This window comes from Diadema setosum, chromosome 22 (assembly GCF_964275005.1).
Source record: "Diadema setosum chromosome 22, eeDiaSeto1, whole genome shotgun sequence".
In the NCBI taxonomy this organism is placed as follows: Eukaryota; Metazoa; Echinodermata; class Echinoidea; order Diadematoida; family Diadematidae; genus Diadema; species Diadema setosum.
The window spans coordinates 7,777,430-8,065,787 of record NC_092706.1 but is presented as its reverse complement, the minus strand read 5'-3'; the positions used below and the strand labels follow the sequence as shown (position 1 = coordinate 8,065,787).

General features: G+C 37.9%; 2 protein-coding genes across 3 annotated transcripts; both read left to right on the top strand.

Annotated features, from left to right (window-relative positions):
* Nucleotides 1–74,744: 74,744 nt before the first annotated feature.
* LOC140245445 (cyclin-dependent kinase 14-like) lies at nt 74,745–186,474 on the top strand. Of its 2 annotated transcripts, XM_072325023.1 has the most exons (10): nt 74,745–74,869; nt 106,976–107,209; nt 172,140–172,231; nt 172,678–172,852; nt 175,693–175,879; nt 176,569–176,689; nt 181,246–181,339; nt 182,106–182,218; nt 183,001–183,140; nt 184,025–186,474. In XM_072325023.1, exons 1-10 carry the CDS (start codon nt 74,825–74,827, stop codon nt 184,087–184,089), a joined length of 1,266 nt encoding a protein of 421 aa, XP_072181124.1. In that variant the 5' UTR covers nt 74,745–74,824; the 3' UTR covers nt 184,090–186,474. The 2 variants fall into 2 exon arrangements, with proteins under 2 accessions (XP_072181124.1, XP_072181125.1); XM_072325024.1 differs by lacking the exons at nt 74,745–74,869; nt 106,976–107,209 and adding an exon at nt 162,672–162,841.
* A 97,004-nt stretch (nt 186,475–283,478) lies between these two features.
* On the top strand, nt 283,479–286,753 carry LOC140245464 (frizzled-2-like). The gene has a single exon (XM_072325038.1). The coding sequence runs from the start codon at nt 283,751–283,753 to the stop codon at nt 285,440–285,442; it is 1,692 nt and encodes a 563-aa protein (XP_072181139.1). The 5' UTR covers nt 283,479–283,750; the 3' UTR covers nt 285,443–286,753.
* The last annotated feature ends 1,605 nt before the right edge of the window (nt 286,754–288,358 follow it).

Here is a 288,358-nt window from a genome sequence, read left to right as displayed (position 1 = left end):
GGAGTTTTTCAATGAAATTTACGTCACATATATTTCAAGTTATGCGAATTCTACTCATATTCTCAAAATTCATATTTTCTCTTAAAACGTGCGCGTACGCGCGCGTCGAAATATTTGTATGCTCAAATCGAGCTCAAAATTTTTTTGCACACGTTTCAGACCATTTGGAGCATTTTTTGAAAAATTGAAAAAATTGGACGGACGCGTACGCGCGCGCATATATACGCACGCACAGCTCATATGCAATAGAAATTTCCCGTTTTTTCACACTTATCGGATGCCTGAAATGTCAAGGAATATTTCTACCAAGTTTCAAGTCAATCCGACTCAATATGACGTCATACAGACCCGTCAAAGTTGAAATTCCGCGCGCGCGTCAATGGCGATATACAGTCCAACAATGCCAAAAAACCGCCAATTTCAAATCCGATTTTACTCGTCAGGATGGACGGTGACCCCCCATTTTCTTTACATATTCTGAAAGCTGATGAGTTGTACATGTCATTTCATGGGTTGACGATGCTGAAAAAATGATTAAAAGATATCAAATTTCTTAATAAAGTTAAAAAAGTAAATTTTCAAAATGACGTCATCAAATTTTAAGTTCATTCGAGCGTATCTCAATAATCCTTTGCCAATTTTCACCTAGATTTCAGTATGTTGTAGCTTATTAAATGCTCTTTCAGTAATATAATAACAACATTTTGATTGGATGACGGCATCATCTCGTAAAAATGGATTGAAAGTAATCTTGTCAAATTTGACCAGTTTACGTGTTATCTCTATGGGAGTGCAGTTTTTCTGGAAATGAAAACTGACATGACTATCTTTATCGAGCACTAGCTCACTTATGCTTCGGTGAATTTCTCCCATATTTTAGTATGTTGTAGCTGAGACTTTGGGCTATCGTGAATGTGCCCTTCGTTTTTTCATACGGAGTCGGCATCATGCCCAAAAACTTGGTTGAAATTAAAGCTTATCTTCCATGTATTTTCATATTCCTTTCTTTCTGCCACTTTCTTTGCAATAACTCAAGAAAAACAAGCTCTATCAGCCCAATATTTTGCACATGTTTAGTTTATGTCACGTACATTATTTCACAAAATAACAACTACTTGATCAGGCACCTTCTTGGGTATGTAAATTAGGGTCAAAGGTCAAAAATGTTTCATCCTGTATCTTGGTGAATACATGTCTTATCTTTCCCATATTTTGCATACGTAAAGACCATGTTACAAGAATCATTTCACAAAATAACCACTTTTTGCTCAGACGCCATCCTGTCTGTGCAAAGTAGGGTCAAAGGTCATATGTACTTCTTTCTTTATCTTTATTATGACGTGTTATCTCTATGGGAGGGAATTTTTCTAGATGTGAAAATTGACATGATTGTCTTTATCTACGACTAGCTCACTTACCCTTTGGTGAATTTCTTCCAGATTTTAGTATGTTGTAGCCAATTTAATACTCTTTAAGTTTTTTTAATCAAAGTTTTAATCGGATGATGTCTTCACCTCGTGAAAATGGATATAATGTAACCTTGTCAAATTTAACCAGTTTACGTGTTATCTCTATGGGAGGGAATTTTTCTGGAAATGAAAATTGACATGACGGTCTTTATCGAGCACTAGCTCACTTACTCTTCGGTGAATTTCTCCCAGATTTTAGTATGTTGTAGCTCAGACTTTGAGCTGTCGTCAAGGTTCTCTCTATTTTTTCATACGACGCCGAGATCACGTCAAAAAACTTGGCTGAAATCAAACTTATCTTCGATGTATTGAGATATTTCTTTCTTTCTGCAACTTTCTCTGCAATAACTCAAGAAAAACACCCCCTATCATCCCCATATTTTGCACATGCTTATTTCATGTCACGTACACTATTTCATAAAATAACAACTACTTGATCAGACGTCATCTTGGGTATGTAAATTAGGGTCAAAGGTCATAAATGTATCATCTTGTATCTTGGTGAATACATGTCTTATCTTTTCCATATTTTGCACACGTAAAGACCATGTTACAAGGATCATTTTACAAAATAACCACTTTTTGCTCAGATGCCATCTTGGCTGTGCAAAGTGGGGTCAAAGGTTATATGTACTTCATTTTGTATCTTCGTTATAGTGTATACGGAATTTGGTACCAAAGATGGCAGACCTGACTCCCTTTTCTAAATGAGAATCCAAACATCACACGGCCAATGTTCCTAAACACAGATGAAACCTGTATGGTCATGCCTATATTGGGATCAGAACTCAAATCATTGATTTTCGAAAAGATCGGATCACCTAATTTGTCAGTGTTGACAAATTCCAAGTCTAGTTATGTATTGTGCCTGCACAGATTTATGACATTTTGCTATATAGAGACATCCCATGCCTCCTGAGGTGTGTAAAAGCTTGCACAATGGAAATATTTACAAATTATGTTGAACACTAAATGTCATAATTATGTATTGTGCCCATACTTTTTGTTGAGCAGACAGTAAACAAACATGTAGTGTGAATGCAAACTCTATTTTTTTTTCTGTTTACTATCAATCATTTGTCCATATTTGCCCATTTAGAGAAGATTTCACTATTTTTTAGTTTTTGTCATTCTTGTAGGTCAATGAGTATAAAAAAAAAGAACTGCAAAATCTATGAAAACGGAAGGGTGATGAACACAATGCATTTCTTTATAATTTATATTTTTGTTTTTTTTAATTTTTGAGAAGCTGGTCAACTGGAGATGGGTAAAAATAATGCAAATTTGCATTCCTGCCACAAATGCAGTACTTCTGGGTCGATCTAAATACTGCATCCTGGCATTGTGAGACATGCAGCTGTTATGACATACAGACAGGTTGAAATTTATACATGGAGGGGGCCCTACTTTTTTTTTTCTACTACATGTGATACATATTTTTTCTTTTTCTATTTATTATTTCAGTGGAATGAAAACTGCCCTGAGTAAACATCAACCTAGCCAAAGAGGACCTCGTTTCATCAGGACTGTATTAGTAATCTGACATATGTTTTATTTATGATAGTCTTATCTTCTCAGACTCTTATGACATCAGCAAAGCATGGTGGGCATTATTTGTTTTGTAATTCTTGTGTTGCAATTATGTCTTCCCGAAGGGAGTTTTGCCTGTTAAGTGCCCTCTTTATTCTGGTGCATCCTGTCACTTTGACCATGCAGGCAAAACAGATGAGTCAAAGGCCTACATGAGTGGAAGCCAACTCGGAGGAAACTTGCCATTTCTTTTTATTTTCGGTTGACCGGTAACAAGACAGAGGGGATCCGGAATGCGTCTATAAAACTTAATGCATGCTTGTAGGAGATCCTGAAAGGCGTTTGCAAATTATGCATTTTGATAGTGAGTATTGAAATGTGTTTCAAACATGGGAAAGTTGATAAAGCAGCCTTATATTCACAACGTAACAACAAGCCAAGATATTTCTTCCTAGATACAAATACAATGCAGCATATCCCGGATGGTAAATCATCTACTTTACTATCTTTAATAAAATGAGATAATGTACTTATTTTTCATTTCATGTCTGCTGTTTTGTTGATTGCAAATTTTACCACTATCAAAATTGTCGCAACAGGTCCTGATTTGCAAAAATAAGCCGTGTACAGTATGTGGTATCATAATCGTTAGACTAGAGCGTCATGAGAATTCACAAGCAGAAGAGAGGGTTCACGCCATTGTGCGATAATGAGTCATTATCAAAAGCAAATACCTCAGGCTAGATTCTGATTGCAGTGTTTGCATTTAAGGTTCCATGACTTTGATTTGATATCTGATATCTATTTAGTTATATCCTTTTATACCTGAACAAAATGAAACACATCATTACAGTTCATATCAAATTGCACTTATGAGGTTATCTTGCTGTGTGACTTTAAAGACCTAGTGCAGCATGAGAATAAAAAAAAAAGCAGAGATGATAAAATTAATCCAGGGAAGGTCTTTTGGTAGGTTGTGACAGGTAAAAAGGTCAAGAAAATTCTCCAAGTGGTTTCACTTCCCGTAATAAAGTACAAAGCCTGTCACAGCTGAGATTACCAGGAAGACCATGTACAAAAAATGCATGGTTTGTTTGCAAACAAAATAATCATGTTCAATATTCCTCTCTGCTGACATTATTTTTGTTTATTGAGGGTAAATAATTGAAGTATGGATGCTGTGATGCCTGTTGTCATATGAACAGATTAATAATACATATATACGTTGTATTAAAGTAAAAAATGCATGCAGACAAAAGTGGCAAATGCTGCCAAGTTGAACAGAGGTCTAGCTCCTGTTCTCGCATGCTGAGTTGTTTGGTTAAGCGAACTTTACTTTGGAGAGCGTTTGTTGACAGAGCAATGGTTACTCGGAGAGGAAGAACGAGACTAGCCAGACGAATTTAACTTGGCATTGTCTTTTGAGTTTGACGTCAGCAGCCATACAGTGAGGAATCGGTTGGAGATAATCAGATAACGATGCTGTCGGTCTGTTGTCTCGTCTTGGTGATTCATTGTTCGCAGACTGACGTACAAATTCAACGTGCCTCAGTTAAGGTCTTCGTAGCCGGGAAACTCATTTATTGTCAAATTTCAAGAGCTTTTTTTTTGGGGGGGGGGGGTGGTGGGGGTCAAATTCCTAAAACTTGCTTTGTGTAGTCCCAGTTTAGCACCAGGATTAACTTTCTGTTTTCAAAGATGCCACTTCATTGCTAATCACAGCTGGCTGTCAATTGTGTGTATGTGTCATGCCATTTTGCGAGGATTTTTTTAAAGGTTACTTCTGAGGACACTTGGAGCCTATTGGATAGATATCAATTTGCTCCATGAGATGAAAAGTGAAGTGGCAGGTTGCAGGAAATGATCTGTATTTTTTTTTTTTTTTTTTAGTTTCAATTTTAAACCAAGACCATCCTCATTATCTAAATGTCTTTCCACAATGGTAAGACCATCCTCATTATCTAAATGTCTTTCCATAATGGTAGGAGTTATGGATCCAGAAATGTGTTTTCAGACAAACTGTCTGAAAATTGTTCTGGGTAGCAAAATTGTACGAGCAAGGAGCTTTCACAGTCGTAGCTCCGTGGTACGATTGAGGTACTAGTGCCTTTCTGCACAGCAGCACACCAGCCAAATTGATCAGAATGTTCACCCCCTATTTCATTCCAATTTCACTTTCTCCGAAGTGGGAAGATGTTGACCAAAAGTGATACTGCTTTGGGTGCTTTGATCAGTTATTACTGAGATTGCTGAGTTCTGCAAGCATTTTTTTTTTTTTTTTTTTTGGGGGGGGGGGGGGATGGGGGTGGTAAAAAGGAAGCCATACCAGTTGAAGGTACAGTAACCTTGACTCCGTGGTTTTGGCTTGTTCTCTAGATCCCATACAATGAACCCTTTTGAAAACACTGAAGGAAGGAAAGAGTGCAATTCATTTATAATTGCAGAAGGGAAGGAATTCGTGAGAAATGAATAGCATTGAATTCCTGCCAACTTGTGAGAGCAGACAATAAAAAAAAAATGTAGGCGTAGAGGAATATTGGACATGATTATTTTGTTTGCAAACAAACATGCATTTTTCTCCATGGACTTCCTGGTAATATTGGCATTGCTTGAGGGTATTAAGACAACACATCTATGTTGAAGTCATGGTGTTCCCATCCTCAAGAAGTCTGGTACAAGGAATTGTATGTTTAAAATAAATTTCCAAATCTGATAAATCTTTGAATTCCGCATTTTTTTTTTTTATTATTATTTGTATTATACACAAACATATCAGGGAGAGGTTGATGTACTTTGTTTAGTGTTATGTTACATGCCTTTCAGTTATGTATACATATATATTTATTTTCCTCTACATGTGGAATTTTGAAATGGAGACTTAGTATGTTGAGAAGATTTTTATGCCTTAGTGCATGATAATAAATGACTTGAATCTTTAATGAATCTTGATCGATGGATAGAGTGAGATAGTAAGTTTTTAGAGTGTTTTCATTTTTTTGTAAGTTCCATGTGGCAAGGCTATAGTGATCGGTTTCGGTTGAGAACTAACTTCAGGTTTCCAACATCTTTTGGTGAGATAATTAGAAACCTCCTAAGAAATATAAAAGAGCATATAATTCCAAGAGCAATTCAATGTTTCTTTTATGAAAATTGGGTTTGAAATGGCTGAGATGTCCAAAACAGAGTGATCCTGATAAAAGGTGTGACCCACCTTTTATTAGGATCACTTTGTTTTACTTTGTTTTTGGATATATCAGCCATTCTAAAACCAATTTTCATCAAATAAACTTTGAATTCCTATTACGGTGATATGCTTTGTACGATTTTATAAGTGGTTTGTTGGTATCTCGCAAAAAGTTAAAAACCCAATCCTCCTCTCCACCAACACTATACTATCCCTTTAAAGGCGTTATTTACCATTTGCAGATGAAACAAAAACCCAGCTTTGTTTTACTTTGTTTTTGGATATATCAGCCATTCTAAAACCAATTTTCATCAAATAAACTTTGAATTCATATTAGGGTGATATGCTTTGTACTATTTTATAAGTGGTTTATTGGTATCTTGCAAAAAGTTAAAAACCCAATCCTCCTCTCCACCAATACTATACTATCCCTTTAAAGGCATTATTTACCATTTGTAGATGAAACAAAAACCCAGCTTTAATGCTTCAAAATAATTCTAAAATGTCAGTTAGGAGTAGAAACAACCAATATAAAAATTTGAATCAGTATAATCGATGTTAAGTATTGTTAAATAAACAAAATGTGAACAATGGTTATAGTAAAAATGTTTTCAGACTAAACCATCTACAGTTATCGTTTAGTGGGGAAAATAGTGATATCGTCCTATGTTCTAGGCTTTTTTACGAAATTTGTATACGGTAGGATGTTTGCTATACAACTGACCTACACATATGCACCAAATGTGAATCTTGAACAATTTTTAAAATTGCTGCTCTAATTGGTAAACGGTACCTTTAAACCTAGAGCTATGATCACAATATGGAATTCACACAAAAACTTGTTGCATTTCTTTTTATTTCCTTGAAAAAAATGGCAGATATAAAGAATCAGAAACGCAATCAATGAAATTCATGCTATTCAGAAGATTACTAGGTAAACAGTTTGTGCAAAGCGTATTCATGGGAGAAGGCAAATTACTGGCTGCATTAGGGTATGAGAAATGTAACAGTGAAAGGTAGCATAAATGGAATAAAAGATACAGTTATCAAAGTTTGATTATATAAAAGCCAATTTGATGTGTGATTATTGTGGATTTACGAGGGGATAACACATTACTAGCTGGCATTTATGTACACAATGTATGAGATTTGCAGTTACATAAACATGAGATTTGCAGTTACATAAACATAAACATGATACACATGCGCACACACATATTCTGTATGTGATACTTTGAAACAGGTGTAGGCCTGTACCATATGATATAATAAGAACTTGAAGGCAGTGTGTTCAAGATAAGGGTACATGTCTAGATTTAAACATCTTCCTCTGATGGTTAACAAGTCTGGTTAAATTTAGCCAAGCACCAGTCTCCTGTAGCCAGTGTCAGCTGTTTTTTTTTTCCCTCATGGACAACACTATGCCATTTTTGTTCATCTACAGACTATCATCCTTTGTTCAAAAGTTTATGAATTTTTGAAGTTTCATTGCTGCCATTGCAGGATGAGAAGACTACTAGACTAGACTAGCCAGTGTCAGCTGTTTTTTTCTTTTTTCCTCATGGACAAAGCTATGCCATTTTTGTTCATCTACAGACTATCATCCTTTCTTCAAAAGTTTATGAATTTTTGAAGTTTCATTGCTGCCATTGCTGGGTGAATTGACTACTAGACTAGACTATCCATTGTCAGCTGTTATTTTTTCCCCTCTCACCGACAAAGCTTTACCATCTTTGTCTGTCTCTTGGCTATCATCCGTTATTTGTATGGGGAAAAAGAAACAGTGGCGAAAGTGATTCGTGCAGAGCAAGCGGTACCCTAAAAGGGTACGTGTGCCCCAAGTGTGCATTTGTTAACATCTGTTGAATCTTGCTTGATGTAAGTGAGTGGATGACTGCATGGATGGGTGGATAGATGGATGGATAGATGGAGTGATAGATGGATGAAATGATAATGGAATATTGATATCGATTGATGACTTCATCGATTGCTGCAAAGACATTTTGTTTAACAGATGACAGATAAACCGAACGATGGAACAATAGATAGATTGATTGATTATATGATGATTTCTTTTGTCTTTTTTTCCTTCTCTTTCGTGTCTCGTCTGCAGATGGCCAGGCAGCCATGAACGGACTGGAGGGCCCAACAAATCGCGTCAGACAGTTCCGCAAGAGGATCTCCCTGAAGAATTTCAAGAGATGTAAGTTGCTCACTTGCAGTGGTGATGCCGGTTCTCAAAACGGCGTGGAGAGCCGCTGCCGTATTTCCCACTCCAAAGTTGGCAGTTTCTCCCTGCAATAATAAACAAGTGTTCTCTCTGAAAGTGTTCAAGTACAAAGTGTAGAGGGGGAGACGAAAGAGACGTTTGAGGAGAGAAAGAAAAACCGAGAGAGCAAAACAAAGTGAGAAAAAGGAGAGAGGCTGAAGGTAGAGAATGAAAGACAGCAACAGACCGACAGAAATAAAATGACTGCGTACATGTAGGTATGGTCATTGAACTGAAGCCTCATTCATTCATTCATTTATTTTTTTTTTCCATCTCCAACAAAACATGTAAATTCAATTTTTTCCACAAGAAGTGCATATAGGCTATATATATTTAAATATATAAGTAACAAAACTGGAACAAAGTTCATGCTGTATCACCAACGGTTTATTTCTGCGCACAAATTTTCGAGCGTCTCGCCGCCCTTTCTCAAGTGTTGAAAGGGCGGCGAGACGCTCGAAAATTTGTGTGCAGAAATAAACCGTTGGTGATACAGCATGAACTTTGTTCCAGTTTTGTTACTTATCTTTTTATCTTGCCAACACGTGGACTACCTAATCAACATATATAAATATATATATATATATATATATATTAAAATTACAAAATATTTTTCCATCTCCAATAAAACATGTAAATACAATTTTTCACATTTAAGATAGGTCCTATAAGTGCATAATATCAACATTACAGAATATGATAAATTAAATCTATGGATATACAATTGATAAGGTTTACAAAAAATCAGAAAAAGCATTCTGAAGTTTTGAAAATGCGGAGATGGGGTTGTTATATCACTGTTGTAATAATAGTTCATTTCTTTGATTCCGCAAAATTATTTGTTTTATATATCCCAAGTGATGAAACTTCTGTCATCCTGCGCATCTGATTTCTAGTGAACAGCACATCAATTTTAACAGGGGATGGAATTTGAGTGCCCTCACATGTGACATAGAAATCATGTGACATAAGTCACAAGATTTCTGCAGAAAGGTTTCCTACTGTGAATCGTACTGGCAAACTTCCAGCAAAAATAGAAAATTCACACTCTGGTATCATACAATGTTTCTGGATTTTTTCAGATGACTTTGGTTGCAGTTTGCTCAGCAGATTTTCTATGATCACCAAATTTGACAGTCCAGTTTCAGCGTTAACTTTCATGTTATTGTTGGAAGTTCTCTAAACTCACAAACTGTAACACTGTTAGTATTCATAGCCTTCTCTCTCGATCTATCTCCTCTTTTCTGCACATATATTTCTCTGTCTCACCTCATTGCAATGAAAATGATTCATGATCATACCCATGTTGCTCATTAAAGTTTATTATCTCCAAGACTGCATGGGAAAAGAAGGTAATCAGTGAATCATTTTAACTGCCTATGTCCATGAAAGCATCATAAATATGGATTTTTTAAATTTCTTAAAACAGCCTAACCTTCAAATTATAACTCCACAAAGGAGAAAAAAAAAATGACCCCAAGAAACATAATATCTCTAGAGACATTTTATTTTGACCTAGTTTTGTTTCTGAAAGATTCGGCCCAGAAACCCTGACATTTCCCTGGAGAAAAAACATAAAAAGGGTGATGTTGTCCCGAACTTCACTGAGAGCCTGGATATATACAGAACATTGAAAAGTGACATTCAATAAGGGGAGCTGGTTTCGGTGAAAAGACACTTTCATGATCTAGATTTTATGATGGAAAATGTACTCAGGGAGAAGTTAGAATTACTCCAGATAAGTTTCACTGTGATGACTTTAAAATGTGCTTGACCTGAGACTGAGTCAATAAACCATACTATTTGTATGTTAAGGCAATCTCCTCTAAAAGAATTGCAGAACTAGATATGAAAGAAAGAAGAAAGAAAGATATCATTCAGAGGGGTGAAGGTTCAGGTGCGAGTTTCTTCACATTGTCTCCCTCTACAAATTAAATTTGTAAAGATCGCAACTGCTGATCTGTAAATTAACAAACACATCTGTTAATTAACAAAGAGAACTATTTTGCTTTCCTTTATAATAAAATTTTCTGATGACCAAACATCTATTTGGTGAGAGTTCCTGTAGTCTACCACCACTTAGGCCTACAGTACGGGCAGTACTGTTTTTAAGTTAATGAAACCTTCTCTTGGGTTGTTGTGACAAAAATAAGACATTTCCTTAATATTTTTTTTTCTCCAGTAACTTTCAAAACTATGCAAATCAACAAGCATTTCTGCTATAAACAAGTCCCCACATTTTTTTAAAACAACTGCTAGAGAGGCTTGCATTATTCTCAGTCTTGGGTGCACCAAACTGGGTTGCCTGACTTTTAGCAGGTCAATCAGTTGATCAAGTGATAATGTTTTCTTAAACCCTACTCATGACCACCTACCCCACCGTAGTGTGATGAAATCGATCACAAAGAGGCAAGTATGTGTTGATGAAATAATTGTGTGGCACCGTAGTAATTCACACATCAAATGACTGAAAAAAAAGCACCAACTTCTCAATGTCTTTGAATTTCAGCAGTCTGTAAAAAAGCAATGCACTCGGCTTCCTCTTATTCTCATTTCCATATATCAGTTTACTTCTCTTTCTTTCTCATATTTCTCCTTCTTTTTCCCCATCATGCGTAATCCTCTCTTTTCTCTTTCATCTTGCTTAGTTCTTCTCCTTTTTCTTCTTTTCCTTTTTTTATGCTCCTTCTTCTTCCCTTGAAATGTAAGATACCCAAGACCCTGGGAGGCACATAGGACTCCTCGGGGTCTATTTTTGGCATGTCAATTAGCCGTGGGCTCCCCCACCTCTCACCGTGGAAACAGACACCTGCTGTCTTCCGGGCGAGAGCTGATGAGGAAGAGGATGAGTGTGAGAGGATGCGATGGGCATCTCAGGTACATCTTAGATACCCGATTAGTCTCACCATCCGGACACACAGGTTTCTCATGTTTCCCCCTTCCCCTTTTAGCAGCTGAGTTTTATGTGATGATTATGATGACGATGATGACGGTGATGACGGTGATGACGGTGATGATGATGACGGTGATGACGGTGATGACGGTGATGATGATGACGATGACAACGACAACAACGATGATGGTGATGATGATGATGAAGATGATGATAATAAAAGAAATATTACTTATCCAGTTGAGAAATGTCTGTGTTAGTATCATCTCGCACTCTTAGTGGATTGATTCGAGAAAAACTAAATATACCTTCATTCCCTGTGTGTTGTCTTCGAATTTGAATGTCTTCTGCATTCAAACATTGAGATATGTACTATGATTTATCATAGTATTGATGTGCCAAGTCACAAATACCATAACTTCAGTGCTGTCTTTCATCTTCTAAAGATTTATCTACACTCTCAATTTATGCTCATTGATTTTCTAAAATTGTTAGCTTCACATTTTAGTGTTTAAGGGCAAAGTTGACATTCTCAGTTGGAAGACAAAATGATTTCAACAGCAAGAAAGAGTGAATAAAACAAACTCAGGAATGTTTATATATTCTCATACTACTATGATCTTATAAAAGGACTAACAGCGACACTAAAGTCACACAATCCCATCCCTCGACTGGGGTACATCATATGTCAAGCAGCTGATGAAGGTAAACCCGAGTTCAAAGTGAAAGGGGAGATCCACAATGGTTGGAGGTGCTCTAGAGGTACATTTTCGTTCTCTCTTCCCCAAAGGCATAAACCTTTTGGGCCCTGTGGCTGTCAGCCTACACCACCACGACCCCTTTCACACTGGGGCAAATTTCAAAGGATACACTCATTGCACCCACTCAGACTCGGTGGTTTGATTAATGGATCTCTCCATTGATCTCCCATTGGGCCCATTCTCATTTGAAAATATTGCGACAGAAGGAAGCAGATGGAACATGAAACCAAGAGAGACGGAGAGAAAAGATACGATGTTGAGCTTTCCGCTTACACTTCAACAAAATAATCACAAGGTTTAGAAGCATTGCAAGTTTCTTCATCACAATTATGTGCCTGCAAAGTTGGCTCTGCGTTCTGCTACAGCTTCTACAGTTATATGTGACAAAAAAACATTTTGTGGGCAGTGTGAATGACCCTTCTGTTGAACTCTATCGAAGAACTGTTCAAACCGCAATAACAGTTTGAACAACAGTCACTCTCCTGTCTTGTTCCTTGGTGACATAACCCTATTGCTAAATTGAACTTCCATGTGAAAACTTCACTTTGACAGACTCAGCTCCAACTGAATTACTATTCAACGTGCAATGAATTTGTGCATTTTCTGGCTAGTTGGGAGGTGCTTTAACCATGCTGTTGAAGTGATGTGGGCATGTAGCATAAGAGCTGTCCATTGTTGGATGGTTGAATTGAGCTGTTTGTCCGTGTGTTTGGTTTTATTTATTTCAGTATGGTTTTAAAAAACCCACTATCAGCCACAGGGCTGTTTTTCAGTGAGTCCATATATCAGTTTACAGCATAATATAAAACAACACAATATGTTGCAGAACAAAAGATAACATTCAAAACACAAACATATTGGTTAAGAAAAAAAATTGTGTTGAATTGTGGTTCCTTTAATGTGATCCGTAGGTACGAAAGCAATGAATACTAATCAAGCAAGCAACCACTGGACTGACAGCTAAAAATCCCCTCCAAAGGACTTGACAGTGACAATAAGGTGTCATGCCCAGGGGCTACTGCCAGGGGACTTGGACCAGGGACCACAGGATTGACGGCCGGTGGTCTCATCCACTGCACTATTCCCCTGTTCAGACGCAAGTCAGTTTATACCAAAACTTGTTAAAGAATCGTTGTATAGTCGACAAACCATTCAGACGCCAATCATTGAGACCGTTCTGGAAAAGGTTGTATAGATGTGCAGTTTCCCACTGCGCATGCTGTTATGGTCACGAGTGACAGCTATGGAGTCACTTTTCGTGCGTACTCCCATTAAGCCCTGTCCAGTTATACTGTTCTATGGTCACCATACGTTCAGACGCAAAATGGACATGATGGAATGCTGATTTGTTACCGACTTCTAGTTCGAAACGATGCTCTGACCCTCATTTTGTTATACGTCGTTTTGTTAGTCAGCGTTAAGATGTATAAATTCATTGTATAGCTATACCGTTTTGGTATACAACGGTGTAGCTATACTATTCTAGTATAAAATGTTTGTGTCTGAACACTCCGAATAACAGCTTGGAGTTTTTTGTCCTTGACATTTTCGTCAGCCTCCATTAGCTGTCCGCCTGACCAGTGGATGGAGAAATCACTCGGACATACTGATGGGAATTCTCCCAATTACATCATCTGTTCATCAACTGCTCAAATGTGAAAATAGGTACATCAGAATTCAGGTGTAAAATGAAGGCTTATTTGAAGCACTTTTGACATCTTCATTTGTTTTTTGTTTTTTGTTTTTGTGTTTTACTGAAAGAAGTTATGGGGTGCTTCCATTTACTTCAGACAGTTCAGTCACATATAGTACGATGTATAGAGAAAGGGGAGATACCATATGTCAGCTGATTTAAATGAAGCAACCATGGTATCTCAGTCAAAAAAAAGAAGACAATATCATCAAAACTAGAAATTAATTGTTACTTACATTAGTCTTTTTCTGATACAAGGACCATAAAAAGAGAGGAGAGGTCAGGTAATCATGAGGTTGCCAGCATATGACTCATATCAGGTGTAGACGTAAACATTTTTTATCATAGGTCTCATACCAACAACACACATGTTGTCATGCAGTAGACAAGGTGAAGTTCAAGGAAATAAAATTTATCAATAGTCTGTCTGCTGACAGGCTATATAAAAAGGGATCCGTGGTGCAGAATATAATAAAGTTACATGCGCCAAGACGGAAATTAGTTTATATTTTGCAAGTGGATAATGCGCTAGTTTTAACCCGTTGAGGAAGGACTGATTTTGCTACAACATGCATTTTTCATAGATACCTGCCCAAGTATAGTTGGGACTCGTTCTCAACTAGTTAATATCATCTTGTCCAACAGGCTAGCATGAGCCCATAATTTTGATTCTCGCCTCACACCACCAGTGTAGTAATGTCATGGCTCTGCCCTCCCCATACCGGTGATGAGGACACCCATTGTGATGTCATCCATCCTAGAATCAAGAGAAAATTTGAAATCATCAATTGGCATGTTGACATTAACTGTAACACCCACGTTAAAGAAAGTGTGAGTAATACATTTAATAATATAAACAATATCCTGTTGTGCTATATATCTGGTGTTGAACATTCTAGCAGGCAAGGAGCACTTAGTTCAAATTATGTAGTACTGTAAAGTCCACAGTGAGATGATGTGCTGAATTCAACATCCCCCTGTGAATTCAAGCATTGTGAAGAATAATTACAATAGATTAATACAACAACATACAACAAATTCAAAATGTCAAAACTTTTTCTCCGATCAGTTTAGTTCATTAACATGATGAAGAGTGAGTTTTTCCCTCTTTAACAGTGTTCTGTCCTTTAATTGATATTGCTTCTTATTTGTGACCCTGCACCACAAAACCAACAAAAAGTCGCCAGACATGAATTTTTAGTTAAGGGCAGATTCTGAAAGAGCAGACTCTAAGCTTTAAAATGATGTATAACTCAATTCAAATGGATTCCCTTAACCTACCTAAATACTAGAAAGAAAGCACACACTCTGGAAAAGTGTGAACTGAGAAAAGAGGCTCTGAAGTGCAGGGTCTATTCGAGCACTTAATCTTTACCAAGCCGTGCTAGCTATGCCATGAAAGGGACAAAACACAGGATGTAAATCACGGGAGCAACAGCAATGAAGGGATTACCAGATTAAGTTGAAATTGAGTATGTTTTGTAAACATATTCTGCCCATGATTAATGCTAACTTTCAAATCAGGAGCATCATTCATTCAAAAGTCATTGGACCTGGGCCCCGTTTTATCAAGATAAAGTTAGAGATGATTATGAAATCAACTCTAACTTCAACCAACTTAAAGTCAGCTATACCTTTAAATCAACTTATAAGTTTCCGTTTTACGAAGAGACTTAATAGTCGATTAAAGCTATAGCTGATTACCATAACTTAATTATTGATTTAGTCAAAACAAAAAACACAGAACGAGGCTGGTTTCCGGTACTATCTGCTTAAAACATTACAATACATAAAGCAAAACAAACAACAAAACCACGAATGTATGATTGCTTACCAAGGCCACGGAAGCGTAGTCTGCTAGTGCGCCGCAGTATGATTAGCGCTACAGCCGCTGAATTAGAAGTACAGTTGAACCTCTAATATCCGGCCTCCCTTTATCCGGATCTCTCTATTATACGGACGCAATCTCGCCATGATTTTTGTTTTAATAATTACGGGAGGAAAGGGGGATTCCTAACTCCTTGAGAACTCCTACACAAACACACATGAATTACATATTACTTCCAACATGATTAACATACATTACATCAAATTTCCTTCCAAATTGCTTACCTTCAGACATTTAACATCCCCAAACATCCCCAAATGTAACAACGAAAGGTTGCAGTATACACATTACTACATGTGGTACTACAATTCGCTACATCAGTACGTGTGTATGTATATGTACGTGTATAAAGCATTGAGTCTCCCGTATCCGGCCAAATCCCTTATCTGGATGAGCCCCGGTCCCGACTTGTCCGGATACGAGAGGTTCAACTGTAGTACGAAAATCTGCGTACGCCCGTACCGTGAAGATTATGCACACCGGACCGAAGAGTATAGAAGCGCTAGCTTCTATATACTCTTTGATGCACACTAATGCAGTACGAGGATCTTAGATGACATAACGTTAGTTTTCATTGACATGGATAAATAACTGATACAGAGGATTTCTGCAATGGGACTGTCCAATGCATGCATTGTTTAAAGTCTTGTGTGTTACGTGTAGGATTATGGAAACTTGTGAGAGTGTGATCACTAATCTACGGTGCAGATCAGCTTTGTAAAGAATAGATCGAGAGTCTACATGTCGAAATTCTAGACCTAGTAGACGCTCTAGTCTGCAGTGTTACAGTAAGTACAAACGACCCGCTGTAATGTACGTTACTTAGGCCTAACTGGTTAGATAGATCTTACTGTCGTACTCGGTGCTATAGGATTAAACTCTTTATTTTCTGTATAGGCCTACTAAACTATTAATTAGTATCTAATGAATTAACTCTACTTATTAGTAATAGTATTATGTAGGCCTACGCACGTTAGAAATAGCTGGTTTCCTCGTAGATTCTTTGGCAAGATATGCATCGCACACAGACGTAGTTCCAGCGTTCGGTTACTTGCCCTTGCTGGGGGTGGCTTGATGGGCAGGCGGGCTGAGGGGCCGGGAGCGCAGGGTAGGATTGAGACTGATATCTAACGTTAGGTGTTTGCGTGCAGCAGTCGCGTAAGCAATGCATGCCCATCGTGAATTTCATGCAAGGAAAAGACCGTAACTAGATGAAAGAAACGTAACTAAATGTTAGAGAAAGTGAGCAGTTGACAGACAAACATTTGTGACAAGACCCCAGCTAGACTAGGAAAGTGTGACAGTCATCTTTCTTCTGTAAATCGCCTTACAATTGAGTCTACCTAGACTGTCTCTACTTAAAGTTAATATTTTATCAACTATAAAGTTACCATGGATTTGGAGCGGTTGAGAAAACTTGAAGTTGATTTGGAAGGAAGTTAAAGTGGATTTCAACTCTGGGTCTCTTGATAAAACGGACTTGAAGTTGATTTGGAAGTTAATCATAGATTAAGTGGACTTAGAGTTGATTTGAAAGGTTAATCATAGATTATCTTGACTTAGAGTTAATTTTATCTTTTGATAAAATGGGGCCCTGAAAGTGAAGAGTGTGCAAAGTATTTCAAGACATGAAAAGTAGCCTTAAGTCATACCTCTCTTCCCCCCCCCCAAAAAAAAAGGGGTTGTAGAAAACTGCTATAAACACACTTTTTCATTCATGCTAAGATCCCAGACTGAAGAATTATGTAGAGGGATAGCTCTTTCAGAAAATATGAAAAACTCAAAATTGACTTACAAATGTAGTTGAACCATTTTAGCTTTTTTGAGTCCTCATGCAAAATCAAGGGGTGCGACTTTTTGTTTGTTTTGTGATGCACGGTCACATTTATTCTTTTAGTTGCCACATGTTACGATCTTACTAAAGCTACAAATGTACCTGCAAAAGATTCCGTTGCTATCTGGTTACTGCATCACAGTGGAAACTCAGGGTCATATGGGTTGTCATGTAGCTGTAAAATTTATGTGAATGACTTTTACGACATAGTTCTGAAAACGCTTGACCTTTTGTGTGAGGTGAATTTAAGGTACATAATCATGCAGATGATTTTAAATTGTTGACCTCCATTGGGACGTTTGTCTACACCATGAAAATAACTTTAAAAAATCCTATGTGAATAACATTTTAGAAAATATTGTGTCATTAGGACATGGCACACCATTCTTCATTATAAATATTTTGTTATATTAATGAAGAATATAGCAAATATGCATGTTATTTTCTCCAATTTGAAGGTATGTGTATTGTTAGGACTGATTTACGTCAAATATATCAACACATTCTTTTTTTTTTTTAGTGCACTGTATCAGTTTGTTTTTTTCAACACATCAATTTCTAAGCAGCAGTGAAATTTATATCAATTCAAGGAAAAACAAAATATTGTTTGTTCTTATAAAGTACTATCAGGTAAGACTTTTGGTATAATGTGAAAAAAAATAGATTAACAAGGAAAGTGGAAAGTAAATCATTGTGAAATTCTTCAGATACATTGTAGGTAAACAGATGGAATATGTGGTCAGTCTTTGTAAATAGTTTCGCAAAGATTTGTTTGTTTGTTTGTTTGTGTGTGTGTGTGTGTGTGTGTGTGTGTGTATGCATGTTTGTGTGTGTGTGTGTGCCAATCAGAGAAGGAGCTTACTAGGTGATCTGCTGGTAGATGGACGAAGACAAACAAGGTATAAAAGGAAAATATTGTATTGCTGATTTTTATCGACGAACAGACAGGGCTAGCCTTGGCATCAGCTTACGACAACCTGCGCAGGACCCCTCCGGTTCTTCCTTTCGCTCAGATACAAGTCATTAATTTTTGAAAAAGTCTCAGCGGTGGCGCTTTCCGTATTAAATGCATGCACTGGGCAAGGACGGTTGTGTGGGATGGGAGAGACTGGTGTCCCCTTTATCCAGTTGTGGTGGAAATAAGTCGAGATGGCTCTAGGTGGTGACTGGTTGGATCTTTTTGAGCGGCATTTTGCGTTGACCTTTTGCAGGTGGATAAGTAGTCAGTAATTCCAGTAGCTCCACTGGGATTAAGTACCTAGGGATGGCAAGGATGCATGAGAAAGATACAGTATGCTACTCTGAAAAAAAAAATATCCCAGCTACTGTTTGTATCCATATAATTCAGCGGTAACAGTCTATTCTCGTGAAGCATTAGCGTAGATTTGAGCAACCTGCAGATATTGCTTGCGCTGATCAATGTCACATAAAAAGAAATATGAATAAGAGAAACGGAAGATTTTAACAGTCATAAGCTTTCTTGTATCTCATCTTTCTAAAATCCTTCATTTATGTGGGCGGTGCAAGTGTGTGTGTGTGTGTGGGGGGGGGGGATATATATTGATGAGCAACTTTATCCAAGTGTACATACTTCACACTCTGACATGCATGTTTTTGTGTGAAGTGTCAGGTAAAGTTGCTAGGTAACTTTCACCTAACTGTGAGAGTTTTCTAACTTCACAAACTTTTAAGCCCAAAGAGAATGGCCCTAAAGACACAGAGAGGATGGGGTTAAAAGATGACATTCCTCCAAAGACTTGCAGAGGGGAAGGGAATGCTCTTTCATCAAACTAACCACCAGAAATTGTGTGGTTTAGGATCTTCATACATTAGCTATGTTTAACTACCAGAGTATTCTCACCATCCCTAGCATAAAAGTGCATACCCCTTTGGGCTTCACTATCATTTAATGATAAACAAACTTTGATCTTCATCATTAGTTTCAGGCTGTCTATGCCAGGCAATGGACAAATTCAAGCCAGTGGTTGATCCAATCAGTGAAAAATCACGGAAAGAGTGATTGAGCAACCTTTAAACTTTTACCCCCTGCCAGTTTGTGATCGATATAGAATACTATCTTGAATCACAGCATTTAACATTTTCTTCTGAAGCATGCAAAGTTATTGCAGGATTGGAATTCAAATCAAAATGATGATGTCTCCCATTGCCATTTCTTAATGTAGAACAGACTCTTGATGGAGCACTCACCTCATAAGTTTGAATCTAGTGTCTCAAGTATTACCACGTAAGTACGAAAATCCCCATGGGAGGGATAATGAAGGAGAGCTACTCAAAACACCTCAAAATCCCTTTCTTTTTTCCTCTTCAAATCCACCATGTAGCTGAACTGGCAAAGGCATTAGCCTTGTTTCTGAGCTGCTTTCCCAATTTTTTTTTTTCTGTTCGTGTCTCACAAATTAATAGCTCTTTCAAATGCCAGACACGTAAGGGAATCATTATGTGCCTTGATATCGGCGCAGTCCTGGCTGGTAAAACAGATGCAAATGCATCATAGCTTCAGCGGTGTTACCGGTCTGTTTGACAGTCCCGTCGCCAACTCGTATCAGGTTTTTAACGGGGTGTCGTGAGATACTTTGCCAGCCTAATGTGCTAATTTGTTTTACACTTGATGGACCATCCTGCTGCATTTTCTGGCAGGGAGGTGATTTAATGACCGCTTTCTCACTTTTTTACGAGAATCCGTCTGGGGAGGGGTCAGAATAATGAAATTCATTTTGCGCTGTCTTTGCTAGTAATCGTCATTTTAGTGAAAAACCACCACTCTACTGTAAAGCAGACATCATGGAGGTTGCTTTAATTTCATGCCCCGTTGACCTACAATGAAGCCATGTATGCCAAATTATATGAGAGAAGAGAGTTATGAATTATTATTATTATATTCTTCAGAAAGCTCAGATGCCTGTGTCCCATGATAATAGTGATATAAAGCAGTTATCATAATCATCATGATTACAGCACAGAAATATTCATCTTTATGGTGGCGGCAAGAATGAGAATTATGCTTTGTGATGATGTTGGTGTGTTTACAGAGGTTGAACCTGTGGTCTATACATTGTATCACTCTTCAGATGCAAATTTGCATATTTTTCACCCTCCTGCCAAATAATGATATTCCTTATTTTATGTTCTGAACGAAGATTGTGAAGTTGTGTCGTCAACTTGTTTGGGAAGACATGTCTTGTCTTGTTTGAGCTTTAGAGGGAAATGCTTATCAAAATATACAAAATTATATACAAAATGAAAGCTATTAATATTTCCAGAAAACACAAATTACTTTTTCCAGAAAATCAGTGAATAACAAAATACTTTTCTTTTGATCTGTCTCTCTCTCTTTCAAATTAGACTGAATGTGTAATAGAGGATGTAAGAGGAGAAGTGCAGATCTTGAATGTAAATTTAGTACATTTTAGCATATAAGGGGGAAAAATCAATACTTCTGGATTGATGAATCGACCAGAATATGTTAGCAATATTAGGCCTGGGCCCCGTTTTATGAAGAGTTATAATTGATTATATAGTTCATTTCTATCGAAAGTCTATTGCAGCCTGTGTGGTAAGGGAATTTACAATCAATTTTATCTTTTGATAAAACGGGGCCCTGTACAGCCAGTGCATTCTTGACTGGAATGTAAAATGCTTAACAGAAAGCAGTGAACATAATAATGGGAAGAGTCTCCCTACCCCTAACCACAATCATATTTCAGAGATTGATGTGTATGTCATTCAGGTATACTCATGGATGTTTTGACATCAATGATAAATGAAAGTGTTTTTTTGAGCCATTTGCTAAATTAAAGAGATATATAGCATGAAAGTTGTATCTGTAGCTGAGCAAATAATCAAAAACATGAAATTAGATTAGGTGCACATTTCTTGTTTATTCTCAGTAATTTTGAGGAAATTTTGTGGTTGTTGGTAAGTACAAATGTAGCTGTTGTTCTGCTCATTTGTGTCATATATAACAATAGGAACATATATGAAATCCAATCATGTGGAACTGTACTGGAACAAAAAAGAATGATGAATAGATCAGTACATTAGTGTAATGTCTCAAATAAAGAGAAATTTTCATATTTGTTTTTTTTTTTTTTTGTCCCTGTTTTTATTGGAGTTCTTTTCAATGTGCATTGTGCAAATGGGGCCCATAGATCAACGTTTAAGCTAGATACATGATTGTTATATTGAATGAAACACGACCTGAAAACCACCTTAATTTGATACTCAATGAATGAAACGTACAGGCTGGAGTCGGAAGAAAAAGCAAATTGGAACATGAAATGGATGCTTTGTGATGCCACTTACTTTCGTCTGGGACAAATTTTCTCTAAAAAAAAAATACAAACCTTGTTTTTATTCCTCTGTTCCTCCACCAATTTATCAATTTGGCCAGTCCCGCCAGGTATGCCTGGTTGCCTTGTCCATTAATGAAGCAGAGCATGAGGAAAGATTGCCTAATTTAATGCAGAGCTGGCCGTTAGCCAAACTGCAGTTAAACCCCCTCATTACTGCTAACAAAGACAAGGTACAGTATGTCAGTAGTGGTTTTGTAGGTTTTGGTCATTAGGGGGTTAACAAAGGAAGGAAAGGAAAAGTTATCTTTTCTCCTCCTCTGCGCATCCCTCCTTTTATTTCTTTGATTATCATCAGTTTTGATATTTCTCTCCGAGACAGAAAATATTTTTATTTTCTTTCCTCAATGTTTGTTGCAGTAGAGGAATATTTTCTTCGATATTGAATGTTTTGCCTCTCGCGTAATTATCAGAATGAATGAGTCAACATTCCCCATATTGGAAAATTGTCATTCCGCCATTCAGCCTTCGGGGATGATATGAAAAAATATGAGGCAGGATGCTTAGCCAAGCATGCTCTGAATGAAGCTGCATTGCTTTTGGACGGGAATCATCATTCATGCTTTGATAAGGCTGATACACATGAGAGAAAGTTAATTCCTCTTTTCATCTGAATTATTCTTATTTTTTGTGACATTCCTTGAGAAAAAAAAAGATGTGATGAATGAAAATTCCCCTTGTAGTGTGACATTTGGAGCATAGTCATGGGAAAATGTTTTAACATTTTTGTTCTTTGAATGTTCTCTCAAATTTCAAAATACCTGCGTATGTCATACCTAATGGAACATTAAAAATAAAGGAATCATTGTGCAAACTTGGCATGATTATTCACCAATGTATGTCTTTCCAGTGATCCAAACAAATGTTAGTAAGCATATACATGTATACATACACACATTTGTGTATATAGGCCCTAAATGTTGTTAATGAATTAACTAATGGTTGCAGCAAAGAAAATAACAAGGAAGAGAACAACTTTTCAATAATGTGAGTAGGAAAGGACATTCAGGCTTGATGATGCAGAGTCCACTATAGATACATTCCATTATAGATACCGTAAGGATAGGGTGATGTATCATCCTTATGAACAGATTAGAAAATTGCAAACTCCACATGATGTTCAAGTTGACTTTGAAAAGGACAGTAAAAGTTCCGATACCATACTTAGATTTTTAATGCAAGTCAGATTTCTTTGAATTTTCAGCAAATTTCACCTGATTTAGCAGTATTCTTGGCTGTAAGATGTGTACCTTAACCAAGGTAACATGGTCAAAAGTCAAACAAGTCAAAAAGTTTGCTCCCACCAATGCTTCATACAGTGGTGTATGTTCTCTTTCTTTTGCACTGCCTACGCTGTCTGTCCGACTCATCATCATTTAGCACAAATATTTGATGAGATGACGCCCTAGATTACCGCAATTAGCGAGTGTGAACACTTTTCTTTCAAGGACATGCTAGGGGCATAGTGGACTGTGTCCAATTTCAGACTGGAAAATGTTTCTATTTTTTGATTGTGGGTTCTTAAATGTGCTTCTTATCAAATTGCTGACAGGGAACTGAAAAGTAATGTTGTACTTCTTCTGTGTTGCAAACTCCATCAAATATACAGCTCCAGAGGATATCTGAACAGCTAAGATGTTTGCTGTTTGTGTGCATGTGAATGAAGGTCAAGCTAAGCTCAAGCTTAGCAAGTCAAATTTGTAAGTCTACACGAGGGAGAGAAAAAAAAGATCCTCTCGACTGTGCTTTGCCAAACATGATATTAGAAACTCTTTTGTATTCTTGAGAAATGTGATAAGGTTTGCTTCGCATTCTCCAAAATTAATTGATATTTTTTTTTCTTAACCTTTTCGGTGCCAGGGACTATGGACAGTGTGTACAATGCTATAGGGTTTTCTGTGTCAATTGGCACCCAAAGTAGACAAAGGGTTAATAAGCATTGAAACAAGTTATCTTGCAGTATGAGAGGGGCTCTGTGCTGCGTGGGAGGAATTCCTGAGGATGCAAGCAGCCAGACAGTAATACATCATGTTGATGAACATGCCGCAAATCATTCAGCTAATTGACTGCTTTGTCACTTTCTCTGGAGCTTTTATGCTCGAGGAACAATATCCATCCTTCACCTTTCAAGTTTCTCATCACCTAAAGGACCTTTTTAAAAAGAGTTAGGTCCCTTGTTTGGTTTTCATCGAATCACTCTGTAAAGTTTTGAGAAGTGTGGATCCAGGGGCTGTCCTGAGATTCATCGGAGTGTCGATGATAGAACAGGAGGTGAAAGTCATTTGGTGGGGTTATCATTTCATTCCCAGGGGTTTTCTTTTTGCCTTTATCTGCTTATGCTCTCAATTGTCTTTGACAGGGCTATCATATTGTGAAACCATTTTTTTCCATGCAATTTAATTTCACAAATTTTGTAAGAGCCAAGATTCACAAAATCAAAATGCATGTGAACATTCTTGTCGTCACTCTATGAATTGAATGCTAGCGGCAGTTTGTGAAAATTTAATGTGGTGAAAAAGACTGTCGGCTCCAATTCGCAAAAAAATTTAATGCCACGAATATTTCTGGTTTTACAGTATTCACCAACATGTTATTATAAAACCAGAAATATTTGCAGCATGATACTTTAGCTAATTGGAGCAAACAGCCTTTTTTGCAGGATGAAACTTTCGCAAATTGTCGACCGTGATGGTGAAAAGCATGGTACTGGCATTCAATGCATTGTGTAGACAAAAACTTCCTTGTGCATTTTACTTTCACGAATTTTGGCTCCTCACGAACTTCATGAAAGTGTAATCATGCACATGAAAATCTCTGGTTTTAAAGTACATTTAAGACTCACCAGCTCGCCCATTCTCTGTTTTGTACATGTGAGAAGTTCTATGAATACATGTTTGCCCCTTTGCATTTCTTTCTGTCATTTAAGAATTTATGTTCCTACAAGTTTCTGAAATCCCATGTAGGTGTTGGATGGGCCCCACAAGGTTCCAGAAGGCAATATGATGTCAAAAGATGTTGCAAGAAGAAAAAAAATATGTCATGAAAATTCATCTTGCCATACTCTGATGGTTTGTGGTGTAAAGCAATTCTCGGACACTTGCGATATTCCCCAGAGAATTGAAATGAATCTTAAGAATCACTGTAGACTTCAGAGTTCTTTCTTCTCCCCATCTCCATATCAAAACTTCTTTTTTTTTTCCTTTGCTGCTCCTTCCCTGCCTTGATAATTTCTCCTTTTTCTCCCTCTCTTTCTATTTTTTTTTTTTTTTGGGGGGGGGGGGAGGGGGGTGGGGGTGGGGGATGGGAGGTGTCTAAATCTTGTACTCTTTTGCTACTTCTTTACCACCATCACCATTACCATCACCTACTCCTTCTTCCTGTGTCTTTTTCTCATCCTTCTTGTGTTTCTTTTGCTTATCCTTCTCCTCAGTTTGTCGTTTTGGTAGATGCTGTATTCCGTTCTGACTCGAGGCTCTACCCTCTTGATATTACCCTTTATTTGGAAGAGGAGGGGGATTCACATACTCCGTTGTTTCATAATAAAAGCAAATTGTTATCGTCAAAGTTTGCTTTAGAATCTGTATCCGAACAATATGTCCCTCATACTTGGCTGATGACTGACTGAAGGAAAAGATGACTCTGATGAATGGATTTTTTGTTTGCGTTCTCTAATAGCAATGCCATGCTCTCCCACGTACACATGTATGATAACAAGTTAGTACGTCATCCACAAAATGTCAGCACGGTCTTCCCAGGATGTTCATATCTTATGCTGAAGTGGGCTGAATTGGGCTTGCAGCCTACTTGAGGTGGCTTTGAAGTTGATGTTTACTTGATCTCTTCTGCATCCAACATATGCATTTTTGAGAAAACAAAAATTGATTGGCTATTTGTAGACTTTGTTGTATGTAGTATTGCATGGAGCTGTGTACTCTAAATCAACAGCATATCGGAGAAGTGAAATCGAGTGGTATGTCAAAACAAATTTGTATTTCCTAAGTGTGCGAATGGTTCCAAGTAAGAAGTTGTTTGTGTGTATTTGTATGTGTGTTACATGCTGTTTTTATCTCAAGTGAAGTTCTTCAAAGTTGTTTGATGGCAAGGAGATGTTTTATGTACAAATTGATTCGGTTTGGCCATGCAGAAGAGTGTTTGTAAATATCAGATGTGAAGTGGGGAAAGAAAAATAAAGTGGGACGGCTGGATGTCAGAATGTATAATACATGCATGGCCTCAACGTTTATCAGTGGTGACAGGTGTATTAATTGATGGCATGTTGTGCTTGGAGTTGACTTTGGTCGAACTTTGGCAGCCACCGATCGCTCTGTCTGCAAGGTTGGAGTGCGTGCAGCGTTAAGTGGAGCCCAAATGCACATGTCGCCCCGAACCTTTCCAAATTACATCGCACACGTCCCGAAAGTGACAAGCGGTACAGTTGCAGAGAACGCGGACTCCAAAAAGAGGGCTCTGGTTATTAGCCGCACCGACAGGCGACCTTTTCAGATAGGCCACAGAAATTTAAATGTATACAGCAATGTCAGTCTTCATTTTTGGCTGCCGCAACCAAAACGGCTGAAATGAAATCAAGTTTGATGTCACGACAAACAATATTCCTTTCTTTCTTTAGTCTTTGAAATGTAATAGCTCTAATATTGAGGACAGAGTTATCAATGTTGAGACATTTTGAATGTCATATATTTCATTTAGCCCAGATTGGTAATGCCAAACAAGCGCATTACTCAAGGACAACAGAAAAAAAGATGTCGTACCATATTGATAAATCTTTTATTTCCTCAAATTTGTTTTAGCCCATGAAACAGGTGTTATAAATTTTTCTTGCTTGCAGGTGCACATATTTGTCATTGTCCATTGCTGCATTCTGTAATTAAAGGGATGGGTACGGTTGAGATGGGGCGTCAGGTTTCCAAAGCTTTTGTGATCATAACTCTTTGATGTAATAAGAAATATCTTATGAAATATGAAAGAGCACGTAATTGTAAGAGGAATTAAATGTTCATTTGATGAAAATTGGTTTTGAAATGGCTGAGGTATCCAAAACAAAGCAATCCTAATCAAAGGTGGACCCTACCTTTTTATTAGGATTGCTTTGTTTTTCTCTGGTTTTTGATAACCAAGCCAATTCAAAACTGATTTTCATCAAATAAACTTGAATTTCTCTTAGCATTGTATACTCTGTAACATTTCATAAAGTCACTTCTAAGTATCTCACAAAAAAAAGAATTAAAAAAATAAGAGGCCGAATCATCACCTACCATTGGGAGCAGTGATTTGAAAAATGTTTGAGTTATCACATTTGATGCATATGTGTAGGTCAGTTGTATCACAAAACATCCTACCATATTCAAGTTTTGCAATAAAGCCTAAGATATAAGGACATATTACCATTTTTCTCGCAAAACCATAACTGTATACAGTTAAGTCTAGAAACAATTTCATTATGACTATTGTTCACATGTTGTATATTTCACAATAGTTAACATTGATTATACTGATTAACTTTTGTATACTGGTTGTTTCTATCCTTACAAATTTAAATAACATTTTAGGACTATTTTGAAGCACTAATGCTTGGTTTTTGTTTCATCTGCAAATGGTAAATTATGACTTTAAGTGAAGTGCATGGTCCATAAAATAATTCAGTCCCATGACATCTGTTCCTGCAACAATTGCTCCCATGAAATATCTGCATGCTAAGCCACACATAAATTCTACCCAAACTCATTCAATTCAATTCAATTCAGTTTATTCAGCACAAAGAAAAAAAAAAACAGAAGTGCATTATGTACCCAATAAAAACAAAAGCAATGTTGATATAGCACATGTTTAGCAAATCAACATCGGGACCCCTTTGAAGCAACTAGAGCTTGTTAGTTAGGCCCCAAAACAAGATTTATATAGCTAATAGTAATATGTATTGTGCAAAAGGAGAGAAAAACCCCACAAAAACTTAGCAGCCCTTCACTATACACACACTATGTTCTTATCATGCACAAAACACTCACGCAACACACACATTCAGATGCAATGCCAGAATCAGAGAAGTAGAAAAAAAAAGAAATTTAGGAGCAAGCAATCTACTTGATCTAATCTAATGATTTTCTACTTAATCCCTCTCATATCCTTAATCCTAATCCTCACATCAAACTAAACCTAAAACCCTATCACAATCCTAACCCCTACCCAAGTCCTTGGAGAAAATAAGACCGGAGCAATTGTCATGTCGCCAATAATCTTAGAGGGAGTATATCGTGCTGCCAAGAGCCCTTAATTCTGCAGGAGGCTGACTTGAAAAATTCTGATACATCTCCATGTCCTAAAAGAAGAATATAGACACATAAAGATTCTCCCTGATCTTGTAATAGTTTCTCGATATTTGTATGCATATGATACTTACATAATATATCCGTGTTTTCCTCCTGTGAATCTACTTGAGTTTGATGTGCAATGTCAAATGCTAATATCTGAGCAATCAAAACCAATTCGTGTATGAACAAGAAATAAATCTCAGTAGTGAAACCTGCTGTGCTTTTTTTTTTCCATCACCATTAAACGTAAATATCAATACATATTCTCAGCTCATTACACCATTCTGTTTTTATATTGTTCCTTAGTAGACAAATTAGGACTCCAAAATTTTAAAAAGATACCCCAGGGTGGGCTATCTAGCATGCAATAAAATCGTTCTCGTTGCACTAAAAATGATGTGTTATTTTGGGTTGCAATCAGGATTGAGGCCCAGGTTTTGACGTTTTTACGGTGAGAACTGTTGACATTTCATGAAGAGTTTTGTCAGATATTTTTTCTCACAAACTGTTATAAGGTACTAAAATCCTTATGTCTGACAAAATGTTTCAGGAAATCTCCCCCAAAACTAATTATTTTGGTAGATTCGGGTCACCATCCGAATTGCAATATTTTGTGCAATTTTTTTTTTTTTTTTTTGCATTAGACTTGAAGTTGTGTAGTTAGAAAAAAGATGACTGCAAAAAATTCAGAAATTTTCATCCCATAATGAACTACGAGTGTCGCTCCTTTGCCATTTTTACCAGCTGTGACATGCTGTAGTATATTGAATTTGCCTTGTGATGTACACTAGTATGCATACTATTCATAACCTGCACAGGTCAGGTCTTTGCAAATAATCCCAACCCAAAGAGTTTTGATTTTTTTTACAGTGAGAATGCTTTTAAATCACAAAGATGTGACCCTAATCATAGCCCAGATTTTTCAAAATTTTTGCACCGAGAACGGCAATACTATAATAAATCCAACCTGTCAAAAAAAATGACACGATGATAAATTGAGCATACAGTGTATGTCATAAAACATTTAGTGCATGTGCCCTTTTATTCCTGGTGGAGTACTAGATGAGGTGTTGAGTTATTCCAACATTTATGTATTTATTCAGTTTCCTTCAGGGTGGCCTCTCAATGGTCAAAGTACCAATTTTCCCCTGAGGGGCCTGCTTTCATACATATAAACATTAGGCGATCAATCAAAAGGTCATTACAATCATGATCCAAAACCAACATAACAGCTTCCTGATGTTAAAAGAGCAATTCCAAGAAATGATTGAGTCAACTACATTTGCTAATGAAGAAGGTACGACCAGATGAACAAAAGTGGCAGCAGTTAGATCGAAATTAGAAATAAGAAAAAAAAAAATAGCAGCAAAGACGTACCTCTACGTATCTGTAATCCACCTATTGCCTGTGAACATGTATCATTAATTATAAGTGCTCAATGGCTGGTCTGTAAATGAAGTGAGTTACTATTTAAAGAAGCATACCCCATACTGCGGCTTTTCATCTGCTAGTCAGCTTCTGAAAATCTGTTGTCACAACTAATGTGGGAACCGAGCTAGAGATTGTCTAATACAATCGCGTGATTACACTAAGTAGCCATTATCCTAATGACTACTGGATTGCCTAAAGTACATAGTGTAGATTGCACGTGTTCATTAGTCTCTCTTTGCTCATTTGCCTCTGCAAATTTATATTGTCGTTGAGACACAAAGTAGTAACTTGCTTTGTTAATGATAGTTATTGATAGATTTTTTTTTTTTTTTGGGGGGGGGGGGAAGGGGGTTATGTGCTGAAATGTTGAGTGCCCATCCAAAAATATGATATCAATTCTGAGGCAGAAAAGAACAAAACAACTCCAAAGAATTAGATAGAATCTCAGAGCAAGGTATGAAGATATGATGTAATATAATATGATATAATACAATATGATGTAATGTAATATGATAAATGTTATATATAATATAATATAATATGATGTGATGTGATGTGATGTGATGTGATGTGATGTGATGTGATGTGATGTGATGTGATGTCATGTGATGTGATGTGATGTGATGTGATGTGATGTGATGTGATGTGATGTGATGTGATGTGATGTGATGTGATGTGATGTGATGTGATATGATATAATATAATGAAAGTCACTACTGCTATATATGTATATATATATATTTAAAACAATATAATATACAGGGAGAGAGAGAGAGAAAGAGAAAAGTGATATAGAGAGTGATGAATACCGAGAGACATTATGTGAAGAGATACATAGAAGGAGATATACAACTAGGTAGAATGATCCTGTATGATGAAACTAATTTCGATGCCACAGCCGACTAAAAAACCCAGATAATCGCTTTAATCCAGCACTCGGTGCTCTCTCTGACTACAGCTTCCCTGGCCAAGATCTTGCTCTCTGCCAGCGCTCCCTGAGCAGATTTAGGTTGATGAGATAACTGGGAGAAAAGTAAACGAAATCTCCGCAGTGGAAATGTCAACCGCGGCCAGATTAATCTGCAAAGCTCAGACTCAGGAGGATTCTACTGAACCTAGTCACTCTGTAACATGAAAGAAGAAGAAGAAGAAGAAGAAGAAGAAGAAGAAGAAAAAAAAAAGGAGAACAAGCACGAGAAATAAGATGGTGAACAGGAGAAGATATGATAGAAATATGTGGGACAGTCTACTCCTGTTGTCGGTCTGTCAGACTGTAAAACCAGAAATGTTTGTGTGCAATTTCATTTCACGAATTTCGCGATGGCCAAGTTTCGCAAAATCAAAATGCACGGATAAGTTCTTCTCTACATTCTATAAATGCACTGAAGGCCGATGGCAATTCGCAAACATTTCATGCCAAGAAAAAGGCCATCGGCTCCAATTTGCAAAAATTTCATGCCGTGGATGTACCATGTTTTACATTAATTCTTGGTATAAACGGTTATAATAGCCCCAGTTTTGTGTGTTTGTTAAAACGAAATATCGAAATAAATAGATAAATAAATCAGTTAGTAAACAATAATAATGGTGATGATGATGATAATAATAGTAGTAATAATAACATTAATAATAATAATGATAATGATTATAATAAATGTTTTTAGTGTGCACTTTCTGACAATTATATGTCACTCAAATAAATAAATAAATAGATAGATAAAGAAAGAAAGAAAGAATTATCTGAGGTTGATAGTATGCCATACTAACATCTGTGTTTTTATCGTATCAAGTGCAATAAATGTTAATGAATATCAAGTTGGTGTCATACTAGGATATGAGCTTTTGAATATGAATGAAATTTTTATTTTTTTTTGACACAAGAATAGAATTAATTATCATATGACAGACAGCAAACACTTTTAAAGCTGTGACATCTCCCGTCATGATAAGGAAAAAATTCCAATTCCGAGATGATCAGAAAGTTTTATGCACACGTGGGCAGGGTGCCTCTAATCCTCCAGATGTGTTCAACGGGTGACTCCAGCTCATTCCAGAGATGTTCTTTTTGAAGATGCCGATCGGCAGAAGGTCCCCCCCTCCCCATCTCTCTTTTTTATCTTTCTCCCGATGACAGAAAAACATATGCTGAAGTTGCGAACTCAGCCCTGAGCTGCTTGCATATTGATGGGTAGGAATATTGCATGAAATTTCTCATCTTTTCTTGTTTTCTCTTTTCTATTCCACCCAGCAAAATCCTCCTAAAAATTGCAGAATCCTTCTACACGATATTTCAGTCAATCTGGAATTAAGATCCTATGTCATTTTATAAAGAGCTCCAGAAAAATATATATATATATTTATGGAAGATGAATGGTACAGTGTTGTATACGTATATTCCTTTAAATGTATCGTATGCAAGTTTCTTATTTTTTTACAGTAGTTCCTTAAGGTTTCCATAAAATACAATAGTCAAAATGCACAGTTGCTGTTGGCTTTTATCATATTTCCATATACTTTTAGCAGATATACTTGAGAAATAGACACTCTTAAAGACAGAGGAACCTCAAAATGCACTTTTGTTTTTTCATTTCTGAAAACAATGACGTATCTTATTCAGATTTACTACATTTGAGTGCTCTCCATTTTTTATTTTATTTTTTATTTTTTGCCATCAATCTGTGTCAGCATGTATTATAATGAAAGCATGGTCATTTGAAAGAATTATTTCAGACCACTACATTTTACACATTTCTGACTATAAAAGATACCAATATGTTTCGGAATGATTTTCTTACCGACCAGATAGATACCAACTTTCTGGTGACGCTATTAGCCTTTCTAAAATTATAATGTTGAGGAGATGTAGCTCTACAATGTGATAGCAATAAACAGTACCCCTCAAAACTGCGGTAACGGCCTTCTGATTCTCAGCCGACAATATATACTATATGTGTTTAGGTACATTGATTTTAAGCATTTTTCTTTCTTGATTATTTTCATTGACTTAATGATTTCATGCTGACCTCGAATAGCAGCTTCAGATCCTTGTATGTAGAGAGAAAGAGATGGGGGGGGGGGGGGGAGTATGTGTGAGAAAGGGGGTGGGTATAAAAGGGGAGATATTTTATGTGCAAATACAATTTGCTGACCATTCTTCTCCAGTATCTCACATTGATGGACATGAAGAGGAGAAGATGAACTCTGCTTCTGGAGATGTCCCTAATAAGGTTCTATTATATATCTAACAGCTACAAAAACAACAAATACAGCAATGACAACATCAAGAACAAAAATGAAAATGGAATGAAAAGTGAAGTATGATTTTGTGATAAGATATGATTTATGATGTCCCTTATTACGTTTTATATATATCTAACAACTACAAAAACTACAAGCACAACAATGGCAACATCAAGAACAAAAATGCAAATGGAATGAAAAGTGAAGTATAATTTTAAAAAGTGCTCCTCGTTTTCCCTGATTTTCCCTGAGTCCCATCATGTTTTTTCCCCCCTTTTGGTAGCATCATAATAATTGCAAACAGAGGAGAATCTCGAAAGTAGGGCAGGGAAAGGAGACATCCCGGCTTTGGGGAGGATCGTCTCCATCCCCGCTTCATCACAATTTCCTTGATCTCCTGTCTGCAGCCAGTAATGCTCCATACGATGGCGTGGAATAAGTGTGTCATGGGGCCAAAATGGGAACATGCTTTTCTAGATTGTTACCGACTTCTTTTTTTTTTTTTTTTTTCCGCTTCAAAGTGCGAAGTGCTAGAAAATAATATTTGTGCTTTTTTCAGGGGGGGGGGGCAGTTTGAGTAATTACTTCCTTTTCTTTCTTTTTTTGCTCTAAGTATAAATGGAAACAGTCATTTGTTTGTTAAAGTTGCTGGAAAATTATTATTTTTTTTTTTGGGGGGGGGGGAGAGGGAGAGACATATTAAATAATTACTTGCTTTTTTTCAAAGACACAGATGGAAACAGTTATTTGTTTGTAGTTGCTGAACACTGTACAGTGTTTTGACATAAAAAGGGAGACTCTAAATGCACTTGCTTTTGCACAACAAGCAATATTAAAGCTGCTGCAATGTTGAAATAAAAACAACAATAACAAAACTCTGAAGTGCCCAAGAAGAAAGAATAAACATCGAAGCTCTGTTATTTTTTCTTCTTCTTTTATTCAAGGAAAACTAAAAACAGCTTAGACCTTGATGTATGCAGATTGGTTGAGGGTAGCCCACGCTCGTTTTCCGCACTTGAGTTGTCTCCGAAGGCGTGTTCGATATTCGGCCCTTCAGACAGGAAGGTATATGGCACTCCTGGGGGGCGTTTGGTGGCCACCCAGTCAATATTGACCTCATCTTTTATGAATAGTCTATGGAAGCAGACACTTTTGTAGATATATTAAAGAAGAAATCACATTTCTTTTACAGCCATTTCATAGCGGGCATATAAAGTGAATTATGAATTGCTCTCAGATGTTGTGCTCTCTTGTGACCAGAATGTTAAAAGACAGAATATGTTTTGCATGTGTAGCATGAATTCTGAGTAACTTATGTCTGTGACATCTTTCAGAGGTGTTTCAGACTGATAGCATCACTTGCCTACCTTTGGTGTGAAAAGACAAAGATTGCATTGGAGGTTGAAGTTTCATGTACCAGAAAGACATTCATTTACTTGAAAAGTTGAATCATGTAGTTACTGAGTTGTTTCAGCACAGTTTAACACAGGCCTATGAATCAACTCCAGCAAAATGAGATGTACAATTTGTAACTTAATGAGTCAATACCCTGAGTTGAGAGGCAATACTCGTACCTTAATGCTAATATCCCATCTTATAAATTCCAGTGTATACTTCATTAAGGAGACTAGCAAATTAACGCATGATATAGGGATTTTGCTTTAAAACTGGATATATGATGAGTATGTACATAGTTATATACCAGTATCCAGGTGGGTAAGATTATTGCTTTGAACATAATTTGACATAATAAATTCTTGTCTAGAACCCACTTGCATGCTTGTTCTATGATTCTTTTTTCCATGTAATTTAATATATCTATATTATCTGAAGAAAAAAAAAAGTTGTACTATCTTTGCGGAATAATCTTACAAGACTACTATTTGGCTTTTAACATTGAGTAAAATATGCCATGATGCATGAAAATGGAAGACAACTTATCACCAGTGTACTTTGTGAAGTCTTTTGGAGCGTGAACATACAGTTCCCCTTTCAAATCTAATCCATTTGATTTTGTGTGAAACAAGGGTAAGAAGAAAAAGAAGAAGAAAAGAAAGGTTGAGGGTGAACAAGTATGAAGACATGAGATAAATCTTGTGCCTCTACACCTGTGCGCAGATGTCGCATTTTGCTGAAATCAGTCGAGATTTACGCCTCGGTTTGTCACCCGTGAAAGCCGAAAGCAGCTGCTCTTTCGGAGTAACAAGAAAAGGCTCTTAAAGATCTTCGTTTTGTTTCATCCTTTCTCCTTTCACTATCAATATTTTAGGATGCTTGTAGAATTGTGGTTCTGCGAAATGTTCTGAAAATAGACTGAATTGTTCCAGAGAGTATAGTGGAGGAACACAGTGTTAGATACATATTTTATCTGTTGTGCACCTCCCTGACTGTTTGAAGAAAGGACTGATTTTTGTTGTTGTTGTTCTTGTTGTTGTTGCTGTTCTTCTTCTTCTTCAGCTGCTTGTTTTGCTTACTTTACATTTACAGGGTCAGTACTTCAAGCATGTTTTCACCCATACCTAAGCATGGATTGGTGACCAGAATTTTCATCTTTCTTCTACTTCGTCTTCCTTACCTGGCATTCCTTTAACTCAATGCACACAAATGCCATCTTTCATATGTCTCGATCATTATTCTTTTCCAGTCTTATGGACCCGTATGATTTACAGTCATATTGCTATGTGCAGTTTCCATGGCATAAATACTTGAATTCAAATCTCCAAATTCAAAACGTCCTATGTGACTGGCTGCAATATGATGTGTGTGTGCGTGTGTGTATGTGTGTGTACTGTATAAGTGGAAATGTTTGTGGTGTGGAAAGTTTCGTGCATTTCGTGCAGCCAGACGATAGTGCGAAAATAAAAGCACGCGAATATTTTTGCATGCCAGATGTTCCAGTAGTTAATGTCCTGATTCTGCGGTATTAAAAACACATGAAATCCATCTTGGCCAGCCAAGTTCGAAAAATTACTCGTGCGAAAATATCCACTTTTACAGTATGTGTGATGAAATTCTGTGTGATTGTTGTTTACAAAAATCAATCATTTGAATAAGATATTTTCTTTTTTAGAAGTTTTTGCAATATCTCCCATAGTTTTCCTATCTAATCATACCATTTCAGATTATCATCGTTATTATTATCATTATTATTTATTTATTTGGCATTTCAACATACAAAAAAAAAACCATTTACAATATAATAAGATAAGAAAGAATAGTTTGTTAACATTTAATGGGTACCTTATAAAAAAAAAATCTAAAACCTTTAAATGAAATAAAAGGAAAATGTAAAGTGAAAAAGAAGGATATTTTTCTCTTTGCTTGAAGTCAGTTTATCTTCCACTGATATTATATACAGGGTACTTTTCTACCTAACTCCATCATCTCACACAAGTTGGTAGAGATCTAGGGTTGGATGGTATATAGAAAAAGCTTCCATGTTTAAGTTGAATAGTCCACATACATGTACTGTACATCCAGAAGCGAAGCGACTTCGGATGGGAACTAGAATGACTCACCACTTTGGAAAATTTCAGAGCCAGAAGCCGTGCATTAATTTGAATATGTTTACATGAAATGTAATGGCGGCTGTCGGGGAACTCCTTCAAATTTGTGCATTTCAGGAGTAGCTGCCTGAATTCAGACCTAAATGGTTTCCGTGCTCCCGTGATCATGCAGATGAACTGAATCGGAATGAAGTTACAGAAACCCACTATGACTATGAACTGGAATGTTCTTTTGTCAGTGAGCTTTTGTCTGGAAGCCACCAACAATACGTGGATGTTGGTGCGTGGGACTTTGTTTAATAACAACAAGTGATGGAACATAGATATGAATGCAAAGATTATATATTTCCTGAGCAAGAAGGGAAAAAATGGACAACTTGGCAAGTGCTAAAACTGATAAGAAATACTTTTAGCTGTTGAAGACGAGTCCAGAGCAGGCGTTTATGGTAAATGCATGTTAAAGCAAAATCAGCCCGTCGTCAATGGGTTAAGGTACATATACTATGCAAGATCCTTCATATCTGGGGATGGGGGGGGGGGGATGGGGGAGAGTGAGGTCGAGGAAGAGAGCATTGCTCCTTGAACCAACCATGAGCCCTACACCCTCCCCCCCCCCCTTACCCCTAAAAGGAATAGATTTTAGACAGTTTCTTTTGGGGGGTAAGAGAAACCTTGGCCAGCACTTAAATCCCAAGTGCAGAGTATTTTTGCCACACTTTGGCCATGCATTTTGCTCCACTAGGGTGTGCAATGGTTGTTGGTTGCTGTGAGGATGCTTTGGGCATGTGCGTCTCCGTTAGCAACAGGATGCTGTGGCCATTTTTAGGATGTGCACCCCCTGGAGGAGGCCGCAAAACAATCCTCTCCGTTTCCGCGCACTCTCTTCATATTTGCCGACATGTAAGGTCACATATCAGCCCACAGCTGGAAGCCAAATTTGTAAGTGGCTGCCGCAGGTAATTTCTGAATTTCAGTTGCTCCAGAAATTACTGGCGTACACCTCTCGATGCTGAGGACTTGGGATGTGGAACAAATTAGCAAATGGCCAATCTCTTCATGGAAAATGACTCCCCTTCCCTCCTTTCTCCCCCCCCCCCCCCAAAAAAAAAGAGAATGTTTTGTGTCTGTCACTTTTTATCGATCCTTTTTTACTTCTATGCATTTATAGGTAGAAGTATTTGACATCGATACAGCCCAGAGTCGAGTTATGTTATTTTATCAGTGGTGTGCTGATCTGCAAAATTCGACAGATGTCGGAATTTGCCTCATGAATTACCATAATCAAATTGCATCCAGACAACTTTTTTAGAAATAAAAACAAAAAATGGAAACCAAACTAAAAAACGAATAAAGCACACATGAACTTCATACTGTAGAACGAGGAATGTTCGCGGGCATTTTAATTTCTTGAATTTTGTGAGATCCAAGATTGCGAAATAAAAATGCATGTGAAAGTTCTTGCCTGCACTATATGCATTGAATGCCAGTGGCAATTGGCGAAAATTTCATGCTGCGGAAAAGGTTATCGGCTTCAACTCATGAAAATTTCGCACCGGGAATATATCATGTTTTACAGTATTTGCCATATACCATTCACTCACATGTGTGGTTGTGTACCAGTATGATGTGAGGAATGAAAAACAGTTTACAAGTATGTAAGACGTTATTCTCGGAATATTGTAGTAAAATTAAGCCTAGTGTCAAAAAGGAAGGATATTGAGGGAAGTCTATTGTTGATCTCTTGCTGAAATATATTTAAGAAACTTGGAATGGTATGCCACTCTTCTTTAATGGTACAGCACTATATAGGGGCAATTATTATATTATTATATTTATCCTGTCATTGTGAACATGATCTTGGTTTGAAGTTTGCATGTTTTACAGGAGAGGTATAACCACTAAAAGCAAATGTGCTTCTCCATTGATTGATGAACCATCTGGATTAGAATTTGTCCTGTCTCTGAGAATGTGTTCATTTTGTGAGAAATGCTGTGTCTCTAAACAAAACTGATGTATTTTCCTTTGAGTTCTCAAAATCATCTTGTGATGTGATTGGTAGCCCCTATGCCAGACTTCCCTCTTGACATTTGGTGATGGTTTGGGCGAAAGGTTGAAAGATAAAAAACCGCCATCACCACAGCAGGAGCAACCGAGAGAGGTGCGTGCGTTAGTGACAGGGTTGGAGTATAAGGTGACACTACCGTCCATCTCGAGTAATGAGCTGGGAATATTTACATGGTCACATTACAGTGGCCTTGGGGTCCCAGCTAGGAGATGGAGGGGGGGGGGGGGGGGGGGGGTCACAGACGCAAACAAGCTAATAGATTCATCAAGAATAATTGGAGTTGGGTGACAGTGTCGTGTTCCTGGTCGCATCCCTGGAAATTTTCACTCTTTCGTAGACAATGACTGCAAAGTTTAACTTTTGGCGACTTTTCCACTAGGCCCGTTCACATCAGAAATACTTTTCAGATTATGAAGGCCAGTTTTGTCCTTGTTTCTCAAACCCCATTTACAGTGTATATGCAAAGTTGGGCCCGGGAGCGCTCCTGAATTACTTCAACTTATGCCTTGTGAGTTTCTTCATACAGAGAGTCACCACCCATTGAAATCACACACAGAGTCGATGAGAGAGGCGTAGTTGTCATAGTAATAAGTAACCGTCATAAGCACAGATTAATTCAACCATATAAACTGTCTGATCAGTGTGCACTGTATACAGCTTCCATAGCACTTTAAACATTGATGGCCATTTATACAGAGTTATAGAGCTTTGGGGAGAGCTGTGTAGCCTTTCCTCGAGACAGTCATACGTGTACCTTCAGAGAGATTCAGGGCCAGATTGTCAGTTCATACAGAATTTACAGGGGTTCAGGAGTGCTCATGGAGTACTCTGAATGCCCAATATAAATAGGGGTACTAGTGCCCTGCATTGATACGATGTTAGTCTCATCGACATTGTGAATATTCTTTTTTTTTCCCGCAAATGATAATGATTACCTACCGTGGGCCAAGCTTTTAATGAACAAAAGATGGTTATGGTGTGATGCATGTGTATGTTTTCTACAAAATATTTTCTGTTGTACCTAGGAGTTTAATATTGTTTTCAATGTTGGTTTGCCACACCCTCAATAGCTGTCAATGTACCCATGTCACCAGCGGGATGTGATCCCTTTCAAGTCTCAGATAGCTAATGATCAAGCAAATGAAGCAAATACATCCTTAGATATTCATAATGAAACTTCATAAAATGTTTGAACCTTCTCAAGAGAGATGGTGATGTGGCATTGAAAACATTTGACATTGACACTGACCTGTAGTGCAAGGATCCAAAGAATGTCTGCCATTTAGAGATTATCATCAGGATAGAAACCCCACAAAAGAAAAGAGAAGGAGACCATTATAAAGCTAGGGTAAAGAATCCATTTTTCATGAAAAAGGCGTGCACAATAGAGTACCGGGGTAGAGTCTTATTAACAATTTCTTTTGGATAGGACATCACCTGTAGAATAAGAGGAGAAACAGTGAAAAATAAAAGATTTTAAAAAAATTGAGTGAGAAGGTGTCTTTCATGAATGTTTGCACTACCCGGAACTTGCACGGGTCATCCAATTATACTATGACGAGGACTGTGGATTTCATTACATCTTGAGCAATCACAATCAAGAAGATGGGAGGGAGGATATTTGCAGAGAGATTTAGAAAGAGATAGAAGAGCGAAAGAGAAGGAAAAAAGAAAAGAGAGAGAAAGAGCATAGAAAAAGCTTCATTGTCTGTCCCTAACATTTACACAGTCTACAATTTCCTCCTCCTCCCTAAATTTGCTAGATGGATGTGGGGATGGGGGAAGAGGGGGGAATCCAGGTGGGAAAGGAAGAGCATCAAGCCTTTACAATACATTTAGCTGCATCTGCTCACCAATGGAAAATGCACACTCGCAGAGTAAGAATCCTCCCTCCATTTATTGAATATGATTCGGCACGCCGTACACCGGGGTACCGTTGTAACCCGGGGTACCGCGTTGTATAGCGCCATCTCATGCCCATTATTCATAATGCGTATCCGAATTCAGATACGCCGATTCCAAATTCGGATACGGCAAAGTCGTCGCAATGAACTAGCACCATAGGTGTTTTTCGAAGTAATTTCTAACACCACACCGTTTTGTAAACATCATCTACCGTAACTTTTATTTTTCAGAAAAAAAAGATAATCACCGAAAGCCCAGAAAATTCACCCCAAAATCAACTGTATTTCTTCAAAATTTGATCATGTGGGCTGCCATCTTTATAATCTTCTACGCGTGCGTGAATGGTCGATAATAAGAGATGAAATGCGAAAGAAAAAGGTTCAGAGCAGAAAATAATTATTAGTTGCATACATTAATTGTTGCATAATCACAAATAAGAAAACATTTTTGTGCATAATAATACTAATTTTTAATAATACTAAAAAATATTTTGACACATTTTTTGGTAAGCCAGGGTACAGCGCTGAAAAAAAAAATAATTCAACAAAATGGCAAATTTTCATTTGGTACCCCAGGGTACCAAATATTGCATCATATAATAAATAAATAATATGACAGTAATGAGAATATAAAGAAGCCAGCAGAATGCGTTAAGGCTTCAAACAAAAACAAAAACAACCAGAGTGATCTTGAATGTACGATTAAAGTGATTTCAGGTGTGACAGAACATAGCTTGGCCTCTTGTACAAAGGACAAGCCTTGCAGAAGACAAGGTGGACGTCCATGGTAGTCATGGCAACCGCGGTACATATGTGAGCATCAAAACAAATCATCCATGGTTTTGCAAATCCTTCCTGCAGTGGTTGTTGATGCCATTGTTTTGTTTGAGGGTTATTTATTTTTTTTTTTTGTTTCCGATCTGGCAACAATATTTATGCATGCTGACTTGATGTAGAATCAATGTATAAACAGTGGTTGCTATAGCAACTCATGGAGATGATTATATAGGGCACTTTCATCAATGGAATCTGCTCTGTGAGTTGAAGACGACAATAAAGTATTGAGATGAGAATGCAGGGAAGTGTTGATGACAGGGAAATGTAACTTTACTTGTGCCGTAAAGCTATCATGGAAGGTGAACATTTGTTATGTGCGTATATACCTGTATCTATTTTTTCCGTCACTTGCTGCCTATGGAACGGTCACAAATAGGAAAGTATAAACATAGCATGCAAAGTACTCTATGATAATGTGTCTGATGGGGGAGGGGGGAAATTTACTGAAAGCAGTTGTCGTGGCGACTGACCAGGTAGAAAACAAAAACAAAGAGTAATCCATCGGAGCGCATCACGCTCACCGGGGATTCTGTCGCTGCCGATCTTCCAGTTAGCATAGTGGGATGGGGTTGGATGAGCAATTTGAGCTGGTAGTGTATGAGTAATGCTGGAAAGGTGATGCATGCACACGAAAGCTGGTATGGAAAGTGAGCATGCTTTACGGGCTTCATGTTTCGTTGCGGTATCGCGTTGCTCATTTACGCCGCTGCCTCTGCATCGTAAAGGAGAAAACATGGGTTCATTTTTGGTTTTACGAAGAGCACATTGTAGATGCATGTTACAGTTCTTTGGAAGCCAGTTTGATCACCAAGAGTAGAATTAAAGGCCAAGTACAGAGTGGAGTTTAGCTGAAAAAAAAAATAGATGTGAGGAAATTTGATACAGAAGGAATGTGAAGAGATTAAGTGATAGATACATGGGATCTAGGGCAATTACCTCCCTGGACAGTTACCCCAGACCCTTCCCCTGACCCTAACCCTAACCCAAAATCTAACTCTAACCCAAACTCTAACCCTAAACCTAACCCTAACCGCAATCTTCACTCTAACCTTATTACTAACCAGTAGTTAGCCAGGAAAAGGGGGGGGGGGAGGGGGAGGAGGTAATTGTGGTGATACAATATACATAATTTCATTTAGGGTAAATGTGAAGAGGAGAATGTGATGAGATCTTTTTTTTTTTTTTTTGGGGGGGGGGGATAAAAATCAGGTATGCAGGCAAATGCCCTGCCTTTAATTTTGACTAGCATGGTCTACATTCTTTCACGTTTTTCCCCACATGTGGCGTACAGCTCTTTCCGAGAAAGCAAAGAATGTTGGGTTAAGGTTTTGATTTGTGGTCTGTCTCAACAACTTCCCCCATTCGTCCTGTCTGAGAAGATCTTTATCGTTGACAGTCCATGGAGATCTGAATGTGAAGTGTCACCGCATTGTGCTCTAGAGATATTGTATAATGTGTGTGAAAAGAATAAGTTGATCTTTTGGCAGATCCGATGCTCCAGTATATATGGATGTGAGAGGATCATTCCATCATTCATGCAGAGTTAGTGATTGAAAGTGTGTTCTATAGTCGCACATCCAGTGTGCTGGTAAACGATCTCATAGCCAGTGTGTCATTAAAGGGGAAATTCAGCCCAAATATAAGTTAGACTGATAAAAAGAATGAAATATTACGAGTTCAATGGCCAAATTTTTATCAAGATCGGTTGAAAAATGAGGAAGTTATGACATTTTGAAGTTTCGCTAATTTTTCAGGAAATAGTTCTTAAACGGTCAATATGATTTATGCAAATTTCAAAGTGAGCATGTCATACCCTCACAACTTTCCATAATATTATAGTTTATACATACAATTTTGAAATTTCCAGTTTTTCATTCAAACGCAATTATGCCTGAGGCTCAAATCCCTGTATATCTGGCTGATTACTATTCTGAAGATATTGAATCAGGAATACATCATGTTTTGACTTCAATGACAGAAACATTGAATTTTCCTCATTTTTTCTTGTGTGTGTGTACAGGATCAGTTGAAAATTGTGAGATTATGACATTGTTAGCTCACTCATTTGCATATTCATATAAACTGTACAAGAACTGTTTTGCAGAAATTAGCAAAATTTCAAAATGTCATAACTTCCTTATTTTTCATCCAATTTCAGTCAAATTTTTACTGTTGAACTTGTAAGATTATACTCTATTTTATCAGATTAACTTATATGTGGACTGCATTTTCCCTTTAAGTGTGTTCCAATCACACATCCAGTGTGTCAGAGAAAGTGTGTTCCAGTTACACACCCAGTGTGTTGGTGAAAATGTGTTTCAATGTCACAGTCAGAGTGTCATTGAAAGTGTGTCATAAGGTGTATTTATCAACTCGCCTCTGGTGCAGAATGAAAGTTTCCAAACAACTTTCTGGGAGTTTTGGGCAGTTGATAAATGCAAAGCTCTTTTGATTATATGCTAAAGAACGCCTTTTTGATATGACCAAAACAAAAGTGTGATTGCAAAGGCATTTGAGCCAGAAATGCATTTTTGCAGAGTTGATAAGCATGAAGTCGTTTTGGAACGCGCTTATAGCTGGGACCTACCCACACCAACTACTGCCAACTACACATCTCCGCTCCTCGGGCCAAACTGCGCGATGGAGCTGTGCAGTGACAAGGCCTCCCTCATGACTTACGATAGAGATGATGAATGCAACAACTTGAGAAACACGATCCGAAAGACCTGTGCAAACGCATTTTGATAGTGGGCTTTGAAACATGTTTCAAACATGGGAAAGATGATAAACACAGTCATAATCAAACACACAATGTGTGAGTGATTAATGGATTCCAGTCACGCATCATTTGTGTTAGAGGAAAGAGCATTCTAGTACAGTCACACTCACAGTTTGTGACTGAAAGTGTATTCCAGTTCCACACCCTGTATGTGAGTGAATCTGAAGAATGTCCATCAAATCTTATAACAATTCATTGCCACTGTCTAATAGAGGTAGAAAAGACAAATTAATCCATATAATCAATTGTGGATTGAGTGAATCCAGCAATTTAAGTAGAATACATTGATCAGTGAAAGTTTGAGGAAAATTGGACATTTGGTTCAAAGGTTATGAGTTTTTGAAATTTGTATGCAGCCGTGACTGGATGAGAGGACTTCTACAATCTGTGATGTCATGTACAACAATATGAAGAAAATACAAACAGAATTTAACATGTTTTCATATTTCTAGCAAAGTGAAAGAGTGACTGACTTACATTTTTCAGAGAGCGGGGGAACAATGTTATCTTTAATGTGTGCCAGTAACAAGTTGAGGGAATGTGTACCTTTTATGAAATATGAAGTTTTGTGGAATACTGACTCTTTATATTTTCTTTATATTGTTGTCCATACATTGTAGGTGACATCAAAAACTGTAGTAGTCTTCTCATGCAGCAGTGACTGTGCAGAAACTTCAAAAATTCATAACTTTTGAGTTGATTGTCCAATTTTCTCAAACTGTCACTGATGTATTCAATTAATATTGCTGCATTCACTAAATCCCAACACATATTTGGGTGATTTTGTCCTTGAAATCACATGACTCATTATATTTCTGTAGTTTCTTGAGTGTATACCTCGTTATCCCTTTCTGCGCATACAATTTATCAATCCATATATTTATTATGTCTGTGGATGTGTGTATATGTTCGTTCATCTGTACCAAGCTTGTCATTCACACATTACCATCTCATGCATGGATGAGTTGAGGGAGACATGCAGCAATGATGACATCATACATGTGGAGAGAAGAAAAAAAAACCTGAAGGAGATACAGTACTCTCCATTTAATCAGGTACCGCTTTAATCGGGTAAGAAATGCTTTGCCAGACACTAAACCCGATTAAGTGGAGACTACTGTATCAGCAATGATACACTACTACATCCATGACTAGAATCATGAAGAGTTCATTTCCCTCTGGAATGTTTGGTGAATCCTCTCTGGATCCATCCGTCATGTTGGCCTAGCCCCGCTGCTGTTTTCCTATGCTGCCAGCCATAGCAGCTGCAAAATTTATCAAGCGCCTGCATGCTCTTAAAGGTACCCCAAAAAGCCCCCTCTCCCTCGAAAGTAACACATTTCGAGTGAATTACATCGTGTTCAGGTGGCTTTCACAAAGGGATACTTTGGGTAGTTTGTCCGATGTATCTACCTTTGAATGTGGTTTCATCAAGTATACATAAAATTATAGAAGAAATTGTATATTGAACTAGAGAAGCACTCTGAGAGTGCAGACCTCCGCCAAGCAGCTCATTTCCACCACTGATCTTGTTCAAATCTTCCGTAGAGAACAGTGATCACTACCAAAATTTAATCATCTATTCCCTGTGTCATTTTCAGCCTTTCCTGTAAGTTTCATCCAAATCAGTTCACACCTCTTTGAGTTATTTTGCACAGAGACAAACAAACCAACGGTAATGAAAACATAACCTCCTTCCTTGGCGGAGGTAACTACCCAGATGCAAAGTAGTTAGTTAAATTTTTATTGCCATTTATGCTCTCATGTATGCATATGATGTCATAAGCAACTCCCCCCCCCCCCCCATGACATGGAGAACTTCAATAACATTTTCAAAGATTTTATCTCAAAGAGGGAAAGAAAATAACTTGTGCAAGGATGTTACACAGAAAAGAACAAGAAGGGGGATCTTCTTCAGACAATTTTTTTTTTTTTTTTTTTTTTTTTGCAATTTGCAATTTGTTGAGAAATTGAGTCAGGCTAATTGAGTAATTTTTCTCTCATCATGCTGTGTAATTAGAGCCATTGTGTTCTATAAACAGCCCTATCAAATTTTAGTGATTATGGCAGGAAATGTGGCAATTAATGTATTTATATATCATAAGGTGCACCAAACAATCTATTCTTGTACCTTCCAAGAACTATGTTCAGAATGTCTGTATGTTTTACAGGACAGTTCTGTAGGGAGCAGAGGGCAATCTTTCTTTTCTTTTCAAAGAAACAAACAAATGAAAATAATAAGCATATTTAAAACTGAAGTGATGGTAAAGATGTTAAACTTATCAATAAAATGCATTAAGGGTAATAATCAATTACTGTGTTTATATATCTTTTCCAAAGATCATTAAGTTTGTTTTATATTTGAAGAGTTTGTTTGCAAAAACTGATAAGTCCATATTTTCCAAATGAAGATTTTTGCGATTAAAGGTCAAGAAAAATAAAGAGAATAATAAGAAAAATTTTGCTTCTTTTGACCATTACTTCAAAAATATACCTTTTCATGTAGTGACCAATATATCATGTAAAAGGCGTTATTTTGTACTTTATGACAGAGATCGTACTTCAAAATCTTCAAAAATGGACTTATCGGTTTTTGCAAACAAACCCTTCATCTTCTTTCCAGGCAGGGTAAAGGCATCTTAGCTACTGAAAACAATGGGACAAACAACAGGAACCACTTTCTCTCCATCCCCCTCTTATCTCTCTCTTCATCTCTGGCCAACTTGATACACTTCAAAAAGTCCGGTGTTAAATATGAAACACCAAGCTGGTGTTAAATTTCCCGTGCTCATTCATGGTGTTAGATTAACACCTCCCGGTGCCATTTCAAAATTTCAAATTGTTTTTTGAATAGTTTCTTAGTTACTGCACTTCTTGTTTATTTTGAACTTCAACAAGACGATAAAGAATTTTCCGCTAAAGTACTTGATTTTTGAAAAAATCTGTAAATACATTTACACCACAGTAACACCAGTTGGTGTGGTCCCCTATTGAAGCTGGATGGGTGTTATACCATTGAAATTAACACCACCAATATCAAATCAACACCATGCAGTGTCATTATTGAATTAACTCTTGCGCAGTGTCAAAAATATCACCAGCCACAGTGTCAAATTAACACCACGAAGTGCCAGGCGAACACTTTTTAACACCGTCACAATACATTTTCTACACCTGTGGGTGTGGTCCTCTATTGAAGTTTGATCGGTGTTTGATTTAACACCCATGGTGTTAAATCTAACACCGATGTTTTTACAGTGTAGATGTTGGAGTTGAGATTATTACTACTCATTATGCTGATACCTGATTACATGATGCGGAGAATTCCCAGACAAGGGATGACAGAAACATACTTTGCCCCACATTCCGATTCAACGTTTACACAAACACAACTTTTACTTTCCCTTCATGCCAAACTTTGAGCAGTTAAACCATTATCACACTGATGTGAGAAAAAAAAATATCATAAATGTATTAAAACATGGACATGGTGCTGTACATGTTGTCATGACAACTGTAATGGCACACTGCACATTCTGTATGCCAGGAGTTGCCCCCGATTCAGACGTGTGTATGGCTCAGTGGATTGTTGTCATGACAACCTGTAATTACTGTCCATATTGAGGATGCCTGATATTGTTTTAATGACATTGCGTTCATGCTCACCAGGCGTCATGCTGTCTGCGAAACATTGATAGCTCCCAGTCGTATCACCATAAAATGCTTGATATTCTCCGATCATGTGACAGAGAGGTGCTTTATTTCATGTCCTATTCATTTATTTGTTCATCTATTTCATTCTTTTTTTTTTCTTTTTTGTTAGACAAGACATGTTTAGTGTTTTATGTTGAATTATTTCTTCAGGAGGGTAGTTTCCTATTGCAACATGTGAGCCACATGATGATCATAGATTTTCTTATTCTGTTTCACTCTTTGGTTTCCCCCATTAATGTCTGGTTTTGTTTTGTTTTGTTTTTTCTTTTGTCTTTTGTTTCTGCTTCTGTTGTTTGTTTATTTGCAGACAGCAACCATCATTTGTCTCTTTATCTTTTTCTTTTGTCCAGTATTTTACCTGACTGTGTGTGAGATGCAGATATGCCGCTTTAACAACTTCTTAGATTTGTTTATAATTGTAGAAGCTGCAATTGCGATTAACTAATGGAATATCAGAGGAATTGAGTTTAATGTTATCACCGTACATCAGTGAAATTGGAAGAAATGTCCTTTGTCATGTGACACATTTCATGGCATTAGTGCAGTAATTGCCATCTGTAGAAACAAATTTGTCACCATAATTCAAGAATATTATAGCTCTCTCCTCTGAGAACGTATGTTTTTCAGGTCATTGACAGTCCCTTAATAGTGAAATGAAGTTACAAAGACAAACAGACTAATGACAGAAAAAACAACAACAATAACAGCATATTCTGCATCTGTAATTAGACACATTGCCAGATGTTAGATTCATATGGTATATAATATTGTCATTGCTGATTAGTTATCTAGGGTGCGTACGAGTTAATATCTGACTCTAAAGACCCTATAAACAGCTTGGTTGATGTGTCTATCTTGACGACCAAATTGGGACGTCACTTCGAAATGCAATTTTAAGCAGAGCCCCCTGGAAAGACACCTGTCAGGGGTTGGATTCAAGAATCGGTTTACCCTAATTGGGGAGTAAATTGCCGTAGCAATCGAATCTGGGTGCCTATAACAGCGATGCAGCGACAAATGGCGACTCAGGAAGTGTCATTCGGATAAAGGTGTCCATGTAATGAGGCATAAACTGGAGTAATCAGGTTAGCATGCTGTGGAAATACGACTCTAATCGCCTGAAATGTCCCATTTCCTATTGATCCCCAAGCCTTAAATCAACTGAGACAGCTACAGGAGGTAGTATACTCTGGTAATTTCCTCCTCCTAGCTTGTTGATTTTTTTTTTAAAACAAAAACACCCACATTTCTAGAATTTCTTGGCATTTTCTTTGAGTAGATTTTAATGAGGCAGCTTTCAGGTTTGCTCATGACTCCAATTCTTTCTTCACAACATGTGACCATCAAGCTACAATTTGCTGTTGGGGCGACAAAACCTCATATCTCAAAAATGTCAAATGTTCAAGAGAGCAAAAAACAAAACAAAAACAAAAACAAAAAACATGCCAACCATAACACTACAACAAATGGGATTGCCTTTCCTTTGACATGCTGTGGTGGCTTCTTTTTTTTTTTTTGTGGCTATGAAGACAGCTAGGATTGGGACAGCTGACTTAACTGATTATGTGACAATTAATGAAAAAAGTGATTTTCACCCAAATTTGATACACATGGTCTTGTCACCCCAGTGATGAAATGGAATGGTGCCTCTTCCATTGATGACTCATGCACTTAGTTAAAACAGTGAGTTGACTTTGAATTTATCCACTCCAGTGCCATTCAAATGAGGTTTTATCGTTTCACTTTACAGCTATGACTAAATGGAGGTATGCTTCACAACGAAACGCATGCAGATTCAATAAAAACTTCCTGATATTTTTGTGATAGGAAGAATATGAGGATCCATACAAATTATTCCTGATCTATATCCAAATATAGAAACAGTCGTGAATCATTGTTTTTCTTTTCTTTTCCAAACAAATACTGGCCTCTCCCTTTAAGTGGTGCCCCTATCCACAAGCGTACGGTCGGCGCCATAAGAAGTGGGAAAGCCATCATCCCTCGCCTGTCACTTAGGCTTGTTGGAGCAAGCGTAAGGATGTCGACTTCAATTAAAAATTGTCCCCGCCGGTCGCAGCTCCTTCCCCCTTCCTTCCCCCACCCTCCCCAAATCCCCCATCTTAATGCAGCGTGTTTGAAAAGCCTTCTTCTTCTTCTTTGTCTTCCTATTTTTATCATTAGGAAGCATTCCATCAGGCCACCCTCTCTAGTGTACACAGTTAGTCTCCTTGCAAGTCTACAATTTGAATTTATCGAATTCACCATCCATTGGTGAAAGAGCTCTCTGTCTTCGTTAAAAGTCAACTATTGGTGTGAGAAGCTACTGGAAAATAGACAAATTTCAGACATGAACTTAGACTGTAAAAGGAAGAAGACATTAGGAGACATCCATGTCACAGCATGGACGGAAAGGAAACGAGTGCACTTCTTAAAGGAAACCCAAACCCAAAAAGCAATGTAGATTGAGTGAAGGCAGCAACATTAGCAGAACAAAAAAAAATCACTTTTCTAGCATAATGAAAGAGCACTTGATGAACTGCTTTCAGAAAGCAGGGGAAGTAATTGCTACCCTTAAATGTCAGTATCAAGTTGATGGAATGTGTAATTTTCATGAAAAATGATTTTTTTTTTTTTGTGGAAATCCCTTTATATTTTCTTTATGTTGTTGTCCACTCATATGTCATAACCTCTAGTAGTCTCCTCATACAGCAGTTCCAACACCAAAACTTCAAAAATTCATAACTTTTTGCATCAATTGTCCAATTTTCCTCAAACTTTCACTGATGTATTCTACTAATGTTGCTGCTTTCACTCAATCCACATTGCTCTATGGATGTGCATTCCCTTTAAAAGCCATATGTTGTACAGAAAGATACAGTAACATAATTTTGTTTTTACTTCTTGTCAAAGATGTCTGGCCCATCCCTATATTTGTTCAAGCTTTGAAACATACAGGGTAAATTTGTATTTTTTTTTTTAGTTTACCTTGTCTGCACAGTTGAAACATATTGGAATTGCACATCCTGCCATTTCTGAACAAATTTCTACCAACTTTTCTTAAAATAGTTGATCATTACTAAGTTTGTACATTGGCTACTGGCTGGAAGAAAAAAAGAAGAGGGATGAGTGGCCCATAGTATATTGTAATTTTAGTTTTATCAGGTTGTAAGATATTTCCTCACATTTATGCCAGACTGTCTGTGAAATGTCATGATTCTCTCCTTATTAGCATTTGACATCACTTTGACTAGAACTGTGTTCCTGTATTTCTGTCCCAAAGATATGATGACAAAAAGAATGGCCTTTAAAGGTTTACATCGGCATAGTGACAATTAGAAGTATGAGGCAAGCATTAAATGAACCCACATTTCACACCTGTTTCATAGAATCTTGAGTAATTTGTACTTCCAGTGATTTATTCAATCTTTTGGAATGAAAAGAAAAAAAGAATGATTAAGGTGAAAATGGAAATGTGCCACTGTCACAAATAGCTCTTGACTGTGTGGAATGGTGACATGGATGTAGTTACATAGAATTTATTGGGAATCTAATGGTGTAGAGTATTGTAGTTGGTATATTGAAAACCCCACCCCTCCCCCCCCCCAAAAAAAAAAAAAAAAATAGTAAAAAACAAAAACAACAACAAACCTCAATTCACCTAATTTTCTATGTAAAAACCAATACAAGAACTACTGATGTGGTGACAACATTGCTGCACTAATTTTCATATGCCGTTGCAATTAATATCCCTATCATTGAAAAAAATTAAACTTCGTTCTTACTTCTATAACTTTTCTATTTAATTTCCAGCTCTACTAAAACTACACTGTTGTATGCCCATTCTGATTGGTTGATCTAATCATGTTAAAATATCACTTTGAACATGAGGTCGAATGTCCCTTAAACTTCAAACTGGAATTGATTTCAATACCTATTCCATTTCACCAAGCAGCTCGGCATAGTATAAGTACATGAACTGCGGATTAAGGCCAATGATTTAGAATATTATTGGGGATTAGGATTTGGATTTGGATAACATTTAGGAAATCAATCTTTTTTGGGGGGAGATTATGTCTCTTCTAAGTTTGGATTAGCTCACACAAGATTTGACCAAAAAAAAAACAAAAAGTGACAAGCCTGAGCAGTGCGCATGGCCCACTTTCCTTGCATTCAATGGAGCAGCATCTCAGAGTTGAACAGCGCCCTCTATTCCCAAAAGCTGCACAGGCAGCTTGGTTGCTGTGCTGCTGTTGACTGTAGAATATAGGAACTGTATCCAGTCAGTCTGCTTCTATTTCTCCTATTTAACTTCTGGTCTGCCTCCCTCTGCCTTCCAATTCTGCCCAATCTCTCATTTTTAGTCTTTGGCCATCTCTGTCTGTCTATGTGTCTGTCTGTCTGTCTCTATCTCCATCTGTCTGTAAGCGTCTCTTTTTAAAATTCCATTTTTTTTTTGACACATGCTTGTCTCTTTCTCTGTCACAACCTCTACAAATGTCTGTTTGTTTCTCTGTCTGCCAGTCTCATGACAGGCTTCTTCTTCTTTTTCTCTTTATGTATATCATTCTGTCTCTACCCTCTCTTTACTCCTATCTCTCTATCATTCCTGCTGTGTACAATTACAACAGCCTGCAGCAATGCATTCTGCAAAGATGAATTCTAACTTTCCCTCTCCACACATCATCACCTGGACTGTAACATTAATTCGTTTTTCCCTCGATGGAATCAGTGCCTTGTTTTCAAAATTGTACTTTGAGAAGCTTATGCCAAGGCTGTTTATTGTAATTTCTTTTTGTCGTTTTTGAGACAGAATGTGTCTTGAATATGGACTACACTACCCGCCAAAATGAAATTTTTTGAACAGTGAAAGAAACATGATGTGTAAATTATTGGAAGTTGGAAGCAAGAATGTCAGAATTTGGGATATGGCTGACCTAAAGATAGATTGATGGTTTGGTGCTTGGTTGGTTTGGTGAGTTAATGCACAGAAAGACAGAAGAACAGCAGTGACAGTTTGAGATGAGAGGGAAAAGAAGAGATGAAGAGAGGAAATGATATAGAGCATGAGGATTGATAATTGATAATATGCTTTAGTTTTGTATTTTGAAGCATAGTTTTGAATTTCAACATTATTTTGTAACCTCTGGAGCTTATACTTCTAGAATATGCTTGTATGTCAGTTTTCTGTCATTATATGTATTTATCGTTATTGGGGTGACAAGACCATGTGAAGAGTTTGTTTGCAAAAACCGATAAGTCCATATTTGTCAAATGGAGATATTTGCGATTAAAGGTCAAGAAAAATACAGAGAATAATAAGAAATTTTTTACTTCTTTTGACCATAACTTCAAAAATATACCTTTTTATGTAGTGACCAATATATCATTTAAAAGGTATTATTTTGTACTTTATGACAGAGACCGTACTTCAAAATCTTCAAAAATGGACTTATCGGTTTTTGCAAACAAACTCTTCATGTATCTGCAATTTTGATGAAAATGACTTTTTTGCATTAATGGTCAGATAATCACTTAAGTGATGTCCTGTCCAAATCCTAGATGTCTTACCCCAAAAATGAAGCCACCACAGCATGTCAAAGGAATGTCTATCCCATTGGATACAGTGCTTTGGTTCCCATGTTTTTTTGCTCTCCTGAACATTTGACATTTTGTACACATGAGGTCTTGTCGCCCCAGCGACGTTATGTCCCTTAAATGTGTAGCATTCTTTGCCTTTGATTAAAAAAGAGTAAGTACCCTTGTATATCTAAAGCAAAGTGATCCTAGTGTAATGGAATGGAATGAAATGGCATGAAATGAAAGCCAAAAAAAGGTCATTCTTACAAGATATGAAAAGACATTGGAAATCACATAAATGTATGTGCGGAGTTCATAGACATCATCATCACACTCTACTTGCAGGGACTGTAATTATACATTTGGGGGATAGTAATTATGAATTAATATGTTGCCATGTAGATTGTATGCTCATTGTAGTACTCAGTGTACTCAGTGTAGTATTTTAGGTTTGTTTTCTTATAAAAAGTGCATGCCTATATTTCAGACATGCACAGTGTGTAGATATCACATTATGAGAGATTTATAAATATCTTGTATGCATTATGCTGTGGTTTTGTGTTTTTATCTTACCAACCTGTTTGACATTTTTTTCTTTTCCAACCTTTGCAGCTTTCAGCAAAGACAGTGCAATCACAGAAGAGAATGAGGATTCGGATGTAAGTAGAATCATGACCACTTTTGTGAGCAGTTTTGTTCCTTTTTTGGGGGGTACTTTAATTGTGTTTCAGTTGTGCATTTGACCCATTTTCACAGTGACCCATTTTCACAGTTCTGTGCTGTGTATGGATTCCAGGGGAGCCTTGTTATAATGAGCTCCTTGGGACCAATGAAATTTCCTCATGATATCGGGTATCACATGATACGAGGACATAAACGAAAGGATATAAAAGGAATGGGATCTACCAAGTGACCCCATTCCATCAGGTATCTTGCTACACTGGCCTCGTTATAATGAGATGCCACTGTTAAAAATCCAATCGGAGAACTCTGAGGTTAGTGGGTCTTTGATGTGTTATCTTCTCAATCAAGGCTCACAAATTTCATGCATATTTATCTTCCCCTCCCCCTCCATTCATTCAGTTGTATAATGCCACCAGCTTTGGCTTCTGGGGATATCATTTTGTTTCCAACTCCTTTTTTTGAGGGGGAAGGGGGACATTATTTCACAACCGATATGGCATGCTCTTTGATTTTGCAATTTCAGTTTGATTTTATTTCTGCATTTTTTTCTTCACTAAAATCATACATGAAAATGACAACACACGTATCTGACAACAAAATAGACAAAAATATGACATTTATAGTATGATAATCATGACAATCTTTAAAGTTTTATGAGATCATGGGAATTGATGATACACTTGTTACCAGGTAGAGAGGGGGAAAAATGCAGGAGCCTGCCATCTTAACCCATTGAGGATGGGCTGATTTTGCTTCAACACGCATTTCCCATAAGACATTTGCCTAAGTATACTCGGGACTCATCCTCAAGGGGTTAAGCAAGTGCTTGATAGTGATGGCAGTGTCTTGTTGCCTGTGTCTTGAAGAACCCAAGCAGAATTGGTTGAATGCTTTGACTGAAAACCAAACAAACAAAGTGAAGGGAATAATTTTTTTTTCTTTTTTTTCTCTTTGTTTGCTTTTTGTCTGGCACTCATGTTGATATATAAGAAAGGTCTTAAACCCATTGAGGATGAGTCCAGAGTATACTCAGGCAGGTGTCTATGGGAAATGCGTGTGTTGTAGCAAAACCAGTCCGTCCTCAATGGGTTAAGCTCTATCACAAATATTGCATTTGTCAATGTACAAGAGTTTTTACCAGACATATTTTGGGTCCAGTCTTTATGCCACTGCCAAAGTGCTTAGATGTATTTTAACCCGTCGAGGATGGGCTAATTTTGCTACAACACGCATTTCCCATAGACCCTTGCCCGAATATACTCGGGACTCGTCCTCAATGGGTTAAACAACTTCACATCTAACTCAGATGATAGAAATTTCTTTTTCATTTCTTGTTTGACAGTATGATTGTTCATCATCGATTCATACTAGCAGAATAGATTATCCTAAATCAGACTAGATCAGCCACATTAAGTTCGTAGAGCAGCCCTGTTGATGCGAACTATACAGTTATGCCATATCATATTGCTGGGTAGTCATCTTAGATGCAGCTTTATCGATCACATCGTGGTATTACAATCCTCTAGCAACTGGCCAGTGAGATCTAGTAAACCCTCGGGGCAGAAATGGATATGCAACTTTCATATCTACCACAGATGAAGAGAGAGTGAAGTCTTCATTTGACGTATTGTCATCCTTGTTGCACCCACATGGACTTTACTGATTATTGTTGCCATCATCAATTATAAATGATTTTCATTCACACACACACACATTGTGCGTGTAAGACCAGATTAGCCAAACTTTATTTCTTTGAATAGAAGCTCTGTTGAGAAAATGTTGGATGCAGAAATATATATGTGACTGTAGGAAGCAGTAAAAATGCAGGACATTTAGAAAATCAAAGGCACCACTGAGGTACATTGTATAAACCTGATCTCTTATGGATTTCACTGTTTTCTAAAGAATTTTGCATGGTACATCTCATTTTCAATGAAAGAATTATTTATGACATCATCTTCACACAATATCAGAAACACGGGTGAAATGCAGGACCATACAGCATAGATTTTCATGTTCTCTTTAATAGAATCATATTTTTCAGTGATGCCTTCACTATCAATTATCAGTGCTTGTCATTTGTAGGCCAGTATTATAACCACCACCAGAGAAGGTTAGTACCGACCTAGATGGTATCACACATTTAGGAAGGGATTGTGCATAATACATGTGCAGGCAAGAGTACTTGCTTTTGAAAAAGTCGTACAACATCTGCTTCAACGGGTAACGATGCACCGCCAATCATGAATAAGCCATTTTTAGACATCAAATAGCCATTAAAGAAAACATTCCAGGTTCTAATGCCCGCTGCACCAGGGGTCAAAAACGCATATGATGACTAGCATCTCACTTCACCAGTACAGTTGTTTCTTCTTTTTCTTTTCTTTTTTTTTTGTCGACAGTATCTGTCTCATTTTTGCTACCCTGAAGTCCCGCCCTCTTATCAAAACAATCTCGATGTTGTCTTTGCTGTCGTGAGACCAGAGGGAAAGCGAAAGCTTAATGGTTCAGATGTGGAGTGTCGGGCCTGGTGATTTGTTTGTGCGCGGTAGCCTGGAAGCGGACACGCGCGCGGGGCAAGATGGTGTTGCCGCGCATCGGAATGAATTATTGAGAGGTTCCCGGGCAGCGGCGATAATGGGGTAAAGGCTCCGCATGTGCTGCCTTACTCCATTTCCTCCCCCTACTGCTAGTCTGTGTGTCCATGACATTTTTTTCCCCATCTGCATTCTCCTCAGGTTACTTTCTGGTATATAGTATTTCATTTTCATCTTTTAAGGAATACTTTGTGTAAATGTTTCATTTTGGTTTTGATCTGATATACCTGTCTTTTTTTGTGCTTGTGGGTTTGATGTCTGCCATTGCTTAGCTCTGTGTCATTTTATCACCCAGGCATCTCTTTCCTGGATGTTATTTTCTGTGAAAGAAAAGCACCAACACCCCCCCCCCCCCCCAAAGAAAATGTACACCTTCATCAATAACTAGTCTCTTAAAGACAGATCATGCCTAATCAAAAGCTGGACCTCAGGAGGTAAGGTGAGTGTATGAGAGTATGAGCAATTTACGTAAAGCAAAGTTTGTGATATTTTGGAGCTTCTTAGTGTCAGTGAATCAATTTATGCATCTAATGCATCTAATGTGGTGACGTAAGATAGAAAGGAGAGAATTGTGCATCAAAAGACGATATGTGGTAGATGTGCACCTGTCCCCCATCCACCCCGACCTCATCAAGAAATAAAGAGCCAAAGAGAATGACATTATTGTAATATCATGATTGCAAAATTTGGAATGTCTTGAAAGGCTTGAATTAAGACTAGCTGACATTCTCCATCCTCGTGGACTTCTGCATCTTACACAATACCACTCTCCCATATATTTTCATATGCACACACACACACACATTATACACACTCATACACACACATTTGCATAAGTGTATTATACCGAAAAAGTGAAAGTGGATGCCGTGCAGTCACTTGACTGCTTTTTTTCTCCGATTCCGTTCTCATCGTTTCCGCCGCCGCCGCCGCCGCTGTGATCAATCGGGCCGTTGTTACGATTATGGGGGAATTAAATACCCCGTTCCCGATTCCACCCCCCTCGACAACTACAATGGCGCCATGGTAACTGCATCAGACTATGTCTTGTGGAGCAGATGATATTCTTGGACAGGTGGTCAACCGGCAACGTTCAGGGCTCTCGATCGTCTGATTTTTACGGGGGGAAAAAAAAAAGGGAGCATCGGTCTTCATTCGATTTATTTCTATCATCGAGGAAGGATAATTGAGAGCTCCTCACCATTTCCCGGGGATTCCGTCTCTCTCTTCTTCTTTTTTTTCTCCCTCTTTTTTTTTTCTCTTCTACCCCCCATTTTCATGCGCCAAGGAACACACTGGCGGCCAGTCGGGGGAAAGGGAAGACAGACAATGTTCCTTGGCAGCGGAAACTATTTCTGGCCTGTGTGTTCCCCTGCACGCAAGGAACGAGGAATGAAGGTGGCGATTACAAATACGGTGTAAGTTGGTTCTTGTTGCTGTTTTGTGTGTGTGTGTGTGTGTGTTACATGTATGTGTCTTTCTGTCTGTTACATACATGTGAAAATCGAAGACCTTTTCTCCTTTGTTTTTGTGTCATATGTGATCAAGAATTAAGCTATCTAACAATGAGGACACAGCAAATCTGAGGGCCATGAAAATGTGTCCGTATGCATGGCTGCACACTAACTCATTTTTTTTTTCCCTGCTGGTCCGACCTGTCTGTCGGACCAGTATAAAGGTACCCAGTTTTTCCATTTCTTTACTGATCTATTTCTGAACAAGTTGCTGGTCCGGCAGTGATCTCTACTGGTCAGGGACGGTCAAACCAGTGCCAGTGTGCAGCGTTGGGGTTATAATGCTGAGATGTACTGTATGTTATGTTGCGTCATTTACCCAGTAATTAACCATGGTTTTACCATATAAATCTTATCTTTATGTTTTTTCATTTTGTTTGTTGGAGAGGGATGGAAGAGTACCATCGTAATCAACTTTTTCCCCAGGCGATGTGCCCTTAGTGTGGAAAGATGTTTGCATATCAGAGATTTTCATTTGGATTGGCTGCAAAGTGTTGTTGGGCTTATATGATTTATACCACGACATTTGTCTGCATTTAGCAGGATTACTTTAATATTCATCTCAAATTGATCAAGTAAGTCTGTGCATCAAAGAATGCACAGAAATTTTCTTGTGTGTTGTTCTGTAGTTGTGCATGATTGACTATTGTATTCCGAGAGGCAAAATGGGCACATTAGTTGTTCTCCTGTTATTTAAAACACCTGATACTGCTTGTGAACATTCTGACATCACTGCCATGGATGCAAATTTGACTGTGTGAGAATCAGCAAGAAATGTCATTGAATTTAATTTCTGTTTCTTTTTCCCATTATTAACCTGATTATTTCATAGTCAAATCATATCTGGTTAAAGGTAAGACATGCACTGACTGTTCCCTGCTTTTTCTTCCTATTTTTTTTCCCCTTATAATATTGGTGAACCCGACAACATACGACTGGCAAGTTGTCATATTGAAATTGTGATACTGCCCCCAGTGGTGGTACCTTTACAGCTGTACAGCTAATTGTGATCCACCAGGCAATACAGGACATGATGTATTTACTCTTCAGTAAAGAGAAGGGGTAATAAAGGGGAGGAGGGATGTAAAGAGGCATTTGATAGCCAACCAGATGCTCTGATTCATGTGATGTGGGCATTCCATAGCATCCATCGGTTTCCATCAACTACTGTTTGGCTGGTGAATGATGCTGGAATGATTCATCACTTCTAGAGGTTTTTTTTTTTTTTTTTTTTTTTTTTTGGGGGGGGGGGTGTTTGTTTTTGTAGTTGTTGTCATATGAGTCAGTAAAGCTGTCCACCTAGGTATGGCATTTGCTGTAGATGATGCATCATGTTGAATTGAGAACACGATTCCATGATCGTTCTCATGGCTTTCTTGAGAGATATGATTGCTGTAGCAAAAACAGCACATAACACTATGTGGCTCTATTTACCTTGTTAGATTTTCTTGGTATATTCTATATATGTGATTTGTCATCAAGAAAGGCATATAACTTTGGGAAAATGATTATTTTGGGGTTGTTGTTGTCTTTTTTTTTGGCAGATAGGAATTCTCTAGATGCTAAGCTTTTAAGCTATACATACTTGTCCTACTTCATTGCAAGGAAAATATAAAAATAGCAACTGTAAAGGATATATTGTCAAATTCATCTTTCCAGGTGTTTTTCTTCCTTTTATGATCTTTAACTTTTTATGGATAATGTGATGATGCACCAGATATGTAATGCTTTATTATTGTACTGTGGACACATCTTAATGTACACGATATAATTCCATTCTTCTTCATTTCATTTGACAACAAGGCATCAAATTCAATTCAACATTTTGTGTTTTTTTTTTGGCAAATTAGATGAAATTCTACGACAGCACTGTCAAAAGCAATATAAATTATTACACATTTTGTTTGTTATGCTTATGCAAGTCTGAACAGATGCTCTTGTTATTCGCAAAAATATCCTGCTTCACATCAGTTTCTTTTGAAATCATGTGTGTGTGCTTGCTTGCTAGTTGGCATTATTATGCTGATTGAGGCCAAATGCTTTTATATATGTTGTTTTATTTCCAGCACTTAAACCTTTGTGTTCGTAGGAAAGAATGGCTGGCATAATTCCCCCACTGACCTTCTTGCTCGGCCGTAATAAGGCAAAACAACGTAACTCAGAATATCATGTTCTGAGAAAAACGAGTTTGAAAATTCAATTGGTTCCCATTTTTCGGTCAATGGAGTAAAACACTTTTGAAGCAGCGAAGTTTCTTAGGCATTGATAAAGAACATCTCGATAAAATTTCAGTAAAATAGGACTTCCCGTTTTAGAGTAATTGCCATGTTTAGAATAGATACAGCATTTTAGCGAATCACAGCACTGTGCTGATGAGTAATTCTAGTTTGCCAAAAGAGCGTATCCTTACTTACGTTGTGCGAGAATCCTCACGCGGCAACATATCAATTAGGCAAAAGAACGTATCCTGACTTACGGCGCGTAAGCATTCTCCCGCGAAGCCACTTCAAAGAATGCCAAAAGAACGTATCTTGACTTACAAATATCTGCGCCTTAACCCTTTCATCAATATAATTAGGCAGAATGACGTATCCCGACTCAATGGCAACAATCTCTATCATTTATTTATTTGACAGTTTTGTTAACTGGATAATAAAACTCCCGTTATATGTTTTTAAATATATATTAAGAATAGTAAAACACAGTAGATTGCAAAATTATCGATGCAAGAGAACATTTTCATGTTTGTTTGTTTTAATTACCGAGTATGTGCTAAAATGTAATTAGTTGTTATCTACGAATTACCTTAAATTTTTGTTTTACTTCATTTGCATATACAGTTTATAGTTTATTGAGATGTCCATTCTTTTTTAATTATCTTTAAGTGTATGTTTTTTATCCCTTGATGTAAGATTTTTCATTTGGAACATAATTATATTTGGTTTATCATACATGTTGTTTTAACAAAAACATGGATTTGGATTAATATTGCCAACTAAAGTACGAGTTTGGGTAAAGTCTGTGAAATGGACTGCATGAGAACTGGCAAAAATAAAATAAAATAAAATAAAATGGGTATTAAAAATGTATAGACATTTGTACATACACTTCGTTTCAAAGACACATACACGCATTTAATGTGTTAATATTGAGACTCCTATTTTAATTTCTATCTTTTCTTTGATTTATTTAACGATTTCCATTGAGATGAAAGGATTTGAAAAGAAAGAATGATGTTGTGTACTTTGTTTATCGTTATAAGTTGTTAATGTTTGGTTGATTGCATGAATTGTATCCGTAAGGTTAAAACTTCTAATGATAATATGCCTCAATTCTTTGAACAACAACAATAATAACAATGCTTTATCAGGTAATCATGAGTCCAGGTTTTAATGTTTTTAGGTGTAACTTGACCACTCACACACACACACACACACGCACACACACAACCAAGCAAGTACAAAAACACACAAAACACACACACACACACACCTCAGACTTGACAGAGTTGCAAACATTCTCTCAGTAGAATAACTTTGAGACAGACATGACAGAAATGCAGATGCAGAGACTGATTTACATTTTCTGAAAGGTTTATATGGAAAAATGTCTGTACATCTGTTTCTCAAAGATAACAACATCACAAAAATCATTCGATTATTTGCAAGTCTTAAAAATATGACATAGATATCTACGCTTTCCTCTTAAAATTTAAGATAGAGTTTGATATGCGATTATGCTTTTATCACATTGAAAGCAAATCAGCAGTAACTAAACATTATCATGATGATTAATAAGAACTAGAAAAAAAATGTAATTTACTTCCCGAGTAAAGTAGCTTACATACGTACCACATTTGAACAAAACCCTGGGAACAAAATTTTCAACAGAACATAATTGTTGTTGGGTTTTTTTCTGGAGATTAGTTATACTATTACCATATCAGGCCTTCACATCAATTTTTAGCTTGGAAGATCAGAACATCTACAAATTACAAATTATAAATAGCACACATAACATTTTTAATCCTTACTGTTGTTGAAGATCAAATGTAGTAAGAAGTAAATACTTGGGTATAAGAACAATCATTAGGCAACTTAAACGAAGGGGAAATTTGCAACAGTGTTCACTTTAAACACATTTCAATAAACGTCTTACCACAACAGCGATTTGCTGTGCTGCAATACATCTGCGTTGTCTGAGAGCTCCCGGAGGGATTAGGCTCAAAATAAAATATGAAAATTTTGCAGGAAATAAGGTTACTATTTCCCTGGTTTTCTGAAATATGTTGACATGTTTCAATCGACATGATATTGATTTTGAGGGCAAGCATTTACAACAATATTTGATATGAACAAGTGATAGTTTTACCTAAAGTTGATAGTCATCATTTCAAAGGGCAATAAGCCCTCATCATATTTTTTTTTTTTCGAAATAGAACCTTTAGTTTCATATCAATATAAAAAAAAAATCTTTCTTGTGCCTTCATAACGTGAGAATAGTCATTAACACTTCACAGTTGAGTTTTGCGAGTTCTTAATTTAACTGTGAAAGATTTACCTGATCCTAAACAATCCGAGTGTATTATTTTTCTTCTAGAGTTGACTGATCTAGTGCACAATCCACTCCATCTTTCATGAGATTCTGACGGGCGTGCACAGCTGTTCTGAAATCTGTTTAGTTGCTCTTTTCTCTGCTCTCGAACTGCTCGGTAGACCACTGCAGGAAAATGTAAAAGAAACGGAAGAGAATAATTAACACAAAATAAGGTACTCTGTATTTTCCATAAAAGACAGCTAGTGAATTTCAACTCTGCTTTAGTTATATCATGTGATTAAATTCTTCATTAGACATGGTTGTGTGCAACAAATCCTCTCTCACAGACCCCCTCCCCCTCCCCCAAAAAAGTAAAGGAAATGAGAATGAGTATTTAATATCGAAATACACTCACAATATCTATTATTTAACATCATACACATACCCCTTGAGGATATACAAGGCTGTGTGTGTGTTTTTGAGAGAGAATGGTGACTATTTCGTCAGTTTTCAGTTAATATTATTTTTTTTTATTGCTAAGGAATGAACTGTGAAATGTGGTATTCTCAAATTATCAGAGAGTCATCATCATGGATTCTGCCTTCTTTTATTTTTTTTCTTTTAGAATTTTTCCAAATGCCGGCTTGTGTCGCCAGTGATAATGACAAAGGTGGGATTCATTTCTTCCCCCTTCTTCTACTTTTGTTGTATGAATTAATAGGTGATTATTCAACTTGTACCTTTTATTGTACTTGATACACTGCATTCCTTTTCTGTGCTGGTCTAGGCCGGCGGTTGGTGTGGACACTGAAAAGAGAGACATGGAAATATGTATTTCAACATGAATGTTAATATCATCTTAAGTAGACGATTGGGTCTGAATATTTATACTTTCCATAGTATCTAAAACCACCTAACTTAAGAATAGACATTTGAATTCCATGAGCTTTTGCCCTCAACATTGTTATGGGGAGGGGTGGAACGTATAACATGTATGGATCTACCATGGCTACAATGCATTATTTTGTATCGAAATGAAAAAAGAAAATAAATGTTTTACAGAAAATGTGCAGCTGACTAAAATTGCACGAAGAATACAAAAAAAAAAAAGATAAATCAGGCTTCCATAGTTAGCAGGTACAGAGTACCATTAGATATGCCTTTATTTGTTTAGGCTTATTTTAAGTGGATAAATTCCTGTATGTATGAAAACACCACAATCACATTCTCCATCCTTTAAAGAAATATCAAACAAGATCTAAGACAACTTGTGTTTAACCAAAGAGTAGACCAAACATTATTTGTTGTCCTTACTTTTCTTGCCAAAGTAATGATGTTAATGTCATTATTAGAACATATCGTCTTCCATCAGTTCATGTTGCCACTGAAGACTAAATGGAATTCATCAGTATCAAGCTTTATTGTCATTAGCTTGAAGTCGAGTCTACTGTTTACTATAAAGCTGTTACTTTTTTTAGACTTTTAGACGAAAACTGAATTTGAGGTGGAAGACGTCAAGTCAATGATCATAAGAGTATATTGGGGTCCACTTAATTTATTTGCGCATAGGTAAATTTCTTTTGAGAGTCACTACTTCTACTAGACCACTAGTTAGTACTACTACAAGTATTCTACATTTACATAGTCACTATTAGATTAGTAGAACCACAACCACAACCACACCAATGAGCCACGTTTTGGCAAGCCCACCGAAAGGAAAGGCTGTCATACTCATAACTCTAAGTTTGCTCTTTATTTTCATAGCTTGCTGTGTTTTTTGTTTATTTTTTTTACTCATCGAGTTCTTAAATTTTAGTGAAAACTATTATCGAAAGTACTGGACCCTACTAGCAAAGCGTACTGTCGTCCAGTCTGTACAGCCCAATCGCCGTACTTCGCACGGCGTCTGGTCGGGCTAGATCAAACTTAGACCTGACAAAAAAAAACATAAAACTTACCGGTGTTACCGCTGATTTTCTTTGTGGTTAGCATTAGCTGGTCAGGAGAATATCCATTTCATGACTGCAAAACAGAACAATGGGCATGACTTCATGGTTCACACTGCAGCAAAGCTTGCCTGCCAGTCAACGAGTCGGTGTAACTCTGCTTAAGCTGTTGTCGCAAGCGGCGCGGCAGCAGCGGCGGCACTACATACACTCACTGCCGCGGCTGAAATGGATCTGCAGCACGTAGCCGTAGGTCTTACACATAGAGTTATGCAGTGTAGCGTGTGTTGTGATGGCCACGATGTTGATACGTTGTTTTGCCGTGCTGACTGTAGCGCGCATGGCCCTGATTTTATACAGCAAAGCGCTGTATGATGACATACGTTCTTTTGGCGTCGCAATTTCCTTCTTTTTTCTTGAGAAACCACCATGAAAAAACACTGTATGTAAAGATACGTTCATTTGCCGTAACAGCGAAAATGCTTTCTTTGTCTTTTCTATACGTATCTCGGGTTACGTTGTTTTGCCTAGCTGGAAACGGCAAAGTTGTGGAAAAGGTGTGTAAGATACGCTTTTTATCTCTGAAATGGTAAACATTTGAGAATTGAGACATTCATCATTAAAAAGAGTGCATTTTATTTACGAGCCATATGCTCATAACTCAAAATGCCCAAATTTTGAGTTACGTTCCTTTGCCTTATCACGGCCGTGCTGTCTTTGAGAGATTCCAGCGTGTGTGGGCGGGTTAAGGTCACCTCATTGTCTGCCTCCTGTCAACCTTCATGGATGCATACTCTAAAGGATTAAGCCTTGACTGCCTAATTTGCATAGATGCATTCGGCCCTGAGTATCTTCTTTTACCCCTCGCTGGGATATTTTAATGCTGTTGAAGAAGGGAACTGACTTGGATATTGTTTTTCTGACTTGTAGTTAATGCTGCATGTGGTTTCCACGCATGAAGTTCGAGAATGTCCACTGATGCAGATTTGGAGTCTGTAAGTCGTGCCCTGACGATTGTCCCTTAAGGGCACAAGATTGTGAATGTTGGATGTGGTGTGATATTTGTTTTATATCTACCTCTTTCCTGAGTGATGTTTGTCTGTCAGTGGTCTTTTAGTCTGTCCCTGCTAGTCTCTGTTTTATGGAGTGTGTTGTGGTTTCTCTGCTAGGTAATGATTTTTTTTTTATTGCAAAGAATGTTGCCAAAAGACTGGTAGGAGATTGGAAAAACTATTCCACATCACTCACTTATAGTACATTTAAAAGGAAATAAAGTTTTACAGATCTCAGTTTATAACTTAGTCAAATCTTATATAATTTCATCTCCCTGCACCTGTTTACTTCAATACTGATTTATGTTTGTGTATGAATGTTTCTCTAACTTTTTATCTCTCTTGGCTCTATCTTATCTATCTATTTTTTATTTATCTATACTCTATTTATCAATTAGTATATATCTATCTATCTATCTATCTATCTATTTATTTATCTATTTATCTATTAGTATCTATCTGTCTATCTCTCTCTCTCTCTCTATCTATCTATCTATCTCTCTATCTCTCTATCTATCTTTCTATCCTATCTATCAATCTATCTATTTATCAATCCATCAATCTCACTTGTCTATCTTTCTCTATCCATATGTACCAGTCTACTTCTCTCTCTCTCTCTCTATGTATGTATCAAAGTCTATGTATCTTCGGTGTAGTCATCAGTCTATCTATAAATTTTTCCATTTATCTATCTGTCCATCTTTCTTTCTATCAGTTTATTTATCTATCTTTATCTTTCTATCAATCTATCTAACCATATGTTCCTCTTTTGTTGTTTGTGACCAATTTCTAATTCAAGTGCAAATTCATCATTTCGTAACATTGCACAATCGTAATACAATCATAATGAGCCAATGATGAACATGTACGTCTGTGTTAGCTTGAAAGTGACGACATCCCTGTACGAAGTAAACATGATAATCAACAAGCTGACTTCAGTCTCTAGCATGTGCGGTGAGTGTTTGGATGGCCACGGGCGGTTCGCTGATTTATTACAGTGGAAACTGGCAGGCTACTCAGGTGTGTGAGGGTAAATGGCAAGAAACTTTAAAGATACACAATCAGCCGTAGTGCTTTTGTAACTGTGAGTGTGGTATGCTCCCCTGTCGCACGTTGAACGTTGCCAATTTAAAGTGTGGTTCCACAACAAGATCAAGTTCACTTCGATGAGCAATAGTGGTAGAAGTTTCATCGAATTTATAAACATATCGTCAGAAACTCACGGAATCTTAATGTTTCACAAGTTTTTACAGCATTTTGATGTCATTTGCAACCAACCGTTTGCAAACGTCTTTCTCTTTGATATTCAAACTTTTACACAAAAATGTTGTAACAAATTTGTGTCTGGTTGATGATCTGGCAGCTATGACATTCAGTTAGTCATGATTGTGTGATTGATGCAGTACAATTAAAGGGATGGTATAGTTCTGGTTGAGATAGGAGATTCAGGTTTTAACTTTTTGCGAGATAATTAGAAGCCACTTTATATGAAATGTTAAAGACTATACAATTTTAAGTAGAATTCAAAGATTCTGTAATGAAAATCGGTTTTGTAATGGCTGAGATTTCCAAAATCAAAGCAAAATAAAATGGTCATAATAAAAGGTGAGTCCCAGTTTTTATTATGGTCTCTTTGTTTTTGGATATCTCAGCCATTTCAAATTGAACCAATTTTTATCAAATGAACTTTGAATTCCTATTAGAATTGTATGCTCTTTCATATTTCCAATAAGTGGTTTCTGATTATCTTGCAAAAAGTTAAAACCCGAATTAACATCAACCAAAGTATACCATCCCTTTCATATTTGATGCAGAGAATACATGTTTACCTATTTTTATATCATATCAAGAGATGAAGTCTAGTGAAGATTTTTGAATACATAAATTGGGCTGTAGTGAAGCCATGAATTCAGAGGACATTGAACTTACATCACTTGATTACTTTTGGTCTGATTTTGAAAAAAAAAACCAACAACAACAACAACACACACACTCACCAAAACTCTACCATTCTTGTGTGCTTGAGTTTACTCCTCTTCCCAATCTGTGCATGAACATGGAGTTGAATTGCCCTCTCCAGCGTGAGAACATGTGCACTTTTGAATGATGTACAGACATCCTGCTGTTGCTGGGGGCTATCTTCTGACAGAGGAAGGCGGTCAGTCTGTAGAGCAACCTCACATTTCTTCCAGCTAGAATTCTTTTAGGGCAAGCTATAAAATTAGTTGAAAGAATGAGAGTTTCTTTTCTTTCTTTCTTTCTTTTGTTTGCATTTCAACTGAAATGCCCCCTCCATGTGCTGGTTGACTCTGTGATAACCACAGTTAAAGAAAAAAAAATGAATAAATAAGAAGATTTGTATTTCAATTATTGCAATTTCTTTTCATGTTTCTCAGTGAAAAAATACATCAAATATAACAAAATGAAATAATACATGATATCCAGCAAGGAAGCTAGGAAGCATTATAATAGGATATTGCAAACATATAGAACATAGTGGTCAATCTATGAAAGTTGGAATCTGAGAATAAATGCTAAAGAAATATGATGGATCCTAATTAGAAGCAAGCTTGTTGAGCATAGGCCAAGAAGTATTAATGAGAATGGTAGAAGCTTTCTTTTTATAGATGTTAAGTAAGAGAACTTCTGAATATGAAAGTGTTACACATTTTCACCGAGTAGTGGTATAGACCACAAACACATGATATGCAAATAAGTTAATGTGATGATGTCATCACCTCACAAGTGCACCACTTTTGTGCACCCAAAGCTCCACGGAATATTTTTTTGTTTACAACTGAAAAAGAGAAAAGGATATTGCAGAGACTCCAACTCTCCCGTTTTCAACGGGAGATCTCCCGCCGAAAACCCATTTTTGCAAAATCTCCCGTTCTCCCGTTTGAGATTTAATTTCTCCCGCCCTGGCTCAATGTCTCCCGTTGGAAAGGATTTCTTACTTATTGCTATCGTATGTTGCAAAAATACAAAGCCTTAGATAGCACCAGAGAGCATCTACTGTATAACCCTAGGAACTTCGCGCTTTGCACACATAAACTAGATTGGAGTCTCCCGTTTGCTAGGGGTTTCAGGCGGGAGAATCTCCAGATCAGAAGGTGCTTGGGGTTGGAGTCTCTGATATTGCATTCTTCAAATCAAAGTATTGTGAATGTTAAAATTTTGATAACTTACAGCAGTGATGACCCTAAAGAGTAGGGGGCTTATTGCCAATGATTTACTGACAAAAGATATGATATTTTATATCTGTATTTTCACACAAACCAACAGCAGCTGTTCTATGAAACAATGATATCATAATCATCTACATATGTACTTGGTTTTTGACTGATGTATTGAAAGTGTGTAATCTCTTGAATTTTGTAACTCGCTTATTTTTGTCTCATTTCAATGAAACTGCTGTGGAACTGATTCCTGTTTAGGACAGTTTGTTTTAGTCCATATATAAAAACTGACTTCGACATATACTGCTTTATTTCAAAAGTAGGGGAGCCTCTCCTTGCCAGCCCTTTCATTTTCTATCAAACTTTACAATTAATGTCATGATAAGTGGTTTTTTTTAATCCTCCATCAGGAAGTTTGGCAGGATGTAGAACACCACATGAAACTTCCAGTTGGAATTCCCCGGAAAACAATCAAAAGCAGTAAAGAAAGGTTCTTTCTCCATTTCCATTCAAATGCCAGAAAAGGACATTGACATCAGGGCATTGACATCTGGACATTAGAAGCGAAAGACCCAGTTTTTTACGACGTACATTCTGTACGTTGACTGGTACAGTTCCTGGTAACCACCAAAAAATTCTATGAAAGATATGAAAGATATCCCATCTCCAATGGCCTTTTGTCAGGAAACTCAAACATATATATTTTTTTTCATTTCTCTTTTTTTTTTCTAAATCATTTATGCTCACTCACCTCTCATTAGTATGAATTATGTTTTCAACACATGACTCATAACATGTGAGTGCACGCAAGCACTGCTGTTTTATCACTGCTTAATTTCATTATACTTCCCGCTGCTTTTGTAAAGGATTTTGCCAGCCCCACCCCAATCTATTCCATCTGGGAGGTTAATTGTCAGAATGTAGAATCCCTCATGTTACTTTGACCTAGAATTCCCATCGCCTAGTTAGAATTTACACCATTCTTTTTTATTTTAACCCTTTAACCCTTGCTGTGTTTGCTCACTGATTGGCACAGTTGTCTGGATACAAATTGTCAATGAATAGAGATTACTTCATCCCATCTGATCTCTATTCTATCACTGTGGCATACCTGTTGGACCGTGGCACATTGCTATACCTGAGTGGGCTTACTAACTTTACTACTAAGTCTTAAAAACTACTTTGTCTTTATTACTGTATTACTGCTACATAAAGTTTGGATGGAGTACTAAATGCTGACAAAAAAAAAAAAGTTTGGCAAGTTAAGCAAGATGCATGGGCACATAAATGGTTAAAGATCAGAGCGTCCTCTTTTTGAAAGTGTTGTTATTTACCTTTAAACTTTACATGTGAAATACATTTCATTTTATGTCTTTTATGGTGTTTTTGTTAGGAAGAATGGCAGCCTATGGCTCTTCTCATACGATGTATCACATCCTGCTGCATGGCATTTCCCATGGACAGTTAAAAAAAAGCATCAAGACGGTTTATAATCGTTCCTACTAGTCGCAAACTTCCTTTTTTGTGCATCTATTTTCACCAGTCTTAATATGAAAATGTTGTCATCAGTTTACTTACAGCAAGTTCAAGTTCAAGTTTATTTTTTTCTCCATCTCCAACATAATCAATAGCACATACAATGTAAATGAAAGGAATGTACAATGTAAATTAAAGTGTCAATGGTGAATGACCGTACAGCTGTATCTATGTATATAATATTATGTGAATGAGTGTATCTATGCATACATTTCCTGAAATTTCTTCTATCTGTCTGTGCATAACTCAGGCATCGATACTGCTATCCAAACAACATATAAACAGCCACGTGTTTACCACTTTGCATTTGGATCTTGTATGTGTACACCTGCCAAATAAGTATCGTAAGGGTAAAGTTGCCTTTCAAATATAAACAAACAACTATGTTTAAGACAGAGAGGAAGAAAAGGAGAAAGAGGAAGAGGAAGAAAGTGATAAATAAAGACAAATAAGGAAATCTATCTTACAAAAAGAATTTCCAGGGGTGTAGAGAATGTAATAAGCTTCACATTGTTTTTCCTTCTCAGGCTTCTCATGTAGGATCTATGTCAAGATCCTTGCTTACTTATTGTCACACAGCCTGCTCTTTCTTGAAAGTGATATTTACCAAAGCAGGAAATAGTTGGCAGTCTTAAAGAGGTAGGCACGTGGGGAACCTCACACAGTCTGCTCTACAGTGAGGGTTGTGGTAGCTGGTTTTATTCATTCCATGAAAGAATTAAAAACAGAGCAAATCAAAAATAAAACCCAACATAAATTATGCATGACATTTCCTGTCAAAGAATCATGTTCAAGGAAGTGCTTTTGAAATCTTTGAATGTTTATACTTTGTTTTAAGATCAAGATTAAAAAAAAAAACAGAACGCAGAAAAAAGATTAGCAAACACTGTTTACCAAGCATACATGTATGAAGTCTGAATGCTTTGAAAGACATTTTCTTGGTAATTGTGTTGCTCTCTTTCCTAGATAAGTCCACATTAATTTTTTTTTTCCAAAGTTTGTTCAGAAGATGACATATAGTGTATGCCTCTTCATGTAAAAATAGCTTGTTTTGTAATGTCTGTTTAAACCTCACCATATACGCTGTACTTCAGATGATAGTGCAAAGTGGACATAGTTCCCTTGATTCGACTTTATCTCTGCACAATGATGGAGGCATCTCATGTCTACTCGTCAAAGTCAGTGTTATCAGGTAACGGCTTAACCCCATTGAGGATGAGTCCCGAGTATACTCGGGCAAGCGTCTATGGGAAATGTGTGTAGTAGCAAAATCAAACCGTCTTTAATGGGTTAATTATAGTCTTGAATTTCGTGTTGTAATTCTGCCACAAGGGGGGGGGGGAGGTGTTTGTGCTGTTCTATAAAAGAGATCCCCCCCCCCCACAACAGCCTTCTCCTCCCATGTTTGATAAAGAAGCTTGTGATGTTCAATTTCACATTTAGCAGTGGTCCTGAAAAGTAGGGTGAGGGATAAGCATCTGATACTCAATTATTTTGACACATCGGTCTTGCATTTTGTGATAATCAGCTCTATGCCCCCCCCCCAAAAAAAAAAAGAGAGAGAGAGAGAACGGAATGCTACATTTAATCGTGTAGGATACTCTTTTGTGGTCTAGCTCCTGCAGTGGGTCACAGTAACTGCCAAATGCAATTTTCTTAACCTGCAAAAGGTGTGATCCTTCCAGGGTATGTATATACATGTAGGTGGCTTATCTTAACAGGAATGTTTGTCTGAAGAGAGCAAGCGATCGGAGGGGTGTTACGAAAAACTATCCGCAAGGCATGCGGTACATATCGCACAGGATGCAGTGTGAAGATGGGCTGAAGTGACTTTCATTAAAACAGGACATTGACGCATTTTTAAGGTCTAGTTTAGGTGAGTTTGTTAACGGGCAAGCCGTCCGTCGGAGTGATATGTAATACTATCCTGGTCTTCTATATGGTGAGGTTTACGTACTCGGAGATGTAAGTCGCAGAGATGAAAGGCGGGTGGAGTGTTCGAAAATAAGAAGGGAGGGATAATACTAAGTAAAACGGGACGCGGAGGCATTTTCAAGACCTTGCAGAAGAATGCAGCAAAGTTGCTTTGGTGACCAATTCAACTTCAAAGGCCTCTGAAATGTAGACTCTTAATTCATAATCATTTTTTTCCTGCTTCTTCTTATCATCAATGTTATTATAATGATTATCATTATTGTTATTATTGTCAGTATTATTATCATTATTATTATTATTATTACCACCAGTATTATTATTATTATTATTATCATTATTATTATTATTATTATCATTATTATTATTATCATTATCATTATCATTATTAACATAATTTTTGTTATTATCATCGTCATCATCATTGTGAGATGTACAGTCTTGTGAAACCTTCACTCTTTGTGAATTTACATTAGCTGCATTATAAGTACCTTGCTCAGCACCGAGAGCTTCTTGTGAAGAGTACCAGGTACCTCTCCACGATTATTGAATTAATGATAACAACTTGTGGCCCTTCTCATAATGGAGAAGTATAACATGTAACTCACATAAGTAATTCACGCTTCGGGAGACGCCTCAAGCGCACTCCTTTAAAAAGATACTCAGTAGTCTGGTTTTCAGACACATTCACTATTTCTTTCCCCAGTGTTATCATTATGATATCACAACTAATTCAGGTTTGGGATAGAGCATATAAATAGCAACTTGTTTGTTTTGAGCAGAGTATAACCTATCACTTTTAAGTGGCTAAAACATCTATTGTTCCGGATTAACCCCAGAACTGCTAAATGTTTTGAATTTATTACAAATGAAGTTCTGCAAAGAAATAAGATAGTCATGTCTTCATGTTATGACAAGGGATGCATAAAAGACACAAGTGTCTCTCAGGTTGCTCTTTGATGTGACACTCGCTGGATGAAATTTGCTGGCAAACATCAAAACTAGGTCCTCTTATTACAACACACTGTACCATTTCAAACACATGTACGAGTGTGGTTGGCCCTGTTACCTACAAATGTGTATGTAAATTCAGAAAAAGAGGATGTCTGAATGCAAGACTAAACATCAGACTGTATGGCAGATATAAACAATATGCAGCTTGACAGTGATTCTAATACAGTTGCACTGCTATGATATTTGTCCTTGTACAGTATTAAGCAGAATTTCATCAGCCAGGACAGTGTTTGATTTGGTGCAGTGTGTTGTAATAAGTGGACCTAGTTTTGATGTTTGCCAGCAAATTTCATCTAACAAGTGTCAGTTTGTTTCTTAGCACCTAAACCTAGCGGACTTACAGGACAGCCTCACCAATAGTTTATTTTGTGACTAACGACAACCCTGATTGAATAAAAACTAAGTATCACCCCATTTCAGTATTAAAGTGTGTGATTAATCAAAGTGAGTGATTTCTTCCCCCTGGAGACCACAGGAAGAATTTAATTGCAAGTTAATGCCATTCTTGTTAATTTGAGATATTTGTGATTAAAGGTGCCAAAAAGCAAAGAAAATAATAAGAAAATATGGGTAAACTTAATTATAACTTCAAGAATATTCCTTGTCATGTAACAAGTGAGGTAGCATTGGACAGGTTTCATTTTGCTTGATCTGATGATGGATTTGCTTTATAGTGTTTGAAAATTGTGCTTGGCCTGTTTTGATATCAAACCCTTCATGTATTCATTGCATTTGTGCTGTTGAGGTAATATTTTGACATGATGTTAATATATTTTTTTGACAATAGACTCTTCAAATTCGTTAAAAATCCAACAGATATTTGACTTTTGTAAACAAGGATTTTAGTTGCCAGGCTGGTCAGGTAGGTAAGCTGTGAAAGGTCATAACTTTTCTAGGACTGGCTGCAAATATCAAAATCTATCGCTTCTTCCCAGTTTGACCGGAAACATTTGCTGCATGAGCGTCCTATGGACTTAAGGAGCCTAGAGAGTATGGACTTAAGGAGCCTAGAGAGATGATTTTTGACTCTGATGATCAGTTTACTGACACCGAATCCGTCCAGTGAATCTTTTGTGGATAAATCAGTGAAATCCGATCGCGATCCACTCTGTGAGGGGAAATAAGCTGGTCTGTGCCGGCTCGTGTTGAGGTGTAGAGTTGTGCGAGATAATGGTTCCAATCAGGAAGTGCGGATGAGTTTTTCAGATTGGTTTTCAAAAAGTCAACTCGTTTGATTTTGCTGTGGTTCGTCATTGAGGCCCAAAGAGCGTGGCACTGGCCTCTGTGATGGTATAGCTGAGCCAAATCACCAAGCAGATGAGCATCAATAGAGGAGGAGGTTGCCTGAACATGGCATCGAGTTCTCTTTTGTGATTATTTGATCAGCTGTGATGCATGCTAAACAAGAGTCCTCCGGAGTGTTAATGGTATCATTGCCTTACCCTCGACAAAATCTATCCCGTCAGCTGTTGCGTCTGACCGTCTGATCACTGGTGTCGTTAGCAATTCATCGGAATCTACACGTAGCAGATCTGTCGCCCACATGCCCGCATCCCACGGATAGATGAAGAAATTCTGGCAAACCGCATATTCTGAGAGTTCGGATTCGGTGAGTTTCTGGTCTGGTGATAGCCATGACGCCATTTATCAACCCATTGTGCACTGATGTATTCTTTACCATGTGCTACTTAGCTCATTTGTCAACTTTCTCATCACACTGTGTAGATACTGTATGATTATTGCTGGCTGGTGAATCGGGAAGTACAAATTTGCAGTTCAAACCTCGAATTCTGTCTTATAAAGACACTGTTTCACATTGCAGTTGCTCAATTCTCCAAAGTGGCTAAACTTTACTGACTAAGCTGTATGTTATGTTCACAGGCATGGTTTTACACCTCAGCATACAAAGTCTTGATAATACTGCTGTATCCATCAAGAGATACATTTTTTATAAATCAACCGAGTGTTTTATTCTGAACACTTCTGTCTACACAAAATATAGTGTGAAATCCTGTCACTCAAAAATGTGAATTCATTTTAGTACTTTATTCTTTTTGTAGCTTCATCTTTACAAAGTGTCAGAGACCGGTGGCATGAATAATCATGTAGCTCAGATTTGTCAAACTTGAAATAATTACTCCTGAAAAGTGGAAATAATAGTATGTTCTGTTTGTTCTGTGTTTTGAATCATTCTGTTCTATTTCTCTTCCTAAAAATAAGCAATTATCTCTCCTTTTCCCCCATGTTCATGGCTTCTGACTGTGAACAACACTTTAATATCAGTCTAATGTGTTGACTTTCTTATCCTTTCATATGTTACTACTTTTTTGCTTTATTTGAATACACATGATTATTGTTTTTTTAATTAAAATATTTTTCAAATTATTCTGTTTTGCTGTTAAATGATTAGTCTTTTACTATTGAGAACTGTCTTTTCTCCTTAAAACTTACCTTTACTGCTAAACCTACAGATAAATGCATGTTAGCCCAGGGTCTGGTTATTGCTGTTTGGACAGAAAGTGACTTATTTCTCCAGATTTGGTAGAAATTATCAGTTTGCAACTCATTGTTGTCGTTGCTTCTTTCTGTAAGATTGTATCTGTACTAGAATGCATATCCTGCCCTGTTAATGCAAAAATTATACTGCTTTGAAGTGAGAAAGAAAGAAAGAAAAAAAAAAAAACGCAGAAGAATGGACGACAGAAGGTTCTGTGTATATTTGAATCAACCCTGATCTTATAGTTCAGCCTCTCACACAATGTAGGCCATTTCCTGATGCCTTCATCAATTCTCACTGCACTCTTCAATCCTTCTTCTTCTTATTCATCTTCTTTATCTCTCTCTTTCTATTTCCGCATATGAGAATTCTATTCTGTCTAATCTATCGTGCAATCAATAGCAGCAGGGCAAGGTTATCTCTTGTGCATTTTTTTTTCTGACGAACAGTCATGCTGATGCTAAGCCTGCAAATGTTAGAAGACATGCATCACTGTACCTCTCATTCTGAGCTACTTAAAGGGACTGTACAGTGCTGGTTGAGGTGGGGATTCATGGTTTGAACATTCCTAAGTGAGATAATGAAAAGCCTCTTATGAAAAATGAAAGAGCATGTAATTTTAAGAAGGGTTCACCATTTATTTGATGAAAATTGGTTTTCAGATGGCCGAGATATCCAAAAAAGTGCTAATAATAAAAGGCGACATGCCACAACCTTATTAGGATCTCTTTGTTTCACCTTGTTTTTGGATATCTCAGCCATTTCAAAACCGATTTTCATCGAATAAACTTTTGATACCCCTTAGAACTGCATGCTCTTTGACATCTCATAGAGTGGTTTCTGAACATCTCGCAAAACGTTAAAAGCTAAATCCTCACCTCGACCAGAACTGTACACACTCTTTAACCTTTAAATGCCCAGGAACATAACTGTAACCTGCCACACTTTTTCGTCGGCATTCAGATAATTCCTCAGGGCAAAACAATTTTCTTTGGGCCATCAGCTGGAAGGCCATATGGTGATACATTAGAGATAAGGTTGATACAATAATCTCCTATTCATTGGCAATTAGTTTCCGGACATCTGTGTTAATCGGTAAAGAAGGCGCTCCAGTGGATGTGCTGACAGAGCTCGGTAGGTTCGTTCACATTTACCTTGGAAATAACCGCCATGTTTCATGCGATATTTGGTAATGTGAACGCAAATACACTGCAAAATACCATGGTATTTAGGGTGATCATTCAAACTTGGCATGAAATACGCATGCAAGATTTAAGCGTGAATCATGTTGTGAAATACTACTGACCATACAGCGGTGTATTTCTCATGTGAACTGACACACTGCATGCCTTTTTGCATGAGAAATATGCACATGTGCAAAGCTCATCGGAAATACCACCATTTTCATAAATGATAATGGTACGAAGTGAGTTTATACAGCAGTTAATTACTGTGGTATTGTGCCAACGAGAGCAGTGCCATGAAATTAATGTGGTATTTACTGCCACGAAAACTCAAATGAATCCACCTAGTTAGGGTTGAGAATGCTCAGTTGTTCAAGTTGGAAGCCAAGATGAAAAGAGAAGAATAAAACCACAATCAGGTGCACCACTTTCCCTCTGCCCCCCCCCCCCCCCCCTCCTCACAGTCCAAGTCAGTTGATAGTGTATTGAATGCCTGGGAAAGACCACCGTTGTGACAGGCGTAAAGGAGAAAAAAGAGGGAAGAGGAAGATGAAAAACCTTGTTGTGCGGGAGAGGAAATTGTTCAGGAAACCATAAACACAATCCCCAGTGTTCCTTTTTCATTGCTCCTCTGCAATGACTGACCTTGACTTTTCATGATGCCTAAAGGTTAATGTTACTGTCATTTGCCAGGCTCCTTTCTTCATATCAAGTTGATTTTATAGATTTCTCTATCTATATTGTTCCTGTCTCTTTTCAAAATAGCAGCTGTCAAACTTCAGTTCTGACAACAAGACAATCTTGTTTTTCCTCTTTCATTCTAATGTCACTTTAATATTTGCCTTCCATGAAAGTTGTTCAACTACATGTATATGGATGTTCATTTTCAAATTTTCAACCAAGATATATCTTTTTTTTTTCCTTAATTTTTCTTTCTTAAACATTGCAGTAATCAATATATTGATCTGCAGATGTTGGGAGACCTAAATCAATAGGTTAACATTGCTTGCATAGCCAGTGATAATATTTGCTCTATGCAATTACTTGTCAAAAACACTTTGCCCTGATGCTGTAAAAAAGAATAAAACAACATGCTTTGTAAATCTGTGTACGTTAATGTTGAAAAACACACAAATTACAGGAGTGGTAGGGTAATTGCTGTGATACCTCACTTCTTGCATATAACAAGGCAAATTTCATGAAGTTGATGAAAATAACCTGTTGTTTCTTATTATTTTCTTCATTTCTTAATAGCTTTTATTGCAGATATTCCAAATAAATAGGAATGGATTTAATTCTTCGCCATGTTGAATAGAGAATCTCACGTTTCAATGCAAAATTTTGTACCATATTTGCATGAGTAAAGGCCATGCACTATTTGTTTTATACAACAACTCAAATGTCAACAAATATGGTCCACACAGATTTTTGAATTTAGCACAGAAATGGCCACCATTTTCTGTGAAAGGCAAATGAGTAGCACAGTCACAGTCAGTCTAGTAGTACATATACATGTAGTATGTATGTGAAACCAATCAGTCAAAGTTGTTTACAGTAAAATAAGTGACAGCGTGCTTGACAAATGTTTGTTTATTATGATATTCAGAGTTGTGCAATGGAACAAAGACTTTGAGTCAATCATGAGTGTAACGTGATAGTTAATGAAAATTGGTGACACCAGCCATGCGATATCCATTTTTGCTCCAAGAAAGTTGCAAGGCTGGCAGCGGCAGCGTGCAATGGAACTTTTAACTGCTTGTCATGCGAGATGTGTTGTATAAACTGCATTAGACTCCATAGACCAAACCAAAAAAGAATGTGTTGGCGCAGGAAAGAAGTAAGTGCATATACTCACAGATGCACACACAATACACATATGGGATAATTATTCCGTCCCTTCTTTCCCCAAAGATGGAGTATATATAGATGTGAGCAGGAATAGGAGTGCTTTATTTTGAGAGTGGACAGTTGGACAGTCACGGTCAAACTGTGGAATGCAGCCGGCCTTGTATCCTCTGATGGAATTATCGATTATATGTTGATGAATTCACCATCACTGACTCAAACTCTGCATGAACTTCCCTACGGTCCTCCAACCCCTTCCCTATTCCCCCTCCCCTTTCCCCTTCCCCTTCCCCCCCCCCCCCCCATTCTCTGCTCTGAGGCATAAAATGCAGAATGCAGTGATGAGCATCGAGATATAACAAATCCAATCAATTCCACTGAAAGAGGTAGTATTTCTGCCCTCTTTTCACCGTAGCCATTCGCACTGCTTAAAATACCAAAATCAGAGTTTGGCCCCACCCCCCCCCCCCCCGTTATTTTGGATATTAGAAAAATAAAGATTACAAGATCTGGTTTGAAACAAGAAGTCTCCATAGGAAAAGCAAGCTGAAAGCAGAAAGCCACAAAGCTCATCTAAAGAAAAAGGAAGCATTGATGTCAAGGAATGTCGTAAGTTTACCTCTTTTCAACGTAGCCATTTGCACTGCTTACAATACCAAAATTAGAGCGTGTCCCCCTCCCCTCCCCCCCCCCCATTATGTTGGATATTAGAACAATAGAAATTACAAAATCTGGTTTGAATCAAGCAGTTTCCATAGAAAAAAGCAAACTGAAAGCAGAAAGCCAAAAAGCTCATCTTTAGGAAGAAAAAGGAAGCATTGATGTAAAGGAATATCGTAAGTTTATCTCTGTAATTGAGTTGTAAGAAAGTGAATATATTCAAGGGTTCTACTCATGTTGTAGCAATACAATTTTCATTTGAAGTGTGTGAACTCATAGAATAACTCATGCATGGTAGTCATTACATTATTTTTCAAGACTTTTTGTGGGGATGTTCTTTTTCTGTAGGGTTTTAGTATATTGAGACTTTAAATGCAAAAATAGACAAATGCAATTTTCCACATTTTTTTTTTTAAAGTTTGGTCTTCATCAAATAGAAAAAAATATAAAGATTTGTAAATAATACTGCACTCATTAAATAACAAAAAAAATGAAGGTATTAGAATTTTCACATATTTTGATTATTTTGTTTGTTTTTCAGCAGCTTTCAATCTCAGATATTTCAAATTGATAAAAATTGATGTATTGGTTTATGCATTTGAACTCGTCATGTACTGAATATATATTTTGCATATGAATACATTGTGAGTCGGCATTCATCGGGATATCTCGACCAGTACATGTTGATAAAGATTATATAACATCTTTGGGAAAAAGGATTATATTGAGTTTGTTGAAACGTGTCTTTATTTCCAGGTTTACTCTTATTTTTCTTTTCTTTTTTTCTTTGTAGGAGAACATTGATGCTCTTGTAAAGGGAACTGTGGGATTACATGAAAGACTAAGAGTGCTGTAGTGTAGGATGCTTATGAAGGCTTTGTAGTTAAGTGGAAAAGCAAATCGCTGCCCAAGGACATTCAGGAAAGGCTGAATAGGAATTAATGCTTGATAGGTTGATGACGTAAACTCTTGTCATGCATACTGAGAGAGAGATGGATGACGAGGGAAACGAGGAAGAGATAATTCATGTTGTCACTATATTTCTCTCTTTTTCAGCCTTAGTTTATTTCTTTTCTGTGTGTGTGTGTCAAATCTCTTTTTTTTTCTCCAGTTAGCTGTTGGTTGAATGATGATTTCATTCCATTCTTTGACATTTCTGTGGCATTTCTGAGAGCCCTTCTAATTAAAAAAAAAAATCAACAAATGATGTATGAATGCCATTGCTTGATGGCAACCGTAAACTATTTTTGGAAGCACCGTCATTAGTAGTGATGACGGCGTCTATGTACGGGTGTATTTTTGCTGTAACTCTGAATAAATAAAAGCAAAACTTGTCTCACTGATAACTTATTACTCATTTCATCATTGCATCAATCATTAAAAATGTAAACCAGACAGTCTCCACAAAAGTGAAACTTGCAGAAAATAAGAAGTTGCAATGAACCTCCCCCCCCCCCCGAAAAAAGCAAAAGCAATATGTCATTACCATTTCAAATCAAAATTTTCAAGAAGCTTCTGTAAATGAGATGTTTTCAGGCATGTTTGGATGAAGATGTATCTCTTTCTGATACCCTCCACAAGAGACCACTTCCCACGAAATGTTAAAATCCAAGCAATTTCCCCTTTCCTGCAACAATCCCTGCGAGTACTTTGATGGGGCGAGGGGAAGCTCTCAATTTAGCTCGTTGATGCCGAACAAAAAACGCCACGTTGCAATCACGTGATGCGAGAGAAAGAAGAAGTTAAAGTTACAACTTCCCTGTAGCAGGTCTTGGCACAGATCGGTTTCACACTCTTCCCCCCTCATTGGAAATGTTAGTGGGGCAGCATCCTATTGTAATTGGAGCTGCCCCAGATAGGTTTCTACCACTCACCCCCAATCCATGGGATCAACACCCCTCCCACACCCCTCCTACACCCATTTAACTTCTTGTCATATCATGTCCATTTGCATCACCCAGAAGTATGCATACAAAACCTTTATATGTGGGTTTCTTTATTTTTTATTTCTCCACAGGCTACACTCACAGAAGAACGTCTGGGACGTGCTTTTCTTCAATTTTGATTTATTTTTGTAATGAAAGCTTAAGGTTGGTTAGCGATGCGCCTCCTCCCACTTCTTGTAATGAGATGGGAGAAATGGGGATGCGGGTGTAGGGAGGAGATGAAATAACCATTTGTACGACCCTCATGCTGGCATGCACCTGTCACATGATCAAATCACGCCAGTCACATGATCAAATCCAGGAATTTTCCCAGTGTGGAGTAGCAAGCAAATGTTTACATTGGCGAAAAAGACGTTGGGAAGCTACCGTGGCATTCCAACAAAGTGCTTATTTGAGATGAGTTTTGTCTTTGTTAGCTGATGGTTGTTTTGTTGTTTTTTTTTTGCCTAGTCTTCAGGCTGATGCTCAGCAGATTGTGATGATGGACCACAATATGATGAAAAACTGGGGATATCTTTTTGGATATCAGGTGAAAAAAAAGAAAAAAAAAAAGATTAAGGAGAGATTTGAAATTTGCCAAATATAAAGATGTAGAGTTGGTTACCACAGAAAGCTACACTGTCGTCTAAAAAGTTGAGCAGTGCTTATGAAAATTATTTCCGGGTTTAATTTTCAGTAAATGGAAAATCACATTTTCGGTTTCATTCCTTGCTGAGATATTTAAGAAAGATATTATTTACCGTGCCCTCTGGAAGAGCTAGCTCTACTGCTCTTTGAATGTTTTTAATAAGAAAAGTAAATTTTTGTGGTATATACATGTATTATATATTAAAGGGACTGTACAGTACTGGTTGAGGTGGGGATTAATGTTTTGAACATTCCGAAGTGAGATAATGAAAAGCCTCTTATGAAATGTGAAAGAGCATGTAATTTTAAGAAGGATTCAACGTTTATTTGATGAAAATTGGTTTTCATATGGCTGAGATATCCAAAAAAGTGCTAATAATAAAAGGCGACATGCCACAACTTTATTAGGATCTCTTTGTTTCACATTGTTTTTGGATATCTCAGCCATTTCAAAACCAATTTTCATCGAATAAACTTTTGATACCCCTTAGAACTGCATGCTCTTTGGCATCTCATAGAGTGGTTTCTGAATATCTCGCAAAACGTTAAAAGCTAAATCCTCACCTCGACCAGAACTGTACACAGCCTTTAACTATTTCTTCCTATCTTTCTGCTGCTGTGTGATACCATGAGTTAATGAATAATATTTCAGACCAGAGAGAGTGGCACATGGCAATAACCATGTAAAGCTCATTACTTTTAAATAGGTTGTCTGACTTTGTTTTCAGACTTTCTTATTGTTAACTGATATTTCTGCATTCACTGAAGTCACTGGTACATGTGAGAAATCTTAATTCCCTTTAAATGAATTTATTTACAATGGAAGCAGCTACAATGCCTGGCAACCAACATGAATACCAAATGCTGTCTGATTGTTATTGTGGTAGTTACTAGTGTTCTAAACAACCTCACCTAGCCCAAATATCTGTGAACACTATTGTTGTGAACCATGCCTGCACCTGGTTCCAACTAAGTCTATAACAAAAGACTGAGGCATCATCATTTTGGTACTCAACAGTCTGGTATGCATTGGAACCTAGGACTCAATACAATCTCACATCATTGGCATTCTGTGTGCTTTATTTGCTTAGCACCAAGATCTTTTCTATTTAACTCATGAATGTAGATTATCATATAAAGATAATCATTGGATACCAAACATTACTTGATTTATGTGATGATAAAATATCCAGTGAGTTACAACTGTAGCTCTATCCATAGGAACGAGTTCACTGCACTGTCAATGGGTTTTCTCCATCGTTGAGAACAGGCACACGTCTGAAACACAGACTAACCACTGGCACGCTCTGCCCGCATCCAAGCCCCAGACAGCCAGAAATGTTTCTTTGCGTCAGCCATGTCTCGTGGTCTCTCCCCAGTAAGAAAGAAAGTGTGCAAAGCCTTTTAACCGTCCATCCACAAATCCCAGCCTGTCTGGAAAGCAGTCATGAAGAAGGGTAATTTATTCCAGGAAAAATCCTACCAACATTGCACACACCACCACTCATGCTGGCCTGCCCATTATGCTTTGGCTCTATGGGAACTCAGAAAAGCAAAAAAGCAAGGGAAAAAAAATGAAAAAGACAAACTTGATACTCCCTCCTGTGAGCAAATATCCGGTTGTTTGGGAGAGTCGTGCTATCGTGTTGACATTTAAGTGGACAGTTGATTCTTGTGCGATCCTTGGAGAGGGAAATTAGTTTTATGGGAGTTTGGCATTTCGTTGTTGACTTTTCTTCGTGTACGTGTGATGTACAGACTGTTTGTAGGGACCAGTAGATGAACGTTTGATATAAAAGGTACTTGTGATGCTAACTGACAGCATGAATGAATGAGTGTGTGTGTGTGTGTCTGTGTGTGTGGGTGTGTGTGTATGTAGTGCATTGCACTTATAAACAGATGTACAAATCACAAAGTACATTTATCAGCAGATGGATACTAATGCAGAGATTAGACAGAGTATTTTGTACTTTTTTGCAAAAATACTGCAGGTTTTCTTGAAAAATAACTCTTATATCCCACATTGTCCAACTACACTTGTCTATCACGGGAGAGGTAAAAATACTGTTTTTCTAACAAAAATATGCTTTTTCAGCCCTCAGAATATGGCACTGCTATTTAAGCAAGGTTGTTATCCCTGCTAATGCCTTGTGCCAATTTAAAATCCTTTTGGATATCATGATATGTAGTAATTGGTTGACTGATGAGCAGCATCCAGTTATTAACCTGTTGAGGATGAGTCCAGAGTATGCTTGGGCAAGCATCTATAGAAAATGCGTGTTAAGTTGTAGCAAACTCAAACTGTCCTCAACGGGTTAGGAATTTATCAGAGAAAGGATGTGATTGAAAATGGAAACCGTGAGTAAGTGTGTGGCTAGATGGCAATCTCACTCCAAAGTTTTTTTGTTTTGTTTTGTTTATGTGTTTGGGTGTTCTTTTTTTTTATCTTACTTTAGGCAAGTATAGCCTCCATCAAGCAGTCCAGACAATTTACCATTTTAATTTAGTGATGTCTTTCCATCATTAACCGGGATCCACACCACTTTATGAGCACTTCACTTTCCTTGTCAATGTTTTCTGTCTTGATACTTGTGGGCTGAAATAATACGCAGAAACTACAGCAAAGCAATCAAAAATTCAAGTGGAGAAAATGAGGATGCAACAACAACTACACCAAGAATAACCACAAATGTTTCTAGATGAGGGAGAAATATCTTGAGATCATTCATTTACTGGTCTACTATATCATTTCCCCCACAGTCCACCCAGAAAAACTGAGAGAGCAAAAGTGAAACCAAACATAATGTGCTTGTAGTGGCTGCAGCCCACAACATGCCCATTGATTAAAGAAAAATGAGGAGCTCACACTTTCCACTAATGGCCTTCTGTGCTACATCTTGCATTCACTATCCTAATGGACTCTCAGCCTGGTGTGTGGGTGGGTTTCCTTCCATTTATTTTTATTTGAACATTGCTTAAGGATTGTTAAGCAATTGCTTTTATAATGTTTACATCTACCCCCTTCCTTTCTTATTTTTACTTTCCTTTTCCATTTGCGTTGGCTCTGCTAATGCCTGCTTAGTGTGAAAATGGATGTAGATGTTATTATGCGACTGATTATATTTCCTCAGTCTATATTTTGTCCTTTCTATGCATATTTGCTGTTTGCTAGTTTTCCATTCTGTTTTGTGAGAATACAGTGTATAGAAGTTTAGAAACAGAAGGATGTTATCTCCATGCCCTTTGAATGTAGCTAAGTCCTGTCTGGCTCTAACAAAACTAGTCATGCCGACACATTGAAAAAAATGAAAGTATTGCAAGCTCATGTTTGCGAAGTCTCCACTGCAAATAGGAGACAGGCAAGTGCTATGAAGTGAGCATCCAATCTGCAGTTCCAGGCAGCAGTGTCAACACACCAAGACAAATCTTGTTGCTATATAAATAGCAGACATTCATTCCCATGCGTTACTTAACTTGTCTTAAAGGATGCTACATTGAAAGTGTTGTGCCATATGTCATCTTATATGGCCAGTTACTCTCCTGGCTTGTAAATCTCCAGGACCACAGACAGAATGTCTTGATTCCGCAAATGGAATGTGATTTTTTTCCTTTGCCAGTGTTTAGAGGTATAATATCACACAGATGTGTTGTTGAGAGCAGCCCAATATAACAAACCTTTGTTTTCAATACTTTTCCCCTTCTTTTATGGTAGATCTTGTTCTCACTGGCATTGGTGGATAGCGCTATCTGAAGAAATACTGTATGTGTAGCTCAGAATAACATTGAGTCTTGTAAAGATAGAATAAATTGTAAAACGTCCATATTAAAACATTTATGTGATGAATGTGTTGTTTCACCTTAACATTATTTCCATGGTAACATTTAGATAAGCATTTGTAATGTCTATAGAATTCTTCTTTTTTTTTGGGGGGGGGGGAGTGAAACATGGCAAAGGAAGTTTTTTTGTAATATTTTCATATCTTAGGTAGATGTGTGGTTATATTATACTAAGGATGGGGGAATGTATTTCATTCAAGTGACGGATTAAATGATTTGGGGAATATTTTGATCATTGTTACTGATAGGAGATGTACTTTATGTTTATATTTTGACTTGATTTTCTTGGCATGCGTCATTGATGTAATGGAAACATGGTTTTAGAACTGAAGAGAATATTGTCATTTTATGATACTTCACTGAAATTGCTTTTTGCCAGAAAGGGCATATAAGCCTATATCAACTAGTCTGTCATGTTATTGCTTGTGTAGCAACATGAAAGCCTCAGCAGCTATAATGTTTTACAATATTTTCTGCTTCAGTTTCCTGATATTGATTTTAAGATTTGTTCAGAACAGGATGTTACCAATTTATAGCAAGCATGGTGCAAATGGGCATCGAGTGTGAGCGATGTGTTCTAAAGTGCCGTGGTGTATTGATTTCTCACTTAAGGCCGGGCATGTGCCACTCATGCACCATTATTGGTTCCCCTTCTTTTCTTTTCTTTTTTTTTTTTTGTCGCCACGGTGGTGTTATTGCAAGTTAACCTTCGCATTTGATGGCGCTATATATAGCTGTCGACATTGTGTGGTTGTGATTCATTAAATGCAGGGTTTTCAGGGACTCTTTGAATAACATGGGTCAGAGATGACTTCATTTTACAAGGCACAGTAGCATTCACTCTACCAATTCTCTCACTATAGAATGCCACAAAAAAAAAAAAAGTATGTGGGTCCAAGCGGGTTGACTGAAATGAGCTCCGGTATTTTTGACTTGTTCATAATTCAAATTTGAATCCAATGGGAATTTGCAGTAAAATAATTGATACCACTCTGCAATATGAATATAAAAAAGGCCATTTTCCAAACATAAGGAATATTTCAAATGTGTGAAGTATCACATTATAGTATAAACTTAACATACATGTATACTATAAAATGGCAAATTTATCATTCCCACATACGAGTGAGGAAGTACATCGCAGAATTTGTCAAGGCTATATGATGTTAAATACGAAAAAACTCACTCATTCTAAATAACACTTGGATATCATGAGAAGTTGTTTCTATTTTCAGATTAAACTTTGTGTTATCTGACACTATGTTTACTTACAAGTAACAGTGTGTGGACTTCACTGTCACAAACACTTTCTATTGCATCATATGACATTTTCTTCTCTAATTGTTTTTACCTTTTCATACTGTTTTTTTTTCTTTCAAGTGTATTGCATATTTCCAGCATAGAAACTTATTGACTTGGTCTCTCATTTCTGCATAGCAGTGTAAAACGCACTCATTGGTAGTTTGTTCTCCAAATTGATGGTTGTTGCAGAATGTGTTTATACCACACTGATGTGCAACACTGACATTTCACGGTGTTGCATGGTGTGCTTAATTCAGAACACATATGGTTTAATAGCTATCTTTACACTAGGGTAATCAATATGCTTAGAGGATGTTGCATGCATGTGCAGCAATGCACTGCTCATCCTGTGCTAATAGTATCTCGCTAGTACATCATAGATCATTTCAGATAAGCAAATAATGCATGTGAGTGCAAGTTGCGTGACGCACGCTATTTTTGTACTGCAGAATGGGAATGTGCTCACCTGTGCACATGTCTGGCCATGCTGGTGCGTGGGCTTCTCCTGTTTTACGACTACCGTGTGTCTGTTTTTACCTGCAGTAAATACCATATGCTGGTGTTTGTTGGATGATTGTTTGATTCAGTCCCGTATCACTTTGATGGCCATTGCCTTGACATCACAAGGATTTTGGCAAGTCGTTTTCACCAACACTTCAGCACTTTTCAGCATTTTACTAGTGTGCGACCGAGACTGAAAACTTATTCTGACTCAACACAAGATCATACAACTTGTTAAACCATTTTTTCAACTCCAAGGTAAGTATTACTTTAGGTTCTGTTGTACTTTTATGGACATTTTTATCAGCACCAACCATGGTAATTTTGGCAAGCTACTATCTTTATATTCAATCATCAGAAATTCTGTGTTTTAGTACTTGCTGCAAATAAGGCTTCAAACTGATTCTAGCTTTCTTTACCTTACAATATTTGGGCACTTGGTTTTTATAGAACTTCTTTAAGCTGATCATTGCTTGAGTTAAGCATAGCCATCATTGGACCAGGCTGCTTCCAAGAAGTGTGAGGTGGACCCTTGGAATGGCCTCTGGTTGTTTCAGACTTGATGGTATTATCTTCGGTCAACGATTCACACTCCTATCATCTCCTCTTCAGCCACTGAGTAATTTGATGCTTGACATCTCGCTGGTCGGAACCCTTGTAACACCCCGCATCATTCACGTATTAAAAATGGTGCAGACAGTTTGCTTGTTTCGTCCACTTACCAAGGTACTCACTTTCGTCCACGTCCATTAGTGCTGAGTACATTGCCTCTTCCTTGGGCAGTAGCTGTACCGTGTTGTTGTACATGTAAGTATACTGAATGAGTCTGTGCATTAATGGTGCATCCCCCTTGCCCTTTCAGACCTTTGGAACCAATGAAGCAAATGCACAAGGTTAATGAGATGTATTGCCAAATTTTGCCAGTGTAAATCAGTGCACCATATACCAGCCACAGTATCTGATACCCTTGGTTCTCCACACATACAAAGTCGAACCAATAGTACCTACAGTTGTAGGAATATCGAATGACATATTTTGTTACTGGTCATGCATCCAGTATGAAGTTCTGTCATTACCTAGAAACAAGCAGTGATATTTCAGTTTACATATTACATATGGAGGAGAAAGTAAGACAGAAAAAAAAAAAAAACCAGAAGAAATAGCAGCAATCCATTGCCACTGGAAAGAAATGACTTGAAATCGGAAAGGGTAAAAATGTAAGAAAGTGATCAGCCAGCTAAAATCTCTCATGTTTACATTGCTCTGCTGCTCTGTAGCAAATATTGCTGGGGAAACCCGACTGTTGAATAAGAAGAAAAAAATATTTTGGAAAATGGAGGGAACGAGAGGTTGATTACCAGACAAACTGTCACATCTGGCCTTTTGCTAGTTTCACACCTGTCAATCTGGTCTTAATACGCCCCCCATCCCCCGGGCACCATTCGACTGTTAGGCATCGTGGTGTTCTTTTATTGCAGATAATATGCGGGAAGAGATCAAATGTAGGTCTTCACATATGTGAGTAAGCAATTCCAATGTCATGGACATAGCGATCGGACAGTATTTTTGTGACAGAAAGCTCATTTTTAAACTTCTTCTCAAAATACTTGCACAAAACCTTTTTGAGCAGTGAGTGGATGTTGCTTCATATTCAAGTAAATCACAGTTAAATGATGTTACATTTTGCAAAATACTTGCAAAGAAATTCAATACTAGCGTCTGATAGATTGTAGAGGTTCAATGCACAGAAAGCCAGGCCCATTGTAGTACAACAGACTAACCAGGAGACTTCCTAAAAACTTGCACATATCTTCGTGCCTAGATGAGAGAATTTAGAAGTCATCCTGATTCAGAAATTATTTTGCTCATTGTATATATTACATAAATATCCCCCTGATTGCTCCTGAATGCTTGCAAGACAGTTTACAATTCAAATCGATTATAAAATGAATTTTAAGATTTACTAAAAAAACTTGACCCTTATCTGCTCTGCTTGGGATCTGTACAATCATATACAGCTATTTCTCGCAGAGGGAAAATCCCGTTCAATTCCAAGATTTCTAGGAGCCCCAAAATCTTTTGCCTCTGGTGAACTTCTTTTGCACATGGCTAGATGTTAGGGAAGCATGAATATGTGTGCTGGCGGGCATCGAGTGTTAGAATTGGGCCGTATTAGCTCAGATGTTCAGACCGGGGATTCTATTAGCAAGTGCAAACGGATCGACACGAGAAGCACTGACGAGCGTGCCGCGGCTGCCCATTCGACAGCCATCCTATTCGAATCCTCGGGAAAAACTGGGCTAAAAGCACCCATAAGTCGGCAATGCTGTGGTCATTTTTTTCCCCTCCCCCCATGTGTTGTGTCTGTCGGCTTTTGATCTGACGTGACACATTCCATCAGCGGCGACTTTAGTAGAGCTCGGTCGCAACGGCGGAGTTCTTGATCTTGCGGGTAGAAGAGCTCAAATCACACACTCCTAATCTGATTTCAGATGGGTTGGGGGTGGGGATAGGAGAGAAATTAAAGTACTGTGTAGATGGATAGGAAAGTGAATTATGTCTCTTTATTATGGGCAGCCAGATGCATGTACAGTGTACTTAAAGCTGAAGTTTGCCTTTCACATACACTGTGCTTTTCAGCATCGAGCCGTGTGAAAAGAGCATTATAGTGTATTCATTGCATCTCCCTAATGCCCCATCAGTGGAAGACATAGATAAGTCTCAGTTACAGCAATATACTCTTTACCATACACTAGCCCTTATTCCCCATTGGGCTGTGTGTGTGTGCGTGTGTGTCACAAACGAACATGTCGTTGTTTGGACAAGTACTGTATGTGATGGACCAATGATAACCCTGATGTCTGTACTCATCTCACGAATTGTCCGCCACACACCACATGGGCAATAACGAGTGCATGTTAATAATAGCTTGACGGATGCAGTTGAGTAACGGCGCCATGGTTACTGCCTCTATACATCGTTTACTCGTTAGTCAGCACATCTGGGACGGGTGATGCAGGGTACGGAGAAGCTGATATTAGCCGACACTCAGCCGTGTCCTCAACCAGAGCTGAAACGACCAGCTAATAGCAGCCCGCATTCTTTCCTTCCGAAACCTCATAACATCACTCGTTCCTCCTTGTTCAGCCTCAATTTTGTCCCCCCCCCCCCGCCTTCTCTCCCCCACCCCCATCCTCGTGCACTAAAGTCTGCACTTACCCATTTTTTACCCACCACCGGCATTGTTCCCGTTGGCGCTACATCTGAGCAGCCGACGAGAAACGAGGGAGGAGCCAGTAATCTCGTGGGCTGTTGTCGTCGTGGGTGCTGCCTTTAGATTCTTTCCTCATTTTATCAATCCACAGCTGTGCATGAATTTCGTCCTCTTGGATTTGGTGATTGTCATGGGGAAGGAAAACATCAGGTGTGTATCTCATAGCTTTGTGATTTATTACCAGCTCTGGGTGAGACTTTCTGGGTTAGCACTTATCAAATATCTGACAAGGCTTGACAGTACTAGCCCCTTTATGTTGACCTTGTTAAGATATTGATATTTGAACATTATGCTTACATTTCTATACAGCCACAGAGCAGAAAAAAAATGACAATCATAATTAGCATAATAAGGTCAAACTGCCTTTTGTTTCTTAATTGAAATACTGATACTTTGTTCTATATTTATCCCTCACTCATGAGCTCATCTTTCTTTCATTAATTTGAGCTGGTGAAATTTCTTTCATTTTCAGCAAGAGGAAGAACTATGAAATCCTGGTAGGATGCAGTGTGGTGGGGTGTGTGTTGATTTGTGCTGACTTAATTTTCAGTTTCGATATATCCTTGGATACTTTGGTACTTGAATCTGAATGAGAGCGAAAGAATCATTTGCAAGTTGTGTTTTTTTGCAGGAAATACTTGACATGATGATTACCACTTCCATATCCATTTTCCATATCTAACTTTACACTCAGTTGCATATTTAGGCCTACTATATGAACCTAGGCGTGGTAAGCATGGACAAATAATTTCATTGTGTATTTGTGTGTTTGTGTGTATGTATGTATGTGTGTGCTTTTTTTATGATGCCACAGCACCAAAACGGTATCAACAGAATACAGAATTACACTCTTTGAAAATGCTTGATTCATGATTATGTGCCATGCAGATGGATTTCTAATATGACAGTCAGTATTTTAGGCTGCCTGTATCAAAATTTTGTAGGAAGTATTACCAAATCATACTGGTCAGCTTTTTTATGTGTGTGTTTCCGTAATGCTAATGTTACTGACCGCTCTTGCCTTTGGAAATGAATTTTTATACCCCCGCCAAACGAAGTTTGAAGGGGGTATATAGGAATCAGCGGACGGTCGGGCGGTCGGTCGGGCGGTCGGTCGGGCGGTCGGTCCGTTGCAAATCTTGCGTCGCGAACTACTTCCTCAGTTTTCAACCGATTCCCATAAAACTTGGCACAGATGTGTGCCTTGGGTTGTAGATGTGCAAGACATATTTTTTGACAGTACCCAAAAGTACGTTGCCATGGTAACGGCATATTATGGGCAAAAATGGGTACAAATCTTGCGTCGCGAACTCCTCCCACAGTTTTTGATCAATTTTTATGAAATTAGGTACAGATGTTCATCTGAATATGTTAATGTGGAAGACACATATTTCCGCAGTGGCAAAAAGTGTGTTGCCATGGTAACGGCATGTTATTGGTAAAATATAGGGCAAAATGCTTCATGGCAAAACTGCTTCATCAGTGTTCTTCCAATTCTCATGGAATTCATATTGAATGTTTGTGTTAGGATATAGGTCAGCATGACACATTTCTTGACAGTGACAAAAAGTATGTTGCCATGGTAACAGCTCACATATTATGAGCCAAAATGATGGAAAATTTTGTGTTGCAAACTACTTCCTCAGTTTTTGCCCAATTTCCATGAAACTTGGTACAGATGTGTGCCTTTGGTTGTAGATGTGCAAGACGCATTTTTCGACAGTACCCGAAAGTACGTTGCCATGGTAACGGCATATTAATGGCAGAAGATCAAGGAAAGATCTTGCGGATTTAACTACTTCCTCAGTTTTTTGACCAAAGCTTATGAAATGTTGTTTTGACCAAAGCTTATGAAATGTTGTTTGGCGGGGGTATAACCAGTCGCTGTAGCGACATTTCTAGTTTTTTTTTTATAACAAAATTAAATGCGTGATTCTTTCATGCAATTCAGATGGATTTGTAATATGGCAGTCAATGTTTTAGGCTGCCCATATCAAAACTCTGTAGCAAGTAATACCAAATCATACTGGTTAGCTTTTTTGTGTTCGCCTTAATGCTTATGGTACTGACCATTCCAGCCTTTGCCAAAGCAGATCTTTTTTTTTTTTTTTTGGGGGGGGGGCATTTTTTTATTGTTCATAGGGGCTACTAGTGAAGCAGTCAAATGCTCATGAGCAAGCTTCCATGGGATTGATGGCTTTGAGTCCCTACTGTTTGGTTAAGGTAGTGAGAATAAAATGCCTTGCCTTAAAGGCACAGCTACTTTCACCTTTGGACTAAAACCAGGAACACCATGATTGGGAGTCTGAGGTCCTATCCACTCAGCTACAAGAGATTCTCTGGGACTTTAAAGCTGTTAAACACATACTGTATACAGTACACCAAGTATTTCACGAGGTTTTTCATTTTCACAAATTATGCAAGTCGGGTGCTGTTCGTGATTGTAAAAGCACACAAAAATATTAACTCTGATCCTCACATGAGTATGAGTGCATGCATACATTACCCTGTTCAGCACTGTACATGTATATACTGTACTCCACAATCGCAAATTTAACCACTTGCGAGATTGTCGGGAAATCCCGATTCACAAAAAAAAAATGAGACTTGCTAAATATATGGTGTATACACATGGCCGGCGGAACTGTGGGGGCCGTGGGGTCTCGGGCCCCCACACTTTTTGTGCGCACTATACAAAGGAATACATAAGGTGTCATCACTTTGGGCCCCCACAATCTTTTTAACCAGGAAGTACATAAGTGGCACTAAATAGAAATAGATAGAGATCTTGAAGTGTGAGCACGGTAAGGTGATGTTTTTCTACTGAGGACCATTTTTTTTTTACTTCTCAGCTGAAGAAACCCAGAAATGGAAGGGGAGAGATGAGCTGAGGACCTTTTTTTCTTCTTTTTTTTCTTTTTTTTTTCTTTTTGCTTGTTAGCTAATGAAACCCGGAAGTGACTTTTGAAAACATTCCGCCGACCCTGTACACAGTAGTACTTGGAAGGGCTCAAAATTGATCTTCCACTATTTGGAATTTGCTTGCAATATATTGAAAGGGTCGACTGAGAAACCTGTCTGGCTGATGCAATTTGCCAGGGTAATGAGTTGTTTTGGAGCATTTTTTGAGATCATAAGTTTAAAAGTCAGTGTTCTTGGCTTATATCCCAGAAGTGCCCTCCTCATTCAGTATGTGGGTAGGTAGAAATGTAACTAGTATTTAATGAGCTAAATATGCCTTAGCAGTAGTATTGAATCACAATGAATGCAAGTTACTCTTGCACAGTGGATACTGTTATGGTCCAATATATTTTAATCAATGTATTACATTTAAAATGTCAAATACCAACCACAACCAGGAATGCTCTGAGATTGCAAAAAAAAAATATATATATATAATAATAATAATAATGATAAAGAAAAAAATAGCAACAACAGATAATAGATAAATATAATTGTTAAAGGTGCTAAAACATGCTGATTATACTACATTTTAATGTTTCTTTATTACATTTTATGCCTGAAAAATGTGCTGGAAATAACATGAAATGTCTGGCATTTCCAGCCATCAACTGTGCAAAGTAATCCTTGTGAGTGCAATTAGTCTGTTCAGATAATGCAGTGCAACTACAAATACCAGGGCTAAATGTCACTAAATATTAAAATGAGACTCTCTTTTCCAATGTCAATAACGACATGCCATGAATGTGTGCTGTTCTCATGGAAACGTGGCTGGGTGAGGTAGTGATTTTGAAAGCCACACCACTTTTGAAGCCTGCCTAATTAATGGTATATCAATTATTTATAACTTACCACCACTGTGGGAGCTATTCCCTGCTGGTATGATGCATCAAGGTAGTGCAAATTTTTAACCTTGGTACAATGTAGGCAAATACTTAAAGAAAGACAATGTAGGCAAATACTTAAAGAAAGACATGCCTGGAATGAGGCATGACTAAACTGTCTGTAAACTGAATGGCCTTTGCACATAGTGGAAGAAGTCAGTATACGAACAGTATTTCCTTTTTTTATTTCCCTAGGATGTTGGATTTGTAATCTCTAAAGCAGTCAATAAAAATATGCTCTGTTATTGACTAGATGGTGAAGATTGTAGCATAACCCCAAAGCTGGTTTGAAATTTGCATAATCTCTAACACATTAGTATTTTTTTAGTTTGTCCATGCATGGTAGAATCTAGGACTTGACAACATTTTGTGCCAGTTTAATGCATAAAGATTTGGAAAGCAGAAATTTATATCACATCATAGCTTAAGCTTTTCTCTGTAACTTTGTGTACGGCATTTCTGGTATGTGAATGTGTCTCTAAAAAAAGAAAGAAAGAAGAAAGTTACATGGCTGTGAAAAACAGAATGTCTGGTATTCTGGTAAGGCAGACTAAGTTAGTGTGAGACTAAAGTCCAGTTTAAGTCTAAACTAGCTCAAAAGTACATACTGTACCATGTATACTGTTGCTTAACTAGTATGGCTCATCTATAGTGTGCAATTAACCCGTTGAGGACGAGTCCCGAGTATACTCGGGCAGGTGTCTATGGGAAATGCGTGTTGTAGCAAAATCAAACCGTCCTCAACGGGTTAATATTCAGTCTAGACTTGGTCTGAGGTTTAGCTAGTCCTTGCTATCAGAATACCAACTACACTCTTAGTATGGAGGTCCCGTCTAAGTGCTGATTTACTAAGCTTGGGGTTGACTTTAGTTCAGAGGAACTAACTATAAAATAGTAGAATATGGGCCATTGTTTTCCAAAAGCACTCAGTCATTGTGGTCTCAGAATAATAATAGTACTGGCTACTTAGGTCCACCTTTCAGTGCTAATGACGCTTCAAAAATGAAAAGATAGATACACCGTGTATATACATATTCAAACATGACAACAGAGAAGAAAATGGCAAACAACAAACCAACACATACCAGATAAAGAATACAATGTTCCAAACATTATAGACAGCAATTGTAGTCCTCAGTGTGAGAGGAACAGTTACGTTTTTAAGTTTGGATTTGAATGTTTCTGTAGATGACCGTTGCCTATAACTGAATAGGTAAGTGATTCCATAATTTTGGTCCCATATCGGAGAAAGCACGATCACCCCATCCATGTTTTTAATGTGGCACACAGGAAGTTTATACCAGTCGACCTTGCACAAGTCAAATTCACAGGGACCAAAGAAACTCCCTTGACTTACGTGAATTTCAACTTACGCGATAGAATGAGTGCATGTTAATACCCATCTGAGGCAGAATTTTTCTTCATCTTGGGCAATTATATTCATCTGTGCGAGGTGGACTTGGGCAAGATTGACTGTACATTAAACTTATTAGGCATATATATGGCCATAGATATACATGCAAATTTGCAGTGATGCATAATTATGTGAAGCAATTTCTGGCTGGATAGCATCGTTGGGTATTAGTGATACAGGGAAGAAGAGTAAAGATTAGGGTTTGCATAATTTTATGAAGCAGAGTTAAGTAACACAGGTTTTCCCTGGACAGCATTGTTGGCTATGGTGTTACGGAGACCGGGGACAGAAAATTAAGATTGCGTATATCAGGTAGCTATGCAGGTTTTGATAAAAACGTTGTCGTCTAATCTTGTGTCCCACTCTTTGTGGTTTCATTCATGCATGATTATGATTGCTTTCTATTTTTAGCGGAAAGAAATTGGAATGGTATCGGGGTAGGGGCTTGGAAAAAAAATAAGGGGGGATGGGGGAGGGGAGAAGAAAGTGATTCCCAGGGTAAAAAATGTCCATCTTGGCTGTTCTGTCTATGCATACATGTATTAGGTGATCCCGAAAGATAAAGAACAGGGGGGCATTTTATGAACCATTTTGTCCGACAATTTTGTCGGACAAAATTGCTCTCAGCCAATCAGATACAAGGATTTCCGTAGCTTTTGACAGTTTGTCAGACAAAATATCTGACAAAATGCTTCATGAAATGCACCCCAGGAGCTTGTTACAGAGCTATGCTCTTGATGTAGAAGAAAACCTGCATCATTCACACAATTATACTTATATGTCTCTGCTTGTTTACTGCTGGCATTGTGTGGAATCCTGAATACCATCTGCAACACAAATAGAGCGTTCACGCAAGCGTAATGAGGGTAATCACGTTACGCAAGGCCGATGTCGGTGTTTAACGTTTTTAAGTCGAAAGCTGAAGGGAGAGACGCCAGCTCTCCGAGGACATCCGAGATCTTTCTATGCTCTCCCACTGTGTGGCTGTCTCCAACACAAGTAGATTATTCGTGTAAACAGAATGCTGATATTCAGGTCATGCAGCGCTGATATTGATGTACAAAATTTTGGTTGTCATCTACGGATCTACAGATTATTTTATGCAAGACATGAGGAACATCTGATCATATGCCAATGCATTCTTGTTTCCTCCACGGAGCATCCTCACCATAATTGGATTATTAGTGCAAACAGAATATTGGTATTTACGTCATGTATGAAGATATTGATGTTGAAAATTTAGGTTTAGGTTTAGGAGAGGAGAAGTATATCTTAGCATCCCAAATCTTCATTTTTTCCCCTTAATCTTCAATTGGCATAGCAGCATCCTCACTCAAAGTCGACTCTGAGAGCAGATGGAATATTGATAGTCATGTTCGGCGGGATTATATTGGACTTCCTTGCCTATGATTGCCAAGGATCATTTGCCCGAAGGAGTCATGGTGTCTTCTTGCTTGGTCCCCCCCCCCCCATCTCCTGACCTTCAAATAATTCTTTTCATGCTCAGCCGATAAACAGCAGCAGGGCCTCATTGGTGTATCATCCAAGACAAATGGTGCATCAATATCGATGGCTCCTCTTCCGGGATGATGAGGCCCATGGCAAAAAAAAAGAAAGAAAGAAAGAAAGAAAAAAAGAAAGAAAGTCGTGGGGGGGGGGGGGGACAGAAGGAGGCCTTCATCTCTTTGAAAGAAGGAATCATTTTATTTATTGTATGATTCATTCCACCCTATTTTTCTTTAATGATGATTAGGAGGCACCAAGGGTTCATCCAAAGAAAATATCATGTGTTGCAGTACTTTGTGATGCGCATTGAAAGCAAAAAAAGGCACTGAGCAAATTGAGTGATAAAATTCATTGCATTACTTTCTCTTTCGCCGCTGATGGCCTGTTTAGTCTCACCTTTTTCCGTAATCACAGACATAAAGTGTGATTGGTACTGTATGGAAAATATCACATGCTTAATGTTCAGCATGATGTTACCATTCCATTTTCGTCGGTAAGTCTGGAAAGGAATTGAAAAATGATAAATGCATGGCAGCACCTACATTTATCCAATCAATCAAATCTGTTTATCTTATGGTGGGAGAATACATCATTTTGCATGTCAAACCTGGAAAATGTTGTTTTTTTTTTTTCTCCTTTTTTTTTTGAGCCATAATGTGAATGCATGACAAATGCCACTTCTGCCATAATGTTCTGTGGAATTAGGAAATTAGTGTGAAAATCACCACCCTTATATTAACCCTATAAAGCCCAAGGGGGGGCACATTGTGCCCCCCCCCCCACCATATTTTCGTTTGCCGCTCCTATACCCTTTACCCGATTTCAACCACATTTGGTGACTTTTCCTAAAATCTTATTGTGCACATTTTGATATATAATTTAGCTACGTCCGATATTGCTGGTTGCTATGGCAACCATACACTGACAACTATGTTCGTCAGATTTTGCATGATTTTCTGTTCCAATTTCACTTAACAGTATAATAATGGATAAAATGCGGTTTTTCTTGGCTGTAATTTGCTGAAGAACCAAAGGGTGAAGGAATTATGGTTGTGAATTACCCTGAAATGGTTTTCTTATTATTTCCTTTATTTTCTATACGACATAGGCATCAAACAATAGATATAATAAAAATAATTGAAAATACAGCATTTTCCAAAGACCACCCTTTTATTTTGTGTTATTTTCACACAAGCTGTGCCTGTAATATCATTTGTTTATCATATTATCAATCTGCAAACTCAAAATTACAATATTTTGGAAATATAAAATGCAATACCAATATATGTATTCATTCCAAGCAATACATTATAGGTTTTATATATTTCTTTATATTGTAATGAATAGCGCCCCCATGTGTTGACCTTGCGAAATGTCAACCACAACAAACATTGAAGGCTGACTTGCTTTTCCTTTGTGGTAAATATGAAAATGATTGATAATAATAAAAAAGATATATACTGGGGATAAAGAAATAAACAGAAAAAACATGATTTTAGCATATTTCCTATGTATTTCTTTATATTTTGGTAAACAGCGCCCTCAGTGGATGACCTTGAGAAATTTCAAATGTTTGGTCATGTAGAGTACGAGTTGCTCTACCCATGTGCCAAATATGACGGTCATACATCATATAATAAAGAAGTTATATAGGGGGGGGCACAATGTGCCCCCCCTTGGGCCTGGCAGGGGTCAAAATAGCTTGGGCTTTATAGGGTTAAACATTGCCCCTAGTGTTTGCAGTCTGCTACAGTGTATGTTTCTTTATTCTATATTCTGTACGCATGGCACTATTAGCCTGCAGACTTACTGTTATGTTTCTTTTGATTTGAAATAAAATCGAATTGAATTGAAAAATTGAATTGAATTCTCTTCAGTTTCCAACTCTGGGTCCATCTGTTATTGCAACAACACTGCTCTCAGTTTCATGTTTTTTCCCCTTATGATTGGGACAGATTTTTTGACCAAGGAAAGATAAAAATGTTTAAATGCAATAACCAACATATCCGTTTTTATCAACTTGAGATATTTTAGATTGAAGCTGCTGAAAAACAAAGAAAATAATCAATATATGTATGATGACTGTGATAATGTATCTTCAAAAATATTTCCTTGTCACATGACAAGTGCTGTATTATTAAAAAGATTATTTTTTTTTCCATTTGATGAAAAGAGACCTACTTAAATAAAAAAAAAAAAAAAATTGAAAGATGACATTCATCTGTTTGTGCATTTAATCTCTTCATACAATGACGTCAAAGATAGACATGAGTTACGATTACGGAGCTATGTTTAGCTAGGGTAAATGTCATACATACAGTACTAAAGAGACTCATCTCAATTTGAAGATGCAGGTCGCAAAGTTATCAGTCTCTAAAATGAAGAATATTTTTTGTTTCTCTCCTCTTTTTAGCTTCTTGTTGGAATCATCTAATAGATCAATTTGTATGTCTAATGGGATTTCCCAACACACATTACATTTGTAAAGCTCTTTTGGTGGATGTAAAATTACCTCCGCTGTCGTTGCATCGCGAATGATGACAGCAGCTACCCGAGATGTTTTCCCCTCCATCTCTTGTGGGGGCGGGGGGCATGATGAGATGGGGGTTAATGGCAATGGGCATCATTAGCCGGTGATATATCCGGACATTTTGGAGGTTAATGATGCTCACTGGTGTAAGCATTGTCATGCATGCTGAAGGTGACTGCGGAATACGCAGTTAGGGGTGGGGGGGGGGGGAGGGATGCATCCATAACCATGGCAGAGTTCAAGCAAATGCTGGTGCACCTGTGCCTGAAAGCGTCGTTTGAGAGCAGGGATTTTTCCCTTTTCACCCCATTCTCTTTAGGGAGATTGTGCCTATAGGCCTCAAGGTGTAGCTGTGCTCATTTGTCTGTTCCCCTCCATTTTTACTTTTGTATTGTTTTTGTTTTTATTTTTGTTTTTTTCTTAAGTTGTGAGTATCAAGGAAAGAGTCATTAGTTAGCTATTTTTCGAAGTACTTAGTTTGAAATTTGATGCTCGTCACTCTGAACACCTGGACCCTTCCTCAAAGCTGCGGTGATCAGTGCATGTTAGTGTTGCAGCTTTGGAGTAATTTGCTGTTATTCTCAATGGTATTCTGATCATCATTTTGTTACTTTCTCATTGCCTTCTATAGGAATAGATTTCTGAATTATGTATGAAATGATTAGATCCCCCCCCCCCCCTGGTGTGTTCACTTGATACTTCCGTTGTACAGATTTGGAATTTTCCACCATTTCTGTTAAGGTATTCGGTACCAGAGAGGGGTGGTAGGAGGCAGTGATCATATAAGTTCTGGTGAGTGAATGCTTTAGAGAAAGAAAGAGAGAGGGGGGGGGGGGGGGGTAGGAAGGAGAGGGAGAGGGAAAGAAAATAGAAAAACAGCAACCCAAATAGTTGGAATAAGTTTTGTGGTGTTTAATTACCTAAGCTATGGATTTTCATATACTTGTTCTTGATTGTTCTTGAGGTCGTATATTACGTACCAAATGAAAAAATTTCATTGATTCTGTTTGAATTGGGGGGGGGGGGGGTAATAGAGAGGAGTCCAAAGAGGGGGGAAGGACTGATGGGAGGGGGCGTGGAGGTAGAAGGGAGATTGTTCACCTGTGTGACTAAAGAACCCAGATTCAATGCAAATATCTGTGTGCTCAGGCAACTATTGATTTTAGCAGTGTCTAAATGTTTCATTTGAAAGTCAAATGCACTTAACAGCTGCCAGCATGTACATGTATCTTGGGGGAAAAAAGAAGAGTGAAACTGGAAAAGTTTATTTCCTTTTCTTTCTTTCTTTTTTTTTTTCAAGCTTGGGGATACTTTATCCTAAGATGTCATAGAAAAGGAAGCTAGCCTATGTTTTCTGAGTGATCAGAGCCTGATGATTTGGTATTACTTTGTACAGAGTTTTTATGTGGTGATTGTTTTCTTTGTATCTCTTTGAATCATGTCTTGTCCTAAACCAAGATGCTCAAAGCTGGCATCGTAGAGAATGCACGTAGACATGATGGACTTCAATAAAAGATGAGCAGTGGGCTGATCATGGATGTAAACATGTGTCCATTCATCAACTTGAATGATTTTTCAATACATTATGTATATCACCATCTGTCTTTCTGATCTTCTTTCTTTATACTCTGTTCCTCTTGCTGTTAATTTATGAAGTTTCATACTTCATAGTTCTTTCCCCTAGATGCTCCCCTAGAATGTAAAATAGTAACAGATAAGAATAGGGCTAAATAATTTGCCTGCTTTCTTTCATCTATGTTTTTATACTGTCACTAATAAAACATTGGCAGTCAGCAAATTAAAAGCTTGTTTTGTCGTAATGAAATAAAGATAAAAAAAGTGATTATGTGAATATTTGAAGAGTTTGTTTGCAAAAACCGAGAAGTCCATATTTGACAAATGGAGATATTTGCGATTAAAGGTCAAGAAAAATAAAGAGAATAATAAGAAAATTTTTGCTTCTTTTGACTATAACTTCAAAAATATACCTTTATATGTAGTGACCAATATATCATTTAAAAGGTATTATTTTGTACTTTATAACAGAGATCGTACTTCAAAATCTTCAAAAATGGACTTATCGGTTTTTGCAAACAAACCCTTCATTTTATCTTATACCATAGACGCTTGATGTGTATCTCAAATTTTAGATTTTCCTTAGAGCTTGAGTCACTGGGATAATGTCTTGTCATTTAGAGACAGAAGACTAATTTAGTCTTCTAAACCCACTGCTGAAAGAGTTATTTGTTTTTATAAACCTAACATTTCGAAACTACAATATTTGACACCAAGAGTAATGTTACGATGAAATTGCAAGAAGATTTTCATGGACTCACAAAAAAAAAAAGAGGACACTTACCTTTTAACTGTGTAAGATATACACTGCCACTGATATCTTCATCTTATATGGTATACTCCATTGCATCAATACCTGCCACAGTCCCAAAGGTCTTAAAGATGAAACTGAATCCTCAAGCAGAATTTCAAGTCACACTGACAGTGAAAAGCTTGTGCAATTTCATTATTTATTTGAGGCCACCATCACACCTGTCCTGCTTTATCAATATAAATCTTGCAGTCATATTATATACACTCTGGTGAAATATTGATTAGTATGAGAGTGTTAGATGCACTTTCCAGAGGGAATGAAAACAAAAATTACTTAACATGTGAAGTAAGTTTCCTTCTTTTGCCTGGAAAGGCATATTTTTAGTACAGCTCAGTTGTTCAAAATATGAGGTCTCTAAAAGAAATGAGATGCTACTTTTCAAAAGAGTGCACTCCTGAAATGGAAAAAACCCAGATATTAATGATTGTGACTACTGTTTATGACAAATATTTTGCAAGGTTTTTATTTTTGCGAATTTTGCGAGTCGGGTGCTATTCACGAATTTAAAAACATGCAAAAACATCACCTCTGATCCCGACATGAATGTGATGTGCACACATACATTTCTCCGTTCAGCACTGTAAGTACTCCAGGATTGCGAATTTAACCACTTGCGAATTGTCAGGAAGTCGTGATTCACACAAAAAAAGAAGAATAGAATTGCTTAATATGTGGCATATACAGTACCTTAGGTATTTTTTTTTGGTACAATACTCAATTGCAAAGGGATGAGAATATTACTCTCCAGGGGCAATAATCATTTCATGCAGTTGCTAGTATTTTGCTTTTTACTGTCTATGTCTAAATGCATATGCATGCGTGAGAAACGATTGTTGGCCCTTTCTTTTCATCTGCGTCGACACCGAAAAGAACAGGGTAACCGGCAGATTGGGGACTGTAGCTATACTGCTGCCATGGCAATGACATTTCTCGCCTCCCATGTGTGCATATCCAGGGGCGAACGGTTAAGGTGACGGCAGGGAAAACCTCGGGGGAGGCACTAAGAAGAGTCGAGAGCGAGACGGAAAGAAGCGATAGACAATGACAATGCTGTCTATGAAACTCGATCCAGAGAAAGGAATGGTAGAAAAAAAAAAAGAAAAAAGGAAGATATAGATTGATAAATAGCAAGAAGAAAAGAAGTGTGAGTCTAAGATATGACACAGACATTCAAATACATTGTACAGAGACAGATAGATGGATTATGAGTAGGTTGAGAGAGAGAAAAAAAATAGAGCAAGAAGGGAAGTACAAATGTGATTGGCAAACTAGAATAGTATTGAGATGAAAGAGAGAATGATATAAAAACTTTTGCCTTGTTTCATTTAAATCAAAGACAAAACAAATAGATGGATCAGCAGTTTGGCAACAAAACCTTTGCCTTGTTTCATTTAAATCAAAGACAAAACAAATAGATGGATCAGCAGTTTGGAGGCAAGAAAAGGAGTGGGAAGGGAAAAGATTGAATAAGAAAAAGGAAAGGGGAAAAAGAATGAAATGGAAGGGAGAATCAGTGTGAATGAAAATGAGAGAGGAATAGAAAGAATATAGGGATATATAGGTATATAGGGATTGAGAGGGAGAGGAAGAGATAGATGGAAAGAGAGCAGGATTTCCTGAGGAGGGTTGCTTATATTGAGTATTTAGTTCATGCTATTTTGATAATCATTGCAGTCAGCGTGTTCCGTTTCCTTTTTTCTTTTCTTTTTGGCATGGTAGGCAGCTTTGTGCTGTATAGCAGTTAAGAAAAATTGATTTACATGTATGTAATTACGTAATGGAAAGAATTCCGTGTGATCCACACTTTGTTGCTTAGTTCAAAATGCTTATCATGGAATTCTTTTATGTCCTGCATCATATGAAACATACTGTCTGTTTGATTGCCTGACTGATAGACTTTGAATTTGCTTGTCATGTTTAATGAAAAGTAAAAAGTTTAATGAAAAGTAAAATGATGTGGGCTTCAGATGCAATCCCCAGAGACCCATTCAGTTTCCTTAGCAAAAGGAATATTTTGAACTTAAATTTTGGCAACATTATAACTTTCATGCGACATTTTATGCTCTGATGTGAATTAAAGTATTTCTCTTTATTCTGTGTTTTAAAAGGTAAATTTGTCATAAATGCTGTACATTCCAGAGTTGAAGCAGTAACAGCAACAATATTGAGGCCTTACAAATACCATTCACGTTTCACACGCACGCGCCCAAATACTGTGGGTGGGTAGTTTCGCAGATATGCTCATTAACCAAAACTCTATCCCCCCGAAACCTTGAGGAGCTGCTGCGCGTTTCCAGCGATCATGGCGGCAGACGACGGTCTGCTCATTAAATACCAATCTGGCTGTCCAAAGGCAAGCCTCTACTTTGAGCGACGTCATGTGATTGAGCTGTATGCCACTGCTTGTTGACCATTTTTACCTCCTCCTCACAACTCTCATCTTGGAAAGTGTCTCATCTCCCCCCCCCCTTATTTTTTTTTTTTTCTGTTTCTCCTCAAAATTTTACAAGAGTCTTGTCCTTGTACATGTGTGTGGGTGTGAAAGTTGTTAAACATGATTCCTTCTCAACCCTTTGTGTGCTAAGAGGGCCTAATGGCAAAGAAAACCCCCATAGTGTTGTAAACGCTGTCCAAAGTCCCTGGTGCAGAAAGGGTTGATATACCAGTATTGGACAGTGATCATTAGTGTTGGTCAGCATGTCATTCGAGTTTAATATTGTCTCTTTCTGGAAGGTCAAATACATCATTAAAATGCTAAGCATGACCTCATCCTCTTCTTAGGCTGTCAGATGAATGCACATTACCTTGAAATTAATATTATTTATGTCCATTTGTCTCAGAGAGAGAAAAAAGAGAGAGAGAGATGGAAAAAAAAAAATCAGATCACTATCTAAAGGTACAGTTGAAATCATTGCTATTTTCAAGCTTTTGACTCAATATTATCCTTTTGATTTTATTTGCAATATGTTCTTAAAGGGTGTGTACAGTTCTGGTCGAGGTGGGGATTTAGCTTTTAACGTTTTGCGAGATATTCAGAAACCACTCTATGAGATCTCAAAGAGCATGCAGTTCTAGGGGTATCAAAAGTTTATTCGATGAAAATCGGTTTTGAAATGGCTGAGATATCCAAAAACAAGGTGAAACAAAGAGGTGATAATAAAGTTGTGGCATGTCGCCTTTTATTATTAGCACTTTTTTGGATATCTCAGCCATTTGAAAACCAATTTTCATCAAATAAATGTTGAATCCTTCTTAAAATTACATGTTCTTTCATATTTCATAAGAGGCTTTTCATTATCTTACTGAGGAATGTTGAAAACCTCAACCAGTACTGTACAGTCCCTTTAACTTGCTTCTCTGTTGCACACCACCCTGCCAAGGAAAATCATTATTGTAGATTTTCCCACATTAGTTTTATTTCTATCCATTATTACTGAAACTTTTCTGCTCTGTTCTGGTTCCTGTTTAAGCATATATTTTTGATACTGTGATATGAAAGTGATTTCTGGGTTGTTGTTTATTTTTATTTATTTTTTTTTTTACAGTCATGGCAAACCTAAGGCAAATGATATATTGATTCAAATAACATCACTTCTTGACTGAGATACGGGAGTGGTTACTTTCACATCATCCGATACTTTTGGGCGTGTCCGGTGATTCACCACCCAGACTCATCTCCTTCTTTCTTCTTCATAATATTTTTCAGCATGTGTTTGGATAACGTCACTTGAAGTGAAATGTCTCCTTTAATGCGAGAGGAAAAAAGGTTATCAACGTTGAACCTTGGATGTGCGATGATCCATGGAAGCTATTCATACAGTTGCTGTTGGCTCGAGACGCACAAAGTGTAGCATTAAAAGGCGATTAGCTTGGCGTTACGCACATCAGACTCTGTTACGCATATCAATCTTGTTTGTGCAGGTGGATGCATGAGGGGTTTTTTCCATTTCCACAAAGGATAGCAAAATCAGGGAAAACATGTATGTGTTTAGGGCAATATATGATGTAATGATTGTTTTTGCTCCGTGTGTGATGTTGAAAAGGGCATGATGAGTTCACCTATGACGTCAAAGCACTGATATGATATTTTGAAGGAAATGCATCCGAGTATATGTCATCATGCGTGGTTATTATATTTCTTCTTTCTTTTCTTTTTTTTTATGGGGAGGGGGTAAGTCAGGTATGCATCCAGTTTTGTTGCAGTGATAATGAATTCTGATGCCAGTCAAGCCATGTTGCCATGGCAATGGTAGCTTTCGTCCCCCAACTCGGGTTCTTATGTGCATGTGTGAAATATTTATCTGTCTCATTGAGATGTCATTCTCTGTACACTTTTGTGTGCTTCTCCCTTTATCCAGAGATCAGATGCATCCATCCCTAGCCCAGCTGCATTGCCCCTCTCACCAGACACTGTCAACCTCCTCCTGAATAACTCCAACAAGTCGCAGGAGCCGCGCCCTCACCCCCAGGTGAAGAGGCTGTCATCGGCCAACGACATCATGCCCGCCAGCGGCATTCTGGAGGAGCTGGAGAGGCGGAGGAGCAAGGACGACTACGTCCGGAGGAGACCGCTCAGCCATGCCGGGATCAGGGTGAGTCTCCAAAATTTGATGATTGCGATGATGGTACGATGACAGCGCTATGGTAGAATGATGTCAATATGGTGTGTTGATGACACAGTGGTGTGATGATGATGGTATGATATAGTGATGACAGTATGGTACCATGATGATGGTGTGGTATGATGATGATTGTATGGTATAATGATAACAGCATGGTGCAATGATGATGGTATGGTATGATGATGACAGTATGGTAGGATGGCAGTATAGTACACTGTAGGTTGATGACAGCATGGTACCATGACAATGGTGTGGTATGCTGATGACGGTATGGTATGATGATGATGGTATGGTATGATGATGCGAGTATAATAAGATGATGGCAGTATGGTATGATGATGACAGCATGGTATGATGATGGCAGTATGATAGGATGGCAATATAGTAGGTTGATGACTGTATGGTGGGATGATGACAGTTGGTACCATGACAACGGTATGGTATAATAATGACAGTATGGCACTACGACAAAAGTAGTGTATAATGATGACAGTATGGTACTGTGATGACAGTATGGTACAATGTCAACGTATAATGACAGTAATATATTATGACAAAGATGACTAGAAAGAAGATTGTGTGATAATTGAGAGGATGCTGATGATGATAGTCAAATTGATAGCAATGTCAATGCCAAAATTGATTATTAAAGATAATGATGACCAAGAAATGACCATGGATGATAAAGATGAAATGTCTCAAGCATACTTTCCAGGAGTTTTGGGGTTTTGAATTTTTAAATATGGATGATGATGATGATAATAAATTTGTGGTACTGGTTATGTGTAAGTTGATGTGGTGATGAAATTGTTGAGACATGCACTTATCTTATACATCAGTGTTCAGAAAAACAAATGATATTTGATTTGTTTTCAGTGCAAATAGAGATCTTTGGTGCATACACAATAATATTTTGCCATCATGCTGCCTGATTATCATTTCATCTTGTTGAGACAACTGTTGTTTGAAGTCCATATTGTGTGCATGATATGCATTGCAGTCTCTTCTAGTACACCTGTCTGCAGGATTCCATTCTGATGGTGCTGAATTAGCAGTAAAAATTTTCTATGCGAAGGAATTTTAAAGGAGAAAATAAAGCTTCTGTCAGACATGTTTTGGGGAGGAATTAGAACTGTGATAAGGGGACAGAGAGAGAAATATGAGCAGTAGGATATAGTTGATAGAACAAAGATATATAAGGCATTAAATGAAGTGAATGAAGAAGAACAGAGGAAGAAAAGAGAGAATGCCTAATTATAAGATGACAGAGTGATACAGATAGTTGACAGATTGTGGATGTAAAAGAATTTAGATACTTTAACCTGGAATGAAAGATTAAAGAATGACGGAAATTAACCATACTTACATGTCAACCAGGAATAAAAGTAAACATGTGTAAGCCCTCGAAATTTAGAACTGTAATAAAGATCAATACCTGTGCCCCGTGCTCGTAACCCAAACACAGTCCTTCGTATCTTGCGCAGTCGCTTGCATTTTACCCACTGATATGAACAGGTATGAGAAGTAGCGGGAAGATGTAAGTAAGGCACGATCGCTTGAGCTGGAAATATTTTTAGCAACTGATATTGAAAGATATCAGTGGTAACAAAGAGATATAATGTCAAGGGAATTGAGTCAGAAATGCCTATCTGCTGCCCATTTTTGTATGTCGAGAGCATTCAAGCGGTAGCATCCTTTTCCATTATTGTCACAATGGCAAGGCTACGGAGGGCCATTGAAACTGATGGCAGATTAAGGTCATACCAGCAGTAGCCTCAGAGATCTGTCATCAAATTAAGTTATATGTGCTCTCAAAAGTCTATTGCTACATCTCTCCCCGAGAATCTCTCCCTCTTTCTCTCTGTCTATGTATATTATAACTTCCTCACACTATGTCTGTGTATCTCTCACATGCTCTCTTTCTCTCTCCTCTATCTATCTCTCTATGTGTATATATATATATATATATTATATATTTCTTTCTGCCTCAAACTCCCTATCTCTCCATCTAACTTTTTTTCCCTCTTATTGTATCTGTCTTTCCCTTTTTCTTAATCTATCAATTTGTCTGTTTTTCTTGTCTCCTTCACACTCCCTATCTATCTCTCCATCTACCTTTCTATCTATCTATCTATGTGTCCATCTATCTATTTCTCTCTCTCTCTCTCTCTCTCTATCCATCTAACTATCTAACTCTTCTGTCTTGCTGCCACCATCTGTCTATATCTCTTGTGTATCCTATCTTGCCATTTTTCTCTATCTCTCTCTCTCTCTCCAGATATATATATCTCTCTTCTCTCTCTCTCTCCCCTGCTTTAGCCCCAGTTGATCTGTAGGCACAGCTTACCACAATTAGGGAAGGCAAATGACAAACTTGAGCCGGATAATGCTACCATCGATCAATGCGTCGAGAATCGGGGGCGTCAAATCAGTCGCCAATATCCGAGTGTTCTTGCATCGTGATCGGAGAAAACTTGTACGGATGTGTGTGTGCTTGTGCATGCAAAGAATCCTGTGCTCATCCACAAGGACAAATGCATGTACAAGACCGTGAAATTGAGGTTACTGATGATCTACAGGTTTTCCCCTTCAATATATTCTCTGTACATTTGCATGGCAAAGTGTAACGACATCTTTTTAACGGCCATTTTCTCTCCTCTTGGATTTTTGGGATGTTTAACATCTACTCTAGATGATGTGCGTGAGTGGAGAAGAGCTTTTTTTTTTGGGGGGGGGGGAGAAATACTTGGCACCTTTTCAGTTCCTTATCTGCACTTTCTTCAAATTTCTTTGACTTTAGGGAAGTTCATTTATGAGACCCTTTGTGTGTGTGTGTTTTGTGTGGTTTGTCTTACTGCAGTGTATATTGCAGTGTATATGTAGATGGGGTGCTGTGGTGTTAGAGTGATATGGCTATTATAATATGTATGTGGGACTTTGAGCACGGAAAACCCTGTTACATGACAGATTTACAGTAAGCTAAATCCCGTAATGATATAAACCAATGATTGAATTTGTAGCAAGCTTTTGTAGTATATATCATAAAGTTGTTTAAAGCCAAATCAAAATGGGCTTTTCACTCCAGGACTGGTGCAGCATAAAATGTTGAATATCAATTACCATATATCACCATATAAAATGCAGTATGTCATTGTTAAAATTCATAGATACGTATGTATGTATAAAATAGGTGTGTGTGGGGGGGGGGATGTGCATGTGGGTGGTAGACCTGATTGTTCTGTACACCGACCTACATAAAGGCCATGATATACACCTGCATAAACATGTGTTTAACACATCAGTGTCTTTATGACATAGCCCTCGAGGTGAATCTTAATGTGATAATCATTCGTGACTGCATCGAAATGTTTGTCTCTTTGATTTCTGCCCACCTGCACTTCAGCAGTTCTGAATGTGATTAATTCTGACAGATCTTGATGAGAAATTTAATGCGCATATTTGTTGCTAAGAATTATGGGAATTTGCCGGGAATTGCTCAAGCGTCTTGTTACTCTGACAGTTGTTGGCTTCCATTACTAGTCATATGTATAGTTATTTGTATTCTGCAGTTAGAGACCAAAGGATTATCTATTTGCATAGTCTCTTAAGATTAAGGTAGAGCTTTTACCGGTCTTCTTTTGGGATCCCCTTTCTTTTTGTTGCAGGTTACTTTACCTGAGCTCTGTCAAATTTGCATTTATTCATGATATGGTCTGATTGATGCTGGGGAGTAAATCTTCTTTGGGATGGAGGGTGGGGGGGAGGGGGATGGGGATGGGGATTAATTGAACCTGCAGTATCGCTCAAGAGGTAGATTTATTTCAACCCCTTGAGGACGAGTCCCGAGTATACTCGGGCAAGGTTCTATGGGAAATGCTTGTTGTAGCAAAACCAAACCGTCTTCAATGGGTTAAGTTGATGTTGTGATGTTGAAAGTTGATATGATAGTTGATGTAGTAATATTCGTAATCTTGATAAAAAATGAAAACTATAAATGCCCATGTCATTAGAAACCCTTTCTGAAATATAAACATCTTGCAGCTGCATGTAAACACTGTCAGTACCTATGAAAATGTAAAATTTTGTGTTTCACCTTGAGAACACTGAGTGGTTATGCAAGGTGTTATAAATGTCTATATTATTATCTGTTGTTTGTTTTATTATTTTTCTCCCCTTTTTCTGTCACTGTAATTGGTGCTGTTATTAGGACAGGGTGTGGCAGTAATGTTACAACTAACTAATATCTTTCTTGGTTTTTACCTATCTGACCCTTTGTAAAGACATCCAATTATATGCAGACATTAGTTTTTGGCGGAAGAAGCTGGACAAAGTTTCATAGCTGTACTGACATCCAACAAAGGGGCAGAACTGCAAGTCATTATTATTATTGTACCACTGTACATTGTACCACCCCACCACCACTGGAAAAAAATGCATTAAAAAAGTATCTACTCTTGGAAGTATTTTACCTCCATATGAAGGAAGAAAGATGTAGAATAGCTTGCTGGAACAAATACAGGTATGAATGTAGGATATTACCATTCTGTGGTGAAAGACAGACTGTATGACATTTTGTGTGGCATTTTGAACGAATGGCCTATTGTATTCCAGTGGCAGCAAGCTCCAGTCTGTAGACTCTCAAATCCTGTCTCCTCAATTCACGCAAGAAAATCGTGTCATCCTAACCCATAACATTGAGTCGTTATTGAAACATAGTCATCGTGATATTACTGCAAATACAACATTGGACACCATTTATAAGGTAACCAATGTTTCGTCTTTCTTTCTTTCTGTTTTTCATTTATCATTCTTTTCCTACAATCTGCCTACTGCAAAATGTCTTTGTAAGTTTGAATTCTTTGCAGTGTCTATACACCCATTGCTGAGTGGGTACTTGATATAAAACTATTGTTTTTCCATCTTTTTAGTCTATCTTCTTCCTGGTGGTAATGTATACTTTTAGTAGAGATAACGATTAAGACCATGTATTAGACAATACTGTAAAAGGTGATATTTTCGCGGCATGAAATTTTCGTGAATTGGAGCCGACGGCCTTTTTTGCGACATGAAATTTTCGCAACTTACCTTTAACATTCAATGTGTATAGTGTAGACAAGAACTTTTATGTGTATTTTGATTTCGCGAATCTTGGCTCTCGCAATATTCACGAAATTAAAATGCACGTGAACATTCCTTGTTTTACAGTATCTTGTAAAATTTTTTCCCATTTTTTTTTGCGACTAAAACTTCATGCGATTTCATTGGATGAAGTTATCTTTTATCTTATTGAGCATGATATTGAGTAAGATCACATGGCATTTTCTCCTCCCCACCCAGCATGTTTGTGAAATATGCAGTATGTAGCACATCATGCATCTATCTGTGAAAAAGTCATCATTGAAATATTAGAAGACATTTAGAAAAAAGGGAGAATCCAACAAGAAGTTAGCATTTTTCTTCTGTTTTAAAAAAGTTCATGTGTTGTTGAGGCTGATGACTTCAGCTATTATACCTCCCCCCCCCCCTCCCCCATCCTCTGTGGGAGAACATTTTTGCACACGCGCATAATTCTGATCTTCAAAAAGTAATCTATTGCCCCACATTTGCTTTTAAATTTGCATTGCAGCTGATTTGTTGCTCTCTTTTTCCCCCCATAGGGAATATAAATCCGTCTTTGTGGAAGATGAGAAGAAAATAATTGGCACGGTTATTGAGGGAATGGAAAGAAAACCACTTTAATCTATCTGTCAAATGCATAATGAACTGTGCATCGTGATGTGTAGAAAAGAAAAGTAGAATGTAGAGGGCATCAAAACTTTGGCTTTTGTGGACAAAAGAGAGTTGATGAACCAGTTTTCTTTTAATAATGATAGGTAGAGGCTCTAAGAATGTAAAACTAAAATTATTGTACATGTAAAAAAGAAAAGCTCCATGAAGGCTATGTAACGGAAATGAAAAGCCGGCATTAACAGTGGCTTTTTAGTAAACTGTACTCACAATGTTCCATGGATTGATGTAACTGAACAGTTGCATACAATATATAAAAGGTGTTTAAACTTTAAAGCACTTGTTTTTCTCAAACTCTACATAGAATTATAGGGAAGTATTATTTCGTATACTGTACTTTTCTGAGTGAGTGCTCATGCAAAACCAACATAATCACTTCATCCTGATTTTATAATGGCTTTGTGAGACCAATGACCTCCATGATGCCCTTTCATTTGTCATATAACCATGTTACGCTCAAATTCCATCAACCATTTACTTATTTCTGATAACGAGAAAATCTTCATAGAATAATGCATCGTCAGGAATTACATCTTCTCAATTACCTGTGATTCCTACACATTAATTCCAGATGGTCTTACATCTGCTTTTTGGTTACACAGATATAGAGACATAAAGATGGACCTATGGGAATGAGATTTTTCGAGGAAACGCCTATCTTATGTACTGGAAGGCTTTCTGTTTTATGTGCCAAGAAGATTGATGTAGGGAATTTACTGAAAGCCTAACGACAGCAGATGTGAGCCACTCATTCATTCTGCACATCACATCTTTTTTATTTTGATGTCCATCTATGGTAGATGTGAATATTCACCAGTCTCAGTTCAGAGTATAGCCCCCCCCCCCTTTGTTGTTGTTGCTGATGAATATAATAATAATAATGATAATAATAATAATGAGTATTTATTTACCCAGGGTAGCCTCTTCAGTGTTGCCACTGCTCTACCAGAGGGCCCTGCCATTATTATTACCCCAGCGTTGCCAGGTACCCACTTATACACCTGGGTCGAGATTGGCATGGTGGGTAAAACATCTTGTCCAAGGACGTAAGCGCTGGGCAGGATTTGAACTCAGGTCCTCCGAGCGGGAGTCGGGAGTCTTATCCACTGTGCCACAGTGCCCCCACTATAAATATAAATGAAGAAAATGTCTGCTGCAGAATTGGCAAGTAATGATGTGGAAGTATGTAGGACACTGTTCTTTTTCCTACTTTAAAGGAAAGATGAATGTACTAGAAAGACGTATTATAAGAATAACATTTTTACCGTGCTTGATACAAAGTTTCTAAGTGCCTTACATGTATTATATGAATTGTGAATATGCTCATTATGCTTTGATGTCTTAGGCAATGATCGTTTTCTTCATGGACTATGCCACGCCAGTATTTGGTGTCAAGATTCGTGTCTAAGGAATATCATTGGATAAAAAAGAAGACAAACAAACAAACAAACAAACGGACAGAAGAAGATGAAGAGAAAGGTGAAGGGGAGTTATGTAGCAGCAGAGTAAAGAATGATACTTCATCTTATTCATCAACAAAATACAATTGAATGGAAAATTGATTAGTGATTTGGAAATAAAATAATCTTCAGATATGGTTGTAAAAAGTCAAAGTGGAGAAGAAGGAGGAAATATATTCGGAGGGGGGGGGGAGGTGGAGGTGAAGAGAGAGTCGAGATGAGATGCAGAGTTTAAGAGCTGCCTTGAGACGGGACCGGAAGAATATTATCGGGGTCGAGGAGGTGGCCCACTTTAGAGTAGTGCTCCTCGGGGAAGCCTCGTCTCCGCTCAGCTGAAGGGGGATAGTATGTTATCTCAGAAATGATGCTGGAGTCTTGAGGAGTGAAGGGAGCGTTTCTATGTTCGCCGTCGTCATCTTCGTCCCTGTCGTCATGGTGAGGGAACGTTCATCTTTTATCTAGGCATCTGCGATTGAAAAGAGGCAAATAGAATTTTATGTGAGTTTGAAAAAAAAGTCATTTGGTTTGCTTTCTCCTTATGAAAGTACAAAGACAGCCGTGGAAAAGATGTAGAATATATTCAAACAGTACAATCTTGTGAGTTTTTGTTTTCTTGATCAGCAAGATCCCTCTGGCATTTTTTTTATGAACTGGTTTACCACACAATTGAAAATAAATAATATCTTTGGGAAAGACAAAAAATGCAGATATCATCATGATTAGACAGGGTCTTGTTCTGATGATTCAGTCAAACAATATACATTCCTAGTTAACTTGTTGAGGAAGAGTTGAAGTTGCTGAAACACACATTTCTCATAGACATCTGCCCAAGCATACTCGGGACGAGTCTTCACTGGGTTAAGGTAGTACTTCAATGAAGAGTGGACAATCTTCCAGTAATTTAACATCCGCGATCATCCCCATACTGGTAGAAAAGTCTCGTCTCATGCCAATACAACAGATGATGTCTCAGAAACCGTTTCCAATTATATGCTCTGTTCCATCTTTGTTTTGTATGGAAAGTGCAAATGGTTGAAATGCCAGGGGGCAATCATTACTTTGAAGAATTTTTAAGATGGAGAATGGGGGGGGGGGGGGGGGGTGGGGGGGTGGGGGGGGGGGTGGGGGGGGGTTAGAGGGGGGCAGAGAGGGAATTAGCAAAGGTGGAGAAAGAGGACCCTGGAATACGCTCAGCATAATCCTTGTCGGCTAAGAGCCTCTCCATATGTAGTAAGAGAGTCCGGAGGGCCTTCCATTTCAGTCAGGTATGATAGAAATCTTGACATGTTAATGGGAGACAAAGAGTTGAGAGGGGATTGGGAGGGGGGAGGAGGAGGGGTGCAGGATGCGGGGATGAGCTTTGATAGTCTATGATTGTCTCCTGTCAGGATGAAACATTTTTGTCATGCTCACTTTAATTCCAGTAAGAGTGGAGTATTCGAAGAGGAGTGGGATTGCTTCTTTGCATTGCTACTTTTTTGTTGTTGTCAGAATCCAACTTCTTTTCTCATTTGTAATGCACGTGATTGGCAGTTCTTTTGACATAAGTGAATCTTTCAATATGTTGTGGCATGCAAAATATGTGTGATGCTACACCTTGTTGCCCTGATGAAGTCTTAGACATTTTGAAAAGCACCTCAATGTGCAAGATCGAGTGATTGATTGCACCAAAAATATGAAATTTTATACATGTTTAAACTTTTTCAAAACTTCCTCTGCAAATTTCTAAGTCTGAAAATGTTTTGAGATTTGAAACTCTTTAGCGTTATTCAAGCGTGTAATAGTCTGTCTTACAATTGTCTTTCATGAATAATTGCTACTCGTGCATCTAACCTTTAAAGTCAATTTGTTCAAACTGTGTTTATTTGGTAGCTGGCTTTCTGTCTATTAAAGTACAGTATCTGTCAGATGCATGATTTTGGAAATAAAAACTTAAAAGTAGAACATTATGTGATGAAGCACAAAAACCTATTGAGTTTCCTTGATTTTTTATCACGGCTATTACTCATGGCAAAACACTGAATAATCATTGTGCATTTATGCTGATGAAGGACAATTTGTCAATTAGTTGCAGTAAAAATAACTCAGTGCAAGAATCATAAATTTCAGTGCACACCCTTGGGACTTTCCCTCTGGAGGCTGTATATTTAGTAGCATCTAGACAGGCTGAATTTTAATCATCATTTTAATATGTCTCTAGAGATCTGTTGCTAGTACATACAATGACCTCGTAACTCTGTCGTAAGTGTCATGTTCAGGTATTTAACTTTTTAGCGGCATGCAAAGTTGGGACATTTTACAAACACAGTATGGGTATGAGCTGTAAATGGAATGGATCATTATGAGCACTATCAATTTGTCATAGCAAGGATACTGTAATACATCAGGTGAAAGTTTGTTCATTCTTTGTGTACCACGGTGAGTTGTGACGGTGAGTTGGCTCAGTCGGTAGCGCGTCTGCCTCACGATCCTAAGGGCCTGGGTTTGAACCCGAGTCTGGACTGAGCAATGTTGTGTGTAATTATACTGTCCCCTTTAGCAAGAGGCAAAACACTCTGTCCCTCTTATAGGATATAAAATGGAGGTCCCGTATATGAGAGAGTCAGCACTCATGCAGGTAAAAGATCCGGCTTCATTCATTCATCGCAAAGAGCAGGGTGTTTATCCCGATGAAGTGGTCCCACCTCACATCCAACTGGACCCCATGGAAGACCAGCTTAGTGTAGCTGAATATCGGCTATCCAGCCATCTTCTCAGATGGAAGTGAACAAACAAACAAACAAACAACACGGTGTAAACCCTCAGTGTGCCGCATTGTTCTGAGACCACAACACATGAGTGCTTTTTGAAAACATTCAGTTTTTCAAAGGCATGTCAATATTTATAGAAGCATTCATGCTAGAAATGAAGTACACAGCAAAGTTGGAGAGAAACTCCAAGCTTTGCTGTCATTGAGTATGTGAGGAATGGAATAAGGCGTGATGTTTTCCCTTTACGGTGGCATATTGCAGTTTATCGGTCAGTTTTTGGATGAATAAGTGCGTCAGTGCAAAATATGTGACATTGTTTAGGCATTGACTGGATTTTGGCATGTGCACGTGGTTTACAAAGAATCCAGAAATACACTCTACCAGCCTGGCAAGAAGTTAGTTGCTGTGGTTCATGAGGGTGAATTCTTCTTGAAAATATGCCTTATTTGGAGGCTGGACATACTTTCACTGGATTTCTGAAGGACTGTTATGACATGTGTTATTATCGTTTGTTTTGATTTAGAGACAAATGTAGCTCTTGATGAGTGATTAAAATAGTCTTCCTAAAGTTAAAGGTCTTTTGAGTGGAGGGTGAGTAGAAGCCCCTTTGCAAATTTCAGGTCTGGACTGCAGTGAAGCGAATTGAAACTCAACAAGAAATTGAAACATTTTCATGTTCATAGAAGCTTTTTTATTTTTTTCACTTTTCGTATGTACACTTATCAAGAGTTATTAGCAATTATGATGCCCCAGAGCGTTTGTGAAGCTTTAGTGTAATACAGATATGCATGTAGTGGAGCGATGTTATGAAATGTCAGATTTGTAAAAATCCTTCCGATGTGTGTTTCATTCGTGGAGCATAGAAGATGGGAGAGGTCCTGATGATTGCATGGTGTTTAGTCATGCTCATCGTCATCCATTTCTTGTGATGTAACTGGTGTCAAAGTGGAGCTGCCGTGTTGAGTAATGATTGCATCATCCGTCTACATCATGCGGCAGTTGTGAGAGTGTCTAAACAGGAGAGAACACTTCAGTGTCGTCTGTTGTCTTTTCATTCTGTCTCTGGTCTCATCCTCCTCCTCCTCCTCCTCCTCCTCCTCCTCCTCCTCCTCCTCCTCCTCTTTCACCTTGTTCTGTAGAGGTATCTGCACTTTTACGCTATCCGATTCTGCAGCTGCCATTACATGCCAAGGTTGCCCTGGCAACGCTCGTCTCTTCTCCTCGGTCTCGCATCCGAAATCCGCACCCAGGTGGTATCCCTGTCTGCGGGTCTCCTTGTAGCGTGAGATGATCGATGTGGAACTTGGAGACAGTCCGGTCCACTCGGGCGTGAAAATCCGTAATTGAATTCTACCCGCAGGCATTTTCTGGGGACATGGGAAATGAAATGCATCTCCTCCGTGTGATGATGCCATATCCCGACAATTTGCAAGAGAAAAAAAAATTAATCATGAGCAAATGACAAATGGGCCACATCTGTAACAGTCTCAGCAAAGACTAAGTAACTGCTGGATTGGACAGAAGCTGTGAACATTATAATATCAGAACATCACATCACATGGTATTCAAAGCAGACATTTTGGTCACATCTATGACCATGTTATCTCTTTAATTACAGGTTTTGTCTGCTCTGCTTTGACCCTGCCTCAAATACACTTTCCGGTCTTTCGTGTCACATTAGGATAAATTTAGTCTGCTTTTAAAGATCTGTAAGAACAGTAAAATTGTGTTGAAATCTCATGTGAATCATTTTTTTTTAAAAGAAAAGTGAATCTGGTAAGTTTCATACACAGAATATGTAATAAGTATTATTTATGTCCCAGCACTATCTGTGGTTGTTCTTAAATTTCACTGGGACATCATGTCACTTGTCCAGTGGCGTAAAAATACATTACTTTGAGCTATGAATTCATGAGAGTGGATTCCACCCAATATATATTTTCTCTGAAATGAAAGTGCTTGGCAGGGTCCTGTTTCTCATCAAAATGCACTTTTAATATCAGACTTTGCACTTCAGTAGGTTTAGTGTATCATGCAAGATGTGTTTGTATACACGTGCCAGGATGAGGGATTTTGATGTGCTCATACTTTTTTCCCCGATGGACATAAATTACAAGTGATGAGCGCCCTCTTGAGACAAAAGTTGGATATATCACTGGTGTGTGGCTAGTGACTCTCAACACACTTCATGCTTTACTTCACACTTCATTACTAAATGTAATTTATTCTGTTAGAAATTAGTTACAAAAGATATAATGTACTTTCCATTTAACTTTGTCAAGGCTGACAAATAAAGTTTGCTTGTGTGAGATGATGTAATTCTCTGCAAATTGTGTTGGCATTGGGGAAAATTTGACTGTGTTAACTTCCTTCTTTCCAAAGGAACAATAGTGATATTATTAGGAAGTCAGTTGCTGTTGTAAGTGCAGAAGAGCTAAAATGTATTTTCTGCCTTTGGTTATGTAGTCTATCATATTATGGACAAACATAAGAACATTGAAATCTTTTTTAAAAACAAAACAAAAAAGATACACAGAAAGCATCATATTCCAGTACCAAGTATCATGAACTCATACTTTGTCCATACTGTTGAAGTCATAAGGTTGTGATAAGAAAGGGAGAATCTTGACAGGTGGCAAAGTATCAATGACAGATTATCCACATACAGTCTGTAAGTGATCAGTGCAAACTTGCACCATTGTTCAATTAGCGTGATGCTTCCAAGTCGTGACTAAATCAGCAGGTGTGTATTATCAAAGACTTCCCCGTCGCATAGCCCCTACCCCTCCCCCCTCCCCAAATAAAAGCCAGCTTACACACTGACACAAACACACTCATAATCAAAGACTCTTTAAGATACTCTGACTGTGTCACTGTTAATTGACACCAATTAACAGTAAATTATGGGTAATTAAGTCAAATTTTGATTCTTGTTCAAACTCCAGAATGGTCATCATTATGTGCAGATGTGTCTGGAGAGGAATATGACTTGGGTGTCATCCCCTCTGGCTGCATTCAATCCGTTCTGTACGGGAACCTGGTGGCCTGCGTATTTTAATAAGTCTGTAGGAATTTCAGAATTCAGTATGGAATGGCTAAACTGTTAACTTTGGCAACACAATATGATACTACTTTCTTGTCTATGCTTTTTGACCACCTGTTAACAGTGCAAATCATTGTCCTTTATACTAACCTCCCTGGAAGGTACACTGTATGGTAGCCATCCCACTGGCACTTGTCTTCTGTATGGCGTCTTCAAAAAGGAAACTAGTACCCTGACCCTTGGCATGTTTTGTAGGCTGTTCATGCTGGCTTGCTTAACTATAGCAGGTGGGCACACATCATAATATATCCTTTGGCTATATAGGGGATTATGTAATTTGTCAAGTTGCTGAAGTATCACAATGACCTTTAAGTAGGATTGTCACATTGTTTCACTAAGGAAATTGTCTGATCTTGAAGTGATTGTTGAGTAAAATTATTAGAATGCTGATTTAAAACAGCTTGACAAGTTAAGGCTGAATGCTATAGGACACATCAAAGGTTAAGAGAAACACCTGCTTGAGATTGACCATATGCTGCTACAAAATTGATGAGGTTGATATAGGATCTGGTTTTACTTTATGAGTAACAGTTTTTATGTGCTTGAATCGAGAAAAATTCACAGAACTACCTCAAATTTTTCCTCTCAAGGAAAAAGCAGGCTGATCCGGTTATTATTCAACAAGTCCCAGTTGATATTGATGGTCGAACATTTCGGTCAAACTTGGAAAAGGTTGTATCCTCCCACTTTTATCATCACAGACCATTTTCATACGGGTCAAGAAACATGATTGCAACGCTGAATCACAATTATTATTACAGTTATGATTAGAACATATCGTCTGTATACTTGATTGAGGAAGGCTTCGTGGAGTCTGCAGTTTTGAATTTCAAAGCAAGGAGAGGAGGTGTAGCTAGTTTACGAGTTTCCATCAGTCACTCTTGAGCCTTAAAGTAATTCGTGCTTTGACTGTTGTTCTGCTGAAGAGGTTGGAAGATCACTGTAAGCTCCACCCCTCAAAACAAGATTTTGAGGTGAATCTGTACACTTGACTGTTTCATTCCCTAACTCTGTTGAATTGTGATTGGAAAATACCTATGGACGGTCATTTGAATCATGATTGGAATTAGGATTCAAGTCACCCTTCACAATTCCAATTTGCATGCACATGGCTAAAATGCGTCATTTAAATCGTGTTTCCAGTGATGCGTCACTATAATCGTGATTCAAATTACGTACTCGCTGTGCGTATGAAAATGAGGACAGTGAAAACCACCGGTATGTTGTACCCCCCATCTCCAAAACACGCTTCATTGAGGTATAAGATGATTAATCAGGGTGGTCTAGACGGCCATTAACCACTTTCCCATTCGTGTCAAAACCATCCCCTGCGTTTCCTTACTCATCTCTTAATAAATGCACATTTAAAGGACAACTTTCAAAGGGAATCCTCACAGCGATGACATTTCAAAGACATCAAAGAAGTAACAGAGGAAGAATGATTATTGTCCAGCATTGTCAGCACCTAATGTGATGACCAATGTAACACCTCAAAGTAACCTTCTCAATTTAGTAGCCGTGGTGCTCCTGATATGTGTTGCCCCCTGTGAATAGTCTTTTCTCATTTGAGATCATTGCTATTCAACTTCTTTCAATTTAAAAGAACATGAATTGTTCATGTTGATACATTGTCTGTACGACTTGTCGTATAAAGGCATTTGCAGCTTGCTTCTTTCTTTTTTGTTTTCACATAAATGTGCCTAAACGACTCCAGACAGTGTGTGGCAGTGGTTAATTCTGTTTCTGTGGTTGTATGTTCTTTGTTTGTTTGTTTTTTTTTAACTTGTGAAATAGTGTAGTCTGTTGCACAATAGTTTCTAATGTTATCTGTATACATATGTATATCTATGTGGATGCATTTTTGTGCATGTGCTTGTGTGATAGTGTGTTTGTGTTTGTTTGAGTATTCAAGAGTATTGTGAAATGCATTTCTATCCCTCAACAGAAGAGATGGTGTATACTTAACTCTTTCTGTCCCAAAAGACTTTGGATGGTATGTACAGTGCTGTGGGGTTCCCAGTGCCACACAGCACTCAAAGCACACATAGGGTTAAAGTGTATCAATACCCTGGAAATCAAATTAGTGTACAGCTAGAATACACAAAAAACAACCATAATTCACCTATGATACATGTCCCTTGAAAGTTTACATATTTTGATGAATGAGATCATTATCTCCACAACAATTTGGCACTTGTGCTCCATGCGTTAGTTCTGCTCTGTAAGTGCCAGTACTGATGTGCATGCATTCTAGTTATAATACGCATACGTTTTATGAATAATATCAAGATTCCATGTCAATCAGTAAGCTGATCAAGAGCACACATTGCATAGATCGATCAAGATGTATTTGGGAAAAAATATTGATAGTGGGATCCTTTTATTGAAAGATAGGGGACATTTCATGGAGCGTTTCGTCTGAAAGACTTGTCGGACAAATTCGCTTTCAGCCAATCAGTTGCAAGGATTTCAGTAGCTTATAACAGTTTGTCAGAAAAATATCTGACAAACTGCTTTATGAAATGCCCCCCAGGTGATCAACTAGTCTATTTTAAGTCATTTTTGTTTCAGTATACTCTTTAAAATTCACATTTAAAGCCCCACTGAATAACATTCGTAGTGACAGAACCTATTATTTTGCAGAGGGCATGTCTGAAGTATATTCTCCTAGCAAACATAATACTCAGAGTATTGGTATACTTTAAGCAAAATGTCATGACTTCCCACCATGCTGATATATTGATGCATTGTACGTGTCTGGCCGTCTAGGGGGAAAATAGATACATAGACAAGAAATTCATACACTCAGCTGTCAATGACATCAGAAGTGACGTTGCAAAACTGGCATCTTGGCATGGAGGGGTGTTCGAGTCACTCCTCATGGTACGTGCGACAGGAAAAGGCTTTGCAGACGTGGAAAACCACATTTCAATTGATGATGACGTCGGGTGTTTGATGTGACATGGGTTTACTCCAGATTCCCCCCCCCCCCTTTTACCCTTCTTTTATTCAGAGCAACATTTTGTCTATATTCTTGCAGCAGTGCTTTGAAGGTTAAACATTCAACAATTTGTAATGAGGTGATTATTGCTCTGCAATTTATATGTGATCCACCACAACAAAAGGATCCAAAAGTCGCTGAGGGCTGAGCCCAGAAAATCGAGGTTGAAGTCAAATCATCAAAATCTATCAAAACCAGTGGATTTCTGTTTTCGGCATCATTTTGTAGTCTGATGTATCGTCTATGATCTGCCAAAATTTCGAAGCTAAATGATCAAAGGGAAGGCAAGAAATTAGCATTTTTCTGGGCCATGATTTTCAGACTTTCAACAGAACAGAAACGTGTCGGAAGATTTTGATTTAGTGCCGCACCCTAGACTCTGCCCCTCGCAACGAGGGAGTGATCTTATTGGTCAGTGCTTGGCATCCTGGTTACTGATTGGTTGCGTGTAGACGGCTGTCGCTAAGCTTGAATGAACATTGTGGAGGTTGCTAGGAGCATACCTTCTATTGTCAAGAAGTGAAAACTGTCTTGCCTCCCCTTGATCACGATTGCGTCGGAAGGAAAACTTTGAAGGCGGTTTTCTCAAAATGCTGATTTCTTAAACCACTCGACATGCTCGTATAAGATCATCGATACCTTTGCTATCGAGTACTTTTTTGAGTCATGTTATATATGAAATTAAAGTGGAAGAGTAAGGAAATAATGTCATGTCATTTTCAGAAAATCGAGCTCCCCTGACTTTCCAATCCCTTTGTTGTAGCGGGTTACATACAGTTGAACCTCTCTTATCCGGCCTCCCTTTATCCGGATCTCTCTATTATACGGACGCAATCTCGCCGTGATTTTTTTTTTTAATAATTATGGGAGGAAAGGGGGATTCCCAACTCAATCTAACAATGGCGACCTACAGTCGACTTTGCCGAGTACGGTTTATTTTCAAGATCTTTCAATCTTTGTATCTACTTGATACATTTCTTAATAATTATTTAGATAAATCATTCCAAGAATTTATAAAAGAAAATGATTTAATTCTTGCAAACACGAACCTCTATTTTGGGGTCTGTTACTGAGTGTAACAATGAAAAGGTTGCAGTATACACATTACTACGTGTGGTACTACAATGGGCTACATCAGTACATATGTGTATATGTACATGTATAAAGCATTGAGTCTCCCGTATCCGGCCAAATCCCTTATCCGGATGAGCCCCGGTCCCGACTTGTCCGGATATGAGAGGTTCAACTGTATGTTGAAGGAATAAGAAGAGACCTGCAGTTAAAACCTGTTAAAATTTTGTGTCTTACCGTGGCAAATGAAATGTGCTCTGTATGCAGGTGACTTTACGATGACCAGGAGTGATGAGAGCAATTTAGAGCACGAATGTGTACATGTACCAATTAGCATTTCATTTGCAGTAATTCAGTATAGACTTATACCTCATATTATTATAATATCTTCTGATGTTCACAATTAAGATGACACTGGGACATTGCTGATACTTTTTTTCCAAATCAATTAAACAAAATCAACAAAAATAAGTCTTATATGTATTGGAGATCAATAATTGTTTTAACCCGCTGAGGACGAGTCCTGAGTATACATGGGCAGGTGTCTGTAGGAAATGCGTGTTGCAGCAAAATCAGTCCGTTCTCAACGGGGTAATAGTAAAAACATGATATTGACCAGATTCTTTTTTCTGTCTTAAAATCAAGCGAGAAGATAGTCATTATTTCTTTTTTTTTTACATGTGACTTTAATTCTTTGTGACCTTTCACTTTTGTTTTTATAGTAGATCAAAATTCCTTATATGGAAAAGGAAGAGCCTTGTCTATTTCTCCCCCCAAAAATAGCTAATGTGCAAATTGGACTCTTCTACCTGCTTCTATTCTACTTTCCGTCATCCTGTCCTTTTTGTAAGCAATAAAAAAAGGGGTGTAACAAAAAGAAGTCAATATTTACAATGGAGATCTATTCTTATTTTGAAAGTAAAAATAAAATGTTCACATGATTTTTTTTTCAATCATGCTAGAAGTTGATCTCACTCCTCTTCTTTTTTTTTTCTTTTTTCTTTTTTTTTTTACATGTGACTTCAGTTCTTTCTTGACCATTTGTGTATGTTTTGATAATAGATCAAATTTCATTATGTCGAAGAGGAAGAGTCGTGTCTATTTCCCCCTGAAAACTGGCTGGTATGCAAACAGCAGACTCATACAAGTTTCTAGGAAGAATGCTTCCCATCATAATGTATGTATTTCCTGTCTATTCCTTAGGATTTTCTCCATTGTTTTGTTTTCGTCGCAGACCTTGAACCCAGCCACTGGTTTTCCTCCAAGTAGGCGTACATTCCTCTGTGAGCAAGAGTGAAACAAGTCTGAACATTTGTTCCAATAACTTTGATTGTTAGTAGCAAAGCGGGCAGAGTTCCTGCATATTTTTCCCTTTTTGATAGATATTGCAGTGTCATTGGTATTTTGACCTCTCATGGATATCAGCAGTGTGCAGTAGGTTCTTTTGGGTGTCCTAGACTGTTTTACTTTTCCTTTGACAAAAATTGACTGTTCTTATTTGTATGAGTGCGAAAATAGTGTATAAAATCATCATCTGTTATGGTACAGAGTATCATAGTGATGATGTCACAATTGCAGCCATGGTTACCAACAACAGTGTCGACTGACCAGGGGTCCGTTTCATGAAGTGATCACATAAAATTCTTAACATGAATCTCGGAATGTCCAAAGTTGCTCGTTTGCAGCTATGAGAGACTTTCAGAGAAAAGTGAAATCCATTTCATGAAGTCTGTCATAACTGTGTCTTGTGAGCAAAAAGTCTCTCATAAGACTTTCATGAAACAGACCCCAGGCCAGGTGAGGTTGTTCAGAGCCAGATTCCGTGGCGATGAATGGCTGTGGTATCACACCTTGGTACTCTATTGTGATGTCTGTGTATGTAAAGAAGTAAAATCTTCCATGCCTCCAACTTCCATATGCATTTTGCACCATTTCAGGATGTTAGAATTTCCAATGGAAAGCCTCCCCCCTCCTTTTTTTTTAAAGTTATACTTATAGCAGTACCTATATAAAAGTAGGAAAAAGCAGATATAGAATATTACTCTGAGAAATTTGTAGAGCCCAGTGAAGTCCCCATGGAGATTGTACACAAAGAAATATATGTGCAGAAGATGACAGTTTGATTACAGTTCATTATTCTGGTGGTTAGTTAATTAGTATGCATCTTCTTTTCACTTTTTGATTAGCGAACCTATACAGAGTAATGAACATCACCTGAAAGTTTTAGTGGCAAAGTTGTCATTTTGCTAATTGAAAAACAAACATTCCTCTAATGATATGACCCAACCTTATTTTCATCACCTTATTGACATAAAGTAGATATTATCTTCTTTGTGTGTTAATGTTCCTGCATATTTTTTGAGAACTTTAATGTTTTTATATAATCAACAAAGTAACACAAAGTTTTAATGTATAGAGTTCATTATTCTAAATGAAAATATGTTATACACATGAATAAAATAGTTGTAACTGTGCCTTTCCATATGATGATGTGGAGCAAAGAAATAGTAACCATTATTTGTGATTTGTCGCTAGAGCTAGGCAACAGAATGAACCTTGTGGAGCAAAATAGTCAAGGTAATATTTACGAGATGTTGAATAGCGGTTCTTTTTACATGATAGAAGGAAACCCACGCCTTCCTGTTGTTTGACCTACAGAAAAAAGGAACAAACGTGTTTACCATCTGAGTAGTTTACCCTTAATGCCTAATTCTGACTTTTTTCTCCACTTCGTTGACCAAACGCCCAATGACACTGGACGTAGGTCACTTCATACGTCATATTCACAGCAGGATGCATGAATATTATCCAACATGTGAAACGTGTAATTTGCCATACCAGGAATATACATTTCTTTTCCTCTGAACATCATCTCAAAGTGAACTAGGTTAAAAAAAAAAGAAGAAGAAAACAACAACAGCAACCTCTGTGATCTGGTTGGTTCAAAATCCTCTATTAAACTATTATTTGACCTCTGTATCTTAACGCCATAACAGAAAAAAAAAACAAACTGCTGAAATACTCATGATTTAATTTACCTAAAAACAGCGTGTTTCTGGATGAAAGAAGGATATCATGTTTGCATTTTTCTTCACAGAACAACAAGGTCTCCTAACAGATTTTGGCTGTGATATTGCCAAAGTGAGGTTACCCTGTACGAAGGGATGCATGAAGACGCTTATCTCGTGGCATTGCAGTTCCCTTTTTTTTTGTGAGTGTGTTTTCGTGTAATAACTTCCAATAACTTCCTCATTCTTGTCATACCACATGTCCTGTTATTCTTCCAGTTTGCTCATAATAGCGCATAATAATATCTTTTTGTATACAGTATTTGTCACAAATTGCACCCCAATATCATCAGCTTATCTCTCCCTTCTTCTTCATATTTTTGTTTACTTCTAGCCATCTCTGCCCCTCCATGCTACTCTGTTACTCCTCTGTCTTCCTTTTAAGTTCCCCTTGTATTCAAGTAATCTAAGCGTACACATCACCTGTTTCATCAACCTGTCATTTCCTGTCTCTTTGTTTGATCTTTCTATCTATCTCACCTCATCCCAGTCTTTCTTACCTGATTTCCCTCCCCCCCCCCCCCCCCCCCCCCCCCCGGGTATTAAGATTGTTCCATCAGTTTTGCAACTGACGACTTGAAAGGTGAAGAATTTTGGCCATCATAAAAAATGTCAAAACTTATGAATTTGATGAGTGACTCTGTTGAGCTTAGGTAGAGTATACCTGGATAGTATAGACCTAAAAGTGTTGTATGTACTACGTTAATCTCTCTGTGTTCTTGGGAGATTTCAGTTAATCTATTGCCTAAGGCATGTATTTGAAGGGTAACTGCAATGGCCATAATTTCTGTAGTTCCCATTCATGTGATAGTTATCTTTTTTTTTTTTTTTTTTTTTTGATAGAAGCTATATCAGGGCAGATTATATTTTCCAACCATTTCAGTTCAGACAAGGTTGCAAGTCAAATGATATGACTGGAGTCAGAGGCACTTCCACTTTTAACGGAGGAAACATCAAAACAAACCATAAAAATTACACAGTTTCCATTTTCCTTGTGCTGTACACCTCACCAAAGCCATCATATCTAAAAGAATGTGTCATTCCTCTGTTGCTTTTACACCATATATTTTGGGGAATGAAATAAATCCAGTTCTATCCTTAATTGATTGTAGGATAGAATAAATATTTACATAACTTTGTTGTCCACATCCGCATATAAGTCACTCCCCAAATTTGAAGGGATGCACATTTGTTCACCTGTAGATTTTTCAGAAAATTGTGTATGGCTTTCTTAATATTTTGGAGCAACTTGTCTAGTTTCTTTTGGACAAAATAACTTAATTTTTAAGTCACATAATTATATAGGAGTACCCTTCAACATTGGCAAACATTATTAAGGGTAACATCTATGTGTTCTTGTCGTCTCTGCGTGCCATTTCCATGGTGAAAATATTTGCTGTGATCATCAGATTTGAAAATGAAAGCAGCAAAAGTAATAAAAAAAGAGCAAAAAGCCACGTGTGTCTATCATGTGAGTTGGCAAGCATTCCCAGCTTGTCATGTGAACGCGGGGGTACCGTGGCAAATGACTCTGCATCTCGAGCGGCCAATCGAGGGCAGCGTTCTTTCCGAGCGAGTCATACGCAGGGGCTCAAGAATCTCATCTGCCCATGTCTGCCAAGCCCTCCTACTGGTCTTGGGATTGCTTAACTCTATCACTGCCATTGCCAACCTGCTTGTGTACAATGCCAAGGACATTTTTGAGATGGTGAAGAGGGGTAAAAGAAAATTTTGGCACCACATCAATTTTTTTTTTTTTTACTATTCACTATTTTTCAAAATGGCAGTGAAATATCAAAACTTTGTGTTTTTCTTCCCTGTTGTATCTTTTTAAGCTGTCACATTTACTTTTTTAATATTTAGTGCTGTGGGAGACCAAAAAACATCAGAAATTCACCTACCAATCATGACTTTTAGGCATGCATTGGGCTCTGTGTGTATTCACTGTCGTACTGCTAAGCAATAATTCCACAAGCCAGCGGCTACGTGGGCTTGGACAGTGCACTGTTGGCAAGTCTCATCACAAACTCGCAAGCAGTCAGTAGTTTGGTCCCTGCCTTGTCAGTCATGGTTTGATACATGGTACACATACACAATAGTGTAGCTATGCGTCGGTACAATACGTACACTTTGTACATGCACACAGCAGCACTGTAAAGTCCTTCCAAAATGTGCGGAAAGAGTCCGAATTTACAGAAAATATTCATCTTTTGCTTTACCTTGGAGACTCAGATAGCAAGTAGTTTGGGTTGTGAAATATTTGGGGTTGTAATAATGTGAGCATGTTTAAAAGTAAAACTACATTGGACTTCGTGCTGCGCAGTGGCTTCAGATAAAAAATACAAGTAGTAAGATATCAAATAGTATGGACCTCCCTCATCACCTCTCTCCAAAAATCCAGCCTAGAAACTATTTTTTTTTAAACTTAGCCTAATAAATGTTTATCACAGAAAGTGGAAAGAATATCGTTCATGTGATGAGTTTGAATTGAAGCAAAGTATTTACGGTGGGTTGTGCAATCCCTTTAATTGCAGAAAGTGAAAATAAGAAAAGTGGCCCAGTGGAAAAATTTGATCATGTCCTCTAACTCTCTTCATTTTTTTTTAACAAGTTGCAAAGTTGAGCTGGGATTTCCCAGTGATGTCACCCAAGTCTGCCAAATTTGATACTTATTCAGTAATCCAAGGGCTGCATTTTCCTAGGTTACCCCCGTGTGCAGCGCGTGTCTCATTATTGGAAGGTGATTCACGTCTGCAGGTGACATAAAAATCACCTCCAATAACCCTCAAATCTGAAGTTCAAGGCCCGTATTAAATTTGAGGCACATGTGGGGCATCCTTGTAAACGTGACACAACAGGTGCCGCAAAGTTTGTATTTTGTTTTGTTTTGTTTTGTTTTTCAAATTTTCCTGAAGTCTTCAGGCTCCCTAAAAACACTTTATCATGTCTCTTCATGTCCCAACAAAATGATCTACAATGCCTCCCTTACTGAGGAGCATTACTTTTGACCACTGAGATGTATGTCACACACAACTATTTTCTCTTATTTTCATTAGCCTGTGTTGATAGACCTTTTATTGAGTCTTCACAGACCCCTTTCCACACTTTTCCTTACTTTTTTTTTTTAGATAAAAACTGACTTTTATTGTGAAAGGGTTCCTGGTTTTCCCTCCTCCTTTTGTTTTTCTGTAGCTATGTTTCTCATATGAGGAATTTCCATTTACAATTCAAGTTTAAATCCACTCCATTTTTAGCCCATTGAGGACAGACTGATTTTGCTACAGCATGCATTTTCCATAGACACCTACCCGAGTGTACTCGGGACTCATCCTCAATGGGTTAAATAAGACTTCATGTCATTCTCTCCTGTTGGTGCTAGGCTATAAAAGTCAACATAAACCTAATGTGGACTCTCATGTAAAGGTTTTCCAGTCAACTTGGAGGAGAAATATCCTTCTCCAAGGGCTCTGGGATGTAATACACTCAAACCTTCCTTAGCAGCCACCTGTCTATAGTAACCACCTGCTGTATACAGCCACAAAAAAAACAGAAGAAAATCCCTCCGATAAAAAAGTCAACTGACCGGCTGTCAATAGTGGCACCTTTTCATCTGTCATGCATGGCTGCTGTAAACAGGTTTGACTGTATTTGTAAAGACATCTTGTGTATTTTAAAATGCAAGAATCAGCCATGGAGGGCTTTTCCCAAATTCCCACCAAATCATGATGAAATTTCTATTCCAGGCTGCTCTATCATTGGCACTTTCAGCCTTTGTACACTCCATACCGCTCCGTAAGTTTACAGCACCCATTAGTAGTGTCATGAATTTCTGTCCCATGTGTTCATGAATACATGCCCAAATTTTTAGCTCACCTGAGCCAAAGGCTCAAGTGAGCTATTGCGATCGCCCTTCGTCCGGCGTGCGTCGTGCATCGTCCGTCGTCCGTCGTGCGTAAACTTTTTACATTTTCATCTTCTTCTTGAAAACCCCAAGACAAATTTTCATCAAACTTGGCAGGTAGCATCCCTAGGGGGTTAGGAACTCAATTTGTTAAAATGGGCACCATGCCCCACCCAGGGGGCCCCAGGGGGGCCCAAACCCCCCAAAATTAAGGAATCTGTAAAAATCTTCTTCTCTAGAACCAGAAGTGATAGAGCTAAGTTAATACTATGAGTTAGTACATTGATGACTGTAGTTGCAAGTTTGTTCGTGGCAGAATCAGGGATGCCCCCCTTGCGACCGAGGGGAGGGGGAGGGGTCCTAATAGGGCCTAAATTGTACATTTTCATCTTGTTCTTGAGAACCCCATGACCCATTTTCACCAAACTTGGCAGGAAGCATCCCTAGGGGGTTAGGATCTCATTTTGTTAAAATGGGCACCATACCCCACCCATGGGACCCCCAGGGGGGCCCAAACCCCCCAAAATGAAGGAATATTTAAAAATCTTCTCTAGAATCAGAAGTTATAGAGCTAAGATAATACTATGAGTGAGTACATTAATGACTGGAGTTTCAAGTTTGTTCATAGCAGATCCAGGGGTGCCCCTCTTGGGGGCAGGGGGGGGGGGGAAGGTCCAAATGGGGGCCTGAATTGTACATTTTCATCTTGTTCTTGAGAACCCCATGACCCATTTTCACCAAACTTGGCAGTTAGCATCCCTAGGGGGTTAGGATCTCATTTTATTAAAATGGGCACCATACCCCACCCATGGGACCCCCAGGGGGGCCCAAACCCCCCAAAATGAAGGAATCTTTAAAAATCTTCTCTAGAATCAGAAGTTATAGAGCTAAGATAATACTATGAGTGAGTACATTAATGACTGGAGTTTCAAGTTTGTTCATAGCAGATCCAGGGGTGCCCCTCTTGGGGGCAGGGGGGGGGGGGTGGTTGGGAAGGTCCAAATGGGGGCCTGAATTGTACATTTTCATCTTCTTCCTGAAAACCTCATGATGGATTTTCGTCAAACTTGGCAGGTAGCATCCCTAGGGGGTCAGGATCTCAATTTATCAAAGTGGGCACCATACCCCACCCAGTGGGCCCCAGGGGGCCCCAATCCCCCCAAATTAAGGAATCTTAAAAAATTTGGGCCCTTATTGTACATTTTCATCTTCTACTTGAGAATGCCTGGTCAACTTTTAGTAGAGCTGTGAATAATTTAAATTAGTGACTGCGTGAAAGGTGAACTTGCGATACTCAGGTGAGCGCTAGACCCGCGGGTCTCTTGTTTGCTTTTATTGGAAGTATTCACCTCTCTGACAGTTTAAATGCATTTAGATACATGTTCACAGATCTGATCCACTCTTGGTAGAATTATTTTTTCATAGCATGGCACTGCACTATAAGGCAGTAAAACCATTTTTCGCATTGATGACAATCACTATTTAACTCTTTATGTGCCACGTTCGCACACCCGACTCAGTCACCGGCGTACCAACTTCGCATATTCTGCTCAACGGCATAAACCCACCCAAACCGATTGATAAATCGCCAAATGCCACAGCACAATGAAAACGTTTCTTGTGATTCCGTTCCTCTTACATATACAAGTAGCTTGCATTCTATGTAATAATTGGCTAGCAAGTGGTGTTCCCATTTGGATTTGTGTGTTAAGTTCTAAGTTTCTGTCACTTTTTGTGTGCAAAAGTCATGCCCTGACAGTGATGTAGCTATTGGGCATTTGAAAGAAAAACAATCAAAGAGTTGTCATGCAATTTACATCAAAGCAAAGCATGGCATTTTCTCCACAACTTTGCTCACTGCATTTCCAATTCAACATCTAGATCTATAGAAGTTACATAGATTTGAAAAACAGAAGTTTCCCCAAAGCAAGACTACATTGCTGTGTCAGAATAATGTGGCACTCAGGGGGTTTACACCATGGAACATGAAGAGTTAATGCTCTCCAAGTAGCGACCGCATTACCAAGAAAGTATTATCTCCGCTATTTACCTTAACCATGTTGTAATTAGGAACACCAAGGAAAACTGTCTTCAGCCAGAGAAATGATGTGATTAGATATTATTTTGCTGGACAGTTCACTGGCAGAAGCAGTGCCCTTTGGTGAGAGAGAAGTCTGCAAAATGGTGGCGCAGATTCATTCCAGGAAACTTGGACGTCACATGTCGTTCTTTTTGAGTCGTAAAACAAGTGCAGTGGCTGGGGTAGACTCCAGACGTAATTGTGAGTGTATGGCTGTGGTATTTGATGCAGCATTACATGCATATCATTGTGGTGGGACCATGGTAAACTTGACCTTTGTCATCAATGGTCACTCAGTCACATTTATAATGCCATCTGTCTCAATAAAGATAAATTACCAGGTACAGTGGATCCAGACAATAGTTACGTTCAGATGACAAGCCTTAACCTCGAGGTTAGGAAACCTTGAGGTTAAGCTTCATCGTGTGGATGCATGTCGAAGTTAGGGGGCAAGAGCTTAACCTCGAGGTTAGGGCCTGTCGTCTGAACATAACTTATAACTGAATATATAAAAGACTGCATACACATGGACAGACATTGTGTGTGCACACACACACGTGTTCAAACATTCCTTGAGGATCTGATTATTTCACTGTTATACAGACATCAGCTTGTCACTGGTCAGAGTAGGAAAGAGTTTTAACAAATCTACAGCAGTATTTGGAAAAGCGATTCACAGATTTTTATAAAATTGTTATCCAACATAGAATAGGAGACACCAGTCCTTTGTCAACCTCACCCATTCCATTTGTGTTGTAAAAACATTTGAAATGAAATGAATATTGCAGAAATATGATATGGAACTTCACTTACATTTATGATCATGGCAGATCAAGATTGTGCTCTTTAAACAAGATATAATGCAGGTATGATATGTTCTTTTATTGTAAAACACACACACACACACCAAAAGTTGAAAAGAAAAGTGTATTAAGTGGTGCAAGAAGTTCTCAGACCACATGCCACAGATTTAAGAAATATAAATCAGGTAGACATTCTTCTTTCATATTTTTTTTTAGGTAGAGAGGAAAACAGATAAGTAAATATGTACTAGTGAGACAAATTGTGCAAGTGATGTTACCATAAAAGTAAATGTTCTGTTACTGAGGTTGCTGTCATTTTACTAAATGTCACATGGCAATTTAAAGTGTTATGTCATAGTGGCAGATGAAATTCAGAGCTTGTCAATTAACCAGGTAGACTCTGATGTCCTAAAAATATGACTCACAGATATATGTGGTTGAGAGAAGAGAAAATTGTCTGGAAATACATTTGAAGAGGCAAAGAGATGGGTAGGTGATAAGATGGATGGACAGATGTAAAGGAGATCTCATTTTCTCAAGTGTAATGTAGACATGTACTGCTATTGAAAGTGCTTTCATCCTTCACAGGGAACCAAAATTGTTATCCAAGGATACAGAATGCAATAATAGGAAGCAAGTACAGGAATTTGGTACCAGCCAAAATAACGGTTGCTCAAGTGATGGATTGTAGTAGGAAACCGAAGCTGAAACCCCAGCAAACGAAAAGAAATAAACTTCTAGAGAGAGATGGTTTGTAACCTTGTCCTTAAAACAACAAGGGAGCATCAATTCTCATATCAGAAATGAGACGTTTCCGTTCAGGACCGAAAATAAGACCCCACGAATCCCTTCTGTCATCTGTTGCCCTCACAACAAAAAGTGGAGTCAAGGTTTCCATTTCTGACTTACTTTTCTTTTCTTCTTTTTTTTTTTGTCAAGACTGAGATTCTTTGTGATTGTGTCTGTGTCTCGCCATACAGTATTCCTCTCTCTTTTGGGTCTTACACGTGTAGCTGTTAAGCCGTTCCATACGGGAACCTGGTTGCCTGCATATTAAGTCTATGGGCATTTCAGAATTCAGTATGGAATGGGATACAGGGAACCCTAACCCAAAGAGCAATGTGGATTAAGTGAAAGCATCAACATTAGCAGAACACATCAGTGAAAGTTTGAGGAAAATCGGAAAAGGGAATTTTTGTGGAATCTTCTTCATGTTTTCTTTATATTGTTGTCCACTCATAAAAAAGAAAATTCCCTTTTCTAGCATAATGAAAGAGCACTTGACTAACCGCTTTCAGAAAGCAGGGGGAATAATTGCTACCCTTAACATTTGTCAGTATCAAGGTGAGGGAATGTGTAATTTTCATGAAAAATTAATTTTTGTGAAAGTCTCTTTAAGTTTTCTTTACACTGATGTCCATTCATACATTATAACCTCTACTAGTCTTCTCATCCAGCGGTTCCAACACCAAAACTTCAAAAATTCATAACTTTTGCATTGATTGTCCGATTCACTGATGTGTTCTACTAATGTTGCTGCTTTCACTTAATCCACATTGCTTTTTGGGTTTGGGTTCCCTTCAAAGAAACACTCTCTGCATGAGTGTTTTTGAAATATTTCCAGCCAAAATTGTGTTTGCACATCCTGCACACCTTCGTGGAAGTCCAAGGAAAATTCTTTGAAGATTCTCTTTTGCTCATGAACCACATTCATGCAAAACTGGTACGAACCAGTTCCTCAGGCTCAAAATGTTATTCTAAAAATCAAAAGAACAGAAGTAGGCTAAAAGAAAATTTAAATTGAAGTAAATTGTACAAAAAGTACCAATATTATAGCTGTTCATGCAAACTTAAAGGGGATGGCTAGCAACTGATCAGTGGGAATTAGTGGGAATGCTGGGGGATGATTGTTTCAATCCTTGTGGGATTCATTTAAGAGTACATATCTATTGTTGCATGAAAATTATTTGCTTCAGAATGGTCTCATATTCAAGTAATGTGCAGTTTAATGTTTCCAGGTTACCCCATCACTGTACAGGCATGCTAATCTGGAAACATTTAACTGCACATTGCTTGAATATGAGACCATTCTGAAGCAAATAATTTTCACACAACAATAGATATATAATGTACTCTTAAATGAATCCCACAAGGATTGAAACAATCATCCCCCAGCATTCCCACTAATTCCCACTGATCAGTAACTAACCATCCCCTGTAATTGCTGTTTTTTTTTTAGAACAACATGCAGTATTTTATGCTATATATTGTACAATCTAAGTATTGAAATTACACTGTTCAACCTGTCTATAGTGGCCATTTTTGTCGTTTTCCTTGGGTGGCCACTATGGACAGGTTTGACTATATATGACATCCTTTTTTTTGGGGGGGGGGGGGAGGGGGAGGCAAGTTCATAAACATGAAACATTGTTTTTATCTATATATCTCTTTTAGATTTTTCAGATGTATTTCTGTTATCTAAATTTCCGTGCAGCCTTGATTTCACGTGTGTGTACCTGGCTGGTTCACTTCCTCAGAGCTCCATATATCCAGACATGAATATGATTTAGAAACCCAGCAGAGAGAGAGAGATAAAGAGAGAGAGAGAGAGAGAGAGAGATGAAAAGTGAGAGAAGGATACAGGATATAGAAAGTGAAAATCCAACGCTGTTCTGCCAGGGATAAACAGGATGCATGTTCTAGGTTTGATTGACACCTTATAGTGTAAGTTTCTATCTGAATTGCACGCCATGCCCATCCATATGGGATTTATATTTGAAATGTAGGTGTATATGTGCATGTGTATGTAGATATGTGTGTATGTGTATGTGTGTCTGTGTGATGGAGTTACATTTATTGAATACATGTATATATGTATGAGATTAAAACCTAAAATGGCATTAAAACGCTTTATCCTGGCGAGGAAAGCGCATGTTTTTGAAACAAGACACCAAACAGGTTAGTCATCGCATTCTTCATCAGCGACCAGGATGCGATGTGATGTTAGATTAAAAATCCGTTTCTGAAGCAGAACATACACACAAGGGTATACGTCTGCTCCTGGTCGGACGGATTTCAAAACTAACCTGCTTGTGATGGAATGCGTCTAAACTGGTGGTAGTTGTTGCCACAGTGCATGGTAACCGCGCAGTTTGTATGTGCGCGTTTGGCGTAGCAACGACGCATCCATGGACTGGTTTCCTCCACGAAGAGCCAAAGATGAAAGGATGAAATCAGTTTAAAAAACATGACAAACATGAATCCCTGATAGCTTTTCAATGGACTTACATTGCCAACGTCATGCTCCGATTTACTATCACAAAGATAAACGGTTCAGAGACCCACCCCATCATTGTCTTTCACTGACGCAAACTCACACCTCCGGCCCCCATAGAGACATCCCAGCCAGTAGTTGTGCCTTGTCCGTGATGGAATATATATATATATATACATATATGTATATATATATTTTTTAATCTATTTATTTATTTATTGATTCCATTCATAGTTATAAAGAGGCTGAATCAGTGGATAGGTGAAAGAAAATAGCCTGAAATGAAAGTAGTTCATAGGTCAAAGATAAGCTTAAAGGAACGGGTATAGGTGATGTGAGGATTCAGCTTTTAACTTGTTGGGAAATACTTAGAAACTACTTTATGAAATGTTAAAGAACATACAAATCTGAGAGGAATTCAAAGTTTGTTTAATGAAAATCGGTTTTGAAATGGCTGAGATATCCAAGAACAAAGTAAAACAAAGCCATCTGTAAACATGGTTAGTCTCACCTTGTATTAGGATTGCTTTGCTTTGGATATCTCAGACATTTCACAACCAATTTTCATCAAATGAACTTTTGAATACCTCTTTGAACTACACTTTACACATATATTATGCTCTTCAATATTTCATTAGAGGTTTGATATATCCTTTCTTTCTCAGTTAGAGGTAGGACATTTTCTTTCTCTATTACCCTGTGAAAAATCAATCATATACCAGGAATGACAAAGCAGTTTTGCAGATCAAAGTTAGAAGTAAAAACCTATTCTATGACTTTATCACTGGATATGGATTTTGTTTACCTCTTTAACTCTTTATGTGCCACGTTTGCACGCCCGACTCAGTCTGCGGCGTGCCAACTTCGCATATTCTGCTCAAACGCACAAACCTGCCAAAAACCGACCGATAAATCGCCAAATGCCACAGTACAATGAAAGCGTTTTCTTGAGAATCCATTCCTGCCACATGTAGCTTTCATTTTATGTGGTGATTGACTATCAAGGGGTGTTCCCTACTGGATTTGCAAGTAAATTCTAGGTTTCTGTCACTATTTTGTATGCAAAAGCCATGCCTCTACAGTATCGTTTGTTTTCAAAGCTACTGGTCATTTGAAAGAAAAACAGTCTTAAATTTGTCATACAATTTACATCAAAGCAAAGCTGGGCATTTTCTCTAAAACTCGGTTCATTACATGTCCAGGTTAACAAAAATATAAAAAAAGGAACATAGATTTGAAAAACAGAGCACTTTCCCAAAACATGACGATGTTGCTATCTCAGAATAATGTGGCACACAGGGGGTTTACATCATGGCACATAAAGAGTTAAGCTGTTTTTAACAAATGAAGAATGAATACTTCTGCCTCTTTTGATATTGGTCATATTAGTAGATGGTATTTCTCATCATTCATTTGCACACTTTCCTTGTGTCTTCCGATCCAAGAAAGAGGGGACCAAAGTGGGTCCTTGTCTTCGTGAAAATTTGACATGGATGGGTATGATTTTATGCCAGGCTTGCTTCAGGCATAGATATTATTTGATGGTTCTTACTTGTCTTGTGGTAGTTTGCTTACGAGAAGTCCATTCTTGTTTTTCAGAATGGAAGTTATAATTGATTAATGGCAAAAATCAAAACTAATGTTCACATTTGGATGTATTAATGCAGATAATGTACAATCATATCAATCCCCCAAAAGTATGCACAATGATTGAAAAGTGAAGTAAATGGGAGAAGTGGGAAAATGAATTTTTAGGATGGCTTCTTCTTAGAGAGGAGAAACTGTTGTTAAAGTTTAGAATTGATCCTTCGCTTTTTTTTTTCACTGTGTACAGTAGATTGTCAGTTTAAACATGCATAATATCTATGAAGATATCTCGAGTAGTTACGATTTTTGCGGGGAATTTTCTCGACTTTGGTTGTCTATAACCTCGACCGGGAGCTTTATGTTTTAGCCTGGTGTGTTTAATCCATTAGCCAAGTGCCAGATCTGTATGAAATGGGACTGTTTACAGGAAACCCTGCCCATGAAACAGAAGTACAGAAGAGTGGGTTTTGCATCAGGACCTGGGTGTAGTAAAGAATAATTGGTTTAATATCATTTTCATACTCTTCTTCCTTTCCACATTTGTGTGTGTGTGTGTTTGTGTGTGTGTGTGCAGGTGTGCACATTTTCAGTATTATGATGTAGATTTTTATATCATATTGCATTTACTGTCAAACTAGTAATACATCTATAAAAGTATTATGACTGGTATAATGCATGAACAAATCTCAGAATTCCAAGTCCACAGGTTTCCATCACATCTCTACATTTATTTTTGTGCATCCTTTTTTTTTTCTGAAAAGAAAAGACATAGCTCTTGGGCAACATAGAAAATGAATATAGCAGTTATTCATGGCATACGTCAGAGTCAGCTGATGTTCAAGACAAGGAACGCATTCTTTCAGTTCAGTCTACATTGTATCTGCAGTTCTTGCAACACATTCTCCCACCCCCTCACCCAACAATGAGAGTTATGTTACCACTAATTAGTCTATCAATGAAGGCGACGCAATTAAACAGATATGTGACGTTTGTTTGACAATAGATTCGAGACCAAAGTTTGTACAGCAAGAATGATGTGAAGTGATTTAATGTGTAGGCAATCTCAAGACCAATTCTTGAGTGGTGACAGGTTATTCTTAACGATGTGTTTCAGTATTGCATCACAATAGCTCTGAGTATTAGTTGATGATTGATTTATATAATTGCTAGTCTCTCCAGTGTAGTCTTGATTCAATCCTTTCATGGCGTTAATTCAATTCAATTCTTTATTTTTTCACTTCTTTCCACAGTATGTACAAAAAATATGTAACTTATACGTTAATTCAAGATGGCCTCAAGGGGAAATACTGTTGGAGCCAACACTGATCCAATGCACACCATATTTCATCGAAACATGTTATGAGTATTATAGGGGTAGATGAATATGGTGGTGATGACATGAAATTTGTGTTTACATTGCACTCCCGTTATAACAAACACATTATAACAAAATTCCGGTTACAACGAAGTAAAAATTCAGGCCGCAACATTATCTGCTCTATGTTTTATTGTTCATTTGTTTGGTTATAAGAAAATTTCGATATAACGAAAGATAACTAGTTATAACGGAGTGAAGAAGAATGAATTGTTGAACAGAAGTATATACTTGCAGCAATGAGGGAAGTGAAGCAACAGCTGTATTATGAATGGATTTGGATATTAACCCATTTAAGACTACGTCCCCCCCCCCCCCCCGAATATAATCAAGCAGGTGTCTATGGGAAAATGTGTGCTAAAGCAAAGTAATGGGTTAAGAAAGAACATATTAGTTGGCTGCAATCTATAAAGATCATTTAAGTCATCAGATATGACACCAATGGGGAAGATATAATCCAAAATGTGTTATGGTCACATGTTCACTTAACCTACTGTATAAAAACAAAGGAAGAACACAAAACTAAAAACAAAAATCCTTGGATGCCTCATTCACAAAGTGAAAGCACTTGTATAATATCAGATTACATCTAAAGAATATTGTGTAATCTGAGTAAATATTTGGGTTCACAGTTTTCATAGATGTTGAACTGAATCCTTGGATGTACATAACAGTGTACATCCAAAGGAATTGTGTGGTAAAAATCTGTATTCTCTTAATTGGAAGTAGAGAGCTACTACCGTTAAAGGACAAATGACAGACTCAATTTAAGTCTTGGTTTAAATGATAACCTCCTCCACCATATTGTAACTCGTGAAAGTTTGTAGCCCAGTCTATTCTCAGTTCCAACAAGCCCTGTTGTCTTATAAACATAAAGGGGGCGAGTTTACACCCCCCCCCCATGAAACACACGTATGATTGAGAGCCTTCCACATCTATTTCCACCCTCCTGATTTTACTTCCTGTAGAAGTGGACACCGAGCTAGAGAAAGATTCATCACACGTAAAAATGAAATATATCCGGCAACCACTTCCTCTCACACACACATACGAACAGACATACACACATACAGAATTCTGCTGTTTCATCAAGGTATCCAGCTGGTATTCTTTACCGTACACATACAAGCCCATTCAATTTTCTTTTGTCAAACGATGGGATCGATATCAGTGTAGAATGTCAGTTTCCTACAGCCTTCACGTGTAACACTGATTAAAAGGCAACCCAGGATTTTTTTGAACTCCCCAAGTGTTTTTTTTTTTTCTTTTTAGGGGGGTATCCTTATCATCTGCAAAGCATATGTTTCATTCCTTATCTAACTTTTGACTTTTTGGGTCAATTTTGAACAGACCTCTTCTGATTTGTTTCTATGGTGTTGCATTTTTTCTTTTATTAATTTTTCCAAATCAATTTAGGATCACATTTAAACTATTCCATTGATAACATTTTCCCCTCGGTTTGATGCTCAGAATATGAATATGAATATGAATATATCAGAATATGTACATGAAATGGTTCCTTCTGTGTCAATGTAATCCTTTTTTTTTTCTTACTTGTATATCTGTGCAATCTTATCTTTGGTCTTCAGTCAGACTGTGATAAAAAAAAAAATTCAATTAATCAATAAAAACATTTCATGATTCAATTACAACAATTCATCTAACATTCTAACTGTATTCATGAATTGTAGTATAGGATTCAAGTGAGAATTGTGTTTGATATTTTACCCCCCCCCCCCTTTGTACATTGCATAAGTGATTTTTTGTTGCTATTGTTGAAAAGCTGTTTTTGTTTTAGACCTCATCCCACCCACCATCCCCACCCCTACACACACACACACACACACACACTCAAACAAATAGACTTTCGTGGGAATGTGATGGTGCCTATCTATTGAAACAAAAAGCTTGTGTGAGGATTGCAGGTAGACTTAAGTCATGTTTGTTGAGGTTTCTGTGTTCAAAACCTGGAATTAGTGCAATCATTCAGATGAAATCTACTGTACCTCCATGGGTATCCACCTGTGAGAAACAGTTGATGAAACTCTTATCTGTGAGCTCTTCACACGGACAAATACCAGGGTGTTCAGACGCAAAAAAAAATTATACTTGCACGGTATATTGGTATAGCTATAAGTTGAATTTATACATCTGAGCGCTGACTAACGAAACAACGTGTAACGAAACAACGTGTAGTGAAACGACGATCAGAGCATCGTTTCAAACTAGAACTCGATAACGAATTAGCATTCCATCATGTCCATTGTGCGTCAGAATGTATGGTAACCATAGAAAGGTATAATTGGGCGGGGCTTAATGTGAGCGAGCACGAAAGGTGACCTTGTACCTGTCACTCATGATCATAACAACATTTGCAGTGAGAAACTGCACATCTATACAACGTTTTTCTGGAATGGTCGAAATTAGCGTCTAAACGGTGTGTCGGCTATCGATGATTCTTTATAAGTCGTTTCTTTATCGAGTTTTGGTATAAACTCGCTTGCGTCTGAACGGGGGTATATCTGAAGATCACTTCTACCCTTTTCATTTATGTGAAATCAATTGATACACACACACATTTTGTTTTTGTTATGTTTTTTAACTCTTCAGGCTGAAAATTCATAATATCATACATTCACTTGTTTTCAGGAAACAAAATCATCGATTCAGCATTGAAAACATTAAATGGTATAGGATTACAACAACAAAAACGAGAGCTGAGAATTATTGGTAAATATTATTTGTACAAATAAAGCATTCAAATGAAACAGGCAGTCATGGTTGATTGGACTTGTCACAATGTTCAGTGTACAAATGATGCACAGGATAAGGTGAACTGGTGAGAATCACTTACATACACGTAAATGTAACGATGCGAGAGTTTAACTTTGAAACTGCTTAAACCCATGAGTACGGGGAGTAAGGCAGATCCTATGCATGTGCATATCCTAGTATTTATCAAGCCTATTTCTTTATACTGGCTTTTTCTGAGAAAGTGACTCCATCATATTACCTGTATTACGGTGTGTCCGTAAACACACATCCTCAGATTACAGAAGTGAAATCCTGTTTTGTATGCAAGTGGCATTACTTCATCATGTTACATTTAACTGAGCAATATGCATCATTTGAAATTTCAAGAGGCCCCAAGCAGAAATAAAATAAAGAGGTATATGTCTTTTCTAGCTAAACAAGTCAAAAGACAAGATTGTCCTGTTACTGACGTGGGTTAGGGCAAAAAGACATAAAATGAAATAACCTCCTGTTGTTTATCTGTGGTCAGTAACAAGAAAAAATAAATTTTGTACATATATATATATATATATATATATATATATATATATATTATAGATACACTACTTTGCAAGTATAATGACTTGAAGATTGGAACTTGTAAGGCAATCTGGCAAATCTAGGAATTTGCAATCTAGCACCACATCAACAGAATTGTGAAAAAAAAAATCTCTATTTCAGAGAAAGTGAAAGTAAAGAATTTTCTACTTCAGATACTGTATTCATCACATTTATGTCGTGGGAGGCAATAGTTTTGAGAGTTGCTAGTTTTGCAAATATGTGTTGACTCGTAAAATTGGCAAAAATAAGAATACCACAAAGTGTTCTGCGTGTTGAGTATCTTTTAAGATTATAGGACTGCCGTAGATCATATTTTGTGTTTGGAAATATATACATTGTACAAGTCTGAGCAATGAACGGTAGGGGGTTGGCAAATCATAAATGCACTGCACGACCTGCTACTGCTAATTGTGACCCCGCATCAGGAAGCATTCATTGGCATTTGCACAATTCTCACCTAGGATAATAATAATAACTAGAAAAGCACTCTGAGAGCGCAGACCTCCGCCAAGCAGCTACTTTCCACCGATGATCTTGCTCTTCCCAAAGAGATTTTTCTCCTCTCCACCAATGGGGAAAAGTTCTTGGGGCTCTTCCATAGAGATCAGTGATTTCCACCCACAGGTATACATGCTGAGAAATCGCCCGATTTCCCAATATAGAAGCCTTTGTTATGTCATAAACCCTCAGCTGCGTGGCGCACCTCTCCCAGCTGCAGAAACTGGAACATGCACTTTAGTGAGCGTTTGAAAACCTCAAAAATGCGCAGCTTGAACTCCCAAGTTCATTGACCCTACCTGTCAAAATATCAAAAATCCTTCATAAATTCCCCAAATATTCTCGTATCACTACCAAAATTTAATCGTTTGTTACTTGTGTCATTCTCAACCTTTCCTGTAAGTTTCATCCAAATCCATTTACTACTTTTTGAGTTATTTTGCACAAACAAACCAATGGTAACGAAAACATAACCTCCTCCCTTGGCAGAGGTAATAATAGAGAGACTCTTATAAAGTGCTCATTCTACCTAAAAAGATACTCATGGTGCTGTGGAACAGAGTACATTAAAAAGTATCACATTACAACAGAGTATCACAGAAGATATAAGAACAATAAACAAACATACAATATACGTACATATATATACATACAGGTAAATAATCATCAATCTAAATTGAAAAGGTAGGTCTTGAGGTTCTTTTTGAAAGCATCAATAGAAGGTGCTTGTCGAAGAGATATTGGAAGGCTGTTCCAAAGTTTTGGGCCCATGTAGGAGAAAGCATGATTCCCCCCCTCCCCCCCCCCCCCCCCCGAACTATGCTTGATTCGAGGTACCTGTAATTTTTGTGAGTTCGATGAACGGAGATTTCGTGGTGGTTGGTGAAGATGAAGAGTGGTTTGAAGGTAGACAGGGGCAAATTTGTGCAATGTATGGTAGACAAGAAGAAGAATCTTGAAATAATGTTTTTCTACAGAGAGCCAGGGGCCGAAGTATTGGGGTAGTATGTGTATTTTTCTTCGTGAAAGTAAGTGATCTAGTGGCACAATGCATACAACCAAGTAAATTTGCAATCAGTTTTCTTTGAAAATTAATCATTGACCTAAGGTCTCTTCAGTGGTATGCTCCTCATGGCTGTGCAACCAAATGAACTGACATACTAAAATAGATTGGATCAGTGTGCTATATTTGTAGGGAGGTGGGATCATTGTAATCTGCAGATATGTGTTTATTTATTTATTCCTTTAATGCTTGTTACAGTGACAAGAAAATGAGCAGTTCCTGTTGATTATGTTTCGAAGCGTTTCGGATCTCAAAATGTTACATGTCCATGATAGTCAAGATTTTGTGATCATTTTTATTTTGGATTGTTTTAAAACAAATTTTGTTTTATCTGACAACCTGATTGATACCTAGTCAAAGTATGTACTTATTACTGTATGTCTTTCAAAAATGTTGAAAGAAGAGTTCTTTGATATTGCATTCATGTCAAGAATGATATTGGTGACCATATGTCTCAAGCAAATTGAAAAAAAAAAAGAGTGTACAAAAGCAAGAATAAGAATGATCAATCATGGACTGAAAACTTGATGGACGAGCTAAAGAAAGCAAAATCAATTCTCTTAGATTGAAATGTATATAAATGCAAAGGCAGGGTTGTACGAGAGCTGTAAATAGAATGTTTAAATCAGTAGAATGTGACATACAGAAGTTGATATATGTTCCTCTTTTGCTCTCGTCAAAAATGCCGAGACCCACTGCATTGCTATTATCCAGCAGGCAGCTCGGTTTCCTCCTGCCTAATGTGCGGCACGTTTGGTCGGCAGGTCTCAAAGAGCCGTATGGATGGCAGGATTGTTTGGGGCCATTATTGCACATAATATGCGGGAGTCTGCTTTCAAAGCGCTCGTGAGGTCGGGGGAGTTTGTTTGAATTTTTGCCATTTCCCCCCATCGTCATGTGCATTTCATTGGCATGCAATGCCCATTGCCAATCAGTGATCCTATAGCAGATTTAGGCACAGTCCGAAAAAGACATTTTGATTTGAAAAATCATCCATCATCATTTTGCAGCATGTAGAAGGATAGGCAAAAAGATGCCAAAACTGTGTAAAAAAAAAAAATGGAGATCTTGTTTACATCATTTCACTTGCCATTATTGACACCATGCAGAGAGAGAAAAAAATAATCTCTTAGGTTTCCAACCTCCTCTCTTGGTCGATATTTTAGGTATTTAATATTTTGTTTAGATCTTGAATTCTGGTGTTGATTGTTAGTCAGATTTTAAATCATACTGTTGTGAAAACTATTAAAGAGAACAGCTCTGATGATCACAGCAAATTTTTAAAGGTATTAATCGCTCCTTAATTAATACATTGAGGACAGTTTGATTTTGCTGCAACAGGCATTTCCCATAGACACCTGCTCGAGTATACTCAGGACTCGTCCTCAACAGGTTAACTCTGTCATTATCATTGGTAACTTTGAATGTATGCCATGACATTGGCATTTTGACATCATGGTAAGGAGAGGGGTAATGGGTACAGTGAATTGAGGAGTCTTTGCTTTGGAGAGGTGTTATAGTTTAAAGGCATAATTTACCATTGCAGATGAAACAAAAACCCAGCATTAGTGCTTCAAAGTAGTTCTAAAATGTGAGTTAGGCCTCGAAACAACCAGTGTAAAAATTTGAATCCATATAATTTTATGTTAATTGTTATTAAATACACAAAATGTGAATAATAGTTATGATAAAGATGTTTCCAGATTAAACCGTCTACAGTTACGGTTTATTGAGAAAAACACTGATATCTCCTTATATTTTAGGCTTTGTTGCGAAAATGTTATATGGTAGGATGTTTTGTGATACAACAGACCTACACATATGCATCAAATGTGATATCTTGAAAATTTTTGAAATCACTGAGCACTCCCAAAGGTAAACTGGACCTTTAAGACAGTCATGGGAAATGCCACAGCCATCTGGCATAAAATTTCTTCTTTCTTCTCTCTTCTCTTGTCTCTGATACTGCCTCTCTCACTGTTCGTCAGTTTGTTGTTGAGCTATTTCATATTGGCAAAAAAAAAAGAAGAGTCTGTAGATGTGGTCATTAGTTTGCTGCTAATACTCTTTTTCAATTTAAATATGATAAATATATATACTACATCTGATAATATATTAATTATGTTTGTAATTTTGAAAGTAAACTTAAATTGTGCATCTCTCTGTCATCTTTCTGGAATCACATCTGTCCAGTCAAGGTCTGGATGTATTTTCCCCCATTGGTTTTAGCTAGGTTGTGAGAGCACTTTCACAGTGTGATTAAAGGTGTGACCTGGAAAACTGGATGGATTTTAGGAGATAAACATTCTCCTGCTTTCAAATTGACTCTCGCCTGGGAACATACATATTAGTGTGAACTCTCACATGTACAGGTAATGCATATCAGGAGTTGTCTTAGGCCACATAGAATTGTGTTCACAGTTAACTGTCAATGACGATGCTCTGTTTCAGTGGCCGAATATTCCGCCATACTATAGCCACACCTAGAAACAGTGTACCTCATGAAACGTGATTACAAACCAGATCTTTTGTGAGTGTGAAAGTCATCTGTTCCTGATGATTATCTTGCAAAAGCATCTCCAGGAAACTGGAATTTTAGCTCTCTCCTCTCCTCTGATTAATCTTTTTTTTTTTTTTCTTTTTTTTTTTTTTTACCACGTGCAAGACCGGAATGTATCCAGACACTCCAACTGCTCAGTTTTGACCCATTTCATTTCTTTACTTTCTCCTTGTCTTCACAATACGTGATGAGGGTGGCCCTTTTCAAGAGGGCAGGATTTTGACTTAATCTATCAATATATATATGTTTGTGATATATGCCATACTGGGCTTCACCGTTATTAAAGGGGATGGCTAGTAATAACTGATCAGTGGGAATGCTAGGGATGATTGTTCCAATCCTTGTGGGATTAATTCAAGAGTACATTATATATCTATTGTTGTGTGAAAATTATTTGCTTCAGAATGGTCTCATATTCAAGTAATGTATGGTATATATATGTTTCCAGGTTAGCATGCCTGTTAGTGTCGGGGTGATCGTTAACGGGCCATTAACGATTGCCCTGTCACTGTACAGGCATGCTAACCTGGATCAATAGATACATAATGTACTCTTAAATGAATCCCACAAGGATTGGAACAATCATCCCCAGCATTCCCACTGATTCCAACTGATCAGTAACTAGCCACCCCCTTTAAATCAGTACATGGTATACTCTAGAAGTTATTCGCACTACACACACATAGTTGGTGCTGTTATTCAACCGAATAGATGTCACAAACTTGGCAGTTATCTTTAGTATAGCTTGTTTGTTTGGCTTGTTTCTTTTATTTGGAGGTAACGTTCTTTCATACACAAGATGCATTCAAATGTGACTGTTAGAGGAATGAACATTTGGGGAATTCCATGTGTAGTGATGATCCTGAGCATTGTATTGTAATTGTCCAAATTTTTCCCTGCTTGGATATTTCGCAAATTCCAGGAAGCGTTACTCTTTCTGGCGAATCAAATTCTTTTGGAAACTTTTTTTTACTTGTCCACCAATGACTGAAAAGTATTTAAGAATTATCTTGTGACCAGAGTATCATTGGGTTTTTAGACATACATTGTTTATGACCACCTTTCTACTGCAGAAATAGCTATTGATAATTACAGAAATATTATGTAATCATGGTTTCAAAACAGAGTATTATACATATGAAGTAATATATTAAAAGGAATGTGTGTGTCTTTAAATATATATGATGCATACCTTGTATATGTGCATTGTTTTTTCTTTCAGAAGATACACTTTGATTTTCCATCTCCTAGCCCTCTTTCTCAAACATAGTTTTCCATCAGGTCCAGATGTGTTTCTCTCTGACTTGTGCTTCATTTCATTTCATTTCATTTCATTTCATTTCATTTCATTTCATTTCATTTCATTTCATTTCATTTCATTTCATTTCATTTCATTTCATGTATTCTGTTTCAGCATGGCACAAGCTTCAGCCATGGCTAGCATATCAATGCACAAATAAAAACAAAACAAATTGAAACAGAGATAAAATGATTTGGTTTCCCAAATTATAATTACAGATGAATATACAAAATCATAGAAAAAGGAACAAATCTTTAAAAGATTAACTGTGGCAACTACAACACAAGATCACATATTAATACAAGTCAATTGAAAATAACTCTTAAATCATATCATATTGATATCATTATGTGGGATAACTGATCAAAACATTCACCACATTCTATGAAATGATTATTCAATTCAATTATGAAACATGAAAGCTAGCTTGTTTGGCTGTAAGCCCCGAGTAATCAGTGTTTGTGAAAAAGAAGCGGAGAACGGATTGAAGATAAGACCAGATGATGTAATGGTGCCAAATAAGAAAAGCGGGGTATGCCTATGTGATAAAAAAGAAGATTATATAATAATAAAAAAGAAGATTATATAATAATGTCTCTCAAGATCTAATTTGTTATTGAAACTATTAAATGTACTTTGATATTTAAGATCTGATGACAAATTATTCCACAATTTAGCCCAATAATAACTGAGGCTTTTTTCGTAAATTGAGTGTTTATCTTGAGCAAAAAGAAACTTCACCTCCTTGTCTGTTTCTCATACATGTACCATAGGTGTATATGATGTCTCCGTGTCCATAGTTGTGAGAAAGAATTAAGACGGTGAGTCATAGCGACTTTCTCAGTAAACATTTCTTTTTCTCTTAACCTATCATCTGATGGCCTTACAGCGATTCTTAACCAATCTCTTTCAAGATTCTCAAATCTTATGTTGACTTTGTTCTGTAACTAGCAAATTCCCAGAACCGAAAAATTTATATTTTACATTGTTCGGCATTGTTTGTTATCTATCGTAAATGGAAGGTGTGATAATTATTTGATATGCACATGACTTGTAGCTGTTGATGCCTTTTTGACCTCCCCCCCCCCCCCATGCACACACAACAAGTAAGACATAGTGCAAGTTTAGGTAGAGCGAAGTAATCTGGTCGTGTCGTGTGAAAGTCCGCTGTTTACATGCATTTCGTTTCATGTCAAGGTGTGTTTGAATGCCACTGTGTGATAATCACAGAGGAAGGTACCCATATGTGTCACCATTTTATTCCTGCACACTATAACATGGTAGGTATAGAAGATGAAGCATTACTCAAGTAAAGGACTGTGCAAATATACAACTCTCTTCAAATAGGAAAATATTTATCCCTTGTCACCATTGCTCTATCCCTTTTATGGCATTTTTCTTTTAAATTATGCTTGTTTGTTATCCAGAGTCATTCACTCACACACACATACATTACACACACACACACACGCATAGTTACATAATCATAGGAGTTACCAAATCCGTAGTTTTGAAGACAAATGAAAGACCTCAGTAAAGGTGATTTTAGTTTACGATTTGCTCCCACAGTTCATGCTTTATGAGCAATCCTGTTTTGAATTATCCTGTACCGTCCTTGAAATAGTCAGATAGACCAATCAAATTTTAATGTTGTTAGGTTTGTTCAACTTCCATGAGGATATTGGATGAAGTGCACCAGTCTGTGGTAGATATGGAATCTAAGACCCCATTTACACATATGACTGACGCCGGCATGAGGCCGGCCTCACGCCGCCTCGAACGTAAGTGTAAACACACAAGTGGACTGACGGCGGCTTGAGCCCGCCCCAGTTTCGGTCCACCTCTGGAGGTGGTTTGAGGTCGACTTCAAGGCGGCCTCACGCTGCCTTCACGTATGTGTAAACACAAAGCGGACTAACGCCGGTTTTCGAGAGTCGAGAGTCACGTGGGCTTGTTCAATACCGTAGTGCAGATACGTACGTAATTATTCATGATTTTGTTGACCTCGCGCGCGTCAGAAATCTGAACTTTGAATTACCAACTTGTCGTTATTAGAAATAATCAAATAAGTGCTTTTGTTTTGTGATTAATTTTGCTTCACTGGAGTCCTGCCGTACTGCGTCGATGAGTTTTCTGCTTATTCAGTCGTTCTGTATCCTTTTTTTTTTTGTTGTTGTTGTTGTTTTGTTGCGTTTGTGTAACTGTACTTGTAAGGTTTGTATTGTTTTACTTCGTATAGTCCCACCCAGTCAGACTCATAAGTCTCACCATGCAGACCGGCCAAGCCGCCATATATGTAAACGGGGGGTAGTCAAGCCGACTTCAAGGCGGCGTCCAGCTGACCAATCTGCTATGTGTAAACACACTTTCAAAATTTTTTGGAGGCGGCTTGACGCCGGCGTGAGGCCAACTCGATAAAGCCGGCCCATGTGTAAATGGGGTCCATCATATCTTTAAAATTCATCATAGTTTTACCACCGGAAGATGTTCAAAATTCATAGCTTACCACAGGAAGGATTTCTATTCGGGCAAAAAAAAAAAAAGACAGAAGAAAAAAAAAAAGATCGTAAAATTTGAAGGCCCCTGTAGTCTTGATTTTTTAGACATTATTAATTCTTACAGGAATAATCAACATATGAAAGGACAGAATTTAGAGTCTGTTTGAAGCAATACAATGAGAGTAGCTAATGGAAGTGATTATAGTCTTGATTGTAGCCTGTCATTCAGTCTTATCTATTAAACTTTAATGAACATGTTGCCATTTACTCGACAGTAGAGGCTTATCTTGTAGTCTAGGCAAATTTGTGGAGGGTGGACCAGCTGCCCTTTTAAATTATTAAATATTTACTTGAATTTCAGGATTCTTGATTTTTTTCCCCCATCCACTATTGATTTCCTCTGTCAGGAAGCAAAACTGACTACTCGACCGAGAACAAGGTTTTGGAATTTTTTGCTGGTTGGGTTTCCCCCAATGCCACTGTGTATCCTACCAAACTCCTCCCCAGCCCCCCCCCCCCCTTCTTCCAGGATGCTCCACTTCCAGTTAGCAGCCCCAGATATCCACTTTCTTCATACAACATTATGCTGGTTTAACCCTTTTACACATGAATTCAGCCCACTGCCACTCAACTAAAAGATCACCTCCGCTATTCGTAATATGTGTACGTGTCCATTTGTGCATTTGTCTCTCTGTGTATTTTGTGTATTTGCGTATGTGCAGTGTATACCTGTGTGCGTATGCGTGCATTATGTACGTTTGTGTGTATGTTAGGGCATGCGTATGTGAGGGATGTGGGTTTGTAAAGATGTGTATACATGCTTCTTTTCTGGTTCCTTACAATGCCTACATTATTCTTTTCTATAATATATATGTATGTATATATATGTATGTATATATATATATATATATATATATATATATATATATATATATATATGTATATATAAAATAATGATAATGATAATATTAAAAAGATTTTAAAAAACTCTAGGTATCATAGGGCTAATTGAGTCTTTATGTCCCTTTTGCAACCTTGAAAATTAGATTCCTTTCAGAATCTGGTATATTGTAGAGGTAAGCAATTCATTACCTTTCTTCAGAATGATAAAACTGGAAATATCTTACTCATAGATGGGGCAGTAATACTGTAGATTTCCAGTGAATTTATTGAGACCCCAACAGAACAGTTATTTCCAGTACAAAAGTGGAGTGTATTCATGATTGACATAGGGTAAGTTTTTCTCTTTTTTTCAGATGAAATTATCAAAAATACTGAGGTGCATTAGGAATGCACCTCAGTTTTTTTGATAATTATTACCGTATTCAAAGATTTTATGCAAGATGTTGGGAGACATTATTGTTCAGCCATGCAAAATTTCACAATGTCTGCTAAAGAGATATACGACTTTAAATGACAGGAAACGGGACAGACGATATATGTTCATCGTGTATATAAATCATTTGAATTTCCATTGTTTTGTATGATTTCGTTTTCCCCCAAAATCCGGGGGGGGGGGGGGGGAAGAAAGTCACAAAGTGAAAGTTCGGAGCTGCTACATCGTAAATCCCCATGATTCTACCGGAGGCTCTCTGAAAAATCAAAATTTTTCTTTACACCCCGACAATAGAATACAAAAGCTCCCTGAATTTGATTGTTATTTTTGAGAGACCTGACAGACACAAGTCGGTTCCTGGTTTACTCTTTGGAATCTCCCTGATTTTTGATGTGTGAATGTTGGCAGCCATGACAGTATTATGCCCCTTACAACTCCATTTGCAAGTAATTGCTCTTGCTTTCAGTGTACAGTGCACTTCAGTTATAATGAACACAGTTATAACAAAATTCTCATTACAATAAAATACCAATTTAGGCTCCAAAATTATTTGATCTACATATCTTTACATAGAGTACTTTACTATTGTGCCATATGACCAAAGAAAACAGCCAGTCCAAAGGACTTTGTTATAACGAGAATTGCCGGTACCAAGGCAATGAGTTTTTCGTTCAGAATGTCATGTAGTTAAGCTTGACTTGATTTACTTTTTTCACGTACCATGCATGGATGACCATTAAGTGTACTGGGTCTTCACAGAAATCTGGAGGAAGCTTAAGAAGTGAATGTGTGGGTTACTGCCTAACCTGTTCTGTGGATACATTGTAGTCATGAAACCTAAAGGAAACCAAAACCCAAATGCAAATGTGGATTGAGTGAAAGCACAAATATCAATAGAACACATCATTAAAAGTGTGAGGATAATTGGACATCACTCAAAAGTTATGAATTTTCAAAGTTTCAGTGCCGTCATCACTAGATACGGATACTACTAGACTTCATGATGTCCATTCTAGTTTAATAGATCAGATATAAATCATATTTTGTTTTATTATTGGCTGACATCACAGCCCACCTGCAAGAGCTGTCCACTGGTTAACCCATTGAGGACAGACTAATTTTGCTACAACACGCATTTCCCACAGACACCTGCCCGAGTATACTCGCGACTCGTCCTCAATGGGTTAAGAAGCATGGCTCTATGTGTTCTGTACACTTCATCGGAATCTGACACTCTACTAGTTCTAGAATAACATGGAATGCATGGAGTAAAGTATTTTATAAATTTTTGTGATTGAGGGAATCCCGTGATTCAGTTGTAAACTCTGGAAAGATATGCACAATGAACCAGGATATATTCTTTTTTTGGGGGTGTGGTACAGAATGTAGAAATAGTCAACTTTTTATATGAAGTCTTTTATGTTCCTTGACCATGCACATGACGGCCAAAATAAAACCAGCTTCCTTCTCAAGGAAGTGGTCAGCTGCGTGATCCCGGTCAGTCTGGGTGGGCGTCATTCTCGAGCTTGCCGTCTAGACCTTCCCCATCACGTCACATGACCATCATCACGTAGTAGCCGCACAGATCCTGCATGAAGTGAAACTGTGGCTCTTGAATCTAATGAGGATGCGACAAGCGGGCATGGTTTTGGTTTCATTTGTGACTATATCATTAGGCCATTACAGTGAATGAAGTGAAATGAGCAGTAAACCTCTCTTATTGGTCCAATTAGAGCAGGATTTTTATGTACGGATGTAAACGTGTCCTTTGATTACCAAACACTGAGTGGATCATCTCTTCATTCAGGATGTTAGTGCATGAAACAGATTAATTACAAAGAAGAGATCATTATGTGATGTATTCCTGTTCCGGAGGTCAGTATGTATTGTTCGTTCTGATGAAAGCACAGAACGTTGAATTCAAATTTGTAGCTCACGTTGACTTTGGGTGGAGTTCCTTTAGACTTTGAGATTTTAGAGATAGAAATTTTGTTTATGCATACTAGTGTTTTGCAGCACTAAATTAAACTTCTTTCCCAGTTAAATCATTTAGCTATTTTTAAATAGTAAATGCAACTTCAGTTCCGTAGATGATTTTCCGTAGCCTGTGTAAAGCATTTTCCAGAATCATGTGAGAAAAGACATGAGGAACATATATAATGCATTGAATACATAAGTGAGTTCAAAATACACAAAGAAATTATTAAGACTATCTAAGCACATTGTTTCTGTAATAATGTTAATAAAACAGGTTTTATTACTTCCATGAATTGTCAAGCAATCTATCGTGATGGTTATAAAGTGGGAACACCTAGGTATTAAGAATGTGACCATACGACGAGTTTTGTTTTTTTTGCAAAAAGAGATAACTTCATTCTTGTTTAGATAGTTAAGTTTAAAGCTACTAAAAATACCCCTCCCCCCCCAAAAAAAAAGGGGGAAAAAACACCAATATGAAACTATGGGTATTATTCATCATAACTTACACAGGAATATCCCTTTGTATGTTACAAGTGATGTATATCACTGGAAAGCTTTCATTTTGCTTTATCTGATGATGGGTGGACTTTAGAAATGTTGAAAATGGCGCCTAGCCAATTTTGCGATGAAGTTCTTCATGTAGACCTTGCATGTGCTAAAACAGAGAATAGGAAACAACAACATATATATCTGTAAAGGTATCGTAACTAGAGATTGTGGAGACAATACAGTTCCCAGGGGCACTTGGATCCTTTGCTTAAAAAAAAAAAAAACAAAAAACAGTGTGCAGTCTCATAGTCATGGCAGACAGCCAGAGATGAATCTGTAAGTATTGAAAATAAAAAATAAAAAATATAGGCCCTGGTTATGAATAATGAGAAAAACATGGAGAGCACCCGTGACACACAATTACCCAGGATGTTCACTTTTAACTTTCACTTTGTCAATGTTAAGTGAAAGTGCTTTTTCACCGTGCTTTGGTGGAATTTTACTCCTGAAATGAGTAAGCTGAAGAAATATCTACTTGGTCTCTTCTTTTTTTTCTTTTTTCTTTTTAAAATTCATCCTTCCTTATGACTTTGTTCTTTAAATAGTAATTGACATCAAATAACAACCCCCCTCCCCCACCAAGTTCCATTGAATTTCTGGCTATTAAACGAAAAAACAGAAATGACCTTGTTATGAGAACATGTATGACTGGATGTTAGCATTGTACATATGATGCCTTTCTACAGATATCAACCCATAGAAAGACATAGAAAAGTCTAATCATATCTCAATGCTTAACTATTCTTTATAAATTCCTGGTCACAATATTCATATGATCTTCTATGTCCAGTTTTTGCCAGCAATTTCTCTGCAATAGTTTTATTCTGTTCAGCATGTTGATTCAAAATCTTTTTCCCACAGAGTATATATTGCATCTGAAGCATAATTATTAATTCATATAAGAATTTGACCACTATATTAAAGATTCAGCAAATGAATGGTAACATCATTGGCCTCCCCCATGCCCCCCCCCCCCCCATTTTTGCATTTGCTGCCCCTGGTAGTTGGTGTGGGGTTTTTTTTCAATGTTCTCCCAATACTAAGCAATGCTAGAGGTTTGAATAAGGATATGATATACATATATTTTGTTCTTTATCATTGAAAGTCAATGGAATAGATTCTAATGTTTAATGTGATGCTGAAAACAAGAAAAGTGTTACTTCACTCCATGCATAGAGAGCTTCAGGCTCAGCAGAGTTTGAAACAAGTAGAATACTGTTCATTAGTACATTGTATGTGCTCCAAGAAAACATCAATTAGCCATGCGATATAATGAGGATGATGAAGAGAATGATTCTTGGGAATGTGCACGATTTCCTAACCCGGGGGTTTCATTTGCTGTTTTTGGGCCGACGTGAATACTTCTGTAGCTTTTCACACCCTTCAGATGGAACACTCTGCATGTTCTCTTCTCATCCCAGTCATCATCATTATAATACCATTTTTTTCTCGTATAGTTGATGAAGGCATGAGAAGTTTCTCACGCTAGCAAGTCTTGCACCTCCTCGTCTTCCTGTGGGCTCTAGGTGCTCTTAATTTCAGGAAACCAGGCAGACTTCACTCGAATCGCTTCAGGAAATATTAGTATCGTCACCACGACAAAAGTCATACATCTACAGGAAAGTTCATAATTGCAGCAGTAATTTTGAATTGATGTGGACATGTAATGCACCAGTGGGAAAATATTTGAGAGAGAGAGTGTGTGAATATATAAACATTATTTTATGGTTTGGCAGATTTCCCATGAATCCAACTTTGATGGGTATTGACATTGACTTTGTCGTCAAACATTTGCATGTCGTGAATAAGGCAGCACTTTGGGAACCGTGACTCGTCGTAAAGCACGGTGTTTACAAGTCATTTCTCCTCCTCTGTCATCACCTTCTGTTATTCCTCTCCGGTGACTCACACTGCCGAGAGTTTGCTGGAGGGGAAGAGGATGGGGTATAGGGGTGTACTGTATCACCCCTGGTGGTTCTCTGGAGTGATGCTGTACCGGTTACCATGACGACATGCAAAATAAATGATCCCTGTCCAACCTGGATATGATACAGACTGTCAGACTACAAATATCTTCAGATGATTAAGCTCCTTGTACCAGCAAAAAAAAATAAAAGTGTATAAAACAAGAGGTTAGGGAAGCACACATGTGCTCCATAGATGCCAAGAATATAATGATGTTAATAGAAAAATATGCCATGGCTTCGTAAAAATGATAATTCCCCATCAATTTGATGTATTGTGGATCTAGTCCCCTGTAAGCAATTGGATTTCAGTACAGTGTGTGGTGGAGGTAACAATTATCTGAAAGTCATCGAAGCTTGCATTCAGAGTGCGCATCTTTAGTTGTGGCTATGACATGCTTTACAAGTCATGGGACGGGGTGGGAGGGGATCAGTTGGCTTGTATTTGTGTTTGTGTAAGTGTATAAAATAGGTGAAGTTTCTCTTGTGCAGGGAATTATCAGTTTCTATGCTAGCTGGGAAGGTCATAGTATATAAGGATGCTTTATAGGCCTACAGTTTATGCTGTTATTAACTTACTGATAAAGAACAAATTGACTAGTTTATGAATACAAACTCAAAAACAGTCTTTAGTGTGTTCATGTGCAGAATCAGATTGTAACTCAATCAGAGGATTAAAGCAGTGAATCATATTGTATCATTTTGCTAAAAGAAAGAAAAAAATTGTGTGGGTAAAGAAATAAATATCGCAATTTAAGATGTTCACACTGAAAGATACCTATATAATATGTGTGATTTTCCCTCATTATGAAATGCTGTATATTTCTAAATTTGAAAGTTATTTCTAATTGTATTCGTTACACGTGGCTCTATTAATGGATAATGTCAGGTCGATGCCATGCTGGCTCATGCAGATCACATGACTCACTCCACTCCATCTATTGCCAAATGTCAACAAACAGAATCCCCTTGAATGGTGGTAATAATGGCACCAAACCATAATAGTAGGACCTATATTTTGGTGTTCTTGTCTGGCAACACAATTATGCAAGAGTTGGCACAGTTTCAAAAGAAAAAAAAAGACAATAACAGGTGATAATGATACAACCTTAACATCAGAGCAAATTGATGACAGAACTGGACTTGTCCAAGCATGTTAACATATTGTTTGTTTTGTTAAAAACGGAGTGCTGAAATAATCCCACTGATGACCTCAAAAGATACGCAATACAGGGAGTGAGGTTTGTATTGAGGTTTCGCCATCACCAGGTAACCCAGTAAAAACACCGAGATCACACATGACGTGAGGGCAGGTTGTAAACAATGCTTGCAATATATTATATGCTGCATTTCATAAGGGTGTATGCCTGGTCCAGAGTTAGGTTATAGGAATGGGCTTTTTTTTCCTAAAACAGTGGAAATATGCCTGAAAGTCAAATATTTTTCATGTGACTTAGAATTTACATAAACTATCTTCAGAGTTGATAAGATGTTTTTTGTGTAAATGGAACTTCTTGCATTATTGACAAAGTCAATCATACAACATTTTTTCTCTAAACCATTGTGTTAAAAAATATGAAGAGTTTGTTTGCAAAAACCGATAAGTCCATATTTGACAAATGGAGATATTTGCGATTTAAGGTCAAGAAAAATAAAGAGAATAATTAGAAAATTTTTGCTTCTTTTGACCTTAACTTCAAAAATATACCTTTATATGTAGTGACCAATATATCATTTAAAAGGTATTGTTTTGTACTTTATGACAGAGATTGTACTTCAAAATCTTCAAATATGGACTTATCGGTTTTTGCAAACAAACCCTTCATATGTTTTATGATCTTAATAACTGGAGACAAAGATGCATTGGCATATCTGTCTGTGTTAATGAGTCAAGATTCATGATACTTTATGTATATTATGGTACAGTCAAACCTGTCTATATAGCGGCCACCCGAGGCAGACGAAAAAAGTGGCCGTTGATAGGCAGGCGGCCGCTATAGACTGGTGGCCCCTAAGGCAGGTTTGACTGTATTCAATAATCTTCTCTACCAGTGGAAATTCATGACAAGAGATGTGGTCACCTTGTGTATGCTTTTTTTTTTAATTGTGACAGAATATACTAGTGATGTTGATTAGATACAAGTTAAATAGCATGCTAGATTGATATAGCAATATGACATGGCTTTCATCCTTGGTATCCTTGAAGGGCCAATTGCCACAGAACACCCCACAGTGTTGTGCACAATGTCCAGGGACCCTCAACTGAAAGGATCAACTTCTCTATCAGAGCTACTGCAACTTTCCTTCCAATTCAAATGAAAATCAAAATCCATAATCTACAACTTCATGGTCATGACCATCAGTTGGTTTCATTCAATTCAATTTAACCCTTTGCGTGCTTTTAGTGCCAACTGGCACAGAAGACCACATAGAGTTGTATATCCTATCCAGAGTCTCTGGCTCAGAAAAGGTTAATGGTTGTCAAGCAGTGGAAAGAGAGAGTAACAGAGTGAGATACAGAGATAGATATAGATAGGTTATTGATTGAAGCTTCATTACTTATTCCTCAATGTCATCAGTAAGCAGAGACTGAAGGGCAAAAATATGAATTACTTGCCCACTGCCATAGGGACAGAGTCTATTATCTTGATTAAAGCTGAGAATAATTTCTTTAGTTGTCATGATAATCTAAAGGGAAAATAAATTGCATGCCAGTCAAATGTTACTCTGAGAAGAAAAAGTGAAATATATTTTGCAAGCACTACAGTGCAAATATGGTCAAAATCAGATCAAAAGCAAGGAAGTTATGAAATTCTGAAGACACTTACTAATACTTTGCAAAACTGATTTCAAGTAGTTTTTATGAATATGCAAACCAGAGAGCCGATGATGTCATCACTCTTCCATTGATTGTGTAAAAAAAAATGACACCCCCCAAAAAAAAAAAAAAAATATATATATATATATATAACATTCTGTTTTCCTTGTTGAATAACTTGAAAATAATAATCTGTCACATACATTAGATAATGAGACAAGAGTATCATGTGAACAAAGGAAAACAAATGGATATGTCAAAATTCATTTACAAACTATATGGCTGGTTGTAAATTAGATATTCCTATCAACTCCTCAAGATCTGTTTTGTCATTCATCCATGATAACTGCTGTCTAAATTGTTGATAAAAGTAGAGCTGTCATAGAGTGAGGTTATCCGAGGCTTATTTAGAAATGTGACAGTATCAATGGATAAATGGGTAATGCGCTATTAGTTGAGATAATGCAACAGTTATGAAAAATGTGATATTCATGCTCATGATGTAACATTTACATCAAAACATATCAACCTAGCCCTCTTTTATTTTTTTTTTCTTTTAAGACTACTATACTTAATAGCACTTTTGAAATTAAGAAAATGGATAGGAAAGTTTGAAAAATGCATTTTCTTTTATGCAAAGACATGCGATGTATCAAAGACATCATCTTTGATGCCGTCGATTCTGCAGCAAAATCCTACCATTATTTGGAAGGCCTGATGGGTGAAGGGGGAGGGGATGGGTGGAGGAGGGGGACATATCCAAATACAGTGGCCCAAAAGTGGACAGCAGCATGCTAGAATGTGTATATAGAGGATCTATTTCAATTTGTTTTTAGAAATTGCTATTAATGATCCATTGCGCAGTCTGCTGCAGGGAAAACATCAGAGGGAATATAAAGCAAGGTTTACCCATGAAATTACTGTTCACTCATGAGACCAAGAAAGATGTGCCAAATCACCTTACTCTAATTTGATGTTGCTGTGCATTATTGGGCAAGAGCAGCATTTTAGGTTGCTGTGTAGTACTGTGCAATTTGATGTTACTGTTGTAATGACTGTGACATCATACTTCTGAATTAGAGTTACCTGTATTTCAATATGGACACAGGTGATTGGAAGTTCGGTGAACTGCCAAACATCCACTGTGTGTCAATTCTGTTGAAACTAAACAGTTTTCCATTATTCTTTTTTTCTCCTCCATCTGATTGATTTTTTTTTAAAGTTCAGGCAATATATTATATGATGCTGCATGATATCAGTACTATAAATAAAGTTGTTCAATTTTTATCTGATATTGTGACATGTGGAAGCAATACAACCACGTCACTTGCTCAATGTTGCCTTCATTTGAGAGTAGTTTAATTCCCATTGGGTGCTAAATATAGTTCTTTGTTTCAAGATTTCAACACCTCTGTTTGTAGCCCGTTGAGTCAAGCTGCATCAAATCGTCGCCAACGTGGATATAACGCTGTGTTGATGAAACGCTTCACTTCCTGCCTGTGTAACCAAGTGGTTTCCTGTCTATCAACTCGTGAATATTCATGCCACAACTGAATGCATTGTGGTGGATGATGATTGGCTAATACAGCTCATTGAAAGAGGGGAAAATACAGTAGCCACATGTTTGATTGCACAACTGAGTTAAACAGAGATTATGTCTTAACTTTGTAATTGGTCAACGCACACTGTACCTTTACCAAGAGTTGCTCTTCATGAATATGCAGTAGATAGGGAGTTTACAATCTGACCATGTGCAATTGTCAGACTTTTCTTCCCGTGTTCTGTGCTAATATATACAGACTTGTACGAGCTATCCTGGCAGTGAGAATTCAAACGATGCGTCACGTACAAGGCTCTGACAAATCCAGCCAGTCACAAGCAAGCTTTTGCGTTTGAGTGAGAGAGGAAGTTGTTGGTAGTTTGCGGGAGCGGCGGGTATTTTGCCGGCGGGGAACTCATCACGTGTACGTATCCTATTAAAGAGAGAGTGTTGTAGACAGTGGAGCAGACACTCTCTGGTTGCCTCAGCTGTTGGTAGGACGCACCGTTGCCTGAGCTCCTGTTTGCTATTTGGATGCCGCTTATCGCTTCCAACGAGGGTCCGAGGGCATCATCTTTTACTGGTTCTGACCTACCAGCTCTTTGCCAAGGAGAGAGATAAAGTGTGCCCAATTTTATAGTAGATCACGCAGGCTGTGTTTACAACTGCTGTGATTTTTGTGCTTCGCTTGAATTTCTTACGAGGACAAGCAAGGATAAGTCAAACTTTTCCACCATGCCAGCCATAGTGTCCGGCATTCTCACCATGCCCCAGGCGGGGTCTGGATACGCCAAACGCCACGAGCGAATCTACCGACCCGCCCCCGTCAAGGTGGCCAGGACATGCAAGCACGACAGTAAAACTTCAGTGAAGTACTGCAAGGTAGGAAAGTTATACTGCACATGACATGCAATCAGATAAGTGTTGAAATTCATGGTTATAAGACCTTGTTGTCCTGTGAATGGATAGTTTGTATAGTCGTCTTCACCGATAGCTCTGTCTTTGATGTTAAATCAAAGTAGATCAGAGTCATTACCACAGAAATCAGATCAGGTTATGAAAGGACATACTTTGAGAGTTAACCATACTTTCAGTATTCAGACTTTGATACTGCTTTAAAGTCTGTGTATATTTTTCAACAATTATGTGATTATTCCCCAAATAAAACAAGAAGAATTAAAGAAAGAAGAAATCTTGTAGAGGAATAGTGCTGGCTGTTCCTAGGTTGATGCCATTTTCGTCTCTGATCCATGCTGTTGTACTTTTTCTATCCAAATTATTTACACTTCATCAGAGATTTGCTAAGAGCTTTTAGATCAGTTTTCATTTGCACACTTCTTGGCATTAGTTTTGAGAGAACAACATGTATTTCATCTTGTCTCTCTCGCTTTTGCTTTCATCATTTTTTTTTTTTTGCACTTAACACTTCTCAACACTTGCCCTTTCTCTCTTTATATATATATATATATATATATATATATATATATATATATATATATATATATTTTTTTTTTTTTTGCACTTAACACTTCTCAACACTTGCCCTTTCTCTCTTTATATATATATATATATATATATATATATATATTTTTTTTTTTTTTTTTTTTTTTTTTTTAATCCCCCTTGCACATCAAAGTGTAGAAGGATGCGAATCTCTGTACCTAACATCAGGCATATCACATTTTGTTTTGATCACTGTCAATTTATACATCTAATTTTGTTCTTACTATGGTGTATTGCTCAACTTGCTTTCATATCTGAACATCTGAAGAGTTTGTTCGCAAAAACCGATAAGTCCATTTTTGAAGATTTTGAAGTACGGTCTCTGTCATAAAGTACAAAATAATACCTTTAAAATGATGTATCGGCCACTTAAGAGGTACATTTTTTAAGTTATGGACAAAAGAAGCAAAAATTTTCTTATTATTCTCTTTATTTTTCTTGACCTTTAATCGCAAATATCTCCATTTGGCAAATATGGACTTATCGGTTTTTGCAAACAAACTCTTCATCTGTAGATATCTCCTTCTCTCATTCTCCCTCTCTTTCTTTTACTTCTTGATGAGGTTATTCACACGTGACGTAATAAAACACAACGTACGAAGACTGAAAGAGAGCAATAATAGCTTTTTGAAACAACTGTTGAGTGGTCTCATTGAGTCCAGTGGGGGATTTTACTGATGTCAGAATTCCTCATGTCTCTGAGTGTGTGATAATGGGTCCTCTTTTGTCTCGTTTACAAAATCTTTAATGAGCCCCCGAATCACAACTGTATTGATTGCCTCGTGGTGGCTTTACTGAGTGAGTGCCAATTGGGAATAAAAACTAGAGAGAAGTTCGCATGCACCCAAGACCTCATCATTTATCATTGTTTGTAATTTTATGTAAAGTTTGTGAAAGTAAAACTTCTTTTCAAAGTCCTCATTGATATCCAAGACAGTAAAGAAAAAGAGGAACCACCCTCTTGTCGCTTTTAGCCCAGAGTACAGAGATGTCATATACACTTGATCGAAAGTAATGCTCGCAATTATGTGCCTATTTATAAAATACACTGACATCTATGTCACCTGGTCGTAAAAGCCTGTGAGCCCCTTAATGTATTTACGGATTTCAAGTGGGATGTGTGGTGATATTCATTACATTCATTGAAATTTTTTTTATTTCTGTCAGTTTCTTTGCATCAAAGGAGGAGTTACTTTATGTCGAATAACTGATGTCTTATTGATATATTTGTATATTGATATATTTTATTTTAGTTTTAGTTTTGTAGGTCCTAAGTGATGTTTTATTAAGTGTAGATTATGAGGTATGAATTTATCCTGAAAGTGCATACTGATTACAGAATAGGTGAGAAAAGATCAATTACATTAAAAACAAGACATTCTCAATCTACTGGACTTGGTCCCTTTCAGTGTTGATTTAAAGGAGTGCTTAGGGTTACTTTACATACAATAAATGGATGTGGAAAGCAAAAGAAAAATAGAAACAAAACAAACTCAATCTAGATCAGATATTTCTGTATGTATTTATGGTAGTCAACACTGTAGTGCCGCATTCAAGATTCTCTATGCACTGAACATACGACTTCCATCTTATACATCAGAAAAGAGAGATAAGTTGTCAAAAATTGTACAAATTGTCAAAGAATCAGGACAGATAGCCCCTCCTGGCATCTGCTGCTAAAATTGCATTTTGCACTATGTTCAAGAATCTTTAATAAATAGAGCAAACTTAGATAAAGAAAATGACATTTGCAATGGCTCAAAGTTGATGTATATGCCCTACCAAAGTCTTGGGGGGGGGGGGGGGAAGTGTTCCAGATTCTAGAGAGGAAACTAAGGACTAATAAGATGCCTTGGATTACAAAAACTTGAGGGATTTTAATCCCTTACATCATCTTTCCCCTCCCCATGGCAGACTTGAGTGCCTCTAGGAATTGAATTTAAAGTTCCTGAGACCTAATTTGTGTCCACTAAGGGGCTCTTGGAGAATAAATCCCTTTTCCTATCTGACGCACCATGCCATGGAGATTTGACTGTGAACTTCCCATGACATTCCCAGGCTTCTTAGTGTGCAGACAGTTTGTCCCCTTTGCATCTTTTTCCTCTTTTCTCTTGAAATGATATCAAAATTAGGTCTAAAGCTCAAAGAAGAGCACTGCTGTGATATAAATCATTTGCTATCCTGCAAACTTATCAAAGATCTGCTTGAACTCAACAAAAGAAAAAGAGCACTGTCGTTCCCAAATTCAAAGTAGGTTCACTTGCAAAAGATATTTTTCATCTGGAAATTTGGACAGGATGTGGCTGCACCCCTTGGACATAATTGTCTAAATTGAGGGGGAGGGGGCTGTAGCTTGGGGCGTTTCCGCCCCGAGACCTCCATGCAGGGGATCTTGACAGCGTTCAAATTAATTTGTCAAAAGCTATTCTAGCGTCGAGCTAATGAAGTCAGTAATTACACTGAACTTTCTGCTTGAACCTGGAATGCGATATTGTGGTCTGTTTAAGCATATATCAGAAGTGTGCCACCTCCCCCACCCCCCCCCCCTTTATCAAGTACCATTCAAATTGATGTAAAGGAAATCTTAAAGTAAACTTTCCCTCCCGCTCGGAAATTAAACATCCTCACCCTGTGTCCATTCCTCAAATACCTCTTTGTAGAATCAGTAAGTTCAATAAGTCTTTCCAAGCTTCAAAGCTCCCTGGTATTTCTATATGGGGAATGAATATAGTTTTTCTTCATTACAGCAGCAGCTGCACGATGTTCTTTCAATTGTACGAAAAAAAAAAATGTAATCAGGAACCAGTCTTTCAGCTTGACATGGTACAGAAGAAATGAAAGAATGTTCTGCATTGATGGATTTTTGCATCTTTTCCATTTTGTTTTCATGGCTGGATTTGAAGTCTCTTTCCAAAGCAGTATATGGAAAGAAATTTCTGTAAGTGGATGTATGTAACATTGTGTCTGCATTCATGGGTGGAAGACTAGTTGTTTTGTGTCTCTCTTCTTTTTTCTTTTCTTTTTTTGTCCTCTATAGCTACACGCAGGGAGGGATCATTCCAAATGACCAAGATTATGATTAACCCGTTGAAGACTATAGCCCAGAGTATACCTGGGCAGGTGTCTATTGGAAATGTCTATTCTAGTAAAGTCAGCTCAACCTCAAGGGGTGAAAGTGCTCGCTCACAAATTAAAATGCGAAAGTAATGACAGATGATTGTCATAAATTTGGATGTGAAATCATAAGATGCACAGGACAGATAATTCCTGAGAACAAAGAAGCAAGATAACATCAGAATGTCTGTGAACAAAACAGATATTCACAACAGGCGGATTAGTTTACGTAACAGATGGTCGATGCAAGGAAAGCGTGATTTGCTGATAATCGTGGTCCTGTCTTGATGACGCATTCATCTTTTTACTTCATACAGCCTGATTGAAATTGCTATGGCAATCTTGCTGTCAAGATGCCTTTTTTAAAATATTGTTTTTTGTAAATTTGTTTCTTTATCAGCTGTAGGTATCTATGTCTCATCATTTGTAGGGTGTGACACAATTTGTTTGAAGGAGGAACAGAAAGGCATTCAGTTGTTTGACTTTCTAGAGGAAGATATTCCAGTACAGTCAACCTCACTTAAGTCAACATAGCACAAGTCAAGAAGATTGGCAAAGTTGAAAAAGCTTATTAAACCAAAGAGGGATTGAAACATATCAACTCTGTTGTGTGAGTTGAAATTCAGAGAAGACAAAGTATTTTGCTTCTGTCCTTTTGGATTTGACTTGCGTAAGAGTAAGGCTGTTTTTTAATGCAACTGAACGCAAGAGAGTCTTTATATAATGTATAAATATAAAACAAAAAGCAACTGTAGAATCTAGAGTTCTCTTCTTATAATTGCAACACATTCCCTACTTACTAAAGGACACCTTACATTTCATACAATTTTCTGTGAGTTTACACAAAGTAATTCTATATTTATGGATATTGCAGAGAAGGCTAAGATACAGATGACACATGAGGCATATACATAAGGAGCTCACAAATCCTCACACAATTTAGGGTGGGCCAGTGAGGTTCGGACGATCTTCAGGGGTGAAAGGGTTAAAGCTACAAATCATAGAAGAGGACCATGATCTTTCTTGCAAAGTGTGAGACAGCAGGCAACGGAAACAGCTGGCTGTGTGACGAGCCTTGCATATCTGTGCTCGAGGGCTGTCTGTTCGAAATTTATGTTGCCGCTCAGATATGTATACATAAATGGCAGAGGGAGTAATATCTCTGTTGTTGTTTCTTGCCACTTTGACATTTTGTAAGTTAGTCTTCAGGATTGGTTGGGGGGGAGGGTGTGTTTGTGGGGGGGGGGGCAAGAGCAGAGGAGGGCTTCCTTTGTGTCCATTACTCAAAAGTACGGCCTATTAATTAATTGTATGTGTGCATGTGAGTGTGTGCGCATTTTCTGATTTCACATGATTTAGCTTTCACTGAACTAGGAAATTTGACAAATGCCATTATGAATTCAAAATTCATAATATATTCATGCCGTGAAAAGATGTGTTACATATTATGTTTTGTTTTCATATGAGAAAATGTGCAAGGTAATTTAAAAAGCATTTATAACATGATGAGGCATGTTATTTGTTTTGTCATTTGATCGTTATTCTAAAGGTTTTATCATTCTTGGTTGGTGACTCACATGAGCTGGGCCAGAATTCCCTTTCACTGATGATAAGTTGAGAGTTCTTGAGTTTAAACATGACCAGGATGTTGCTATGTGTTTACATGTATTGCTAGTATGTTTGTTTGCCTGTTGAGGAAAAGGGCACTGTGCTGTAATGTGTCAGAAGTTTCTGGAATGAAACAATAGCACTATGAAGTACAGAAGTATTCCTTTCAGCATGTGGGATGTGGATAATTTCCGCTGTATTGGGATGATTGATATATGCGTGTACACAGAGAGGATGGGCCATATCACATATACCAGGAAATCCAACAGATATTGGTTCAGATTATGAACAGAAGTATCTGATTTGCGATAATTTTCTCAGCTTCATGTTGTCGTAAATAGAAAAAGATATCTGTGTAGAGAGGCGTAGGTTTACAAACATAGACATGGATATTGGATAGACAGATAGATGGATAGATAGATAGGCAAACAGGAAGTGATCTAGTATTGCGATGCGACTTGCAGGAAGTGAATGCTGCCTAGCATACCATTCCCGGAATTCTTTGGGTCTTTCCGTAATCCAGTTCTACTGGTATGATTCTTAGTGAAACGAAATCGTGTGTGTGCTGAGAAGTGAAAAAACCAGAGAGCATTTCAGAATGGATTATACCACCACTTTTGAGAATTTATGAAGTTAAGGTGTTGAGGTTACCCTAAGAATTCATTGTGTCTTACATATTTGATCATCAGTTTGGTGTATGAAGACATTTTCCCTGCTAGTATTGTAAAGAAACGAGGGCAGACCACTATAAATTATATTTTGTGTTCTTTCCGTGTACAAAAACTGCATGTTTCATTGAAATCAGTGGAACTTAGTGTAAGCAACTCTTTGAAAATATGCCATCTAAACCATAGATCTGAATAAAACAAAGAGGAATAATTACTCTGAATAACATTCTGCTGATAACTTCTGAATTCACTTTAAAAAATCCTAGAAAGGTGGTTTCTTTTTTTGTTGTTATTTTGCTTTGTGTTGCTGTGGTTTTTTTTTACCATATCGGATCTTCAGAAATGCAAAGTGGCCCATGGTTATCTCACCTCGACACCCAATGCCATGTCAAAAGGATGTTTGTGCAAACAAATGATCAAGAAATGGGAAACGAAGAGGAGAGAGTGTTTTTTACTCAGTTTTTATCAAAGAGGGTCATTTGTCTGATAGAGATAAAAGTGCCTTACATAATGAGCAGCCATCTCAGAGCTCATATTTCCCACGGTGATGCACGAAATGTCTGGCTCAATGTCACGGCTAACCACAAGGAAGTTCCCTCTTCAGAAGGTCTTCCTTCCCCGCAATACACTTAGAGAGTCAACAACTTGGTGTTTTCCGACGAACAGATGCCAGCCCGCTGGCTTTAATAGCTGCCCATTGGCTTGAAGCGCGAGGTATCCCTGTGGCACAGCGCGTGGCGGACGTTCCTCGCAACGACGTTCTCATTGTCACATGACTGCCAATTAATTCCCCTCCTGGGTCTCAGGAGAAACTGAAAATAGGAGATGGATCTTGAATGCACATCCCTCTCGCACTATCTATAGCCAGGTAGAGAATTTGATACACCTATATTTAGGATTGTGAACACTATAGTCTCTCCCAGACCAATGCACTGGAGTAATTAGAAAAATAAGACAGCAGGCTGACTGAGTAACATTCTTTATTATTATTGTTGGTATTGTTCTATCAATACCAATGCTGTGATTATTATCATTATCAATTTATTGATTATTTTAAGATCACTTTTTGTTACAACTATATTGGTGGTTAGTATCAGAATGAAATTGAAATAGTAATAGCAGTATCAACTAGATTTATTATCATTGTTTGTGTTATGGTTATTACTTTTTCATTGCTATTATGTATCTATTGGACTTTGTCAAGAACATGTACATACCATAGATGTTTTAATCTACTCAGTAACAAATGAATCGTGAGCAACGTCAACATAGTGAGCAAGATATGCTCCAAAATTGTCATGTATTGAAACATTGATAGTTCACAAAAATGTGAATATTTTGAAAATTTTATGGGGAAAAATTGATGACTCTACCTCATACATAGCATTTCTTGATGATTACAGAACAATGTATTTTCGTGCACATACTGTGGACACAAGTTTTGTATTTGAGTCAAATTTGAGTCAGCAGAGGTAATCATTTGGCTGCTTTCCAAATCGGTAGCGCGTTTTCCTCTGCTAGATTTGATATTCATATTATAAACAATGGGATTGACACCCAGGGGTGGGGGGGGGGGGGGTTTGTACACGACGGGTAATCCAGGGTCGAGCTGAATTTTTAGTCATTTAACCCTGCAACTGCCAGTTGATATTCCTGCATAGGCGTTTGTGCGATGTTGGTGCTGTGAGGGTAAAGTTCATACCCCTCAGCTGATGGATTCGTACACAGCTGTCCAGCCCAGTCAGTAACGCCTGTCTGACTGTGGACTTCTTCTACGGAAACCGAGTGTAGCTCTTTTATTAGTGTCGATAACAAGTGAAGTCCTTACACTCTGAACTTTGATCTGTGTGATTTTCTTTTTCCTCACAGCCACTTTTATTTAACAGCCACTTTTATTTAACACACACTTTTCTTAGCTCCCTCATTCTATACAAGTATATAGTGACAATTTTTCACAATCATGTATAATGTAATATATATATAAATATACTTAACACCCATTACATTGCCCCTCTCTCTCCTCTTCTTTTTCCCTCAAGAACACATACTGAGAGACAAATATATTTATAGTATATCTCTCTATATTTGATTCTGCATATTTATTTCTTTTTTAAAATTTGGCCCAATGTCTTCATGTCTCCATTCTGTCTGCCTATCTTTTGTTATCTCAGTATTTTCCCATAATGGCCCGGCATGGCAATGCGCACAACAATACCCGTCCTCGACAACGGAATATCCGCTTAGATCACAAGATAAATATATATGTCCCACATACGGGCAAAGCCTGTACACCCCCTCGCAACTGCCGGGCTAAATGAACCTCTGTGTAGAAATGCACAATCCATGCAAACTGTTCAACAACAGGAACAGGGAGAGACAGAGAGAGTTTAAACTACTCGACTAGGTGTGAGTTTGTTTTCAGAGTTAGACTGTGTGACTGCCAGGTAGGATATGAAACTAAAAGCACGTCATAAACAGGTTTCGTGCACTTCAACTTTAAGAGCCTTTTTCCCCCACATCCTTAGCTCACTTCCATTGGCATCTTATAGTTTTCCTCTTGATTTCTGGTTTGTCCTTCATACAAAGTCTCATGGGTCATAGTATCTTCAGTACTTTTCTGAAGAAAAAGATGACTAAATCGTTGTTTACCAAGGATTTTGAAAACTCTTGATAGCTGTGGTGATGCTGATGAAGTTGGTATGTTGATGGTGGGTTGTGAAAGTGATGACAGTGATGATGATGATGATGATGATGATGATGATGATGATGATGATGATGATGATGATGCTGAGAAATCAAAGCCATCACCATGGCAATACCGATAGAGATGATGTTGGTGGTCATGAAAATAATGATTATGGTAACGATGCTAATGGTCATAGTGATGGTGATAATGTGAAGATGAATATTCCGATTAAAGTAATGACCATGATAAGTGACATTGGTGACGGTGATGCCGATGGGAATGATAGAGGTGATCATTGGAAGATGAACATGTTGATGATGAAAATGATGATAGTTATGGCAACAATGGTGATAATCCATATGAAAATGTTCATAGCTGTCATTTCTAAAATATCTTCTTCTTCTTTTATGGTACTTTAAGTCTTTTTGTATCAGTGTAAAGCACCTTGAGCATTTAATCAAAATCAAAAATGATGCTATAGAAATTGTATGTTTGTATTATTATCATCATTAAAGAGGTATCAAAGAACATTATGTGTGTCTGCTCCCTATCATGTATTTACCAGTTTGTTTTGTCATCTTTTCTTGTCTCCTCGCTGCAGTCCTGTTCACCCTTCGGGAAGATAGAGACATACAAGAAGATCTGTCCGCTCGGCGAGGGATCCTATGCCAAAGTCTACAAAGCTGTCAGTAGGTAAGAACTGAAGAAGCATCATTTCCCATTTTCTTAGTATGACTTGCCTGATAAGTACATGTAGTTGGAAACAAACCACTTTAAACAGTACTTTCCAACATGTAGAAGTGTAATTGCAGATTCGTGTGCAGTGTTAGGCAGTTAAAAGTCATTCTGAAACAGTGATCAAGATTACAGAATTTCTAGCCTCACATTAAAAGAAGTTTAGGATTCAAACATTTAACAACAAATTAATTTCATGTTCATTTTTTCTTCTCTCCTTGCTCCCACCTTTCTGGACACCTCTCCATCCTTAAATCACTCCCCTCCTTTACCCCTTCCTTACCCCTCCCCATCCTTAAACCACTCCCCTCCCTTACCCCTCTCTTACCCCTCTCTTACCCCTCCCCCTTCCCCCCAAAACCCCACCTGCCACCCATGCACACAACCTCCTTCCCTCCACACAGTGTCAACCAACAGGTCGTGGCACTGAAGGAGATCCGGCTACAACAGGACGAAGGGACACCTTTCACTGCCATCCGGGAGGCGTCGCTCCTGAAGGACCTGAAGCACGCCAACATCGTCTGCCTCCACGACATCATCCACACCAAGACGACGCTCTCCTTCGTCTTCGAATACGTGGTAGGTGTTCAAATTCAGCCAATCATCTCTGGGTCTCCATGGCAACTGTATACAATTGTTGCATATCCCCCATCCCACTCATCTTCTTCTTTTTTTTAGAGAGAGACTACACATTATTCATAGGAGTTTGGTAAGCCTTTAATTGTTAAAGAGACTGTTGAGATAGCTGAATCTCAGAGAAAACTGTCTTTTGCAATAAACATGAGATTTTGCAATGATATATTTGCTTACAGCACTTGCTATTCTGGTTATTTCCGTTGGGAGTGCTGAAAGGTTTTCTGTGAAGATAAACAAAGAAGAAGTGAAAATCAGAATTGTTTATTGGAACTGTGCCAGAGATATTCATAGATGCATTGTTATGACATCAACTCCAGCCTGAAAATAACAAGAGGAGAAGAATTGCAGACCGGTAATATCTAATTGGCACAAAACAAGTAGAAACGGGTCTGGACATGCAGGAAAATGTCAGTGTCCTCAAAGTACCTCCTCTGGTGCCCTCTGCAACAGGTAGAGGGTGATCTGTATATCTTAATGGCTTTGATAGTTCACAATTAGTGCAGCAAATAATTACACCTGCAGCAGTAAATCTCTGTGGGGAGGAACATTTGATTGGATTCGCCCACACCTCCTGGAGTGATGTCTCGTCCATCCGAGTTCATGGAAGGTTGAATTTCACGAGCGCCCAGTGAGGACAGAGATCAGAAAAAAAAAATATCCCAAGACTCCTATAAAAGCCACCTAGAATTTAACTTTATCCTGACATAATTATATGGATCTGTAATCACATGTTGTTGATTTATTCTGAATGGAAGAGGGTAAGAGTTAATTTGTAGAGTACGTACAGTCGACTCCCGTCATAACAAAGTCCTCGGGACCAGCGTGTTTCTTTCATTATATCAACATTTGGTTATAGCCGAACAGTAACGGATATAGAGGCATTTAGATAATTTTGGGACATGAATTTTTACTTTGATGTTGCAAGATTAGTTATAACCGTTGTTCCTTATAACAGGAGTGCACTGTATTCTAAAATATGACACATTGTGTGATGTCCATCTTCTGCTAAGATGCTCCCCTGCCCCGCCCGACCCCAGGGTTGAAGGAAACTCTTTTGAAATGAATAACATGTTAGGAGGAAGATGTTCCATCCTGATTGAAACCGTGTTTCCAACCACGGTTTGATTGGCAAATGAAGCTTGATTAACACCTCGCCACCCCCCTAATTGTCAAAACAAATGTTTCCTTCCCGCTTTGGTAATTACTGTGTCAAATTACCAGCTAATTGCTTGTCGATGGTTGCTATGTGTACCTGCTGCCATGGTATTCATACGTAATGTCTGAAACACATTTCTCCAGTGCCTTCAAAACCCAGTTGCAAGAATCTTACTGTTTGTATTTTTGGTACACAATGTAGCAATGTACAATTTTTGCAATTAATGTTGGTCTCCGTGACTGAACCTGAGGATAAAAATCAAAGTGGGTTAGAAACAGGAGTGTATATGTGTAAAATTAAAACTTTGTGGTAGTTGTATTCCAGTACTGAAGAAACACATGGTTGTAATGTTACAGTTGCATAGACCTCAAAGTCATCACAAAATGCCTTTAACATGCAGAGTAAATTATTTACCCCTAGATTTATGTTCAGTCTATTGCACATAAACTTGTGGAAGCTTTGATTTTAAAAATTATTGCTACACAAACTTTGATTACAAAAAAACACACACAAAAAAAGCGGCTCTTCCTAAGACTGCATCTTTCTCTAAAGAGTATCTAGATGACTAATGCCTTCAGACAGATTTACGCTGGTACACATACAGCAAAATATCCCGTCTGCTGTGAGACAGTTTGTGCAGCACATTGGAAGTTTCCTCCCTTCGAAATGCCAGCACCAATAAATGTAGCAGTGACACGAGGATTGATGAATGGTCTGTTTGCTTCGGGAATGTTGCTGGTTGTCTATTCCCCCCCCCCCCCTTCATTCCATCTGTCTGTCTGTCTGTCTGTCTCTGTCTCTGTCTCTCTCTCTCTATCTTTTTCTGATTGATGACCCTAACACTGACGTCAATAAGCATCATTGTGCCGAAAGTTAAACGACGGGACCGGATGAAATAACTCCTGCGTTGATTGTCACCCGTGAAAGATTAGCTGTGATATCTTACTTTCGTTGGTTTTTCGACATCCCTCAAACTTATATTTCATTGTATCCTCTCCATTGCATGTCCATCAATACAAATAAAACTCTTCCCCATCATCCATTCTTTCACTTAATTTCCTCATCCTGTTGTTACCTGAGTCATCTGTGCATTGTGACTGTTGCAAGTCATTTCTAGAAGGTGAAAGCTTCAGTTTTGTCTGTCACGAATATTTGACCAGCTTTTGTCGTATTTTAGGGAATTAAAATGTCCCTATGTCATGTCAGCCGACAGTCGCATGGAGACCTTATACAGTGGAGCAGGAATATTGACACATTTCTGATACTGGATTTCCTGTCTTAGTCACATTGTACTATGTTTGTTTTTTTTTTAAAGCAATTTGTCCAACTCTTCTGTATAAGCATAATTTGTGTTTGACATGCCTGTTATCCATTAGGATTGAGGGTGTTATATGATAAGATGACTTGATAAGAAAGTACTGATAACTTTGTGACGTCAAAGACAAATTTGGTATGTACATGTAAGAGATGGACAGAAAGGAGCAGAGATGATGAAAATCTATAGTTGAAGATTGATACAAACATTGTTATCACTCTAAAAGCACCGCGGAAGGGCACAACAAAACTTGTTGATATTCCGTCTCTCCTCTCTTTATCATACTAGTGTTGTTGTTGTTTTTTCCCCCAGCACACAGACCTCAGCACCTACCTGGAGAGGCACCCCGGTGGTCTCAACCCAAACAACGTCAAGCTGTTCCTCTTCCAACTCCTGAGGGGGCTGTCCTACTGCCACCGGCGGAAGATCCTCCACCGAGACCTCAAACCCCAGAACCTCCTCATCAGCGAGGTCGGGGAACTGAAGCTGGCAGATTTCGGTGAGAGTCAGTTTCCTGGTGATTTTTTTTTTCTAAAAATCCCTGAACCACTGTCACATAATTACACAGCATTTATTCAAGATACTCCTCTTTGTGGCTGTGGAAGGGTTAAACTTGAGAGATGTGCAGAGCTGATTGTGTGGTGATTTTAACCCATTGAGGACTGGCTGATTTTGCTACAACATGCATTTCCCATAAACACTTGCCCGAGTATACTCGGGACTCGTTCTCAATAGGATAACCATCATTTAACACATATTAAGAACACAGGTTAAGAAATGTGAACATTTTCAGACCACTTAAAGGTTTGTGCTTGAGAGGGTCGATTGAATGGTCATCAAAACATTGAAAATCAATTCAACCTATTAAAATGTACTTAAATTCATAGATTTATGCATCAATAAATATTTCTTTTGCTTGTTTGCAAGGAGGATTGGAATTGTTGTTGAGACTTTGCATTCAAATAATGATGTCATCTGCATATTATGAAATACACTGTATATTTTGACTTGCAGATCACAGCATTTCCAAATGAGTAATCGTTAATACTGATTCATTCTTTGTCTTCCATCCCACCCAACCTGCCAACATCCTTCCCCCTCCTTACCCCCTCTCCCCTCTTACCCCTCTTCCACCCCCCGCCCTCCATTCTCCTTTAACCCCCTTCCCTTCCCCCCTGTGCTCAACAGGTCTGGCAAGAGCCAAGTCTATACCCAGCAGGACATACTCTCACGAGGTGGTGACGCTATGGTACAGACCACCAGATGTACTCATGGGATCAACCGACTACTCAACGCAACTGGATATCTGGTAAGCCTCTCATCCTGGTCTTAAAAATGGTATCTGTTACCATGGCAACATGATTGGAATGTTTTGCAGCAGACTTGTCTGTCTCTGCAAATTTAGGTTTTACCCCTACATCAAAATCAAAATGGCTACGACATTGTGTAGAAGTAGTTCACAAATTGAAATATAACATGTATGCATCCCATTTTAGAAGACAAGGAGGGTATCAATTAATACAGAATTTGCTGTGCAGGGCAAGCTTTTGAGAAATGAATGACTCTACAGTAGATTCATATGAAATTTTAGCACTGTCTACACTGCTGAGTCGATTCAGAATCACCAAGTCCCCCAGGAAAGAGCAAGAATATTAATCATGGATTTTTTTTTTTTTTTTTGAGGAAGGCTCATACATTCAGTCTCTTATAATATGAGATAGTTGTGAAAAACTGGAGGATTTCCACTGAGAAAAAAAAAGTTTAAAAAAATATCCTACATAAAAAGTATATTAATTCAGTTTTGGAGGGAGTAGAAAAACATGACTTGTATTGAAATTTACAAGCCTGATGTATCCAGACTGAGCCTCAGGTGATACCATTGATGCCAAATTGTAGGAAAAAGGATGTATTACCCTTTTTATTACCCCCCCCCCCCCCTTCAAAAATGAGGGAGAGGGTAGTGATCTGGCATGCAAGAAGGAAGTGAAACACATGGTCTTACCATGTGGTCATTGGCATTCCGGAAATCTAATTTTTTTTTTTTTTTTTTTTTTTTGGGGGGGGGAGGAGGGTTGGGGACGGAGGGAAGTGTCGGAAATGGAAAGAGCATGACCAATAGCTGGTCATTTATTTGATAGAATTGAATATATTCATTACTTTGATACACTGTCAGGAAATTGCGGCTTCTGGAAAAGCGGTGTTGACTTCTAAAGCATTTTAAACATGTTTCTAAACACTAAAATAAACTTCCTTTTTTATTCATCTGTATATCTCGATCAATGTGTGATTTTCTCGTTAGCAAAAGGATGTGTGTGATGTTTGGCAACACCACCTGTGATGTAGCTAGTCAGATCAGACTTTCAAGGTATATTTGATATACAAATTTCAAAGGGATAAACAGATTTCCTTTCCAGCAAATAACCTTTTTAACTCCTTGACTTTTTTTTTTTAAATAAGAATCTACATGTATGACAGCCTTGATAGAGTTGAGAGATATACAGGGGTTTTTTCCAAAGCCCAAATCAATTCAATAATTTGATATGATATTCCTGCAGGAATGAGTTAATAAAGCAAAATTTTAAATTATGGTACATTCTAACCATGCAAGGGTTCATTCGCTTGATTGTATAATCAGTTCAGATAGTGGTAATGATTATGATAATACTGATAGTAGTTTCTGGTGTGGTGTGATCAGCTGTTCATCATGATAGGTGTTTTATTTTACATACAATACAAGGCAACTGGATGTACGTAATGTTGAATGTAACTGCGTATTTGCATATAGCACAGAAATAAGGGAATATTTCCATGTTTTGTTACTTATTCAGCACTTATTTTCTACTAACCTCGTGACATTCAGATTAAAATTTTCTTTCTGCTGTCACTAAACATGCTATCATGGCATTCATTGATACACATGTACAGTAGCTCAGCTGTTAATTAACTGCATATATCTTGCAGCATTTGCCGACGAATCTCACCCACCGAGATTTTATCAAATCAATCACTTTTGTTTTTTAAACGTGATATGGGGGCCTATTGCTCACGAGTGATGCTTAACATTCACATTTTTTTAGAAACAGAATTGTGCTTCGGGGGAAAGATTTGGCAAGATTAATGCATTGATCCAGTAACACACAGCTGTGCCAAAAGTTTGCCACTCAGTCACAGGTTGTAATATGCCCTTCCCACTTGGCACAGGTTTTTGTCAGCTGAAACCTCTCATGACGGAAACTCCGCTTTTTTATCATCATATCACATCGCACCTCGACAAAGCAGATTGGAAGGAGAAGTGAAAATTAGCTGAGAAAAAAAAAATGATGTCCCCGTGAACAACAATTACAATGAGTAATTGATAGAGGTTGTAGCAACTTCCTGTGGATTAACTTGTTACTTGCCACCTGAAAGTAAATCCCCCCCCCCCCGCTAGTTTTGACAGTTGCTCTTTAGAGCATTAACAGTAACACGTAGTGACTCATGTGAAACAAGGCAAACTTTGCATGACATATACCAGTGCTCTTGACTTCTCAATGGCAGTTTAGGATAAATTTGTGGCGGCTTCTTGCATACAATCACTCTATATATATATATATATATATATATATATATATATATATATACACAAACACACGCATAGAAATGATTTTCCAATGATTGTTGGGGAAGAAATACAATTGCTAGTGTTCTTTGAGGTAGTTATTGACATGAAAGTACAAGTACAATGAGTATAAAATACATTGTACCATTATTATAAAGTATAATAATGCTTTCAATAAAAAAAAAAAATAAATAAAAATATAAAATAATGTCATTCCCAAGGAAGGAAAGACATAAACACACACACATACACACACACCTTTACTTCTAGTCAGGAAAGTCATTGATGGGTTGCCAATTTTGAGTCCTTATTTGGAAATCCTACAGCTTGTTTAACCATCGTGTCCAAAAACAAAAAAGGGTGAATTGTAAGGCAATCAAAACACAAAACAAGAAATTGAATTATTTTAAGGAACCAGGCACAAACAAGTATACGTTGAGAAAAAAATATATAAATGAAAAAATAAAAGAGAAAGCACTTCTTAAGTCATTTCCAGCGACATCACTCCGTCGTTTGTGAGATCAAACTAAAAGACGTTGTGACTCCCCACCTGGAAATTCTCAATTAACTGTATCAGAAGATGGTATCTTCTAGTCACAGGAGAAAATGGTTGATATTTTGGGTCTCAATGTCGCCCTGAATGTGATGTCATGAAGGTTCACAGAGAGTCAAGACAGGTCTTAATGATGTTGGAGTGAATGTGTTGTGTTCCCCAGGGCATTGGAAGTGAAATTGACTTTGCAGTCTGGGGCTTATTTTTGGACCCGAAGAGTTCCTGTTTGTCGAAGCTTGGGATATTGGGTGATTAGAGAGAGAGAGAGAAAAGCCTGCAAAATAAAATGTCTAAATTTGAGAGTGTCCCAGGCTTCCTTACATTCCACACCCTAGGAATTGTGTCCAATACACACACTCACACACATTCTCTTTCTCTTTTGTCAATTTTTCTCACTTCATCAATTCATCATTTCTTAAGATGATGTTCTTGTTTGCTTCAAAACATCTTTGCCACCAATAGGATGTGTGTGCTCTTGGGAAAAGCTAAGCCACACATGTAATTGTGAGGTTTTCCTTTTCTTTCAGGGAAATCTCAGAGGAATTATCGCATTACAGAAAGGCAGAGATTATTAGCCACAAAGGTTACTCGTGGACCTAAGATATTATATCTATGAGCTGAAAAGTTCATTGCGATATACAAAGAGTTATCTCCTTTGCATTAGGATGCAATTTAATCTGCAATTATATGCATGCTATTGGGTTGATACTTAAGGTCTGAATAGCGGTTTGTTTCAAAACCTCTCTGTCACATAGAGGCTGCATAATTATGCTTTTGCGAAGCAAAGCTGCAAATAATGAAAATGAATCTGTTAGGTTTTCAAAGTAACTTTTACCACCTTAAAGATGTAATAGTGTTTTTGAGAATACAAGTTAATGCAAACCAGAGGTCTTTGGATTATTATTGCATATCATTTTCCCACTTCATTAGACTCTTAAATGATACATGATTTCAAGAATAAATGGATGATTAATTATGATAAACTGATGTACATGACCCATGATGTGCAAAATATAAGACATTGCACCTGTAAGAGTCTTTGATGATTAAACTTTCTACCGTCAATGACTTTGTGAAAGAGCAACTGTTGAGGAACCAGTGGTTGTGGCAGGAGATTAAGTGCCAGGAAACATGAAGCCCACAAAGAAAACAAAACAGGGATGTGATGTGTGATCCTTACCACTAACCACACACATAATCTACTGTGTAACATGAGCGAGTTCCTCCTCTAGACACAGAATGCACTTTGCCCCGCCATAGGTGAAAAGTGTGCCGTGAACTCATGAACACCTCACCATGATTCGAACTATGAACCAGGTTGTATTACTCCACGCACCATGTCATTATTGGTACAAAACAGGCATATAAACTCGAGTTGCAGAATGTTCTAGAATGTTGTTTTTCTTCCAAGGATCATTTCCTTTCCATTTGTGCAATTAGCAGGCCTACGTGAAGACTTGTCATTTCCTTGAAAAAGATATGAATGTGGAATGACCATGAGACAGAGAAGGTACTTGGAATCAAAGAATTATAGAATATGTCTGAAGTCTCGTGCAACACCAACTCCGTTACAAAGTGATGTAATCTGTGATATATGATTACTTCAAACAAGTTAACTTTATGAGGTCCCCATGGATATGTGAGTATCCAAGACTATAAACAAAACAGATTGTTTCCTAACTTTTTTTATTTTTATTTTTCCATCTGTTTGCAGGGGTGTAGGCTGCATCTTCCTTGAAATGCTGTGGGGCCAACCAGCCTTCCCAGGTTTGAAAGATGCTCAAGACCAGCTGGAGAAGATCTTTAAGGTAAGATGAAGAAGACAAGATATGTTCATGTAAAGCACTTGAGCATGCTCATTGACGAAGAAGCATTTGTTACATTCAGCCATTCATCTATGCATTAATGGACCCAGCTTGATATAAAATTTAAGATAAAGCGCAGACATCTTGGCATAAAACTGTCAGCATGATACATCTTTGAACAGCTATGTTAGGAATCGTAATGATCTCGGCAAGCACCAAGAATATCACCAGCTCACACTTTGTTGGAATGACGAGTTAAAGTTCAAAGTCAGTTCAAGTAGGGGAATACACACTAAAACTTTCAGTATGATACATGTTTGAACAGCTAGGTTCGGAATCATAATGATCTCGGCAAGCACCAAGAATAGAATATCACCAGCTCACACTTTGTTGGAATGATGAGTTAAAGTTCAAAGTCAGTTCAAGTAGTGGAACACGCAGCCTTGACTTTTTCTATACCATTTTTTTTTCACTCACTGCTTCAATATGGGAACAAAAGGGCAAATTTAGGGCACCAGACACTTCATGTTCAACTTTGTTTAACATCCTTGTTTAGGAGCTTTTCACAGCTCAACATACAAACATCATCACTGAAAGCAACAGGTGGTTTCTCCTCACATGACACCTGTTACTCTGAAGTTGAGTCACATTAGTGAGTGACATTGCGGCTTGAGCGCTTCAAAGAAATGCCATGACGGCGATAGTCTCCCAACACGTCATGCCAGGAGTTTCAAGCAATTTTCTTTTTTGTTTCTTTTCCCCCGCGCAGATCCTTGGAACGCCAACCGAGAGCACATGGCCTGGGGTCTCGAGACTACCGAACTACAAGACAGCCGCCACCAAAATCCGAAAGCCAAAGCAGTTCTGTGAGGTTCTACCCAAGTGAGTGGTCTATATAATTATCCCCCCCCCCCATTCTCCAGTAATGGTACAAATTTTGGGAACCCCCAAGATATGCTTGTTTGCAAAACCATCATGCGAAGCCAAGATGTAACTTGGAAGAAGTCTCCTATTTCCTCAGTGTGAGGGTAGTGTATTTTCCGCGTCCTCTGTGAACAAAGAAAATGAACAATTACAATGTTGAAGGGAGGGGATGACTCAAAATTTGTGTTACCACATCTCAGAGGTCAAGGTGTAGTTGTTAGCAATTAACTTTCATATTAAGAGTGTGAATTTGTTTTGAAGAGGTAAAGCTATACATATAGTAGGATGGGGATGATCAAGGAAGGAATCACCAAGGAATAAAACCTTTGGAGTGAAAATGATTTCATATGCATTGGGTTGTCTTCGTTTAGTGACCACAGTATAATTAAAACAACTGTCTATGTCTTAAATGTAATGTTTATGGATAGGGCTTTAGTGCAAGATTTTCACAGAGTACCAAAGTGTGATGTCATAGCCATACGTCGTCATGGAAACTGGTTCCAAACAACCTCACCTGGCCCAAGTGTTTATGCCTGCACCTGGTTCCAACCCATGCTATAACAAGACTGTGGCATTCTGTATGTTTTTTTATCCATTGAAGAGTGCTACCATTATTTGTTTTGTTGTGTTTTTAATCATTTCAAGTGAGGAGTGAAGCATTTTTAATGTGGTTGTAAAAATGTATTGCATCTCCTTGACTTAATCTCCTCCTTCTTCTCGTCCCCCTTCATCACGTGCAGCATCATGTTGATACCGGGAGCAGAGAGCCTCCTAACCGACATGCTGCAGCTGGAGCCGCGCAGGAGGATATCCACCACGCAGGCCATGAGCAGTCAGTACTTCATGGATCTCCCTGCCAAGGTTTTTGAGCTGCCTCACGGTAAGTGGAACCACCCCTCCTCCTCCCATCCCCAGAGGGGACACACCTTGGGGGACAGTGCTTGTGTTTGGCTGGACTTGGAGGCAGTGGGGAATTGGGAGGTGTAGATGTTAATAGTAGTCTTAACCCTTGTTTGACATGAGCATTCAGTACATCATAATCCCTTTGGTCATATTCTGCAAGCTAGTTGACTGTGAGTGGGACTTTTCAGGAGACGGCAAAGGGGGGGGGGGGAATCATCCTAATGGACATCACTTGGGGTTGGGTGATGGGATAGGAGTGTTGGAAGGTTGAGATGATAAAAAAGGACTCACATTAATCATCACTTCGTAGTCCCTTTACAGAGGTCTTAGTTAGCTGACTGGGAATGGAACATGGGGGAAAAACACATCCTTTCTGGTGGCTGTTGGGGAGAAATAGGAGTTAGGGGAGGAGAGATGGGTTCAGAGTTCCAGGGTTGGAGGAATGAAGAGATGGAGATAGGCTGTCAGGGCTATTTCAATTCATGACATTTATATAGGCAATCAATATGCTATTGACCTCATGCACTTCAGATGTATGTGTTCACTGAGGGAAAAATGGGAAATGATTCCAAAGACATGAGGGGGGATTGAAATAGGGAATCAGCTATAGATACAACTGTACAATAACATTCCATGCCAACATACATTGTTTAGTTAGTTTAAGACATGAACATTTTATGAAGAAGTCATAGATAACACTGAGCAATTTCAGTTTGAAAGGAGTCATTTCATAATTTTTAGGACTGCCAGAAACTCAGAGCAGATTTTTATTTCAGTACTATCAGGGGTATAAACTGTTCCATCGTGGATGAATGCCCGTAATCAATCATTATTTTCTGTTGTCTTTTTCCCCATCATCAGGATCTTCCATCTTCAATGTGCCTGGTATCAAACTTGAGCCCGAGAAGAACACAGTTGCCAAGTGAGCCGCTTGAACAAGCTTTTCCCTGATTGGACATCATTTCCATGCCGATGCCTAGGGATGGTTGGAATGGACCAATCGTGGATCAGCTCTCACGATGAACCGGTGGGAAGATCAAAAGCAGATTCTGCCATGTGATACAGGACTTATGGTTTAAAGCTGTACTCACAGGAGACTAGTGACCATTTGCGAGTATGTGAGCAAATATGTTAACATCACTTTGTAACGCTGCTTGTGATTGGACAATCAGATATTGTTAAGTCCCCTGTGGACATAATGGACCGATTGCTACTGGTCTACGTTGTCAGAGTTCCTCGCTGATGAACTCGCAGAAGACGACGCATGTCCGTCATCGTGAGACATCCGATTTGCTGGATATCAACGCCGTACAGGAACAATGCGGGACATTGTAATACACTCAAGATTGATTGTGAATCTTTAGAGTATTTGGTGTGGAATGGGCAGTTTCAGTGAATTTACACCATGTCATTCTCAGTGATCTCGCTTTAGCATTCAGCCAAGAGGCATATCTGATGTTGTAATTCTACAGGCCTCATAGCTCAAAAATTTCTCCAAATATTAGTGGGAGACCAGGCTTAATTTATGGATGATAGCATACATGATACTGAAGCACACATGCTCCTTGAAGTATGTTATCAGATAGAAACATATCGCAAGTAATTTTTGTTGTCCCTTTTTGAGGGTGAATGGACTATTAATAGTGTCTTTGCAAAGTTGAAAAAAATTACCATTTTGAGCATCTTGCGAAATTGCATTTTTTTTTTTAATGCAGAGTAATTGGTATCCCTGATGACACTCGTAGATACATTGAGAAGTACATATATGTATGTACAGTTGGATTTGCTTAAAGGGAAGGACCAGTACACTGGCATAAGGCATACAAATTTTTCTGATTGCTTCATCTCCCCATACAATACAAAGTAATCTGAGACCAAAATTTTGTTTTTAGTTTTCTGTAACTGTGGATGGTGCGGTTCCCTGTGCTCTTGAGACACAATTTATTACAGAAACTATCCATGTACTAATCAGTTGTGCGCTTCATTAGTGCAAGATGCCATCCCAGGACAAAATCCAAAACAAAACAAATGTTAAGTATATAATATGTTTAGGCACCTGTGCCATTTCTTGTATCATATTGTCCCTGGTCTCATATTCTTTGTAGCAGTCAAGACATATTAGGAGCGTTGTGTCATGGATAAAGGGTTATTATCCATTTCCTGTGTGAGATCTGATAGTATGCCATGAAGAACAAAGCGTAACATGAATCAACTCATTCTAAGAAAGTAGTTGTCAAACAGTTGATGCGTCTAGGTTAAGTGATAATGATCTCTGTACCGTAGTGTTCAAAATGTACAACTCACTTGCATTCTTCACACGTCTTATTGAATGAAAACTCATGGGAAAATATACATTTGAACTCAAATCCAGGAGCCAAGAGAATAAGGCAACTGTTCAGTGTTGTAAATACATAGATGTTTGGTCGATATTTAACCCAATTCGTCTACAAAATGAATTATAGGGAGCCTATTTTCTTATAGATTTGATCAAGTTTAACCAGTGTACAAACAATTGGGGTTTCTTTAGCCACAAGAACAAAATATCTGGATAGTTATTACAGTCAGTAATTCAAACAAATCAGTGTTGTAGAAAGCATTATAGAACAACACCTACAACAAATGATGCCAGAGAGAATGTAGAATGATTGATGAAAAGTTGTATCACTTTCATTACATTAGGGTATTTCAGTGAAAAGTATTAAAGCCGTTGCATTATTAGTGCCAGCTACATACATTTGAATATGAGCTAATGCGTTGGTAAGAACTTGACAATAAATTTCAATGCCCTGTGTAATTTTCCTTTATCTGTACCCCCATTGATAGATTAAAAAAAGAGTGTAGGCCTATAGATTCAGAACTCGGATAAGTTAGCATTTTGTGCCCCAGAAATAGAGAATATCATTTCTTGAAAAATATGACATTTCTGATTTCCTCACTCCTTTCAAGCATGTTCCTAATTCACTATGTTGAGTTAAAAAGAAAAGAATGTAATTGCAAAGGTGCAGTATGTTTTCAAGTGGGGCAGGATTTTTTTTTTTGAAACCAACCAAACGCTGCTCAAAATATGTCTGAAATGAAGCCAAATGGAATGGATGGTAGGCAAATACTTGTGAATTGGTATTGAGGGAGCTAGAAGGTGTTGGATGAAATTGCCATAAAGGATGTCTTTACTTGCACACATATTACACAATGTTTCCCCTCCCTTGACATTTCAAGAAAAAGAGAATTTTGCAAACATTTCTTTTCCCCTTCAGCACCCCAAAGATTTCACTTCAGCTTTTAACAACCGTTCTTTAAAAAGCATACTAAATTTATTTTTTTTAAAAAGAAGATTTGGCTATTTTTCTTTTCCTTGGGGGAAGGGGAGGGGTTAAGGTGCCAAAGAGGACAGTAATGTAAGATTTTAGCTTCATCCACAATAAAATAATGTTTGTTTCTCTACTTGCCACAAGGATGAAGAATGATACAGGAAGAGGGAGGGCAAAAGGTTGTGTGGTTAATTTATTGAAAAAAATCTTTGAAACATGTTACCTGTCATTACTTTTTTTTAATGGCATAGCTTTTGATGGTCTATGCAATGTTAGAATCATAGCAATGTGGTTCTTTTACTTTAATTGAATTTATTTATTCATTAGATGACAAAACTATAAATCATTCTCACCACAAAGCTTTGAACTTTGTGACAAATTTAAGATTAAAAAAAGTTAAAATAAAGATTTACAAGTGCAATATTAACTGTGGTGCTGGGCATCACAATAATTTTGTTGATGAAACCAATTTATTGATAATAATGCCAATTAATAATATCAATGATATCTATGTGAGTGTACAGTGTAAATATTACAACTTCATTACCTTACAGTACTTGATACCTTTTATTAATATTTGTTTGTGTCATTTCATAAAATTTTATTGTGTATTTTATGTCCATGTGAATACAATCTTTGATTTGATTTGAATGATTTAATATTTTCTGTGTCTTGGACAGAACATTGTGTAAATAGAAAATTTTGCCTTTACACAATAAAGAAAAAACAAAGATGAAATGGAGAATGTATTTCACGGAAGTTTTTTGTCTCATAAAATATAGGACTTGAGATAATGTTGAAGTGATGAGAGAAGGAAAAAGGTGAAATGAAGTCAGTGAATGAATGAATGAAGCAATGGAGAGTGGGATGTGATACAGCAGTGGTACAGCAAACTCCCGTTATAACAAATACGGTTATAACGAAATTTTGTTGCAACAAAGTAAAAGTTCAGGTCCCAAAATCATTGTCTATGAATCTTTATATATATTTGATTTGGTTGCTGTGACGTACTTTTGTATGAGAAAGAAAACTGCTCGTCCTAAGGACTTTATTATAACAGGAGTTGCCTGTATAAAGGGAGAATATTAGAATGAACTGTAGATGTGTGATGACATAGAGAATGCAGAGACAAATTACTATTTATGTGTCATATGTTTCACAGGGTTTTAATTTTTGTGAATTTCACGAGTTTGGTGCTATTCATGAACATAACAACACGAAAAAATATCAACTCTGATCCAAACAGTAGTGCAACTTGCATACATACAGTCATGGACTGGTATGCAGTACATGATAAGACATGAACACAGTGCATGGCCTAAATCCTGGTGCACCTACTGTGTGAAGGGAAGCATGAATATATTCACTCTTGAAATTATAGGGAAGTCTCGGTTCATGGAAAATTCTTCTTCTTAAGTGCCGTCTTTAGTCCAAAGGTTGGCGACTATGGACCTCCACTCTGTTCTGTTCATGGCTGCCTTACTACATGCAGCCACACTCTTTCCTGTCCACTCCTTTATGTTGTTACACCACACACTGCGCTGGCGTCCTCTGCATCTCCTGCCTTCTATAATCCCTTCCAGTACACTTTTTGGGATGTTCTGATGTCTTTTAACATGGTCAAAATATTGATTTGATGTCTTTCATCAAGGTTTTTGTGACATCCAGACGATCTAGAACATACTGATTTGTTTTCCTGTCTGACCATGACATACGGCACAGGCGTTTGAATATCCACATCTCGAATGCAGCCAGCCTTTTCATATCATCCAAGTACAATGTCCATGTTTCACAACAGTAAAAGAGAGTTGAATGCACGTAACATTTAACCAGTCAGAGCTTGGTTGCAGTAGATATCTTCCTTGATGTCAACACTTTACTCATTTGGGTAAACTTAGTTTTAGCCATTCCAATTCTTCTCCTAATTTCTCCACCATTCTTCCCATCTTCATAAACATTTTGTCCTAAATATGTGGTATTTCCTTTGGTATTTCCACCTTTCGAGATAGTACCATCCTTTTGGTCTTTTTCACATTCATGTCCAAGCCAAATGCCTTACTTTGGTGGTATATGACATCAACAATTGTTGGCAGGTCTTGTACATTGTCAGCTAGCAACACAGTATCATCCGCATATCTCAGATTATTTATCATTACTCCACTAACATTAATGCCAGGCATGCCTTCAATCACTCGCTAAATACATGGAGCATGTAATACAGTATTAAAGTGGATAGTATTTGTGCATTTGAATGTGTGTGTATGTGTGGTGTGTGTTTGTGCACAGACTACCTTGTGAATAGGGCCTACAGGGAGAAATCCAGCACAATGGATGGCTGGCTTGTGGGGAACTGAGGCCAACATGAAGTCTGCACAGAACAATAAGCGTTGAAAGGTGTACCCCACTATTAATGTGTTTATGGTTGTTTGTGTATTTGTGTGTGTTTGTTTTGTGTGTGTGTGTGTGTGCGTGTGTGTGTGTGTGTGTGTGTGTGTTATGTGTGCTTGTGTTGCTGACTGTATGGGTGAGCAACAGACTTTTTTTCACTAGACACTTGTACAGATGAAGGCGTTCAGTCTTACAATTATGCACATTTTAGTAAACACACAAGTAGAACAAAGGAGATTTGATTGAAAAGATACACAAGCATAAGATGTGTAATATGTTGCTACATTGGAAATCTAACAGAGAAATATAAATCACGGAGGAGAGCAGAGAATATGATTCAGAGGAATTATCAATTATTTACAAAGACAGCTTGAAGGTGGGCATGTGTGCTTGATACAGGAAAAAAGAAAACAGACATTGATGAGGTGATAGAGTCTGGAATCTATTAGCTAAAAAAAAACAACAACAACAACAAAGAAGAAGAAGAAGAAAGACCTCAGGCTTCTCAAAAAAGGCCTGAGGACAAGAAGGGGTGGGGGAGAGAGACCAACAAAAGTTAAGACACAGATACCAAAGAGAGTCGTGTTATAACGCAACTTGCTTTTTTATTTAATACAAACCTGCAGACAGTGTCGATGAATGGTATGAAGAGTTTAGCGCCATCTGCGATGAAAATAAAAAAGGGCAGCACGGTGAACAGGCTTTTCAGTTTTGGGAATTACATCTGAAGCTGAATTAAATAAATACACAAGACAAATAGACAAACAAATCAATAGGTATGCTGCAAGATATAATGCATCGCAGAATGTACTATAAACACGCATTGATGAATATTATTCAAGGAACTGATCAAAGAGATAAAGTAACAAATAAAAGAGATACAATATTTCATCAAACACACGCGTATACAAATGGACCGGCGCTGCGCATCTCTCTCGATTAAGACAATGATCCATTCTCGTCCTCACCATTAAGAAAGAAAGACGTTACGAAGTTTGCATATGAGTGAATGCAGAAATATTGGTAGAACACAGCCACTGAGAGCAGTGAAGTTTGAAGAAAATCGGATAATCAGTTCAAAAGTAATAATGAGTTTTTAACTTACGGTGTCGCCATCGCTTGAAGAGAATACAGCGACATCACGTCCAGTGTCACAACGATACAAAAAGAAAAAGAGAATTCATTATACTTTCATTTTTCTATTACAATGAAAAAGTATTTGACTTATACCTCTTTCAAAAAGCAGGGGGGGGGAATAAAATCACATTTAACATACGTCAGGAACAAGTCGCGGAAATGTGTACTTTTCACTAAAAGAATATTACATTTTGTGGCCCGTTAGGGTAGTGTCGTTCTTTGAGTTTGCAGCGTTTTGATTCTACTTCGTTTGTTTGCTCTGTTTCCCTTTTACCTATTTTCTTCAATTTATTCAGCTTCCCATATTTCTCGCATGTATCTATAATCATAATCAACTGTTACGCCCACCCCTCCTCTCTCTGTTATCATGATCGCTTCTTCACCCCCCCCCCCTCCTTCTGTGGACTCTGTGGATAACACAGTCATCTTTTGATCACAGCTACCATTACCACGACTGCAACCATCATCACACTACACACCACCAAAAAACCGATGGAACCGCAATTTTCCATTTCCGCTACGAAAAGGCTACGCCCAGACCACCACCGACGTCATGGCAACTAACCACCAAGGAAATCACTATTATCGTAAATAAAAACAAAAATATTGTGGTAGGAATGATAATGACGATATGATGATGCTGTTTACGATAGCATTCAAGGGATGATATTAACTATAATTCTACTAACCACACTAACAATATTAATGATTTTTTTTAATAGCAATAACAATTATTTTGCGTAATTTTGCGTATCATAAATTACGACAAATCTATATTGTACGAAAGAATCATGTGATACCACGAAAATCATCGCTGTTACCATCTTTATGACTTTTATTGTTATCAGTATTGTTGCAATCATCGTTACATACTTTTGCTACGGTCATCTTGAAAGAAGTACGACCATTATTGCAGTATCCAGCATCTTTGTGATTTTGGTATTAAAGGTGATCATCATCACTATACAATCGTGGAGGTAACATGGGGAATTACCGTACTTACTTCCAGAGACCATAGCGGTGATTTTGCCGAACCATACATTCTCTTCCTCTCATCGTGTTTTTATTCTATTTATTCATTTCACTCGCTTTCGAGAGCGAAATCTCCGTCGATATATCATCTCGGGCTCGCTAATGGAAGGTCTCTAATTTACAACCTGATACTGCGAGACAGGTTTGTGGTACAGAAAAGGGGGAGTAAATTCCGTTAGGAAAAAAAGAACAAAAAATAACAACAACTGCATCTCCCATTGAAGTAGACTCCGTTTTGCTCCAGCCCCGCTTGTGCCGTTATGTTGACTCTCGAAGGTCGAGTGCTCATAACTCACGATGAGAGAGACGGTACCGACCCGTTCGTCTGAAACTGAGGTCGATTTTGACGTCGATGCACGTTTTCGGCCTCGACAACAGAGGTCATTATAGCGCGACACGTTTTCGTCGGGTTCCCATCGTAAATCGCGCCACACACTCGGCGGCGGCGACGGGTTTTAAAGCGGCACTTTCAAGGTCGATATGCATTCGCATTACCACGCCGCTGTTATCGGTATAACCCCTTGACAAATATAAAAACATACAGAAAAACTAAAATTAAAAAAGAACAAATCATAAGCGCATCTCAAAACAAATGCAAAGAAATCAAATCACACTGCCAACGTGACGACTCCTACTCAAACTCTATTGGGTTTTCATTATATTCTATAAGTCATAAGTTCATCAGAAGCAGACAGTATTATTATTGCCCCCAACATACATTGAAGATTAGTGTGCACACTGATACTACGAATGACATGTAGGCCCTACATGTGACATGTACATGCATTTACATTGGGTATTCACACCACTAAATCAAATTTATCTGATGGCAAAAGGAAAATTATGATGGGGGAGAAATCAGGGAGTCCGACATGTTTCTGTACTGCACTTGTACGATATTTAAATATTTCCCCTAAAAGCACTTTGGTTTTGTGCGTCAAAATGTATCATCAAAACGTATCAACGGGACTAGTATATACTTTGTGTGTGTGTGTGTGTGTGTGTGTGTGTGTGTGTGTGTGTGTGTGCGCGCGCACTGGTGGGTATGTTGTTGTTGTTTTGGTTGTTTTGGTTGTTTTGGTTGATGTCTAGTGCATGTATGGGTGTGTGTGTGTGTTGAGGGAAGGCTACGGGGGGGGGGGGGGTATGTTAGTGGGGAAATAGGTGGGGATGGTTAGGGTTATAGGTAGATGTAGTTAGGTTAGAGTAGAGTAATGGTTAGCGGGGAAATAGGTGGGGATGGTTAGGGTTAGGTAGATGTAGTTAGGCAATGGTAGAATAATGGTTAAGGGGTCAGGCAGGAATATGGTTTGTTTTGATGATATACACATATGGTTATTTTGTGTTTGTACGGGGGGGGGAGGGGTGGTTGATAGGTTAGATGGAAAAAAAATGATGAGTTTTGTTCGGTTAAGTAAAGAATGCTTTTTTATATGTTTTAGGAACTGCTGTATTCTCAGAAGAGTGTAAGAGAATCTATATAATGAAGTGGATATTGAGCATTCTGATCAAGTTGATCAAGATTTTTTTTCCCTTTAAGAGTTATACTTTATCTGATATATTTATGTATATAGTGTGTGCTCTGCCAAAAAAAAAAGAAAAAAAAAGGAAAAAAAAAAAAGGAAGTTAAGTGAAAAAGTGATTGAGTAGCACACATTTCTTAGTCGGTGTGTGAGTGATAAGGAACATTCGGATTGGCTTGATTAGGCTGATTAAAATAGCTTTTTCTGAGAATTATGTAGATTTTTATGTCATTTCCCTTATAAAAACAGGGTATGATTTGGTAAAAAGAATCAAATATATTGTACTGTATGTTTGAAAAATGATTTAGCAGCACAAGAAAGAAGAATACAGCTGCTTTCTTTTTTTGTTGGTGGATGTATTAATTTTATTGTTAATATGGATTTCACATTGAATGAAACTCAAATAAAAGAATATTATAAAAAAAAAAAAAGTGTGCGTGTGTGTGTGTGTGTGTGTGTTTAAATGCACCATACCCGGAAGTTTAGTAGAGATTTACCACTCCAAGACGCGTTCTCTGAAAAGCTCCGTAGAGTCAAGGGGTGTAAATCAAGGTTATCTCGAAAAAAACCCTCTATTTTGTTGTATATTGATGACATTTTGATTTTTATTTGTTAATGCGATACCATCGCATGATATATCGGATACGTTCGTGATATTTATAACTTGCGACCAACCAAGCGACCCAGCCTGTTCCGCTGTGTTTGATACCAAGTACTAAATAACTTACCTGGTTATTTGAAACAAAGCAGATACGACACTTTTTTACTGCCAGACGTACTACACTATGAACCGGACGACAACCTGATTGATATGAATGTTCTTTCACCGTGATGTTTTCTAGGGATTTTTTTTTTTTTTTTTTGAGGGGGTGCCTTTTTTTTTGTCTGGGGGTGCATTTCTTTCAAGTTTTTAATCTCCCCCTTTGTTCTGTGTGGACCATAGTTTTCACTTGTACTTTGGGTTAAGAAATATCGTCCACCCCCCCCCCCCCCCCCCTCCCCCAGTGATCGTTGTGAGGGATTTGGAAAATAACTTCCAGCTGTTTTATGATATGATGTGATATGATAATGATTATGATAATTGTGCCAATCCAGTCTCATGATTCTGGTCATGGTCGTAACAGAGCATCCTGATATATAGTTATATGTAGGTCTTTAATTGGTTCGAATCCTGCCCACGTGTTCACCTTATTTGGCAGGATGTTTTTCCCGCATAATATTATGTCTCTCTTGACCCAGGTGTATAAAAAGGGTAACTGACAATAAGGGCAATAATACTGATGGGGCTCTCTTGGCGTGCTGCAGTGGAACACTGTAGAGGCTATACCTATCATAAATGGGACTACGCAATTATTTTTAGTATTATTATTATTATTAATATTACAACCTGTATCAATATTAGTAGAAGCAGTAGTAGTAGTAGTAGTTTGTTATCATCATCATCTTCATTATCTTTTGTCAAGTTGAAAAATTGACATTATCAAAATGAACACGGACAACGTTAACGAGCAACAAGCAAAACAGAACAGAACAAACGATAAACGAAGCGCTCAATAACGTCCTGACTCAAAATTACACGTGTGTGCATGCATTAAACGAATGCTATGATCTCAATGACCTTATACTAACATCCATTGTGAACCACTGACTGCATACAGTGAATTACAGCTACTGTCTGTGACAGTTTTTGTAAAAGGACAAGACCCACCTAAAAAAAAAAAAAAAAAAAAAAAAAAAAAACTATAAAAGTGAACAGATACTCCTAGAAATTTAATACAGGGTAGAAAATAACAGAAAATGCAATGACTGAGACTTATGTCAAGTGAAAGAGAGAAAGAGAGAGAGAATGAAGCTTACCAATTATATGTCAAAATATTCTTAGAACTGACCTCATAAAGATGGATCTTTTTTCCTTTACTAGGGATTTCGGGATGAACTGAATGTCAAAATTCGGCAAGGCTGGTCGTAAGTCATCCTCGCGCCCTCTTTCGGCGATGAACGGCACAGGCGTTGCGGCCGCACCCCTCTCAAGTTCAGCGGGCTTTTTATCCGCGTTCCAGCGCACAGTGATTTATGGGTCCATTTTCGTCCGCACACTGAAAAGATTCTTCCCGTCCTAGGTGCGCTGCGAAACTTTATGGGGTCATAAATCTCGATTAATGGCAAAGAATTACATCCGAAAAATCAAAAAAATGAGGACAAAAGGAAAAAGAAGAGCGAGAAAAGGGAGAATTAGAAGATGAAGAAGAGGAAAAATATCTAGTCCTCTGAGGTAACATTGCCGTGAATATTCGATACCGAACTGTGCATAAAGAAATTAATGGGCTTATGCACTTATCAGATTTCGCCGCAGATACTTAGTCTGATAAAGATGGCAATTGTATTCGGGACAATGAGGTATGTAAACAACTTCATTTACGCGCGTAACGATTGTGGAATCCTATTACTGCCGATAGAAGCTGTTTTAACGCAAACGACAGGCGGCGCACTTTTGAAGTCAGCCGGCGGAGCGCTGGAGATAAATGCGCCATTGACAATCATTGACAATGCGCTAACGATTATTCGCTGTCTCTCAAACGGTCTTTTCTGCGAGCAAATGTCAAGCCAAGATAACAAAGATGATACTAGTGGTCATTACGGTGATGTTAGGGTGGGGGATGTTTATTTTTCTTCTTTTCCTTATCTGGTGAGGGAAAGTTGGGGGGTTTTGTGAAGACCTCGTTCCTTTCTTTAGAGGCTTATGGCACGCCTTTATGGTAATAATATGCATGTATGATAAATCTGTGGCTTTTATAGTTAGTAATGAATCACTCATTGTGCGTGACAGCTCAACAGAATGCGCTCGCGTACTCCCTTACACACAAAACAAACAAACAAACAAACAAACACACAAACAAACAAACGAATTTAGTTCGAAATTTGCTGCGATCAACACGTACACACGTATGCGGCGCCCGCAAAATCACTGACTTTGCGTAATCACAGAACTGGCCGAAATTAAATCAAAGAAAAGTCAAATTCAGAAAGTCAAATTAAGAATGTCGGATATCGTCCTATAATATCACATTAAGCAGATACATTTTCCTTTCTCTCCTTTTTTCTTTTCTTTCTTTTTTGTATCCTTTGTTTGTCTGCTCTTTCTTACAATCGTTTTCAAGCAGAAATGGATGATAAAATAACCATTTCTATGTTTCACGGCTGGCTCGATGACAAAATGAGAAAAAGAAAAAAGAAAAAAGCAGGATAGATATGAATACATATACAATGATAATGACGATGCGACGATAACACTGCAGTAAATATAATAATAGTAATTTGTGCTGAGGATAAATCTAATAAAAGTATGGAGTAATCATGTCTACAAGTAGGCCAGGCCTAATACAATCAACATTTGAAAGCAGTATGCTGAATTCTATAAGCATCTTTATGAGTAGACTTTCATAAGCAAGTCAGTGAAAATGTGATGAAACTGGGATAAAAAGTTACGAAATAAAATTGTGAAATTTCGCTAGTTTTCACAAAACTGTTCTCGAACAGTCAACATTATGAATAAATGAGTGACCCGATTGTCAGGGCCTCACCACTTGCCATTTGTCCATAAAATCTTGAAATTTCATGTTTTATTTGTTTGTTTGTTTGTTTGTTTGTTTCCTCAGGGCTCTCATCCTAATTTATCCTACCTGACTGATCATCATTTTAAAGTTATTCAGTTAGGAATAACAATATATTTTACACTTTACAGCAGAAACATTAGGTTGCGTCAGATTTTGTGCACGATCAGTCGAAAATTGTGAGGTGATGACAACATCAGTTCATTCATTTGCATGTTATTATTCATAAGATTATGTGAAAATGTGTTTGTGGAAATAAATGAATTGAATTGAATTGAAATTGAAATATCAACTGTTCATGAACTGTTTTGCAAAAATTAGGTAATCTTCAATATTTCATATAATTTCTTTGTTTTTAATCTGATTTTGATAAATTTTCACTGTTGCGCGTGTCAAACTGTTTGCCCTTTTTCAGATCAAGTTAATTTGTGGTTAAGAATTGCCCTTTAATTATAGTAATCTTCGCTACCGTGTGCTAAGAATAAAGCTAATAATAAGCATGCAATATCCATGGTTATGGTCATTACAAGACCAACACTATATTTACGCCTATACGATCAACGTCATCAGGGCATGCGGGACGTTTTTTTACTGGGGGGGGGGGGGGAGTTGGTGAGGGAGGTTCAACGGTAGTCCTTGTGGTTGGGTCAATTAGGGTCAATGATCTGCAGATGGAACCCTCGTAAAGTAATGGGTTTGTTGTCTTTCTTTTCAGATTCTTTTTCTACAGTTTTTTTTTTTTTTTTTTATAGAGCCAAAACTGTCCCCCACCCCCTGGTTCCGAAGCCCCTTGGTCGTGTCTGACAGCAAGTATACGCTGTATTCTTTTGTAGTCTTCAAACGTCTTTACGGAGCATAATCTCACCAATGAAAGTGAGCCTCCGGATTGTAGTATTCTAATTTTCCCGCAACAAGACACAATCAAGATAAAAAAAAAATAACACAAGCAAAAACACACAAAAACTGGCAAAAAGAAAAAAGTGAAAAGGTCGAAAACACATAATATTCAAAACGAGTGGACGGCGCTTTCTATTGGTGTTTACTTTTCTTATTTGTGCCTTCTCACATCCTACGGCCCATCGAGGATTCTCGCGCCCGTTCCTGTCCCCGTAATAAATGAAATTATGTTCAGCAGTATCCGCCAGGTTCGCGCGATCGTCCTCGTGTTTGTTTTCCAGATTATGTTGTGTTCTGTCCGTCGATAGATAAATTTCGTCGGATGACTGACACGTGTCCACGGTGGAGTTGGAGTTGATTTTGTGAGAGGCCAAGTGTGGTGACGAGGGGAGGAGAGGGGAGGGGGGGGGGGGGGGGGGGGGGGGGGGGGGGGGGGGGGGGGGGGGGGGGGGGGGAGAAACGAGAAGAGAGAACGAGCAAGATATCATAGAAGCTTTGAGGAGGGGTGAGAGCATTACATATATTGAGTGCGTTAGAAATACACAGAGCAGACAATCGGACAGACAGACAGTCGGACAGACAGTCAGACGGACGGACGGACTGCAGACGGACAGGCAAATGGGAGCAGAGAAAGGACGATGTTATGGTCTGACAAGACAAAGGGAGGTGGAAAAGACATACTTCCCTGGTCTGACATTATTGCGGTCACTATGTTGTAGGTGTCAGGAGATGCAGAATTAGCGATGAGCGCCAGCACTGTTCTGTAAGAAGCGAGAACAAGTAGTACACAATGATGATCATGTACTGTATCACGTAATACTGACCTCCATGCATTAAGTGTGGAAAGCTTTGTGTATCGTTTAACCGATTTGGATTTCATATCAATCGTCGCGTACTCTGCACCTGCAGTGCACGGAAACAAATGCTCTAAACTTCCCTAAAAACAAAACAAAACAACAACAACAAACAACAACAACAAGCAAACACAAGTCATAAACCTTACATTCCTGATGTTCAACATTATGTAACACAGGAGAGGGGAAAAAAAAGGACTACATCCTTCAGTTCTTTTCTCATCTTTAATTCTCAATTTCACTTGATAACACGATGTCATTAAGGGAACCGTCATGGGGATCGTCTGCACATTAAATGATACTGCACCAACGTGATCAAACATTAATTCTTTTTTTCAGCTGTGGTCTTGTGGGGAGAAAAGCATCTTCAAAGTTAATATTAACGATAAAATGAATGTGTGCGCGCAATATATTACGATTGATTCTTGCGGCGTTCAGGGTGAATTACGAGAGAAATCGCAAATGCTTTGTTTCGCCTTCTAGCTTTTTGTTTGAGTTGTTTTTGCACACTTAATGAATTTATTCAAGCGTGGTGTCTATTTCCTTGCCGTTTTCCTATAGATATTCTGTTCCATGCACGAAACGTGACAAATGGCCCATTTGGGTTGGGTGTTTGTTGCTTGGGATGTGATAATTATACCCGGACGAGTATGAGAAGTACGAAAAATAACACAGATAGAGGTGACATTTATCATACTAGTAATTCGCTCGCACACACGAGAATGCCATGGTTTCGGATTCAGAGCTTCCAAAGTGGAGAGGAGTATTTTAACTATTTTGAGGGTATATTTTGTTCATACTATGATGTATAAACTGAGCGGTAAGACAAGCGAACTAAGGGAATAAAACGGCCTTTAGATCTTACATTAGAAAAGATGAATGTCGAGAAAAAAAAGAAATATGGGGAAAGTATAAAAACAAGACATTACTCTTTTTCTAATCTTACGCAAAATTATGACTAAGTTTTTTAACACAACTCTATTGTCAAATCACCAACTCTATTTCTCGCCATACAACAAACTTCTAATAACATTTAAAACAAAATATAGATCGTATATTGTCTATAAGTACCCATTATGCATCTCAAGTTCATCTGGAGCGCACTGCAGCTTTTATTAAATATTACTGATTTTTCTGTTCATGTTTTGTCTGGTTTTAAAACGTTATGAAAATTATCCTTCACATAGGCCTACCAAAAAATTATATTGTATAACGTTAAATAAACATGAGCGCGATCTTGAATTCTGTGTTTGCTTTAATCCGTTGTTTGACTTTTCCCCCTCTTATTTCATGTCAATAATTTTCTATCGAGACAAATCAAGAGTAGTTTTGTATACTTATGTCGAGACACTTCCGTCTTAAATGCAATAACTTTCCCCATTTATTTCTCTTCCCTCCCACCCCCACACCATCTCTCTCTCTCTCCCTTTCTCTCTGCCTCTTTTTTCTCTTTATTGGTATATCAGCTCTTATATTTTCAAGATAATGAAAACGGAGATGGAAATTAGAATTCTGCGCAATCATAACGCACATTCAGAGGAGTAAGGGCTGCTAAGGAGCCGACACTTAGCCACATGGTCGACAAAAATTGAAGATTGGCATATACGAGGGTGTGTAAGTATAGTTTGGGGAATTTGTATTAATAGCTCGTCAAACCAACGAATGGCCGAAACACAAGGGCTGCCCAACGAGGACCTTCTTATACTCGATTAGAAAGAAAGGAGATTCAAAGTACAGAGAAAAGACGATTGAAGGAATTCGACAGGGCGATTTGGCGCCTTCTTGAACTCGAACAAAGTCGCCTTCTCGCCTGCTTGTCCTAAACAAGGCGTGTCTTCGCTTGTTTGACAGTTCGTCGAATTCTGACGCATTTTTCAGCTTCTGTCATGGTCATTCCTCATTATTGCCCAGCCATCGAGGAAAGGCGCGAAATGTCAAGGCGACCGGGCATGGAACCATTCTAGCCGGAGGGAATTGGGGGCGCGGGGGAGGGGGGGGGGGGGGGCGTGGACAGCGAAACAACGTTGAGAAAGAACGGGAATTCGATCCTTGACGTCGGGACCTTGGTATCCACAAAATTTCAATACAGCCACAAGATGGAACCTTACTGAACGATAGTTACTATTTTGAAGCAGAAAAAAGTCTGTTTTAGAGTTCATTTTCAGCAAAGGGTTTTCCATGTCTGATCCCCTCCTCCGCTTTCAAACGACCGTCACAAATAAGCTTTCTCATTCAGTATATGTCTTTCAGATTAGCTTGGAATATGCTTGGCTTCGGCGGTATTGAAACGCTAAGAGAAGACTGCAGGAATATTTACAGACAGTCTGAAAAGAGCACGATAAAAGGAATGCCATCAATGACACCAGATGAGCTGAAAAAGACTGATCAAGTGAAAAGGGGATAACCAAATAACAACTATAATATATACCAGAATGAAAAAGAAAACAAAGCAAGGAAAGAATAGAAATTTAATCGAAGCGTACTTTTTTCTTCTTCTTCACGGTCTTACAGTCACACAGACCGACAGACGTGCACATGCATGTGTATAACACAATAAAATATCCGTGTCTGCGTGGACGAATTACAATAATAATAATAAAAAAAAAAAAATCTCTCAGTGGTGGATTGCTGGGTGGGCGATATTTTGCCATTTTTATCGCTTGTTAGCGTAAAATCATCATTAAAACCAACGACTGTTGACTGTTGCATTTGAGGATAATAATGAAATAATCGTTTATTCTAACCAAAATGAAATTCTATAAGCTGATCCTTTAGGATTATCTTTTAAATTGAGAGGATTATAAAATGGCGCACCGCTAGGACACAATACCATACACGGGTTCCTGTAAGCAATCTGAAAATTGTCCAAGGAAACAACAACAACACGTAGGCCTAATTACAAACGCTGACCGCCTAAGCACCTGTAATCAAACTGATTGGTATGAAATAACTATACGATGTCAGGAGTGAAAGTGAAAGAAATCGCAAAAACCTTTTCTTTTGCTTTTTCTGTTTTTGTTATGATTACCATGAATTTCTCAAATTGCTTAGTATTTAATGACTAAAATATTTTTTGCTTCTCGTTCAGTTGAATATCTGATTTCTTTTCATGCCTATAACAAGAACTAGATGCTCTATTCCGAACATAAATTATCTAGTCATGTATAGTCATAAGAAGACCATACAATGTATTTTGTTTTATTCACGGGAAGAAGAGAGATGACGGACTGTATAGAGCAAACAGAGAAGATGTGTGAACGCGTGTTTTCAGTGTTATATGCGTTTTCTTTTAACATCGATAACTGCTGTCCGTCAATCTCCGACTTCTAAGATAACATAAAAATATAGTTGGTGATTCGTCTGGCAAAGTGTGGCTTTCTCTCCAGTTCCTGCTCACTTTCCTCAACTCAGAAAGAATAACGGGCGGAATGAGTTGCCCAAACATCGATCACGTCTTTAAAGGTCTCTCACGTTCTTGCCCCGAAATAGCGGGCATTCGTCGTAGATAAATGGAGCATGCGCCTACACTAATTAGGCAGTTGAACGCACGCTCATGCGCGCAGCCCGTCCATAATACCACATGTATATTTAATATGCAATATTTGCATTGTAATCCAGCGGAGCCTGTAATTACCGCGCAAATACGTCCAATTTCTGCGCGGTAAATAGCATCAATCCGCATGCAAATATTGGCCATTTCGGGGGATTTAGTTTCACGGCAAGAGGAAATTATTGGTAGGCATTCTCGTCGTGATTGAGCCTGCAGCCGAGATTATAGTGCCTCGTTTTCATTAGACCCATTCCGTTATCATACTTTTGGTAGGTCCGACCCGGATTTAATCGATCCCTCTTCTTTTCATGGTCTGTATTTTTGTAATCCGCGCAAGAAGTCGTTTTCCCATACCCCATTTAACTTTCTACCTTGGCTTGTTACCACTTTCGGTTCTCTAACTACAAATTCTTCCCCCCCCCCCCCCCGTCTCCATCCCCACATTTACTATGTGAACTATCACCGTTGAAACTCTGATTTGTGCCACACCGAAAGGACTTTAAAACTTATAAAAGTTATCATTGCTGTTGAGACTTCTTTCTCTTGCCCCCCCCCCCCCCTTTTGGGGGAGTGGCACTATGATGAGATTTTTGGAAACAATTCCATTGAACCATGATAATGACAAGTCATTCTCTGACGTAAATAGAACTTGCTAAGATGGAGGCGGCTATAGGTGGCTCAATCCGCAAAGCATCTGACTTTCAATCGAATGGCTTGGGTTCAGGCACTGGTTCGAAGCCCAGTGACTCTTATACTGAGCAATGTTATGTGTAATCACACCTCTCCCCTTCTCTAGGAAGAGGCAAAACACTCTGTCCCTCTTTAGGACTTTAAATGGATGTCCCGTGTCTATGTGAGAGAGCCCCAACCAAAGTAGGTAAAAGAACCCGCTTCATTTATTCACCGCAAAGAGCAGGGTGTATAACTCAGTGAAGTGGTCCGTTCCAAGCACCTGCAACCACAAGTACAAGCCCTTGGTCCTCATGGATGACCAGCTCGTGCAGCCTCGCTGAATACGGGCTGTCCAGCCATCTTGTCAGATGGAAAAATGAAAAAAAAAAATCATAAATTTGCGAATGTTACAATTTTCAACGAGAATGAGAGAATTAACTGTATATATATTTTTATTCTAACGACGTATCTTTCAAAGATTATCATTGTGAATTGTGAGAGGTGTCTGGAAGTAGCATCACGTAATCAGAAATGTTTCCTCGACCTTATCAAGAGAGTGCGACGAGAAGACTAATGAAATGCTGAAGGATAGGCCTACAATTTACTGCAAATTCTTGCTTTAAATATAATTATTTCACGACTTCTTTCCAAGTGAAAAATACGTCAACCATTAATGGGTTCATCGCAGATAAATGAATACTTAAGATGACTTCAATCCATGTAAGAGGTCAATTGATGCAAGGAATCTTTATGATTTTAGTTTTTCCTTTGTCAATCCGATATGAACTCGCCTCAACTATAATGAGCATAGTAACTTCAGCCGATATCGGGTATTTAACCGTTACTGATACAATATACTTGCTACTTGAAAGGGAAAGAATGCATTTGTCTTAGATAAGAAAGCGAGTTCGTAGTTTATGGGTTAAAAGACACAGGTAATCTTCCCGAGATGGTGTGGAGGATGGGAATGGAGGGGGGGGGGGGGAGGGGAATGCCTCCCGCAATTCACTTCAGTCGTGAAATTGCTCCCTCGTTTTTCAGATGTTTTCTCCGCCCTCCCTCGCCTCTTCCTCCTTCTCTTTCTCTTCTTGAAATCTTCTGGAACATCAAATAGCACGGTGACTTATTAAGTTAGTGACAGATTTCAGCGAGGTGCGAAAGCGCAAGACAATTTGACATTTCGAGGTGCTTGTTTTCTCCCGTGTTTACTTCCTTGCCGCAAGAAAGATTTGATGTGTTCGCGCGAAGAACTGGGTCGAGATTAAAAAATCGAAAGAAAAAAAAAATGAGAAGACTGATGGTTAGGGGTGTCGAGTGTGAAGGCTAATACTCTAAATACGGATACGACGCCACGGATTCTATAAAATGGGAATTAATGCATGAAATTCCAACATTTTTTTTTCGAACTCCCCTTTTCTGTGCCTTTGTCGTCATTTGCCTGTGTGTTTGTTTATTTGAGCGTGTTTGTTTGATCTTTTTGTGATTTTTTTTTAGAATCTTCGATTGATTTTATGCTTCCTTGATTTGTTTTCTCCGCAACGCGTGATGATCCCATATGCGATACGTTATAGTTGGTGAATATCAAAGCTGAATATACCATTTTTGTCACTACCGACTTAGCAAATTCAAACATTAAGGTGCCCTCCCAAAGGCGTGAGATTTATGAATAATATTGCTTTACCGAATGAAGAGTTTTATCGCAAAGCGAGCTAACTCCATGCTTGTTGAGAGATATTTTGTGATTAAAGCTGCTACAAAACAAAGAAATAATGAGAAAGTACAAGATATTTTTAATCATAACTTCTAGAATGTTTCTTTGTTATGTCACAAGTGAGGTATTACTGGAAAGGCCTGATTTTGCCCCATCTGATGGTGGACTTACATCGAAATGTATAAAAACGGTGCTTAGCTCATTTTGCAATAAAACTCTTCTTATATTCTTCTAAAATGTGGATTTTCATTCCCAATAACCCATCACGCTTTTAGGATAATGTTCTACAAAAGAAAAATATCATATTTGCCTTGACATACTCTAGCTTTACCTTTTGTGAGTGCGTGTGTGTTTGATTGTTTTTGTTGTTGTTTTTGTTGCTGCTGTTGTTGTTGTTTTTTTTTACTGGGAACTAAAGGGGGCTTGAAGAAGGGCAGATGTCTCGGGGATTTCAAAGTGGAGGAGAGATGGGAATATGGAGGGTTTTTTTTTTCATGTTTTGGGGTAGTTTATAGTAGTACATGGTTATAGCTAGGGAGAATTGTCTTGGGAGATGTGCCTTATTCTATATATATATATATATATATACATATATATATATATATATATATATATATATATATATATATATATATATATATACTTAACAACATTCTTCTATTCCTTCGGTAATTGTTGTACTGTTGGCACTTTACTTGTTATATTAAAAATGAAAATGTATATCCCAATTATTACCTTTATTGAAGGAATTATTCTGTTATCTTGTACAGTAATGCCAAAGTGAACTGATGTTTCTGGTATTACTTGAATGGAAGTGAATAAATATTATTTGAAAAAAAAGTCAGTCAAAAGACAGTCATTTCTGTTATTTACTATATAAACAAGCATACGACAATATTGTTTGATACACGGGTAATCATGGCATATCACGTATGTCAGATTGTCCAATATGGCAAGAGGAGATTTATGATATTGTTCCTAGCTAAGTTTTTAGAAATCCAATTAAAGGAAACTCTATGAACGTATCTGAGTTGGGTGGAAAGGTGGAAAGGTGCCAACCCCATGATTTTATATACAGAGGCATTTTCTTCGTGAAATTTCATTTCTACTTTATACCATCGTTTAAAAGCTATCTTCATAAGATAAAAACAGAATACAATTACAAATAACTTACTCAAGAAGAAATATTCAAAGCATCTTCAAGTCTTCAGAAACCTTACTTTGGTCCTTTTACAGTTGTCTAAAAGGTAATGTTCTTTCTCACGGTTGAGAAGTTCTATGTGAATGAAATAAGAAATACTCTACGAGAAATCTAAGTTTTGTGACCAAATGATAATTTTCCGGCTTTCAGATAGAGATATCATAATAATTTACTGGAATTTATAAGTTCGTGTCTCTTTCCGAGTATTTTCCGATTTCCGATTTGCTCCGTCGTGAGGTTCCATCGTAAAGTTCCGTCGTAAGGCCAGATACCGTTTGGGTACGTGTTTGTTTCCTCCTTCATCTCCATCCGTTTAATTCACCTCTTAATGATTTTTCCTTCTACAGCTATTCGCCTCGTTGATTCCATGTCATCTTCCTTTGGAGAACACAGTGGTGTCGTGGTCAAAGATCTGAACTCTGTGACAGTAAGTCCCGGGTTCGATTCCTCTCAATGCGTGTATATATCCTCTGACAAAATGCTTTACAGACTTCTTACCATACCGTCTCTCGTCACCTGGGTTTCAACACCTCCCTGGTTTCAATAAACTTATGTAATCATAATGACAGGATACTCCAAAGGAATATTATTCCAGTACTGAAGAGTCCACCTCTGGGGTTTCGCCTTCCAAAGTCCACGCGCGGAGAAGTCATTAATTGAACACCTGAATAACGACCCAAGTCCATTAAAGAAAATTAAGGAAAAATAGAAATGAATAACTTCCTACTTCTTTTAGTGTTTTCAGTTATTGGGATGTTATATTCATACAAATTTGAATATAAAACAGTCACTTATTTGAATATAAAACAGTCACTTGAATGATTATCTGTATTTGCATGACCTCGTAAATGGTTCCAAAGGCAATAGCCAAAGTTGGACTTGGGGTCGATCTTATATTCAGGTATTCAATTATCTTCTCCTAATAATCTTATTTCGATCCGATCCTGGCCCTGATCATTCCTGCCCCGCCCTCTTTTCCTATTAAGTCAGGTATGTAAAATTTGCATAATATTAATTTTCCGCTAACTTTAACAGTAACATATAACCATCTCCTCCTATCCCTCCCCCCCCCCATTCCCCATCCTATCACATCCCATCCCATCCAACGCATTACAATAATCCCCTCTTTTCGTCAAATTCCTCCTGTACCCCCTTCATCTTCTCCGTCCTCGCCCATCCCTCCTCACATCTGCCTCGGCCTTGGATCCGGCGCCGTATTTACAAGTGCAAACATGTGCTCCGAATTTCATTCCGCATCTCAGCTGCTCCCGCTGGGGGGATTAAAGTGGCTTCTGGGACACAATCCGCACTATATTTGGGGTCCGCGGTCTCCCGTCTCACGCATATCAAATCAGACAGAAAACACAAAACACACACACACACATACGCACACACACACACAAAACAACACACATACGCACACACAAAAACACAGACACCCTCAACATCAGACACTACATTATCACACCTGCAGATACTATCACACTTTATCGCCACATTTCATCTTGGGTGTGATTGCGTTCGTCTTTTGCCTCTTGTGTTGTCCTTCTTGCAAGATATCAAGTAAACAGAGAGCATTTGATTGTGACTGCTGCAACCGCATATCAAGTTTGACATTTAATGCCTGAAAACGAAAACAGGATTATGATTTTTTTTTTAATCACATCCAGACTGGTTTGTTAATTCTTCGTTACAGACGAAAACAGCATACACTTAAAATCAATGAGCTCATCATTAAGATGGGTAAAAAGCGATACTACAAGGCGAACGCCAAGCGATGTCTCGCCTGCATATCACAATTAGTTTATTGTTTGGTAATGTGATACAGTTTGCAAGTAAGGGAATGTCATAAAGATCTGAAGAAGCTGAAGAAGCTGACCTTTTGACCTTTGACACTGTCAGACCTGACACATAATCAAACTTGACCGTCATCTTTAGGTCTACTGAATACCTATTCCATGGTCATAACCCAAACTTGTGGAAAGTTATTGAGAGTACATCACAATATAGTGAGTATAGTATTTTTCAGGTAGTCATTGACCTTTTGACCTTTGACCTTGTTTGACTTCACCAATATTCAAACTTTACTGGCATCTTTAGGTGATGTACCCATTGTGTGAGTTTCATGGTCATCATAGCTTAAAGCCCTGGAAAGTATTGAGAGTACACCACATTACTACATAGTACAGTGCTTATCAGGTAAAGTTCATTGACCCTTTGACCTTTGATCCTACCGGACTTCATCTTTATTCAAATTAACCTGGCATCTGTAGGTAATGTACCTGTGGTGCAAAATTGGTGGTCTAGCTTTAAAGCTCTGGAAAGTTATTGAGAGTACACCAAATTGGTGGCAACGCCACCAACGATGAAGACGGAAAAGTGACGCCTTTATATGTCTCGCTTCCTCTACAAAGGTGAGACAAAAGTAGATGTAGTATAAAATCATTAAAGCATAGAGTTATTTTGCCCCAAAAACAGAACAAGATCCAAAATAAGTCTGAAATTACAATAAAAAGAAACTAAAAAAGCATAATCAAATAACAAGTCCTTAGTGAACAATCGAATATGTTCAAATTGGGGTACATAACTACTGTACCTTAGATGATGCAAAAGACAGCTTTTACTCTTTCCTTTATAATTCTTTTTAGTGTGTGTGTGTGTGTGTGTGTGTGTGTGTGTGTGTGCTGGTATCCATGTGTGCACATGGCAGGTGCACATGTTATAATTCACACTATAATTATCTCTTGTGTTTGTTTTTATGATGCATGTTTCCAGGTATATATGTAGCATATCCCTATTCAAATAATTTTAATCTTCATGACAGTCATTAGCTATATCGCCAGAGTAGATATTGCTACATTTCTTTCTCTTTTTGTTGTGGTGCATCCTAAGAATTAACATGTATTCTTTCCTATTTGATTCTGCTTTTTTTCTAATAATTAGAAAAAAAAAAGATAATTCGAGTAGATTACATTGATAGTGCATAGTCAAAAAGATCCTATCTTTGTCGTTTTTAAGAGGATAATTTGAAATTAGAATAATCAAGATTGGAGATCAAAACAGGAAGATGAGAAGGCAGAGCTGGTTGATTGCATTTTGCATGAGAAATCATATATGCAGGAGAGTCATTTAAAATTGATGAAATTCACTTAATTCCCTGGCTGTCTTTGCATCGGAAGAGAACAGAAAATAATGGGATAAGGAGATATGAGTAATTTATTATTCAGATTGAATATTTACTGTATGAAAATATGAAAAAAAAAAAATCTTCTGGAGGGCTAAACTCTGGAATACATTGTAAATCATAACATGCCAGACTTACTATTAAAACATGTGGTTTCATGCTTAATAATACAAATCATATTCTATATTTATAGTCAGGAAATTGTGATAAAAAAAATACCATTCCTTCATTCAAGTTGTTTTCAAATCCATTTTGATGTTATCAATTTGTATTGTCTTGAATGATGAATATAATGCATTATTTTATTACCACCCACTCAGGAAAAAAAAATGAAAAGGTTGTCCATCACATGATATTACAGCCAAGGTAAGGTTTTAACATAATAGTATAGCTAGTCCCGGTTAGGTCCATTTCAAAGCTTTTGCTATGATAATGAATTCAAGAGGTCGGTGCAATATAGTGCTAACCCACACTTTTGTCAAAACTGAGTTACATGCATTTTCTTAATCCTTATCCTTCACTCTAACCTCCGTGAAAATATCATATTTGAATTCAACCAATAAGATGGTAAAAAATGCATGCATTCATGTTTTGTTAATGTACAATGTATGGACTTTCCAAACATTCAACAGCGATTATCTCAAAATGACTATTGTGTGGGTTAGCACTATATTGCACCGACCCCTTCAATTGTAAGTCACATAACACTGACAGTATGAAGTCATTTTTCCCACATTTTGTTGGTTTTTGTTTGTTTGATTGACCTAAACATGGGCAAAAACTTTACCTGTTTTTCAGCAATTCCACACATGCACACACGCACACAAGATAGAACAAACATTAAAAGTAACAACCTTTAACAAATTTAAACAAAACTAACCTATACAGATGGTTTAACAAAGCTGAAATGTTTGTCAAATAATCTCTTTATTGTTAAATAATTATCTAATTAACATAATTACCTAATTAACATAATGATCACAAGTTAAGCAAAATATTGGAGACAAATGATAATGTATATAAACATCATTGATACTGTGAAATGTAAACAAAACAACAACAAAAAAGCATAGCAATGATACTTGGACATGCAATTAATAACAATTAAAGAGCAATATCAGAACTGATTTCTTTTTGGAAAACTTATATATTTTTGTGTGTGTACTAAATTGTTGAATAGTTGAGCTACTATACCATGTATACCTTGTGGGAAACACCACAGACAACTTGATTAGCAGTGATTTGTTTCTGTTGATAATGTTGATTGCTCTATCTTACTAAAATAAATACAAACAATATTATAACGTCTTCACTAAACCAAAAGAGAAAAAGCAAAGTTTTTAATTGATATCTTGTGAAGGAAGACAGGGGATACATTATCATGAAGATTTCATTTGCATGTCAGTCAACAGTTACTATGGCAACAACCAGGAGACAACCAATTAGCTTCAAGCATTTAAAGTCACTGAAAAAAATGAAGTTACTATTGCAAAGAATAATTGCAGGTATCTTGACAGCTGTGTTCTACAGAAAAGTTAAATTGTTTTTGATCCTTCAAGTCGGCCAAATCCATCTTGATTGGCTCTTTTTTTTTGTCTTCTAATCTGATCATTATATTCTCCATGGTAACATACAAATTCATTTGGAAAATAATGCAAGAATGTTGATGTCAACAATATAACACTATGGTGTGACAAGAAAAAACATGTTATACTACATTTCATTTTGAATTTGAAGAACATACTGCAAAGGTATGACCCCTAAAAAAAAAAAAAAAAAAAAAAAAAAATTGCTATCTGAAGACTTTTAAAGATTCGAACTCATAATGAGTATTGCAAGGGAAGGGATTAAGATGCAGCTACCAACTCTAAAATGATGTTGGCTACAAAGTTCTTGCGCTAAATATTTCTGACAAAAAGTGCATTGCATTCTGCGAGATGATGACAGTATCTGATACACATTAAGTGGGAAACATCAAAACACAATGATGTACCTGTTGATGTAAACGTAGCTACCCTCAGGAGGCTGGTTTCGCTGGGTGTGGAGATTGGGGATAACGGCATCATAGAGAACTTGGACAGGTCGATCGGTCGGTCGGAGATAATGCCGTGGAGGATCTTGTGACATGAAGTTCTGGCCGGAGGAGGGCGGAAGAGAGTACGGAGTCATCATTTGAGGGGAGGAATGTAATGCTATATCCCCAATCTCTACAAATTTGATTAGGGGATTTGGAGTGGGGCAGGAGGCAGGGGCCGAGGGAGGATTTGGCCGTGCTGATTGCTTGGTAAACAGGTCCGAAAATGAGAGTCTGAAAGAAGAGTGGTAAGAGGGGGATGGGGATGGAGGGGGGATGGGAGGAGAGATCATTTAGCCACGTCTATCTTACTTCTCGTTCCCGTGACTGATGCGGGACCAACTGGGGGAGCAAATATCAGGATCGTTCTGCATCTCCCGTCCGAGCATCTCACAGGCAAACCCATCACTCATCCCAAAAGGATCCGAGTCTATACACCATCCTTTTAATCTGATGGCACCCTGTTCTATTTTGGTTTTCTGTCACGTTGTAATGTGCAAGTGACACAGGTGAAAAACTTGCCTCTTAATCTTACTTTCTCTCTTATTAGTAGATGGCCTGTCACGTTCCATCTTTCTCTCACTTCACATGCCATGGCTACATTCTTGTCTTTCATCATTTTCTGAATCCGAGGGTGACATAGGGTTCTCTGTTTCTGCAACATTCCCAATTGAAGCAGGTGAAAAGTGCATGCTTGCCTTGTTTACGGCAATCATCACTTCAAACTACCACTCCCTTTTAAAATGGTTGCCTAAAAATCTGTAAATATCTGACTTGATACTGGAATTTTCTTCTAAAGTGACACTTCAGATCCTAAAAACATCATAGTACGAGGTTTGTTGACATTCTGAAGCCCCTAAGAAGTGCATATCAGGCTGTTGGTGCTAAATTGAAAAGGGCCCCATAGGTCATGGGTAAGAGTGCATTGTACTGGACCTAGTGCACAATGACTGCCTGTGGCTAACTAAGGGGCAGTTGAAAACAGATATGCCATTGAATTCCATCCATATAATGGTTGCATGGATAATTGGAAGTGTTTTAAACTGGAGAGTTTAAAGAGCAGTGCTATTCTGCACTCCAAGTTGACATCAATAGATTGAGTAAGACAAAAAACAAAACAAAACAAAACAGTAGAATTTTCAATACTGCTTGAACAAAAATGTGAAAGTTTGGATATTGTTGTTGTTTTAAAGAACGAAATAAGTTATTGCACAGTTTTGGAATTACAGATATTGGTGACAGTCACATAATATGCAGATAGGAAAGGGTAATTATTCTGCTACCACACAAACTTTCTCAAGACAAATACATTAAGTACATTCTTCCTTAAATTTCTCTCTTGAAATAAAAATGGTAAATGGCACCCTTTGCATAAAATTATTGTGAAGATGTAATAACATAGAAATGGGTTTTATGGCTTGAGCTAATGTAACATACATGTATGTATATGATTTGAAGACTGTATTTTTATACTATTTCTGTAAAAAAAAAAAAAAAGAAAAAGGATGGGACAGAGAGGTGAGGCAATGATATCATCTCATTTGCATATGTGACCAATATCACTGTTTTGTGGAAACATCAAACTTTAGAGGTCAGTAGCATTTCATACTACATTCTGGAAAACATTATGAGGATCTTATAAAACAAATAATGGTTAACTGTTGCCTTAGATCAGAAGGTAGACATGATGATGAGTGTACATACTATTGCTGGAAGTGACAAAGTGGTGGTCCCAGCAGTCTGTCAGCATTTTGATGAGCACTCAGATGAAATATGAGAAAAGTCTGTGAGAAGGTTAATCAAAAATCAGACACAAAAGGAAAGTTTTGAGACTATTTAAAGAAGGCATGATTTTTTTTTTCATTTATTGATTTTTCTGTGAATGCAAGCATCCCAGCAGCTTGACCTTGCAAAAGGAAGGAATATGTATTTGTAATAGTTGCTGCAAGTGGCATTCGGGGACATACTCTCCTTTTTGACATGTGTAAATTGTAAAAGCAATGCACTTTTTTTACATTAATAGTTAAAAAAAAGGGCACAAGAATATTGTCTTATCCACCGTGGAGACATGTTGTAGACTCTTCAACAGCATCATCCCTCTTCTCAAGAAGTGCTATCAGGAAGTTTGCACCTGGGTCAAGAGGGACAGTGTGGGCAAAACACCTTGTGCCAGAATGAACCCTCTTGGTTAAGATTTCGTAGCACTTTCCTCTACACAGGCATGATCAAACAAATCACATGTATGTTTTCCATCTTTTTTTTTCCATCACATCAAAAATGTTCTTACATACAGGTTGTGATAGATGTCCATCCAGTAACACCCCTTTCATAAACTCAATAATGCGGATAATATCCGCAACATTTGGTCGTAAAATCGGAGCGGGGAAAGAATAATGCGCATTATTTCGACCCTTCTATTATCCGCATAATAGCAGCATCGGGACCAGATTTTGAGTTTATGAACGCAAACCCAAATAATGCGGATAATTGCCGGGGTGCGGTCAAACGTCACCTGTCTTTCCCGCAGGAGGGACGTGTGCAGTCACCATGACGATTATCCGCCTTTTTCAGGACGGGCGCTCGTAAAAATAATGCGGATTATTTTCAGAGTTTGTGAACGCATTTTTTATTGAATTGTCCGCATTATTCTTATGCGGATAATAGGAGGATGAGTTTATGAAAGGGGTAATGTTGTTTGCTGGGGTGTCTTTGAAAGGAACATCGTATCTGTAGAGAAGAAACAGAATGAAAATAGATATTAATGTTGAATGCAGATTCTTATGAATTTGGCATTCACGAGAAGAAAAGAGGATTTCAATCCAAAAAAAAATGATATCTCAAAATTGACACAATATGACAAAGTTGTAAAAAGTAGTAAATTTAATGAAATACTTTTTTTGAGTTTTGTTAGAATAAGAAGAATATTTCTTCTTTTTTTTTAATAAGTTCACTGACCAAAATCAGGCACAAGTTTGGCAGGTCTTTGGTTGCGGTGGTCGCTATGGAAGGTACACGCCCATGCTACATGATCCTGGACTCTAGGCACGTCCACACACACCCTGGCTTTTTGTGGGTTTTGACCTCTAATTGCACACGGTGCAGGGGCTAACAACCTGTAATAACCCTTCACTGGCCGGATTGCTCAATTCTTCCAGCATGCATGCTTAAAGGGATTGATCATTCAAGCTTTGACACAGTAAAGAAAAGTGATAATCTAAGCCCTATCCTCATCACTTAGAGAAGCAAAGATCAGCATCAATATCCACCTGTAACATTTATGGGATCACGGTTGTGATGACAAAGAAAAAATCACTAAACAAAGCACAAAAATTACTTCACTAGCAAAACTTTGTGCTAAAACTAAGACACTGAGTATGGCTGCCTTTCATGTAGATAATACAGAGGGCATGGCAAAATCCACACACAAAAGGATTAAATTGTCACATCTGTGAAATATTATTATTAGTGTCACAAACTCAATATGATAGTCCGTGGTCTGTGCTGGATTCATCTTGTGACAGCTTGAGGGCGGCATATCTTAGAACAAATCTGAATACAGCTTTACGATGGAAAGATAACTCTTGCCTGAACTTGGTCACGCATTCCCATATCATGTGGTTGTGTAAAAAAAAAAAAAAAAAAAAAAAAAAAGAGATATACAGGTAAACACTGACAATCATGATGATTAGCCCAATGGCTGTCATAAAATGGGCACTGTTCAGCTCAGAAAATCATGATAATTCTGTACTTCTGTTGACTCGTTCCTTGCACTGCAATGAGATTTTTATCAAATAGTACACATTGTTGGGGTTGTAATTTCCTCTTGATTTATCAACTCTGTGTTCTCTTTATACAATATGTCATGCACCCAGATGAGTCAGGTAGCAGTTTGATATTGGTTTAATTCATCCACAGTGCGCTTTCTATATGACCCGATGCATATCGTGTCACATGTTGATATTGAATATGAATTGTGATCTAGTGTTTTCTCCATGTCATTTTTATCAAAATTTGATTTCCCACACCAGAAATTCATGTGTATGTGCATGCATATAATACAGAACTATGAAGATTATGTTGGTGCTCTTGCTTCTTGGTTGATTTACAACTTGTAGGAAGCTGGCATAGATGATTATATAAGGTAACTGGATGTTTATGAAAATGTAGCTATTATGAAATGTTCATAATTTTTTCCACATATTCTGAGCTAGATGGAAAAAGTGAAATATACCTTTGAACTTAAGTTACATGTTGTGAGCATTGTATCTCCACTGAAGTGACAGATGTTGTATGTACTTCATTCATTTACTCTTACTTCTCCATTTTATCTCATGCTGATGGTAATAACACAAATGTAAAAAATTAAGTTGGTCTACATTCCCAATCCAAAGTAATGGTGATGCACAGAAACTAAAACCATAAATCAGCCATATCTCAACAAGCACGATGTTTTATACACTTATATGTACGGTACTGTAAAACGAGGAATGTTCGCGTGCATTTTAATTTTGCGAATTTCGCGAGCGCGAAGATTCGCGAAATTAAAATGCACTCGAAAGTTCTTGTCTACACTATATGCATTGAATACCAGTGGCAGTTCGCGAAAATTTCATGCCGCAAAAAAGGCCATCGGCTCCAATTCGCGAAAAATTCATGACGCGAATATATCATGTTTTACAGTATATCATAGCACAGAATGGAATTCGCTATTCAACACTACCTTTCCTCGCTTGTGATCAAATTATACAGACCTGATCAGGTATGATGTAAATGAGACATATCTTTCAATACTGAAATACAACGGTGGAACATTATGAGAACAAAACGTCTGTTGAGAATGAGAAGGATGTTACGTTGTCTAGAACACTATGGGTTTAGTGGCAACTAAATGCCCTTATCATTCTCAACCGAAAAAAAAAAAAAAAATCTCACTGCATGCTGATGATCTCATGCTGAAACTTGGCGCTACCCTGTATCTCATGGAAATCGTTTCAAATCGAAATTGGTGAGGCTTGGAAAGAGTTTTATTAACATGACCGGCCAACCTTCCCTCCAGCTAACATTTCACCTCCAAATAAAAATCCCTTCTCCTTTAGGCTGCCCCTTGCATTTCTGCGATTACCCATGCAAAATCAACATTTCACTTTCTCCACCGACCCGGTACAAACGGGGAAACGATTCTGTTTATACATTGCTTCGGTGCTAATAAGGACGTCACCCTTTCTTCATCGCGGGCAATTTTTTGTAATTAGGGTTCATTCTCCCCTCGAGCTAGAACATGAGGGCCCATCATAATAGCTCCTTGACTCACTCATTCTCCCACAAAGCTCATTCTCCCACAAAGCACATTCGCCCTCTATGGAAACGGTCGAGGAGAAAATAAAGGGGAGGCTCTCTCTGCTTACCTTTTTTTTTTCTCCATCATATTCTTTCTTTCTTCTTTTTTTTTTTCTTTCTTTCTTTCTTTTTGTGAAGAGAGCTGTTTGCTTTAATTATTGTAAGGAATTTGAATGTGTGTATAGGGTTAGATTCTTTATCCCGGAAATGTCAATCATGTACGGTCGCGGGGAGGGATAAGGGACTGGGGTTCGACACCTGCCGAGCGCTAAAAGTGCAAACTACAGGTGGTGGTGGTGGGGAGGGGGATCAGAATTAAAGGGAAAGTGAGCTGTATATTTTTTTTTTTTTTTTTTTTGGGGGGGGGGATAATTTCGTTTGAACTCTGCATGATCTGAGCGCTATTGTGACCTCCAAATCAGCCTGGACCTTAATGAATAAAGCTCATTGCTTCAAATTTTCCCAAACAGATGCACCTAGCTTGCATAGCACTAGATCATAATCTCCTTCAGTAAAACACTTACAAAAAAAAAAAAAAATCAAACCTACAGACATGTAAGTATAACAGATATGCTGAATAGGCTGCTAAAGCTGAAAGCACCTTTGAGTCTGGCATAAAAGACTAACAAGATTTATCCACTCCCTTCATCATCCTAGGTGATGTATATTCCAAAACGAAAATCTGATCTGTTTGATAATGCAGCTCATCCCTCAGGCACACCATTAGGGTGGGCAGAGAATATGGTATGAAGTCATCCTCCCACATGCTAGTCTTTATTTGCAGCCTTTTTTAATCTACAAATCTAAATTCAATCAGTCACTTAAATGTGTTGACAAGTATGATCTAATCTGCGCAAACATATACAGCTATATAGCTGTAATCAATCAATTATCATGGGTCAAATTTGCCCACTGGTGCAATTTCACGCAACCCGGTTCAAAGATGCAAGGCTCTTTACGGAGACACGGTGTACAGCTATACCCGTTACGGTTATAGGGCCGCACCCTATCTCCTCGTTCCCATTTAACAATATTCAATGCAATGCATGTAGTGCATGCAAGTAACATGCATATCCTCGTGCACTGGATAAGTGTGCACAGAAATCACAATTTTGTTTATGACCAATCAAACCCTCCTGTGGCAAACTCTTAGAGGAATGGTGTTGGCATTTCAACAGAAACTATGTACATGGAGATGAGAAAGTCGTGAAATTTCATCAAAGGATAAATGAAAGCATTTTGGGCAACTGGAATCAGAACTTTTTATTTCAAATTCAGATAATCCTTTTTTTTCTTCGACATTTGAACATTATGGACAATAGATGGTACAGTAGCGCAAAATGATTTGTGTGTGTAAATTTGTAGAATGTCTTGAAATATCTGATGTCTTTTTCTGATACCGTAGAAGGCTGATACAATCCTGATAGTGAGTCATTCCTTTCTTGAAGAAAATAACACAAAAATGTAACAATTTGTTGCAAAACTCTTTCACATAGAGTTATGAAAAAAAAAACCTTGACTTTATGGTAATTGTTCCGATTGTTTGATATATGGCCCTACATAGTGAAGCAATTGAAACTTGTAATAAATTTTGTAACATAATGGTTTATTTTACTTTTTCCTCCAATGTGAGGAAATCTGAAGGTGGTCTCCCTTCAGTTGCTCTTACATCCCCAACTATACAAGTGAAATGAGGCATTAAAAAAGTCACTGATTAATCTAAAATACTGCTTATTATACTGCAAGATATACAGGTATATATCTTTGTCACAATGAGCAACATCTTTTCCCACGTCAGATCTCAAAAAAATCTTCCATGACATTTCTATCTAATGCTGTCATCATCTTTTTCTTTTTTCTTTTTTTTGATTTTTTTTGATTTTTTTTTGATTTTCATCATCTTGGTTACCATCAATCATCCTGCATTAATAAAGTGGTATCTGATTTTCTGTTCAGCGATGGTTCATTTAATGTTTAAGCAGGGAATAAATGACCACAAAGACAGGTGAATGAGATAGCATCACTGTCAATCTTGTTTTCTTTTCTTTTTTCCAGTGACAGAGAGAGAGGAGAAAATACTGAACAGGTGGATTCCATCGAGCGACCTCAGGTTGGTCCTACTCTTTCTACAACCCATCCCCTTGATTTCCCAAACATAATGAACTTCAAATCCTCTAATGGGCAGTACATAGTGCCTACATAAGTACTTCTGAAAGTCTTGTCAAGTTACTGAAGTGTGTTGTATCATGTTTTGGAGGGGTAAGAATACAGCTTTGACTACTAATGGAATTACAAAGAGGAGGGAGGGCAAACATTTCCCTAAAAAACTGTGGGGAGGGTCTTGTATTTATGCAACTGGTATTGAACCCGATAAAAGGACGTGCATCTTTAATGTGTCAGAAGATGCACCCGGCCGGGAGCTCACTCTGAACCATGCGGTGGCGCCAGACAGGCGCGCACCCATTTCGTGATCCCATGGCTTGGAGCAAGACTGTTGCAACCCCCCCAGTTCACACAGAGAAAGACAGACAAAAATCGCTTGACATGCCGACCCAATTCAACAAGTCAGTGTTTGGCCAAAGAATAGGACTGTGGTCCTTTCAACATCAGCATATAAATTGAATTGAAGGAGTAACAAAGGATTTTAGATTAATGCATCATTCATTATCCCGTAATTGACAGCGACATAATAGAAACTGTCATAAATCAATGGCATGCGCTTTTTCACAGATTTCTGTGTTCTCTACAAATTCAGAAGAATGGGTCAACAATATTTTGCTTACAATGTGGTGTAGATAAAGAGAAATGAGGATTCTGCCAAGCTATATAAGCTAAACGTAAGTGGCAGCTTTATGAAATGAATGCCTCCGGTTCTCAGGCTCTATCTAATTTGGCCGACAACAGTGCTTCCAACAAAGACAGAATGGTTATATTGGCTGTTGGCTGAAGAGTGCGTACTTCCATAAATCATCAGCATTGTAATATGAATGCTATGGCAATCAGTGTAGTAATCTGCATGCCATGAATCCCATAATCCTAGACATTTTCATCGGCAATTAAAGTGCTACTAACGTTGCACATCTCATACCCAACATAACACTGCCTTTTGCTAACATCTGAGTTAAAGCTTATGTTTCAGTGTGACTATTAATCATCTAATTTACATAGCGAGCTTACATATAGTGAACAATAGAAAGCTAAATAGTGTTATTTCGATTATTACCTTACACCCACCACCTCTCCATATCAAATATATTCCTGCTTTATAGGGATTGTGCAGAATACAGGCATCACCTACTGTGTACAGTGTATCTTTTAGAGGTAACAACAAGTTTGTGTGGAAGGTAAGCATATATTGGAGCTCTTTAAAGAATGGTGCAGAGCGTAATTAAAGTTTGAGCTCGACTTCATATTATGATGTCAATCATCAGATTGAACTTCATTTAGTTCCAGCATTATCACATCTTGTACAAGGTCATGTGTTCGTAAAATTTAAACTGGATATCTGCAATTGGGGCATCACACTTATTCTCATGCATATACCTCTTAATAGAATGTGATGCAAACATAATCCACAGGGAAGTACATGAGATCACTTGCCTACTGCTTTATAATCTAATAGTAGTCTTGTTCTCACTTTATATCTTCAATTTACTGCTTACTTATCAATGATGCATCAGGCTGATGTGTTAGATCATGAGTCATGATTTATGTTACTGCTTTAGGGCATTCGATGAATTTTGCGTATTGCATTATTTCTCAAGAGGAATTGAGACTTTTGAAAGAGTGATGCAGTGGGTTTAATAGATGTCTGTATACAGTATAAATGACATTTTGAGCTGTGGTCATGAGAGTTTTAAAGATGATGGTTTATAATAACAATGAAAAAAGCAAGATGTAAGTATTCACGGTGATGGTGACAATGATAGCAATAACAACAGCAGTAATAATGATCATGATGATAATAACGATGATGAGGACAATGATAAGAACACATTTTAATTTCCTTTTTACTCTTTCAAGATCATATCACGGTAGGAGTCTCTGATTTGTCAATTCATTATCTATAACCAGTGAAAAACATATTCACTGGTATGTAATTAAGTTACCATCAATTAGGGGCAAATTTCTGTCCTCTCAAATTATGTTTATAATTGTTTCCTTTCAAAAGCAAATCATGGCACAAATGAAAATAACTAAAAGTGAAAAGTCAAGTAATTTCTGCAATAACTTCCAAAAATAAGATGTTAGTCTTGCAGTCATCTTGCAACCACTGTTTTAGTGTAGCTACGTATTATGTCATATAAGTGCTCCCATACACAAGACAACATAATACTAATTAGGAACATGCCATCTTTTTTTCTTGATGTTGTGTATTTCTGTTTTGTTGAAAACTAAACTAGAAAAGGGGATGGCAATAGTAAATTAAACATAGAGTAGTAGTTGCAGTATCACAGTCATTTTTAGTCATAATATCCAATAAATACCTGCCGTTCAGTGTATACATTATATCTGTATCTAGATCTTCACTGCCTGAAAAAACGACACACACAAAAAAAAAAACAACAACTATGTGCATGATCGAGAGTAGATATCCCATGTGAAGTGGTTCCAAGGAGATGGCCCACTCAGATGTATAACAGGTTGTTCGATTATCAGACTGGCAGCATCACTACTCCAATGGGGAAGAAGAAACAACTGTGTGATTTGGGAGCATGCATGGCGGAATTGGAAATTGGAGGAACGGGGGAACACTCTGTAAGTACACCAGAAGAAGCGCAAGAAGAGAGGCACGGAGTCAGTTTGTTTCTCCATTGCCTCGTTTGGAAATCGAGTCGTTCCATCAACTCTGAAATGCGTTCTTGATGGAAATCGAGCATTAGTTGTGACAAGAAGATACCCCGGTTATGGCAGGTGGCTTCTTATCTAATGGACTTTTGATCAAATCATATTTCTGCGAGGTGGAAGGGATAACGAAATCACATCAGCATACGGAGCCCGATACGGCGACGGCAGATGGGAATGCTTGCAAAAATTTTTCCGCAAGCAAATGGGGCGGGGTGGAAAAGCTGATCCAGAAATGCACAAAGCAAAGCATAGACCCATCTGATTTAGTCCATGTAATACGCCAAGGATTATTCGTCTGGCTTTATGTGTGCACCGTGGATAAATCTAAACGTAAAGTAAGAAATATTTTTCGAGCTTTGCAATGGGGCAATAGCTTACCGATAAGCGGCTGGCATTGCTGCAAACCTTCCTTTTCGAATATCTACTTCATCTGGAATGGGAAACTGATAGCAATGGAATTGATTTTTTGGTTATCGCCAGAGATGGAAAAGGCAGACAAGTTTTATTTGCCGAGTTGAAAACAAGCACGCGCAGTACGATGGGAAGATGTGGGCTTGTGAGCTTTATGAAATATCTATCAAGGAGAATAAAGCACAGATGGAATTGGGCTGCACATATTGCATTGCAGAAATATACACTCCTTGTTGAAAAATACTTTCTTCTCGAGTGCACTGTTCTACAATAAGATTGTGCACCCCTGTAATGATGTTTCTTTCATAAATGTCAATGTGTGCCACAATTTCTTTCATTGGTTTTTATCTCATCTTGATTTTTAAGGTATCCAATCATAAGTTTTGTGGACAGAGTCACATGTCTACTTGCGTAGGAAAGTTCCTAAGTAATGCAACTAGATTCAGTCTGATGGCCCATTAATCAGAGGAATTTTTCAGCTACTGGATATAGGTATATTGTTAACCCATTGACGACAAGTCCCAAGTATACTCGGGCAGATGTCTATGGGAAATGCATGTTACAGCAAAATTAGTGTGTCCATAACGGGTTAAGAACATTGAAACAATACCATAAATCCTGAATTATGAGCCAGGAATACACATCATACTCACTGTTCAAAAGATGAAAAAAAAATTCAAAAGAGGTGAATAATGAGTTTGATTTAGTTCGGTCAAGGAAAGAAAAAAAAAAACACCAATAGAAGGTAATCCACAGGTTTTGCAATGCATGGTCACATAATTGACTGCAAAAAAAACCACGCTAAGACAATCTCTAGGATTGCTAAAATATCATTGAAATGGACATGAAAATCATTCAATGTTGACTGCTACTGTGCAGCTTCTTGGAGAAATCAAACTAATCAGTAAGCGATGACGCTATCTACTAAATCTTTTTTCACTTTCATTCAACAACTTTCTTCATTTGTGACTCAGATCCACCTATCTCCTTCATTATCTAATCCTTTTTATATACCTCTATATAATTCACTCGTATCTCTCTTTCAAATACATAATATACTTCAATTTCATTGGCATTTTGCAACCCATGCCATATGGCCATGACTGCCCCCTACAAATAATATTTCACAACTGATAGAGTCTACTGCAACTCTATTTCTCTCTTTGTTCTCATCTATACTTTATCCTCAATTTTGCCATCATTTTATGAATATGTGCAATGTAATCTAGAGTAGTGTAGTGTGTTTCTCTTGGCTTTCTCTCTCTCTCTCTCTTCACCCTCACTTCATCTCTCCTCTTTTTTATCTTTATTTGCTATCCTACTTTTCCCTTTTGCTCCCTCTTGTATATAATTTAACCCCCCCCCCATCCGCCCCCCCCCCCCCCCCCTCTCTCTCTCCCACTCCTTCGTTAATACACTTTCCATCTTGACTGTAACAAGAACTGACATTTCCTTTTAAGATCTTAAGTAATACTTTTCTCTGACTGGTTGGCTACATGAACTTGGCATCCTTTGATATGATCAGCCAGTTTGATATATTTCATTTCTGGGGGGAAAAAAGAAAGAAGAGAAGCACATAATAAAGGGGAGAAAGAACCCCAAAATAAATGACTCATGGTTAGCCAGACTCCTGGTGGTTTTCGTGTCACGTATTGCTCTAGACACGCCAGCCAGTGGTTCCCACCTTACAACTCATCTACAAATATTCGCATCAATACATAAGGTATGGGTGGAGCAGAGTAAAGCCGAGTTTGGGGGGGGGGGGGGGAGGAAGCAAGGGCTACAAGAAAAAGCAAAGAAAAGAACTCTTTGCCCCCTCTTTGTTCGATCTTTCTTTCTCAGAGATGACAGGGTGATGTATGCGCCATTTTATCTAATTTGTTTCATGTTGGCGGTGGTCTTGATGGTAACACACAATGGCCTGCAGCGAAGAATTAACTTAACAAAATGGAAGACAGCAGAAGGGGGCTCATGAAAGGCCGGGGGAATATATGGAGAAGGGGGACACACTAAGTGAAGTGGGATAGATAGTGAGAGAGAAAGAGAATATATGGGGGAGATAGAGGTACAGAAATGAAAGATGAGAGAGAGAGAAAAAATAGAAAGAGATGGAGAGATGGTGAAACAAGAGATGAGAGAAAGAGGCAGAAAAAGAGAAAGAAGGCAAGAAGACGATGGTTTGGTAATACAGTAATGAAAGTCAGGAATTAAGGAAGGGCTTAGACAGTGAGATAGCATGTAGTAAAAGCTAATTCAAGCATTATCAGACTGATCAATAACAAAATGGCAATGCTGTATTACACTTGGTTTTGCCCTCATTTAGTATGTCACAGATTCACACACTGTTCATCTGTTCCCTCTCCATTATATACCCAAACTTTTGTTACAAACCAGCATTTGATATCAAATGAGATGATAGCAAAACGTCAGCAGAGAAAATAGATATGATAAACAGCAGATAAAATGAACAAATTATGACACTTCCCAGTTTTTGCTTGAATACTTGCATCATTGTTTTGATGTGACAAAATGTTACTGTAATACAAGGTAAATATCACATGAACTATACGAAAACATGCTACCTTGGCCCTGTTGCATAAACACTTACTATTATTTCACACTTGCAATGGTTTTAATTGTCATAGCAACAGCCAATCAGCTTTCATTATTTGCTCTTGATGCTATGGGGATAAAGGCCAATCAGATTTCAGTATTTGCTCTTGTTGCTATGGGGATAATAACAATGGTAACTTAACAATAATCGTAAGCGTTTATGCAACACAGGCAGTTGATTAAGCCACTACTATGCTAAATTCTCTATTTTCAATGAGCTTGTCATCCATTTCAATCTGTGGACAGGTGAAGTGCAAGCAATTATATCATTCACGCATTCAAAACTTAGAACACTATCCAGAGATTATTTCAATGATGGTGGAGGATCTTGGGCTTTCAATGATGTGAGTTAGCTGGAGAACGCTCTGGATTCCAAGACATGAAATCCCCAGTTTGATGCTTGTCAGGTGTCTACAAATCCTTGGAGGATGTGTTCAACCATGATGTCCCACTAGACCAAGGTATGAAAATAGTTACCTGGCAATGCTTATACAGTAGTTTATACAGGACCCTCTGGAAGAGCAGTGGTAACACTGATGGAGCTATGTGACAGATATGCATATAGGTATATGCATGTACATACATACATACATACATACATACGTGTAGACAAATATACTTACTCCATTTACATGTATGCCATTTACTTTCATTGTTATTGTTATTATTACTGGTACTACTACTACTACTACTACTACTACTACTACTACTACTACTACTACTACTACTACTACTCCTACTACTATAACTACTACTACTACTACTACTAGTAGTAGTAGTAGTAGTACATTTACATGTATGCCATTTACTTTCATTGTTATTGTTATTATTACTGGTACTACTACTACTACTACTACTACTACTACTACTACTACTACTACTACTGCTACTACTATTACTCCTACTATCATTATCATCTTCATTACCATACCTGCAGGGTGCAGCTAAAGCTGGCCATTGAATTCCGATTTATTTGTCCACCTCCTATGATTTTCACACACTCAATTTTCAAAAAATAACTGTGGCTACAAAAATCAGGAATGAAGAATGTCCTCTCTTATTTTTGGAACTAAAATCAAGGTAGATATAGCGACGACGGAAAAAGAGTGATCTACTGGCATCAGAAATTACATCCATGCAGAAAATTTCAGGGGAGAAATATGAAGACAAAGACAACACAAACAAGAAAAATAATAGTGAGAGAGAAAAGGGCAGATAGGTGGAATGGGAGATGGAAAGAAAATAGATGAGAAAATAGAAAAAGATGTGGCACACACATACTACAGTTTGAAAATATTAAATGACCCTGCACTGAAAGCCCTATCTGATTAAGATACAGATCATGATGGAAGAGATATGTGAATAGATGCAAAAACTAGATAGTGTAATTTTATTGAAAAAGAAAAAAATATGTAATGATAACAGTGATGTTTCTTGACAAGAAAAAATGGACCGAATGAAATAGAAAACAGAGAGAAAATGAGAAAGATTGAAGTGCGAAAAAGGAATGGTGCATGGTCATATTTTTGACGAAACATTTTGGCTGTGATAACAATCTCCAGAAAGCCATCATATTTTGCCGAAACTCAGACACAAAACGAGGCAAAAGAATTTATGGGAGAGATACATTTTTCAAACATGGCATAAGGTATATTGAACTAGACGACATGCCCGCAAATACATTTCACGACTTTGTCATTCTTCGAATACTTTAATGTAATGTATGATCATGGTCTCTAGGCCATGATACAGCAAGAATGAGGAATGGATGTGGCTGATAGATGGATATGCAGATATCATATTGATATATGAAAAATGATGGATCAGAGAGACAGTGAGAGCAAAAGGGTTTCAAACACATAGCTGACACGCCACGACCTGGAAAAATATTTCACTAGAATAACATAACTCGATTAATGTATGTACCTAATGGAAGATTCTGACAATAAAATGCGAGAAAACTTCAACTCCCTTCCATATGAAAGCCATCATCCCATGCAATCTGAAAGTCACTGGCATGCAAAAGGCTCAAAGTTCAATAAAACAATTGCAGGCACTACATCAACACTATGATTACTTCCAGGTTGGCTGTGGTACAGATATCGTAGCCCTGGATAAGATTTTTGACAGCGGAATGAAAACAAAAAAGAGACAGAGAGAGAAAAAGAGAGAAAGAAAGAGAGAGAGAAGATATGGACAGAGAGGGAAAGAGGAAAAATAAAAACTTTTGACTTCTCCTAACAGATGTCTCCCTCTCCCCCCCCCCCCCTTGAAGAATGGGGCTGACTTCATCCCACCTAACTCCCTCCCTCCCTCTCTCCCTCACACACACACACAGACACACACACACACACTCTCTCTCTCTCTTTCTTTCTCTTTTTCTACATGTTTTTTCTACCTCTGCCATGGAAAGGCAGTGACTGACTGAGGGAGGGTGAAAAAAATCTCTCCTTTTTCCGCCTCCTTTTTCTTCCAGATTGGCACACAGGCACCTCCTCCTGAGGAGTGGTGTCACAAACGACCAGCTGATCAAAATTTCTTCACCTCTTTGAGAAATTTGTCAACCCTCCGAATCTAATTAATTGGCAAAATATGATCTGCGGGGACACGCATAATTTGACAGCTTTTTCTCGGGCAGCGGCCGGGATCAAAAGGACGAGCTCCCCCCCCCCCCCCCCCCCATCTCCACTGTATCAGTGGCAGAGCCTGTCTGCACCCAGGCTCCTGAGGGGGTAAAAGAGGAGAAGACCAGTGGGTTGAAGAGTGTACAGGAGAGAGTCACCTCCTCCTACAACTCCTCCTCCTCCTCCTCCTCTTCTTCCTCTTTATCATCTTGTACATTACGCAAACTTTAAAGAGATAATCTGCCAGTGATATCAGTGAACGTTGCATCTGTTTTGGGAAATTTTTCTCTGATAGAAAGAGGGGTCAAGTCACTTGCAACTTGGACCTTTGGTAATTAATGCACATAGCCTATGCTCTCATGATATGATGCAGGGGCTTAGGGGATAATGATAAATAGATATACATGTAGGCATCCATAATATGTGTGTGAGTGTATGTGTGTGTGTGTATGGGGGGTATACATCGTATATCTATGTGCCTCCCTGTGTATGCATGTATGTGTGTATGTTTGTGTGCAGGTGTTTATGTGCATGTGTGTATTGTTATCTTGGCCTTGCCAAAAATCATCCTTGTCAACATAAAACCCAGTAGAAGAAAGAAGGCAGAAGAAACCCTCAATTCACTTTCATTGGCAGCTCTTAACCCATAGAGGACAGTTTGATTTTGCTACAACACGCATTTCCCGTAGACGATTGCCCGAGTATACTCGAGACTCGTCCTCAACGGGTTAAATGTCCCATCCCCCATTACTTCATCTACCGTATAACCATCATCTTCTGAAATTTGTCGTCATCCTCCCTTCTAGCAACAGCAACTACGCCCCTGCCACGATGACAAATTTGGAGGGGGAAAAAAAAAACACCACTGACTGTGATCAATTTATGCACCTGTCCCAAATTACACCCCCCTGACCCGGGTCACAATCTCTGCCTAGTAACGGGAGCTACCGCTCCTCCTCCAATGTGCCTGTACTACCGGAGTCTCCAAAGCTTGGAGGGGGTTACCAAGATGGTGGAGGATTGCCTTGATGCCATCCTTATGATTTTGCCCATATACCATATTGAATGATGGTGGGATTTAGTAGGGGCTTGGGGGATGATGTCAAATGGAGTTGTAACAGTTGCAAGGTATTGACCCCTCTCTAGCTTGCAAGTTTCACCTGTGTGTGAGAATGTGTGTGGATGTATGTTGAATGCCAGTATGTCTTTTTGATAGAAAAATTTGCTGACTTGCTCTAGAATTCAGTGTTATGTTTGGATGATTGAGGTTGATGTGCAAATCATGAACCATGCACATGTCTTTCACTTTTTATTATAGCCTGGTGAAGACTGACAGTAAAGTCTGTTTCAAAAGTTTAATCACAGTATATAATTTGCATGCTGTCTGTTTCCATAGTATATGAGCATGAATTAAATCATGCATGCGAGGCTCATTTACATATGAAGAGTTTGTTTGCAAAAACCGATACGTCCATTTTTGAAGATTTTGAAGTACCATCTCTGTCATAAAGTACAAAATAATACCTTTTAAATGATATATTGGTCACTACATATAAAGGTACATTTTTAAAGTTATGGTCAAAAGAAGCAAAAAATTTCTTATTATTTTCTTCATTTTTCTTGACCTTTAATCGCAAATATCTCCATTTGGCAATTATGGAGTTATCGGTTTTTGCGAACAAACACTTCATATCATGGAGAAAAGTTCTCTTATATTGAGAGAGTTCACATTTATGATCTACTAGTATAATATAAGCATTATGTATATTGCTTTGTATCACTTTATATGGAAATAAAATCATTTGAATTGAATTGAATTGAATTGAATTGAATTGAATTGAATTGAATTGAATATTGAATTGAATTGAATAATAATTATAACCCATATGAAACACCTTGAATGAATCTCTCATCACCTTTCTGTTGGTTTGCTTTTACTACTGTCTTAATCTTTATGGTAATGATAATTAAAGTCTCATCTTCATATACATTGTATGGTGTTTGGGACAGCAACAGAAAAAGCAGCACAGTTTTACCGCAATTCATCGGTGACAAGAAAAGCACATAACTGAAAGAAGTGGAGAGATGAACTCCAGACGTGGAAACTGCCTCAGTACCAACAACTGAACAATCCTTCTCTATTTTTTATATTACAATTAATTCAATTCAATTCAATTTAAATGAGATTTTATGTCCAATATCACATTTTTGTTGATAAAAGTTCAAGGGAAATAATTAACTGCCCCTATAAGGCCAAATACTAGTAGTTCTGTCCACATTTTTCAAGATACCTTAAGGAATCTATATCAGAAAACTACTTGTCAAACAGTAATGAAATATATTCAATGGCTTTCTGCCAGGACAAACATTATCACAATACTGGGATATGGACACATACAACTATTCAGCACAAATTTGTAGCAAGTCTTGAAATAGTGACTCAATTCCCTTCTAAGTTCCACAAAAGGGTTAACACTGATGGAACCAGAGTAGGGAAAACATGACAAGATGAACAAATTATCTTAATACATAAAGCTCACAGCAGCCCTTACAGACTTGAATCTGTATTACTAGGTGGAGATTTTGGTAGGTGTACGAGTTAACAAAGCAAGCAAGGCAAGATGTAATCTCTTCTCTTTTTATTATAGGTGCTCAAGCTGTTTTTGAGCACTGACAGTCCTGAGCAAAGAGCTGGAGGGGGCAACTAGAGTGTACTGGCATGAAAACCTTTGGGAATCTTTGATAGCGATTATCTGCCATGACCAGGAGAAAGCCTAACCTTTGCACCACTCCTGCTATTTAAAATATTTGTTACTCATTTCACCACCAGTGAAATTGCTGGATTCGCCCATTGACCTTTGATTTAAACATAAGCTTCTTCTGACAATGTTCTCCGCTAATTAGTTGGGATTTTTGCTATGAAATGCTGATTAGCAAATTTGGCAATTAAAAGGCACAAGGTAAGAAATTCAGATAGATCTTCAAAGGCCCATTTGCTGGGTCTTGGTTTTCACTGGTGGCTTGACTAGTTTTGTGTACTGTAAATCCAGAAACATTTGTAGCATAAAACTTTCATGAATTGGAGCCAACAGCCTTTTTTGAGGCATAAAACTTTCGCGAATCGCCACTGGCATTCAATGCATTGAGCAGATAAACACTTTTGTGTGCCTTTTGCTTTTGCGAATCTTGGCTCCTCGCGAAAAGTTTCATGGACATGAAAATTTCTGGTTCTTCAATAATCACTCTCCGCTTGCTCCTATTGCAATCATTACTGCGAGATGGCTCTGAACAAAGGCTGGACAATCTCAAGAAACTCTATAAATTTACAACATTTGAGAAAGGAGGGAGGGGAGATATATATGGGGGGCAATGTCTTACACCTCGAGGGGTGACACAAGTTGAGACTGAGGCAGTTAATAATCATTATCAAATTCTTTCACATGCTCCATCTGAATAACACAGGGGAATCCGTATGACAAAGTTCAGTGGAAATAATGGATGGTGTGCCATCGGGAGACGAACGCTTCAAAGATGTCAGAACGAAGCGCTTTTCTCTTCCAAATCTGTCAGGCTCGGCCCTGGGGAGGGTAGACTAGCGTGACCTCCGGGTCGAGGGGTCAGTGTCGAGATCTGTTTGGATTGGGCGAAAATGAGTAAGTCCTCTAGGTGGGGGAGTATGACAAAGAGGGTGGGGGAGGCCACCTACTAATATCATCCGTGCACCATGCAAGGAGGGTATTCAAGATAACGCTGTAGTTGGATTCATTTCCCTGTCTATTTTGACAGGCTTTAAAGAGAAAGTGCATGGCAGGAACAATGATTCAAGATATCAATGTTAGCATGAACTTCACATAGACATCACATCTTCATACAGAGAGTAAGATACCTGCCATGGAGATTAACAACATTGTCTCAGATATCATTCAAGAAAAGGAAATGGGATTCATTAAATTATATAGTCATTGCCATTAATAATCTCACTGTTCGAATGTTCTTATCTTTATCAATAGCAATTTTCAATTGACAAAATAATGTTAGACTGCCATTTCTCATAATCTTTATGTCCAAATCCTAAATTTGCCCATTAATCTTGCTCTCGTCTAAAACTATCCTTTCCTTCTATTTGTTTGAAGATACTGTTGATGAATTTCTGAATACAACTTGTTATAGCCCCCCCCCCTCAAAAAAAAAAAAGAAATTACAAATCCTGCACAAATCTTCATGTGTTCACACAGCACCTGATCACCTCAATACCACGAGTTTTGAAAATGTCTTTAACGATGAAGCTCTTTGAAGTAAGGAGGCTCCAATCCTTTTTTCCCTTGACCCAATTTTGTGACAGCTCCTCCTCTGGCTCTATGATTGGTTAATGTCCAGTGCAGGTCCCTCAAATAGTGTCCGCACCATGTGGTCAGCAATGAGTGGTCAATTACCATCTCAACTCGGACCATTATGCCGACATCCCGCTGGTTCTCCGGCTTCGTATTCTCATCCGACTTGTTTACTCCTCCACCCAATTACATCCTCTCGTGGGCTGAGCAAGGGAGAAGTAGAGTGCTACCACTACAGAGAGATATTGGTAAAGATGGTTTAATAACATAAGATAGAAAAAGAGGCTGACAATGGAGAAGAGAAGATAAAAGAGAGAGAAGATTCAGGAGAGAGAAAATTTCTGTAGACACAAAAAGTAAAAGATGGTAAAGAGGGAGGAAATGAAAGTAACAGATTGGGAAGGGAGGAGGAGGGCGTGGAGAAAACTGATGGGATAAAAACTTGGAGAAGAAGCTGAAGAAAAGTTGGATGAAGCAGAATCGACAAATGAGAGAATGAGAGAAAGAATGAAGAAGCAAAGATTAGATGAGATGCAATTGAAATTGGGCAAGAAAAACTAAATATGGGAAAACTAAAAGCAGGACATATTGAACATAAAAGACAAGAAAGAAAAGGCAAGAAGTGAGAGGAAGAAAAGAGAGAACTATAGAGAGCAACAGAGAGAAAGATAGATATAGAGAGAAAGAGATTGCTAGAGAACAAGAGAGAAGAAAGAGATAGACAGCAAAAGAGAAAGATAGAGAGATAGAAGGCAAGAAAAAGAAAGATAGAGAAAGATAGAAGGTGAAGGAAGGAGATAGCGTAACAGAGAAAGAGATAGAGAACAAAAGAGAGAGAGAGAGAGAGAGAGATGGAAAGAGAGGGAAAGAGTGAGAGAGACATGGGGAGAACACAAGATGGAAGAGGAGATGAAAACGTCTGGGAGGAAGTGCAAAGAAATTTGAAGAAGATGATACCACTATAACTCGCTGTTCACTAACTCTTGATGCATAAAATGAAATGCATGGTAATCCTCTCCCAGAAGATGGGCAACCTCCATTAGACATGATAATCTGCATTCAAGAAACCTACGATAAGACGATGGCATGCATTCACGGTTCTGCAAAACCAGACAAGACCTCTGCCCAGTGCTCATGGCAAAGAGGGTTTCAGTGGAATTATGCACCCGATAAGAATAATGAAAAGTGGTTGTATCATGGCAGCGAGGCATGCATCCATAAGTAAGTGCTGAAATATGATTACAAGGTCTGTCTTAAACAGAGACATGATGATACAGTAATGATAAGGAATGTAGCTCATTTTTGCCCCCCCCCTTTTCTCCACACATTTCCGTCTCATATACAGACATCAGCCTTCTCTTTGTATCTCTTAGGAAATGCTCATTCGCGACTTTTTTTAAAAATAGAATCACATACTGCACGCTTTTCTTTGGAAGAGTAATTAACAGTTAAAAACATGTCACTCGCTCACTTGTTTCATTTCACTTTATCATTTTGGGCAGAGTTCAAACACTTTGTAAGAAGTAATAGAAATTATATATGATTGCATTATGCATCACACCAGTTTGCACTGTACACGCAAAAGAAAAATATATTACAAACTAATGAAAGTCCTTGGAAAATGTATTTATTCATTCATCTTTTCTTTATGATCTTGTTTATTCATAAGAAGTGCTCTTCAAAATCTTAATCTTTCAAAACTAACAAGCAGGTTATTGGCCAGGTATGGTACATATGTGTGTGGAGAGGAGTGGTGGAGCTGTCTTTCGGTACAATTACCATCCTCCATCCATGCTGATCTTCAGACAGAATGTGGCATTTCCAGCCTTCTTTTAGCTCACATTACCCCAGGCAAATGAGCAAATGAGATGATTTGATTCCGTCCAGGGGAGTAATCACACGGATTAGCCAGGTTATCTCAGGCCCACGCAAGAATTCTAAGTGCCCCTGTTATCATCACCATACATTCCCCCCTCTCTCCAAATTATCCAACCCTGCTTCATTGTCAGGCGCATTTCAGACCCAAATTTACCCCGCCTAACTACGGTAAATCCTTGAAATTGGCAAGCTATACCCCCCATGTAAGCTGAGGAAAGGGGAGAAAAATCATATCTTCCCAAGGACAATTTGAATCACATTAAAACAAGTGTGGGGGCGTAGGTTTCCTCTGCTCTTTTCCCTTTTCCCTGATAAAGAAAAAAATCAATATGGGAAGGGTGCTCCATATGACGAACTGCAGGAGACTCTACACACTGAGGACGTAGGGTCAAGCACTAGCACTTCATTTCAACAACTTGGAATATATGGCCAAAAGAATAAAGGTAGACAATTTGCAGGTTGACAGCTGAACGAAGTGTTTGAGTGATATTAAAAAGTGTCTAGTTACACATGACTCTACCACACTCATCACTCTCATTTTGGGGAATGGCCTCGGTAGCCTGTGGGATTTGATTTAAGGGTAAGACGAAGATTTAGTGACTCTTTCTTTGGGAGAACATGGATAAAGTTTCAGCAGAGATGCATGTAATCTTGATGACAAACATGCAAAACATATGACACATTCATACAAATATGCTGAAGACCCCAGGCGCTGCAGCTGCCAGCACAAATATATGAGTGGGCCTGTCATGATGGCATGATTACAGAACAAAATATACTGATAACCAAGATTGTTTCAATCAGATCTGTGATTTTCCTGTGTGAATAAAACTTGCAAATATTGTACAGATGCATCCAAATTTTTAATATTTCTTTTTGTGTACCTCACATTCCTAAATTATTGTAGTCAGGATGCATTGGCCAAACTAGGTTTTTCTTTCATAAAGCAAGTGACTAATGTTTTGATACGTTAGGACATTATGCTATGACATTATCACAAGAAGTAGAGTGACATTGTGATGCTTCTGAGTCACTTATAAACACTACCATAATTCATTTACAAAGAAAACAACTCAATGCCTCTTACAAAGCAAAAAAAAACCATCTTGGTGTTTTAGTGGATGTATGCATGGTCCTTTATCACTTTCCAAGTCAGTGACACCTATAGAATATTATGAAATTCATATCCCATGTATATGCCAGCTCTTTGACAAAATACCAACTAAAAAATGATAAATACACTTGGGAATGAAATCTTTTCATAGACAAAAACACTCCCTTTGTTTTATAAGAATTTTATTATTTTTTTGTCATACTCATTGTCCCAAAATGATACTTTGTGTTCCAAAAGGTGCATGCACATCTGTCATACTATTTCTGACTTTCATATCTATCCATGACAAATAGAGCACTGCATCATTTTCTTCACTGGCTGCACTGCAGATTTACATACAGTATCAAATAATTTTATACCACAGTCATTCCAGAACTATACATCAATATATAGACAGATTTTGTTTTTGTTTTTTGTTTTACAGCTAAAAAAAAAGGAATAGCTGTAACCTCAATAGACTTTCTGAAGATATTGGTAACACCATTTTGGTCCTCGGTGGATATTGTAACAGATTGTACAACATTACCACAGATGAATCTGCAGAAGATGTGAATGTAGTACAGAATTGCACTGAAATGAGATTCCCCTCCAAATGTATGAGAAAGAGAGAGAAAAAAAAAAGAGAGAAGAGATTAATACTTGCCTCTAGGGCTGATTGGTTCATTAAGGATGAATATAAAGAAATGCATTACTCTAATGATAACAACGATGAGAAATTCATTACACCACGATAAGATCTTGTATCACGGAAAAGTGAAGTATTGCTTCGAGGACGGGCGGTGGGGAAGATCTGGCCTGCGGTATTCAATCATGACAGGCTACCATCTGCAGTCCTTTCAGATTAAGCTTTGACCTTAACCCTCTGCATCTTGGCGTGACGGTTTTGCCTTAGGAGGAGAACAGATATTAACAGTAGCAAGAAGGGAAGTGGTACACCTTCAAAAAAGAGTAAAAAAATAATACTGCACAGATCTGTTTTATTATTTCTTTCTCTCTCTGAAAATTTGATGATAACCATCCCAGGATAATCACCTTGGTTATGGAATATGGAAACAATGCAAACAGATGTTAGGTTGATAAATGAAGGCAGAAAGTTATTCATGTTTCCTCTCCATTAAACAGGAGAAATGTCACGTTTAAGACGGAATAATTGATTCTCTACCCCCCCCCCCCCACTTTCTTTATGATGAGTCCTCATTCCCCGCAGAGAGAAAGAGAAAATCAATGATTCACAAATTTTTGACATTTCCCGAGATGGACTCATCCGTCAAAGTCTGCGGGATGCGGTGGAGTGTGGCAGAGGTGATGAATAGGACGTTGGAAGCCAGGGAGAACTCTGAACTCTACTGTAGATGGAGCAGCAGTTACAGCGAAAACAATAGTAAACTTGTATATTACTTCTGAAGTTGTCTGATCAAACCATTGTTTAGTCCCATTTCTAAGCTCATGGCCCACTTGATTGTGATAATGCTGCTCAATTTCCCCCCATCTGTTCACAACAGCATGAGAATTACTTTTACTTTGCCATCTCAAAGTCTGCCAATTAACTGATCCCATTAATTTCAAAAAGAGGAATAGTACTTTATTCTTAATTTTATGTAGTTTTCCTTGTTGTGCAGTGACAATGCTCTAATGCACTCTCCTAAAAAAAAAAAAATAAAAAAAATGATTTTATCAAATCCAGTTGTCTTCATGACTGACTCAAGACATAATAAGATTTGCGGTAAGATGTACAAATATACATTGAATTAGATGAGTGAAGTTGTGATACATGTTCTGAGTGTCTATAATATAATGATTAAAGCTTTATTGTCATAAAGTACTACGGAAATTAACACAAACAAATGAAAGAAGGACTTTATTTTCACTCACTGAAACACACTTTGAGCAGTGAAATAAATCAAAGGGGAAAACATTTCAGTGCTCCGCTAGCTAATTGATATCATTTGTTCATACTATCTCAATCTATTGCATTTCAATGCCATCCTAAGTTGGATTTACCCATTTTCCATAGGAACTTGGTGGGTCTGGCGGACAGTGTATGGGGACATTGGGATTCCATAGGCAATGGATTAATGAGTAGATTGTAAGAACATGCCCAAGTATGATGCTGTACTTGTAATTGAGCCAAAGTCTTGAAATTTAGAGGCATACACAGAAAAAAAAAAAACGAGAGAGAATGGTTATCCAGAGATATTTGGGGCACGGGCCTCATAAGTTGAAAACAAGTAAGCAATTTTGTCTCCTTCATTTTCTTTTTTTTTCCCTTGCATGTTGTGCTCTGTGAATCGATGAACACAGCCTGAAATATTTTCCATTTTTTAATATCCATCTTCTTTTGATTCTCATTCCTTTTTCTCAACTTATATTTCTATTTTCTTTCCTTCTTTCCTTACAGCTTACTTCCAGAAGGAAACCTTCTGCCTCCCCTCAATTTCACACATATTCATCGACATGGCAAATTTGCAATTTGACTGCAGGGCTGGGTCTACCCATGCGATTCACACATCATTTTTTTCCCCTCTTGTAACAATCAATACGAAGGCCTCATTCACATTCACAAATAATTCCAGATATGGGCTTTCAGGATTCAACTTGGTTGATTGATACACATTTTATAGAATGATACATGCTGTGGTTGACATACATTAATGTATGATTTCAACATGCATTTTTTTTTAAATCCGATCAATCACTGATTTAACACATCTACTAGTGCAATGACATGTTTTGGTGTGCTCATATTTGAGTACGCATTCCAGATCCATATCTATATTATGAGCAGCAATAGTCAAATATGCAGGAAATAGCACAAAATGATATAAAAGAAATTGAATAAGCTGAATTTAAATGTGAATTTCTGATATTGGTAGATAAATCAGGATAATGTCCTTGTTGGTTCAGAATCCTTTCATTGAATCTAAAAAACCAGAAGCAGTCAGTATCTTCCATATTTCACATCTTTCATGTGAAAGAACATTCTGATAGGGTTAATTTCTATTATATATATCAAGAAAAATATCTTATCATTTGTAATTTGTATGTGCCCATGAAAATTACTCTTTTCTAATTCATTAACTCATTAACAGCATTTTCAATAAAGCAGTTTGGGGGAGTTGATTCAGTTTTCACCTGCAATGAACGAAAAAAAAATGAAAAGGAGATTAAAAGTAACAGATCTAAAACTAAGTACACCATACCCTAGCCTAACAACTGAGAAAAAAGGGATCAAAAGTAACAGATCTGAAAGATATGACACACCATCATTGGCAGAAGAAGAACCAGATGTGAACTTGGTCGGGAAGAGCAGGTTATCAATTGATTGGAGGACAGCTAGGCAGGCATGTGGCTCCCATTCTACCCAGGAATCATCTCCCTTGATTGAGCCCATGGAGTGTGAAGTGCTTCGAATGAGGCCACCATGTTTATGGAGGGAAGGGTTGGCCCCCAGGGAACGACAGAAGAATGTTTAAAGTTTTCAATGTTCTGGAGGGGGATAGAGGTGGATTGTGGTGTAGTGCTTGAAACATTGAAACTTGTTTAGAAGAGCAAAAAATATATTTAAAAGGAAAACAATAGCAAAAGCAAGCAAAACTTTAACTGTCTTTTGAATAAAGTCACAGTACAAATCCAAATTCTGCTGTACACCTGATTTTACACATACAAATGCATGTATTCTACATCATAAGATCATAGTACAGATATATACATGCATTCATGTATGGATATGTATGTGTGTGTATATCATGTATATTTCTATTTACAAAAATATCTGCAAGAGTTATTATCACTATCTTGATGACTCCCTGCTCAAACAAAGTCATCTAATAAATGTATTGTATCATTATTATTATTATCTAAACATGCTGAAAATGGAAAGAAATGACTGTTCAAAAAAGGCAAAATAAAAAAGTATGTAGGCCTATTTCTAACTCAGATTCTCACCATCGAGTGGATTTTATGACATACTGTCTTTGAGGACAGCCATTCATTCCTACAGGTGTTTAAAAAGCTCTTACAATTCAACCTCAATGTGCGTACATTGTACTTACAGGACACTTGCACTTAGTAACACCTTGTAACTCCACATTTACAGCCACAACTGAGCTGCATTTTCATGTGATTGGAGGGAGGCCCATGCCAACGAACTATTCATCAGCGAAGGACATCTGCAATTAATATTCCTGCAAGGACAGCACAAATGATGCACACACACACACAAGCATACAAATCTTCCTCTAATCATATTCCTTTTCTCTTCCCCCTTCCCCCCCCCCCCCCCCCCCCCCATCTGACCAGGGAATTAGGTCCGCCCAGCAGCGTGAGATACATTGCAATGACTTCATTTACTCTGTATAGGTGCTCTTGGGCATGGGATACATCATTTAGGACTAAATTGAAAAGAAACCCCACAGGAGCCAGTGAGGGACAGGTGCAATTTTTGTACCTGAGCTTAACTCGTTGTACACTGATCAAGGCCACCCCACCTCGCAAGATCACCTAACCCCCATGGCAAGCTGCAAAGGTGAAGAGACTTCCATTTTGCTCTTAAAGCAATCCAGGGTTAGGGATGCTACGAGAAATGGGCTTACTGTTGCGTGAAATGGAAACTCTTTGGATGGAGGAGGTCCATTTTAGAAGGTTTGTGATAATTAGGTCACTTTACATGAGAAATCCTGTCTCCTATCTACAGGAGAGAGGAATATCATGGAAAAAACAAATAAACAAACAAACGAAATTCAAATAGTACAATTGGTCATGTTAAACTGATATCCTGCATGGGTACTGCATCTGAAAAGCATAATTTACCACTTGCAGATGAAACAAAACCCCAGCATTAGTTCTTTGAAATAGTTCTGAAATGTGAGTTAGGGACTGAAACAACCACAGTAAAAATTTGAATTGATAAAATCAATGCTAAGTATTAAGCACAAAAAATGTTATAGTTATAAACAATAGTTATGATAAAAATGTTTCAAGACTAAACTGTATAGATCTATGGTTTATTGAGAAAAATACAGATATCTCCTTATATTTTAGGCTTTATCGCAAAAAAAAAAATATCAAAGGATGTTTTGTAATACAACAGACCTACATATGATGCATCACGCGTTACCCCGGGGTACCGTAGTACCCCGGGTAACCGCATTGTGTAGCGCCACCTCACGTCCACTCGAGGACAGCCAGAGAAAAATGCATGCACTGTGTGTGCGTGTACATAGTCATTCCCATGCCACTGCATGTTATACTATGCGTGCATGGAAGCTGCGATACTACTAGCGTGTGCTTTAGTGCAGTGCAGTGCAGTAGCTAGCGCGCGCTAGCTCCAGCACCAAAATAATTTCCTCTTTTTGGCATCCAGGGTACAACCTTTTTAAAAAAATAAATAATTCAACAAAATGGCTGATTTTTGGTTGGTACCCCGGGATACCATTTATGTCATCATATATGCATTAAATGTCATATCTCTGAAAATTTTTAAAATCACTGTTCCATAAGGTAAACAGGACCTTTAATCCTTGCTATGCTTTCTTCACCACACTACTGGCATGCACAACAGAGTGCTTCCTTCCTGGAGTGGTATACAGATATCTGGAAACCAGTTGTCAGTGAATAGAGATTATCTAATCTCCCTAATCATCAATCCACAAAGGTGAACTCATCCTTTAAATTCTAAGACAGAAAATATGTTACAATCCCTTTTGCTCTACAGGAATGGGGTAGAACACTAGCTATGAATTAATGCTTCATTTCAATAGTGTGTCACGATGTGGAAAGTTACGGGGAATCTGATGCCCGTATGTTCGTTGTAACTCAAGTGGCAAATCATCTAAATGCATGAGTGCATTCATTTTGCTCATTCCCTATCAAATATAATATGATCAGTTACTAGTGTGTGATTTCTCCCTTAGATGAAATGAGATATTTTTGAGCATTCAATCAGGATGGTAGATTATAAAAGAGTGGTTTTTCGGTTGTTATGGTTGCTGTTTTTCCTGTACCCATCGTGGTAAACTCTATGTGGGGCATGTACTGCATTAATACTAAATGTTATGTAGGCATAAATAGTTCATACAGATTGAAGGGGTTTTCCGACGGTAAGTCGCCAGCTATCTAAATGACAGGTTTCCACTGCAAAGAACCATGAATTTTTTAGCGCTAAATGATTCGGACTCATGCATACTTGATTTTCTAATGCATTTCGCCAAGTCATCTGTACGACATAGCTCTTGTGTGCAGAGATCTTAGCAGGGAGGAACTATAATGTTGAGAGTGAGATATGTTTTCCATTACGTAGTGCATCATATGTTGCTGCTGTTATGGAGTGATGTATGCTATCATCTTTTAGTGATGGTGGATTCTGTAATCTGATTGGTTGATCAGCCCATGAAATATTTCATATATTTCATGAACGCGGTCACTGCCCAGCTATATTTTGTGTTTAACATCATTCATGTTGTTCATTTGCGCATTTCGCAGTTGTATGCACTTAAACTGTTACAATATAGGGCCTACTGTAAAAGTGGATATGAGTAGCTTTTTTGTTTGTTTGTTTGTTTGCTTGTTTGTTTGTTTGTTTGTTTGTTTGTTTGTTTGTTTTGCACTTGGCCCTGTTAGATGACTTTTACGTGTTTGTAATTCCATGGTATCAAGATGATAATTACTAGAACATATGACATGCAAAAATATTCATGTGCTTTTATTTCTGCTCTAGTTTCTGGTTGCGCAAATAACGTCAAGATCAGGGTGTTTATTACACAAATTAATTCCTACTTCTAGCATACAGTAAGTCATTACAGAAACCATGCATCAAAAGGTTCTGTATACACAAGTGCATGAAATCTGTTAACTTCAGTGCAGCAGCTAAAAGAGATGTTACAATATATCTACACTTTACTTGCCCTAGTTTCTCTGAGATCCTAGAATATTTGTATCCCCCTCCGATTATACCTTCACTTTACTTGCCCTAGTTTCTCTGAGCTCCTAGAATATTGGTACCCCCCCCCCCACAGACACTCACATTTTATCATTGCATACCACTTGGCTGAAATATTAGGTGTAAAAATGTGTGATTATTGGAGCATTTCACATTCTGATGGGTACAGACTTTATGGAACTGGTTGTGCAGTGAGCTCAGAGCTAGCAAAATAATTATATCTTGCAAAAAAAAAGAAGAAATGCTACCATTTACAATAAAATGGGAAGATTGCTCAGCAGTGTTCATGCTTGGAGCCTTAGACAAACACGAGCACAGAATGTTCCCAATTTGACAAATTTGCCACATTTAAAATTGAGTTTCTTGCAGCTAATTTCCCAAATCAACTCAAACGTGGATGGCTGTGAAAACAAATGTTGTGTCACTAATCCCCACCTCCTTAAGATTTTGCTCTCTTTTAAAACAATCACCTACAGTAATTTGTGGCCCCAGTTAAAAACAATGAACGACACTCTTTTCTGAGAATATCCCAAGACTTGTTTGCATTCTAGTGCTGTGTGCACAATACGCAAGGCCTAAGGCACCACTTGAATTGTAGCTGTTCATTACACATCTCCAGTATTAATTCCTGGTTTGCGCTTTTATTCTTTCCAAGATAAAAACACCATACACAAATGCTGAACTGGATATTTGGTTTGGTCTGGTTTGATTTATTTCTGCAATCAAACAAATACAAATTGAACACAAATTCTGAAGATATAAAGAAAAACAAATGAAATAATTTATATTATATCAAAATATTACACAAGTAGTCAAGCATAAGTAATAATATTGTACAATGATATATACAAAACATGTAAATAAAATTGATATATAGCAGATATTTTTTTCTAGCAAATGAGAGAGATAATGTTATACAACACCTATTTAGAGTGTAGCTATCCGATTGGTCGATTGCCCATCACGTGACATTTAGTGAAAGGTTCCATTGCACGTTCTGGCTGTCTCAGCCGTGCAATTTTGGTTTGACCAAAATGTTCCATTGCACACACTCTGATGTCACAATAAACAAACATGTGCCGCGCGCACTCAACAATTACAAGTGCGCTTACAAGCGCGTACTTTTGTCACTCATTTTTGTAAACAACTTCGTTTCACATGTACGTTACGTATGTACGTACGTACATATGTACATACACATCTAGTGTTATACAGTGACTGCGACTGTGACGCTACTCATTCATCTTTCACGGAAAATGGTTGCCATTTCTGTGCTAAATTCAAGAATCTGTGAGTACCAAATCTGTTGACGAGGTGTTGTATAAAACAAATAGTGTATGGTCTTTACTCGGGCAATGGAACCAGATTTCGCACTCGGTGAAAGATGAAGCACACTATTCAACTCTTCTTCGCCTCGTTGAATAGAGCGCCTCGATCATTCACCTCGTGCGAAATCTTGTACCATTGCACTCGTGACCATTCACTATTTGTATACTATTGAATGTAGGAGACTACCATCGTGAGCAGTTAGGACTTGAAATGGATGGGGTCTCAAAAAAAAAATAATATCTGGTGACATAAATCTCTTGGGAAAAATTAAGTAATCTAGTTGCTGCAGTGCAGTTGCAAATGTAGGTGCAAAATGCAGTTGAATGATACAGAATAAACATGAATTATAGTTGTACACCTTCAATATACATTGTTACATCTTAAAGAGTGGGGAGCACATAAATGTATTAAATACAGGTACTATTTTTTTTTTCTTTTAAGGAGTAAATAATTGAACATGACTAAATGTTGTCAGGAAGATTATTCCATATGAAGGGGGGGGGGGGGAGGCATCCATACATAGTTCGGTTTTAGCATGCATTCTCATTAGTGTTCATGCAGGCTTTTTGTCACACACTATATGAATCTTTATGAAAAAGTAATAAGATTAAAAGATCTTTATGAAGTACAAAAGCCAGTCAGAAGGCACTTTTGAAATGATATTTGTGAAAACGTCTTGATTCGTGTGAATATTTCCTTGCATGTTCAATTTCTGGCACACTTTTCCTCATCCCTCTGATTTCATCTTTCTTTATTCTCTTACTCTATGTCTCTCACAGTCTAAATTTCTGTTTGTTGCCTGCGATGTGACTTACAATGTCTGTTTGTAAGCACCCTGTCTGTCTGTCTGTCTGTCTGTTTTAGCACTATTCCTTCCCTTCCTCTTGCTAATGTCTACTCGTCTATACTTCCATCAACATATCTATCGACATGCCAGTCTAGCATTAGTGATCACACATCTCCTTAAACTGAATAGACGTCAACATAGACATGCAAAAAATGCACTTATCCCACCTCTTCGTCTTTTTTATTTTTGTCTTCTTCTTCCCTTCCTTCGCTAGATCCTGGCAGAATTGAAAGCAGGCAATCTACTCTGCTAGAGGAGGGTCTGTTTGATTATCCCGACCTTGTCTGAAGAAGAAGAGGGAAAAGAGGAGGAGGAATATATATAGAAAAAAGAGGAATTTCTAAATCAAGGAAAGCCTAGAATCTGCACTGCAGCAGCCTTGGCTAGTTTGTTGGCTTGCCTGGCGCCGAGAAAATAAGACCTCATCTGGCATAACTCGGGGCGGGCGGCAATTGTCGCACAAATCAGACGGCCATCCGGCTAAAGGCTGGGACAGTTTTATCGAAAGAGATACTCTCGACCGTGTTTTCCACATTGCCCCGTCCCTCCCAGCGTAGACATGCAATTATGAAGCAAAAAAAAGGGGGGCATCTCATGAAGTATTACCCACACAAACGCACCATGATATACACAAACCACACTTACATGTATGCCCCAAGAAATGCAGACAGTAAAAAAAAAAAAACAAGCAAAATAAAAACAAAAACAAAAGCAGAATAGCAGGGCAGAAGTTAGGTTAAGTTAACCTTGCAACAACAGCCACTCTAGAATAAATGTTAAAATCACATACAGTGTAGTTACAAGTAGTAATGGCAAAGTTGATGAACAAATATGTTTGACTCTGTTCTGTGATTTGTTTTGTTTTTTTGCTCTCTCTTTCTTCTGTCCCATGTGGTACAGACATACTGACACACACATGCTCAATACATTTATACATATATCTGCCATCATTGTACGCAAACATAGAATGCTTTCAGCTAGCAAAGTATGATTCCTTTGCTAATGGTTTTCCAAGGACGTACTTGTAACATTGTATTTTTTCTTGAAACATGGCCTTGCACAAACTTACACAAGAATACACACACATATTCAAACTGAATTATCAATAAGGCACACTCAGTGTATACACATTAACAAACACAATTTCTGATATATATGCAGGGGTAACAATTTGAGAGCTTTGTAAAAGAGAGTCTTTACCCTTTTATCAAATTATTCATGACAGATGTGGCTTTTGGCACAGTCAGCTAGCAGCTTTGTCAAAATATTTCAAATGTTGCAATTTTTCACTGGAATGTATGAACAGAGCTAGCAATAGAATATATAATAGTCAGATGATTATTTCACCAGTTATAGTAATCCAATCCCATTATGGAAAATGGCATAATGGTGGTTATGTATGCTTCCAACTTTAATAAAAAAAAAAAAACGCATTTTTTTTTAATTCTTGCACCAGTTTCAAAAGGTCAGAAAAAAAGATCTGTGACAAAATTATCTTACACAAGTTGCACTTTACAATTCACTTCAAGGGAAATAAAAAACATAAAGCATAGCACTGCATAAATTGCCCTAGTCAGATTACAAGATCATGCACATCATTGTAAGTAAAGAAATAGCAAGAAATTTGAAACAGAAAATTTCAGCCAGTCTCACTCTTTCACCTGCTTGCCAAAAACACCTTTTCAAGGAAATTTCAAAAGGATTTAGAACTTTATCATTGTGTTCTGTTGCTTTGCTGCATGTATGGATTTTATTGGCCTCCTTTCTATTTATCAATATTTCCTTTCACCGGCACTGCCCTACATTTCTTTTCACACCCTGCACCATCTTTTTCTGTTTGTGCAACCATCAGTAAGTAATTTTCACCTGCGTATTCCTCAGTACCCCTATTGAGGCTTACTTACTTCTTCATGTAAATATTTGTATGCATGCAATTTTCCTGACAGCAATAGCAGAATCAGGCATCATTGAATCAAACCAGGATTTTCTTTGCCTTTTCTGTTCTTGCATAATTTTTTTTCCCCATAAGATTTATTGAAAGTATGTTCTCAGATGTTAGTTGGTTTACATCATGGGAATCATGAAAATTATACAGCTAATAGAGTAAAGAGCTCAGTTTGTAATCGATGTTTGTAGTTTATTGAGCCCTGACAAGGCAAACTTTCAAATCAATTACATTGTTACTGTGGACTCATTTCATGAAACTTCAAGTCTTTAGGGTAAATAAACCTCAGGAAAATCTCCACAAGCAACAGTTTGGTTCTGTATCTCATTGTCAGAATATATACACCAATGATGTAAGTGGTTATATATCCATTGGAAGTTGACTTATTTAGCCCAATCAATTAGTAAAATCAAGCCTTCAGTAAAGCAAAAAAAAAAAGTCACTGCCCCACCATCTCCTCCCTTCGTCTAACTTAGATATGAAGTTTTACCACATGTTTGTAGTGCCTTTGCATTTTCAAGTCCCATACACACAGATTCCTGCAAGGCTTAATTTTGTAAGGATGAGTGAAAAGCTTGGTGGCCTAAGGGTGAAAATATGGCAGTACCATTTGATGGAGAGGAGCGATCAATGGATACTTTTTTTTTTCTCCACCATCACGACAGGTGGAAGCCGGAAGGCATGGGTGTTCATTGATTCGGCTTGTACTCAAGACAATATGCAAGCTGATTTCTACATCACAGACAAAAGCCTATCACCATGCATTTGAAAGGATATCTGATGAAGAAATGGAATGGGTCCTAGTTTTTGGTGTTTTCTTTTTTTCTTTTTCTTTTTTTTTTGCTAACTTCTGTAAGGGCAGCATATATGCAATTAACACACATGCTGCCATGCATTTAGGCATTTTGCACAGCTGGATTTCAGTAAGGCAATTTAAAGAGATCATGTCACCGTAAGGATCGCATAGTATACTAGCTACACATGCTGCTATATTCCACATTTTGTAGAATATCCCATTAAATCTGCAGAAACCAGAGGCAAGGTAATACACTATTTCAAAAATAACTCCTGCATGATGTTTTTCACTTGTCAGTCTCAATTGTGCATTAACGACATTGGCAAAGCTAACCAAAGAAACTGGTCTGATATCCCATAGAACAAAAGACCTGCAATAATCCATGCCATCCAAACAGATGAACCAAAGACTTGAGCATTAGGCATGATGTTTGAGGAAACAAACTTTTCCCTCTCTTCATCAGCTCCCACCCCCCCCCCCTTCCTTCACCACAACCAGACCAAATCAACAGCAATATAAAGATATTCCAAAAACAAAATACATTTTCAACCCTGCACTGAGGGGTCTCAACTCAACAGAAGTGCTAATGAATTCTTGACGAAAGCCCCAAGGCACTTCAATAGACATAAATATCAGAAAAAAGGCCAATATTCCTCACAAAACTAGTAGAGATGTGATTGCGGTCACTTTGCCTTTAAGAAATTCTTTGTCTTTAAGAGACTGCCCCTCATTTGCATATTGCCTTAGGGTCTCAAACAAATACAAAATGTTGGAACACACACACAAAAAACAACAACAAATAAACACATGTTCAATTTTACTTTCACTGGCAGGCAGATTTAGAATCACAGTTTTATAATAATGATTTACAGCATCTGTATCATATTCATGCATAAGTTTTTATGTTTATGTTTATCACACAGCAGTTTGAATATTCTGATTGCGTTCAAACATATTTCTGGTTACTTGTAGATATCTTAGCTCTATGAGGGTAGATTGTGTTATCCACTATGAGTATTTGACATGTCAAATGTCTGGAAAAGTGTAATCTTCCTTTAAGAACAGCAGCACCGAACAACCAAGGCATTGAAGTCCCTGTACCATTCTTGGATACACATGCAGCACACTGATTTTTACAGAGTCATTAGTTAAATGTCATGCCTTCGGGAAGAAAATATCATCTGTAAGAGAAAGTCAGAAAGCAAAATCAATGGACTGAATATGAAGTAAAAAGGTATCTTGTATGCTGCGCATCGATCACGCTGATGATGTTGCCGGGGGCGATAATCACATCACGCCAGCGCATGGAACATCCGGGGAGAGAAAACAATTGCCCGGCTCTTAGGTCCTGTTCAGAATCTCAATAATCTTGACGGCTACAAAACTTTCAGCTAGCAGAGAAGAAGTCAAGGGTCTGACAAGGAAACGACATGCAGGAAAAAGGGTACATCAGCGCTCTAGGGAGATAATACTTAGACTGATCACAGCATAGTGGTGGGAGTATTCAGTAGACATTAGCATGGCAGACATGGGGTTGGACTGAAAATGAGCATGATGGAAGTCATCGGAGATTCTTGAAAGTTCTCCTTTAGCTGCTCTTATGTATGATGAGAAGATTACATTAAGAGGTAGTAGATTACATTGAATGTATAAAATGGAATTACGAGGGATTTTGTTTTAAGGCACGAACGTCTTTTAGGAACAAAATGTGCAGAATCTGAATCAATAAACGGAATAAGGTGTAACTAAGAATTTATGCAATGATTGATACTTAAAAATCATGATAGAATGTCTTAAGTGAATTGTGTTAAAAAGCAACAAAAAAAAAAAAAGATATGGCAGATTGAGGCATCTAAGTAATCCCTTTCATGGTATTGTAAACATATTATGCTTCTGTTGAAGAGTAGACTGGGATGAATCCAGGATTTTATGAGGTAGGCCTATACCTTTTACTACCAATACAAACCAATATGAGTTGCCCATTACCCATTTTATATGTGAAATATGAATTTGTAATGTAAGATTATCAGCATTTCACATGTTGAATACTACTGCAAAAGCTTCAACAAAAATGACAGTAACTGTAAGTGGCTGATTTATTTTGCAACACTCCTACCCCATCTTGAGATGGCACGTGCATTCAAAACTGCAATCATTAAATTGCAGATTTTAAGCTATCTACATGTCCACCTATCTAGATACTGTTTCCTTAACATGCTTAACTCTTCCTGACACATCTACTGCAGCAGTTTCAACACTGATTGGCACCGATGTCTTAAAACTAAATGTCAAATGCACAGAGCTTCCCTAATCCGTCTAATCCCTACATTGTCACCATGGTCATTTTTTCTGGCTGAGCCAATGCCATGCCTGAGTGGGGCTCTCCAACTAGCACTAATGCCAAGTTTGGGGGTAAGGAAGGGGGCAGTGTGAGAATCACCAAATGCTGGGGAAAATTGAAGAAAAAAAAATCTGTGTGTTATAGCTGGGTAAATAAAGAGAAAATACATGCTCAAGGAAAAGCTATCATTAAATCGGTGGTCAGAATGTCACTGAAATAAATGTTGTCATGATAATAATAATAATATGAAATAAACATGTTTCGAAGCACTTTACAATATTATCAAAAACAAACATATAATCAACTACAAATACAAATAATCAACTATATATAATCATCAGTTCTGTTATAGAAATAAATGGGTTTTAAGTTTCTTTTTGAAAATGTCAATGGCCGTGGAGGAATGAATATGAGTAGGGAGATTGTAATATTATGTTGTCTTCATGTTTTTGTTTTATAGAAACAAAATGAAATGAAATGAAATGTAATGTAAGAGAATCAAGTTACATCCTTTGCACGACTCTCACATTCCAAACCATAGAGGAACTTCAGAAAACCCTCCTATTTGCAAAATCGAAATGGACAAGTAATGTTAAATCAACTTCATGATCACAGAAATACAGAATATCACTGCTAAAATCATTTTGACTGACATTTAACAATCACAGGTCCTTGTCGAACCTCATTCGCCACTAACCATAACTTTGTTTGTAAAATCAGTGAAACAAATACAGAAATCTTATTTGTGTGTGTGTGTGTATGTATGTGTCTGTGTGTGTGTGTTTTGATTTCTTCTGCAAAGTCTAGAAGAAGAAGCTGGCCCATCTATATGTGGCACCAATGATAAATGAAGGCATACAGGGGAGAAAAGTATAAGGGAATGCCCGCAGAGGAGATCAATCCCCTCATGAAGAAGGGATGGACTCAAATGTCTTAGAAAAACATTTGAGAGTCATCTTCTTCCCAAGGATGAAATAGCCAACGACATGCTTGGCGAAACAGCTCCCTTGATGCTACACACAATGCAAGACAGGTATGACCCTCTGACACCTTCTGCTCAGCATGAAATTTTACCTTGAAGGGACACAGAGCTGTGATACCCACTTCAAACAAAAGAGATCTTTTCAGATGCCCCACATGCATGGAAATTTGTTTCATCACACATTCTACACTGCATGGGACTGGGAGTTAAACCAATCTGCATAGAGGCCATGTATAAATGTCGTAGTGTGAGAAAATCTGGAGAATCACAACCGCTAGGGACGCAGATGTCTAAATGCACAAACTTGGATCAGGATAACTTGCAGGTGGAGTTATAGAATGAAGTCTGAATTTGTATGAAATACCAATTAAAATCCAGTGGGGGTTTTTTAGAGTCTTTCCCATTATATATATGTTTTTTTTTCAATTCATTTTTTTTTTTTGTAATTCAGATACATTTATTCAAGTTTGATCAATCACAATATAGAGGGGTATGTTTACATGTAACACTTTTGGCATAATAGGAGTCCATTGAATACTATGCACATCACACACTCTGCTACAATTGTGATACAGTATTCATCGCATAATCGGGCATCTGATAATCGGGAACCTCGCTTAAACGACATACGCTTCCCAGAAACATTTCCAATGCATGTTATTTTCACTGGATAATCGGGCGGGGACCTCTGATAAACGGGACAATTTTTCTTCAAGCGATCTTTGATTTTGTTGATATTTCAAACAAAAAATCTACCAAAATACCACAACAATATTTCAAAGATTCCGTATCAGTTGTTGTTTACATCAAACTTACAAAGCAAGCTTCGGACTGGTGTGTTTTGACTTCCGTCCATCCAGTACACGTACATTTCAGCTCGCTGCCCGCCTTCGCTTTTCTGTACATGTGTATATAAATGGCGAGCTAGATCGCTACATATTGACAACACATGTACAATGTACAGTGCAGTGATCGCGGCAAGTAAACAATCAAGCCGTGATGATTGAATGATTGAAGGACTTTTCATTGACGTTCCCACATCAGTTCTGGGTAATCATTTCCCATGGTCGTGGATATGTATTTATACAGAACGCCCTACGTGTCCAAGAATTTTACGAATGTTTAAGAAAGTGCTAGCTTTTCATCCACATATTTTGTGTTCGAAGAGAGGTGACAGAAGAAGAACCAGTTGCGATTACTCTACAACACTGCGAGAATGCAGGGAGAGCTAGAGGGTTGCGCCGAGGGGTAGCGTGGTTGTGTATTCATGTACATGTACAGTACGTCAGTATGCATGCGTATGTGTGTGTGTGTGTGTGTGTGTGTGTGTGTGCACTACATGTACATGTCGTATGCCATTAGTGTATGGTGAGTGCTCATCGCGAAATCGGGCACCTCGCTTAAAGGGGCCGTGTTTGCTACTCCCAACCTGTCCCGATTATGCGATGAATACTGTATTTACGAATAGACTTCCATTCCATGTACTTTACTTCCTTTACTTATAGACTCATCCAGTCTGTTCATTTTTTCTTCTCTTGTAGAAATTTGCATTGGTTTGCAGCAAGCTTACAGCTAGCTTGCAGCAAACTCATTTCTAGGTGGCATGGTTGCAAAAATGAAAGTTAGGTGACCAAATTGACTAATCAGGAGAGAGCAATTTCAAACCACAGGCCAGTTTGCTACAAGCTTTTCAAGTTTGTAAGCAGCTACAACTTGCAAGCTTTGATCCTGCAAGCTTGCTTGCTTTGCCTATGCACAGAGATGTTCTGAGATTATCAGTCATTTATTTTGCCTCATGAGATTCCCATGAGCCAAAATATTATGCCCCAAGTTTCCTATCTGATGTGTAACTGACCTACTAACTGATCAGACCAGGTTTGCCACACTAGCATTCAAAGTAGGAATTAAGTTTCTAAATGCCAGTCAAATTTCTTGGCAAGTTTTGACCAAGTACAGGGGTGGCAAAAAGAGAGGTGGAGAGAGAGAAAGTAGAAAGAGATAGATAGAGGGAGAGAGAGAAGTAGACGAGAGAGAAGAGAGAGAGAAGAACTCTCAGATTCTCACTGACTTTGTACAAGACCCACCAGATTTTGGTGGGCAATAGACTATCATACACTCTTCCAGTATATGATAAATTTTGAAATGAGTGCAATATTCACTGTGCATGAGATTTGCTCTTGTAAGAAATGCAGAAAGGAGAATGATGAAATTGAGAATGTGCATTTATAGTGCTGAAAATGTCAAAGAAATATAAGAGGCCATTCTCTGAGTGGAATGGTATAGGAGGACCAACTTCCACAGAGAGTATGTGCAAGCATAAACCCCCTTCACATTCAGGCTCTGAAACTGTTGATCTGCCAATGATCACCGAAATGCTACCAAACTACAGAGGGAAAGGAGGATGAGGAGGATGAGGTTGAGGAGGAAGAGAAGAAAGAGAAGGGAGAGGAGAGGAAGAAGAGGAAAAGGAGAAAGAGGAGGAGGAGGAAGAATAAAAGAAGAAGAGGAAGCAAAAGGAGGAGGAGGAGGTGGGGGAGGAGAAGATGAGAAGGAGGAGGAGAAAGAGGAGGAGGAGAAGGAAGAGGAGGAGGTGGAAGAGGAGGAGGAGAAAGTGGAGGAGGAGAAGGAGGAAAAAGAGGAGGAGGAGTAGGAGGAGGTGGAGGTACTTCTACCGGGAGAGCCATCGGAGTGACACCTCTCATCATTAGGGATGGCACTGCGATGTTGCTCACGTCTATGTCCATTCTCTCCTTCACATAGCTGGCTTTCACAACCAATCAGCGACAAGAGAGGTGAGTCACGGGAAGACATCTTAAAGACTCTCATCAAGTTTGTAAGAAGTCATCAATAGCACTGAATGAATAACAAATCAAAGAATAACACAAACATGATCTTCATAAAGATTCTGAAGGGTAATTACTATCTTTATGAATAATGCTTTGCTCCTTTTTTGTTTTACTTTCATTTCAGCTGAACACTGAATTGCTACTTTTGGTAAGTATCATGCAAGTAACTTTAATTTGATTTAATTTGTTCTTTTCACAAAGAATACTTCCATATGAGATGAACAGTGTATTGCTCTGTTAAGTATTTATTCAATCACTCTGATTTGATTCCATGTGATAAAGGCAGATCCTGCTGCCCTGTATGTACACTGCATTGAGTGACTGAAATGATTTTTTCTTCAAGAAGAAACTAATGAAATGAGAAAATGTATGAATTGATATTCACATAGACAAAATAGCAGGATGTTGAGCAGGATCGAGATACAAAGATTTTTTTTTTTGACGGACAAAATTATCCCACTAATTGCCAATCTTGATTATTTGTTGAACAAGGTGTGCGTGCCCGAAATCTATCAAAAATTGTGATCCATGTCTTTGTGTTCCTGCACTGTTGTGATATGTGTTTTTGAATGATGGAACAAAAAATAAATCTAAAGATTATAACTATGCTCCAGGATTCACACACTTGCTGTAGTGCAAATTATCATTTGGGGTTTGTTTTTCAAATTATCCTGACAATTCCAAATAATAGCTAGACTTCTTGGGATTTTGATCATGATTAGCATAATCACACTGTTTAGTGAGATTTTCATATCCACGCAGACCAAATCTTAAAGGGAAGGTAAACCCAAAGAGCAATGTGGATTGAGTGAAAGCAGCAACATTAGTAGAACACATCAGTGAATGTTTGAGAAAAATCGGACAATCGATGCAAAAGTTATGAATTTCTAAAGTTTTGGTGTTGGAAGCGCTGGATGAGGAGACTACTAGAGGATATGACGTATGAGTGGACAACAATACAAAGAAAATATAAAGGATATTCAACAAAAATTCACTTTTCTAGAATTATGAAAGAGCAGTGGACCAACCGCTTTCAGAAAGCAGGGGGAATAATTGCTACCCTTAACATATGTCAATATCAAGTTGATGGAATTTGTAATTTTCATGAAAAATGGATTTTTGTAGTATTTTCTTTATATTTTCTTGATATTGTAGTCCACTCATACGTCATAACCTCTAGTAGTCTCCTCATCCAGCGGTTCCAACACCAAAACTTTAAAAATTCATAACTTTTGCATCGATTGTCCGATTTTCTGCAAACTTTCACTGATGTGTTCTACTAATGTTGCTGCTTTCACTCAATCCACATTGTTCTTGGGGTTTATCTTCCCTTTAAGATTTGAATCGCAACGCAAATTCGAGATTTGAATGCTGCTAATTCGCATCTGTTTGAATCCAATTGTTGTGGCCTGTGGATGTGATATGTACCTCAATATTTGTAGGATAAATGATATTCAATGGAATGCTCAAGTAAACAATTGTAATTAAACATTTGGAACTTTTTGAAAGTTGCTACACTGTTCTTTGACAAGATACGGCCACAGTGAACATTATTGCTTTTTGCTTTTTTTGGCATATGCTTTGGGTTTGGAATGCTTGTTATTTCTACTCTGTAGGTTGTGATTATGTCTGTATTGTGGCTCCATGATATGAACCATGACATTCAAATCTGGGTTGGAATCAAAGACCATGAAACTATCCCCATCCCTTTTCAAAATACCATACATAATGATTTCTTGCAAATCGACCTCTATGTTGACATAGCATCTCATCTTCCATACTAATATAGAAACCTATGGTCAATTTATATTGAGTTAGAACTGATATACAGCAACATGCTTGACGTCCATGGTTAAATTGATGAAAGCAAACATTAATTTTTAAAATGAAGAAATGATTACAAATAGGTATTGATCGCAAGTCAGGATAACAGCTTGGCAAGAAATATAATCGCTTTCCTCCAGGAGAGTGGGGCAACATCATCGTTTTGTTTGGATTCCTTGCCACATCGGGTCTGCTGGATCCCAACTGGAGCATAAAATCTAAACTCGAGGGCTGTAATGATTCTGATATTTGGGTTCAAGTGGTTTTTAATCGCCGGGTTCAATGCTTGCATCTCGACACTCCGTAATCCAACACACTCTACACCTCCGGGGCAAAATGCGATTTGAAGTTTTCACAGGGAGGCAGAGAGTTGGAAGAGCATATCAGGGGAAATAGAGAACAAACGAGGAAGAGATGGAGAGAGAGAGGGGGAGGAAGATATGGCGAATATGAGAGGAGAGAGAGGGAGAGATGAGAACATGAAACCATGGCATTGGATGTCCCTACAAAAACATGGCACATGCATTCCCTAGACCCCATTTCACCTGCTGTGAGGTGTCACACCCCTGGTTGCCCGCGACGACCAACGATTCCGTGGAAGCATTCCGCCAATTTCTGATGCGAGCCAGGCCCAGGATTCTGGGGCAGAAACATTCTTCTGGAACCTCCTCCGATGCTGCTCGGATCAAGCAGTAAAAGCTAATTGGTGAACTACACTGGTCCCCCCCCCCCACATCCTCCCCCCCCCCCCCCTTACAATCCCTAAGAGCATCTGAAAAAACAATCGAGGGGGGAAATATTTGGCATTGGAAATGATAGCCATTTGAGGGAAAGGCCCAGAGACAATATCATGGGCAGTGCGGCACATGAAAGCTTAGTTTGGCCCTGCAATCAGAGAGACATCAGGTTCAATTACGCTCACATAGATTGGACCTCTTCCTCTCCAAACTCCATCTAAAGACAATCTCCTTCTTAAAGGTAGCAGCACTTATTTGCATACAGGCTAACTTAATATCCAAATATCAGACAATTATGCCAAAAGATGGTTCATGCCATCTCTGGTGTTGGTGAAATTAAATGTTTCCATTTGGGTCCTGTGAACAGGAAATTCATGTTGCCTCTTCATCTTGTTGCTTTAAAGGACAAGTTCACCAGACATGTAGATTGAGTGAATGTAAAGCAATATTAGTAGAACACCTTAGTGAAAGTTTGAGGAAAATCAGACAATCAATTCGAAAGTTATGAATTTTCAAAGTTTCTATACAGTCACTGCTGGATTAAAAGACTACTACAGTTTATGATGTCACATGCAAAGACCGATATAAGGAAAATAAAAAGAGACTTTCACAATTTCTTTTTTAAAGTACATGCTCCCTTGACTTGTAACCGATGTATGTTAAGGGTGCATTATTTCCCCTGCCTTCTGAAAGAGGCAAGTCTAGTGCTCTTTTATTGTGCAAGAAAGTGAGAATATGACATATTTTCTTTATATTTTCTTCATGTATCGTTTTACACGTGTCATCACAAGATGTAGCAGTCTTCTCATAAACTTCTCTGAAACTTAAAAAATTCACAACTTTTGAACAGATTGTCCAATTTTCCTTTCACCTCATCTCAAAAAAAAAACTTTCCTAAAAGGATTCAGATGCATATGAAGGTGAACTTGTTCTTTAACTACAATATGTATTGGTATGCTTAATATCTCCAGTAGATTACTCATGAAAAGTTCTCTGTGAATCTAATTATGTGTGTAAGTAATCATATATGATCAGATATATTAACTGTGAATCTAATTAGGTTTTTAACTGTCTCAACTCAATAAAAGAAGGGTCCATCACTAACAGTTGAACTATAGACTTTCTTGTTATTAATATATGCACACTTCAGCCCAGTTTTCCAGCCTGTGTAAACACAAAACAGAACATTCAAAAATGGATAATAGCTTAACATCTCCAACAATGATTGCAGATCCCTAAAAAAACTATCATGCAAAATTACACAACTTTCTGACAGGCAAAATATTTACTGAAAAGTTGACAATTTTTAAAACTGTTTTTCTTGTTTGTATGTATCACAGAAAAAGCTTTCTATCTACTCTGTTCTTTGAGCCTGAGTTGTTTAAGTTTGAGATAACCCAAGAGAGAAATTTTGTCATTTTGCTTTTCATGAAGATTATCATCATTACTGGCATAGGATATGTGACAATGTGACAATTCTACCAAACCTCAAGTTCACATTGGTACAGCCATACCTCTTTACAGGTTCAACATACTTAAATTCATACCATTACTGCCATAACACTTGATTCATAATTCCTATTCGTACCATTACTGGCAGAGTATTGGACAAGTCTATCAAAACTCCTATTCACACCATTACTGCCATTTCAGGTTATCCATACTTGATTGGTTTAACACCATTATGGTCATGATTTCTATTTGAACCATTACTGGCATTGGTTTAAGAAGTCTAACGAACCTAACCTGTTTTGGGTGAATGTGATTATTGCTCTATTCTTTCATACAAAAACCAAAAAGCAAACAAATCAAACAACAAAACAAACCAAATGCAATAAGAAAAAAAGAACAAACAAACAAATGAAAAATAAAAATGTGTCACAGTTGACCAGGGTCCTTGGTCTTGCTAACTTAAAGTGGCATTGCTCTTGTAGGTTAGAACAGATGGCTTGTGCAGCCTTGGCCATGGTTTGGTTTGATGGGCAGAACGTGACAACTGATGCACACGCCTCATGGCTACAAATGCGGGAATTCCATCGCAATATTTGGACTCTAGGACATGTGCAGCCGCAAATGCTCACATGAAGGAAAAGTGGCGGCGGGTATAAAGAGAACGCGATAACATACCAGGCGACTTTAATGGCATGACCGCCACCTTGTTCTATGCAAGGGGTCTTCCCTCCAACCCTCCCCCCCCCCCTCTTTAAAAGCATCTTTGATGTTGAATGGTTTCCCAATTGACTTCAGGAGGAGATTAAACTCCGTGTGCAATCAGCGAGATCATAAATATATGGATAGAGATTAAATGCTGTCTGCTCAAACTCCTCTCATTCTATGCTTGTATTACACATGTGTCATTCTATGCTTGTATTACACATGTGTGCAGTCTGTTTAACCCACAGTCAAGTGGTCCATCCTTAAGATTTAAAAGGAAAAAGGCGGGAGAATACTCAATTTAACATTTTGGCCATTCCATGGCAGAAAAAGAAAGCAAACCAGACAATGCAACCAAGCTCCAAAGTCAGAAGGGAAATAGCCTACATGGGAACACAGAAAAATTAATCATTTGCGACCTTAAATTTATACTTTGTATAATGCATAGTACTTTAACTCATTTTTTCTAATTCCATTTTACTGTTGCACATACTGGGTAGCTTTAGCAAATACTAAATTGAACAATACTAATTTCTTTACCATGCTGTACTTGTCCGTAAACTGGAAAGAGCACTCAACTATTTCTTAACTTACTCAAGCTCTTAAAAATGGAACACTGTTCCATCTCTCCAGCGAGGTTTCGGGGGGAAAATTCTTCTCAACTCATGCTTTCTTCCACAGAGACTAACCAATTAGCATAGAGGTCTGCAGTTGTCAATTCAATGCATTTCATCTCATTTTACTCGCCACCTAAGATATTTTTCACAGCGGGGGAATTCACCATGTTTTGTTTCATGCGACATATCATCTTTGGTGAGGTTTTCCCTGCGTGATTTTGACTGGTGACCGTCGCTATTTACACTTGGTCTGCATGCTCCGCATTCTCTGCGGCTAATATGAATGTTATCCCGTCTGACAGTTCATCGGTCCCGAGATGGGATACCATTCAGCCGGCCCCACCCCCATCATTCCTCGAGATACTTTGCCTGGTGGCAGGTGATTGACATGTTTAGCTTACTTTGGTAGACAAAAATAAACTTGAAATGGAATAGCCATGGCGTGCAGGTCACATAAAGAGCATTTATCTAAAGGCCAGCAGTCCATCATGCCTTTGTCCACTGATATGAAAGAGGATATATAAAAATCATTCTTGTCATCTTATACTCACTGTCAATGTAAAAAGAGAATACAGCACTATCTGTTGGAAAGTAGTGAGTTTTCAGTTGGATGGTCATTTATCTTATATCTTATACCCCTTTCATAAACTCAATAATGCGGATAATATCCGCAACATTTGGTCGTAAAATCGGAGAGGGGAAAGAATAATGCGCATTATTTCGACCCTTCTATTATCCGCATAATAGCAGCATCGGGACGAGATTTTGAGTTTATGAACGCAAACCCAAATAATGCGGATAATTGCCGGGGTGCGGTCAAACGTCACCTGTCTTTCCCGCAGAAGGGGGGTGTGCAGTCACCATGACGATTATCCGCCTTTTTCAGGACGGGCGCTCGTAAAAATAATGCGGATTATTTTCAGAGTTTGTGAACGCATTTTTTATTGAATTATCCGCATTATTCTTATGCGGATAATAGGAGGATGAGTTTATGAAAGGGGTATTACTCCATTTGTCCATACAAAATGTTACCCATACCAGACCTGAAGCATGAGAAAACTTGACCGCTAAAAACTTGTCCCAGCAATTCAGGTAAAGCAGCATACCTTATCTAGAATCAATAAAAGCTATAAAGATAAAATGAATAAATAAATCTATAAAAAAAAATGAAATAGAACAGATGATTTAAAGTGTACTTCGAATCAAATGACTATTCTCTCGGCAAAGGGTATGCACATCAATTGCAAAGACTGCCAAAGAGTCATCTCTAGACTTTGAAGTAAACCAAACACTACACAGAAATGTGGACTGAGTGAAAGCAACAATATTGATAAAACACATTAAAAAAAAGGTGGAAAATCAAATGATCAATTCAAAAGAAATGTATTTTTCTATGGTTTCGGTACCATCATCATTGACTTCTACTTATAATGACATCATTTTGGATAACAATAAAGAAAATGTAAGGAGAATTGCACAAAATTTCAGTTTTCATGAAAAGTACAGATTCCATTGACTTGTTACTGACATATTTTATAGGTAAAACTATTCACCCTGCTTTCTGAGAATTAAGTAAAGTGTTTTTCACTATGGTAGAAGAGTGAATATATGCTGAATTTTCTTGATATTTTCTTTATATCATTTTTTAAAACACTTTTGTCAGATGTAAATGAGTAACCCAAACTGCAAAAACAGATGGAAACATCAACCTAAAGTTCTAAGCTCTATGTTATTACTGCTGATGGAATTCCAGTATATACAAGCTGATGACATCTTTCACAGCCAAAATATAATATCATGTAAGATATTTATCTTCGGCACTTTGCTGTCTCATCCACCATGGAAACTCTTAACAGATGGCTACTGATCCAAGGTATATCATATCTATATGGCAATTCTAATCATGGACAAGTTCATCTGTGACTTTGTGATAATATTTACCTCCACACTGACAATGAATGATGATAAAAGAAAGGATGCGTTTAACATTTCTTACAGATCATAAAATATGAACTGCATTGTCCTAGATGCTTTTGGTTTCTATGATCTTTAAAAAAAAAAGGATGCTGCAAACAAACCAACAACTTGTGCTTGCAATTGATCACTAATTTGTGACATAAGTTTATGATACCCAATTATTCCACTGAAAGAAGTGTTGGAATAAACCATTCTGGAACAATTTATTAGCATGGTGATATGTGTACATAGATAATCTAAGTAATAGCAACAGCACAAGTTCCAAAACTTTTGTATGCTTGATTGTTTGTCTATCTCTTTGAGCATCATTATAGCGTCCAGTCAGCAAAGTAAATTTTTCTGTTTGTTTTTAAATTCAGGTAACACAAAGTTAAAAAGTGTCTTGCAGGCAACCTATACTTGCCCTCACTATTGACGTCCATAGTCATATTATTTGCATCTCTGTCTATCTGAACTATCAATGTTTAAAACACAGAGTCCAATCAGGCATCAACTGGACTTTGGATGATATGGAGTAGAACGTGAAAGAATGGATGTAGAAAAACACATTCAAAGCTGTTAAATGACCATCAGTTCAGCCTAATGAGGGCATTAAAACCATTTGCCATTTGCCTTCACTGATACGGGGCACTACAACTTTAATAACACCTACAAATCTATGATGACCAACTTTCAATATCTCCAACTGGCTTTGTTGGAATGGGCCCAATAAATATTTGTGGTGGCTTTCACCTTGAGGTCAATACTTTTGAGAAGGATGTGAAAACATTTGATTCTAGATGCATAGACAAGAAGTCGAGCCATGTCCCTGTTGTGGATATGGAATGACAAAGGGGCCGAGAGCCAGAAATGTCAGTGACCTTATGGGGCTGAGACAAAATCTTGACATTGGATGCGGGGAGCCGATTCAGCGCTGGTAGAGATTGACTTATCAGATTCCCACTATGATAAACATCGGTCAGGATCACCGAGCGCTTCTCCCTCCGAGCATAAATATACAGCCGGCAATTAAAATACTTCCTATCATAACACAGAATCCAATCCATAAACTCATCTATCCCTCTTCCATCAATACGGCAGGAATGAAACAAAGGATTGAGATGAAATGAATTGGATAAATTGGGAAGGGGAGGGGGAGATGGTCAGTGATGGAAAAGGAAAACAAGTAGACATCTCAATTTTCAAATATTTTTAGGAGATGCTCTAGTTAGAGTTGGAATTCCAGTTACAAGCACTCAGGACTTCTTTTCACTAATGCATGAGCAACGAGTCAACAACTTACAATGAACTAATTTAAGCCTGCAAAGAAAATGTGTGTAATAGCAGGAAGTCAGCAAGATGCTAGGAACTGGCCATGTAGCAAAGATGAGTAAGGTGAACATATCTGATGTTTGTATGTTATTTCTATTACTTGAATCAAATACTTGATGAATAGGGTAAACAGTCCATGTGACGTGATGCATGTATCAGCTGCATGATCGTGCCAGGTGAATTGTCAAAGCAAACAAACATACAACAAATTTAAAACACATTTAACCTTCCTCTCCCCCTAAATACTACTCTAATTTGTGTACAGATCTCATCATTGCAAAGTCCGACAGCTCTCCAATGCAGGTACAAAGTGATAAAAAAATTAATCTTTCTACCTTGAATTCTTCACATTCCTACATGACAGCTCGGAGGTAAATACCTGCTGAGAAGAAAATGAGAGAATAAAAAACAGAGAGAGAGAGAGAAGGAGTAAAGGTAAGAAAGAAAGAGAAGTGAAGGAGATGAAGAGCAAAGTAAACCTTGGGCATCTCAATTCAGCATCTCCACCAGATTTTTTTCTCAAGGAAAATCAGATTCTGTTCACGATACCGGTGTTTGATCAATCCGCCTCGCAATCTGCCATACGTGACTGCCATGCTTGGCCCCCGATGACAGGCTAACACTCTCATTCGTGGCCGGGCGTGCCTGCATCAATTGGAAGAAATGGGGGTGACAGGTGGATCCATAAGGCGAGTTAACCCATTGAGGACGAGTCCCCGAGTATACTAAGGCGGGTGTCTGTGGGAGATGCACGTTGTAGCAAAATCAGCCTGTCCTCAATGGGTTAAACCTGTCAAAGGTTCACCCATCCCATCCTCAGTTTTGACCCCCTCCTTCCAATTTCAAATCATGCCTGATAAAGCACACTCCACCATGACTACTCATTCAAGAGAAATGTGCGTACATTCAACCACAGCATACCTCTGCAATATCTGAATTTTGCAGTTGCATGACATGAGTTTTGATGGCAAAACGAGGTAACTCCATTCTTGTGAATTTGAGATATTTGCCATTATAGGTGCTAAACAATAAAGAAGATGATAGGAAAATATGGCATATCTTTTATCATAACTACAAGAATATTCATTGTTATTACTAACAAGTGAGGCATCACTGGAAAGGTTTTATCTTGCTCTGTCTGATGGACATATTTTAAATTCTTTAAAATGGCACTTAATCTATTTTGCAATCACTCTCTTCACATATATTTCATTTATTCATTCACTCACTCATTCACTCATCTATTCTATTCCATAGAAGATTACAGAGTTTTTGTTTCATTGAGGAAGACAATGAGTTTATATGGCAAATCATGATAAAAATATCTCAGGGTATATGATTATTTCTCAAATGTCACACATAAGCACACAATCCATCTGAGTTTCATTATGCATAGGGCACGACTTTTCAATAATATCAGCATGCATGAATAAAATCAGATTAAGCATGTGTATCTCATTGTATTTGGCTAAAATGAGCTACAGGATCTGAATTCTGAATCTGAATGTATGCAATTTATTCATGCATTATAAACCTGATACCACTTTTGTTTAGTGTCATGAAAAAGACAAAAAGAGAATGAATTAGAGAGTGGCTACGCTACAACAAAATGTTAAGAACCACAACGCTGTTTCTACTTGTCTGACATCTCTGTTTCACAGATAGCTGAAGTTTAAGTTGAACTAGTGCAAGGAAGTGAGGACAGTAAATTTGACCTCCATTTGAAAGTTTGAAAAAGCAAAAGCATGCACAAAGAGATTCTTGTTTCAAATGCAAGGAGCAATAATGTGATATGTTTTCCTCTTTTTGAGGTGAGAGATAGATTTCATCTAATACATCTGAGCAACATCTACATTCCACAGTTGTGATTTAGCAATCAGATCACCAATGAATCATATAAATTCAAGTTGCCATTGCAAAGTTTAGAATTTATTTGACACAAAAAAAGTGACCACTTTAGTTATATTGAGAGTTTTGTCATAACAATCAACTGAAAATAAGGATAATCAATGTCTTAGGTATACAAATTACTTTGTTAAGTGTAGCCAAACAAACAAAGAATACTCTGTTCTAATAATTGTTGGGTAGGGGTAGACAACAGTCAATTTTACCATAGATGTCTTTTTCTTCCTATGTAGCATTTCTACGAACTTTCCGGTGGAATGAGGAAGCGAGAGAGATCAAAATGCCCGTTGCATATGCTTCAGATCTCAATGTATGCAGATATGTCATGTCCTCGTCACATTCGGCAGGCAGTGCAAATATCAAATTTCCTGACCATCTCCGCTTCCATCAGATGAGCATCGCTCACGATGGTGCCAGTATACCACTTTCAATTCCTCTTCCTCTCCCCCAGCCCCCCCCCCCCCCCTCTCCTCTGGAGCTCACTCAATTCGGCTCTCATCTTTACAATGAGATGGAGAACAGGTAGATTGGAATTTAGAGGCATGATCGCGGTGAGAGGCGGGGTAGGGTAGCAGATAAATTACTCCTCTCTCCGTATATCTCTCCCGGCTTTATGTGAAACCGGAGAGCCCCTCCTGACAACATCAAAAATGTTTGTTAATTTATTGTGTTCAGATGTAAATATATGCAGGTCAATTTACAGTAGCATGAAAGCATAAAACCTTGTTTTTGTACTACATGTATACACATATATGCATCAGGTATAAAACAATTTCTAGAAAATAAGTAAGATTCATTGTTGTGGATTATTTCATGACCACAGTCCTTTCCGTCATGTATACTCTATTGCTGCAATAAATCCTGCAATGAATTCCATGTCATAAATCAAGTAAAAGGCATGATGAACATTCTGTATGTCAGGCAATAAACACCACCTTTCAGATTCATGCCTACCAGAGGGACATACTTTGAGGAAGTTTGGTTGTTGTTATATATTAAGAAGGAGTTGAACAGGGAATAATAATCGAAAGGTATGGAGTTTTATACCTGTGTGCATATTTTGATGACAGCATTGGGGGTAAAAGGACCAGTGCTGGAGTGAGTGAGTAGTGTTTTAGGGCATCCCCCATTTGCATAATTGGATGCAGCAATCTCAGCGAGAGTGACAGGTGCAGAGGAGTGCCCGTCATCCAGGTTGTCATCCATGGGTGGTGGAGGATGAGAGGATGTCGGCATGGCGATGTGTGAAGAAAGACTCAACCATCCCCCACCCCCATTCCCACTTCTACCTGCCATAGCTAGTTTGAATTCAAGCATCTTACATTTATTTGTATGTGTACCTTTACTTCTCGCCACATTGATTTGCATTGATCCACATTGTGATTGCAACATTCTGCTGGCAAACTCTTTGAGGATTAAGACGGAATAAAAACTAAATACTCCAGAAAAATCAAAGGTCAGAGAAAGACAAACAAAAGTAAATGACATGCCTTTCATAAACTCATTTGTCAAAAGACATTGATCTTACTCCAATCCATGTATTTCATCCTCCTCTGAAACAAAACAGATAAATGAAAAGTTAAGATGACTTCAAAGACTCTCAAAATGTGATTTTTTTTTCAGACTTGATTGAAATTTCACCTAAAAATATGACTCGTTTTTAACTTCTAACCTTGAATTTGATGGCACTGATTTAAGCCCACAATGAATAATGTGGTAGTGATTTTTTTCTACTCAGTAATCCAAAACATCAAAGAAATCATGATTAATGTAACAAAAAAATATAGCAATTATGAAATCAAAAGAGCTTAAAGTCCAATTCATGTCCATGACAATCCTACATTACAAGACAAAATTTTTAATTTCATGGATAAAATCTGTGAACTGAATATGTGGAAGAAGGAAAGAGAAGGAGAAGATGTAAAGATGAAGTATAATAGAATAGATAAAAATATCAAATGGGAAAAAAAATATGCATTCCAGATTTCTCATGCTGGGGGTCAGACTCTTCTGTGTATATAATAGTATAGCTATTGATGTACGTAGCTATCACCCGACTTGAATATAGGCTACACTCCGCGGCAACACGTCCCCCCGCGTGGTGTGCTCCTCGTTCAATTTCGATTTTCGGCGATCCCGGTTTGGTTCCAGCCCCCATGACAAATTGACACAGTGGGAAGCCCAATTACAGGGGTGGAACAGGGCAGGGGGACGAGGGAGGCAGAGCACCGCACTGGAATGACACGCCATATATTCTAGCCAACAAAAGCTGCGCTGAGTGAAGAGAAAGAGAGGAAAGATCTTGCTGTGAGGAGAGAAAGAGATGCAGAAGGACGTATATAAAACCACCCAGGATAGTCATTCCCTTTTGCATTATCCAAGATTCCAAAGGAAGGAGTCAGGATCACTATTCCAGCCTTCAAGCTCTCCATCCAGAGTCAAGTGGATCAATCATTATTAACCCGTTGAAGATGAGTCCCGAGTATATTTGGGCAGGTATCTATGGGAAATGCGTATCATAGCAAAATCAGTCTGTCCTCAATGGGTTAATGTATGAAGTATACAGTAGAATCTTGTTATAACAAAGTCCTCGGGACCTGCAGTTTTCTTTATAATTTCATTATAACCGAACAAATAAACCATAAAAAAACATGGGCAGATAATATTGGGGACTTAATTTTTACTTTGTTGAAACAAGAATTTCATTACAACCATGTTTGTTACAATGGGAGTACACTGTACTTTCAAATACACCTTACATATCATCAGGCATGACCAGGTAGAAGATTATCAAAATATAAGGAAATGAATAGATGCAGAACTGTTCAGGAGACTGCAGTTGTTGTTTTCCTGGCTGGTATTTTTCATTTGAAAATATGACAAGCACTTTTTCCCATTTCCTGGATGAGCAATGGAATTCATATTCTCTTGTACCCTCCAGCTAGTACAAAGTAAATCTCATTCATGTCAGCTTTGGAAGTATGAAATTGTCATCTTTTTGTGGTAAAATAGGAAACAAATTCGTAAGGCTATAGCAAGAGTACTGTCAAAAGGAAGAGAGCTAGTCAAAGATTCAATTAAGGTGATATTAGCTTTGTTTACTAACACTCAAGAGACAAGTACAAACCTGACTGCTAGATTTTGCTCTGTCTGTGTATCCTATACTGTACTTTAATAACTTGTCTTTTATTTCATTCATTTCATTGCAAACTTATCAACCTTCTCATTTTTGGATTACATTGTCTCTTTAATACTGAAAGAAATGTGCCCAGATTATGTGCTATGTATCTTTCTTTTTTTTTATTTACACCTTTACTTGAAGCAGATTTAACATGTTAGTTTACCTAATTTTCTTTTACGAAGCACACCATCGCTACGCTTATATACTTCCAATGATGTCTTACAGCTGTAATCGTGAAGTACTGAAATCACCATGTTATATTCACACAGTTAATACTGTATGAGCTGAAATTTTCGCGGTGGTTTCATTTTCGCGAATTTCGCGAATCGCCTTTGAACCGCGAAAATAACAACACGCGAAAATAACAACGCGCAAATAGTTACGTTCAGTAGACCGTCGCAACCGCGAAATTAACAACACGCGCAAATGTCCTCCAAGTAGCAATTCGCGAAAATATCTGTACGCGAAAATTTCAGCTCGTACAGTACCATACAATAAGCCAATCCGGTACCAATCTAACTTATTGAGGGAGGTATTTCCTATTCCAACCCCCAACCCCATTCTTAAACCAGGAAATAGTCTTTATAGATACTCTAGTTCTCCCTATCACTCACAAAAATGTAAACAACAAAGTTATTTTCTAGACATTGTAATTACTCTTACATGTGAAGTCTCTATCCATCAGCATACCTTAGGAAAATATGCAATCAGTTATGGTCCAATTCACATTCAGTGGTCATTAAACTTTAGTCCAGTTTCATTCTTGCACACATCAAATGAGTCATTTCTTTCTCAATTTTACACAGGGTGCAATAAGTTTCCTTTGAAAATGACAATTTTTGATACAATTCTTCAAGATCTCGATAATAGGAACGACACATTATGACCTCAATAGAAAGAGAGAGAAAAAGAGAGAGAGAACCAATTTGGTAATCAACATTCACCAGTCACATTTGAAGATAGAGAGAGAGAAAAAAACCCCAACAGATTGATAGCAGGCATGCAGTCGATACTCTACCAGTCCCACATACTATCAACTGTGTTCTTGGTGGGTTTTTTTTTTTTGTTTGTTTGGGTTTTTTTGGGGTGGGGGGTAGGGGGAAGTTGGGGTGCCTTTACATGATGGTAATGAGCACATCTCTATAATGCTGTCCAAAGTCTGTAAGTCCATGCAATAAAGACATTAATAGGAGTTGCGCATATAAATTGATATAATTAACAGCAACCCTGTAACAATTCCACCATTTCCTAAAGAGATAAAATTCTATTCTTGTGGTAGTATGGGGGGGGGGGGAAGGATCAAATTGTAACTTTTCCCTGATAGGTCAATACGGGTCTAATTGCAGTGAGAGACATACTGCTGTTGGGAGCTAATTGTCAGGTAAACATGACAAATGCCTGCGTCCACATCAAAGGATTACAAGCCAGTGCTTTTTGAGTTTGCTTGCTATAATTGCAGAGGAGGAGTGATACTTTGAAATGAGATATTTCTTCACACCTTCCTGCTACATGCACTTCCAGTCAGGGCATAGTCTTCTGTATCAAGAAGGGAATTGCTGCACACCATAAGATTAACAACCACTACTCAGTTGAAGCACTGGCTTAAATGATCTCAGTAACGATGAATAAGTTTTTATGTTTTTAGAATTGAGCTGAATTGATTCATGACTATTATATTCTAACAATAGCACCCATACAGATGCTTTTGACTATACTGACTCATGCAGATACATAATTTCTCTGGTCTTTTTCGTAAGAATGTCTGGCAAGACATTATGTGCAGTCAGTGCAGTTTTGGGTGTTTTTGTTTTTGTTTTTTTTGTTTTTTGTAAGATGCTATGCTTTGGTGTGGGTGTGCTAAGAAAAAGAAACAGAATATTGTTTAAATGATCTTAGTGAAATACACCTGTTTCGGTATGTAGCATAACCATATGCAAAAGAAGACATGCGTTCTAACTACAGTAGGCAGTTTATATTTGCATCAATATTGATATGTCTTCATACGAGACAAATTCAATAGCAATTCAACAAAAACAAGGAAAAGTAGAAATTACGCGGTGCGTAACATATGTCCCCGCCGGAAGTAGCATTTTGTAACAAAATGTGCAATATAGGTAAAAAATCAAGGTCAAAGGTCAAAGGAGTCAAAGGTCAAAATTCTGTGTAGAAGTTTTGAAGCCCTCACCTAGTGACATCACATAAAGCAAATGGAATCGAAATTGGGTTAGAAATGGCGAAGGAGTAGCATTTTGTAGCCAATGTACAATATAGGTCAAAAATCAAGGTCAAAGGTCAAAGAAGACAAAGGTCAAAATTCTGTGTAGAAGTTTTGAAGCCCTCACCTAGTGCTATCACATAAAGCAAACGGAATCGAAATCGGGTTAGAAATGGCGAAGGAGTAGCATTCTGTAGCAAAATGTACAATATAGGTCAAAAATCAAGGTCAAAGGTCAAAGAAGTCAAAGGTCAAAATTCTGTGTAGAAGTTTTGAAGCCCTCACCTAGTGCCATCACATAAAGCAAACGGAATCGAAATCGGGTTAGAAATGGCGAAGGAGTAGCATTTTGTAGCAAAATGTACAATATAGGTCAAAAAATCAAGGTCAAAGGTCAAAGAAGTCAAAGGTCAAAATTCTGTGTAGAAGTTTTGAAGCCCTCACCTAGTGCCATCACATAAAGCAAACGGAATCGAAATCGGGTTAGAAATGGCGAAGGAGTAGCATTTTGTAGCAAAATGTACAATATAGGTCAAAGGTCAAGGTCAAAGGTCACGACTGAAATTCTGTGTAGAAGTTTCAAAGCTCCCATGTAGTGCTATCATATAAAGCAAACAGAATCAAAATTGGCTCATAAATGACAGAGAAGTAGCAAATTGAAGATTTTGATCACACACGGACGCACACACGGACACACGGACGGACGGACGGACACACGGACGGACGGACGGAAGGACGGACGGACGGACGGACACACGGACACACACACGTACGGAGCCCGTTTCATAGTCCCCTGCTCGAACTCGTTCGGCGGGGACAAAAAAAGTTTCAAAGCATTTGCACCAATGGAAACTTATTGAGTGCTCATAATGTTCCTGTAAGTGAAGGCATTTCTGGCTGTATATGACTGGAGGGGAGGGGAGCTAGCATGCACTCCCTCTCTCTCTCTCTCTCTCACACACACACACACACACACAAACACAAACACACACACACACACACACACACACATGAAGCCTTCTTTTCCCAGTAATTACTGCACAGCTTCCATCAAGAATTTTATAGTCACCTTAATTAAGCAAACACCGAGCTTATCTTCCACAAAATGCCTTGAGCAATCAGCTTCTAGTACTGGACCTTGATAACTGCTATCAGGGTCTGTGACTGAGTCTAAGCATTGATGTTCCATTCTTTCCTTTGATTGGTCAGGAGTATTTCCCATTGTTAGACCCCATCCACAACATGTCTCTGGCAAAGGCAAACAATTTGACTCCCCTCCCCACACCCCAACCCCTGCCCCATTCCAATCCTTCTCTTTGTTAACGAGGAAAAGGTCATTAACAGCCAATTACATAAAGCTGATGGCTTCCATTGTGCACCTAGGTGGTCCTCCAAAGTGGTAGTTTACAAACATGGCGGGTACAATGGCCCAGCTGAATTGGGAACTGACTCACTCAAATTAGCTGCCCCTTACAGTTTGGTGTTACTGGAATACAATTCTTCATAGCAAACACTTATCCCCTTCCTCTGAAGCAGCTGGTTTATCTTGTTACTAACAGCCACAAAGGAAAGTCATTATTTGTGTGAGAAGAAGTAGCCAACTGTGATTTCTGTTTTTCAAAGTAATGGTTTCAGCATCACACAAGTTGGCACTGCAGTCACACGAGGAAGTTATTTTCTGTACAGTATGTGACAGCTTGAACAAAATCAATTTACACATGTGACTTCACTCTGAGGAATTCAACTGTGGTGTAGTGACTCCATTTCCTCACATTTCCTCTTGATTTAGTTATTTTTTAACCCGTTGAGGACGGTTTGATTTTGCTACGACACGCATTTCCCATAGACGTTTGCCCGAGTATACTCGTGACTCATCCTCAATGGGTTAATGGACATTTGGACATGTCGAGAATTTCAAAATGCTCTTGTTTTTTCTTTTGTTTACTATTAATGACAGGAAAATGATATGGAAGAGATGCAGAAGAAGACTTGTTTGCAAACACATGAAGGTCATCTCATAGGATATAATTTCCAGCCACACAGGTACAAAAACACATGAAATGATGAAAGACACATATTTCTAGATTTATAAGTACAGTACTTTCATAATACAAAATGAATGTTTTACTTCTACAATCATCTTCATCATTTTCACATTCTCCACAAGAAAGCATTCATTTGAGGTATACTGTATACGCCATATATTTCGCGAGTCTAAATTTTCGTGAATCAGGAATTCCCGACGATTTCGCGAGTGGTTAAATTCGCGATCGTGGAGTCCTGCACTGAACGGAGAGGTGTACACACGTACGTCACATTCACATTGGGATCAGAGTCAATATTTTCGTGTGTCCTTAATTTCGCGAATAACACCTGACTCGCGAAAATAAAAACCTCGCGAAATATTCGGCGTATACAGTGTATCATTTACACTATAGTGATCGCTGAATCATCTATTTGTTCATATGGAATAAAATTAATGAAGAAGTTAAATTCATTGCTTTTTGGTCTGTGTATCTGACAACTGAAGTCTGAGTAAGGTAATTTGGTTCAAGGGTTTCCAGATATGTTCGTGTTTGGACAAAATGCCCATAGCATTACATTTACATGCAGGGCTCAACATTAGTGGTGGTCTGGTGGCCTGATTATGCAGCTTAAATTCAAAATGACTCATTATATTTTCTATTATTTCAGGACACTACATTTCTTTTTTGTGCCACCAAAATTTCAAAGTCAAAGATTTCAATGGCCAAACAGGCGACCAGACCAAAAAAGTTTGTGTAGAGCCCTGCTAAATGTATCAAAGCATTGGGATCATGGCAATGTCACACATAAAACATTGTCTTTCAATTATACCTCTGCCCTACTCAAGCCTAGATATGAGATGCTAAGTCTTTTCATGAGCATTAATCTACTTCTACGAGAGGTACACATGTGACATCATTAACTTCATCACTGAAGAATTTTCACATCACATTTTTGCTGTAGTCAGAAGTGGATAGAAAACTTGTGGAAACAAGTAAAACGTCATCCAGTTACCCCCCTCACCACCACTGGAAAAAATAAGTAAACATTAATTTGATGTTTAATCTTTAAAATCTAAACATGGATGCATTGAACGAAAGAATACTATGCCTGTATTTCATGTAACATCATCAGCTGACATGAACTAGATATGAAAAGATAACAGGGTAAAGAAACAGCAGAAATGCTTTGCAGCACTCTGCTAAACGTAAAATATTCGATAGTGATTTCTCACTTAACCCTCTGCGAAGCAGCACCCCAAAATGGCACTGGCATTCTTTACAACCAGGTTGGCAGGTTCAACAGTTTTCCATGTCGAAATCATGGCAGAACATGAATTTATCTTATCCGCTGCGCAGTCTCTCTTAACCAAAATTGGCAATATATTTGTCCACACACGTGAGTCATACGCATCAACGGAGAGAATTCCACAAAATACTTCTGACAGGGACCCCATCGCAACACTCCAGCTTCACGTCCGCAGAATTTACTCACTCCATTTGTCCAAATGATACACTCAGAGAATGCATTTATCAAAATATGGAGGTTGGATTAAAGGAAGGATGCATTTATTGAACTCTTACTGTGTGACACTGATTTTTTTTTTTCTATTTTGCTGTTAAAAGCTTGACCTCTGGTACATTTCCTACTGTACACCCAGACAAAGCAATGGTTGCTGGTGCATGATACACAGGCAATTTCACCCTTCCTGTTTATATATCATATATGGCCCAGTAAAATTTTGACCCTATGTGCCCCCCCCCCCCCCAAAAAAAAAAAATGAATAAATAAATAAAAGATAAAGGATTTCAGAGACATTAGCATGTCGGTGAGCACATTGGTGGGACAACTTTTGATGCAAAACCATGATTACGTCAAACTAGCTTGAACATTGATTTATATATAACCAATATAATACCAATATAATTTGGTGATCCCAGAACATTAAAGCTTTAACTTTCAAGTTTACCTGCACTGTATACTTGGATTTTCTTTTATGACCTCAAGTTGAACATAGACTGGACTTTCACTTTAAACCAAAAAGGTCAATGTGCGTGTGAACCCTCAAGAGGTAGCGTGCTCCCCTCTAGGAGCCCTACCTGACAAATTGGGAGAAAGCGGAGTCAGGAGGAGTTCGGCTCTTCCGGACATCTCAAGCCTGAGAAGCATCAGTCTGCCGCTTTGAGTCATGTAAATGACATTCCCGGGAAGCCTTGGTCGCTGATAAGGAATGACACGACATGAAACAAAGACCACACTGAATATACTTGCTGTATTGAAATCAAGGGGCTTCACAACAAGCATACCAGAAAGGTTTGAACATTCACTATAGAATGATTCATACATAGTCTAGTTTCTGAAACATTTCTCAAGACGTGATTAAAGTTATGATGCATTAAAACATTGGAATGAGTTTTCTCAATTGTATTTTGGAGATCAACCATTCATATTACAAACATGCATTCAGAATTAAAAAAAAAAAATAAGATCTATTGGAGAGCATACTGTAAAACAAGGAATGTTCATGTGCTTTTCAATTTGGCAAATTTTGCATGAGCCAAGATTTGCGAAATTAAAACACACATAATGAAAGTTCTTGTATGCATTGCATGCCAGTGGAAATTCATGAAAATCTCATCCTACGAAAAAGGCCGGCTGGTTCAATTCACGAATATATGAAGAGTTTGTTCGCAAAAACCGATAAGTCCATTTTTGAAGATTTTGAAGTACGTTCTCTGTCATTAACCCGTTGAGGACGGTTTGATTTTGCTACAACACGCATTTCCCATAGACACCTGCCCGAGTATACTCGGGACTCGTCCTCAACGGGTTAAGTACAAAATAATACCTTTTAAATGATATATTAGTCACTACATATAAAGGTACATTTTTGAAGTTATGGTCAAAAGAAGTAAAAATTTTCTTATTATTCTCTTTATTTTTCTTGAACTTTAATCGCAAATATCTCCATTTGGCAAATATGGACTTATCGGTTTTTGCAAACAAACTCTTCATATCTTGTTTTCAGTGTCCAACATACAGGAGGCAAACAGGATTTGAAGCGTGTGTTGAGAGGCAGGTACATAACTCAAGTAAGCCCTGAGACTCAAAAAAAAAAATGCTACTATTAGTATGAAGTGTGTTTCTTAACACATTTGCAAGAAGTTTTAGTCAGTAGGTGGGTCTTCATCAGCTCGAGCTTGAAGAATATTCCACTGTTTCTGATCCAAAGAATTAGCCCAATCAGAAAAAAACCTGCTAATTTTGCAGTGAAAACCAAAATAGCGAGCTATTCTGATCGGAAAATAAGCCAGAGAAATCTTGGACTTATTTGCAGAATAGCCAGCTAATTTGCAAAATAGCGTGCTAATCTTAACGCATCTTCATCGGCTCGAGCTTAAACATCGGCACTGCATGCGTTGCGCACCACTCAGGAACATAGGCAGTCGGGTCTGAGTGTGTTCGCGCCATTACCATTCGTTTAAGTGCGCATGCGCCAGCATTGAGCTTAAGTTAAACCCGAACGTGCCTGAAGCTTGAGCTGGTGAAGACGCGATTGCACATTTCAGCTGACTTCAGGCTTATTTCTCTGATCCCCCATAAGCGCGCTATTCTTCAAGCTCGAGGGCTATATGACATTTTGGGCTACAGTTTTAGACAGCACCCACAGAAATACATAGGCCTATATTGATTCATGCATGATCGATTTCACACAGAACAGATGGCTTGGTGGATTGAACATTACTGTAGGTAAAATTACAATTTTTAAGAAGAAGTTGCTTTACAACTCACTAAGACTACCCATCTGTGGAACAACATAGAGAACTGAATACATCACACACATTCATTTGAAACATGCTAGCTACAAATTAAATCAAGTATTATGATGCATCTTCATAGTGTAGCAATTTAAAGTTTTGACAAGAAATCTATTTTGATATTGGCGAACCACAAGGAATAAAGAACAGGACTTCTGCTCTGCTCCCCCCCCCCCAAAAAAAAAAAAGGGGGGGGGGGGGCGGGCAGGCACATGAAAATCATCTCTCCTAGTTTGGCAAAACCAACTCAAGCTTCCATACAGAATTTTGAATCTTGACAAAATGAAACACAAGGCCGAAAAGATTTTGCCAGACAGGTGTATTGTGGACGAAGGTCGGATAAAACCTGTCGTGATGCATTATGCATGTCATCCATCATTTCTTGCAAAACAACTTCATTTTTTTGAAGAGTCGATGGCGCTGATGGAAACAGCTGAACATAGAATGCGACTGTTTCTGGGAAGGTCTAAAAGTGCAAGAGGGTGATTCCTTGAACGATAACCAATATATTGGTTGTGTACCAATGAATGAATCTAGATGAAAAATAAATATACACATGAAGAGTTTGTTTGCAAAAACCGATAAGTCCATATTTGCCAAATGGAGACATTTGCGATTTAAGGTCAAGAAAAATAAAGAGGATAATAAGAAAATTTTTGCGTCTTCTGACCATTACTTCAAAAATGTACCTCTATATGTAGTGACGAATATATCATTTAAAAGGTATTATTTTGTACTCTATGACAGAGACCGTACTTCAAAATCTTCAAAAATGGACTTATCGGTTTTTGCGAACAAATTCTTCACATATACCTAACAACCCACCTCCATACATACACACATAATAAGTGTCATAGTCAATGTTTTGTAACACCAGATATATATGACAATAATCCTGCAGTTGAAAGATACTCATACTATGCCTGATGTAGCTTGCCGATATTTGCTAAAAAGCAGTCCTCGTCAAGCATGACTGGATATCGATGAACTAACTTCCACTATTTAATTCATTATCCCCATCCACCAGTCCTGCTTGTACAGTAAATGCATTTCCATCAACTAATTTGTCCCAATGCATTCAACAAGATGCCACAGTGAGAAGCTGCAAGGGATTATTGTCTCTATTGTTTTGTTGGGTTTTGTGTGTGTGTGTGTGTGTGTGTGTGTGTGTGTGTGTGTGTGTGTGTGTCTGTGTGTCTGTGTGTTTCCTTGCATTTCGTTTGTAGCTCCATGCATTAATCAACTTACTACGCATTGCTCTGAAGTGACTGAGTGCCCACTGTCACAAGCCAGTCAGCATTGTCAAAACGTATAAAAAGACTTATAGATTAATTATTTTTAATAGGTAGGCCTAAATGAATAACTTGAAACTGATATGACCAATGAAAAGATAACAAAGTAGATAATGTATTTGAACTTCTTTAACATTTGAAATCTGTGGTAGTGAGTGAACACTGCATTTTTGGAGCCAGATCTTGCTGATAGCATGGAAACAGAACAACATATCTGTTCTTTCCTCACTCATGTGCTCCTTGCCCCCAATTAGATTTATACTGGCTAAGCACTTCTTGAAAATGTTATCAGTGAAGTGTTTGGAGGCTGTCATGTCTTACTCATGTCTGTTATTATTGGATTGATGTGGTACAGGCGGGATACTTCACACTAGTTACTTTTCTCACATAAGTCACCCCAAACATCTCCTGAAAAAAAAAATAACTGCAGTGGCATTAATGCTATTCAAAGGCATGTGACTACAGCATAGGAGAATAAGTATTTAGCTTTATTTGATTTCCATCTCTCCTGTAGTTGTGTGTTTGATCAACTATTCAAAGAAAACAACAAAATTATAAAGAGTGACTACACTGTATGTATGAGATGACCATGGGGAGATTGAGGGAAAGAACAGTAGGAGAAAAGAATAAAATATTTATTTGGTTTATAATGGTCCATTCTGAAATTGTTATTGTACAAATATAAATGTTTGAATTATGGCATTAAGTGAAAACAATTTGAAATCCCCACATTCCACTTGTTCATGATCACTGTTTGGTGCTTATGCTTCACACATTCATACATATGTTGTTTTTCAAACTTTAATTGAAAGAATGTAGAGAAAGTAATGACAAGAAACAAAAATCCAATTTGCAAATTATGACTTTTCTGAAGAGAAATGCATTAATTGATATTCTTGGTCCAATGCACCTTGTACAAAATATTAGGAACAAATGCATCAAGAGGTCTATTACTGCATTTTTCTGCTTTCACAGCTAAAATCTAAGAAAATCCACATACATCAGCCATATTTTATGTTCTTTTTTATTCAATGAAATACAATTGATTTTAAAAGAAACAAACCCACATCAGTGGAAGCTTAGATGAATTTTTAGGAGCAGAATGATATCATTCAGACATTGAAGGGTTAGTGCAGGAAATAACATTGCAAATATATACAGAAAAATAAGGAATAAGACCAAGTTCAATTGTGTGAGTCAGAGTTTTATATGAATGTGACTAAGCCATCCACATGATATGTCATTAATAATCATCAATAAATAATTGCTTTGTTGTAATGTAGATTAAAGATAGCAAACAAGTTGATAAAACAAAGGACTCAAAAGGAAATGGATACTGACACGTCTATACAAAGTTGAAATGAGATTGACCATACATGTACTAGGATACAATAAATTCCTTAGAATATAGCATTAAATAGTCATAGTTCAGTCACTGAGTGCATTAGCTTCTCCTTACTACCTGTATTTTGTGTGTTAAGTCAATGGTTTCAAAGTGCATGTTATAGTAAAAATTTGTCAAATGTCACAGGAAAAACAGTTTACATTGGGTACAGCTTCAAATGTTAACTTGTTAACTGATGGTTGGATGAGGTTCTAATGTGTGATGCCCCATTTGTGGCTTTACCATCCTGAGTTTTCACCATTCAGAGTAATGACTATGATCCTTTTTCTGTGAATTCAAAGATAGTTCCTGAACAATACAATGCCAAGTCATCTTTTCCATCAAACTGCAATAAGATCATTCATGAAGAAGAAAGTCATGTTTTATGGCATCAAAGGCCTTGGAGGGGTGCAGGAATGTGCCAATGGCTTTGTGAATGGTTGTCCACTGAGAATTTGACTAAATTGGCTTGTAACGAAAGATATGTGAAACTTGATGTCAGGTTTTCCCTACTGTCCCCATATCTTATTACAATTTTCATTTCATGTTTGCCCTGAGTTTTCCAACAATTTCACCAATAGTTCATATATAATCAGGTAAGGATTACCTAAGCTATGTTGTCTGATAAAAAATCTTGAAATTGTGACAAGTTGATTTCTGTGGTAGGATATTAGCATTGTACACTGTATCACATAATAAGTAACCTAGTACCTCATCAGTCCAGGGTGCTTTCTACTCTGTGAGTTGGGCTACAACCACGGTATTCACTTGACCAAAAGATCGGCCTGTCTGGTCGTCAGGGATATGTTCCGCGGAGACTGCGTCTGGCTTCACGGATCCCCTCCTGAGGAGAGCAATAACGTCAAGAAAATTAAAGACTCCTCCAGACAGACGGATCTTTCTGTCCAGGTATTCACATAACCACTGTCCATCTACATGTACCAATGTTTCAGTAATGCACGGATATATGAAGAGTTTGTTTGCAAAAACCGATAAGTCCATATTTGTCAAATGGAGATATTTGCGATTAAAGGTCAAGAAAAATAAAGAGAATAATAAGAAAATTTTTGCTTCTTTTGACCATAACTTCAAAAATATACCTTTATATGTAGTGACCAATGTATCATTTAAAAGTTATTATTTTGTACTTTATGACAGAGACTGTACTTCAAAATCTTCAAAAATGGACTTATCGGTTTTTACGAACAAACTCTTCATATGTACCAACATACCATATTGGTAAATAGTAGATCTCCAGTTCAGCTGAATTTATTATGAACACTGAATGATGACAAACTTTATCATATGTCTGTACAAGTAGGCCTACTTATGTGCTGAGAATATTTTTTTTTAATTATGTAAATTTACTGTATAAGCTGATATTTCCACAATGGTTCCATTTTCACAAATTTCACAAATCACAGCTGGATCCAAATCTTACAGCACACGAAAATGTCTCCATACACTAGGGTAATAGTGCATATAGGATGTAAGTTAGCATCAGTATCAATTCACGAAAACAACATCTCATGAAAATAGCTATGACTTCCTCATTCACGAAAATAACTGTACTCGAAAATAACAGCGTATACACTAGATGTCCGATGCTGCACATATAAAAATATGGTGTTAAATGTAAACTTATCAAAATTACAAGAGGTCTCTTCCAAAAAGGGAAAGTTTCATAGGGAGTGAACTTACACTCATATCTGATGCAGGCTTGCTTCTGGAGCAGTACACTACAGACATCAACTTCAAGAACATTGACAGTGATGTGGATGAGGTCGTTCATGGGAGGAAGCAATGTGTATCCATGAGGCTGTCATAATCCAATAGAGTATCTATAGGAGGAGATGCAGCATCCGTGGAATGAGATTTGGACCCAAGATTGGTGAAATACAGCGGACTCCTGTTAATAAGGAACTCCTCAGAACCGGCAGTTTTCTTTTGTTACATCAAAATTTCATTATGGATAACAGATTACAGATAATAGATTCACAGACACACAATAAAAAACATTGAGTGGGTAATGTTGCAGTCTGAATTTTAACTTTGTTGTAATCAGAATTTCATTATAACCGTGTTTGTTATAATGGGAGTGCACTGTAAAGAGACACCACAAATGTTAAACATTTCATTAACAGTTCTCACATGTAGGCCTACAAATATGGTGTACGATGCTGCAATATAAGAGGCAGTTGGCTTTCATATTTTATCTTTTATGGTATTTTTGATGATTATTCCTGAACTGTTTTCACAAATACATGTGATGGACTATACCAAAATTTACTGTTCTCAGTATTCAGGATACACATTGTGTCCTTTTGTAGCAAAATTTTACTGCCATTCAATAAATTTAACCTACACAGAAAATGAGGGGAAAAATTAACAACTTGCCAATGCCAAAGGAGCCCACATATAGAGTCAACTGACTTAAGTTTAGCACACAGTGGAATTGTCCAGAGTGTACTGCAACTGAGGTTGATATACAATTTATTATCACAAGAACATAATATCCCCTTCATTCAAACAGTTAAAGAGACAAGGGGGTAATTTAAGGTGCATAATTGCAATAGGGCCTAAGCAGTGGATAGTAACATTGGTAAGTGCCCTGATGATTTTGAATTTTCTACTTAGAGATAACAAGTCAAACAAAAACAAGAACTGCTCAGAAGCATTAAAAATGTTCATCTTTGCTATGAAAGAGAACATCCAGCAAACACTGCTGTAAATACTTTATTAAGCATGCTAATCATATGATGCCGAACAATCTGATGAACAAATTTCCAACAAAACTACCTGCTCCAAATACCCATATTCATCCTCTTAACCTTCCATCACATGGAATCTGCAACCAGTAGGCCTATGTGTAACTATTTAGTTATTTGTGTGTGTGTGTGTGTGTGTTTGTTTGTTTGTTGTTGTTGTTTTTGTTTTGTTTTGTTTGTTTGTTGTTTTTTTTTTGGGAGGGGGGGAGGATACACTTTACTGGTCTACATTATTGAGTATGGACCTATACAAGAGATTAAATGATGAACCAAGGAGGTTCTAGAGAATGGAGTCACAACCGTCTATTTCCTTTGCTAGATGTTCGAAGCCGCCGCTCAAAAATATTTGAAGCATGTGCAAAACAGGATCTGCCGCGCAGATACGAAGACAATTGACTCGTGTCTCATTGCATAATCACTAGCCACTTTCAAAGGAAGATATTTCTTTGTGATGGTAATTACTTTTCGCTATCCCTTCTTATAAAAGGTAGGTGGTACAGACATGAGGATGCGCGAATAGAAGTTGAGCAAAAAATGCTGAAATGAAGATGAAAATTACTCAACTGGGCATATGCGGGCACTAATCTGATATATCTATCAATAAAGAATTATACTTGAAGATTATTCCATATTAGTTTCATTTGTGGAAACTAAGCGGAAAAGTGATAAAACCAGCTTTCCAGGATGGTACAGTTTTAAACATTTTCACATGATACAGCTCAGCTTTACACTTTTGCGCAAATTTCTGGACGGAAATGTCTTTTGTTTTACATGCTTTATCATTAATTGAAATTTCATTTCATTTAATAAATAGATAAGCAAAATATGGCCAAAATTATGATAACGTTCAAAATTAATCTTCAGAATGCTGAGCAAGACAGCGGCAAGGAACATCGATCATCAAAGGCACAAGTGCACCTGTGGAATTCCTTTGTACATCAATAGAAATCTGACAACTGTTTGAATAATCACAGCCAGTTGGAACTCCAATGTATAAAACCTCCTTGGATGAACCCAGCATAATTTTTGATTGAAGATCTAAATTTTAACAACTGTCTTACTCTTCAAGTAACAACTTCACCACTCTTACACATGTGCATGTACCAGAGACTCCAACCTAAAGCACCTTCTGATCTGGAGATTCTCCCGCCTGAAACCCCTAGCAAACGGGAGACTCCAAGTTGATGTGTGCGAAGCGCGAAGTTCATAGGGTTCTAGATGCTCTCTGGTGCTATCTAGGGCTTATTTTTTTCGACATACAATAGCAATACGTAAGAAATCCTTTCCAACGGAAGACACAGAGCCAGGGCGGGAGAAATTAACTCTCAAGCGGGAGAATGGGAGATTTTGCAAAAATGGGTTTTCGGCGGGAGATCTCCCATCGAAAACGGGAGAGTTGGAGTCTCTGATGTACATCCAAAATTCTCAAAAAATTCTCAAAAATTCTCAAAATGGCTTTTTCAAGGTTTTCCATGTATACAGTGGTGATTTAAATTTTGTTTGTTAGAAAGATTATGACTTGAACAGAAATAAACACATTCAAAAGCTCGAAGAAGATCAAAGACAAGCAGAGATTGTAATGCCAGTTTCTTTTTCAGATAAATTTTTGCTTCCCATGCAATACTGGAGTTATATAATAGGCAAGTAACCTTTAAACCTCCATTTCATCATGTCCACAGCTTGCTTGGGAAAATATCAATTTGAGCTGAAGTTGTTGTTGTCACTGTTACTGCTGCTGCTGTTTTTAACACCTTGTAAGATTTGGTTCCATCTGTCATTGAAGATCCCTAGATGAACGTCATTCACTGTGCACTTAGCCTACAAAGTACACAAAAGGATACCAGTATCTGTGATGACATGGACATTAAGTGCGGTAACTCGACACTGAGGTGCCACAATTCTAAAGAGGCAGGTACCTCTTGAGTACCAGTGTTGGGGTCATACTTGATTTCAACAATATTTGCTTTTAAAAAAAATCACACATACACACATGCCCAGTGATTTTGATGTATGCACCAATGGGGCAAAGAAAAATATTTCATTTTTTCAGACTTGACAAACAAAATTTTGTTTGAGGTGGCTTATATAGCTTATGCTGTTTATCATTGTCAAATCATCATCAAGCCAGATCACAGTAAACTAAAAAACAAACAAACAAGGCAACAACATGTTTTAGAAATGCATGCTTGAAAAAGCACCCACATGTAGTATTCCCATGTATCTTGGGCAAGCACAATTATTAGTAGTCTGTTTCTCTTTTTTTTTTTTCTATAGACATTAGATAGATAGGCTTGCATTAACCCGTTCCATACTGAATTCTGAAACCCCCATAGACTTAATACACAGGTCACCAGGTTCCCATATGGAACAGGTTCAGTGATGTATGCACTTTACTTGCAGACATCTTTGTCTTTTTTTGTTTCCTATAATCATGAAATGAAGAGTAGTTCTACACCAGACCAAGAAAAGAATGCACTTAATCCCCTCCTTTCCAGTATATATATATATATATATATATATATATGTTGCACTTATATGGTACGAAAGAAGAAGTTGTTGTTGTCAATGCTTTTGTTGTTGTTGTTGTTGTTGTTGTTGTTGTTTCTTCTCTGGTTATCTCTGATTTAGTTACTATTATTTCCTTATTGTTTGTAATGGAGGTCCACAACCTTTGTTTAATAGAATTCAGATCATCAAAATATGCATCAAGATGCAAATCTGTTGACACTATGTTGCAAGACTGAGCTAATTTGAAGTCGGCATGAATCATCATTACTAGTACACAGATGGACAACTAGATTATCTTAATAGAGCTACAGGTTAAGAAGATATGCTACAGGTTTGAGCTGGTCTAAGAATTAAAAAAAAAAGGAAAACCGAAGACAAGGAATGAAGTGAGTATATCATCACCTCTGTGTTAGAGAGGAAGTCACTCGAGACAGCACCGAGTTGCTCGGAGAGCAGCACGCAAAGATGTTTTAGCGTTTACCAGTTCCGAGTCCCAGACTTGTAAGTGTGCCACGCCACAGTGTAAGTAGATTTGGACAACTTCCTGTTCAGCAATTGAGGCATGCTATTACTTCCTGTCACTCACAGTTGGAAAGCAATCGTGAACAGAAAAATTGCTTGGTTTAAAGTTCACGCGTCCGTTTTGCAAACCTGAAAATTTGAATCCTTTCTTAAGCTGGTACCCATATTGTAGAGGTATGTTAATTAAGACATCTCTTCAGAATGATAAAACTGGAAACTTCTTTATGATGAAGGGGGAAACAACATTTTAGATTTCCAGTGAATTTAATCAAACCCCCTCCCCCCCCAAAAAAAAAAAAAAAAAAAAAAATCCAACCACTATTCTTGGTACAAAAGGGGAGCATATTTCTCAAGTGACGTGGGGCTATTTTTCCATTTCTTTTCTACTCTGTGGTGTATTACCATAAGATTTCATACATGATGTTGGGAGACATTACTGCTTGACCATGCAAAATTTTGTGACATTTGCAAACGGGATAAACACCCCATGAAAGCCAGGTGCATCTTTGTGTAAAAACAAACAAAACAAACAAAAAAGTTCATTGTTACTTTAAAGCCATGATGATGCTGTTTATTTCTTACGAAAGATTGAAAGAAAACCCAACATGGCATGTGTGCACATATACATATTTTTTTAAGAACAGTCAGTAGACATTCAACCCAGAGTCACAGCACAGGCAAGCGAAGTTTAGCACTAGAAGCTAGGTAGGTTTACTTATAACTTAATGTCCTCATTAATACTCTTCATGGACTTCTTTTCAGCATCGTGTAGATTCCTCACCATGACAGCTAATTTTACTGCTGTGATTTCTCATCAAATGATTTGCAAATCTATTTGCTAAAATGCCATATAGGAATCTTCACCTTCACAACTTGAAAAGAAAAAAAACAACCGCATATCATTGATGCATTTCTTATGGCAATATTTTTTCAAGGTTTAGAGACACATTCTTCCTTTCATTCGTGGATGATACTTTATAGACAGCAAATTCACAGCTCTAGTCCCTTTGTTTAACACATTTGCTTTTCAACAAAGTAGATTTATACGTCTCGCAGAGCCTGTGAAACTTGCATAATATCAATTTACCCAGCAGGAGTAAACTGTACGGGCGCGCTGCACATATCGTCTGCGTAGCGGTTTCTTCAGGTACACCATCATGTAGCGCTATTAAAGCATTTCTGAATTTGGGGAGAGCATAGTCAAGTGTATTCCAAATAAGAAATGGGCAAGTAACAAATGCGAATGACAAGAATAATAATAGACCTGTGTTACGTTCTTGAGCCACCAAAGAAAACATTTCAATTCGCTACCATTACCTACCCTCTTTGGATGCAGCGAGGCGTAACCGATGACAAAAACATCGGCCTGAGAGTATCAGGTTTTTAACCTTCGCCAAAGTTCACTCCAGCGGTAGGGGCTCGGTGTGTAATCCCATTCATTGCATGCTGCCGTGGAGTGTATGCTACCGTACGAAGCAAAATGCACCTGCTAACTATGCCATTGTCTACTTGCCCACGTGATCGCTACTTACGAACACGATTGGTTAAGGTCTAATTGGTTAGCGACGGGATCCCAGTTGAGATTTCATCAGCTTTGATGTAATTTATGTCTTCTTGATGTTTTTAACCATGCTTTTTTATTTTCAAAGTATCTTTTCATCCTAACGAGGTATCAAATACTTCGTTTAGGAGTAAAACAGATGGATGATTTGAACATTTCTAGTACAACGTGGGATTCCAAAAAGTGTGACGTCACGAAGCCATATGCCTGAGCTGGTCCTGCCTGATGCACAAAGCGCAAAAGCATAGAGCTGCCATACATTCTGTGTAAGATGATTTGGTGAGGTATTCGTGGTAGGCATCTCTCGCGGAGAGAACAAGCGGGGTCGGAGTCTTGCTTGAATATACAGTCTTGTCTACCACTCGACGGCTACATCATCACGATTTAGCCCCAGATTCAGTCAGTTTTCGTTTCGACACGGAGAGATTTGTATTACTGGAATATCGTTGGAGGTATTGGTGATCAAGATGGGGTGGATTTTGATGAGAAATCGACGCCTATCTCTCGATTTAGCTGCCATGTTTGTGGGGCTGTTGGTAATTTTGACGAGCCCAGCCCGTGCACAGTATGATAACACATACAACGAGGAAATTTCTCACGGACGCTGCGAAGCCATAACTATCCCCTTGTGCCAGGATGTGCCGTACAACATGACCATCATGCCCAACTTACTGAACCACCAGAGGCAGGAAGATGCTGGGCTGGAAGTACATCAGTTCTATCCCCTCGTCAAGGTGCAGTGTTCGGAAGATTTGAAGTACTTTTTGTGCTCAATGTACGCGCCAGTTTGCACGCTTCTCGACTCGGCCCTACCGCCATGTAAATCGCTGTGTTTGAGTGCGCGAACGGGCTGTGAAAGCCTAATGAACAAATTTGGGTTTTCGTGGCCAGAGAGCCTATCGTGCGACAAGTTTCCCGAAGGAGGACTCTGTTTTGATCGGAATCGCACCGCTAATGAGCACATCACTATTCCTACCACCAAAGCCCCCAATGTTACAAGACCAACTACAACTTCTCTTCGTAAGGATATACCATTCACCTGTCCAAAAGAGCTCACCGTCGATGCGGACTGGCAGTACGAGTTCCTCGGAGCCAAAAACTGTGGTGCCCCCTGCTACATGCATTTCAACAGCTCCAAGGAGCAGAATTTTGCCAGATACTGGGTTGGATGTTGGGCGTTTGTATGTGCAGCATCATCGCTCTTTACGGTCCTAACATTTCTTATCGATCGCAGCAGATTCCGTTACCCCGAGCGACCCATCATCTTTCTGTCTGGATGCTACTTTGTGATTTCTGTCGTTTTCATCGCCGGATTTTTCTTGGAAGATAGTGTAGCATGCAACAAACCAGCTTCACCCGGTGGTCTCTATACCCTGCGACAAGGGGCGAAACAAGAGTGGTGCACGGTCCTCTTCATGCTCCTATATTTTTTCCAGATGGCATCCTGCCTTTGGTGGGTACTGCTGAGTTTGACGTGGTTCCTTGCTGCAGGACTAAAGTGGGGCCATGAAGCTATCGAGCGAAATTCACAGTACTTCCACTTCGCTGCCTGGTCGATACCTGCAGGCAAGACCATCGGAGTCCTTGCTACCGGCCAGGTGGATGGAGACTCGTTGTCCGGAGTATGTTACACAGGAATTAGCGACATGAATGCGTTGCGCGGATTCATCCTCGCGCCCCTCTTCGTGTATCTCATCATCGGATCGTTCTTTTTGTGTGCTGGATTTATCGCCCTGTTCCGCATCAGGACTTTCATGAAGAGTGATGGCAACAAGACGGATAAGTTGGAGAAGCTTATGATTCGTATTGGCATCTTCTCTTTGCTCTATACCGTCCCCGCCACGATAGTTATTGGGTGCTACTTTTATGAACAAGCCAACAGGGTGGTGTGGGATACATACTGGTTGGCTGCCAACTGCGGGCGATACAGCTTTGGATGTCCAGAGGACATGAAATTTATGTCGGGCATTCTGAATTCATTATCTCAAAGGTTTGGACCTGACTACTTAGTTTTTATCGTAAAATATCTGATGATGCTAATCGTGGGAATCACAAGCAGTGTGTGGGTGTGGTCGGGCAAGACCGTTCGGTCATGGACACAGTTCTACGCCAGGCTCTGCAACTTCTCGCGTCCAAAAGGAGCACCTGCAAATGTATGATATCCAGGAGGGCAGTGATATCAGACAAATTTTGACTCTGCATTGTGTAGAAGAATCAACAGCTAATTTTTGGTGTTAAAAGTTCTGTGCTGGCTAACTTGATACAAAAACAACTTGGATATTGTGTTTGATCCGAACAGAAGTGGTGCAAACAATTCAAGCTGCTTTCATAAGTGTTGGTGTTACAACTGAATTGTACATTTTGTCACTGCTGGTTTAAATCTTTTACATAACTCTTGGTTCACAAGTAAGCCATTCTTGAAGGGGGAAAAAATCTGCATTATGCAATTGAACTTAGACTTTCGCCAAGAAGTGGTGGTTTTAGTACTTGAGACTTTTCAGACTCGTTTGATATTTCACTTTTTTCTTTGGGCTTCATCATGGTAGATAATCGGTGAATTGAAGGTAGTTTTTTTATTTCCTTATTGTAAACATTATATTTGGTGAGATTTTATAAATACTGTGTAAATTGACTTCAAAATATTATGCTTCTTCCCTTGTGTGGCATGCACGCCTTGCTTTCTGCAAAATCAAGTCAGATTTTGTGGCAGTATCTTTGTTCCAGAATCAAGTTCATTGCAGAATACCCCTTCCAGTTGAAAAAAAGCAAAACAAAAACATAACAAAAATTGCCCGACCACTTTTATACTTGCAGACAGTTTGAGATGAAGCAGCAGTCTTTGTTTTAATGCTGAAATAAATGATGCGAAAGGCAAGTATGCCTGCAGTGTCAATGACAACCAAGATTAGCTGCCAATACTCGTAGACTTTGAGATTCATGTGTGCACAATGATTACCATGAAAGGTCAGAATTTCAGTTGTGTGAGCTGTCAATACATGCTACTTTTTTTTTTCCAAGGTTCTAGAACTTTTTGAGATTTATTGGATTTCTGCATCAAACTATGGTGGCGTTTCCCAAACAGAAAAAAAAGAAGAAAATAAACAGTACTCTGTATAGTGAAACTATGCTTTCATTAGTTTTAAATACCAAAACAGCTGTAACAAAATCACTGTAGAATGAATTTTTCATGTTTGTTTTGTTTGTCAGGCAGACAGTCTGTGCTATTTCACTCAAAACTTTAAGACCAAAACCATTTGATCTAAAAACAAATCAGAGCAACTCTGTTGAAGACTGTCTAGACTTTCCCTTATTCGCTTGAATTTCTTCCTTGGGTTTGCCATCATTGATAGAACATGTTCCTTCATTACATTACAATCCAATAATACTTAATACCAGTTTCCAGACCAACAATAGTGAGTGCAAAATGTCTGTTCCAATTTTGTCCTCATTAAATTCTACTTAAACAAAAATGTTCCAAGTTGTTTACTAAATTGGATAATCCCATAAAACACCTGTGATGCCAAAGATTAACATTTGTAAGACTAAGTGGAAAGCCCATTCTTCTGAAATATGATGCTTGTTTTGTAGAAGTGTATTCTTGGGTAGATAGATTCAAGAAATAAGTGGTCCATAGCCACCTTTTCAGACTTTGTAGTGTACAAGTCAGGCCTTTTTATTTTAAATCCAGTATTATTTTCCTTCCTGTTTTTTAAATAATTATCCATACACATTATACATGAAGCAAAAGAGTAATGGCCAAAATATTGTGGCTTTATCTTTCCAAAATGGGGTAATCAATTCAGGTTAAGTGAAGTTGGATTTTATACAATAATGAAAGAGAAATTGAATAAAGCACAGTAAATTGTGACTTTATTTTTCTTTCCAAAATGGGGTAATCAATCCAGAATAAGTGAAGTTGGATTTTATACTAGAATGAGAGAGAAATTGAATGAAGTAAATTGTATGTACCGGTATTTTTTTTTTTCCATAATTCAACAGTTATGATCTTTGTCAAAATGTTCATGTGTCATGGATAATACGTAGATTTATTGAAAACAAGTTTGATCACAGGTGCATCTGAAAATAAGACCTATGTTTGGCTTTTGGAAGCACAACCCAAGAGAAATGCAAATTATTTGGCTCTGACTCCAGTGATTTTATTGATCTGTACGAGCTTCCCCCACCCCACTCCTTGAGGTGGTGATTTGTCATTTATTTTCATTCATTCAAAGTTACTGAAAAGATGGAAAATGGATCATTTACATGCATAGATTTGTTTTTCACAATTTATAGATCACACATGCGCTTTATGTACTAGCCAGAGAGTATTTATAGGCCTAGCATACTCAATTTGGAGCATATCAGATATTGGTTTTGCCATGTAACCATGTGAAAAGGTATTATTACTGTATTGTATCTTGATATGCCTTTGTAAATAATCAATCATGTATTATATGTACAGGTAAGTGAAAAAAAAAGTTAAAACTATGCTAGAAATGTACACTTGAAATAAAACTCCAAAATCTATGATAAGATGTGAAGGAGGGGAGCTGTTGTGTAAAGAGAATGCTGTTGTTACTACGTGCATGCAAAAAAAAAAAAAAAAATTGTTACAAGCCACATGACAACATGATGGACACGTCCATGGCAGACTAGGCAATGGTAGTTTTATAGGTCGAACTAATTCCAGTGTGGGTTGTTTGCAATTTTACAATTGTACATGTGGACTTTTCCTCACCAAGTGAACTGTGTAGACCATACATTGTGCAAATTTGGTTTGCTCAACCAATTACAAACATAAAATATTATGTTTTTGTTTTGCCCTCAAGATGTGATTGTGAAAAGCGTTGTCATGTTGATCACTATTTCTTACCAAATTGTGGACATTACCTCATGTAGCTTGTAACAGCTTGCTTGTAAGTACAATGGGCCTAGTTATGTGTTTGTCGCACAATTTAAAAAGTCTTGTTTTTTTTTAACAGTTGGTGTTGATGAATGCAGACCAGTGTAAACCTGTTCATTTTGATATATCCATGTGTTTTTCATTGGGCTATTGTACAATGACTTGATAATGC

Bases quoted from the DNA above. Each gene is read 5' to 3' on its own strand.
- LOC140245445 (XM_072325023.1), top strand. From the start codon at position 74,825: ATGAAGAAATTCTGGCAAACCGCATATTCTGAGAGTTCGGATTCG. The intron at 172,232-172,677 runs GTAAGAACTGAA...CCCTCCACACAG, and splicing joins GTCTACAAAGCTGTCAGTAG to TGTCAACCAACAGGTCGTGG. The intron at 181,340-182,105 runs GTAAGATGAAGA...TCCCCCGCGCAG, and splicing joins AGCTGGAGAAGATCTTTAAG to ATCCTTGGAACGCCAACCGA.
- LOC140245464 (XM_072325038.1), top strand. From the start codon at position 283,751: ATGGGGTGGATTTTGATGAGAAATCGACGCCTATCTCTCGATTTAGCT.